Consider the following 236281-nt stretch of genomic DNA (forward strand, 5'->3'; position numbering starts at 1 on the left):
AGGACTTTGTGGCCGCCTGTAATGTGTGTGCCCAGCACAAGTGTTCCAGTACAGCTCCATTAGGTCCTCTGCTACCACTCCCAGCACCAGCCAGGCCCTGGACTCACATTAGCATGGACTTTGCTACTGACCTCCCGCCCAGCAGAGGATTTGATACCGTCTGGGTCAGCGTGGACCGCTTCTCAAAGATGGCCCATTTCATTCCTCTGGCAAGCCTGCCTTCTTCCTCGGTCCTTGCCCAGCACTTCATTAAGGAGGTTTTCTGACTGCATGGTTGTCCTCAGGAAATTGTATCTGACAGAGGGGTTCAGTTTACCTCCAAGTTCTGGCGGGCACTGTGCAAAAGCCTTAAGATGCAACTCAACTTTTCCTCTGCCTATCACCCACAGTCAAATGGACAAATGGAGAGGGTGAATCAGGACCTGGAGACATTCATTAGAGTTTTCTCTTCAGCTTCCCAGGACAATTGGGCTGACCTTCAGCCGTGGGCCGAATTTGCGCATAACAATCTCTTCCATGAGTCCACCTCTTCTACCCCTTTTTACATTGTGTATGGACTTCATCCAGTACTTCCCAAGTTCTCTGCCCTCCCTTTCACCCATGTTCCTGCGGTACAGGAGACTCTACGTGACTTTTCTACTATTTGGTCTAAAGTGGTGGCCTGTCTCAAGAGAACGTCCTCTCGTTCTAAAACCTTTGTGGACAGAAGGCGACGAGCTGTACCACCACTCAAGGTGGGGGACAAAGTGTGGTTGTCCACTCGTAATATCCATCTCAAAGTCCCATCAATGAAGTTTGCTCCCCGGTTCATCGGACCCTATAAGATCATACAAGTTATTAATTTGGTTGCCTACAAACTGCAGCTCCCTGCTTCTCTTCACATTGCCAATTTCTTCCACATCTCACTTCTGAAACCTTTGATCATTAATTCAGTATTCTACTCCAACTCCCATCTCCACGGTTCTCCAAGTATCTCATCAGGAGGAATTCAAGATTACCCAAATCCTGGATTCCAAGACCTCTAGGCGAGCCATCAAGTACCTGGTAGACTGGAAAGGCTTTGGTCCCGAGGAGCGCTCTTGGGTCAACGCATCTGAAATCCATGCTCCCGCTTTACTCCGAAGATTCCACACAAAGTTCCAACTAAGCATCCAGTGGCCACTTTAAAAAGTGAAAGTGGTACTGTAACGCCTCGGTCCCACTTGTGGGCATCTGTACCATTACCCTCTTCTCATAAGCAGTAATGCTGGCATCAGTTGCTCACATGTATCGTTGGCAGCCTGCTCTGCGCATATGCTGTATCGCATATGCGATCCTCTCTTCCCTCATTGGCCACGGGGTCATGGAGCGCTATTTAAACCTCCCAGGTACACCTGCCTATTGTCTGTTCTTCAGCTCACTTCCTGTGCTCTAGGATGTGGCTTCTGTTTTCATCGTGGTATCGGCCTGCTCTACTCCAGCATTGAACCCGCTGTTCCAGTGACTTCTCTACCATCATTTGAGTTACCTGTATCGTGTCAGCCACGGTTCTCACCATCTGCTGCCTCTCTGAGCTACCGCTGTTCCTGTGACTTCTCTGCAGCTGTCCCAAGTTACTTACGTGGTATCAGCCGCGGTTCTCACCTCCCGCTGCCTCTCTGAGCTAACGCTGTTCCTGTGACTTCTCTGCAGCTGTCTCAAATTACTTACGTGGTATCAGCCTGCTCTACTCCAGCATTTGAACCCGCTGTTCCAGTGACTCCTCTACCAGCATTTGAGTTACCTGTATCATGTCAGCCTCGGTTCTCACCATCTGCTGCCTCTCTGAGCTACCGCTGTTCCTGTGTCTACCCTGCAACCACCTCTAGCTACCTATGCGGTATCAGTCGGTTCTCTCCCAGCAATGAACCCGCTGACCCAGTGACTGTTCTCTCTATATGCTTAGTCTCTGTATTGTGCCACCCTCAGCCTCCTGCCTCCGTTTGGCTCCTCCTCAACTCTCTGCTGCATTCACTCTCTCTCGGGACCGTGACTTGTGGGATAGGTGCCGCTAAGCCCATAATACCTTGCGGGGGTCCCTGGTGAATACCACCTACTCGTTAGACTCCACGCCTGCGAGAGAGCTCAGTCATCCTGCAGAGTTCGGGGATTCATTGCTCTATCAGGACAACCGTGACACAGGGATATCCAGGTAACTAGCAGAGGTCAGGGCAATCAGAGTTCTAGTAGGTCCAAAACAAGCCAAGGCCAAAACAGGAGATCAATCAGGAGTCAGCAACTCAGCACACAGCAGGTCAGCAATCCACATGGAATCAAATGCTATAACAGGCAGGGAGGCCAATGCCTTAAATACTCAAGACAGCCAATCAGGGACAGGCAATTGCATGACATAATAAGGCCCCCAAATGTAGCTTAATAAATATAATTAATCCTAATTAGCCCGCAGGCTTAATAGAAGTCCCGGCGCACGCGCCCGGCTGCCCTGTATTGCCAGGCGCGATAATCTGACAGATCCATCCAGGCCGTTGTCCTAGCAACGGTCAGGCCGAAAACCAGAAGTGACGTCCCGGTCGTCATGGAAACGGCCGGGATGGCAGGGACAGAGATAAGCAAGTCGCGGTGGTGCCCGCGACCGCCGCAGCTCATAACAGACATGACTAGGAGTACCTGTTAAATCAATGTGTTTGATTATGTTAAACTTCTCCATTTTCCTCAGATGGTGCAAAAGGGAAGCCTTTGAAATGTCTCTTAGGATAGTGATATGCTTCAAACTCAGACATGCTGCGGAGACCGGATTATACGTTAATGACAAATTCAAGCTGAATAGGGTCACAGGAAAATATCATATTACATTTTCTCCAATATCATACTCACCGGAGGCATGTGTGTTATGCAGATGAAGAGAAACTTATTACCTGTTGTATGAAGGCAAAATCATGTCTATAAGCCATTCTGGTGAGAAGTTGGGACACTTAAAACCTGATTTAGAAGCTGTGTCCACAATGGTCATAAAACCCTAATTTGCATTTACACAGATCTTTCAGTTCTGACATCACAGGAAGGGTGGGCTGTGGGCCCTGCATGCTTGGTTTTAAAAACCAAACTGTAATTCTACGGCTTCGTTCACTTTTAGTAGTCAATCTGATATTGAAGAGTGTCCCATTTTCTGCTTCTCCCAGTACCAGAAACTTGATTATATGTTGTCAGGAACGCCCAGCCTGTCCCAGATACAGGAATCTGAACAGCTGGCTGTGACTAGCATCACCTTAGTCACTTAGCAATGAATACAAATTTTCTGCCACCATGAAGGATTTATTATGGTATCCTTACGTTCACCAGAACCACTTATTAATGTTTCACACTTAAATCATTTACACATTGTCGAAGTCAGCTAATTGGATAAAGTCATTTCAATTAAAGTCTAGCAAACTTGGTTGTCGCTGTCTGAAAAGATGCGTATGGTACGCATCTACGTAGAAGGGCACGCTACGGCGTGAAAGGGCGTACACAGCCACTACACGTGGCAGCAACAGTAATTGGTCTTTTACCATACATTTGCACAAACACGCATACTTATAAAATAGTACACGTTAATGGTAGTTGCAACACATAGTCAGTTATGTCGAAATATAGTAGTATTTATATGTTATATCAGAGTTACATGCATATTAGTGAAATACACGGAACGGGTTGAAGGAATAACATCATGAGTGGTATCATAATGAACCTTGTTACATATCCTACTGTTTGGTTCACTCTGCGAGGGAATCGCAGAGTGCATACGCAAGTTATGAATGATAGGGAATTATGAACTACTTAAGACTAAGGAATCCTGCTGGGAAGAGCAGAGCATACCCCCTGCAGAGATGACCCCCTCCTTTGGATTCCTTAGGATGAACCAGCCAATGATTGACGACCCCTTGGACATTCCTGAGACCCGGACCAATAGATGCAAGCTATACCATCTTCATTGTATTACTGTATTTGATTGTGTATATAAGCAGCAGCTTGTGATCCAGAGGGCATACATCTTGTCCCCAGACTTCAGGATTGAATGACTGCACTGGATCCAGAGCGCCTGCGATAAGTAACGGCTGTATTTACTATTACTTCGCTTGAGCATATTATTCTACTTATTGCGAATAAATCTTTGTGCTTTGGAAACACAAATCGAGGTTCGACAATCGTTATTGGTTAGCGATAAAACGCACATAACAACATGTAGCATGAGCCTCCCTGGGCTTTGTAAGTTCACAAAGAATCACAGAGAATACACTAGATTAAATATGTTTAATCTGAAAAATATTTCCAAGGCTTACATTTATGAAAAGGTAATAAACAGACAAAACTTGCACAAATAAGTTTCAAAAAATAAAATAGGAAATAAAAACCAGAGTCCCTACTTACAAGTTCAGGAATTGGCTTGTGAAGAGTACACATTGAGAAGAATGGCATATTTCAGTCATGATAGACCCCCTCAAAGAAATTAACACTATACTACTGATACAAGGGATTTTTAAACCATTTCTTGTTGGTTGTTTATTCCCCACCTTAGGATTTTCTTTTTCACCTAAGTTAGATGGATGACACAGGGCTTTCGAAGTAAATTATGGATGTCCTGAGACCTGGCAGTTTCACAGGACCTGAGTTCTCACGTGTGCTCGTTCAGCCTGGCTAAGTCTAACTCCTCTGCATACACAAACTACTCAGAGATATTATCTGTCTCTGGGCCTGGCTACTTTCACAAGACCATTGACACTTGCCTAGGAAAGACTCAGGTCAATTAACAAAATACACTTTGAAAGGTTACATAAAATATTCACAGTTTTATACATAAATTCAACAGAAAATAACAATCAGTCATTAGATATACTACATTTCTTCACATATGGGAATTATCGATTCTGTGTTTTATCCTTTTTATTTTACAAGAAACCATTGCATTATATATTTGTATGCCATTTGTTAATTGTTTTATCTTAAGCATTGTAGATGTATTTCCCATATTAAATTACACCTAATGAGCCTGATTGATTAAGGAGAGCAAAGCAAGAAAATTAGTAAATTTTCTCCTGGACCATGTTACAATGCATGAGGTGCAAAACAGTTTATTATTTTGCACATAAAGAAAATACTGGCTGCTTTTTTATGTAGGATGCAAAAACTTGATAGCTTTATTTTTACACTGACATTAAAAGTTGATCTAGGGCATGTCCTACCCCAATTATAAATCTGTCCTCACATTTTAAATTTACCTTCCCCTCCAATACAACATGGTTTTGCAAGGTGCAAAGTTACTATTTTTTTTATCTTTAATTACCTTGATGAATCAGATTTAATAAGTTCAAGTCTGTGGGCCTGATTCATTAAGGAAAGCAAAGAAAAAAATTAGTAACTTTCCACCTTGGCAAAAGCATGTTGCCTTGGAGAGGGATGCAAATGTAAAATGTAATACAAATTTATGTTTGAGGTACAGCATGCTCTAGATCAGGGCTTGGCAACCTTTTTCTATCAGTGTGCCAGAATTTTTTTTTTCAAGCCCAGGAGTGCCAGTTGTATGTGTGCATGTATATGTATTTCTTATTTTATCATGCTGATATCATGGTAATGTTAATAGTAAAAAGACCAACAAATAAACATTCATGTTACGCAGCATAGATGTGCCCCCATTTTATATTGTGCCACAAAGTTGTGCTTCAAGTTTATATTATGCCTCATACTTACTCTCTGGAGACTCCGCACGCACATCCACACATCATTCGTTCCACAAGGGAACCATGGAACCGATTCATTAAAACAGCTGAAGATTATCAAAATGGATCTGTTGCATTTCGACCATCTTTGGTTGCTTTAGTAAGGCAGCTGCAGCCCTCCGGAGTGCCAGAAAGAAGTGGTCCAAGTGCCACGTCTGGCACGCGTGCCGGGGGTTGCCTACCCCTGCTCTAGATCAACCTTAAATTTCAGTGTACAAATAAGCTATCAATTATTTGTGTGCTACATGAAAAAACAGACAGTATTTAAATTAGGTGCAAACTAAATAACTAATTTGCCCCCTTTGCATTGCAACTTGGTTTTGTGCAGCAAAAAACGTACTCATTTTTTTGCCTCACTCTCCTTAATGGATCAGGCCTTCTGTGTTCTTACGAATTCACGCAACAGCTTGGTCAAAACGCTACATAGTTGAAACCAGGAAGAACATTGTGGTTTATGTTAACTCTGATAAAAATAAATTGTGATAGATTAGTTTTAAGGAAGAACCTAAGGCTTCCTAAATAAGAGTGTCAGCTCTTCACAAACAACCTTGGTGGTGGCATAATTGGTAAGGCAAAGCTTGGGTGTGGCATAGAAAGGGAAGAATTTAACCATTTTAGACAGACCAGGTGGTTGTTTTTGATTAACCCTTTTTCACACACGTCACGCAGGCTCAGGTGAGTGCTGATTGTGACAGAGTCAATGAAGCACAAGTTGATGTAGTGAACAAATGTAGCAAACGGAGTGGAGATGCAGGTCTGGGAGCAGGTACTGAAAGCTCATTCCAAACACTATTGTCTCAGTTTGTTCTAGTCTGAAGCGAGGGACTACAAAATGCGTCTTAAGAGAGTTCACACGCTCGAATATGTAAACAATGCCTGTAAGGACTGAACCAAGAAGGAAAAATGCAACAAGGAATGAAATACACAACACAAATTGTGCAAATTCCTTTTGATTGATGTTTGTCATCTTGACTTGCACGTCCTGCAAAGGGGTGAAACGCAACAGCCCTCCCTCAAAGTCCTAGACTATCTATCTGAGTAGTGTATGCCACCCACACTAGTATACACAAGCCCCAACAACACTCTATATGGTCAGCTATGCTGCACAACTAAACTAAGCATGACTAGGCGTAGTGCACTACCCTAACTCCAGACAAAATCACACATTCATAGATGAAACTGCAGAATGCAAACAATCAAACACCAAAAAGATGCAGCTCAAATAAATGTGATGTAAGGAATAAAAATGGCATCTAAACAGTCAAAATCTGATAGGCAGTATACAAGATAAGATAGAAAACACCAGAAACCTACTCTCAATCAGTGCATGACTTAAGGAATCCTATAAGTACAATAGCAGGGAGATGAAGAGGGAACAACCCTGGAAATGGACCTGTTTACTCCAATGAAGACCTATGGGTACTGATGCAGGAAGGAGAGGGCGGGAAAACAGCAAGTAACCGTTATTTTGTCCTGAAATAATCATGGCTTGTATCTTCCTGGTGCTAGTGGACATCCCTGGCGGTCCAGCAGTGAGGCCTAGTTCAACTATCGGGCCTGTTGCCTGAGTTACTGAAGCCACTTTCAACACCAGCAGATGGGAACCATGACCACTCTTTGTCTTCCTATTGCTGACATAGAGACGCTCTTTGGATAAAATTATATCAGATGCAAGTGGCAGAGCTCTGTACTATACCAGAATAATAAAACCCAACCTGATTATATAACTGTATGTAAGAGAAAGAAAAAAAGAAGGCAGAATTATAAAGTAACATATTACTTGTTCTGTATGATGGAAGCCAAGACTTGAATTTATATTTATTATGTATGTATAGAATTTATTGAGGGTAACTGAAAAAGTGCTGATCCTGTCCATGTTGTCCTATATCTGTCAAATATGCCATACTCTATGTAGATTGATGCATTTTCCCAGCAGCAATATGTTCCTGGAAATTGGACTTAAACGTTCCAATATACTCAGGGAGATCTAAGACATCTGCTTTCATTTGCTGGCAGCCATCTTTTAGCACTTAATAAAAATGTGTCCCTACACTTATGTGATAAATCCCAGTTTATACACATATATCACTGCTGCACAAAGCTGCTCCTTTTGACCAGAGATGCTCATAGTGCTGTTAAGTGTCAGAGATGTTCTATGAATAGAGAAGCTTGAGGCTCTGCAGGGATGAGGAGCTTCCATGTAGATAGATGGAGGTTCCAGGTGTTAGACGATGCCTCACACTGCCAAGAGATCTGTCAGGGTATACCATGGTGTGACAGCCTGACACAGAGTAGACATCACACCAGCGAGGCCTCCTCAGAGAGTGACGTACTCTGGTAACGTTACTGGTGTACTGTTGTCCTTGCTGCAATCAGAGATAAGCATGAAAATCATGAAAACATTGTAACAGTTACCTTAAAATTACTTATTTCCTAGTACACCGAGAGCAAACCACCACCAAGCCCCATTAGTAATTATATGACTATATATACCTGCTATGTTATGCTCAGCAGACGTATAGATACAAATCTAGCTGCAATTTAAGGAAAACATATTTAATTAGAAAGTGTTGTCTGCAGCCTATGCCGTCTCTCCACAAATATAGGCTTGACTGAGCGCACACCCACTCTCCATTTCCTATTGGAAAGCAATAACTTGTGAATGACATGTCTGTTTGATCTATGGTGTGTACCTTTGTTTACTGCAACATCACAAACACACTTGAAAATGTCCATTTACTCCTGATTTGTTCTGAGACATGGCAAAGCCTGTGCTCACCCACACGAGAACCAGTTCTTACACGTCCCTTTACATCAGAGATTAAGTAGGATGTGATTATGCAATGGGCATACAATATGCTTTCTGTTCCAAGCTACCGCCACATTGTGAGCCTCTCCTTCGCCCCGGGTGCCTTTCTAAAAGAGCAAGAAGCGTCACCTGTGTGATAATTACACCAGGATTTCTCACAGTGCCAAACACTTAACCTGCAGACTTTCATAGGACTGTTACTGTCTGGGAACTTGCAGTGAGCAGCATCACTAATAGATGGAACAGCACACACCCTCATGTGTGAATGTCTCTTAAAATCATTAATGTCATAAACAGCTTCAGGATCCCATTCCATTGTTCTATGCTAGATCTGATCATGCCACTAATTATTTTTTTTAACTATACCATAGTTGCCAACATTTAGTATTATTTTCTAGGGATAATTTGCCACTGAGCAGGCCCATCTGTTATGGATGTCTCAGTGAAACTTGGAGCTCTACAGTCGTCTTCATGTGATGTTTACTGAACTTGATAATAGTGTACGTTTGGCATTTCAAATAAAACTTTTAAATAAATGTTAACTTCTAAAACCTAGAGAATAAGAATAGCAATTAACACGCAGACTATGGGAAATTTTGACGTGCAGTTGGTCAAAAATGGAGATATTTCCAGAGAAAACTCTTTACTTGGAAATTAGGGACTATGGTATGCGATCAGTCTATTACCACAGTGCGTCTTCCTGGATGTTATTCACAAAAGTAAAGAAATAAAATAATTATACACAATAGACCTAGCAATAGAGAAACTAAAGAGGAGTGCCATAGGAACACTTTATAGTAGAAAGTGGAGCAAACGGCACCTCTGACTCTTTCATCCTTCCATAACTCCACCAACCTCTGTTCATAATTGTGGACATTAATTATCCTTTTCCACCTCAATATTATAGGTTCAGTCATAGGTGAAACTGTATTAAATATAGGCCAACCATATAAATTAAATAAATAAATATATTGTTTACCAATGTGTTCACCTGCAGAACTAATTAGACACTAGGGGCTAGATTTACTAAGCTGCGGGTTTGAAAAAGTGGGGATGTTGCCTATAGCAACCAATCAGATTCTAGCTTTCATTTATTTAGTACGTTCTACAAAATGACAGCTAGAATCTGATTGGTTGCTATAGGCAACATCCCCACTTTTTCAAACCCGCAGCTTAGTAAATCTAGCCCTAGGGGGTATATTTACTAAACTGCAGGTTTGAATATGTGGAAATGTTGCCTATAGCAACAGGATCTTAACTTGAGAAACTTCTTATTTCAGTCTCTTGGACAAAACCATGTTACAATGCAAGGGGTGCAAATTAGTATTCTGTTTTGCACATAAGTTAAATACTGACTGTTTTTTCATGTAAGATCCTTAATGATTCAGGCCCCTAGTTATCATTTATTTAGTACAGTCTACAAAATGACAGCTAGAATCTGATTGGTTGCTATAGTTTAGTAAATATACCCCTAGGAAGTAAATGTATCAAGCTGCGATTTTGCATTTTCAGCTATTTTTTCGCAGGCGAGTTTAAACTCGCTGATATATGAAAGTACGACTTGATAGTAAATCACCAGTAAAGTGATTTTGCCAAAATTGTCATGCTACAAATGCCATAAGGACGTTTTCCCACTCTAATAATACAAGTTGTCATATATATATATATATATATATGAAGCTGCGATTTTGCAAATTGCAGCGATCTCGCTGTGAAAATCACTAGACTCAACACGCTTTGTATAGACGAGATTTGCAAACACATCAGCTTTCCACTGCTGGCTATTGTTAACATAACAGGAAGCACAATACAAGTTTTAATTATGAGGGTAATCATGATTTCTTGTTTAGAGGGGCAAAATTATTATTAATTATCTCACAGGGGGGAAATTATTTTATGTATAAATTAGTGGGCCAGATTTCATTACTGATTATATGTAAGGGATTTTTTTAAATATTTTAGTTGCACTAATTGGGTGAAGATCCCGGAAGGGAGGTTAAAGAGACATGTGCTGGGGCTTGACAATGTGATACGCAACAGCACGGCCACGCACCGTGCTGCACAACAACTTGATATGCGTTATCATGCAGCAGGGGGCGTGTCCTGTATGAAACGACTTGCATTGAATCACCAAGGTCCAGTTCACATTGAAATAAAGGCAAGCTGGTTCCGGAGGATGGCATACTCTGCCAGGTGTCCAGGAAGATTCCCCGGAATTCAGGAGACTGACGAACATTCCAGGAGACTAGGCAAGTATGGGATAGACTATTAGTCTGGTCACACAAGGGCAAAACCCTGTGGGCTGGGAGGGCAGAGAGGCATCTGCCCCCTGGGCCAGGCCCATAGTGGGCTACCTTGGGTGGGTCCAGGGCCGTATTAAGAGAATGGAGGCCCCTGGGCTAAGGGCGCCTCCATTCCCCCGTGAGGCCCCCATTGTGAGCCGCCCGCCGCCCCCGTCAGGGCCCCCCAAAGCGCTTACCTGTCAGTCCAGTCCTCCGTCCCCGGCGCGCTGTAAGCTCCTTACTGAGGAGATCTCGCGAGAGTTCACTCGCGAGATCTCCTCAGTAAGCAGAGTACTGAGCGCCGGGGACGGAGGACTGGACTGACAGTGCTCAGCAGCATTGATCGGGCTGGGGGCGCCCCCGCCCCCGGACCGATCAATAATGCTGCTGCGGGCTTTGAAGGGCCCCCTGGATGCCCGAGGCCCCTGGGCTATAGCCCAGTTAGACCTCGGGTTAATCTGGCCCTGGGTGGATCACTGGGCTACCCACATTTTTTTACTTCTTTAACATGTTCCTAATAGGCTCCTGAAAAAAAATTGCCATCCAGCACCTTCTCTGGATATTAACAGATTAATTCACATGCCGATGTAAGAAAACAAAATCAAGCATAAAATAGGGCCCCACTTTTTATGTGTCATAAATGACAGGCATTATTTAAATGTAGCTGTTGGTGTGCGCAGAAGTTCCTATGATAACAAGCTTGTGATCATTCCGAGCCAATGTATGGAAAGCTGGTAGCTTGATGATGTCACAGAATGTCCCTCAGGAGCACACTGAGCATGCTCCTGCCAGTACTTGGGCTGTTCACTCTCTCATTAATACTCATAAAGATTCATTGATGCACAGAAGATGGCTAACTTTTTAATAGTGAAGTCTGGGAGATCCTGGACAGGGGGCGTGACTGGAGGGCAGAAGGGGCGGAGCACTGTCAATTGCGTTTTTACCCCGCCCGCATGACAGAAACGTTATTTTTGTCGGGGGGGTGGGGCCAAAATGATGAAATCCACCGCAAATCGCGTCATTTTGGCTAGCAAATTGCAGGATGCGGGAGACTTGCCTGCTCTCCCGGGGGTCCAGGAGACCTACCCAGATTTGGGGAGTCTCCCGGACATTCCGGGAGATTTGGCAAGTATGAACTATACAACTGTAACACGCAGTAAATATAAGTTTAGTTATATGTTGTCTGTTCAGACATGTTTAATGTAAAGTTGTACTCAGGTGACACTTTAAAACTCACATATAAGGGTATATTTATGAAACCGTGCGCTTGAAAAACTGGAGATGTTGCCTATAGCAACCAATCAGATTGTAGCTGTCATTTTGTAGAATGTGCTAAATAAATGACAGATAGAATATGTGATTGCTATAGGCAACATCTCCACTTTTTCAAACCTGCAGTTTAGTAAATATACCCCATAGTCTCAAATCTTAATTGATGATATTAATGTAAAATTGCCATTCATAGTTTAGAACATAGAACATCTTTTTTTTATTGTACAACAGTCTATCAAGTGAAGTTTAAGCAATCAGTAAAAAATGAAATGGAAAGAATTTAGCAGAAATACTTTGCTATGAGAAATAGGGGACAATCAGGATGAGGAATAATCACAGCCGACATGCAGTTAAATATTTGGATAACAGGCTATTACTGCTAAGCTGATGTCAAGAGAGTATTTAGAGTATGCACCAAATGGTATTCCACAATACTGGCTGTACAGGTCCGACATAATACACAACTAGAATAGAGCGGCAGTCACTATAGTTACTGATGTCTTGTATTCCACAATGGTTGCTAAGTTTTTAGGGGAGGTATTTGCTATATGTGGGGAGCATATTTCATTCATGATGGTCAAATAATAGGTGTGCTATATTGCAAATCTGCCTTTTTACAATATACTTGTCTTACACTAAAAATAAACAAAACAAAATAAAACTGTCACCAAAATAGGAAGGTTCATTAAGAACTATTGGCATGTCTGGGCTCATATAGGATTCTGGAAAATAGTGATGCTATCCAGACATTTTCTTTTTAAAGCAGCTTTTTTCAACTCTGGTACTCGAGTACTCCAAGCAGGTCATATTATCTAAAATTACTTTTTAAAGAAAAATTGATAAAATATGCTAAAATCACATAATTTTGCTCTTTTTTTGATCCTACATTATTATTAACCCCAATAACACTAATTTCAAGTCATTTGCAGTCAATTTTGACCACCTCACAGGTCACAATATTATTTTCATACACTTCCAAACAAAGATTGCAGCAGTTCTTGCCAGTGATAAGAAAAAGGCCGTTGTCATGCCTGGGCATAAGACCAAAAATCCACCTCTTATGTGTGCAATTATTTTTACACAAATCCTGACAACAGTTGTCTAGCGATTTCTAGCGTTTGTAAAGCCACAGTTAGTAGAGGTAGGGACCTTAGCCATCTAGGATACTCATCCATGTTACGGCATTTGAATCGAGTTCAAGGAAAGCTGTTGGGAAAATCAGAAACTTATGTTAAAAAAATAACAGCAAGCAGTCCAGCATCATCTACCTCCCTTCTCTCATCTAGATCCCAGCACCTGCAATCTACCCCCCCCCACAACACCTTCATCATCAATATCCTCCCAAGTGATGGGAGTTAGTCCTGCATCCAAGTTGCTAAGGCTAGATGACTCCTCCACTAGCCATGAATCCTCTGAAGAATTATTGAGCGTTAGTCCCGCTGCTGCTGCTGCTGCTGCTGCTGGGGGTCGATCTTCAACCCAGAAAAAGACTACTAGTAGTTTACAACAACTTACTGTTAAACAATCCTTTGCTAGAGGAAGAAAGTAAGAAAGCTGTCACCCAGTCGCAAACCGTATCACAAACGCCAAGGGGACTATGCTAGTATTAGATCTGCGTACAATATCCACTATTAATGCAGCTGGTGTTAGACAATTACTTGATATCTTGTGTCCCCGTTACCAAATTCCATCACGACACCATTTTACTAGAAAAGCTACTCCTCATCTCTACCAGAAGGTTAGTAAAAATGTAATTATTGGCTACAAAATGCCATTCTACCCACTGTACACTTAACCACAGATATGGGGACAAGCGGAACTGGATTGGTGATTCTCCTTCACCAGCAGGAACAGCAGCAGCATGTACCCAAGTACGTCACATTTTTCTAAGTCAGGCTACTCTGTGTATCAGCGGCTTCACTAAAGGCATATTATTGTTATTATATATATATATATATTATTATTAGTGTCAATAGTGTTATCGAGGATAAGGTCACCTCTAAAAAAGAGATGTGTTTGCAAAGAACATCTAAAGATTTGAAGGCTGTGGGAAAGTCTGATTGAGCGTGGTAGGGAATCCCATAAGTGGGGAGCAGCACGGGAGGAGTCTCGAAGGCGGGAGTGAGAGGTGGTTATCAGACACGACACAAGGCGCAGGTCAGAGGTAATACCACTGACAACCTGTTTTAAAAACTAAGGGATGTCATTGCAACATGGCTCATCCTGCTTGGACTCTCCTGAGGATATGTGATTTCTGATAACGCCACCAATATTGTTAGAGTATTACAGCGGGGGGAATCCCATCACATTTCCTGTTTTGCTCACACAATCAACTTGTGGTACAGAATTTTTTAAAAAAATACAATGACATGCAGGAGATGCTGTGTCCCGAAAACTGTAGGGTCATTTTCGGGATTGTGCAACAGCATGTAGGAGAATGCAGCAGCTGCAAGAAGATTAGAACTTGAGGGGGAATGTACTTTAGTCCAGCAAAGTAGTCACCTGTGAAGAGAGTGCAGACACAGTTAGCTTGAGTCAAGTGATTGCCTAAATTATACTTTTGGAGAAGCAGCTAGAGAAATAGAAGGAGGAAATTAAACTAAACAAATCCGCTAACTATATTGTAATTGTAGATTAAGTACTTAATTTGCTTTGCCAGGATCAAAGAGCTATCAACATCTTATAATGACGTCTCCTCCTTCAGTTTCTCTGGCAACTGCTTCTAGGAAAAAACTTAGCTTTCCCAAGACACCCAGTGGTGATGCAGATGAGTCAGCACAACAGTTTGACATTTGCTCTGCTCTAAAAGAATTGCCCAAAAATTGTGACAGCTCTGCCATAAAATGAACTACAAATTCCATGAGGAAGGCCATTTATCGGAAATTACATCAAAGTACACAGACTTCTGTGATGGTGGATTGCAGCGGGGATGAATTAGTATTGTTTGAGTAAGATGTACACAATGATGACGGTGAATATGATGACAGTGTAGATTGCAGGTGCTGAAATCTAGCTAAGAGAAGGGAGCTACCTGATGCTGGTATGCCTGGTAATATTTTGGGTTGAATGGCATCCTGGCAATTTTATGCTTTTCTACAGTAAACATTCACCTTTTTCAGCACTGAATTCTGCCACCCCTCCTGTTTCTGAGTGAGCTATGGTACTGTAAAATGTAACTGCAGATTTAGACCAACACAGCAGGCCCTATAATTTCTATTTCTGCAATGACTCTTAGCAATGGAGCACTCCTCTTTGGGTGTTACCTATATAACAGAGTAGAATTTGACTGCAGAATTACACCAACCCTGACAGCACTAGTATTTGTATTTTTCTGCAATGAGAATTAGCAATGGAGCTGCTACCCCCTCCTCTTTCATTTCTATCTACTTGGCTGACCAACTGCTCTACACAGTTTGCTACCCCTTCTGTGTCTCTCTTTCAAATGGCACTAGATCGCCGTGGAGGGCGGTATTTATAGATTCCAAAACTCCCGAGATCCGACAACGTAACGATGATGTTTTGCCTCATTTTCGATTTCAGAAAAGATGCGAAAGTACCAAGCCAAGTCGGTTCGGTACTCGGATCCCCTAAGTTCGGGTGTGTTCAATTCCAGAGGAACCGAGTCTGAGCATTTATAGTTTATAGTAACCACTGTTATGCCTCTCATAAGCACTTGCTGGACATCATTTACAACATGCAAAACAGCGGTATCGCTTAGCAAAACCCTCTTTACAAGATTGCTTGACCTGACTAATCTAATATATATAAGCCTAGCGGCGTGTGTTAGTGTGTTAGTGTGTGTGTGTGTGTGTGTGTGTGTGGAAAAAACTATTTTCTCAGAAAGGGCTCATCCAATTGACCTGAAATTTGGTATACTGACATTATTTGACAAAAAAATTATAATAGTGAAGTCAGTTAACTCCCATCATCCCCCCTTCCCCCCGTGGGAGGGGTAGTAAAGGCTAAATTTACGAGTTGAGGGCTCAAACTCTTGACCGTGTGGGTATTTATTTACCAGAGCCTGTGTTTGGTCATGGACAATTGTATGTCGCATTTTCACAAGTACGGAGAAGCAGTGATGTGAAAGTGCAGGTTATGAATAGTGCCCTTCAAGGAAGACTGATTGAGCACAGCGATAAGGTGTTTAGCAGAAACGTTGCGTATCGAGAGGTTTTAGAACAGTAAGACGATGGAGATTAAGGATGTGGCGATGAAGATGAAGGATGAGGTGATGGAGAAGAATGATGAGGTGGTGACATGTGGACAAAACCACGTTAAAAAAGGGCGCTTACGTCGGGAAGTTACGCTCTTCCCCTGAGGAGGCCTGGCCTAGCCCCAAATGCATGACAAGAACCTTTTTAACACCTTAAGTAGCTTGATTTGACTAGAATGCATGAGTATCATGCACGGGTTAACTTGTGTGTGTATATATATATATATATATATATATATATATATATATATATATATATATATTAGAACATCAATTTCCCCGTGGAGATCGGGTGGTAAAAAGGGAAGGACGCGCAGAAGAAAAATCTGCTGGTGTTGGATTTCTTGTGGAACTAATATCTACCTCAAACTGGCACGATAGTGAACTTTTTTGTGAATATTTTCTGCTGTGCGCACTGTTTGTTGTGTTGTGTCTAATATATAACTCCCTCACTGCACATACTTCAGAATATGTAGATATATTTCTCAAAAAATATGTCACCCAATTAGACTCCTACCTTAAAGACACTACGAGTGTTTTGAATTTATTCAAGGATTTTGAATGGAACCCGAAGTATATATGGCTAACTATAGACGTTCAATCTTTGTATACATGTATAGAACATCAAACGGGGATAAGAGCATCCAAAAAAAATTTAGACGCAGACACTACTCTTACTCTTGAACACAAGAATTTTATCTGTGACCTTATACTGTTCACTTTAACACATAACTACTTCAAATTTTTGAATACACATTTCATCCAAACCTGCGGGACTGCGATGGGAACTATTTTCGCGCTGAGCTTCGCGAACTTGGTTATGGGATGTTGGGAGACAGAATCAGTTTTGAACTCTAACCCCTTTTCTAACAACATCAAAATATATAAAAGATACATTGATGACATTCTAATAGTATGGGAAGGTGACGTGTTATCAATCAACAATTTTTTATCATATATCAGTATAAATGAGTACAATCTCAAGTTCACTGCAAACCACCATACAAAACACATTGAGTTTCTGGATCTAGTATTATCATGGACAGATACCAAAGTAGAAACAAAGAATTACATTAAAACTGTAGATACCAACAGTTATCTTCATTACAAAAGTGGACATGTAAAAAGGTGGAAAGACAACATCCCTTATTCACAATTCCACAGGATTAAAAGAAATTGCAGTAACAAACTCCAATGCCAAGAACAACTCTCCATATATGCTGAAAGATTTAGAAACCGAGGTTACCCTGATTCACTTACTAACGAGGCTAGCGACAAAATCTTACAGGTAGAAAGAACCGAGTTACTACAATATAAGAATAAGACAGATAAGATTGACAAAATCCCATTTATTACGAACTACAATTGTGAAGAAAAAAGAATCCAAACCTCTATTACCAAACATTGGGGTATCCTGAGAATGGATCCTGTTTTAAGAGACATTTTACCAGAAAGACCTGATATTATCTTCAGAAAAAATAGAAACCTTAAGGATATCCTAGCGCCCAGTATGTTAAGAGAAAATCAAGCTACCACCACAACAACCTTTCCTGCTCCTACTGGGTTTCACAAATGCAACCATTGTAATGTTGTCAATTTGTACATAAAGACCGAAAGATTTTTTATAATCATGACAATAGCAAGAAATTTAATATCAAAAATTATATAAATTGCATCACAACATCTGTGATATACCTACTGGAATGCCCCTGTGGTCTGAAATATATAGGCAAAACGAAACGGCCCCTCAAACTTAGAATACAAGAGCATGTACGCAATATGAAAAACAAAGTTCAAAGCCACTCAGTATCCAGACATTTTCTCACAAAACATAACTCAGATCCACGGTTTATCTCATTCAAAGCTATTGAACATGTCCAATTAGGACCACGTGGTGGAGACATCCAAGGCAAACTCTCTAAACGGGAAATATTCTGGATTTTCCAGTTAAATACATTGAGCCCCTCTGGGCTAAATGAAGGTTATGAGATAGCACCTTTTTTATAAGTCTATCAGACTTATACTATATTAGTTCTTAATCTACTGTATTGACATATTTATTAACGACTGATACCTTTATATATCTTTTTATGAAGCATCATACTGACACATTAGTGATTGTATGATAATATATGCCTGTATGCCTATACATTATTTATAATTATTTTATTCTAGTTCTTATATCTATTTTATATATATTTATCTATATTTTATCAGTTAATTTTATGTATGTGTCTCTGCTGATTATATATTCTGCCTAAAAGGATTGTATTTACTTCATATATATTTACATAATCACACGGTTATGCCTGTCTTGTTACAGGATATCCTGCAGAATCTCTATTTTTAAAAATAGATTTTAAAGTATGTTATATTTAGTCCCTAGAGGAATATTTCCTAGTCATATTGTACTTCTGATATGTAATGTTATTCATATTTATATCTATGCACCTTGGGCTATTTGCCAGGAGTTCTCTACTATAGCTTACTCCCCTGCCCTGATTGAATATGGCCACCGCCATCTGACTTTAGAATCACATGCTGACTTGTGATAATCTATTATCCCTCCACTGTTGTACACTTTGCCCCATTCCAAGATGGCCACCGCCATCGATTATAAGTGTTTTTCCCAGCCCATACATCCTTTTGGGCATATACCTTTAGATATCCTCTATACACACCATTCCTGTGTCCTTTATGGCCAAATACCTGTTTATAACAGGCACTACACTTCCCTCTTACACATACAGTGTAAGCGCCGAACCGGAAGTGTGTTCTGCGCATGCACGAAAATCGCGCTGTACTGCGCATGCGCAAAATGGCGCCCGCCACCGCTATTTAAGACAGCAATAAGTGCTGTTCTAGAAAACTCCTCCTGACGAAGTCTATACGACGAAACGCGTTGAGGCTGTTCTCCATATACTACTCTTGGTAAACATAAGGCTGTACTGTCTACCTGATCCCTGAAAAGTCACCCCATTGAGAACTTCTGTGCGGAGCCCATTGGTGTCTACTTCCTATATATCCCAGCGATCTACAACGTGTAGCAGTATCCTATGTCCACAGGATTACAGATAAGCTTTTATACCTTGTTTACATTGTGAGTGTGTTTTATTATGATACATGCTGAATAAATTATTGCACATAAGTACTACACTATATGGCTTTTTCCTCTCTTAATACACCGTATGAGTGGAGTTTGTGAGCAGTGACTGTGCTGTGGCTGATAATCCAGTTACCATATACCTACATAAGATATCTACACGCCTGTTCCTGACCTCTTGAAGCTGACTGGAGTCCACTTCCAAGCACCTCTGATACAGATAAGCTGTTTATTTATATCTTTTTGGTACGTTGCCACCTATCACTTGCTACTGATTGTCACGGATACATCTGAAACGCTGCTTTCTGCTTTCTTCTGTCTGTATTTCGGCATATGTTCAGGAATTATGAAAATTGGTTAATACTGCTTATACCAGCCTGACATGATGAACACTTTGTATTTGCATTTCTATATACAGTAATATTAACTGTCTGGACGATCTGTACCAGCTAACACTACCGTATTTGGCGCCATCTTCCCTCTTTCTATGTTAACAATATATATGTATATGTATATATATATATATATATATATATATATCTATATCTATATCTATATATATATTAATGTATGCATATGTAGGTGTAATGGTCAAGCGTTCGAATACTTTTGTTCAGTTGGTGACTACATATACAAACCTGGGTGGCTTGATTGTGTTCCTATGCATGAAAATTAAAGGACTGGTACAGGTGGTGATAGAGAAAACCAGGCAGGAACTGGATTCCTGAACCGTACTAGAACCGGGTTGGAACCGGAATGTTGGAACCGGAACGGAACTGGAATGCTGGAAACCGGAATTGAACCGGAATGCTGGAAATTGGAATGAAACCTTAATTGGACCGGAATGCAGACTGCACTGTCTGAGCTGGAAGAATAGAAAGATTGCAGACTGCTGGGAACCAAGAAAACATCTGGAAATACAACATTATTATTATTATTATTATTATCGTTTATTTGTTAGGCGCCTCAAGGTTTCCGCAGCGCCGAACATGGTACAAACAGTAGACTATACAGGGTAAAACAGTACAGGACAATAAACACAAAGTACCAGTACTTCAGAAACTCCAAGCAGGCAGATACAGTAGAGACGGAGCAGAAGAACAGGTATGGAGACAGGAGGGAAGAGGGCATTGCACAGTTCGTAGTCAATGTTGAACCTACTGCTTAATATCCATAGTTGTTCGCATCTCCATCTTGCATATTTTTGTGCGTTACGTAAGTGACTTGCGAACTGAATTGATCTTGGTACGTATCTGGAAATCCGATGCTTGTTGATTCGCTCATTACCTTTCTCACGGATTTTTACTTAAAATACGCAAATGCAAACAATTTGTGTCCGCTAATGAATCAGGCCCTGGGACACATTGGGCCTGATTCATTAAGGAAAGTTAAGCAAAAAAATGAGTAAGTTTTCTTAATTAAGTGTATACTTGCCTACTTTGGACAAGTTCTTTCCGGGAGAGGGGCGTAACTGGAGGGCGGGAGGAGGCGGGGCGTGCCAAAACGCGTCATTTTAGCTCCGCCCCGTGACAAAAATGACATTTTGTCTTGGGGCCAAAGTGACGCGCTTCACCGCGTATCGCGTCATTTTGAGACAGCAGTAGCGGGATGCAGATTTGCCAGCTCTCCTGGGAGTCCGTGAGACTGACCCGAAATTCGGGAGTCTCCCGGACATTCCGGAAGAGCTGGCAAGTATGATTAAATGTTCTGGACAAAATCATGTTGCAATGCAAGGGGTGCAAATGAATTTATTATTTTGCACATAAGGAAAATACTGTGTTTTTTCATGTAGCACACAAATACTTGATAGCTAATTTGTACACTGAAATTTAAAGTTGATCTAGGACATGCCCTACCCAAAATATAAATCCCCCCTCCCCCTCCAATGCAACATGGTTTTGCCTTACTTGCTTACTTTTGCATAACTCTCCTTAATAAATCAGGCCCAGTCTCACATTCTCTTCAAAATTAGACTCAAGATTTTCCTGTTTACTGAAATATTTCATTACTGCCTCTTTATTTTCTAATAAAAAAAACAACACATTTTCTGTACTCTGTTAATCCTTTATATGTTTATTATGTATGATGTGTTTTTGTAATCTGCCAATGTAAAGTAATTTGAGTCCTATTGGGAGAAAAAGACTATATAAATAAAATTATTATTATTGTACAAAGGTATAACGGGAAGGATGGCTGTACACTAAAACATATAATACGAATGTACCATATGTATATTACATAATGTAACAATATAACCCTAGTAATTCGCACAGAACAAGCACGAGGTGCAGTAGGCCACGCCCAGCTCTGATCACATGACTGGGATGTCTGCGTTCCAAGCTCCAGGTTCGATACTACAACTCCCAGAAGCCACCAGCGGCTCTGTCCGTGTGACTGGCTGTGGGATATGTAGTTCTCTGAAGCTCTGATAAGCAGCAGCCAATAGTAACGTGCAGTAGAAGTCCCAGTTCACTTTGCGATAGTGACGTCACTATGTGACATTAGGGTGGGGGTCTCTACTTTGGGGGTTTCAGGGAGAAGGCATTTTACAAAGATCACCGTCTGCTGCAGTTACTGAGTGGCCAGGATCCGCCTGCAGGTTATGGGTCAGCACCATGGTAGCAGAGTTGTCACTGCCATAGCCTAACATGGGGGCCAGCTGTGTGCTCCATATTCCCAATAATTAGCGCTGCAGATCAGGGAGGATGTAGCATGAACTCTTACATGGGTCAGCAGATGTATGTGAGAAAGAGACAGCTTGTAGTGTCTGTCACACAGGACAGGTTATATAACCACAGTGTTCATTTGTATATCAATTATATTCTAAATTGGGACACAGCATTTTGTGATTGAAATACGGATTTTCATGTTAGTATTGTAAATATGTTTAATGATGTATCATTATTGTTGGACATTGAATGTAATTGCATAACTTCTTCCCATAGAAGATAGGTCTGTTTGTAAGATGACCTACTGGCATAGAATCCCACTATCAAATCAAACTTATCGAATTTTTAGCCCACTTCTAAGATCCTGCCTGCTATTTGTAACTTACAATTCCACTTCATACTGACACATCATTACTTGAATAAAATGACTTGTGGTTTGCCTTAGTGCTTGCTGCGTTTTGTAATGATTGTTCATTTCCTCTAGGGATCCAGGATGGATCCGGAGCGTCTCTTCACCAAGCTGGAACGCATTGGTAAGGGCTCATTCGGAGAGGTGTACAAGGGGATAGAGAACAGCAGCAAAGAAGTGGTGGCCATCAAGATCATAGACCTAGAGGAGGCAGAAGATGAGATTGAGGACATTCAACAAGAGATCACAGTTCTAAGCCAATGTGACAGCCCTTATATTACTCGTTATTATGGCTCCTACCTGAAGGTAACATCTTAACCTAACTAAACTGTCTGCACAGTTACTATAGGAATGTCCTGTTAGTCTCTGCACTGTGTAGGTTGAACCAGTAAACAGGTCTTACTTTGAAGTCTTGTTGTGGGTAGCAGGAAGGTTATGAATATGTTCTGTCTGTATCCTCTTCTGATAAATTATGGTTTTTGAACAGTCTTAGTTGAAACCATTTGTTATGTATTTTGTTTGATTGTGAACTTTTTCTACCTAGGGGTCAAAGCTATGGATCATAATGGAGTATTTGGGTGGAGGATCTGCACTAGACTTGGTAAGAATATCTAAATTCTACAAAAATGTTACCAGTTATTGTAAAGGGGATGGATGTATCAATGTCAGGAAACCATGTGGTACCGCAGTGCATGGCATCAACATCTGTGTGTATGACTGCCAGACTGTCCAGGGGAGGGATATTTACTACTCTGGAAGTGAGAAGAGGGGGTTTCCACATAACTTATTACCCTATAATCCTCATCGCTGTACCATTTTATGCCGCAGTTGAAACCCGGTCCACTGGAGGAGTCTTATATTGCCACCATATTACGGGAAATCCTTAAAGGCCTAGATTATTTACACTCTGAAAGGAAGATCCATAGAGACATCAAAGGTGGGTAGACTGGACTACTTCTGTTTCCATAGCTTCTTAGCTATATTACTAGTTACTGTCCTATTTTCTCAAATGCTTACAAACATTTGGTGGCAAATCTTCAGTGTCAAATTTGTTATTGTTTGCGAAATGCTCTTTGTTGTTCCCCTGTTTTTGGTCTGATTTGACATAGGCTAACTTAGCCATGGTGCCAGACAGCAACTGCAAAGGTGAATAGAGTCCTGGGATAATTTGATACAAACATAGGGGGGGGGGGGGGAGGAGGAGTAGATTACCTGCATCTTCTCCAGAGACGTCCGTAATGTATGTCTGTGTGCATTTCCAGGTATTACGTTTTGCTCCCACCCCTATGAGGTGCGAGCAAAAATCAACAATGTTTTACTAACCTAACAGAGTTCGGCATCTCGTCACACTAGGCTCTGATGGGACAATGCAGGTAATTGACCCCCCCATAGTTTAAATGTGGGTACAGTTTTGGGCCCCTTTATAAGGAGGATATAAGCATTGAAGAGTTTAGATGTAGTAATAAAAGGAGGGTGGTTAATAGTTTACTTTTTGAAGTGTTAATTCAGATTAATGCTGAACAATGTATTTTACCTAGCTTCATATGTGATAATTAAACTTTTTTGGGTTTGTGGTTCTTTTAAAGAAAATATATGCAATGGCTCCTTTTACAATGCCTAAAAGCATTATTACCAGATTTGTTTAGTTTATATTGTATGGGATTTCATGTTCTAGGATGTATCACTACATTTATATTTACGCCTTTGCATTTCTAGCTGCAAATGTCTTGCTGTCAGAGCAGGGAGACGTCAAGCTGGCTGATTTTGGTGTAGCCGGGCAACTGACAGATACTCAGATCAAGAGGAACACCTTTGTGGGAACACCATTCTGGATGGCACCAGAAGTCATCAAGCAGTCTGCCTATGATTTTAAGGTTGGAAGCCCTGTGTGGTCCTGTGTGTTTGTTTGTCCCACAGAATCCACTTTCATCGCTCTCCTCTGTCTTTCCAGGCAGATATTTGGTCCCTGGGGATCACAGCCATTGAACTGGCCAAAGGTGAGCCCCCATACTCAGACCTTCATCCCATGAGAGTCTTGTTCCTAATTCCCAAAAACAACCCTCCGTCTCTACAAGGCCAGCACAGCAAGCCATTTAAAGATTTTGTGGATGCTTGTCTGAACAAAGACCCCCGCTCTGTAAGTATCTTTTTATTTCTATTACCTGCTGCCTAGCTCACATAAACGTTTGGTACAGTTGCATTTTTTTTTATGGGAGCAATGTTAATCACCTGATCCCATATTAACAGTACAATTCCTGCTGTCACTGATTGAAATGACTTACTAGTGTATTATCCTGGATGCTGTAGTTTAGAGCGGCGACAGGAAACATTTAGTCGACTTGCTGCTGTTTAATAATAACCCCCATTATGTAGTATCAGCCACTGGGAGTACACTGATGTACTAAGCCAGGATTTGAGACACTATTGCTGGGATTTTTAGAAGAGTCTGTTGTACTATGTAGGTGGTGCCGAATAAATATGAATAATATATATTATGGATGATCTTGATCTCTATATTTATATTCTATATGTTCTCTTTATATATTGTCTGTATCATAGAGGCCCACAGCACGGGAGCTGCTGAAACATCGCTTCATCTTACGATACACCAAGAAAACCTCCTTCCTTATGGAACTGGTGGAACGATACAAGCGCTGGAAAGCCCAGGGCCACCGTGATGACTCCAGCTCTGACGAGTCTGACTTGTGAGTAAAGTCTGTCATTGTATTTCTCATCGTCTTGGATCACTGAGGGGTTTGTGCTCTGAGCTACGTTATACCCACAATGCCTTGTTCTTGTGTTGCCCAGGGACAATGACGATGAGAGAAATCAGAACCAGACACCTCACTGGTCATTTCCAGAAACCATGCGCCCCTCTTCTTGGAGCAGACTGCAGTGGGGTTACCAGCAGCAGGTACAGGGAACCTGCCCTAAAGCTGGGTGGGAGGGCTGTTACCTTCTACCGGTTATTACCATCTAATGGATTATTTCTGCAGAGATCATAACACTGGGCCATGTCTGTAGTTACCATATAGGAAACTTGCCTAGGGCAGCATAGAAATGGTTTTGTATTATATCACCCTGTTTCCTTTCACCCTGCTTTGTATTTATGCACCAGCTATCCTCCTAGAAAATAACAATGTAAGATCTGACCATGCGGGTTGAATGTGAGTCCCTAAATGTTGCCTTGGATCTAATAAAGGCACAAGTATATATGTGACCTAGACCTAGTGGGTGCAGACATTCTAAGGGCTGAACCAATATGCCTGAGCATGCAGCCTATCCACTTACTAGGAGCTAGTGACATCACTAAGGCTGCATTTTGGTGCAGCCTCCACTACTGTCTATGTGGTAACATGTACACTTCAAGGTACACTTCTTCTGTTACCACAGGGAAAACATGGAACACCAACCCTCCTTGTTTCAGGGGTCCTAAGTTATAGATCCTGATAAGTGACAGATCTGCAAACTCCCAATTTCCTAAATATTTTATTTTAACTTTTGGGGCATCACTTCATCTTTTTGAAGACTTCCACTTCTCTGCAAAACACCACTGTATAGATGTGTGTACCTAATTGTATAATTAATAACTAACCCTGTGAGTGTCTGAATGTCATGTGCATTTCTACAGTTAGTGAAAATGGTATTAAAGTAAAAAAAAAAGTAGTGTTAAGACAAAATATAAGATATAAAATTTGGCTAACTTATGCTACTGGCACCTTACAACGATGGCCAGATGAATGTCTTCCTGTGTAATAATTCTGCTGAGGACTGAATACAATATACTAAATCTCAACATACAGTAACTGCTATGAGAACAACACACCATAACACACCTCAGTGAGTATGAATTGGAAAGGGTGCCATGATCAGGAACATGATGTAGCTAATATGGAGTGTAGTCAATTGCAAAGGGTCATTGACTAGACTAGAAACAAAGAAAAAACCTACATCCTATTGCTTAGACATGTAGACTTTGTAATTACCAAGACAAGCAGTGAATGTGTGTAAAATCTGTATTAGAAAACAACAATAAACAAGTGATGCCTGGAATGTTAAACCCTGCTAATATATAGGTAGGAGAAAATATAACATATGACCTCAATAGATTAAAACAATATGGATGTTTTGTATGTAAGAAACAAGATTGTGACAATGAAACATTTAGGCCCCTTCTAATATTGTTTATAAATATGAGAAATATTTAGACCCCTTTTTTGTAATGCTTGTAACGTATGGATCCAGTGAGTCTCGCTTTGGATTGGCAAAAACATAATGATCCTGAATTGTACAACCTGTTTTATATACATTCAAATCAAACCGATTCCTAATCTGAGTATTAGCCTCTTAAGAAGCCGTTATTATCTAATATTCCTGTACACTATATTGATATAGTTAGAAGCAAACTTTATGACTTGTGGTTGTACTATTCTGTTTATTGTTACTTAAGGGTTTTTTAATGACCTTAGGAGGATACCCCCTCTGAGTCCTTATTCTCCATTCCATCCATTTCTGCCTGACAGGCCACCAGTCACCTTCACTTGCAAAAGTGGAGAATACACTAGGATCTTTTCTAAATTTGGAGTGTGTGAACTCCCAAATGTAAACCATACGGGTTTCACCATGCAGCAAATGTACCCTACAACCTACTGATAGGAACATCTGGCTTACAACACACAGATCCGTTGTTTGCAAATAATCTGGGGGTAAATGTATCAAACTTTCTAAAAAGGAAAAGTGGAGGTGTGGCCCACAGCAACCAATCAGATTCTAGCCATCATTTATATAATACATTCTAGCTAAGCTAGATTCTGATTGGTTGCTATGGGCAACACCTCCACTTTACCTCTTTAGAAGGTTTGATATATTTACCCCTGGACTCTTCTCATTCTAGACTCTGAGCAGGCAGTGTGTTTGACCATGATATTGGGCTGGATATTACAGGAATTAAAAAGACTTAAAGATTGAATTACAATTGCACTGAGAGTATCACAATATTATTGCACAATTCAAATAAGCATTTTGTATTATCATCCACCCTTTATACCATAATATAATGGAAGCAAAATTATCTTTACTTGTTCATGTTCTTATAGAGGGAGGTTCAAATCAGCGCAGTATGTCTCGGAGCATTCACGGAGACACATTACGCCGATGTTATGGCAGAAATCTACGCTCATTTACCCTAAAACCCCTTAGAGGTGCTCCAATTATTGTTTATGATATGACCATTCAGATTGTTTAGTTAGGCACTAATTATTTAATTATGTACATGGAACTACATTCAAATTCCATGTTCTTTATTATATCGCAACTTGCATGTCGATATGAAATACGGCCCTATGTAACCAGGCCTATATAAACTGCAGTGTTTTCTAACTGTCGAGTCTTTACAGAGATGTAATGAAGCCTCAAATGTTGAAAAAAAAAAAAAAATCAATACATAAGTTCTGTGGGTGTGTATCCATTATTTTGGACTTACCAATTATATTAATATCTGAATTGTGAGTTTAATGCATTGCCCTGCAGAGTTAGCGTTAAATGACCTTTTGATGCCAGAGTGCAAGTTTAATTGGCATACATGTATAATATTGTATATTTTGTCCTGTAAACAATTGTTATAGTTCAAGTGGAGAGATATAACTTTGAGACCAATGTAAAATATTAGAGCGTAACATTTAAGATAAGTTTTGTTTTAAATGAATACAATAGAAAAATGACCAATAAAACAATGCAGAATGAATTATGATTTGCTGGACATTTATACAAAAATACAGTAGACATACGCGGTTTACAGTCCTAGTAATTCACAATTAGTCACAATACATAGACTTGAAAATGTTAACCATTCTGCAACGTTGAATGTGTATGTATGGATTGATTTATACCTGACCATACACACTTGTTTTGTTAGAGGACAACTCTTACACATTGTTCTTGTTTCTGCAGCCAGCGGAAGTGATAAAACGCCTGCCAAGATCACACTGCTTATCCGCTCTGGTAACTCCAGTGTTCCAGGAGGTGAGGTCCTATACTGCTATTGGCAAGGCTCACAAATGGTTACATAGTAATAGCGCTATCAACTGAAGCAACCCCAACAATTGTACCCATTAACACTTTGCTATAGATATGAGTACGATCCAACCTAAACAGTCTATAGGTAACAGAGCATGGGCCTTTTTTAATCAGGCTGGTACTGAAAAACCCCAGTTGGTATTACAAAAGGACTATACAACTTTTTTTTTTTTTTACATATACTTGTCTGTTTTTTTAAATTGTGTTTTATTTCAAAATAAGGAACAAACTAGTTGTATGAACATTATGGACCCGAGTCATGTTCAGACGTAAGTCCATTTGCATGCTGTATCTTGCGTGATATAGCCTTGTGCAGAAATGGATCTTAAGCCAATGAACACAACTGCATGTGATTCATGTGCAAATGCAAGTAACACTTGTGACTGGTTACGACTGGAAGGGCAGACTAACCTAGGCCATGTACAGTAAGGGCATGCCAGCAGAGATCAAATGATTCATGTCCTGGGTTTCTTTTAAGTACGCTTGTTTCAGCCATATCATTTGTACCAGCTTTATGGCAGGTTTAAGTGCCGACTGGTATGGGATAGTCTGTCCTGAAACAAAGTATGCATGCTGTTAGTTGGATAGAGCATGTGTGTGACTGAAAGATAGACTATAAAAACATATTATGTATATACAGTACATATTAAGAATATCTTGAATTATGTGTTTAATGGAAAAAAAATTTTTTTAAACCAACCATATTTTTCTTAAAGATTCTACCGATTAGTGTTTTTTTATTTTATACTCTACATTTGTTGTATGTGTTCTGCTGTGACCTTACATTGCATATATTCTTGTGTGTGTGTGTACTGCAGTCTTATCATAGGCAAGTAACATTTAGGCAGAGTGTACTTGCATCCAAGATTCAAATTGAAATATATCTTGAGATCCACTTGGATTTGAATACAGTCGGAACTACACTCAAGTTCCGTGCTCTTTATTATACCGCAACTTTTTTATCCAGTGTTCTTTTTTCTCTCTTCCAATGGTGAACATTGGCGATTTCAGTTTGTTATAGAGAGATACATTTTGTAATCACGATTTTGGCATTAAATTTGGCCTCAGTTGTTTGAAGATTATAACACAGTACAGGGGGTGTATTTACTAAACTTCAGGTTGGAAAAAGTGGAGCTGTTGCCTATAGCAACCAAGCAGATTCTAGTTATTTATTTAGTACATTCTACAAAATGGCTAAATCTGAATGGTTGCTATAGGCATTAGCTCCACTTTTTCAAAGCCACAGTTTAGTAAATATACCCCTAGGAATGTGTTAAGTACCTATGCTCAGGTTTGCATGGCATAATTTAGCATATGTATACCTTTTCTGTTTCCTGTGTTCTCCTTTTTTATTGTAAGGACTGTAGACCTTTTCTCTTCCCTTTTTAAAATCCTTTTGGTTTCCACATTACAGCTAAGGGAGCAACGCTGTGCTGGTGCATTTGGCTCTGTACAGGAACTGGAGAATGCTTTCAGCTTAGCGGAGGAGTCCAGCCCTGGAATCACAGACCAGCTTATTTCTCACTTGGTTCAGCGTGTGCAGAGGTAATAGGAAAGCATTGCAACTGGGATTTATGGGAGGTGGGGAACATCGTCTGAACATGCTGATCAGTGCAATTAGTCTATATCCAATGTGTAGCCAAATTGTTCTCTGATCCAGTTGCTCTACAGTAATGTGTGGGAGCATTTTTTAAAGGGACGTACCACTAAGGACAGCAGGTCAGAAGGGAAAGTAAAGGGGGTACAGCCTTCAAGCTCCTTCCAACTTTTCAGCCAAAATTGAAGTGTACTTGTTAATTGTTTAATTGACCTAAAATGTTTTCTAGAAGAAACAATATTGTTTGCTAGTTGTCTTTGGAACAGCACATTCATGCAGTTTGCATAAAGTAATGGCTAAGAATTTAGGTATATGGAGGTAGCAAAGAAATCCAGTCAATCACTTCACTAAGATGAGGTTCCTAGTGAATGGATAGGCTGCAATCTCTTCTGCATCCACTAGGGGTACGGAAGAGCTGCACTATATGCTGGAGGGTCCATTCATTGCCAATGTTTCTCTTCCCAGGTTCTCCTCTGCATCCTGAGCTTACACAATTCTCCTTCATGTTCTGACATATACTGGGACTGCACTGTGACCAGGGACACTACCATCATGGCATTACTTAAGTGTATTACTGTAACTTTCAAAAATGTTTACCAATATTTCTCATCAACCATTACTTATTGTATACAAATAAACTGACATTTTATACATAGGTGGATGTCTGCTTATTTTTCAAAGTAAAGATGCCGGACATGGTTTAAGATTGATGTTGGCCACACACAGCCTTCCACACATGACTATGAAATATGTCTGTGCTTTGTAAGTAAAATGTAATCTCCCATTTCATTTTTATTTCACCATTGTAAAAACATACTAACATACAGTTTGTAAATCACCGTAGCAACAATGACATCTGGGGCAGAGACTTACAACTAAAGACTGGCACTGCTGCAGCATCAGTGCACATAGAGTATCACTGGTGAGACTGGTTTAAAGGATAATAAATGTTAATACATAGATCCCAAACTACTGTTAAAGGAAAGGACTAGTCTGCTGCAGAGATCCTCACTGTCCAGCTAAACGATGCATTGACAGCATTGTCTATGGTGGGGTGGTTATCACTACTCTGTTATACTTGGCTGTCAGTGTAGGACAGGCAACTATAATACAAAAAGAAAGTGGAGCGGACAACTGCACCTTGTAGATGGTTGTCGGACAGTTTAGTTGATTGACATTTGTAAGTTTTTTGTTTTTTTTATAAAGTACTGGAAAAATGTGGCAGTGTATAATAGTCACACTTGTATATAGATAAATAACAGAAAGCGCAGCTTTCAAGAACAGTGGAGGCGGCACTATGTACATGACTGAGGCACTTTGTGCCACTGATGTCTCTGGTGAATTGATGCACTGCGTTCTCATACGGTTACAGGCTGCCTCTGCTGTGTAGGTAACAGGTGCAGTTAAAAGTAGATCAAGGCTTTATATAATAGCAGCACTCTGGAACCACAAAACTTTTTCTTACATCCCCAACTGATCTCAGCCCGGCCTATATGACAATGTTCCTCGTCCCATAGAGGCTGACGGTGGAATGTTACATGATTGTCTTCTGGAGTCGCCTCCCGCTACACCCTGATTGAGTAGTTTAATTATTATCACCTAAATAGAGCACCAGAATACTTCCCTAGATCCATGTGTTGTGCAGGAAGATCTTGTATAGGAAAGGAGTACTGACTGAGGTGAAGTATAACTGAAATGACTTTAAAGAACTTCTAGCAGGAATGTTACAACATACCCGACAGGGGAACTGCTGCATTCCTGAGAGCAGAAATCCATGGAAATGGCCACATTCTTACATGCATCCTCAGGAGAATGCCTGCCTAGGTTCTTGTTCCTACTTGTCCTGCCTAAGCTTTAATTAGTTTAACAGTGGTCAATCAGCAGTGCCTCCGTCCTCTGCTAAGTGTCCAATTTTCCCCGGAGAGCTCACACCGCGTCTTATGACTTCCATCCACCTGAAGGGACAGTATACAAACAACACATTAGTTACTAATGTTAGTCATAAGAGGCCTAAATTAAAATACACAGTGTTTATTAATCCAGATTTATGTAGTATGCCTTGGTTTACTAGCACGAGATGCATGGCATCCATCCGACTTGCAACGCAGTCTATTAGATATCACTGCGGCAAGATATGGAATCAATAACTTCTGCTGCTGTGTGGTGTTTAGCGAATAGCCAAACGCAGCTCCCACTAAGATTACTCCCAGGTAGCCCTCTGTTCTAAATAATGAGTATACTGGACGTGAACATGTGAATACCTTCCATTATAAAGACAAGCTGCATTTGTTAAAGTGGAGGGTGCTTGAGCTCTTTCTAGCCTACTTCACCATAACCCTTATTATACAAGTGGAAGAACCTAGGTTTAATTATTAGGCTATTACAAGGTATGACATAAAAAACACGCAGGTCATTATAAGCTCTAGTACAGTGTTGGCTAACCTGTGACACTCCAGGGGCTAGATTTACTAAGCTGCGGGTTTGAAAAAGTGGGGATGTTGCCTATAGCAGCCAATCAGATTCTAGCTGTCATTTTGTAGAAAGTACTAAATAAATGAAAGCTAGAATCTGATTGGTTGCTATAGGCAACATCCCCACTTTTTCAAACCCGGAGCTTAGTAAATCAATCCCCAGGTGTTGTGAAACTACAAGTCCCAGCATACTCTTCCAGCAATAAGCTGCTATATATTAACAAAGCATGCTGGGACTTGTAGTTTCACAACACCTGGAGTGTCACAGGTTAGCCAACACTGCTCTAGTAGTTACATCAGATACACTTATTGAATATTGACATAACCATTTACACAGATTTACAGGAGTTCATGTATTTATGGACATTATGTACAGTATACATACCTCCTCCAGGTATATTCGCTGTCTGCTCTGAAGAAGTATACATGGGATTTGAAGTGCAGCTTGAAGACATGATGACAGCTGACTGGATCTAAGTATGATGGGACAGCTACAGTGTAGCCAAGTAGGGGCAGAGAGGCGAGAGGAGCATCTTCCTGTGAACACAGACATTGTGTAACTACTAATTTCTGCTCAAACCACTAACAACGCTACTGCCTAGGCCAGGCTTGGCTAACCTATGGCACTCCAGGTGTGAAACTACAAGACCCAGCATGCTTTGCCAATATATAGCAGCTTATTGCTGGAAGTGTATGCTGGGACTTGTAGTTTCACAACACTTGGAGTGTCACAGGTTAGCCAAGCCTGGCCTTGGAAGTTGAAACAAGGCAGAAAGATTTCATGCCATTTCATTCATGTAATAAATGAAGACGGGTTATTATGTATAACTACAAAAGGATATTGTTTGACTTTTAAAGAAACATTTATTCCTGAACATCTGGTAGGCAGAGATCATATAAATAGATTGCTGATAAGGTTAGAATGAATCAAAGTTCCTAATTAATTATTTCCATTTTACAAGCGATATACATAATTCTGTCTTCAAATATATTTGAATCACTTTGTGAAGAATGTCAATCCAGATTAGAGATGGTCACTGACCCCCGTGTTTTGGTTTTGTATTCGGTTTTGGATCTGGATTACCGTCGTGTTTTGGTTTTGCAAAACCGCCATTGCATGTTTTGGTTTTGTTTGGTTTTGTTTTGCTATTTTGTTGGAAAATCAATGTTTTTGGGCCTAAAATAACCCAATTTAGTGCTCCACCTGTTTCATAGATAAGTAATCTAATTGTAAAGCTAATAAATTATCAAAAAAACAGTTTAATTCCTATAAGGTAGGCCTTCATTAATTCTACACACAAACCAGATTGTCTTCCTCTCCATCTATGCAATGCAGCCATCGTCTTTGGATGTATATTACACCCTACACTTATAGTTAAATATGTAAATAAATGGAAAAAGGCAGTTTGGTTTCTGTCTCTATAGGCCCCCCTCCACTAGTTGAAAAAACAAAAAAGTTCAGCCGTTATAGACTGTACAATATTAAGAGAAATGGACAAAGCCAGTTTGGGGTCACTCTCTGACACCCTACCCTTAAGGAGAAATTGCCCAAACAGCAGCCTTTCAAGACGGTACGTGATATGGAAATTCCACAAGTCCCTTTCCTCTTTGGGGGTAGATTGAGAACACTCGTTCAGAGTACACACTGGAGGGTGGGCAGCTTAAGTATTGCAAAGCAAGTTTGTACATGGGTTTCCAAATGGCCTGCTTTTCTTCCCAGTAAGGAAAGGGACTGTCTGACATTTCCATATCAACTACCTCTTGAAAGTAATCCTCCACCATCCTTTGCATGTTTATACTGGTATTGGATGGAGTTATGGGCAAAGTGACACATTTTTTTTGAAAAATCCTTCAAACCAGCCCAGATGTTAAATTGTTCTGGTCTGCCCCCTGCGTCTTTCCTGCTTCTTTTTGGGGAATTTTATTTTTTTACGAGCAGCAGTTTGAGAAAGTGAAGGAGGACACGTCGTCAAGTCGAGGCCCAGTTCAGCGGCCAACTTGCTGAGCAATAGCTCCTTGCAAAAGTTCACATCTCGCTCATTTACAAGTAAAGACTCAATGTAGGTCTTAAACCTTTGATCAAGCACAGTGGCCAAAACATACTGATCGGAGTTCAAGATCTTAATAACTCGAGGATCACTGTGAAGCGAATTAAGTACTTGATCGACAAGGCCAACATACTTTGCTGAATTGCTTGCTTTCAGCTCCTCCTTCATTTTCTCAAGCTGCTTTTCCAATAGTCTAATTCGGCGGTTCCCAAAGTGTGCGCTCCCAGGGGTGCCGCGGCGCTGTCACTGGGGTGCCGCGAGCCAGCCATAGAAAACACCAAAAAGCACATAAACTTACCAATCAGCGCGGCGCCGGGACCCAGCAGACTCCTCTCTCCCGCAGCTGTCACTGACGTCGATATTCAGTGACAGCTGCGGGAGAGAGGAGTCTGCTGGGTCCCGGCGCCGCGCTGATTGGTAAGTTTATGTGCTCTTTGGTTTTTTCTATGGCTTGCTCGCGGCAGAGGAGTGAGAGGGAGCGTGACAGCGGGCAGGAGTGTGACAGCGGAACAGACAGCGGGGCAGGAGTGTGACAGCGGGGCAGACAGAGGGGCAGGAGTGTGACAGAGGGGCAGACAGAGGGGCAGAAGTGTGACAGCGGGGCAGACAGAGGGGCAGGAGTGTGACAGCGGGCAGACAGAGGGGCAGGAGTGTGACAGCGGGCAGACAGAGGGGCAGGAGTGTGACAGCGGGCAGACAGAGGGGCAGGAGTGTGACAGCGGGCAGACAGAGGGGCAGGAGTGTGACAGCGGGCAGACAGCGGAGCAGACAGAGGGGCAGGAGTGTGACAGCGGGCAGACAGCGGAGCAGACAGAGGGGCAGGAGTGTGACAGCGGAGCAGACAGAGGGCCAGGAGGGTGACAGCGGAGCAGACAGAGGGTCAGGAGGGTGACAGCAGGGCAGAGGAGGGTGACATCGTGAGAGGGGCAGTGGAGGGGGACACAGCGTGAGAGGGGCAGTGGAGGGGGACACAGCGTGAGAGGGGCAGTGGAGGGGGACACAGCGTGAGAGGGGCAGTGGAGGGGGACACAGCGTGAGAGGGGCAGTGGAGGGGGACACAGCGTGAGAGGGGCAGTGGAGGGGGACACAGCGTGAGAGGGGCAGTGGAGGGGGACACAGCGTGAGAGGGGCAGTGGAGGGGGACACAGCGTGAGAGGGGCAGTGGAGGGGGACACAGCGTGAGAGGGGCAGTGGAGGGGGACACAGCGTGAGAGGGGCAGTGGAGGGGGACACAGCGTGAGAGGGGCAGTGGAGGGGGACACAGCGTGAGAGGGGCAGTGGAGGGGGACACAGCGTGAGAGGGGCAGTGGAGGGGGACACAGCGTGAGAGGGGCAGTGGAGGGGGACACAGCGTGAGAGGGGCAGTGGAGGGGGACACAGCGTGAGAGGGGCAGTGGAGGGGGACACAGCGTGAGAGGGGCAGTGGAGGGGGACACAGCGTGACAGGGGCAGTGGAGGGGGACACAGCGTGACAGGGGCAGTGGAGGGGGACACAGCGTGACAGGGGCAGTGGAGGGGGACACAGCGTGACAGGGGCAGTGGAGGGGGACACAGCGTGACAGGGGCAGTGGAGGGGGACACAGCGTGACAGGGGCAGTGGAGGGGGACACAGCGTGACAGGGGCAGTGGAGGGGGACACAGCGTGACAGGGGCAGTGGAGGGGGACACAGCGTGAGAGGGGCAGTGGAGGGGGACACAGCGTGAGAGGGGCAGTGGAGGGGGACACAGCGTGAGAGGGGCAGTGGAGGGGGACACAGCGTGAGAGGGGCAGAGGAGGGGGGACAGCGTGACAGTGCAGAGGAGGGGGGGACAGCGTAAGAGGGCGCAGAGGAGGGGGGACAGCGTAAGAGGGCGCAGAGGAGGTGGGACATCGTGAGAGAGGGCAGAGGAGGGGGGACATCGTGAGAGAGGGCAGAGGAGGGGGGACATCGTGAGAGAGGGCAGAGGAGGGGGGACATCGTGAGAGAGGGCAGAGGAGGGGGGACATCGTGAGAGAGGGCAGAGGAGGGGGGACATCGTGAGAGAGGGCAGAGGAGGGGGGACATCGTGAGAGAGGGCAGAGGAGGGGGGACATCGTGAGAGAGGGCAGAGGAGGGGGGACATCGTGAGAGAGGGCAGAGGAGGGGGGACATCGTGAGAGAGGGCAGAGGAGGGGGGACATCGTGAGAGAGGGCAGAGGAGGGGGGACATCGTGACAAAGGGCAGTGTGTCTGGATGCAGAGGGGGCAGAGTGCCTGAGGGCAGAGTGTCTGGATGCAGAGAGGGCATTTTTGCATACAACTAAATAAGTATTTCTGTATTGACCTAAATACTTATTACAATTTTTTGACCCAACTACTTCTAAAACAGGGCCGCGCAATAATTATTTTGGAGGGGTGCCTTGAAAAAATTTGGAGACTCTAAGGGTGCCGCGAACTGCAAAAGTTTGGAAACCACTGGTCTAATTAAAGGAATGACTTGGCTCAAACTAGCAGAGTTTGCACTCACCTCACACGTCACAACTTCAAATGGTTTCAGCACCTTGCACAGCACTGAAAGGATTCCCCACTGTGCAAGAGTGAAATACATCCCCCCTCCTTTCCCAATGTAATGGCTTGTGCAATATGCTTGGATGGCTTTGCGCTGTTCCTCCATCCTCTGAAGCATGTACAGGGTGGAATTCCACCTAGTTACCACCTCTTGCTTAAGTTGGTGGCAGGGCAAGTTAAACTGCTCTTGGAGCTGCTGTAATCTCCTACATGCTGTGGCTGAATGCCTGAAATAGCCTGAAATTTTACGGGCCACCGAAAGCATCTCCTGCACCTCACGGTTATTTCGTAGCAAGCTCTGCACCACCAAGTTGATGGTGTGAGCAAAACAGGGAATTTGTTGGAAATCACCCATCTGTAATGCTCGCACTATATTGTTGGCGTTATCCGAAATGACATACCCTGGAGAGAGTCCAAGTGGTATAAGCCATTTATCATTCACATCTCTCAGTTTGCGTAACAAATTGTCAGCTGTATGCCTGTTAGTGAGGCCGGTGATACAAAGAGTGGTCTGCCTGTGACAAATGTTACGTAGTGGTGTACATGCTGCTGCTGTTCCTGCTGGTGAAGGTGAATGACCAACCCAGTGGGCTGTCAGTCATATAGTCTTTGGTTTGCCCACTTCCACTTGTCCACATATCTGTGGTTAAGTGGACAGTGGGCAGAATGGCATTTTTCAGCGCAATCTCTACATTTTTACACACTTTTTGGTATAGTTGTGGAATTGCTAGAAATGGTGTCGCGATGGAATTCTGTAACGCGAACACAAAACCTCAATTAACTGTGAAAAAACAGCTGCGTTTATTGAGGAGATTGGACGCAGATCTAACACTAACATTGCAGCCATGGCGTCTGTGATTTGCTTGGCGACTGGGTGACTGCTGTCATATTTGCTTCCCCTAGCAAATGATTGTTTCACAGTTAATTGCTGAAATGTAAGACTGCTCATTTTCTTGACCTGCCTCTGGGCTGACGATTCACCCCCAGCAGCAGCAACAGCAGTGGGACTAACGCTTTCTTCAGAGGAATCAATAATAGTGCAGGAGTCATCCAACCTTAATAAGTGGGATGCCGGGCTAACTCCGAGCGCTACTGAGGATATTGATGAGGATGGTGTGGTGGGTGTATTTTGTAGCCGTCGGGATGTCGGTGAGCGGAGGGTCTTAGCTGATGATGGAGTGCTTGTAATTTTTTGGGACAAACTTTCAGCATTTCCCAACACTTTGCCATGAACTCTCGTTAAATGGCGTAACATAGACGAGGTTCCAAGATGGTTAAGGTCCCTCCCTCGACTGACTGTGGCTTGACATACACTACAAATGGCTATACAGTTGTTGTCTGGATTGGTGTAGAAATAATTCCACACATAAGTGGATTTTTTTGTTTTATGGCCTGTCATGACAATGGCCTTTTTCTTGTCACGTGCCAGAACTGCTGCCACTGGTGCAGGACTTACACAAACAACTTCATCCTCATCAACATCCTCATTAGCGCCCTCGTTGCCTACACAAATCTCCCCCTCATCCTCTTCTAATTCCAAAGTGGCATCCTCAATTTGTGTATCACCAGCTACACTCGGGCTATTAAGGCACACATCAGCAGAATGACATCCCACTGTTGGATGGACTCTCCACAGGGACTGGTGTCATTTCTGAATCAGAGCAAACATTCTCCTCTAATGCCTTACTGTTATCTTGCAGCTCGGCTTTGACGCGTAACAGTAGTTGTGCACCAATTGTAGGCTCAGAAACTTTTTGGGATCTGCCACTAATAGCCAAAGGTGAAGGCCTCATTCTCTCTTTGCCACTACGTGTGTAGAATGGCATGTTGGAATTATTTTTTTTTATCAGCACTTAACTTTTCCTCAGTAACACTTCTTTTTCGCTTCAACACAGTAAATTATTTTTTTTGTTTTGGTTTTTTGGACTGATTTCGAAACACTGTGTAGTTTGACATGGCCTTGCCCAGATGACGTACTGGGAACACTAACATCAGGACTGGTGACAGAACCTGGTTGCTCATTCTGATCATATGTGGACTGCTTTGAATCCATTCTGAGCCCAAAGCACTGTGGAGTGCTAAAAATTATTTGGCAAGATACTGCTGACAGATAGTAATTTTGACAGCCAGAAATATTTATGCACAATTATGGGGGACACCCCAAAAGCACTGTGGAGTGCTAAAAATTATTTGGTAAGATACTGCTGACAGATAGTAATTTTGACAGCCAGAAATATTTAGGCAAAATAATGTGGGACACCCAAAAAGCACTTTGAGTGCCAAATATTGAAAAAAAAAACAAACAACAAAACTCCTCTATCCTCCTCTCTTCTATAGCGATTTTTGTTACCACAATTGGATTCAGAATATTGTATTCTCTGTACCTGCTCTAATCAGCCTGTGACTACACCCTGCTCTCTCCCTCTGTCAAATGGCGATAGATTGCTGTGGAGGCGTGTATTTATAATCTTCAAGTATCGCGAGAACCGAGCCCCGACAACGCCACCATGAAGTTCGGCCTCGATTTGGATTCCGAACGGGCGGGAGAGTACTGACTCCGGATACCCAAAGTTCGGGTGGGTTCGGTTCTCGGGGAACCGAGCCCGCCCATCTCTAATCCAGATGCACAGAAAATACAAAACGTCTCGTAAAATGCTGAAATCAACTTTTCACTGGAACTTTTAATATTAAAATTACGGTATCCAGAAAATAACGTTTGTTTAGTTTTTATCTTTACCTGGTGTGTTTTGTAAAAGAAAAGACAGAAATTGGTGAAGATCACCCATAGCCGCTGCCAGCCGTTGCTGTTCTTAAACTTGCGCAGCAAGTAACCCGAAAGCTGATTCTAGGAGAAGTAAAATTGTTTTTTTTAATAAACAATCCATACACAATAAAGCCGGCCACACATGCTGCAAAATTGCAGCACACATCTGTCAAGGTAAAAAAAAAAAAAGTATCAACCAGACAATTTGGTAACTAGGGGTCAAAAGAACACAATTGGCTGCAATTGGCATGTGTGTGGTGGTGGTGGTGTTCAAACCGCACTGAGACAGCTGCTATGCCAGAAGTGATTTGGCCAGCTTTATGTTCATACATGCAGTCTTTTAGGCATATTCAGTTGTTGGCATTATAGCCAAAAATCTTGCGGTGCGTGCACCATTACCGTCATTACGGTAATAGTGCGCGTAAATACCGGTATTAAGGTACTTTTCTCGCTGGATTTCAGCTCACGGCTCAGGGAGCTGCGAGCTGAAATCTGGTAATAACGGTAATAGTTTTAACGCTGCGGGCATATTCAACAATTGAATATGCCCCTTTGTGTGTATTATGTATCAGATCATTTGTGGTACTTGCTACATGCCTACTGGTGCTATATATGCTACATATTCTAGCAGTTAATTACATTTTAAAAAAACACTTTTTTTTTAAATTTAGTTTTGCATTGCAATCTCTCATTCAAAGACTAAACCACGGTCATTGGAGAGAGGCTGAATATACATCCAGTTATCCTTCAGCAGTACGGAGGCACATATGGTGGGGTTATCTCAACCCTAGCTGGCAGTGCCCTGCATAGAAAGTGGGCACAGGGCTTGTTGCCCTTATTACTATTAATAAATATTTATACTTAAACTGGATATAAAAATAAATGTATCAACTGAGCACATGTCCCTCACTGCTATTTACATGCGTTGATCAAAACTGGCATTGAGTCACTTTGTTTTGTTTTTGGCATTGACAATAATATAAAATTATGATAACCTATTTATATAATGTAAGAGTTACATGACATTAGGGTCATGAATGAGTCTAATCAGGAACTACAGGTACCAAGGGTAATGCCCGCTTCATGTTTTCCAGTGAAACAAATAGGCCCCACATATTAGGTAAAGACATGGTGTACTGTAATTTTACCAGAGTGGTAAAAGAGTTTTATCCCAAGTGTGTGACGCTACCTCCATCATAATGATGTGATCACTCAGAGACACACTCTGGTTTCGATACCAACACACATGACTGAGTGTGTTTGGGCGATGGTTCTGTCCTGGGGACTGTAGCATTGGTTCTGTGGAGAGAACATGAATACAACATGACAATGATTACTGCCCTGATTCATTAAGGAAAGTTAAGCATAAAATTGAGTAGTTTTTCTTCCTTAAGTGTTCTGGACAAACCCATGTTACAATGCCAGGGGTGCAAATCAGTTGATTATTTTGTACGTAAGTAAAATACTGGCTGTTTTTTCATATAGCACACAAATACTTGATAACTTCTCTCCTGGACAAAACCATGTTACAATGCAAGGGGTGCATATTAGTTTATTATTTTGCACATAAGGAAAATACTGGCTGTCTTTTCCTAGATCAACTTTAAATTTCAGTGTACGAATAAGCTATCAAGTATTTGTGTGCTATATGAAAAAACAGCCAGTATTTTACTTACGTACAAAATAATAAACTAATATGCACCCCTTGCATTGTAACATGGTTAAGTAGAAAAAAAATGAGTACTTTCCTTAATGAATCAGGCCCTACATTACTATCAGACATTCCTATGATTACAGTTAATAGGGGCACATTAATCTGCTGCTGTTAGTATGGGCAGTATAAAACATGATATCTATGTAACGTCATTCTAGGTTTCAGTAAATAAATGCTGTGTAACAGTAAATGCTCTTTGTATGTATATTAACTATTTATTTAATAGAGATTTAAATAGATTCCATGTTTATATATGGAGTGACTGGACATGTCTATATATGGAGTACTGGTAATATTATAGAAGAGGGACTCACGCTGTAATGAAAGGGCAGAGAGTTCACTGTATCTTGGAGCCCGACTAATAGCTGCATTCAGATCATCCAGCCATCGGCTCATGTCCACCTGAGAGCTGAAAGGGACATATTCCCTCAGTATAATGACAGGAAACAGACGTACATACAGTATGTATTACAAACAAATAGAAGTAATCTACGCCCAGTTAATAGTTTGTCATGTAAATTCAGAAATCAACATAAGTCACATCAGTCGTTTCCACCATGTGACCATACAAACAACAACATTCAAAAAAACCACAAATAGAACATTTTTAGGAAAAAGTAAAATATAACCCTACAATCCCCTGGTTGCATAAGTGGGCACATCCCTAAACTAATAAAGACTTTGCAGAAGCACCTTTTGCTCTTCTTGAATAAGTCTATCAACTCCGCACACGTGGACTTTCTATTCCACTCTTCCCTGCAAAGGGTTCATCAGTTTACAAGGGGGTCTCCTGTGCACATCATGTAGAAAATTTTAATTCCTCTTCATCTCCAGCTTTCTGACAGAGGCCAGCAGGTTTGTACCAAAATATTTTGATATTTGGAGCTATGCATTATGCCCTCTATTCTGACTGGAGCCCAGCTGAAGACAAGCAGCCTGGTAGTAATGGTGCTGCCGCCACCATGCTTCACAGTAGGTAGCGTGTTTTGTGTGATTAACGGTGTGGCAAACATATCATTTAGAATTAAGGCCAAAAAGTTCAACCTTGATCTCATAAGACCACAAGACCATTTCCTACATGGTTTGGGGTGATTGGATGTATTTTGTTTGCAAAAATTAGACAGGCTTGGATGACAGCTTTTGTGAGAAATGGCTTCTGTTTTCTCCTTGTCCTGGCATGAACTTTGGAGGGACTTGGTGATTGCCAATGTCCCTCTTATGCCACATATTCTCCACTTATTGATGATAATACTCACAGTGTTACCTGGTGCCTGTAATGCCTTTTAAACCCATCTTCTGATTGATACCTTTCAACAATGAGATCTCAGATATTTTGAAAGCACCGTGTAGACCATTACTATCTCAGTAGGATGCAATCACGAAAACTGCAAGGAAATCCTATTGGAACAGCCGATCTTTATTTGAGGTTAATCTAAACCACATTCATTGCTGGCAGGTGTATACCAATTACCTTTGAACATGATTTTGAATGTGATTGTTTTACGCTGAACACAACTACAGCCCCATTATGAGTGTGCACACGTATCCTCACTTCTAGGAAAAGTGGTCTCTGTTTTCACTTGAATGTTGTTAGTTGCAAAGTCATATTAAAGATGGAAAAAGGTCTGACATGATTTACCTGTATTTCAATCTTCACATCACAAACACCTACAATTTATGTATAATAAATATGAATAAATAAATGACAGCCGTGTTTATGCTTACTCCCACACATTATGCCATTAACACATCCCGGTCTGCAATGCAGCAACATAGCAGGAGTATCATCACTACACACAGCAGATCACATTCCCCCCATGACCCTAATTTTGGCTGCACATGACCCTTCTCTAAGCGCTCTTCCTAACCAGTATTTCCACTGTGAGCTGCAGAGCCGTTCACACTTCTGCTCACCTAATCAAACCCACATAAAGTCGCCTGAAGCAGCGACTCCCTAAACCTAGCAAACTGCTCCACCATGTCCAGTGACTGCTACATGTTTACTGTAATCCCGGCTCTCTTCAAGCTCAGTCAATACATATAACACACACATGACCACAATATACAAGAGCATATACATTTATAAAACTTTCTGCACTATGTTATACATATTAAGACATAATTGCTAATTAGCTATTCCTCATCAAGTCCCAAAACGTGATTAACAGATTTTACTTTGTCATTATTTATTCAACAAAAATAAAGCCGACACCAAGAATTCATGTGTGATACAGTAAGTGTATCCTTATTGTTTCCAGATGAATAAAGAAGATTATTTGGGCCAGGTGCTGCTAATCAAGTGCACTTCATCATTTCATCATCAGTGCTTCATCCTCTAAACATCTTGCAAGTGCTATGACTTCTAAATAAAAGCAGATCCTTTGCGTTCAGTTTGGAGCATTCAGATTGTGTTGACACCTTGCCAAGGAGAAAAAACATCAGAAATTATCTAAGAGAAGCATTTGTTGTAACACGCCAGTGTGGAGATGTTTATAAGGCCATTTCCCCCAAAAAATCTGATGTCCCTCATTCAAGTGAAAAAGGTTATTTACAAATGCAGAACACTGAAGAATCTTCCAGGCAAATTCACCATTCAAGATAAGGTCGTAAGAAACTCAGAGAAATCGCAAAGGACCCAAAGCTACATGCAGTGATCTAGAGATCAACATGGTAAATGTTAATGTTCATGGCTCTTCCATCAGAAGAACATTGAGTAAGTACAGTTTTCATTTATGAGTAACCAGAAGAAAGACCTCTCCAAAAATGAAAACATCACAGTACAGATTGTGTTTAGTTTATATGCGACTTTGCAAACCTAACACGTCTGGACAGTTTAGGCAGATGAGACCAAAGTGGAGTTCTTTGGCAAACATGGACTTGTGCATAAAGACCAAAGAACACAAAGACCTCAAGCCATCTGTCAAGCACAGTGGTAAATGGGTGATTACTTAGTATTACTTTGCAGCCACAGGACCTGAATGCCTCATAATCCTTGTGTCTACCAAGAGTTACTCTTTATACTAGAGTATTCTAGGTGAAAATATGCGGCCATCTGTCTGACAACTGATCTTCATCACACCAGCAAGTCTACAACTGAATGGCTCTACATGAAAAGAATCAAGGTTTTGAAAATCCTTCAGGAAAAGTCAAGGTGAAAACCTCAACCCCATCGAGATGCTGTAACAGGACCTCAAGAGAACGCAAATATCAATGAACTGAAGCAGAGTAAAGATGAGAGAGACACAATTCCTCAAATAAGATACAAGATTGCTGCTAAGGGTGGTTCCAATGAATCATGGGATGTACTTCATGGCTTATTCAGGGTAGCTTTTTGTTGAAGAAATAATGACAGTAAAATCTGGTTATTTGTCACAAGAAATTAGAACTATCAAAATGTCAGAACTTGTTATTAGTAATGTAAAAACACACATTTACATACATATACAGTATTTATACTTTCCACAAAAATGTCGAATAATAACAAACTGCATGTGTGTAAAAGCAGGAGGTGAAACCTACTCTGGGTAACTCTGAATAGGGCATTAGTATGACAAGCATTTGATAGATATTCTCAACACCACTCAATCTGGTAACTACTAGTTGAAGTCACTCAGGCAACTGAGCCAACCTGGCTGCAAATATAGGCCACCAAGTTTGGAAGATCAGACCCGGAGAAGGGCAGGGATATACTTTAGAAAATGCCAATACTGTTCTTATTGCTAGAAATGCCACTGTAGATCTTAATGTGTGTAGTGTTAAATACACGAGGGTCATATTCTCCATGTGGGAGAGATGGGCTCACCTGGCAGCCACTCCTATAGTTGTCTGTGCGGTGTAGATAGTAAAGCAGTGTGGGACAGAACTGTGACTGTCCTCAGCCTGTGGACAGTGACCACACAGATAGACATAGATGAAGGATGAACGGTAATATGCTGACAACACAAATATACAGCATATGGAGTTAGATAGGACCAATAAGAACACAAAGACATCACAGACACTACACACACACACACATCACATCACCCAGTAAAACACACAAGAAGAATTCTAGCACACAATTAGCACAAGGGCCATATACTTCTGTGTGTCAGGTACTCACTGGAGGATCCAGCACCATCAGCTGAAACAGTGACAGGTGTAGAGAAAAGGGGATATATTACAATACATGCAGAAGGAAAATCAATATCAGATAACAGGGGAAGTGCTGGATACTACAACAAATGACCATCAGATGAAGTGTATGTATATATGATATACAACATCAATATTATACTGGTTAACATATTGTACAGAGGATTTAATGAAACAAGTTTAAGTTCTATTAAGTGTGTATTAGGTGCTTGATGGCAGTTAGTTGTGTGCACATAAATATATTATTACCAGGTCCAGATATTAGTATTACAAGTGGTAGAACAGACAATGCTCTTTACAGCAACTGTTTCAATAGCTACCAATAGTTATAGCTTGTCATTCGGTCCAGTCTCCATATTTGCCTCATATCTGGCAGTTGACCAATTGGGCTGAATGGCTGGAAATGACATGACTGCAAGATACTGTACATTCTTATTTCAGTTGTCTGATAGCATCTGCACAAGCAATGTTCATCATCATTGCACCAGGTTTTTCATCTTATTCAGTTGATTCCAATTCCACTTTTAACTGGATAAAAATGTCACTCAATTGTCCAAACTTGTTGGCTTTATGGTCAAAATCAAACCGACCAACATCAACTACACATACATCACCTCTCTTAACTCTCTCTTTGCTAGTAAGTAAGCAGTGTGCAGCAATGAATGCATGATGTATAAACATATTCTCCTACTCACCAGCATTCCATGTAGAGGAAGACGCCCGTGGACTCTAAACTGGTTGGTAGAGCTCAACCCCTTTCGTGTGTAGAGCAACATATCTGAGAACTGATCAGATCATGAACAGCTTATTGCACAATGTTGTCCCTAAATTATTAATATTTCCCACTGATGTTACCCAATAAAAAGATTATTTTCCTGGTCTATTTATCAATCAAGTAGAATGTACCTAGTCTGTCAATATATATGGGAATCCGGATGCAGGAGAAAATGAAAATCCATCGACACAGACCTTTTTTGTTATCTTATGCACTGACAAAGAGCAGAACACTATGGTAACACCAACAAACATGACATGCCATGTTACAGCTTGGAAAATATTTAGGGGAAAAAAATATCTTGTAAAGAGATCTTTAAAGCCTTTAGCTCAGCAAAGCAGAAGAAATACAAAAAAGACATCTAATATGGGTCTATCATTTAAATGTAACATGTAATTATAACCTTTTAAATAAAATTCCCAAAGTGTCATGAAACGATCACTGACAGATCTTCATAGGGACTTCGTCTTATTTTCATACTGGCAGCATATTGTCCACCAACAGCGGACTGCTGGCATGATCATGCAGGATTAAGTGGAGCAGTGGTGGGAACGTACAGGACATTGGGAGAACACCCGGGGAGCCTGAATGCCAGACCCCATGTAAGTAGTTTTTGGTAACTGGGTTTCATGTAGAATATTCCACCCAAAAAAGAATTTTAATATTTAGTTTGAATTATAATTTAAGCAAATTTAATATCCCCTTTCTGAAAATGTTTTCTCTACCTAACTACAGCCAGCAAAAGCTGTGGAAGTGTGGCCTTCCTGAAAGGGGCTACAGCTGGTGATATTACGGATATTATGAATGCACCATAATGTTCAGCAGAGACACCCCGAGACTCAGAACAACTAATCAATGGAGGAGTTCATTGTAGGTGAAAGTAACATGTGAATAAGTAGTAATGTCTACAATATAGTGTTCAAAATGAGATAAATCCCCTTAAAACAAGCCAAAGTATATTGGGCACACTTACAAGGTAGAACATGCGCTGCTGCAGGCCACTCTTGGTTAGTTTGTACAGACAGCCCTCTCGGATGAACTCCTGTAGAAGAGAGAGGCAGCACAATCTCACCATGGGAAACATTTAGTTTATACTATATGAACCTAGACTACAGTATCTTGGTTTTTCTATTCAGGCACTGTTCACTATTTGCCCTTTTTGTGAAGCATTATTCGGTTTTGCATTGCTGAGCGCTAATGTATCATCTCCCTCTGCTCTTTGTGTGAATAGAACATTAGTGGATACTCACACGACCCGGTGATGAGAGGTGTTCTCCTCCCAGCAGGTCTCTCTCCAGCTGGTCCAGTCTTTGTAAGTTCTGCAGGTGCAGCAGGCGGTGTCGAAGCCGGGAACTCACTGCACTGGCCTCTCCTAATGCCCCTAAGACAGATAGAAGTCTTCTTCAGAGCTCTATAGATGCAGCTCATTCACCTGCACCAAGGATTTCCCTTAGCTACACCGTGCTGAAAAGTTACTATTTATCAAATCATTATGCTTTCCAAGGCAAGTAAAGCTATGATACTCCTATGACTGCAAGATTTCTTTGATACAGGACTACAAATCTGGCCCATCATAATGTGGCTCAATATTAACCGAAATTGTCCAGACTGGTTGGATGATGAGTACATGCTCTTGTTGATATTGTCCTTTGACGTGATGAATATCATGTTTTCCTATACTATTCTGGAACAGCCGTATTGGTCCTAGGAATAGGATTTTCTACACACCTCTAGTTGTGTTATCTACTGTCAAACTACAAAACTTGTGATAATTCAGCCAGTTTTTCAAAGAATTCCTAAAGATGTTCAGAAAATGGTCCTGCATGGCAGTGGTTAGCATGTCTATAGTGCTCTTGTGTTTCATGTGCTTGTAGACTTGAGTCTTATTGTAACTTTATATAGCTGCCAATAACAGGAGGATAGATATTGAATGTATAATTTAACAAATCCAGTGCTAAGCAGCAGGTAGTTACTGAAATCAAAAAACCAAAAGTAATATTCTCATTTTTTTGCCATTCAGGAATGACAATTATAGGATTATGCATTGGAGTGAATGAAATGAGAACACCTATAGGAAAGCAATGACACAATATAGCTGAGCCCAAGTGACCATACAATAATATACCATACTATACTATATTATGACACTGAAGAATATACTCCACTCCCTTTGTGAGCTTATGAATGCTCTCACTCAGCACTAGAAAGAACCAACATCAAAACTGTATGTTTAAACATAACATTTAACAGACTCTTGTGTGTATAACATTTCTTAGCATCAGTGTTATGGTTTTATTGTTTGAGCTGTGGTTCTTTATACTGTGACTTCTATCCCTTAGGCTGGGTACACACTACAGAAAATTTTACCAGCCCTACCCACTGTCTTATGAAACTACACCCGTTTCCGTGCCAGCTCCGTCCTTTTCTAGATCCACATTTTATATATTGGACCTTTGCAGACCAGAACCTTTTACATATACTCAGCAGATGGGGAAAGCTTACTTTGGCAGTTGTTATAATCATGGTGCAAAGGAGGGTAATGGCGGCACAACCTCTCCAGCAGTTTCTCATACTGCAGGGGGCGCTGTAGAGGCTTTAGCAGAAGGCAGCTGAGTGGCAAATAACACACTCTCTGTTGTTCAAATTCCTGCAGCAGAATATCCACTTCCTGCTGCCCCAGAGACTTTCTCTGCATTTCCAGGAACACTTCTTCTAGTTGATGCAGATACGGGAGCAGGGACTGCAGAAACAAAGACCGGAGAAAGGGTAATTACAGAGAGCAGCAATGGAGCTACAGAGTTATGGACACCACTTCTGTGCACATGGCTGAGCTCGTTACGGAGCACATCCACACTACATGGCAGCATGCAGATTACATTGGAACATTCAAACTGAATATAGTTATACAGAGTACAATCGCATCTGACACTCGTACGACCCTGGACACATGACGGAACTACCATTGGTGCAGCAAGTGCGTTGCACCGGGACCCATGGAGATAATGGGGCCCGCTGCACAGGGAACTAGCAAGCTGTGGACCCTGGTTCCCTCCTTCCTGCTTCCCTGCACCGAGGTCCACAGCTAACTAGTTCCGCCTCAGCCTGGACAATAACTATCTACTGTAAGATTTATTTATGACTACAGCTATGAAAAGTGGCTTCATTGACATACATGCTGAATGGCAGATCAGATTGTGTGTGAAAATGCTGTATAAATGTAAATGTTTTCAACAGCACTTATCAGTGTTTCACTTATCCCTTATGGAAACACTGCTTTATTCAGCTTGTGTACGACAGGCTCCAGCGTTTTACAGTCATTTCAATGTGCTTGATTTTCTGCATCTTTTCTTTTCACCTGCTAGGAGAAAATGCCACTAGTGATACTAAGGAGCATAAGCAGCAGTGGAACAGGTGGGGTACCAGCAAAGTGCAGGTTTAGCAGACTTTCGTGAAATAAATGAACAGCAGATCTGTTGATTTTTTTTTTATTGTCACAATAAATACAGCTTCCAAAATGCTGGTGATGTGAATGGCAACACCAGGTCACCCGGCATGTCACCATAAACATAGTAATGGGCTGGGCCACGTTCTGGCTGTGCTTGTAGGCAGATGTTCCTAAACTTGGCACATTGGCACTCTGTCAGTCTCTACATTGGTTGCCTGCATTTCAACAAATCCAATTTAAAATTCTTCTACTAACATATAAGGCCATCAACAAAATTGCACCGACATACATTTCCTCACTTGCCTCAAAATACCTCCCTACTCGACACCTCCGTTCTGCACAAGATCTACGTCTCTCCTCCTCTCATCACATCCTCCCATTCTCGGTTACAGGATTTTTTTGGGGGGCTGCACCCACTTTGTGGAATTCCCTCCCTCGCACAGTAAGACTTTCCTCTAGTCTCCAAACCTTCAAGCATTCACTGAAAACCCACCTCTTCAGACAAGGCTATGATATTCCTCAACCATCATCTTTATCTCCCTAGGTTACCCTATTACCACCCTCTACACAGCTAACACAAGACAACAACCCTCTGACCAACACTGCAACACACACACAACACTCAATACTTTTACCTTTGCATTCTAGCTGGCACATGCCCTTGTGTTTCTATCTCCCATTGTCCCATAGATTGTAAGCTTGCGAGCAGGGTTCTCTTACCTCTTTGTCTGTATGTATTACCCAGTATTGTCTTTATTAATGTTTGTTCCCAATTGTAAAGCGCTACGGAATCTGCTGGCGCTATATAAATTAATGTTGATGATGATGACAACGACAATACTCCTAATTAATGGTATTTCACATTGTCTCTTCGCGGTGCCATGGGCACTGAGTCCTAACAGGTACAGTACCATAGACAAACTGAAAAATTTCTGCCCTCTGGATCCATCCTCGGCAGAGGGCTCCAGACCTCAATAAACATCCAACCCTTTTATTTTTCATAATAATCTGGGATAATAATGATTATATGGGATAAAACTATATTTATGGAAGAATGCTCAACTTATACTCTCACCCTTAATGCCGTCATGTTCCTTAGCATGAAGTCTCCAAGTATTTGCATGTCCTTGGCATGTGCTGATCGTCCTTCCCTGGGAACACATACATGTGAATGGACAACATGACAAAACTAACCAACGCAGGAAACACTGTATCAGAACAGAAAATAGCAACTAGAGAAAACGTCTGGCTTATTTATATAATTAGTGCAAAATAATACTGCATTGTAAATATAGGAGATTAGACAGTATTATGATTTGGATTTGTGGATGATAAATACGAGCAGTGCTGGAATATTGTAATATGTTGCATAATGGTCTTTATTATACTAAAACCTATGGTAAGGTACAGAAAGAAAAAAGCACAAGTTATACTGTAATACAATAATATATACTATACTTTGCCTTTAGAATGTAAGCATCTTTTTGGGCAGGGTCCTCTACCCTATGTTTCCTGTCTGTCCGCTCTCCGTCTTCATCGCTTGTCCCTGTCATGTCTTATACTGAATTGTTTCTGTATGCCATGTATTTGCTATCTTATTTGCAACAATACATTTATTATTCTGCTCATCTGTGCCCATGTATGCATTGCTTACTGTTCTCATGTATGTCTTAATTTTTGTATTTCCATGAGTAGTCATGTACACTGTTCGTTCCAAGCTGTTTGTATTGTAACTATGTATTGTGTATTCATTGCTTGATTTGGAAATGTGTTCTCTGTTCATCCTCCTATTCACCGCTCTGTGGACACTTTGTGACACCTTAGGCACAAGAGATCACTATAATAAATAATAATGTTATGTATAATAGTAAATATTTTAACATATAGTAATATATTGGCAACTATTAACCTTTAATCCAAAGTTATGGGGCTGTAACTCATCATTTTAAACAACTTGTAACAGATAAATGTAGAATTAATTTTGTAATAAATTCCTTCCTAACTGTCCATGTGTTTTTTTTACCTATATATATTTTTAGTTTTGGGCACTATTTGCAATTCATTAATTGGTTTAACAAACCATTTAGATAAGAATAATGTTGCTTTCTTCCAATAAAGGGGAGTTCTAATTTGACCGTTTGCAATTTACATATAATTGATTTAGAAAACATTTCTCATGTCAGATAAGTGCAAATAATAATAATGTACCCCAATTCCAATACCCACATATAGGAGGAGATGTCTACCAAATGTGATACATTGGTTAGCACTTCTGCCTTACAGCACTGGGGTCATGAGTTCAATTCTCGACCATGGCCTTATCTGTGTGGAGTTTGTATGTTCTCCCCGTTTTTGCGTGGGTTTTCTCCCACACTCCAAAAAACATACTAGTAGGTTCATTGGCTACTATCAAAATTGACCCTAGTCTCTCTCTCTGTCTGTGTGTGTATGTATATTAGGGAATTTAGACTGTAAGCTCCAATGGGGCAGGGACTGATGTGAATGAGTTCTCTGTACAGCGCTGCGGAATCAGTGGCGCTATATAAATAAATGATGATGATGATTTATATTTTTAACTTTATAATGTAAGGATTCAAACTATGCAAATTAGCTTGTGTGATTCGGTGATGGGGACTATGGTATCAGTTACTCAGTGGTAGAGTTCCCCATTGAAACAAACTCAGTGAAGCAATTATATTATTGATAAGAGATGACATGAGCTTGGGGTAAGGTATTTGTTTTGGGGAGATGTTCTCCCTAATAACTGCAGCATACTTGACGAGCATCAGCCTTGCTGTGTGTTTCAATCAGTTGTGAGGACTTATTATATATCAGCACATTACACACATTTATTGTACAATATTCAAGGATAAAGGACACACTATTTTTCAAGACTGATGCAATTCCCTCAATGTTTCTAAATGTTATTTACATATAATGTGTTTTTATATATTTGCAAATAAAATGTTAATTTCAAAATTGCAAACATTTTGCCTTCATCCCAGTTCATGTATAGGTATTTACCCTGATGAAGGCACATCACTGTCTGCAGTTTTGAAAATAAATATGTAATTTACATATTTAAAAACTGGAGTCTCCTGCATTTAGATGGACTTTGGGCTATGGCAATCTGGCTGTATTGAAATAGCCCACATTAATTTCCTATTAAGGAGTAAAGAGCAATATCTGCTCACAGTGATCAAGAGAAGTCAGGACAAGGCTGCAGAAAAGCTGCATCCTGAAATAATATATCTGCACCTGTATTTATGCAGTACAAAACCTGGGCACTCATCTATTTTCAGATGTAAATGCATACATCTAAGTTTGTATGCAGACTATATCTGCCGATTGTGCCTCTCTACACTTATAGAGGTGGAATGGGAGAGGGAAGAGATGGTGTAGCGTAACCCAAGTACAGTAAGACCATTACAACTATCTTACTTAGTTTATAGATGTGGAAAGAGGTGTATCTGTTGTGCATGCTTCCCCACTCGTGCAAGCTCCCAAAGGTAAATCCAGCTCTAGCACTGTCAGCCTAGGCCAGTATTGGCAAAATCAGGAGACTAAAAGCATAGGGGTCCCCCGAAAATACCTATACCAACACCAACACTGGGCCATGCCAGCCAGGTTTGGGTGCAGTATAGCAGCTAAACCCACAGCTTAGGGTCCCAATGCAATAGTACTAACAAGCCCTAGGCCAGTCAGTACAGGGATACATTTTATAGAGGGACAAAGGCCCACAAAAAAATGTGGGCGGCCCCCTAAGATAAAACAGTCATGTGTAGAAAGCAATAGGGCTCTTCCTACACCCCGGTGGTGGTTGGAGGGGGTTAATAATAAACGTTAAAGGTGATATAAACACATTTGTACATAGTACACTACTGATCCCAGCATGCTCTGGATATACAAGCATACCCTGGCATTCAGAGCCTGTTGGGACCTGTAGTGCACCTTGTATAAAACACAACAACAGTGAAAAAACAAACGTTTATTCTAAGTAAAAGACACCATAGGCAACACTCTTTAACCCAATTATTTCCTCATCTAATACCAGGGTGGCATCTTCTGTATGTCCGGCAGCCTTTGCAAGAGTTACAAAAATAAGAAATCATGATTGTAAGCCGCACAACCTGCAATCATTTATAAGCTGGGAACTTTGCATGGCCACCAACCCTGGCTGGCATAGCCTCATCACGGTGCCAATACTAGTTAGGCTGGCAGCGCTAGAGCTGGTTTCACTTTTGGGGAGGCTGGGGTGCACACCCTCTTTTTAGATTTATCTTTCCGCTCGTATCCTACTCAAATGTATGCAATTTATGTGCTATGCGCAACTGCATATTTACTAAGACTCCGCATACTACGCAAACTGCACACTTTTCACAGGCGTAGTTTATGTCTATGCTAACGCATAATAGGATTATTTGCATGCCACTACCCACAGATGAAGTATTTTCTTGTATTGTGTGTTCGTGTGTGAAAAGCTTACGTTCTACTAAGCCTTCTTTTCTACAGAAAGTTGTTACTTTATTTTACACAATGGAGGGAATCACCTTCTGCCTAATAGCCTGTGGGTCCCATAGACAAAGCACACTGTAAAATCCCATGGTTTTGCACAAGGGCACTTAGAAGGCCTGTCTAGTGATTACAAAGTTGTGGTCCTACTATCTGCTCACACAAGACTCATCAAGGTAGAACTTTGCAGTGAGGCAGAAAACGTAAAGAGGAGCACTGTGCAAAATTGTAAATGTCAAAACTACAGGACAAGACCCGATCAGCCAGTTCAGAGGTGGTGTAAAATACAAGTACTTTTGTGGAGTGTGCCTAGCGCCCTACAAACTATATAGAACACCCCTAAAATTGCAACCTCTCCTTTATCTCATTTTAATGATCCCGCTAGACAATATTAAATCTGAATTTTGCATTGCTGCAACCTCAGTGCACAGATGTGCCTACTCTGTACTTGGCAAAGAACACCCTCACTCCACCCAACTACTACCATCAGCTGATGCAAGTCTGCTCCACTGCAAACGCTTGCACAGCAAACCTACGTGGCGGCAATCCAGGCGCACCAGTGCAAATCAGCTGGCTGTTCTGTGCTGTGTAAATTGTCTCATCTTTATACTTCATCTGTAATTCTGCCTTACAGCATTATAATTTATTTTCCCCTCGCTCTGCTCTAGCATTCAGTCAGGTGCCAGTCAATGTATAGAACCTGCCTGCTTGACTCCTTGCATATATACAGACGCATATGGAGGACCAGTTTCACACAAACGCCAGTATGTAGCAGAACTCATTTCTTTGCATCTCACTTTCCTGTATAAAGAGGAGAGGGTACATGTATTACATGCTTATATTGTTACCAAAGGTTTAGGATATCCTCGAGCTGCTGCAGAAAGTCCTGGTGGAATTGCTGTATGGGTTCCATGCATGAAAACAGAGGCTTCATCTGCTGCTCCAATGTGCCCAGTAGATTTCCACCCTTACGGAGAGCTCTGAGCAGCCACTGCCAAAGAGATGCACATCAAACCCCAGAGACTGTCATAGTGCAGAGGTAACGTCACAGAGACTCCTGAGAAGTAACTGATCATACTGTCTACATTACACAGCCTCAGATAATCATTACTATGTGTGGCCAGGTTGTTCATTTCAAGGTTTCCAATATCTCTAGCTACAGTATGTATCTTACAGTGGAATCTTGCTAAATCACACATCTATGGATACAGTTCCCCATCATTCCTTAACATTTTAATTGTGAGATACATAAATATAGTTAAGTCGATTGATGGTAGATCATATCAAATTGGAAACCAATATATTTAGTTCAAAAGCCAACCAGACGTTACCCGCCACCTAGAACAGTCAGCTTGGTATCAAGCAGGATAGAAGGAGCAGAACAGGACATTCTTCTCCGGAAACAAGAGGACACTGACAAATAGGGGGGCTTGTTTATGGGAATTAGAGCGGGGTACAGAAGGCTGATTGGAGGAGATGGGGATCATCTATTAGCTGAACTCTTACCACAGTTATGACCTCAATATCCTTCAGGTGAGAAGTTTCTGTGCTTAGTATTTCTTTAGTGATGTAATAGGTCTCATCCATCTGCAGCCCATGGAAAACAAGACAATTGTAAAGATTGCCAGCAGTGATGTATGAACTCTGCCCAAGTGATACCTTCCACCAAATGTAGTATGTATGCAACCTGTGGATGGTCCGCTGTATGTACAGTCATGTATGTACCTACATACCGGACAGCCTATGTGGTAAGTGATACACAGCACATCCACATGGACAAATAACACAAATGATAAATCTTAAATGTAAACCACAGTAAATAAGTAAATACACAAAACAACTTTATTTTTCATCCATATATCCTAATAGACAGATTATCCCAACAGACAAGGTTCAAAATGATTGGTATTCAATTTTCTGGTGCCTTATAGAGAAAATACAGAATGTAAAATATAGCACAGGGATAACTGTTTCAGGATCCAAGAAGTCTGGCAGCAGCAGCAGTCTGCAGAGCTTTATTGTAGGAAGGTAGGGGAAAGTCCAAGTGGTAACCAATGACTTCTGAAATGTATTGGGTGCATCTATATTGTTATTTGGGTTGCTATCTATCCATCTCAAAATTCTTATACTACTAACTCACACTATTTGTTACTTACCTCACCTCACCCCCCCCCCCCCCCCCCCCGCTCAAAACCAAAACTACCAATCATACGTACGTACAAACTAGCTTACCTTCCTCACTATACCCCTCATATTACATGGCAAACTGATGGAAAGAGATTTCCTCATTTAGGATATGTCTACGACTTTCCCTTAACATATTGTAGAATGTGTAAACGGTGTGTGACAGCATGTAAGTGATAAAACACATATCCTGTATTAGTTAGCAGTAGAATTTATAAGTAAATGTCTGTCTTTACACTCAGCTTTATTCACTATTGGTTGATGGACTACGATGCTTTCAAATAATTTTGCTTTTGTATTTGGTTCATCTGCTGTATATATTTCTCTATCCCTTTAATAAAAACAAATTATAGGCTTCGGGACTTCCCCACAAAGACACAACAAGGGCTCTTACGGTCTTTGAATCAATGTCAGGCCTCCAGCTGCCCTCCTCACCTCCTCTCTATTATATATACTCCTCATTGAAAATCTGTATAACTCTTAACCCAGACAGATTTGCCAGAGACTGAGAACAAGACCTGGGAGACCAGATCCAGGCAGCAGATTGGCCAAACATCTTTGAATCTATACATGCATGCTCCACTAGTGTAGCAGTCGTGGAAACACATTACAAAGGTCATAGCGAGATGGTACAGATGCCCGGCCCAATAAAGAATATACCCGGGGGTTCCGGATGTTTACTGGAGAGGTCAGAAGGCCCCAGGCACCCCCTTCATATATTGTGGGACTGTACATTGCTCCAACCCTTCTGGACCCAGGTCATAACAGTCTCTACAGATATATTGAGAAATTAGGCCCCTGGTAATCCTGCCTTTTGGTTGCTAAACAAAAGTAATTCCCAGATTTCCAACTTCCAAAAAATCAATTCTGAAAAATCTCATATCAGCCGCCAAAGCAGTGATACCGACCCATTGGAGGTCCCCCATGCCCCCATCCATCAGGGAATGGCTCCAGAGAATAGAATTCTATAGATCAATGGATGAGTTAATATTCTCCACAGCTGATACATTTGCAGATTATTATGCCACATGGTGTCTCTGGTTTGAATTTTAGGACGCAGGGAAAATAGCGCCATTGAGGAGTCCAACTTCCACCTCCTCAGCTGATAATGCTCCATCTTAACCACATTCACAATTAGGTAGCTCCTCCCATCCCCCATTCCCCTCTCTCTCTTACTACTTCTTTGCCTGTGTTGGGGTCACCCGAGTGGTTTCACCCTGCATCCTTTCCCTTTCTTCTTTCTCTTTTCTCCACTTTTTTGGGGGGTAAAATACTATATCTGATATTCTTTGCAGAAAAACATACCCACTCTAGTGGTTTGTTCTACTTGACTATGATTATGCAACCCTTTGTTAACCATACTGTACAATTTAATAAAGAAATATTACACTAAAAAAAAAAAAAGATGAACAATACAATTGCTATAAAATAATTACCCCCTTTAACATTTTCATATTTTCTTAGATCATGGAATCAAATCTCATTAATCAACATAAAATAAATGTAATGTCAAAAAAAAATAAAAAAATTCTGAATGACAAAAAAAGGCAATAATTATTACCCATATTGTGAATATACCTCTAAATAAACCAGTTGTGTTTAGAAGTTACATAGTTAAATGTGTGTACAAGGTGTTTTAGTCCATTTTATAATACATACACGTCTGAGAAAGGTTAGTGCATTTCCAAACATAGGCTACATTATGAAGATCACAGAACATTCAAAGCAAATCTGGTAAAGGTTTTGAAAGCAAAACTAAGTGGAAGAATAAAAGATTTCAAAGACTTAATTCAATCATAAACAAACTAAAATAATGCGGCACAACTGTGAACCGGTCTAGAGTAGGCCATACTCCAAAATGAAGCATGATGGACACATTGGAGGCAAACCAAAAGATAACCATTGCTGAATAAAACTCGTAAACATGCTTACTCAAGTATAGTTGTTACTGGGGTTTGACAGAGAGAATTGTTGCTGATCAGTGGTAAGAATTTGTGAATAATTTTGTTTTGATTCCACGATGTAAGGAAATAAAACAGAAAATACCAAATGGTGTGAATACTTTTTATAGTCACTATATATACGAGCAGTCGGTCAGGCTGGATAGGCTTGTGATGGGATTACCATAGTTTGACCTTACCTTGTTATCAGAAGATCCTTCCACAACATCTGTCCTGGCACTGCCATGGTCACTTAACGCTGGGCTCAACAGTGGGGAGCTGCCAGGCTGGGAATTAGAGGAGGACACCCTGAGAGTTACTGGAGACAAGTAACCACCTACAGGCAAAAGACACAACAGAATATTAGGAAAACCTTTTCTGTGCCATATATTGTGCAGATAAAGTATTAAAAGACAAGTATCCTTTTTTTATTTAAGTAGAAAGAATTTCCTGCAGACTCTCTAACGCTCGTGTCTGGCGCAACAGTTCATTTAGGAATTGTAGCGTTTTAGTTTCTTTTTATCCGATAAATATTTGAATAAATCTAATTTTAATTTATTTCACTCCATATGATCAGATCAGCTTTTACATTTCTGTGTACCCAAGTGTTCTCTGGACATATTGAACTCTCTTTTGGTAGAATATTGGAGTAAATATCTTTTTTTTAAATTGGATATTATAAAACTGCACCAAATATCAGAAAGAAATGTGCGTAAATAGGCTGTGCGCACTCCAGAATACAACAAGGAATGGATCTGAAGATACATACGCTGATGAATACGGGTCTAATACCGCTTTCATACTGCCGCCCCGGCAATATCCCGGGTTTTTCAAGCCGGGTTTTTGCCGGGGCTCGGAGCATCCCAGCTCAGAAACACAATTCATACTGCACTTCGGACCCGGGAATTTCCCGGGTTGACCCCATTCACAGCGCCGGTGCTAGGGTCCTTGGCGCCCTAGGCACAGTGTGAAAATCGCCGCCCCCCCGCCTTTAAAAATCGCCGCTGCGCTTCCCTCCCCTCAGCTCCCCTCCCCACCCCTCCCCATGTCTTTCTTTAACTTACCTGCATGAAGCTGCTCCTCTCTGCTCTGTCTTCTCCCCTCCACTCACAGACACTGTCGGGCCGTGATGATGACATCATCACGGCCTGTCACTGTCAGTGAGCGGAGGGGAGAAGACAGAGCAGAGAGGAGCAGCTTCATGCAGGCAAGATTCAATAGCCCCTTCCCTCCTCTCCTCCCCATGGATTTCCGTTTTTTTTTTTTAATTTCGAGGCGCCCTGAAGAGCCCGGCGCCCTAGGCAATTGCCTAACCTTGCCTAATGGGAGTGCCGGGCCTGCCCATTCATACTGCACAAGTCTGTGCCCTGGCAATTTGTGGGAGTCATCACCAGAGCAGTTTTCATTGGCTGAAAAATGGTGATGTCATTGAAAGGTGACTGGTTTTTGACGCATAAAGATGATGCAAAAGTGGGTGGTGATTGTTTACCACAATCAAGCCAATCAGCTTGTTTTCTGTGCAACCCGAGTTGAAAAACCCGGGTTGCACCATTCATAGTGCAGGCAACCCGAGTCCGACCCGGGAATTACCCCTCGATAAATCCCGGGTTGAAGACCCGGGTTTTTAGACCCGGGATTTTTGACTTGTACCATTCATACTGCACCAAGACCCGGGTCGTTTGAGCTCGCCCCAGCAAAAACCCGGGATTTTGGTGCAGTATGAATGGGGTATAAGTCTACTGTGTAACACAAGACACAGAAGGATACGTCCAATGCCTATGTGGATTATAAACTACAAAAGGACGCACAGTAAAAAAAGATTAAAAAAAAATAGTGTCATCTAATATAGGCCTTAATGATAAAACAGTAAAATACATGAGACATTTATTAGGATGTTCTGAATGTCCACTGAACATACAATTTTTACAGTAGCTCCTAATTGCAAACACACATTACAGCTTGTATACATAGCCGTCATCACTAGCGATCAGGACTCAGACTAGTCCTGTAGCTGGAGCAAGGGATATGACAGAAAAGTGATTTTTCGATGATACCATCAAAATCGGCAGATGTGTGCCTTGATGATTGGGACCCATATGTTTTTTTGTTTTTTTTTACACATTTGATGTATTTTGCCCATAAAAGGGATACATTATTATTAGGTACACCTTTACTAGAAATTGCACTGTTTACATGGAACAACATAAGCTTTGAGCGACATCTAAGCTCATGTTAGAGAATGTAAGCACATAAGCACATGCTCTAACATAAGGGTCAGTGGGTAGAGAGCTTCTACCTCCTCTATGAAATTCCCATTGATCACATCGCCAAGGATTCCATATGAAGAATAAGGGGAACAACAATAACATAAATTGCTCTAACACTGTGTGCAGGATAGCCACCAGCTGGTACAGGAACCGGGGGCAGTGACCATCCTGATCCTGCGTGGGTGATGCTAAGGATATCCCAGCTCCTGTGTTTAAACAGGTCCTACATGTCCACTAAAGTACAGCACATTTATGTTCTAGTGCGAGGGACTGTGATAAATAGACAATGTTAGGGGAATTTGCTTTTCAGGATCCCACTCATTGTAACTTGTACACAATTAGTGTTCGTCATCTAGCTAAATATGTGTAGTTCACTCTGAAGAAGCAGCAATATGGCATATATATATATATATATATATATATATATATATATATATATATATATATATATATATATATATATATGATCAAGATGCAATTCCAAATGGAACTATAGCAACTCTACCCATGAAGTCGCCAATGCTCTTGGACATGGGGGCACATATATCAATATTCACATAAAGTGAAAAGTAGTTCAATCCTTTCTCACATTTATGTACAACCCTGCACAGAAACAGCAGTTCCGAAAAACTGCTGTTTCTGCATACTTGCCAACTCTCCCGCATTGTCCGGGAGACTCCCGCATTTTGCGAGAGTCTCCCGGACGAGTGTGGCAATCTCCCTGATAGGAAGGGGGAAAAATTTAGTTTAAACGCCGCGATTCACCCGGAATCGCGGCGTTTAGCCCCGCCCCACTGTAAAATGACGCGATTTGCGTCATTCCGTCACGGGGGTGGGGCCAAAATGACGCGATTTCGCAGCCCCGCCCCCTGCACGCCCACGTCCCAGCCGGCATCTCCCGGAAGAAAAAAAAAAAATGTTGGCAAGTATGTGTTTCTGTGATGTAAAAAAATCATACTTACCCCGCCTCTTCGGAAGCGCTGTCTCCGGATCTTCTCCTAGTTCTTTTCATTCTTCAATTGCACATGTGCAGTTCCAAGAACTGGACATGCGCACAAAGATCCTCGCTCTGTCTCTGCAACTATCGTTGCAGAGAGCGAGCGGTGAGTGACAGGGAGGGATCATGTGATCCCTCCACACATGCGCTGTCCAGCTCTGCTCTTTAGAGCAGAGCTGACGGCATTGGATTTCTTCAATTCTGATAATGTACGCCAAATGTTTGGAACTTGTTAGACCATACTGTAGAATGGTGTCTGCTTCCAAAAACGAAGAGGAGTGCAAAGCAGCAGATAGCGATGCACCTTTCATAAATATCCGGAGGACACCCAGGGAGCTTAATTTCACGGTAAGTGCACGATAGTACACTACCGTGCTTTGATAAATATGCCCCATGGTCTCTTTCCCGCAACTGAATATGCACGTTATCTGGTATTATGAAGCTGGCAATGTTTATCAGGTATGTTCATAAACATTATTACTATTCAAAGAATAAAGCAATGCATAGCTCAGCAATGTCAGTCTGACAATGGTGTGCTTTGTAACCTTTCATAATTTGTGGAGTGAGATGTCTAACAGAGATCACTGATTTGCAACAAAGAAAAACTAATTATATATAATGTATAAACTATATAGCAGCTTTTTTATCTGCTTCACTGCAGACTACTGATGTTAAAATCAGCCATGCAAAGCTTTGCTTCTAGCAGCAACTGCTATATTAGCAACATAAAGGGGAAAAAAAAAAAGTGAAACTTGAAGTCAGTTAACTTTTAGATCTACCTTATGCCACCGGTTGGCTTAGAAAGTTTCTATCTCCTACCCTTACACAGGACAGTGTCAGCATGCAATTGTGGTGGGGCATATGTATGTCTCATTTAATATTCTACTGGCCTGAAGGACAAAATTGATTTTGTACTAGTTTGTATATATTTTTTCTGAATTTAGCGGAAGTAGTAGTGATTGATTGAACCTGAAGTAAATCTGTGACAGGATGGACCACTTATACTATCCTGTCTTTGACAGGATGGACTGCCTATGCAACCTGTCTGTTGTTGCTGGGAACCGGCTGGGCTTACTTTGCCACTGTTCCCTTATGTTATCCCAAATGCTCCCTCTAACCGCAGTAAGAGGGGCTTACAAATGCTGCCACCACTGGACTCCTAACCGATATCCAGTACCAGGTTCCTTCTGGGTAACTGTCACTGCTAGTGTACCCCCTCGCTGGTACATCTGGGCTGGTAACCCCTGACCTCTTACTATGGATCAGGGTTGTTGTTGATGGATTCCCCCTTGGCCTATTACACTGACCAGAGCTGCTGGGTAGCGGGCAGAGTAGTGGTACTGGACAGCTGAAAACAGTTTAGATTTTGAGTCTAATCTGTAGGTCACAGGATTTTCAGCATGGACGACGTTTTCAAGCAGGTCTTTGAAACAAGTGATGTTTATTTTTCAGTCACACTGATTGAAGGTACCAGTGTTCAGGTCAGATGGAACCAGAATGATGATACATTTCAGTGTACAAGGTCTCTTTTTATACAGTTTGGACACAGCCTCATAAGGTAAGCCAGTCCCCTGGCTATTTTTAGTATCAGGATAAGTTATAGGTTTCCCAAACATTGATTTACATGCAATGCAAAGCTAACAATATTTACACTATCTTGTTATGTGCTAAAACTTGATGCTTGCATTATCCGAAATGCAGCTGAGCCAGATAGCAGCCCCCTGCTGGGTATACAGGCTAAACTAGTTTCTGTCACTTAACATAAAGACTTACTTAGCATTACCTGCTATCAGCAAACAGACTTCCTCTAGCTAAGTTACAAACCCAAACAATGACACTTCCATACAAAACACATCCCTATGCAACACGATAAGTGCATTTCAAATTATACATTGGTGCCTGCACCTCTGATTGAAATACATTTCTACATGATCCAGCCACAAATAAGTTATTTATAAGTGATCCAGTCACAGACACAATGCCTCAATGCAACCTAACGGTTCTGGAACTTTCATTAGGCAAACATAGGTGCTTGCCTGGGACGCCAATGGTTAGGGGGGAGTCTAGACCACCAGATGAAATGAGTAAAATACTGTCTCAGTCAGTGTTTTTAATGCCCCCGCAGTAGCGCTGACATGGAAGAGAAGCAGCCAGCAATTTCTTACCTATGAAGCAGACGACTGTCAGTGTTATGCTGGGCTATGATGCCGCAGGCCAGCGCTGCACACCGAGCCTGAGGAGCAGGCCCTGTAAGCTAATGACTTTGTAACTGTCCGTTGGTTTTATATCAAGACGCAGACTAAAAGAGTCATACTATTAAACAGTGAGTAGAACAGAACATGAACACAGAAAACATTATATAAACAATGTTTAGTGTTATTTTAAGGGGATGCCTCCCATAAAGACATGTTTATTTTGTGGTTTGAAAATGTAAGTGTACACACTACATTGCACATTTTGTAATCTGAAAGTGAAAATATGGATTTCAAGGAAAAAAGTGTATGAACCATAAGACAAGTGAGAAACAGTAAGACATGCAGAGCAGGAATGTGAAATGCAATAAAGATGAAGATCATACAGAGAACAAAGATAAGGCAGCCAAAGCAACAGAAAAGCAAACCAGTATATAAAGCAAAAAGAAGAACAACTGAAAAAAAACATCCAAAAGGAGACAGTCACAGAGAGAATCCAAGAATCATCAAGAAAATCAACTTGGACCTCAAAAGTGATCAAATCAGACGGCAAGAGTGAAAAATCAATGGACAGCAGTCAAGAATAGGATAGAACCCATTAAGCAGAAACATGCAAAATACTCTATTCCACTGTGTACACACACAGTGTGGAAGACCATCAATCGCGGATTCTGAAGAAATAGGAGTCTCCTTGTGCCATTATAATGATCGTCCAAGTCCGCAATAGATTCAGCGAGGGCAATGTACATACAATTACAATACTTCTTCCACCAGTGGTCAATTGTTGGTCCTTTGTAACATTATGTTGGCGACAGGAAGAAAATTATTAAACATTCAGGATTACACACAAAATGATGTTATGGAATTCACATGAATTTAGAAAAGCCTCCCCCAATGTTCACCAGCAAGACTTTGTAGACTGTGTGTTATGTCACAAGCTTCTCCCACTAGTAATGATTTCTGTGAGGTCTCGCACTCGCTGACGTCAATCTTGTGAACTGTACTAGACTTTAATGCAAGTGCAACTGTTGAAAATGGATCCGATAATAAAAACCATTATTTCCAATGATCCTATTGAAGTTTTCCAAACGCTGCCTGCACCATTCAGTGTCTTTAATACAAGTTAAATGTCACATGTCTGAGATTGACAGGTGGTTTCTCTTGCAAATTTTAGATGCAAATCAATTGCCAATGAGTACCCAGCCAGTTTAATGAGAGAAAAATGGAGATCAGATGGAATATTTAAATTAATTACACAACACTGATTTATGTGAATCGAACTGGTTAGTCCTCTATTCAGCATACACAAAAAGTCTGATAAAATAAAAACTACCAGGCTTTATAACTGTGTTTAATGCTCAGCATAAGTCTATGTGATCATGGAAGGATCTGGGCTACATACAAGAAGCATGAAAAGCATCATAATTTTACAGTATTTGTTAATTTACATAGATCTCTGGTTTGCTGGAATCAATCAACACCATTACCAAGTGCTGACATAAACCAGAAATAAATTAATTCTAAAAGTAACAATTTAATTTTATGAAACTCAAGAGTTTCTGATACATAGGTAAATGCTATTTTCAATCCAATATTTCTAAATGCCATTTGTTATTTACCATAACCACTTTTAATAAGCTGGCAAAAGGGTAATTACTTTTAAAAAAAAAAGTTCTGTGAATGAAACAATCAGAACACACAGAGATGTTGCTATATTGCCCCACCCTTTATGCTCATTAACCATATCCAGCATTCTGCATAGGTCACAAACCATTTCAACAACACAATTATTATTCATGTTACACTGCTGGTGAAGTCTGGGGACTGGGAAGAACACTGTATAGCAACTGAGCATGACACTAGCAGAATGGAGGTGAAAAATCCAAGTCAGTTCTCTGCAAGCAGCATTGATGGATGTATATATCTGTCCTGGGGTATACAGATAAGATGCTTAACCGGAGGCACAAAAACATATTATGTATTACAATTGGTAACAGAGTAATTTCTGTGTGAACACACTTTACAACAAAACCCAAAGCACTGGAACAAAACCGCCAATAACTTAATGTATGCAAAATGAAATGGCTATATGTAATGGTAAGCCATACTGGTTCTACTCCCTCATTTTGTCATGTGTTGTTGTGGTCTAAACCTGTGTAATACAGTATAATGTCTGTCCTAATCATAAACCCCATTGGTGTTTCTTATAACCTTCCTCATTTAGTGTTGGTGTCTTCTGCTAATGTGACTTGTGCTGTTGATTATAGGTTATCATGGGGTGTTCAAATACTTTAATTTAATCAAGGGTTGTAACTGGTACCTTAAGCAGAAGTCTAATTAAGATATGAAGCTAAAGTAATTTAGTACTCTTAACAGGCGTTCCATGGTCCAAAAAGTGATTTAGCTTAAAAGAAAATCCCAAAAACAAATAAGACAGAAAATCAAAACCACACATTTAAAACTACTGTTTTAATAAAGAAAAAAAAAAAAGATCAACAGGAAAACTTGTATAAATCATTCAGTTCATCCAGCAATGCCGTAAGCACACTTGTACATTCTTCCATATTTTTTTTTTTTATTGTTGATCATGTTATTACAATGATCTACACTAAATGTGGAAACTATATTATAAATCAAGGCTAAACATTAGTATGATGTGACATCAGTTTGTATTGCAGTGTAATGGAGGAGATGTGTGTGTACATCTTAACTTGCTAATGACCAAATCTGCTGAGTTAATTATTATTTAGTTTTTTAATTACAACGTTACCCATTGATGTTTACATAGAAAAGGACAATATTAGCCGTGTAAAAGTGTAAAAGAGGAGAGCTCCAGCACTCCTAGTTTTATTTTAGATACATTTGGTATTAAACATGTTAATAAAACATGATTGAAACAAAACAAATCAACATGTAGGAAACACGGCCTTTCCTGCAGGTATATTGGCACAATGAGTCTGCTGATAACACAATGACTGCACAACAAACCATAATAATTATAAATGTACAATTAGAAAATAAAATAATTTGTAAATCCCCAAAATTGGTTGTCATACTTGACCATGAGCATTCCTGACCTCTCAGTTCCTCCATATTTCTAATGGGTTTTGTCAATTCTCCCATGTAGCACATATAAGGATAATGGGGATTTTTCAAAATGACTAAAGAATGAGCACTAGAGGCAATAGTGAAAGCTTGTCCAATGACATGTTTGACCCCATATTCCAATTGCTCTGAGTACATTGCACGTTGGGGGATCTAAGATTGAACCATTGTAAAATCTCTGGCTTACAAAGCACACAGGGGCCATTCTGCCGCATAGTGTCTTAAGAGTCGAGCACAAGAAAGATCAAAAGCCCTAAGCAGGTTTAATACAGCCCTGATTAAAAAAAACTAAATATAGATTCAAATGATACTACAAAAGACATAATTAGTGTTATCACAATTTCTTAAGCGTGTCACTTTTGTTGCGGCTGTCAATATTGTAGATCTGGAGGCAATGAAGTTGCTGCCGAGTACATAGCAAGATATTTGTTGTTTTTTGATGTTTCTTTTAAACACAATTCACACTTGTCCATTACAATGATACCACAGCTGATAAGTGGGCATAATGATCCATTTACTTCTACAAGACAAGGTCTAAGAATGCTTCAAAAGAAAATGTACAAAATCTATGCCGTCATATTAACATTATCAACAAATTAAGACGTAATAAACTGAAACATGTATTTAGCGTTTTCCAAACCTTAGCCCCAATGGATGGCCACGAGTTCACACTGGAACACAGTAGTTGTTACAGATTGTGTCCATGAACTAAATAAACAAAATGTTATTTTCATGAGATGGCCAATATTCCGAGTCATACAACCAAGTTTGTGATGATTAAGGCTTCATTCCACATTGTACTGTGGTGAATGGGTGAGAACAAGATTTGTATAAAACATTCTCTCTATTAACAGTCTCTGTTGGATCTTCTGGTAATAAGAGCAGCAGGCACGAATAGAGAAGAAAGATAGTGCCCTCTCATAGCAAAGCCATCGAATCCCGACTTCCTAAAACCTTTGTTAGATGGTCAGATGACACACAAATACTTTCATTGGTAATATGCATTGCTGTTCAATACAACACGGATGCAAAATTCCTCAGTGATACATGACAAAGAACAGGTTGTCATTTATGAACCATTTTCTGAATAAACTTCATAACATAGAAGAATGAACTTGGGTTAGCTGTAAGTAGAATTAGTAGATTCCAAGAAACAAATGTAAAGAAATCTTTTAAGCCACCAGAAATGTGGAGAGAAAAAAAAAAGCAAAAGCAAAGCTTGAAATAAATGACCCCTCAGATGTGCTGTGATACAGACCATGTTTAAGAGTTCACCAGCACCACACAACCCGTGTGATAAACACCACAGATATCACACCAGCAAAACGAGACCCAGCGCTGATAAGAAGTAAAGCCACCGAGTCACACCCATCTAAGCCAGAATCAAGAAGAGCAAAGCACAGCCATTATTTACATTTGTGTTGTAGAAAACTACAGAGACACAAAGGAGAGTGTTAGTGGTGAAAGCAACTATCTATATATATATATATATATAGGAAGGAAGAGGTGTTATTTGCACACTAATTAATACGTGAGAAATTAATTACATTAGTGATAACATGTAAGGAATGGTTTGGTGAATGTGTGCGATGTGCAGAGAAGATCTAATCAATGTAGGTGAGATAAGAATATGAGTGTCATAGTGAGGAAGCCTCATTAGGCTCCTTATGATTGAAAACAAAGTTTTTGAATTTTACATATATAATTGAAATATTCCCAAAGCTGCAGTGGAAGAGGTAAATAATCACAGTTCACCAATACCGATTGCTGTGCTAGACTGTTATAGCCTTAGGGGGAATTTCATGAAACAAGCACTGTTGCCTCCTCTCGATAAAATTAAAACCAAAGTATGATCTCCAACAGCACTGCCCTATACAACAATCTACTTAGCAGTCCTAGCTATGACCGATTCTCATTATATCTGAACGCTAGTTCTCGATATAACCTGATAAAATATAACATTTCAGATATCGGGAGGTCCTTTCTTATCCTGCAGCCCAAATTGGTTTAAATTGGCAAAATGTGTCAGTGGATTGCTGAAAAATAAGTTCATGTCAAGTGGGGTCTCTTCCTCAGAATCCCAAGAGTCGCCATCAGAGCTACTGGAGTCCTCTGTGGTTGTGGGGGGGTAGCTAAGCTGTTCCAGTTGATCCAGTATGTCCCCAAACTGAAAAGCAGAACTTGATTCTGACCGCACTGAACAGGCGGGGAAATTGATCATTGAGCTGGCAGTGGAGTGGTTAGCAGAGCGAGAGAAGGTAGGCATTCCATTAAGGTTTGTGAGAGAACTGCTTTCAGAGCGATGGTGGAGTAGAGAGCTGCTTTCAGAGCGGTGATTGAGAAGAGAGCCATTTTCTGATGGGCTCAGAAGACTTTGCATGAGACTAGCCTGAGCCTTCACTTCAAATAACTCACTGGCATCCGTTAGTCTTGTGTTGCCATTGAAATCTCTTGCACCCACATCATCCAGATAATATTCTTCTGGGGTGAGGTCATCATGGTCAGGTGGTTCCATTCTCCCACCATAAGTGTACAGCTCTGCTCCTCCACTAAAGGAGATGTCAGCTGGATCATCATCTATAAACTCTTCTGTCAGGAGAAGCGAATCAGAAACACCCGATACCCACAACCTGACATCCTCACTCTGGTGGATATTGTCAGAATCCAGGATTTCTCCTGGATCTGGTTTACTGTGAAAGGAAGGGGTAGGGTGAGAGGAGACACCTTGTACTGATGAGTGAGCTGGAGGTCCTGCATTCTCAGAAGCGCCTCTGGCAGGGTCCTCTTGCCACTGAAAGGTCGATATATTTTCATTTCTGGGCGTGCTTTTCTGGTGGGATGATGTGGGAGGGTTGGAAATAGGATGAGGGGACAGGATAAGAGGAGAAGGTAAAGTAGGGGTCGTCTTCATACTCTCAGCGAAAGAGATGATCTGCATGAAAATAAAAATAAAATAAACATACAAATTGAAGCAGTATACATTGCTAAAATCTTTGTAGTGTAAACTGGTATGATGTAGCACGTTGCTGTTCTGTATTTATAAAACACGCAAATAAAAAAATAAAACAAAAAAAAGGTGTGTAAATAGCATGGGAAATAACAGTACAAAACAGAAACGGATCAGCAAATAAGACTTGGCTCAAGTGAAATGCAGTGTGATATTGCCAAACAGAAATACTCAGACCGAAGCAAGGGAAGTGAGCAAGTATGGACACTAAGCAGTAAGAGTACAATGAAGGAATATAATACAACACAGTTAGTATGCCTTTATCACCTTCACCTACTCAGATGAGTGCATGACTTCTACTGAAAAACATACATTGTTCCCACACAGAATACATTTCATAAAGTTAGATTTGGATACATCTTGTAAGACAAAAGCGTATGATACAAGCAGAGAAACAGGAGAGAGGCAGTAATATTACCCACCAAGCAGCAAAGCGTGTAGGAGGAGACTAAAGGAACCTATGAAACCACAGAAAACAGACAAAGCGCATAAGAAAGCCACAAGCAACAGAGACAGCAAAGCAAGAGGCACCCAGTGCTGTACAACTTAACGAACCTGCTTTGGAGAGTCAGGGACCGCAGTGCAAGGGGACACTCTGGGTTTGCTGTGTCTCCTGCAGGACAGAGAGCAATGCAGTCAGGAGGATGCCACTGACACCAAAGCCCAATGGGTTAACACTCAAGCAGATATTATGCATACAAGCAATGTTGAAGAGACTCAACACAAGAGATTAGAACAACTGTCCACAAATATAGGAGAGAACATTAACGCGCGCTATGCTCCTGCTTGCGCTCTGCCCTACTGTATTTGTACAGTAAGAGAACATTTCGCCGCCGCCGCCACCACCACTCAGTTTGATATAGTATAGGAAAGGGCACAGTGGTTAGCATAGCACCTGCAAAGCACTGGGGTCTTAGGTTCTATTGCAACGTCCCCCAGGTTTGTGCAGATTTATTTCCATCATCCAAAGAAATAATGGCAGGTTAATGGTCATTGTACTAAATTGGCTGTGGTAAGCAAATAAGACTAAGCATCAAATTGGGTAAGGACGGACTTGCTGGAATAATATGCTGGAGCTATATAAATAACGGACAACATTAATACATTGAATGCTCAAAATTTAAAAAACAAACAAAAACACAGGTATCCACAAACTTGATGGGAACATCAGCAAATACATAGAAAAGAAACCACATCTTTTCAAAAATCAAAACAGCAAATGTTACAAATCCTTACTGGAAAGAGCCTCTCTACGCTGCTAACAATATGTACATGGAGAAAGCAGCACTGCTGAACGACATGCTATACGAGACTGCTCAGCTGGGGCCATCGTTCTATGACCTGAGCCTAGGCTGACAGAAAGCAACGTATGAGGTCACACAGATTCTAAGGGGGATATGCTACAAAAGAGGAATTAAATGTTGCCTAGACTTGTCTCGTCTTCCTTTGTAATGTTATATCGTCACTTTCTTGCCAAGTAGAGATTGGGTGTGGTTATGCAGACGCCACAATAAAGTCACTTTTATAGAATACAAAAGTACGTAGTAGGTTTTTTATGTTTATTTCCCTGGCAGCACTATACAACCAGTCTGAAGACAGTAAAAGAACAACAACTAAAACTCACAGACAAAAAAATACTAAGGACTAACAAAGGGCAGCCTTTTTTTATACTAATTATTTTTTTTAATAGAATATGGTGTAAAACTGTAGTTGTTTTTAGAAGAAAGAAAAAAAAAAGGCAGATTCCTCCGTCAGTGATTCACTTACAGATGTGTCCCAGGGAAACCCTGTAACCCAAAATGCCCTTTTGGCAGAAATTCAGTGACTGCCTTAGAACAAAGCTGTTCTACATCTTGGATTTGCTGTCCTTACAAACCATTTTTTCCCCATCAATTAATAACATAATGATCGCTTAAATGGAGAAAATTTCAACATGGTAAAACACAAAATCATAGAATATCCAAATTCAAGTTGGGAGCTTTCCTACAGTCACAGAGTGTTATGGTGATTAGCCAGTACTTTGTGGGGAGATGCAAATGGGTAGAGTGCACTAATGATAACTCTACTAATTTCAACTTGCTAGTGCATGTGTACAGCTTCGGCAAAAAGTAGATGACAGCGCTCATTACCAATTTAAAAAAGAAAGTTCTTATTCAGATCAGCTATTTGACAAAAGGCGACACAAACTCTAAACTGTTACCGACACATATTTTACGAGGATAAGTGCACAATTTGCCAAGGTAACTTACCTAGCCTGAATAAAGGATTATCTTTGCTAAAGTGGATTAGAATGTCTTGCCTACTGACCCTTCTTTTGATTGATGGCAGAGCCAGTTTTTAACATTCCCCAATATAAAGGGTTCAACACTCAAACTGCTGGAGATCACAAAAAACTGAATACAAGATCTTATTTTCATAGATATCTTTTGGAGAATTTTGTTTTATAAACATTAGAAATAAGTCTTAGGGGTATATTTATTAAACTGCAGGTTTGAAAAAACGGAGATGTTGCCTATTGCAACCAATCATATTCTATCTGTCAATTTGTAGAATGTACTAAATAAATGTTAACTGGAATCTGATTGGTTGCTATAGGCAACATCTCCACTTTTTCAAACTCGCAGTTTAGTAAATATACCCTAGGAGATATGTGTACTCACTCACCTTTCATATAGTGGTTTTTTAATGCTGGTGTCCCGAACATAATCTATCAGCTGTTTTTGTGTTCGGCCACTAAAGAAAAATAAATGCCAAATTAATCACTGCAGTTGTAAAAAAAGAATTGCCTTCTATAGAAAACAAATACAGAACAACAAATTACACTTAAACAAGTAAATTAGACTATCAGCATAAATTAAAATAGACCTTTACTCATAATTTACAGAAAATGATCATTTTAGACCAGCGTGAGAATCCATAAGTGACACACATAAACTTTCACACTTCAAATATATTGTTTTTTTACCTGTATCGAAAAGAGGACCCGCGACTTAAAATAACTGGCCTGGATTTGGGTTTTGGCTGATCTTGAAGACGAAAGAAGCTATGATACTCTACACAGATCTTCCAAAACCTCTTACACATATCCCGGGTGGGTAGCAGGAATTCCAGGGCATCTTGGTATGGACCCTACAAAACAGGGAATGACGACCAATTTTAGGAATAGTGTTCAAGGATTATGCTCTTAACACAAGAGAGAACGACACTCTCTATACAGTGTGAAATGTTCTAGTGAGTTATAAAGAAAGAGGCTTCAGGGACAACGTGTTTATTCCAAGCCTAAACACTTTATTTGCAAATAGGATTTTAATTATAAAATGGCACAAAAAGTGGTCAGAGCGAAGCCAGAAGCATCATTTGGATTTCGATAATGTACAGTCACATGTACATGACTCAAGTATTGGTTTCCTGCCTCAGTGTTTTTAGACCTTTTTGTCAGATGTTGCTATGGTATACTGAAGTAAAATGACAAGCATTTCATCAGTGTCAAAGGCTTTTATTGATAATTACATTACGTTTATGCAGAGAGTTAATATTTGCAGTGTTGACCCTTTTTGAAGACCTCTGCAATTCGCCCTGGCATGCTGTCAGTCAACTCCTGGGCCACATACTGACTGATGGCCGCCCATTCTTGCCTAATCAATGCTTGGAGTTAGAATTTGTGGGTTTTTGTTTGTCCACCTGCCTCTTGAGTATTGACCACAAATTCTCAATGGGATTAAGTTCTGCAGAGTTTCCTGACCCTAAATTTCGATGTTTTGATCCCCAAGCCAATTATTTATCACTTTTGCATTATGGCAAGGTGCTCCATCATGTTGTAAACGGCATTGTCCCCAAACTGTTCTTGGATGGTTGAGAGAACCGCTCTTGGAGGATGTTTTGGTACCAATCTTTATTCATGGCTGTGTTCTTAGGCAAAATTGTGAGTAAGCCCACTTCCTTGGCTGAGAAGCAACAACAAATGAATGGTCTCAGGATGTATTATTATTGGCATGACACAGGACTGATGGTAGCGCTCACCTTTCCTTCTCCAGACAAGCGTTTTTCCAGATGCTCCAGACAATCTGAAAGGGAATTCAGAAAAAAGTACTGTACCCCAGTCCTCAACAGTCCAATCCATGCACCTTTTTCAGAATATCAGTCTGTCCTTGATGTTTTTTCTGGAGAGAAGTGGCTTCTTTGCTGGCCTTCTTGACACCAGACCACCCTAAAAAAAAGTCTCTGTCTTACTGTGCATGCAGATGCACTCACACCTGCCTGCTGCCATTCCTGAGCAAGCTCTGCATTAGTGGAGCCCCGTTCCCACAGCTGAATCAACTTTAGGAGATGGTCCTGGCGCTTGCTGGATGTTCCTGGGAGCCCTGAAGCCTTCTTCCCAACTACTGAACCTCTCTACTTGAAGTTCTTGATGATCCGATAAATGGCTTATTTAGGTGCAATCTTACTAGCAGCAATATCCTTGTCTGTGAAGCCCTTTTTTGTGTAAAGCAATGATGACTGCACATGTTTCTTTGCAGATAACCATGGTTAACAGAGGAAGAACAATGATTTCAAACACCGCCCTCCGTTTAAAGCTTCCAGTCTGTTATTCTAACTCAATCAGCATGACAGAGTGATCTCCAGCCTTGTCCTCGTCAACACTCACCTGTGTTAACGAGAGAATCACTGACCTGATGTCAGCTGTTTTTTTTGTGGCAGGCCTGAAACGCACTGGAAATGTTTTTGGGATAAAGTTCATTGTCATGGCAAAGAGGGACTTTGTCATGAAGAGTGGTCAGATAAATTTCAATTTATTACATTCTGGAGTATATGCAAATTGCCATCATAAAAACTGAGGCAGCAGACATTGTGAAAAATAATATTTGTGTTGCTCTCAAAACTTTTGGCCATGACTGTATATAAACTACATGGCCAAAGTGGACATGTGAACACCACATCCATATTTGCTTGCTTGTTAAACATCTCATTGTAAAACCATGAGCATTAATATTGAGTTGGTTCCCGTTTTGCTGCTGTAACAGCCTCCACTCTTTTTTCACTAGATTTTGGAACATGGCTCGTTGGATTCCCACCCATTCAGCTGCAAGGGCATTGGTGCTGGGGTTGCAGTGCACATTCCACGTAATCTCAAAGATGTTTGATGGCGATGGGGTCAGAGTTTAGTGCAGACCAGTGAAATTCTTCCACACCACACTCGGAAAATAGGAAAGGGCCTTCCTCAAACTACTGCCACAAAGTTGGATGCACACAATTCTCTAGAACGTCATTATGTGCTGTAGCATTAAAATTTCCCTTCACATTGAGGGAAGCTAGGGCAGCCCTGAAGAAGTACTGGATGATAGGACGAAACTGCCCTTTCGCAGATTATAAACAGATATTTCCAGTAGGATGACAAGCCAGGCAGAATGCTAGCTAGAGCTCTTAGAAGAAAAAGATCAGGTACATTCAAACAATTAAAGACAAGCCGGGAAAGACCCACCAACTGGGACAAGTAGATAATACCTTATATTACAAAAAAAACTATACAACATTTCAGCATCCCTTACTCAGGAAATGCTAGATAAGATAAATAACTCACTATCTTGTAAATTGCAATTTCCCTAAGATCTCAGAAGAGGCACAATTATAGGAGACTACAACTACCTCTCTTCTCTGGGTATTATAAAGCAATAATGCTTCGTAGAATATTAGATTGGATCCGATCAGGTGGTGCTAAGCAATGAACGGAAGTAAAAAAACAATTTCACGCCGACGCCTGCCTATGTAATGCATTGGCTCACCAACGTCCAATAATATTTCACACTACAATGAGACCCACATTAGGTTCTTGAAGACATCTTTCCTTTGCTGTCCCCCACTTACTAACACTACACACAACATAGATTTCCAGCCACAAGCTTTGCAATCGCACCCAGGAGCATTCGGCATACATTAAGATTGGGCATTATCTGTCTAATTTAAAATCCTGTCCAGGTGGTACAGAACGCCTAGCATGATCATCCCCCCACCAATTGGGGGGAGATAAACAAATGATGGAGGCTGATGTACCAATAGATCCTGGTTTCTGGAAATATGGGGTTCAGGTCAAAGCATGAAAAACTACCCTCCAGACCATTATTTATCCACCATCAAACTTTATAGGTGGCAGTATGCATTCGAGTAGGATGCGTTCTCATGACTGTTTGTTTGAGAAGCATGTTGGTGTCAGTAGCTGAGGGGTAGTGCTGGTGCTGTATTGTCATTTGGAGGCTCTTGGGGTACCTCTTGGTAAGTTACCTCTCAATTTAGTAACACATATGTATGGCCCAAATTTAGGCACTATCACTGTTTAGAGTTAGGACCACCCTATTAGCAGAGGCGCTGTGCAGTGGCGGTTGGCTTTCCATACATTTGAAATGTGTGCAACTGAGTCTTTTGCATTTTTATGTACAAGTAGAAATGGCAGCTCCTTTGCTGGCTATAGCAGTGTGCTGGGGGATTTTTTTCTATGTTTGTTCCACTTCTGTATTCTCATGACATCTGACAGATTCTAGCTATCATTTTGTAGAATGCACTAGATAAATGATAGCTAGAACCTGACTGGTTGCTATGGGCAACACCTCCATTTTTAATTTTCAGGTTTGGTAAATCTACCACTATGTGTGAAATCTCTCTTGAGCAGCGTTTATTGCCCTAATCATACATTTCCTTCATTTTTGAAAACTGAGAAAGATTTCTGAAGTACTCACATGAACCTCCGGGTGCAACTTTATCAGGAAGCGTCGTCTTTTAAAGCTCAGCTTACGTATCTTCGACCAGTTAAATGTATTAATCTTTGTGTTACCCTGTGAGTCAGCACAGAAAAGAGCACATGATTAATGTAACTGGAAAAACAGTAAAATTGTTAAATGGTCACTAAACCTAAGATAAAGTAAAGTTGCCTTACATAAATATCTACTAATACCACTCACAAACATTGTATATGTAATAAATGAAAGCAGTTGGATTACACTATGAAAAACTCAGGTATATCCATAGCATCCAATATACTTGATCTTATTATCAAAAGGGATAATGTATTGATCAGACAGAATACAGAGTAGCCTAAATTTCAGTCCTAGTTTGGGATCTGCATGTTTATGTATATTATAAAAGTTATTTGCCTTTTAATTTTTTCTTGCTATGCAATGAATTACAAACTATTTACTCTTTTACTAGTCATTTTGTGGAGAAGGAGGCTTAAAAGTGGCAGGCTGCATGTCACTAAATAAGATTACTGCCAGTCTTTGATAATTTCCCACCTTGATTACTGCAACCTCCCTTCTTACTGGCCCCCCATATCCTCCTTGCTACTTTTCAGTCCATACTCAATGATGCAGCCCAACTAATCTTCCTCTCCTGGCAGTTACATGATGAAAGTGCTACTATATGCACTATATTAAAATAAATATCAAGACAGTAACTTTGCTACCCCCACGGCCAGTCATGGATGTATAGGATTGGGAGGGAATGAAAGGTGTTGTGTCCCTCTGTTTATATAGTGGCTTATTGTGTTATTAAGAGCCTAGCTCTGGGTATACTGGGTATATTTATGCATAAATACAGAACTACGGCTGAGCATATTCCTATCCCCTCTTAAATACATGAGCTAAACCAAAGTTTCAATCCTGAGAAGTTTGTCTCCTCTGTACTGTCAATATGGCTACAGGACAAAATGGCAGCTTTTTAGGGGAAGAGACTTGTCATCAGTTTATATTTTACTTTCCCATAAGTGATGTACTTTTGTACCTGAAATACCAGCACTCCCATGTGCGACACTGACAAATTAATTTTGGCACCTTCCCGGTCAGAAGCAAGATGGAAACGGGTTCCATACAGATCTAATCGTCTAGAAATCTCCAGGATCTGAAAATCTGCATCAGCAGGAGACATCCCACTGCAGGAGGAAATGACAGAATGTCAGTGGTCAGATTGCACACACGCTTATCATTTACAGTCATAATCATGCACCCACAGACAGAAAGCAAAAAAGAATATAAAGTACACTAAAAACAGTACAATAAAAAAAAAGTACACTAAAAACAGCTATTTGTCTACAATGCAGACAAATAGCTGTAATAACAATAATTTATTATGAATTGTGCAAACAGATTGACTAAAAACATCCATAAAATGGAAATCATATACATGACAGACTCACATGTGCTCACGGTGGTACTGCAGTATCCGGTCCTCCAGATTGTTCTGTCGCTGCAAGTACTGGGTGTTTTTCAGATGATCCTGATCCCCATTCTGATCATAATCCCCAACCTCAGCTGTGGTAGACATACAATATTTATAAGGGGATAGAAAGAATTTAAAGGGAACAAAGCCCCATTATACAAAATATCATTAAATCTTAGCAAGTCTACAGAATAACTCTGCACCGATGCGCTGCAAATGCCACAAAAAAAGTTTCACTTTCGCTCTGTATTGTATTGAACCATTTTTGTGGCGTTGTCAGTACCTGATTTTTCTGGTATTACAAAGAAGGCACACACATTAAATAGATAACCAGCGCTCACACTACCAAGTGGAAAAACAATTCACAACAGAAAATGTACAATTTAGCAGCTCCTTCTTTCCAATGTTACACAACCCGCTGTGGGAAATTCTAATAGCAGATAAAATGTAATGCGTATCTGTAATTACTTATTTGAAGCTGATTCTTCTCAGTATTCGACCACATTTGATTTTAATGAGAAGAATCAGTTTCAAAGAAGTCATTTATAAACATAATATTTTTACATATAAATGCTGCTTTTTACCCGATAATATGATTATTGGCATTTAAAATACTACACGATGAGCGCTGTGTTCCTTTATTTTATTTACACACAGTATATAGATCTATAAATCCTGGTCCTATTTGGAGAACAGTGATGTCACTTGTATCATGTGACTTATTTGTTTACATAGACCGGGTAAAACCACCACCAGTAAAACCAACTTTCTTTGTTTCAAAATGTTGAAACTTTATTGTTAATCTTTTAACAGTCATATGCAGCAGGCACACTTTAGATGGAACGGATGTCTGAAAGCAACAAATCTTGTAAAGATATATGAGAGTCCATGTAACTTTGTGGTCATCTTCCTCACTGCCAGCTACTGCTATATCCCATAATTAGATATTGCCAACCCAACACTATAGTGACAGCATTCCCTTTTTAATTTGACATTCATTTTTCTATGAAAGTAAAAGACAATCCATTTTTCCTTTTGAGTACAAAAAGTAGTAATCGATCAAGTGAACATATTTTGACTAATACTAATAACCCACTTTCATCAAAAAGTCTGGAATTAGGAAATTCCGCAAAGTTTTACAGGAAAAACCAGCGCTGTTCTAGGAAAACATTCAGATGTGTGACATAGTTTATAACTAATGGCCATGGACAATACTCACACTGCAAGAGCAGAGAAATAAGCAGGGCTGTCGTGTTATCACTGCACACCAGTCTCTCCTCTGTCAGGTCTCTCTTTATCTGCATAGCAAAAAGATACCTAAAACAAGAAGGATACAGATTACTATAGGATCATGTGACCTGTCTGCTGTACCTCATACATCATGTGCTCCGATCTCATCTCTGACCTTGTGTATTCCTCTTGAAGCTGACCAGGGTCAGGGGGGAAAAACTTCACGGCCAGACGTAATTTGGCATTTTTTGGCTCTGGAAATATATAAAACGGTATAATGCACCACCGACTCTGTACACCTGTCTATACCAAAAACAAGCTGTCCGACACTGAATGAGTGATTACTTAACAGTGCTGCCACTCTGGGGATTCTAGTGATGGTCTTACATTTCTATTAATTGTGCATATAAGAAAACCAAGATAAAAAATAAACACATCATAGACTTTCACATAGTTCTAATACATGTGTATAAAAGCAATGTTACACAAAACAGCCAGATACAATTATAAAGTAAAAAAAAAAACAAAACAAACTATAAAACAGTGACAGGTATTTTTTGGCTGTTTTGTAAGGAGGTGTTGTATATGCCACTTTGTATATAAATTGATGTATTCCATCTTAATTGTGCATTTAAATCTGATATTATGAGACATAATTTGTCTGTGCAGAAGAGTCCAGACAAGCGTAGTAAGCTGTAAATGTCAGGTTTTGTACCACTTTACAAAATAACCAACAGCACATTTTAGAAAAGAAGTTGTAGTTTTGTTAACAGTGTGTCAAAATCCCCTCTTGGTTGTAGCTAAGAAATTAGGACAAATTTTGTTTTGAGCAAACTGATGTGTTGTGTAGTTTTATAAGATTATGACTTTATCTCATGATTAGAACTACATGCGTTAAAGAGCCTTGGTCACAGGTTGTACAACTCCAGATCAGAAATGAAAACGTAAGCAGAAATACATTCCTTTATATATGGGTAGCACAGTGGCCTAGTGGTTAGCACTTCTGCCTTACAGCACTGAGGTAATGAGTTCAATTCCCGACCATGGCCTTATCTGTGAGGAGTTTGTATGTTCTCCCCGTGTTTGCGTGGGTTTCCTCCGGGTGCTCCGGTTTCCTCCCACACTCCAAAAACATACTAGTAGGTTAATTGGCTGCTATCAAAAATTGACCCTAGTCTCTCTCTCTATCTGTGTGTGTATGTTAGGGAATTCAGACTGTAAGCCCCAATGGGGCAGGGACTGATGTGAATGAGTTCAGCGCTGCGGAATTAGTGTCGCTATATAAATAAATGGTAATAATAATAATAATAATAATAATAATAATAATAATACTGCAGAACATTTCAGGTCAACGTATCCTAGACACATGAAGAGCTAGTAACAAAATTAAAATTTCATTTATAAAGTAGATCCACATATAGGGTCTGATTTACAAGTCCATTTGTGCCATATAAGAATGTGTTTTGTGTAAAATTGTCACACTACATGTGCACAACCTCTGCCCTGTAATTTAAATTAACTTGTGCTTGGAGAGGCTAGTCGGGAGGGTGCGTGTGTAAGTTCAGTAGAGTAGACAGGTGTCCAGTTCTGATTTACACATATCTTTAAGATATGCCTTTGAGGAGGTGTATCTTTGTGTGCTCTATGGGACTAGTACAACTTGATTGGGGAGGGATAGCAAATGTTGACCTGGTGGGCAAGACTCGATTCAGCAGAATATTAGGAACATTGTAAAGGGAAAAAAAAAATGTAGGTGGCCCAGTGACCCAGCAAAGGTAGCCCACGATGGGTCCGGCCCGGTGGCCAGATGCCCCCCTGCCCCTGTTAATGACTGTTATTTTGCGCTGGACATATGGATACACCAAGTTTGAAGTTACATGTATTTTACAGATACATGCAACTCAAATTACAGCCGTGGAAAGGCGAGTGTATGACCATATTTTGCATGTATGCAAGAGTTGCAAGTTCACATTGAACTCTAAATTAGGTCCATGGTCTAAAATTATAAACATAGCGCTGGTAACATGGTAATCTTCTCCTAGAAATCTCAGTTAGCCACATGGATATCATCACGTGCTCATTAAAATATTGCTTTCGTTTTAATTACTATTTTGCTACAATCATTTTCTATTCATCCTGTCCCAGAGCAATAATTGCTGAACTTACTGCGCAGCTGCTTGTTCACAAATTTCAGAGGCTCCAACCACACCTAAAAATAGGAAAAGATTGGAGAGTTTACTTTTTATGGGCATTTACAGAGCTATATTGTAATAATTAAAAACATAATATTATGGGTGGATCTGTTAGACTCCAGCTTTGCTATACTACTCATTATGTAAACCACATTTCATACACACACAGTGCAATAATTACAAGTGGTACTTCCATACACAACAGTTAAATGTGACAAACAGCCGAAGTAGATGGAGGAATCTGGGAATATTTTATATTTCTAAAATATGTATTTTGAAATCAGAATTTAAAAATATATTATTTCACTACACTAGCACGTAAATGAGTAACAGCAGCATTTTCTGATTCCTTCGAATTCAAATCCAAACAAAAAATAAGCCTATTGATCTGCACCATAACAATGCAATTAGCCAGTCTATGTTATTGGTATTACTGCTGTTTAATGTAAGGAGCATCACAGAAAACAGAGGACACACACAACAGGGACATACAAGGTAACTGTACACACATTTTCTGACCAGTATTTGCTTCATGTCAGCTTGTGTCATTTCCCAGCAGCATTCACAATAGTCAACCTGGTAAAATCTATTTGTTTTGAGAGGTGTACACAGGGCCGGATTAACCATAGGGTTAACTGGGCTACAGCCCAGGGGCCTCGGGCATTCAGGGGGCACTTGAAAGTGCTCAACAGCATTATTGATCGGTCGGGGGAAGGGGGCGCCCCCGGCTCCATCAATGCTGCTGAGCACTTTCATTGCGGTCCTTCCCCAGCGCGCTATTGTCTCCTTACTGAGGAGATCTCGCGAGTCTCACTCTCACGAGATCTCCTCAGTAAAGAGCGTACATCGCGCCGGGGAAGGACTGCAATGCCAGGAGAAGGAGGTAAGTGCCCTGGGGGTGGCTCGGATCACAGGGGGGGAGGGGGGGGGGAGGAAGGGGGCAGGAGGGGGGCTCGGATCATGGGGAGGGCCCTCACTGGGGAATGGAGGCCCCCTTAGCCCAGGGGCCTCCATTCCCTTAATCCGGCCCTGGGTGTACACCTGTCAAAGGCGCTATGTAAAGTGCATAGTACACTTTCATAAAAAAGCTCTTTATTATACTTTCACAAATGAAAATTACTCCACAGGAATATATTTATGGCAGCGAGTTAAACAACAGATTTTATATTCAAGCGATTTTCTATTATATTCCTAGGGAGGTCAGCTCTAAGGATCGATCCAATTGCATTCCTAGCATTCCTTCTGAGAACATGGAAGGAGATTTACGGATAGAAATTTAAGCTTACTATATAATTTTGTGGTTCATTATCTGCAATGGAACACATAACAGAGGAGATCTGCAAGTTTACAAGTACACTTTATAAATAAGGCTATTGGTTTCATCTGGTTTGTAACAGTTTTGTATTGCATAAAGGCCTATTAGAAAGCCCTCACTTATTATCTAACAGAAGTTGCATATTATATATCCAAAATACTATATTCAGTAATCATTTTAGGTCCATATGCCATTTATGAGTGTGCAGCTTTTTATTTTTATAAGTAGTTTTTTAATTTCTTTACAAATTAGTTTTATTATTTTCACACATTTACAATTTTAATGAAAAAAAGAAAGAAGTAGAAAATACATTTCCTTATGAATAATATTATATTATTTTATTGTAATTATTTGCATTGTTTTTATATATTAATTTTTCATCATTACTTTTACATATTGGTTGTTTTTACAGGTTACTTTCTCATATATATTTTCCAGGATGTATATGGATAGTACACCTTTTGGTAGTGCTTTCATCAGACTAGTCAATAATATTATTATTATATCTTGGTATGAGTTTATATCATTGTGTCATTCTAATCTCAGGCTTCATTTTCCATTCACAATTGAACATTATGTTCAGTGATATAGTTACTGCCTCTCGTCTTAATCTCTGCCCCTTAAGACTGGTTTCTCCTCTTCGTATATTCCTACAGATCGGTGCATCCATCTGGCTTCCAGGCATAGTGACAACTTGCCCCGATCACCTCCTCTCCTCAATGAGGATATCTGATCTACAGACATGTAGCACAGTTTGGACAAAGTGTCACTACTCAGCAAAATGACAAGACACAGGTAAAGCTGAATAGTCCATGCCAACCCATGTGACACCCAAAGCCATTTCTGAAGGATCTCCTGTGTAAGGCAAACTTGACCTTTAACATTCTGGTAATTTTTCCTATATAGATTTTAGGGCAGGGACATACAAGTGAAAGTTGCTTTTGATTGCAAATCCATAGGAGGGATTTACAAAAGTTGGCACTGTAAGCAAAAATGTAGTCAATACATTCTGAGCACCTGAAGATGCCTGACTGAAGGTCTGATGACACTGGCACCTCGTACCACAGGTTACAACTTACAGTAAACCATCTGCAGTTGCACGCTCGTTTCATCTTGCACTTTGAATTCCTGCACAGCGAATGCACTTACATCCACTGTTGCCATTTGTGGAATATGTTTTTCTCTTGGAGTTCCATACATCACCTTAGACACTGATGAGCATGAAACTGCAAGTCGAGCCGTCTTGGGTCACTGGAGATACTGCCAAACACATCACCCCTCTTTTAAAATCACCACCTTACCTTGCTGCAGTCATGCTAGCCATAATTACAGCCAACCAGGGCAATCCAGCATCTTATACATGTCCTGACATCGCAAGAGGTTATTTTCTTAATTAACACATGAGCCAACAAGGTGCTGGAACATGCCGTAGAGATCCTAGTCCATGGTGACATGATAGCAACATGAAATTGCTGTAGATTTGTTGTCTGCATATTCATGCTGTGAATCCCCCGTTCAATCACATCCTAAAAACTCTATTAGATTGAAATCTGGTGACGGTGAAGACCATTGGAGTAAACTGAACTCATTTTCACGTCTGTGGAACCAACTTGTGATGATGTGTGCTTTGCATCATGATGCACTATCCTGCTGGACGTAGCCATCGTAGCCAGAAGATGGGGAGACTGTGGCCATAAACGGGTACACATGGTCAGCAACTAAACCCAGGTAGGCTGTGGCATTTAAACAATGCTCAGTTAGTATCAAGGGGCCAAATGTGTGCCAAGAAAACATTACACACACCATTATATGACCGCCACCAGCCTGCACCAGGATGGATTCATGTGGTTTATAAAAATATTCTAACTCTACCATCTGCATGTCACAGCCAAAAGATTCTTCAGACCTAGGGGACGTTTTTCCAATCTTCTTTGGTCCAGTGTTGGAGAGCCTGTACTCACCATAGCCTCCGTTTCCCATTCTTAGCTGACAGGAGTAGTACCCAGTGTGGTCTCCTGCTACTGTAGCCCATCCACTTCAAAGTTCGATGTGCTATGCGTTCAGAGAAGTTCTAATGCATACCATCGGTTTAAAGCATAGTTATTGTTCTCTATAGCTCTGCTACCCCCATACTCATTTTGCTTGTCATGGCTATTTGAGTGAAGGGAGCAAGTGTTATCACAAGATGAGACACAGTTCCTGTGCAAGCCCCTGGTGGAATCCAAATCAATAAAACCAACAGAAACTTTAGCTTAACATTTCTGAAACACTGATTACATATTTAAGCTGCACAGAATAAAAAAAATACACTTAAAATCTCTTCCTTGTGTCATTTAAAAGTTGGCTTGTGTGTTGGAAGTGTAGAGTATTCACTGTGTGAAAGACGATGGCAATCTGACGAACCCCATACCCATACACGGGTCAGAAACATGCAAATTGTTCCTTATATGTCCCTGTAGGTCAACTATGATTTTATAAAGGCAATTTTAAAATGATTGCAGAAAACTAGATTTTTACACTTACCGTAAAATTTGGGAGTAAAGGCACTAAACACTTGTCTAGCCTGCTCCCCTCCAGTCAGAAGTACTCCGTTTATTTAAACTACCAAAGCTGCAACAGAGGGCGAAACACAGCCAACATAACACTCAACAGAACTGTCATAACAACAAAGGGCGGGAGCGCAGTGTCTCCCAACTTGTGTCCAGGGATAGAGATTTTACACCAAGTACCAAAAAATCTTGTTTTCTCTTCCACACCAGTTGGGGGACACTGCTCGCCTTGGGGATGTTCCAAAGCTGCACCTACATACAGGTGGGAATGCTCAGACTGAGTGTCAGGTAAAACTTCACGGTCAGTAGTGAAACACAACACAATAGATCCATAGAATATGTTAATTCACTCTATATCTATGGGTTCTCTTTCCCCAGGGAGAGGTGTGTGTCTGTGCGCACCAAAGGCAGGAAAGGAAAGGGACTTCTGAGCTTCTGAAAGCCCGGGAAAAACAGGGGGGTTAACCGCTGTGAGGCCCCACCTCCAATATGGCCTGTCACTGTAATGGTGCTACATTCATGTAAAAGCATAAAACACACACAGAACACTGGTGGGGACGGCACTCCAGCGACTGCTCCCCACCAGTTAATTGTCCCACTAACTGTTTCTTCCATCCAAATATCTCCTTCTAGTGCTGGTTAACAGGCTGGGAAAGGGCCGCTGACAGCTCCGCCTTCAGTGACCACCGTCAACTAGACCATGCTGCCGCGACTCCCGGAACGGCCCACACCACCTCCCTGGAAGTGGCTGGGTCCTGCTCACTTTAATAGTGCCAGGTGACCCTTTTTCCGGGAGCCCTACATTATTCTGGGGGTTGGGGGCCATGGGCTCTCTCCCTGAAGTAGCTGTGGCGTTCACCAGGTGATTGGCGCTGAGAAAAACACACTAACAACTACATTTTTTTTTTTTCAATAATCCAAACAATGAAAGAACTAGACTAAAACGTGCATATAATATATATATAGATAGATAGATAGATAGATAGATAGATAGATAGATAGATAGATAGATGTACTTGCTCAGTGACCCTTGCAGGTTTTTTTTTCCAGGTTTTCTCTTTTTGCAGGATTATTTATCCCAATTAAGAGCCCTGCCTATGGGGCCCCCTTGCCCGTGGGGCCCCCGCCCATCGTGCCCAATGGAAAAGATGGCCCTGGTGCCTTTACTCCCACAGTGCCTTCTATACCCAAAGGTGAACAGTGTCCCCCAACTGGTGTGAAAGATAAATATCTAAACACTTTCTGCTTACAGATGGATACTAGTGTATTTTCATGGATCTACATCGCTGAGTAATATGTCTGTGCTTTATAAATAAAGGGTAATCCTACTGTATGGAAAATATTTAACATGCCAAACAGGATAAAAAGACATATATATTTTACATTAGGTACATTTCTGTGACAAATTAGTTTCTACAATATATTACGTTTATAATTATAGTAGATGAAAATGTGTTCTTGGCCAGGAGTGAAAACTGCATGGCACCAAAGTCAGCTAAATTTCCACAAAATAGAAAAACAAACCATCTGTCTGCACATGTAACCACTTCCTGGCTACTAAATTATAGATATTTTGCCTACTCTGCAGTTATCCATGCCACGTAAATTAATTCACTTTTGCTACAGGAAAGTTAGCAATGAATATTATACATTCACTACCTAGTCACACCACAACGCCAACAGTACCTGGTCTGTGTATGGTAGGGAATTTAGATTGTGAGCTTCACTGGGGAATAATAACAATTACCACCACCAAAAACCATCAGAATGACTGACACAGGTACTGCACACCAACATGAATCTAGATAGTAAGATTGTTACGCATTACATAAAGGCACATCTGTTGCAGGCATTAAGCAGGTCTGTTGAAGATACAGTTGCAATACCTTTTATTAGATCAATATAAGCTAATACAATATTACAGGAGCTGTTTTTTTAAATTTATAGATGTATTTAGTGTAGGAGAAAAAAAAAAAGTCAGCACGATATCATTTTTTTTTCCGATCACATAGAGAAACCGGCAAAAGTAATGTGCAGTATAAATAGGGACAGGCAGAATCTTTACATACCCACTGCGACTGAGCTGTCTGGAACTCAATGCCAAAATAGTCTGTCTCCACCACAGTCAGATGAGTGAACAGTTGGCTCAGCAGTGTCTGGCCCGTGGTCTTTGGCTGCATCAGACAAATAGAGACTTGTTAAGAAACAGACAGAAAACATCTCTTTACCTCAGAATAGAATTCAGAGCCTCACATTTCTCAAAAGGTAGATATGACCCTATATATGATAAAATGCCAAAGTAATAATGATGCTGGTCTAATGACAGAGACTCCCTCATTGTAACACAACATGCTTATCCCCAGGTATAACCTCTTAAAGTGGATCTGGCACCAACACACAATGGAGGTATCCATTCTGTGGGCAGAAACAGCATCCAGCCTATCAATCTGATAGTAACTAGTGACTTCACAGAGGCGCACATGAAATCAGACATTGATGTATGAGGTACTAAAGAATGGATAGGCCACAGTCCCATGAATATTAGTTAAGCCCACAAAATGGACGCCTTCACTGTCTGTAGGTGACCGGCCCACTTTAACAAAATGGCATTAAAAGATATGTGTTTCTTCTCGGTCACCGATGTTATAAACCCAGCTTTGACCAGTATTTTCAGCTGCCATCATTAAGAGGGTTCAGTACTAAAGCTGGGTACACACTGAGATAGCACGTCGGTCTGAACAATTCTTCAAACGATTATACCTACGACTGAAAGTCCAATCAGTCTGACGATTCATGCATACACACTGACACAATTCACCTTCAGATCTGTGCTCTTCATCTGGTCCTTTGTCTGGTCCTCTAGTCCAGAGAATGACAGCGCAATATTTATTCATTCACTACTGTCACACTAATACCGCCTTGTTATAGCTATCCACATGCCCTAACGAATTTCGTTAGCTTCTGTGACTCTGAAACAAAATATTCTGTCTCAGAACGAACAAATGAATTATTCCTTCTACAGCACTCTACATTTATTCACTCTGACATTCAGTGCTAACATCAGCTGAAAAGAGCCCAGCTCTGTAAACGCTATGGAGATCATCAGCATGAGTGCATACACACTACATGATCGTTAGCTGATTGATCGGAAAATATTGAATGGTACAACCAACCAAATGAGGCGATAATCGTCTATTTGGGCAGACTTTCGACCAACGTGTCACTGCACACACTGACCCGACTTTCGAACGAGCAGTCATATGTCAGCTGGTTGAGCCGGTTATTGAACAAAAACCCTGTAGTGTGTACCCAGCTTAAGACTAATGATTGAATTTACCAAACAAAAACTTCTAATCTTGTCATAGATTGGGAACCATTAACTTTGAAATCAAACCGATCACTGTAAATGTTGGTGGAGCAATAAGATTTAGAATCCGACAAACTATACTAGAGGGTTAGTTACCATAACCATACAAAACCCAGTACTGTGAGATCACTTATGTTGAGTGTATCTTACGGTCATAGTTCACAGTCCAGTTTCTATGCCCACTAGACCTGATGTTGGTAAGACAACTGAAGAAAAAAATAGTAGAGCCTAATAGTGCAGAGAACACACAACACATAAAGGGAGCTTTCAGTCATGCACAGTATAATGTTACAATATAATGGCTCCTCTTTAAAGGACACTAACAAAGCTATAAATAAGTCTTCCCAGGAAGGTCAATACAGTTTTGGCATCTTTAGATCTTTTGTAGCCAGAGGGACCTACGTAGACTAAAGAGAGAATTACGCTTTGGACTATTAAATAGAGAGGTCTTAGCATCTGGACACAATTCTCTCTGGAATTCAGAATATTCCCCTACAAATGGTAATAACAGAATCAGCCTGGGTGAGGCCAGGGAAATTCCACTGTGTTAACCCCCTTACATCCATTAACACATTCTGCATTTCCAGAACTTTTTGTGTGAACTGGACAGGTCAAAAGAAAAACCGTCATTTACTGTAACAGCATCATCAGATAGAGACACACTTATGACATTCATAATAGTCCTATTGTTTCTATACCCTGTAATAATGACATGAGGAGTGTACTAATACCTAATAAGAATTCAACAGTACATAAACAAATAAATATCCTTTTTATAAAAGTAGTTTAAACTGTTGTTTCCATAAATGCTGTTTAAAATATACAAGTACGTTTTTTTTCCTATTTAAAAAGGGCCACTAAATTCATAAACAAGATGGCTTCTAAAATAATCTACACATGCCAGCCTCTTAACAAATAAATTGTATTATTAGTTCCTTTATAGAAGTCGTCATGTATTTTCCATTTAGTAATCCTTCAAGGTGAACCTGGGACACTAATTCCTTGTTGAAGACAATTACGTTATATCTTCCTCCTGCTATCTGGGTGTGTATTAGCCCCTTCCTTTCCCCTCAGGACTGGATGCATCCAAGCAGGAAGCAATCAAGCAGCTTTAAAAATCACTGTGGTTTCCTGTTGCAGCCTCAGAGAATAGTTTATAACTGCAGCAGGCAATTTACCTTTCAGACAACAACATGAGTGAACACGTGCGTACTGAAACTTATAGCGAAAGGTATCCATTATCCAGGTATCAACTAGTAAGGATTGCTTTAAAGTCTGATTCCACTTTCCAAAACATGCATTAAATATACAAAACAAGTTACATGTACAAACTTTGTTTCATTTAGAGATTGTTTTAAACACAATCTTGCTTTAATGTGAGGCTCCTTCCGCTATCTCTCAGCCTGAGGCTTCCTGCTTGCTTCCATTCCCCATATACCTTCCAACATCTACACAGGCAAAATTAGATTAAAAGGAGTCCCTCCTCTGTGCAAGACACGTCCCAATTTCACACAAAACATGTCGTAAATCCAGTTAGGCTCCACTTTCTAAGGAAACGCAATTCCTTTTGGGGTGCACAAATTGGGATTGTCACACTGCAATCAGGATGTATGTGACACTGCTCATGTCACATGCTGTGCTGTCCAACCGAGGGGATAGGTCACTATCCCAACATTCCGATAATCCCATTGGCTGCAGGTTGTTCTATATTTGCAAAACTAAGGACATACAGGAGCTGAATAATACATAGTGGTGCTCAGACCTAGACAAACCCACCTTAAGAAAATAAATTGTACTTAGCAGGTTCTACAAAATGGATCGTTTCCAGGGACAAAAATTTCACATTGTTCAAATCCTGAGATCACGTAGGAAAATTAGAGACAACTGGCAACTATATTATTATATGCCAAACTGATTTTTTTGTACATGTTACATCTAACAAAGATTTTAGGGTTATGTTTGCTAAAAAGACTTCCTATCAGAGAGAGTGTGTGTGTGTGTGTGTGTGTGTGTGTGTGTGTGTGTGTGTGTGTGTGTGTTTTAACCAGACGCACTAACCAGACGCACTATTGCAACGTATCTAGAGTTTCTGCATTATTTGCCCATGTTGTGCAGAGTAGATAGTTTAAACTGTTGATCACAGTACACGGTCTGCCCCAATTGTGTCATTTTCCTGATTCAGAGTAAATGGTGCACCACTACAAGGAGTTAAAGCCCGATAACCATCCAGCACAGTGGAGCAAATTTTTTTTATAATCAAATCATGTCCAATAGGACAGTTTAATCACATACACTACATTCTGAAAAGCTGCCACTTACAAAGTCTTGGTAAATGTCCTCTTAAGAGTCTGTTGCTGGCACTGGCAAATCTTGAACAGGGCATCTATCCAAGATCGTTAACTACAAGATTATTACAGTGCCCAAAGCCTTTTCTCCTAACCTAATGTGGGTGTTTGTGTGCCTCCCTCCTGACTCATACAACAAGCAGCAACAGATCTGGGAGCCAGAACTGTAGCTTCAATTACACAGCTATTATACTAAAACATTCCCAAGCAAAGCAATAAGGCACTCATATATTTATTGTGCCTCCCTCCTACAGACATACATTAGAAATTAGGGAGTAGGAAGCATCAGGGACAGTTGTCCTGCTCTGGCCTTTCTCATGACCTCGTAAATGAGATATTAAAATACTGTCAAGGCCACTTAACTGTTCTAGCCAACATAGTAGCAGGGGTGGATTGGCCATACAAGCTACCTGTACTTTTCCCAGTAGGCCGCTGGCCTCAGGAGGCCGTCAAATGCATTTTTTAAAAAAATAAAAATAAATTGTGAGTCCCCGTCCCCCGTCCCCCCCGGAATGGGTGCTAGTGGAGGGAATCAGTGTGGTAGTGGGTGGCTGGCGCCTCCTTCGGGACCAGCCACCTTCCTTAATGTGGCCGCAGCGCGGATCTCTGTGTCTGGCTGCTTACTCCTATCAGAGCTATAGACAGGAGTCACATAGGATGGCACCTGTCACGTGATGCGCATCCCAAGTGACTCCTATCTATAACACTGATAGGAGGAAACAGCCACACATGCAGAGCGGCAGGAGAGGCCGTCTGCATCTCTGAGAGCGGATGTTATAAGGTAAGTGTAAGCGGAGAAGGTGGGGGTATGTTAATACAGTGTGTGATTGGGGGGGCTTTTAATATATAGATAGTGTATGAGGGAAGGAGAGGTATGTTAATATAGTGTGCGAGTGTGATGGGGGAGCTTTTAATATATATATATACACACACACACACACACACACACACACACACACACATACATACATACATACATACATACATATTGGGGGGGGGGGGTTCTTAATATTAAGTGCAAGTGATGAAAGGGAGGGGGGTTCTTAAAATAGAGTGTGAGGGCAGGGGAGGGCTGGCAAAGTTTAGCTCATGGGGCACGACTAGACTTATTTTATTTTAGAGGGAAAAAAATGCAGGTGGCCCCGTGACCCAGCTCAAGATAGCCCACTAAGGGACTGGCCTGGGGAAGGGGGGGGGGGGGGACGGGACAGATGCCCCCCTGCCCCTGGTGTGAGGGGGGTTCTTAATTAATGTGCGTGGGAGGTAGGCTATTGATGGTGGTGTTTAGGTAGTGGCTAATTATTTAGTGGGTAATATTTTATTTGTGGGGTGATGGTGGGGCAATTTAATTTATTGGTGGGGGCTATTAATTTAAGATGGGGTAGCTTGCGGTCTATTAATTGAATGTGGTGCTGAGCTTGGGGAGAGGATGGCTATTTAGTAAATGTATATGCTATGGATTTAATGCCGGGGATGGTTGGAGTTTTCTAAATTTCACGTACCTGTTTTTTTTCTCCACAAACAGGGCCTCCAACATTCCAGGATCCAGAAAAGCAGAAACTGAGCTAAAGACACCAGCAGCCACAGGAGGTGAAAATGTAAAGAACAGGACACACGTATACAGGTACACACACACTGGGCACACATACAGGGAAAGACACACTGGGTGCACACACATACTGGGTCCCGCCTACCATTTATTTGGCCCCACCTACATGAGGCCACTTCAGACTTTTTTCCTTGGCCACTTTAAGTTACCAATCTGCCCCTGCAAAGTAGTAGTTTATACATAATTATGTGCCCACCACCTCAAACCTACAAATAATGAATATATTTATTAAACATCGAAATATGCAAATGTAGACAACCTTGGTTATATATATTAACATTTTGTAATTCAACAGTACAGTAACAAGACTATTTACAAATCATCATGTGATAAATATGTTTTTGTTTACTTGGCTTAATAGGAACAAATATGTATGATCATGAGGAATAAAATGTATTGGTGCTTTACATTACAGTATGCTAGCTCCTATAAGTGACCTATGTGATTATACATGTGTGCGTTGTTGGGATACATTTTTTTCAATACTTATAAAAGGTACATAACAGGACCACTCTAAGCAGGTACTTTTGTGATGTAAGTGTGGAAAATTTTAAAAGCAGAGCATTGTATGGGCACGGTTAATAATTCTGCAGAGTTTTGCCTTCACATTTGTTGGTAAAACTTAATTTTCATAAATATCACTAATGTACTATCTACTCATCTGCAAGCTGTTATTCACAAGCTGGAAGTTTCATGTGTACAGGAAAAAGGACTACATCAAAAGCGACTATATGCTGCAAAGCAAATTGTATTTAACTGCATGTCTAGTAGTGCAGGAGGTAAAGTATATTCTGAATTATCTGGTTTAGAAAAATAGCCTTTGTTTGTGAAAAGAGTCATGTTATAGTGTTTTTACAAATTAGTGGAATATGAAAGTAACAGAGATGTGATCCACCACCCCGTGGCTGTCCTCTGATGTGGCCATCCACGTTCGGGTGTTTGTGGTTGCTTTGACTGGCCAGCAACATAGGTGTTGCCTATGGAGGGTCCTGCGTTCACTGGCTCTCTCTCACAAGATACTTAGCGGAAACACTCTAACCCCCACTCCCCCATCAATTAAAGTGAAGTTGTTTATTTAAATTGTAGGTGCAAATCTGTTCTATGGACAGCCCGGACTCTCATATCAGATAAGTGCTGTCATTTATGGAGAGTACAGTTTCCCATTGTTGTATAGGGTTAGGACAGACACGACCCCTGTAGAAACCAGTAGGCTCTATTGTTGATCAGAGACACCAAATACAGCACACAAAAACATAGAATAATCCACATTTTATACTGCTTCTTAACGGGTATAAATGAGATTAATAATAGAGCCATTTATGTTTGCTCTGCCGTTAGGAGAATGTCCAGACACTACTATTGAAGATGGATTTGTACACATAGGAGGTAAAAAGAGCAAAGCTTGTTAGAACAGATTATCCCAAGTCCATCTGCTCCCCATTCAAAACAAACCTGTCCTGAGGATACCAGCTGCTTAGTCATTACATGCAATCAAGCACCAGATTACACTGGGAGCCTTGGCTTTATGTATACCAGTCACACAAACACAGAGGAGTTCAGTCACTTACACTCTCATGCCAACCACAATCATCCAGCTAATATGCCAATCAATTACAGCAGGACAATACTGCCAACTTCAAAGGCTTTCAAGAACTAAAACCTAAACTGTTCCTCTATTTAGCTTAGCACAACATTATAGTCACAACCATATTCTGCATACAGTATTATGCATTTTAGCTTCTGATTTTTTTTATTTTCAAAATTTAATTTTATTCCCTCAAATGACAAACAGAATGGTAGTGGTCTAATCCCCAAGACGACCACCAGACCCCTCTGTGATATAAATATCTCAATCACCAGTGGAGAATTCTGATAAGGATGAAATCCATTTTACTTGTGCTTTTCTAGTACTGAGTGTGACATCTCCATACAATTGTCATCTGCTAGTGTACTCAGAACAACCACTATACCGATAACAATACAATCAAACTTGACAGGATCCTTATTGGCATATTGGTAAATACAGGCAGAAGATGATGACAATCGGCTTGTGTGTGCAGCCATCTTCTGACTGGAACAACAGGTCCTACTTCATTCTGGAAGACATCTGGCTCAGCCAATCTTTCCTGGCTGGATCTCGTTGGACAGCAATGTGTATGGCCCCATGCTGAACGCTGACAATACACACTTTAGCTATAAAGTGCTAGAAACAAAACCGTTTGGATTTGCTGCATCAGACTAACATCTGTTCAGTTGTTTGGCAACTGCAGATTTAATGGCCATTTAGCAAGAGGTTTATTTTACCACACATTTCTATTCCGGCAATGAAAACTGCAATAATCGATGTGAGGAAAACAGCACTCAGAGTGCGTCCCACCAAATGGACAGACCAGGAATGAACTCTTCAGTGTAAAGTGAAATATTCCTGTTAGTTCTTTGGCATTGAGAAGCTGAACTTTCTTCTGGCAAGAGCTCACTGAGAACTGTATATAAATAACACCACATATCCTCCAACCTCTGGTACATTTGCATCTTTTTGATTGACAGCTGAAAACCTGATTTAGACACTAATTCCCGTTTCTACTATTTAATCTATTGCCAATACCAGTCAGTCATTCTCAATTACAGAGGCGAGAGTGTGAGACACCCAGAGCTGTTAAGCCAAGTTATAGATTTATAAATGATGATCATTTAATGAGACCAGCATAATTATGTGCTCAGAAAGCACTGCTCATTCAGGAAATATTCAAGGGTTTTTGTAATTGTCCATCATTTATATCCTTTGCTTTTTTTTGTGTTGTTCTTAGAAAGAGTCTTTAAAAAAAACAAAACTAAACCTAAATGTACCTTTTTGGAGTTGTAAGTGGTTTGGTAACATGACACCTGACATTCATTTAAAAATAAACTCCACCCAAGATGAACAATTTAGTTTTGAGTTCACTATGTTATGATAAAACATCTAATCCCACTTACTTGGAGCCCAGGAGAATGCACTACCACCCGAATTTGTGCATCGTTGGGAGGTTCTGCACTGGGGACCGGTCATTTACTGTAAATGCAGCTGATTCCAATGCTCAATAGTGAAAGCTACAGGATTGTAGTAAAAGAATTGCACTGCTCAAGTGGCAAGGGGGCCAAGAGAGAGACCTTCAACAGTGGGCTAGTCTAAAGTTGTAAACACCATTATTTATTATAGTGACATGTAGATAACTATTCTCAATTAGTGAATGAGCTATATCAGCAGCGACATTTATCTATATAGCGCCAGCAAATTCTGTTGCGCTTTACATTTGGGAACAAACACAATGATAAAACAATACTGGGTAATACAGACAGAGGTAAGAAGGCCCTGCTCGCAAGCTGATCTATACAATGGTGCTCACCTGGGGCGGGGGTCAGGGGGTGAAACAGAATAATGTTTTTTCAACAGGGGTATTAATCAGACCCTTAATCTATGGGTTGTTTGTTGCACCTATATCATGAAAAATCAGAGAGGAAGAAAAGAGTAAAGATCAGTTGCTCCCATTGATGATGTATTCCTGCTCCACAGGCTGTACTGAATCCTGCTCCACAGGCTGTACTGAATCCTGCTCCACAGGCTGTACTGAATCCTGCTCCACAGGCTGTACTGAATCCTGCTCCACAGGCTGTACTGAATCCTGCTCCACAGGCTGTACTGAATCCTGCTCCACAGGCTGTACTGAATCCTGCTCCACAGGCTGTACTGAATCCTGCTCCACAGGCTGTACTGAATCCTGCTCCACAGGCTGTTGTCAATCAGATCATGCACATAGAGTTTGTCTACAGGGATGTTTTCTCCTTCTATACTAGATACACAATACAAGTTCACAAGCAAACATTTAAGAATGTGCTACAAAACCATACCCCTATTTCCACAGGAAGCTCTGTTCCATCCAGTAGCAGGACAGACGAGCATAAATCTGGATTTGTGGCTTTGGGAGGTGATGATGATAGAGCGGTGCCGAGGTTCTGTCCTGGCTCTAGTGTGCTAATTCCGGTGTTCCTCTGGGTACCTAAACGAGCACCTGGAGTCTGCAACACACGATACGTGCCTTCTATGTCCCCCATAGTGGCTACCTCCTGCTTGATTTCTGCAACCTGTACAAATAAAAAAAGGGTATAGTTATAGAAGTATACATAATACAAGTCAAATGTAACCCCATACGGCAGCCTAGTTTAAGCCTTTATGTCAACATGTGGTCAAACGTTCCTCTATTCTTACCCCTCATTAGGTATGATTAAGTTGAACACCACTAATATTGTCCCCAAGATCACAACTCATAATTGCTCAAGCAAAGACTTCTTAAAAAAGTGGCAAGTTTTAGTAAATACAAGATTGCCGAGCAATGGCTGGAAATTGTAGTGGTAGAAATATTAGGATAAAAGGGGAGAGTGTAAGGTAGGAATCTGCACTGCGTATCGGTTGCCCTTGACTGGACATCCTATTTAATTTCAAAATCCCTTAACCTATGAACCATGTCACATACTTGCTATACAGTCGAGAGTGCACACTTCTTGTCAACTGTATAGAAATCAAGTGGCTTCTTAAGAACAGACTTACCCTTCCTGATATAGGAAAATAAATTCCCAGAGTTAGAACCTTGTCTTATTAGTGAAATGTGATGTGTGAATGTTGTTAGGAGCTCATTCATACGAATAAGCTAAAAGTGACGGGTGTCTTCCACTAAAGTCACATAACCAGTTTAGCAAAACAACTTGCTTTACATATAAATAAAACAGGTCAGCAGTGCAAGGAGGGGAGGAGATAACATGTGGCTAATAGCACAGACCACTTCATATATCCTCTCCTTGCCAGGACAACAGAAGCCTTTATTATGTTTAGGTAAAGATCAACTGTCTGAGAGTAGAACACATTCCATACAAGGCAAAGACAAAACACTCATGAGAGCCTTATGAAAACAACACATTTACAAACAATCAGGTCTACACAGAACTGCAGTGCTCAACACTCTGATCCATATGGTATCACTATCAGCAGCTTCATGTGAAGAGTGAATTACTGGCAAGTGGATAACATATGTAATTCTAAACTATAGCTGTTACATGACCGAGAGCTCACTTAGCATATAAGAAGTTTACCAAACAATTTACTGTAAAGCCCCCCCCCCCCCCCCCGTCTCCTTCCCAGGACACCCCTAAATAATAATTGCGGTTTTCCAGAGCTTTTGGAAACTGCAATAAATAAGAACCATGCTGAAAATGAATTCAGTGAGCTGGGAAGGAGCAAAAATGGTCATATTACTGTATTTTATTTATAAAGTGCCAAAATATTTTGCAACATTGTACAGTGAAGGGATCATAATATTAAGAAATGACATGCAATTGTTTAAATGTTTTATTATGAAAACCTGAGCAATAGGATCTGCGCTTATTTTGAACACATATTGGCCAAACAGACAAATCTCTTTCAGCGTCACTGTTGATATGATCAGAAGATAACTGCACACAAAGGGGATCACCAACACGCCTGACGCTGATCAGTTCAACTTTGATCAGATAGTTATCTGCATTTTGGTAACAATTCCACAATATGACTGCAAGGTATTTCAGTGTGTGCCCAGTTTTACACAAAAAGAAGGTTGTATACACAAGTAGCTCTCATACCGGGCCTTAGTATATGTCTTGTAAAACTCAGAGGAATAAAAATGGATCAATCACTAGATCATCAAGTTTCATAAATTCACTGTGGTTGAGGCACAGGCCAGAGGTGGGCTGGCAGATAGCGGTGTCTGCTTGTTAGGACAGGCCCGGCATTCTGGTTGGTGGACAACACAGGCAATTCAGTAATCAGAATGTCAGGAAGGGCAGACACGCCGACTGCTGACTGGTCAAGTAGTAGCTCAGTCGCGTAGCCGTCTGTTGGCTAGGATGTCTTCCCTGCATGGCCAAGCTATTTCTACAGTGCGCCACTGTAGAAATACAGTAAATCTACGTAAATAAAGATTTTCTATCGCCGAATATCGCACTGATAGAAAATCTTGTTTCAACACAGGAATATAGGAGTACTTTAGAGTTACTTTTTGTTTGACTTGTTTCAACACAATTTGACAAGAAAAGTTCTCCAGGACAGTTAAGAGATACACAGCTCCCCGACTATACTGGTTGGCAAACAGTCATGGTCAATACAGCAACAGCCAAACACACTAATTAGAAGGGGTTCCCACATACCTTTGGCCATGTAGTATACCTGTTTGAAACTGGAATTACAGTTTAACCTTCTGCATGTTTGCACTTCCTACCAAATGGGAGCTGTCATTGTTTCCTCGGTCAAACTGAAATGAAATGAAATATCAGGCACTGAAGCAGCCCATACCCATCTCTTCACTCCAACATCTAAAACACTAAACATTAAGAGAAAGTACTAAGCTTGTCTTTACCAAGGAGACATTGTATAACAAAGTATACATGTCATGCTGTGCTAGGTTTCTTGTTTAATTCAACAAGTTAAATAATGGCTATATTGTTATAGCAGCAAGGTTTAATGTAATGTCACCTTCTGCATTTGGACATTGATATATCTCCATACTTGCAGGTTCCATGAGGCTCTCGTGCAATCCCCTAATCCAGCTGTCCATTTATTGTCCATTTTATATTTTTAGTAAATGTTAATTGAACATATGAACTAAATAATTTTTTATTCATATCCCAAGTGTTTCTTTTAACTCACATTGCCCAACTGTAAATAGTGCTTGTAAATCAATTAACCAATTTACCATTACCATTCTTATCATCATTTATATAGCACCTCTAATTCTGCAGCACTGTACAGACAACTCACTCACATCCCTCCCAGCCTCAGTAGAACTGAGGCTGGGACTGAACTATAAATTCCTTAACACAAACACAGACAGACAGACTAGGGAAAATTTGATAGCAGTCAGTTAACCTACTAGTATGTTTTTGGAGTGTGGAAGAAAACCAGAGCACCTGGAGGAAACCAATGCAAACGCGGAGAGAACATACAAACTCTACACAGGCCATGGTCGGGAATCAAACTCATTACCCCACTGCTGTGAGGCAGAAGTGCTAACCACTAAGCCACCATGCTTCTTATAGAAAGAAAGCACATACTAACACAATCTCTTGCTCTAATGCATAATACAGCACACTACTATTAACACAACGTAAAAAAAAAAAAATCTAAAAAAAAATCAAACACTTGCTTATACAACTCCACACCACTTCTTACCTTTGGCTCATTTACTAGAACAGAGCATGGACACATTTATTTTCTAACATCATGTAATAGAAAATAATAATAATAATGATTGCAAACAAACTTGTCAAACAGTGAATATGATGTAAAAAATGTGGCACTCTTATTTTCCTTCATATAAGATCTACACACATATATAGTACATCTAAAGTCGCATTGCAAGGCTCAGTTTGTGTCTATGAGTATCTTTGTGTGATTCCATTGTGGGTTGTTGAGCTGTGGTAAAGTTCAACATGCCAATAGCGTACTTTATTAAATTACTGTTCCAGGACAAATGACAACGGAACTCTTTAGAAATATTGACAAAGGCACAATTATTCTAACTTTCCTGGATTACACATGGCAACACTACAAGATAGCAGCTTCCACAGTAGATTTGCCTGCATTAACATTCTCCTTGGTTATGCAGATCATAGTGTCCCATGTCAATGATCTTGTACACAATGATAGCAGGTGCCAGGTTTTACTAGTGAATTCCACAGGGACTAAAAGGAGGCACTCTTTACACCGGTTCATAAAAGCATCAAACGGCAGAGAAAGTTAACTCATAAACTGCCATTTGTCATAGATACAAAAATACAGTGCATGCTGTATCAAGGATGGATTGTGCATGCTGCACAATCCATCCTTAGTTCACTAAATTCATTTGTATGTAATAAATGGCTGTGCTAATGATCCTTATGTTTATGCAGTGCACCAAGTAGTGGACCACATGTAAATAAATAAAACGTGTGCATCAGACGTAACACACAAAACGTTTACATACCCATTCAGCCCGTTAGCATGCCAGTGGTGGCAACAAGCAATCTTAATCATTTGTAGCTTCCTCCTGATCAGACTGATTTTCCCTCTTTTTTGTCTTCTTATAGACTCAATGTCGCAGTACATTCATACAGGCTATGTAAAGGTTAGTCCGTCATTGGACGGTGATGTCACATTAATAGAGATAGAGCAATCTACTGTTTGAATGGTTAGGAGTCAACCTTGATCAGATGCTTTTTCTTCATAGAAATAATATATGGTGCTTTAAAAAGGACCCTTAAAAACATCAGATTACTCACTATAGGACTAAGCAATGCCTTCCATCTTAAAGGACATTGCGCAATACAGCAATGCCCTTATGCGGTTCATGACCACACCCATATTGCATGCACAGCATGATGGCACGGCTCTTGGCACCTTTGTGAAAATTTGCCCAAGTCTGCCCTAATACATGTTTGGAAAAATGCTAGGAGTCAGTCATTTTGTAATAAAAAATTTACGACACGCATTGGCTGGCAACCACATCCTGCCTAATAGCAAATGATTACTAGATATATTATATACTGACTGTACCCAACAAATTATATCACACATTATGCCTGTCTGGTTCAACAAATAAACCAACATTTACCACTCAGATGACCCAAATACACATGTTGTGAACCATTTGAATTGATCCCAGCATTTAGTGCCTCTAACCTTAGGGTCACTATTATCATTATTGAGGGGGAAGTGCTAGCAATGAGGTTATCAAACAGACCCAGGGAAAAGGTTGGGGACTGCACAGAAGCTGGGGATTCCTCCTCTCGAAAAAATGACACATTACCTAGTTGCTATGGCAACCTAAATTTGTCCTGCACTCTCCGAATATGTAGCTTTAAATCTTTACAGATGACAATACACTGTGCGATTTATTCACCTAATTAAATGGTTTGTATCTAATTATTAGCATCTTGCATTGTGTTGGCCCAAACTGATATCTACCTGAAAGGTACTGGTGAAATATGTATATGGCAAATTACTGCAATTGGATTGTGTTTGAGGTCATTGTTCACAAGCAACATTTGTGCCCCACAGAATAGCTTCTTTCAGACTTGGCCAAGTTACCAGTGTTTGTAGCCTTAATAATACCCCATTCATACTGCACCAAAAACCCGGGTTTTTGCAGAGGCACGCTGAAAAACCCGGGTCTTGGTGCAGTATGAATAGTCCAACCACAAAATCCCGGGTCTAAAATCCCGGGACTTAGACCTGGGATTTTGCGAGGGGTAATTCCCGGGTTGGACCCCGCTCGCCTGCAGTATGAATGGTGCAACCCGTGTAATTCCCGGGTCTCACCATTCATACTGTAAAAAAAAAAAAATGTGGAAGTAAAAAAAAAAAAAAAAAAAAGATTTTAATTAATAAAAAATACATAACAAATGTTTACTTAACTTATTTTCAGCCAGCGGTGTCTCCGGTGCGTTGCCGGCTGTCAGGGGGACCTCTGGGTACTAAAATGACGTCATTTCTAATGGACTAGAAATGACATCATTTTAGTACCCAGAGGTCCCCCTGACAGCCGGCAACGCACCGGAGACACCGCTGGCTGAAAATAAGTTAAGTAAACATTTGTTATGTATTTATTTTTTAATTAAAATATTTTTTTACACTTTTTTTTTTCTAAAACCCAGGTCGGGCAGGTGCAGTATGAACCCGCCCGACCCGTGAATCTTCTTATATATACTGCCCTGTGCCCCGGCAATATGAAAGTGGTATAACAGGGCTTTTTAAGTCCCACATCACTGGGGAGTACAGATTTCCTACCTCTGATGTTCAATGTGCTCTGGCTTTTCACCTTTTAAAATATATATATATTATACATATATATATATACACACACACTGCATAACAGACATGACCAACTGTGCCATATTCATTAGAGTTGGCAAAATGTGCATGAGCTCAGATAACCAACTTTAATAATTATATGTCTGCCTTTTTACCTGCAGTCCACTGGACTTGATTATTGGTGCTATAATATGCTGTACCTTGCTCTCTCCTGCGCTCACTAATCACGCACAAAGTTCAAGTTTTACCTTTGTGGGTGAGGTAGGGACAGTGTACTCTACTCCTGACAGTTCTGCCTAAACATGCCTTTATACACTAATCACAAGATCATTTAAATACAAACTCTGCAGTTCATTTCTATATCAGTATTACCTGAATGGGTCTTATACTAAATATTTCACAAATTTTCCTTGCATTATAAATTAATTTGATTTGATCTAATCAAAAAGCTACTCCGGTGAACCCTAGCACCGAGACTGCTCACCCACCACCTAGTCAGATATCTATATTTTCTGAACAGCAGCAGAACTGACCACTAGTATAAATATGCCAATTCCCTTTCCTTTGGCAAATAAATCCACTGTACATTGTGTTCTAGGCAGGGATCATCATCCAATCAAATAACTCAGCATTTTTTACACACACAATATGGGGAACTTAACACTTGGGGTCTTTCTGAATATCACTTTGGTGGCACTTAGACACTGGCTTTTCCAACTCAATTTATTTACTCAATCTTAAGGCCTGTTCAGCTCTTTTTTTTTTTTTTTTTCTTAAGCCATTGCTCCTTATCTTACTAAATATTTTCTGAGGACAGGGTTAATGAGAGTGAGTTAAAGGGCGTGTGGTTAATATGTGACGCTTGGATTTAAATAAAATAAATAATAAAAATTGTATTAGGCAAAATACTCTCGAAAAACCTTTTAAAGTGGACAAACTGTTTAAATTGTTTCATAAAATAAAAACACTAAAGCTTTGTGTTTTGGTCACAGAGCTTTGATGTAAATATCTACTCTCATACAGTGTAATGTATAAGACCCAAGTGTCTAATTCACTGCTTGCTTAGTGCAATACCGAGCAGCGCTCCCCCGTACATCACTCAATGTATGCATACTACGCCGCCTCAATTCTAGTGCCCAGGTGGGCAGGTAAGAGCAGATTTGTAAATCATAAACGGAAAGCTTAACTGTTAAGTATAATCTGCACTTTGCTAAAATTGAAGTTCCTATGGGGGGAGGGGAGGGAGAGGGAAGGTATTCTTATACACAAGTATATAAGTAATTATTATTTCATGAATATTCATTGTAAAATGACTAAAAAGGCAAAGGTCATTTATATACAGGGCAAAATAGTATTCCTAAAAAACTAAGGAAGTTTAATTAAAACTACTGAAAAGTAATAGGCAGCTCTGTAATACTATAGTCTGGCAATATGCCTTTAAATTCAGCATCTTCATTCTGCACCTCAAACTCACTTCACAGCAGGACCTGGATTTCAAAATCTGTCCATTTACTATAATGATGCTGGATTATCTGATCATTAACTCTCAGCAGTAATTAAGGCTATTTAGTGGCTCAACCACACAAATGTCTACAGATTTACCTCATATTAAAGACAAATATATTTTATCTGATGGGAAAGTAGCCATGTTTAGGGAATAAAAATTAAGTGATATAGCAATATTACTAATTTCATGTAATATATGTATTACATATAGAGCCTGATCAGTACGGTAAGGGTGCTCCCATATATGAGGGTTGATCTTTTAATAAGGACTACTACTTGGAAAAATAAACAAGTATTGAACAATTTTACATCTGCCTCCCAAGGGCACTTCCTCTAGAGTCTATGGTTAGTTTATTACTTTATATTACCCTGGCAACCTATATGGCTCCTCCACTACCCTTGTGAAAAAATCCAAATATTTACAGAAATAATGTTTTCTATACAGAGGAACCCATGTCCATATTTGTAAATTAATGTGTACAGAATATAAACCCAACAAAGGATATTTATTCTATTTAACATGGACTCTTCCCCTACCCACATTAGAGGAGGCTATTTTGTAGTCTGAACCAATATTTATGACAGTTAAGCTCCTTAAAATCATTAGGATTCAGTGATAGGACTAAGGGCAGCGCTGTGACACACTGAATAGCATTGTTGCTTCTTAAGGCTGATTCTTTGGACTGGATTCCAACCATGGTGCAATGTGTGTGTAGTTTATAGGGCAGCACGGTGGCTTAGTGGTTAGCACTTCCGCCTTACAGCGCTGGGGTCATGAGTTCGATTCCCGACCATGGCCTTAACTGTGTGGAGTTTGTATGTTTTCCCTGTGTTTGCTTGGGTTTCCTCCCACACTCCAAAAACATACTAGTTTGTTAATTGGCTGCTATCAAATTGACCCTAGTCTCTCTCTCTCTCTCTCTGTCTGTGTTTTGGGAAAATTTAGACTATAAGCTCTAATGGGGCAGGGACTGATGTGAATGAGTTCTCTGTACAGCGCTGCAGAATTAGTGGCGCTATATAAATAAATGGTGATGATGATGATAGTTTTGTATGATCTTCTTATGTTTTCAAAGGTTTCCTATGAATGCTTTATTTTTCAAATGGCTGAAAAACATACTAATAGGTTCATTGCCTTCTGACCTAACTGTCTGTGTATGTCTATTGATGGAAATTAGGTTGAAATATCAACTGTGACTGGAGTGATTAAACAAAGTGTCTGATTGCAGAGAGCTGTCTAATATGGTGGAGCTATATAAAGAAGGAGAAGGAGATTTGCCCCCACTGTTTATGGGCAACTGGTACACGTTATAAATAAATTGTTTTTACAGATGCTTTTAGGTCCTAGACAGGACAAGCGATGCAAAACACAATAAAATGATGCCATGCATCTGTTGTAGAGTAAGTGTTTTACAACCCAGAAAGTCAGATTGTGGACTTAGAGAACAACTAAACCTCAAACACTGTCAAAACGGTACAAAAAGATTTTTTATTTTTTTTTGCAACAAGTTAAGATGTTTAACATTGTATATATGAGTGACAAACATGGATTCTACTTACAGTAAATAAAAATAGTCATGAGTATTGTTACTGCAAGCCTTAGTCCTCAGCATCAAGAATTGTTCCTGTATAGTCTGATAATGTAAAGTACATTGTTGGATTGGTCATTGGAGGTCTTCTCACACAAGGTCTTCAGGTAGTTGTAGGTGAAGCATTATTACATAGCAATGTTTTCCCACGAGAACGTATTAGTTATGCAAGACTCCACAAAGCAAACTAAGACATGTAAGCAGAAAAAGACAGTCTCCAGGCAATTGCTTGGGTTTTACCCTTTTTCACAAAAACAACATGTAGGGGCAACACAGGTACTAAAGTTAATGATCACATTCCCTGTAACTTCTCTGCTATGATGAGTCATATCAAACTGACAGCATAGTTTAATCTCCGGGGAGTGAACTATGAAACTAACAACTGTAAATTGGGATCTCATGATAAAGGCAGGGTTTAGTTTCAATTTATTTGTCTGCAGGAGTTAAGGAAAACATGTGAGCACAATTCATTGGGACACAGAATGAGACACTGCCAATTCAATCACAGAACATGAAATACTAGCCATAGTTTTGTTTTTTCCTTTAATTTGACACTGGAAACAGAACTCAGGCGACATGTGACACAAGGATTCTGTCACCACGATCAGTGCCGCTACAAGCTCTACAGGTTTCAGCACCAGCCAGAGAATGGTAGGACATTTTGCAAAGAAAACACGTTTGGGTCTTTTCCCTACCAACCGTCATTAAAGTAGACAGTTTATTGCTATTTTTTTTTTTAAAAATTAACCAAAGTGTACAATTACTGGTGTGTGATGTCCCTCTCGCATGCTGTGAATGTGACACTAAATAACACTTTACTTGCAATTGCAAACTTTTCATTAAAAATACCAATTCTGGTGATGTATTTGGAACACTGCTTAAGGACATATCAAGTCTCCATACATTAACTGCAATAACTTTAGAAGAAATAACCTTTATGACACAATGGTACTACTACCACCCCCACCACCACCATGACTGGCCTTGGTAGCAGCAACTATTACTGAAAGCCACAAGTAGATGCCAACCTCCTTCCGTTATGACTCTGTGATTAACCGTCTGTCCATAGTCTCAGTTCTCCCGAATTTGATTTACGTCCTTTCTACATACAATCTGCTTCTCTGTTTAAGCCCCTTACCCAATGGCATTAAAAATCCTACTCTTACATACACTATGGACAATGTTCTTTAGTCAGCAGCCAATTAACCTACCAGTATGTTTTGGGAGGAAACAGGAATACCTGGTCAGGAATTCATGACCCCAGAGCTGCGAGGCAGCAATGCTAATCACCGTGCTGCTTTGGGTATGGGGCATGAACATATTTGTTCCAATGAACCCATCCCTACTTGCGAGTGGTGACGTGTTTTGGATGCTGCTTGTTCTACTGACCTAGTGTCACTGAAATTGAAAATAACAGAGGCCACTTCATTGATCCTCACTCCAACCGCAAGTGCCGATTACCACTGGCATTTTCCTTACAACTATGGGTAGTCAGTCGTAGGATTGTAAATTTAAACTGCAGTCCTGCATAAAGATCCCTTTTAAAGTATTTTTGTTGTATAATTTTAAAGGGCAAGAATAACTTCTGTATTATATACACAAACAATTTCCAGGCAAGAGTTATGTGCAGAAGACTGTCAGCGAGCGCTTGGGAGCCGTAAAACAGCTACAGGCAGATTTTGTGCCCCACTTTAATAGTCTTCCTCATGAGCTCATTGAAATCAGGCAGTCTGTGCAACAGGTTAGTCGTAGTTGGGCAGCAACGCCATCTCTCCAGCTAGACTATCCAGCCATAGTTCAATGTTTTGTCTCCAGCTCAACTATCCAGCCGTAGGTTAACGTCTCTGGTATCCAAGCCTAACTGTACACAACACAAATTGCAGCTAGCAACCAGAACAAGTAAATTAATTGTTTACAGTTGGTCAACAGAAAAATTGTACAGATCTCCAAAATCTGTGCTTGCCCTTGGAATTCAGGGTCACTAGGTAACAACTAGATCTGCATCTTCATTTACTTCAAAGAAACAAAAAATACCCTCATACACAGATTAAAGGTTAGCTCCATGGATTTATAGTTTGCATACCATAAGATAGCAACGTCAGATAAAATTAATGCAACAATGTTTTTATACATGTACAAACTATTGTATTAATATAATTATACAAGCCCAACATCACACAACCATTGGCATTGCCAAAAGCATTGTTCAAGCCTAACAATTCAATCAAAAGTATTCTATATCAGTCTGCCAATTGCAGAATAAAAAAAATGAAAAACATCCATTGAGTCCACCTGAATATTTTATTAGCTGGGGAAGTGTAGAGTGTGATTCTACTGTATAATCTTTTTTTCTTACTGCAGCACTCACAAAGTATGCAGTATTGTAGATATAATATATGTAGACAGTAATGTATACCCATTCAAAAAAAGCATACCACCTAAATGTGAGGCATACTAATGTACCTTTGCCAAGGACTCATGGACTAATATTGTGGACATGTACATCCACTGATACAAGATCCTATATTCACCCAGGTCATACTACTAAATCAACACTTGTTCCAGAGCTAAACTGACGAGAGTTGCGCCGGCATGGACGCACGGTAGTTAGCATTGCTGCCTCACATCACAACTAGTTCTATTTCAGCCAGGGAACTATCTTTGTGCAGTTCGCATGTTATCCATGCATTTGTGTGGGTTTCCTTCGAGAGCTCTGATTTTTTTCACAAAGTCCAAAAATATATTGGTAGGTTAATGTTAGGGTTTGTGTGTGAGGTAGAGAATTCAGACTGTAAGCTCCGCTGGGGAAGGGACTGATGTGATTCATTAAACATTCTATGTAAACCTCTGCGTAACATGATGATGAGCATCCCGCAATATGTGCAAATCTCATTACTGAATGTTGATCTTAATATATATGCTAAAATATTATTGAATAGATTAAATCTTCTCCTTATAAACAAATTTAACATATCAAACAAAAATATTTTCTAGTACCTACAACTGAGAAATTTCCATAGCTCAGGACATGCTTGGGTGCCCTTTGAGTCTCTTATACCCTCAAACATTCATCGACAAAAGGTCTTATTTCTTTATTATATGGGGAAGGCAAACCTATAGGGCAGGCTACAAGAGACCCACACAAATAAGCCTGGGAGGAGGATCTGGGAAAGACAATGGATAGCGAGGAGTGGGAGGAAATAAGAGAAAATACAGCCTCTAGCGCAAGATGTGTTCGGATAAAGGAGAATACTTAGGGGTATATTTACTATGCAACAGATTCATAGAACTGCTGATTCCGGCGCTTTGAAGGTTTTTTCTTCAAACAACAATTTTATTAAAGACAAAACCCAATGTGCTTTGTCTTTAATAAAAGTGGTTTTAAAAATGCCTTCAAAGAGCTGGGAATCACCTGCTGTGCATAGTAAAGATACCCCTTTGACTCCTTTATCGCTGATACCTACCAGATTAAACACAATCCTCCCTGATGTGTCAAGCAGATGTTGGAGAGGTTGCCCAACAGACGGCTCATTGTCCACATCTGGTAGCAGTGTCCCAAATGATCTGCATTCTGGGTAGAGATTACAAAGTTCTCATCCACGGTGTTGAACCTCAATGTTCCCCCCTTCCACTTAGCGTTCCAGCAGCCACCAGAACAAAATATCCCATCATATTATCTCAGCAGCTACATGACAAATAGGAGTAAACTGTAGATAATCCCATGTTACAGCCATGCAATCAGTCATCAATAGAATATTTAATACCTATAAAGTGGAATGACAAGCCTTCTTCGCAACTCCTCCAAATCTTTTAACAAAGTTTCAAAGTCTTGTGCTTCACACTTCAATGTACACCTGGTAATACCTGCTTAACCTTCTGACTTGTTAGGATTGATTCACCTGGATCCCTTTCCCTTCCAGCTATCCACCCAACTTGGCAACCAGCCACAGTACAACACCCCCCCCCCCCCCCATGTTTTCTTTACCTAACATCTGTTTGATACTTCATTGGATCCTACTAAAGTATGAGCTACAAACATTATAGTCAAATATCCTGGTTAATGCTGCACTAAGATTTTGTGATATGTCTTCAACCACCACTTTGTTCTTTCCTCCTTCTATGCCACTTATCATATAACTGCGTTCAACACTCTACCACATTCTTACTACATTTGTTATGTGCTGACCTTTAAATAGTCTTTAATAATAATGAGAGGTTGTGCAATGGCCACTGCTCTAAGGCATTTGGGGTCTCTAACCTTCCCCAACAACCTCAATAGACTCTGTTGTATTACACCATTATTAACCCTATTTGGCCTTCAAGCACATAGCTACAACATAACCGTGTCTGAAGTTAATGTACATTCTTGAACTGCAGCGATATACAGGATCACAAGTAAAGCACTGAGAACCCTTTAAACGGTAAAATTAAAAGTCTTTATTTTTTTTTGCATTGTTCAGAATAATTTGTCCATCACATCTATTGTCTTATTAATCAAATAGACACGTTTAAGTGTTGATGATGGTGTTATAAGATACTGGAAAAGACTGAAGGCAGTATGACTATTACATGGGTAGCATTATGCCACTGAACTTTGAAACATGCTACTGAAGGACAAGACTGTAGGGAAACAAACCCAACTTAATTACAATGATGTTGCTTTACATGCAAACATCAAAAGATACTCAGAGAATCTCTTGTAAATACCACAATTAAGAAATTCCGGTCCTTTCTGTATACAGTCATTACCTCAGAATACCCATTAGCAAACTTAGGTAGATATTGTTCTTCCAGTGGAAACAAAGTAAGAATCAAACATATGTCCGAATACATTGTATTTCTTACAGGCAATGTAAGTAATGGTATGTCAAATATATTTTACTTATTATATGTACAGCTAACAACAAAAACACATTATCAACATTAACCCAACAGCCACAGAATTTACATGTAAAAGTGAGTAGCCTATGCAACAGAGTATCAACAATGCAAACATACCACATCATCATATGAATGCTGAAGCAATAACAAAAATAAAATAAGGATGTGAGCCAGCTTGCAGAACATATGACACTACATAAAGTGTATGCTAACTAAAACAATGCTACACAGAGGTACATTAAGTATTGTACAGCAGCAACTGCTGGTCAAACATTGTGCATAGCATGTCCTCCTCATGTGTGCCACCCAGGCACCAGTACAGTAATGCAGCAACTGCTGGTCATACATTGTGCATAGCATGTCCTCCTCATGTGTGCCACCCAGGCACCAGTACAGTAATGCAGCAACTGCTGGTCATACATTGTGCATAGCATGTCCTCCTCATGTGTGCCACCCAGGCACCTATACAGTAATGCAGCAACTGCTGGTCATACATTGTGCATAGCATGTCCTCCTCATGTGTGCCACCCAAGCACCAGTACAGTAATGCAGCAACTGCTGCCCATACATTGTGCATAGCATGTCCTCCTCATGTGTGCCACCCAGGCACCAGTACAGTAATGCAGCAACTGCTGGTCATACATTGTGCATAGCATGTCCTCCTCATGTGTGCCACCCAGGCACCTATACAGTAATGCAGCAACTGCTGGTCATACATTGTGCATAGCATGTCCTCCTCATGTGTGCCACCCAGGCACCAGTACAGTAATGCAGCAACTGCTGGTCATACATTGTGCATAGCATGTCCTCCTCATGTGTGCCACCCAGGCACCTATACAGTAATGCAGCAACTGCTGGTCATACATTGTGCATAGCATGTCCTCCTCATGTGTGCCACCCAAGCACCAGTACAGTAATGCAGCAACTGCTGGTCATACATTGTGCATAGCATGTCCTCCTCATGTGTGCCACCCAAGCACCAGTACAGTAATGCAGCAACTGCTGGTCATACATTGTGCATAGCATGTCCTCCTCATGTGTGCCACCCAGGCACCTATACAGTAATGCAGCAACTGCTGGTCATACATTGTGCATAGCATGTCCTCCTCATGTGTGCCACCCAAGCACCAGTACAGTAATGCAGCAACTGCTGGTCATACATTGTGCATAGCATGTCCTCCTCATGTGTGCCACCCAAGCACCAGTACAGTAATGCAGCAACTGCTGGTCATACATTGTGCATAGCATGTCCTCCTCATGTGTGCCACCCAGGCACCAGTACAGTAATGCAGCGAAGCTCTTTATATAAATCAAGTTCCCTGCACTCTGATATCCATTGCACAGATAATAGATAAGGGGATCATCAGACCACACCTACCTGGGGTCCCCAGCGGCCGCCGCTGCTCTCACCTCTCTCTACCGAAACTCCAACCGACACTAACGGTTGCACTCAGGATTGGCCACTTCACCGCGGAGAGGTACGGCCTTGCTGGTGGGCGTGGTGCAAGTTGCATGAAGTGGGCGGAGTCGCGCCTTGTATATCCCACCGCTGCGTGTTTCGCATTATGTGGGTGGGGCAGACGGGATGATTGACAGGTCTTCTAATCGTCTATAAAGCGGAGCTGGAGAGTTCGTTGACGTCAGCGCTATAACTTTTAGAAACTTTTCTTATTGGTGGATAACGCCCCGATTAGAGGTCACTAATCTGTGATTGGGTACAAGGAGAGGCACTAAGCAAGACTACTGAACACGTCGGTCGTCAAGGGATACAAGGATAAACAATGCTGGAGCGTCGACAGCCATGATTCTTTTGGGCAAATGATAGACTTAATCTTATCCATTTGACTGTGAAGTAATTTACAAGCTGAAGCAATTCTTATGGATATTTTTGGGTATTGATTTATTGAACATGTGATCCTAAAATCAGAATTTATAACATGCTGCAATTAACGGTATAGGAAAATGATATTTCCATGGATACAACTCATATTTTATCACTGGGTGATTTTAGAGTAGATTTCAGAGGAAACCCAAGGTTTACTATGGAAACCTTTGTCCGTGATTTTGAATTTTGACCCATCAAAGTACTAATTTACTTTTGAGTGCAGGCTGTCGTTATCAATACACACTTTTCTTATAAAATTAAAATGTATTAAAGAGGATTGTTTAGAATTCATGTGATCTTTTTTTTATTTGTAATCATATTATAGTCATCAATGGGTTAAAGGTTAGTTCCCAAAGCCAAATATTTATTTCTTTGTGGAGTTAGGTACATACATGCCTACAATTTAAAAACATTTTAGGTTGATTGTGCAAGCTACACAGAGGTGCCATCAAAGGAGGGCATGTTGAGAAGGCAATTAATGGGTTACTGGGATAACAACAAGAGTGTGTAACAGTTGTGGGATCTCTTCTTCTGTTGTATGTGTTTACTGTAACCATCTAAGGGAGAGATATCTGTTTTTAGCATTACAACCCCTTGTGAAGTGTTAAATGTCACTGTGAATTGTTTGTTCTTCATATGGTCACTAGGTCTCATAACAAGATGATATATATGTTTTGTACTGCTGTGTCAGTTTGACCAGGCTCTACTGCAATAAATTAACAAAACTTAATCGATATCTGGAAGTTGAATTCTTTATTAATGTCCTGCTCTACCCAAAAGACATGTTTGGCACCAACTTGGTGGGACGCTGGGACATAGCGTCGCATCACATAAGTAACGCCACTGTGGCTCCCGGTATTTTGGAAGGCACAACGAGGATCCGTGAGGATAGCCTACCTTACAGGTATTCCAGAAGACCTCCTAATATTCCTGGTGCAGGCAACTATGCCCCAGTGTTACCTCAGGAAACAGTGTGTGAGTAAATACTACATCCGTGTGCCGGAGAGCAGCTGCTCACATAGAAGAAGGGGATGTGGTCACTTTTTTTTTTATTTTTACTAAAAGCCCAATACAGAGTTTGCTGCACCATACTGCCAAAAAACTAAAAACACCCAAAAAAAGTGAAAACACATAGAAGTTACAGGGGTGCAACAACTTCAGGCCCTCCACTACAAAGGAAGGGCGCCTCTATCCCCTACCCTGGAATCATAAGGTCCCTTAAGGGGGCAAGGGTCAACAAGCCACAAAGTTAGGGGGGTCCCTTTTGTTCTGGATTCCTCTGAAACTTCCCCCAAGGCAATGGAATGTTTTGTCCCCCTCAAAAAAGAATGGATTTCAGGAAGTTCGGGGGGTGAGAACCTCATGGATACACCCCCCTGTAGATTCTGGGGATCAGAGCCCATAAGGGCTTCCGCACCACACCATCTATGAGAGAAAAATAAAAATATAAAGTGCAGTGACAAACAAGAAGAAAAATAAATTAGTGCTATGCCTTCTGGCCCGCAATATACAAAATTGGCTGGCTCAGCCAAAAGACCAGAGCAAAGGAGGAAGGGTACAAACAAGTGGTAGATTTCCAGGCACCCCCAGGTCTGCCAGCCTCTTGGCCAAAGGACCTAGGATTCTGTCCATTTTGGGAGGGCCTTTCCACACCCTCCTAAGACAGATCTACACTTGATCATAGCCAAAAGGCTGAGGGGGGTGGGTCAAATGTCAGGAAGCGTAGCCAGATCCCCACCGGGGGCATCTTCAGCCACCTTCAAAACACCATTTTTCAATGCCATGCACAGCTCCTATTTACCAATGCTCTGCAAAGCAACAGTGAATGAGACATAGCAACCAATTGTCCCACCTAGGGACAAAGCCTTTAAATATGATGTAATAACTTCCCCGTGTCAGCTTGACCAAGTCCAACTACATATCCATGGAGATAGCCGTAACTGAGTAACATTCATTCTTGATAAAGATTTATGAATGTATGATTTCAGGAGATGTTATTTTCTTGTCTACAGCAAATGAAAACATAATACATCCTATATTTTAAAGTTTCCATTTGTATTTGTCATCATGGTGACCCCCCCCCCCCCACTTTTTCTGAATTCATGTTATCACATGCCCCTGCACTTTCACAAACCATGTGCAGTTACAGCCCCTCTAAGCTTAGGGAACTGGGGATTCACTCAAGCAGTGTTCCACTCATCATAGCTTACAGGCAACATTTGCACAGTATATTACTACTCTTGTCACAGGAACTCACCAATTACACACATTGTTCCCTAGAATAAGATTTGCAGGCACAAAGTTCTGATCTTTAGCCTGCTACATGGCCAGTACAATGTTTGTACAGCTCACTCCCACCTATGCCCATCACAGTGAACAGTTACTTCCCCTCCCTTTATCTCTCTATTATTTCTTTCTTCCTCCATCACTTGCTTCATTTACAATATTGTTTAAGCATAGCTATATTTGCACCTGTCCATGCCTTACATATATTTACTAATTCATATTTCCTCAAGTGTGATTTCCTATTGTAAAGTATGCCTGGCTCATCAGAACACACTGTGTCCAGTTATGCTGTATTTACTCCATACTTGCCAACTCTCCCGGAATGTCCGGGAGACTCCCGCATTTGGCGAGAGTGTGCCACAGGCATTGGATAATGGAATATTTATTTGTGTTGTGCCTTTCCTCATTTAATGTTTTTATTACATGGATTAGTGCGAGTTTTCTTAACCGTTCTAGCTGCACTAGTGAACTTGGTTAAATAAAACCTTACATACTTTAATTATGCTTGAATGTAAAAATCATCACCCGCATCCACAATACTGCGGAGTGAGAGACGGGCTTAAAAGCATCATGGCTGCATCTGATGGCCATGATGCCGGCAGAGGAAGCTCCCCAGCTGCTCCGATTGAATTTTACTACAAAACACGGATCAGAACGTTTATTAGTAGTACCTTCTTCATGCTTCACAGCACTGGGCAGCCACATAGTTGCTGGGTTCACCAGCAGAGCTAAAACTCATTTACTGGGTTTTACAATGTAGATCCCTAAAATCTCTGGTGGCTTTGGAGTGCACACCACATCAGATCTATGCGGGCTGTACTATACAGACCTTCTGGTGGTGACCCAAATGAATTACCTCCTATGTTCCCATACTGTTGCCTGGCATGTTGGAGAACATATTTGCCTATTCTGGGACATAATCACACCCAATAGATTGCTCCTAGCAAGCCAACTGGTAGATGTTGCTTGCCATCTGCGATGTCCCCACACACCGATTGGTGAATGGCTTAAAACTACCTACCAATCAGCATGTGTAAATATATATATATATATATATATATATATATATATATATATATATATATATATATATATACACACATATACACACACACATACATATACATACATATACACACACACACACACACACACACAAGTTAACCCGTGCATGATACTCATGCAGTCTAGTCAAATCAAGCTACTTAAGGTGTTAAAAAGGTTCTTGTCATGCATTTGGTCCCAGCCCAGGCCTCCTCAGGGGAAGAGCGTTACTTCCCGACGCAAGCGCCCTTTTTTAACGTGGTTTTGTCCACATGTCACCACCTCATCATTCTTCTCCATCACCTCATCCTTCATTTTCATCGCCACATCTATCCAGATGTCTATCCAGACACAGGGATCTCTCTCAGCGGTCCTGAGTATCACACTCCTCTCGCTCTGTCACCCCCGGCAACCACCAACCACTCCCAACTGTCACCCCCGGCAACCACCAACCACTCCCAACTGTCACTTCTCCTTCAAGAAATATATATATATATATATTTTTTTAAATCTTTATAAACACTTTTAACAATTAACAAATTAAATTAACAAATTAAAAACCTCTTAGTATACCAAATTTCAGCCCTTTGAGGGTTTTTTCCCACACACACTAAGAATTTAGTAGGTCAGTGTATAACTCCGCCCAGCAGGTGGCGCTGCAGCTTGGTTTTATTTTTTCCACACACACACAGACAGACTAACACACGCCAATAGGCATTTATATTATAGATATAGAGAGATAGATATATATATATATATATATATACACACATACATACATATACACACACACATACATGCACACACATACTAGACTAATAATCAGATATGGCTGGTGTTTTATTTGATTATAGTTCTGAAACCACACCCACATCTTTCAACATGCCCATTATTCTAGTGTGGTATGCTGGTAGAAAAGCCTGGACCTCCCACTTGTTCCTCCCATCCCTAATCCAAAAGTTGCTCCAAGGCCTCCCATTTAATTTATATATTAATCCTAATTTTGCCCTTTAGACAGACATATGTTTATATGAACAGGCACAGATCTGTATGCTGTAACTATACCTAGTCCTCCTACTTGAGCCCCTCTTATATAAAATGTATGCACTACACACAAATACATTTGTAACATAATAATACACATGTCTATAAATTACACAATCCTAATCACCAAAATAGATCATGGGATTCACAGGTAACAAACATAAAAGTATAAAAGTATAAAACAAGAGTTGATGCTGGATATATTTATTTAAAAACAAGTTTATTCATTGAAAAAGTCATAATACAAACAGTCAAATACCAAACACAGACTCCCTTGTATAGGAACACAATCCAATGAAAGAGTCAAAAGTTAATACAGTATACAATAAAAAAAAAAAGCAGGAGTAGTACATCTCCTGTGATATATGGTTGTGATTTATACAATAATGCAGCTTAATAGATATAAATGGAGAACACATTAAAGCTGGATAAAGGGCTCCACTTTTTGCATCAACATCCTCTGTTGGTTTTCTTGCAAGGCACTTTCAGGGGGGAATTCAATTCCCCCCGAAGTACCGCCGCGTTAAAGATATTACCGTTATTATGGCAATATTAACCCAGCTTTCTGTTCGCAGCTCGTGTAGCTGCGAGCAGAAAGCTGGCGTTAGAACTGCCGTAATAATGGTAATAGTTTTAGCGCGGCTATACTTTGGGGGGGAATTGAAGTCCCCCCTTAATTTGAATAATGTTATTAACCCATTAAGTGATAGAACCAGAATTACTCACAAGAAAAGTATACAGATTGTATGGGATCAAAATGTGTGTTAAAACTCACAACTCATTCAGAAGCACACTCAGAGGCTATGGCACATTGAAGGATTTACAGACTCTTGGTAGGAATAATGGGCTTGTTCACTGCAAAATTTTGGTGGGATTGAGGCCGTAATTAAGTAACAGCAGAGAAGGCAAGAAATTATTTCCTTGCCATTTGTCATTCTATACAGAGCCAAGAGACCAACTTCATTGGTAGAATACATAACTGAATTAAATGGACCATAAACCCTTAATACAGGATGGGTCATATAACTAGGTTACTGGTAAAATGTAGAAATATTTATGTAAATGTCCCAGGAGCTGAGCTTATCAGAGCGGAGGATATCTGAGATAAAGTTGCGATTGTGAGAGGTATTTTTATACAGCAGACTTTCATTTCGTACTGCAGCTACATTTAGCCTCAAATAACCTAAATATCCGATTACAGAGGGGAAAAACATGTGCTCAGCTCCACGGCAAATGTAAATACGACAAATATCTCAAGTTCTGTCAGGGTTTTGGCCACTTGTATATAGCAATATTTGTTTACATTTAACCCAGACAAGCATGTTACTGTCAGATGTTTAATGGCTTTACGCATTCATTCAGTTCAGTATTTGTTGAAAAAAAGGACCAGACTGTTCTTTTCTGCAGCCAAATTCAATTTGTATCAATAGTGCATGTACCCTTTTGCATGTACTTAGGTTATCTATATATCTTCTATAATAAACATATGGTCTCCAATTATTTGCATTTATTAACAGGAGTGGCAGCTGCCATATTTTTGTGGCTGATGATACATAACTAAACATTGCCTGTAACCAGCAAGAGAACAGTGTCACCCAATAGCCAATTTACCAATGGAAACAGAAGACCTGCATGGACATAACTTTTGAGCAAAGCAAGGGAGTGCCCTGGCAAATCTTCCAGAATAGAAACCACAGAAATATCAGGCCATGATCAGTATTAAGAACTTCTCATTTTCAAATGAGAAAAGGGATGAATTAGTAGATGGCAAGAAAACCATTGGGAGACCTTGCTTAAAGCAAGTAATGGAATTTTGACGGGGACAACATATGGTCTTTCCGACTTGTATTAATATATTGCAGAGTAATAGACAAATCATTTACAACCGCTAAAATGTGTGCTATATAAAAAAAATACATATGTAAAATGATCACATCCAAAAATGCTGAACTTGATGAAAAAAAAAAAATTAGACCTAAAATAGGACAAAATTGAAGATGTCAAAATGACACTTTGTAACAGAGGAGTGAAAACCAAACTCCAGACCGAAGCGGCAGTGAAGTTATTCCAGCTTCTTAGCAAACTAGCTGCTCGACTTACTCCTAAACCTCAGTGGTATGAAGCTTATGTTCTAAAATACATTTGTAGTTCACCAATTACAGATGTTATTTTAAACATATGACCTTGTGGTGCGTAGAGATGGAGCTTATTATGTGGCTGTGGTCTGTTCAGCTACATGGTGAAAGTAGCAATTATGTTATTTACTATGTGGATTGTTGATCCCTATTTGAAACATGGACACAATACAAACAGGGCTCATAATTAACATGTGATGGGCGATGAACATAAGTACATTCAACAAGTAACAGTCTTGTTAAATTCCAGCATTCACTAAGAATGCAATGTGTACAATGGCTGTGTTACCCAGAGAGATAAGCCACTGTGTGTATGCATCCTTAGACAAACACAGAAAATAAGAATAAATCTGTAGTTGCTTTCCCGGTTGTACCTAGTAGAATGTAATCAGTAGATTAGGTGAGGTATACATACATGCCTAAACCATGTAAAGGATTGTAAAATTTACCCAACATGTATGCAAAGTACAACTCTGCCCTAGCTCAAACTAGAAGAAAGTCCGAGGGACCAGTGCACAGGATCCTCACATTTGGACAATGGACACTTTTCCCAGAATAAAAGGTGGGAGAGGTTAGAAAGTAAAGGCAGCAGCTGACTTGACCATCCAGTAGGCTACATTCACAACCTTCCAGTAGCCAGAGCCAGCTTCCAGCTTCTTTCATCTGCCAGCAGGGTCCATTACCGTGCCAGATTGGCAAGTATCTGGTGAAATGTGGGGTTTGGTGCTTGGGACCCTCGCAGCTCAATCGTGAAAATCTAATGTTTAGGTGGTGTTAACCCTTTACTGCTGAGACATATGTAACAGTCTATAGAGAGAAGTGTGTGGCTAATACTTCAGTGCATCATCATAAGCTAAAATCCTGTGAATGCACATTCTAATCACATATAACAAAGTCCTGAGGCTTTGACACAAGTCTTTAGGAATATCTAGACTGCACAAGCTGGGTTATCTGGGTCAGGCAGAAAGATAGCTTGGCTCGGAATTAAGAAGCCTTGAATCATTGACAAAATACCTGTGTTTTGTTAAGCACTCACATTTTATCAAAGATGGTTTATGGATTAAAACCATGCTTCATCTTTAAAGACTTTATGTTGTGTTTAATATTTCACATTTCTGGGTTATTTCATTTAAAAAGTTCATTCATAGTGGTACTTTCCTTTTAGCTGTAACAGCATCTTAAGCAAATCTGAAGAACTTTAAACAAATTAACGAAGCCCCATTGGCTTAGAAAAGTGGTATAAAAACCAATACCTTTACTCCAACATTGCATGCTTTATAAATTATAACATAGCTGTAATACATAAACTCCAGCTTCTAAGATCTTGAAGTGTTTGGGCGGCCAGAGATCATGTTTGAAGACAGCTGCTTTAACTTTCAAACCAGCAACACATTCCTAGCAGTGCAGGTTCTCCACAGTCACCAGTGGGTGTACCGGGCAGATCACAGAGGCAGCTACAAACGCCCAGATGTCAGAGTGTTTGAGGGGAATGTCTCCTTCCCCCCCAATTGCTTATTAGGTTTAAGAGACTGTTCCTGTAGCTGCAGTGTCTACTTATAAAATGCCAAATGGTGTAATATAGATGGAAATGTGTTGAATTGGACCAGAGAATTCATGTGATTGGTTACCTGTCACAAGTAAGAAGAGTGAATTGCAGAGTGTATGCTCATCCAGCGCCGTGAATGGTGTAGAAAGGCTTTGAGTGATAGTTTATATATGTGACGGACAATGAGCAATTGGTGTAACAGACAGTAGATTGTAAAAAGGCCTCCTATATACAAGTTATAAAATGTGTGTGTCGCTATAACAGTGTGTAATGCTTGTCAGTATGTGTGCTGTACGATAAGCCACAGGCGAGTCTCTGCAGAACACTGCTCCTGCTCTGCAACGCGATTGTAAACCTAGAAGAATGAGATATACAAGTACATCAATACTGTGACATAAAACAAAAACCACTGAAATGTAAGAGATGCACCCTTACCATTACACATGTGCATCGCCTTCTCCATGTCTCTGGATCTGCATCTGAGCCTGCATTCTCGCAATCATTTCCTGCATGCGTCGAAGCTGCAAAAGCAGAATAATATTAACGACTACCCCATAGCAGACATTGGATCTTTCTGGACTTTTCTCAGCCACCACAAAGAAATGGCCGAGATAGCAGTAGAAAGTTGTTTTGTTTTGGAGAAAGCCTCCATGCGGCAGAGGTTACAGCGCAAGGTAACACATAGCTAATTTCCACCATTCAGGATTGCTCACCTCGGCTTCCTTTTCCAACAGTATCTGATCCTTTGATACTTCCACGTTCTCCACTTTGCTGTAAGAGAATGGTAACAAATACTCTGAACATATGCTAGAACTCAGAACATTCACACGATAGACTCTGGCTTAACAATTGGCTTGGTTATAGGTCAGATTATTTGTACTCATTCCAAAGCCACATTTCCACCTAAGTGGTCAAACATTTTATTTCACCCCTTTAAAAATGCCTACTGTGTGGGGGTGACGAGTGTGAGCATAGGTCCAATCAGAAGCCACATCTTAATATTACACAGGGAGCACTTCAGAAAACCAGTGTCCAGATTGTTTTGTATTTCAGTAATCCATGAAAACCATGTGCCTCACTGTAATACAAAGCCAACACTAAACGGTGTTATCCCAGATAATTATGATAGTGCTGGCACTGTACCTGGAACCACCTCGTTTGAGTCGCTCTGAGCGGAAGTTTTCATAATGCAGATCTTGGGTCACTTCTTGCAGATCCTGCATGTGTGTGCTGAAGAGAGAAGGGAACACCACATTGCGCTTAAAATACTGGAATATAAATGTAGAATAGTAGCCACAACTCAAACATTAGGGTACTCAATTTGACTATTATCAACTGGCAAAACATTTCAGTCCCAATAATTTCATGCATATATATTTAGAAAATGAAGTATAATTTTCATTGTTCAAGCACCAAGGTACCACGTATGTAGGAGAAGAAAAACAGGAAAGTGTGCAACTAAAACAATGTTTTCTTACAAAATTGCACCTGAACTAAATTGAATAATTCATGCTAACCATGTTTAATTATGCCAGTTTAATTAAATGGGGAACAAAGTGAGAAAAAGCAGAACTCTATGTCCCAGGTAAAATATAAGGTGTGGTCAGGAACATTTAGGTCATATGCCATTGGACCATTTTATCCAAGCTGCTGTCATTCCCTTTTCAAATGGTGTTCACAATGGGATAACTAATAGCTATAGAGAACACTGCCACAGTAAATACTGCAATGGACACCATGCTCACACTTTCTTGGTGTACTTCCTTGTGCTCACGGTCTACTGCAGAATTCATTATGAACACTATATGTACTGGGTATGTTCATCATAGGAATAAATTGTTCCATTTTACAAACTACATTCATACTGTGCCATAACATGCAGTTGACTAACTACTCAGTACTATACTACAAGCAGAAAGAATCACAGGTGTCATCAAGGTTGAGAACAGATAGATGAATAATTTCATAAAACACAGGGGTCTAATAAGAGCTTATTCACCTGTCTCTCTTAATCAACAACAATATTTTGTGCAAAAAGGCAGAAACGCACAACCTGTGGGGTGGGACACCAAGCTTGGTCCCAAAATCTGTTTTCAGGTCCCTTGATTGTCAGATGTTAAATTATTTTTATTGCGCACTCCCTTTTAGGAATCCCTGCTTAAATGGTTGAGAACCGCTATGCAAGAGCTTTGCTACCATAAGGATATTTTAAACAGGTCGGTTTTTCTTTATTCTGGTTTTGACATGATTAAAGCAAGCAAAGCTGGTGGGGAAAAAAAAAAAAACTGTTGAAAATAAGTCACAATGCAAACCAAGGTATTTCCACCAAATTGTATAAAAAATGAAAAAAAAACAAAAAAAAAAAAACTATGCAGCAAAAGAATAAAAACGTCTGAAATTTTTCAGCTACACTTACATAAGCATTGTCCTCAGTTTCAGGAAGTCATTATGTTCTGGGTTTTCCACTTCAACCACTCCCCAAGGATATAGACGACCTCTGACCTTTTTACCTTTGGCCTCAATAAGCTGATTTGATCCAACAACAGAGAAGGGGATGCTGGCCTAGAGAATGGATACAAAGTTATAGCATACTGCCTCTATAAGCCAATCTTGCTGCAGATAGAAATTGGACAAGATTTGGCTGTATGACTGAATCCATTTAGTTATCCGATTGATTTAATTCATCCGATTGTCGGACACTGAAGTAGTTTTCAGTCCACACAAGCTGCAATATCAAGTCAATCATTCAACATCATCCTTAAGACTGTATTGTGCATGGCCAGCATTACAAGTTGCATACAGCCCACATAACTCAACCCCTATATCCTACTCCTGGTAATGGGAACAGGGATAATGTCAAAAGGTGTTTAGAGATGTAGCACTAAATGTGCTACATCTCTGATAATGGAGATTTAATGCTATCCATACTTTAAAGATTTAGTTTAAGAATCACTACTATCCTTTTGCCCACTATAACTGGCTATAATGTTATATATTAAGATAGAACATTGAGGTATGGCTAACACTAGATTATAGCAGCATAAAGGACAGAGGAGCATTCAAAACCTTGAAACTAAGATTACAGTGGGAAATTTGCGCAGTTTGAAGTGGTAACAGTCAGAAGTCTATTTATTGTGGTTATAAGACAAGTATAGTTGGGGTCTTTTAGTAAAGCTAGTCTAGACAGCGGGGTTGGATGGGGTGGGAGCATTAGCAAAAATAGAGTGGAGAATGTCTATAAATACAGCTGTAACTAGGACAACAGGAACCAGGCAGGCCAGGGACACAAATACACACCTTTAAAAGCCTTGTCTGTTCCTTAAAGTCCTCGTCTTCGTCAGACTCTGCATCTGGAAGCTGATAAATTTTTATTCCATGTTCTTCAATTTCATCCAGTACCTGACAAACAAAACAACTACAATATTATTCATGATATACATACATGTTTTATCAACACAAACATAGCTACATATGTTATATTATTTTGTCATACTATGGTAGAGATTTAAAGACACTATAATGAATTAATTCATAAAGGTCACTTTCGTATTAAACATCACTGATAAACATTCCAGGATTGGGTTGTGCTGGTAAAATGATAAGGATGGGGATTAGAGATACATATATACTAACAGGAATTGCATTCTAAAATTTAAAATGTATTTGGAATAGTGGATTAAATCTCCATAGGCAGTAGGAATAGCAACCAGAGCTCCTTATCCTGTTTAATACTCGTGAGCACTCAGTAAATTCAAATGACGAGCGAGTGATTTAAACTGAAATGTAATATCTTGAAATCCTAGTATCTGAGGCAAATCAGTTTAAAAGGTTTTATATTTGTTGTTATGCTGTGAAAAAAAATTATTTGGTAGTTCTGTAATTTTCTGAACCATGTAAGATTTGACGAAAGAATAGTCTATTTATGTCTTCATAGTATGCAATGTATGTGATATTTATTATGTTCCTAGCTATTGTTTGTAAGGGTTACATTGTATAACAACAACAACAAAAAAAACAGTGATACAGACACCCCCACCTTCCCACACTCAGGCAGATCTCGACACACACATACATAGTCGAATTGGAAAGATTTAAGCTTTAGGGCAAAATGGAGCACAATTAGTGTGGTCGGACGATGATCCCCACACATACAATCAGATCACAGGGATTGTCTGTAATATCCAGAACATATGTAGAAATGCCATTAGAGGGAACAATGCATAAGAGATAAAAAAAGGTTTGCAGTGTCCCCCAATGGCAGGAAAGAGAAAAGGTGAGTAAGTTAGTAAAAAGGCATTTGAGCATAATAAAATACCCATCTAAATTCTTTCGGACATTGGTTAATTAAATAAAATCAAACCTCAACTTTCCCCTGCTCTGTATCCTCATCCTGTAATGAATTCAGTTAAGTCTAACAAAGCCCCACATTATAGAAAAAAACCAACAAGAGAAAGAAGCATTTAATAGCGGAACTAGAGCCTAAAAACCGGTGGGCACCCCCCACGAAGGAGGATTATTGGGAGGTCATAAGGGAACAGGTTGCCACCAGTTCTATTTCCACCTTCGTTAAGGAGAACGCATATAAAATATTCTATAGGTGGTATTAGACCCCTGACAAACTTACTAAAATGTTCCCCTCTGGCCAGATGGGATCCTTCTTACATATCTGGTGAACCTGTCCTAAAATATCCTCCTTTTGGGACAGAGTCAGGGTACTCCTTCCGTGTCCCGACCGGAAAGACCCATGATCTTTTCTTCTCTTTTATCCTCTGATTGATAATGATAGTCAGTCTGCGAAATTGGCTTCCCATATCTTTGCTGCTGCGCGATACCTAGTGGCCAAGTCATGGAAACAAGTCAAGCCCCCCCACTATGGCAGCCTTACGATCCTATATTTGGTTTATTGCCCAGATGGAACAGATTACATACCATCTACATGATAAGGATGATAAATTTCACCAGATTTTGGCTCCTTGGCTTTACTTATAACCCCTTAGCTCCTCCACCGACTCCTCCCTGTTAAGTGAAGTTCCTGTGTTTCCCATTAGCGAACAGCTCACAGGCGGTCTGGTTATTAAAACTGTTCTCCTTTCCTAAGTGTCTGGGTAGTACTCTCTTCTGCACTTTTTAAAGAAAAATGTTTTCTCTTTTGGTGACGACCCGGTGTCCCCAATTTTCAGAGAAAGGGACTTCATGTATTTATACAAAGCCTGTTTTCTCATTCATCCAATCAGGGAGATGCTGGTAAAATGGGGATATCACAAAAGTGCCCCTTCTGGTGGCAACGCACAGAGTGGCGGTGCACAGGATGTTATGACCAAAACCGGCATCCTTGACGCAAAGACATTGAACGTGTAAAAAAATGAAAAATATGCATCGAGGACCATGTGGCCATCAGACACAGCTGCAGTTCTGTGATGCACGGTCCACAAAGCACTTATTGAACTGGTAGAATTAGCCTACACGTTATAAGGAACATGCTTCCCCACAACAACATAAGCGTGACGAATTACCAAAGTCATCCATCTGTTTGTAGTCAATTTAGATGCCGGACAACCTCTTTTAGAAGCATTGTAGATATGCAATATGGACAAGCATTATGCGATATTCCACACACAAAATGTCAAGACAATTGGATAATATCTGCACGATTCTTACTCTTCGCTTGAGTCTTTCACGTTCCTTCAGAGTTAATGTATCGGCTTTGGCGATCACAGGAACAATATTTACCCGGTTGTGTAACGCCTTCATAAACTCAACATCAAGGGGCTTTAAACTGCAACACACAAAACACTGTACCATTACACTTATACATGATTCTGTAGGTGGGGGGGGGGGGGGGAAGGAAGAGAAAAGTAAATTCTGTGTGTTTAAATTACTCTGTGTACATTGATTGCTATATGGATTTGTGTTAACAGACATTGCGGTTTACACTGACACGAGGGGACAGATGCTCATTAGTACAAAGGAGACCGGATGTCAGTGGATGTCTGAAGGGGAGCAAATCATATGTCCTTTACATACCCATGACCAAAGGGGGAGATGAAATAAAAGCAGCAGTGGACACGGTTATCCACAATGTGTCGTCGATTCAAGCCACTCTCGTCATGAAGATATCGCTCAAACTGGTCATCCACATAGTGAATGATGGGCTTGAAACTGCATTTAGTAGAAAAAAAAAAATGAATTAAACTAAGATAATATATCTATCATAACCAATATCCCAAATATAAGCTTTCATTACACTGCAGCTTTGATCAGTTGACTTGAAGCATTTTTATTTAAGAAGGTCTAAAAAGTTAAAGGTCAAAGTGTGGACGTCTGCTGGAGCTGGAGATATTGACTTTACTAGTCAGACTCAGATGTTTACAAGTGATATCTTTACGTTAAGTGTAATTTTCCTTTAAACAGCAGATATTATAATCAAGACATGCCTTGTACATTAGCGTTAGGATATAATTACTGAAACTTACGTTTGTAGCTTCCGGGCACTGTGCAACACATGGAATATTAACCAATAGCTTGTATAAATCTAAAATGAATAATATCACCATGCAACCCCACCACTTGTTCTTTGCAACATTGTAGCAGCTTAGACAAACTTTCTACCACAAAGAATTCTCCTGTCACTAAACCGATCAGCAGGAAAAGACTGTGTGCGATAAAGTTGCTGCATCTGTTCATAATGAAATCTAGGAAATATGTCAAACTGTTAGTTGTAACATTGGTGCTTTATGTACATTTAATGTATTAAGATGGGCAGAACAGTCAGTTAAATGAATTAATGGAATACTCTCTCTTTGAAAATGTCTTAAGGCTGAAGAATGCTACCTTAGTTAAGTTACATACTGGACATCACATACATGAAGAGTTGATGGAACGTTACTGGTTTATAAAAAGGAAAACAGCTGCACACAGAGGCTCAAAAGTTAATGATACACAATAGTTGTAGACACAGGAGAGAGCATAGCAGCATTTTCTGGGTAACTAGTAATGTAGTCCTAGGCGGTAATCGGTTTCCTGCTTGGGACATCGAATACACCTATAAAAGAAACCCGAACCCTTAAATTAACGACCTAATTAAAAGATACACTTACCTCCTCACCGACAGAGTAGATTACCGGAACAACTGGTACGACTGCTGCAAAATCCGAAGATGCTGGATGTCGGCGCTTCATTGTGACGTCATTGAGGACAGCAACATCTACATTTAAACAGGTATATTAACATTAAGTATTAGGCTACGGCTGTGTGAAACGTCGCCGGTGACATCACAATGAAGCGCCGGACTCCAGCATCTTCGGATTTTGCAGCAGTCGTACCAGTTGTTTCGGTAATTTCCTCAGTTGGTGAGAAGGTAAGTGTAGATTTTAATAGGTCATTGATTTAAGGATTTCCTTTGTAGGTGTATTGGGTTTCCACATTTCCATAAACACAATGGGACCTTATGACTTTGTTTTCATGTAAGACTGGCGTGTACCTGTAATAGGGACCAGAATCAATAGTACATAGTGGGGCATATTCAATTACGACGAATCCTAATTGAATATGCCCCAGTGAGTCATCTACAAGCTGTTCATGAATCACAGCAACCTTCCTATCTGTTATCACTTAAAAATCTCTGCTTGCTTCATAATTTTGCACAACACAAACTGTTTAATGAAAGGGAAGATTTTTTTTTATTGTTGCTATATATAAAAGGCACTTTTGAGAAACAGACTGACTCACCAGTCCTCGCAATTCATAGCATCACCATAGCCTGGAGTGTCAACCACAGTGAGACGCAGCTTCACACCTCTCTCCTCTATCTCCACTGTGGACGCCTCAATCTCCACTGTACGCTCAATCTTATCTGGAGGGATCACAGACACCACACGTGAGCAGCACAGACCAAACGACATGAACAAGCATCTCTATCAAAGGGCACTATGGGATGTGCCAATCTATACATAACATATGAAATTGAATAGAATACCACTGATAAAAAGTGAATTAAACCCTTGAACTTAAAAATATCATGCCCCTCAGCATAAAATCTTAAAAAGTTGTAAGTGATGGTCATACCAGTGGAATAAACTTCTACATTACAAACCCCAAGTATAGTTCTGAGGTTTGTCTACTTTGAGCAACCCTTTCTTAAATAAATCCTACCCCATAGATATAGCAAACAGGGAAACCCAGTTACCTAAACTGGAGACTGAGCGTTGGAGGGCTCAATCCATTTTAGCTTGGCCTTCAAATGAGCACAGGTATAAGTCAATTTGCTTTATGTTTCAGGAAACAGAAGGTTCCCCTATTTGCTATAAGTTGACAACCCCTATACTTCTCACTGACCTGTCCCATCTATAGCCAAAACAAGAAGGGGGAAAAAACGTATATGACAAGGATTAACTAAAGAGAGGCTTCCTCTATTTACTTAGTAACCCCTATATAACCCTACCAAGCTGGTAGTGGCAACTGTCTCATGATGAATAGAAATCAACTGAATAGTGGAACCACTCACCTGCTGCACCAGGCACCACACGTTCTGGGTACAAATCAGTGAGGAAGAGGCTGTTAATCAGAGTTGATTTCCCCAAACCAGATTCACCTGAAGTAAAAAACAAACAAACAAACCACACATTAAAAAACAAAACACTCTTGCAGCATTAGAGCAAGTTCACATACAATACAAGCATACATAGTAAAAGCATAAGAGCACGTAAACAAATAGCAAGACAGCATGTTCTTTGTGGAATGGAACACCCCCTAAATTAGTCCATGTTCTAATAAAGGTGTGTGTGTGTATAAATACATACATACATAGATACATGCGCACAGAGTCACTGGAAGGAGGCTAAATGACATGTAGTTGTAGTCTGATCTATACACGCCTCCCCCAGCCACTACTTACTGTCACTCCAGGGTACAGATGAGGGAAGATATAAAGCCCCAAGGGCAGGGGAAAAACACCACCACCACTATTATGGCCTTTACAAAACTTAAATCGTTCTACTATGAGCAGGGCCTGTGATCGCTAGTTTGCACATTTCACAAATACAGGCACTATTTGGGTCTTTTCATTTACTAAAAGTAATTATCGGTGTCAAACAATTTACATTCCCAGCTCTGACCCTGTCCTAAATGTTACTGTGTTTTGTAAACACCCCTTTGGCATACATGTTTCAAACGCATAGGATTTTCATAGCATATATATATTTTTATGTTTTACAGGTCAAGGTGGCAAATAGTTTTGGTCTATATGGGATTCAGTCTGACTACTACCCCTTAACGGCCTATCCCTTGCTCTTCCAGTAGGCTCAGTGCATCCATGGCTTTAGGTTTGCGATTTTTTTTTCGTATTTGATTTGTAGCTTTCTTTTTCTTGTCTGCTTTCTTTTCACGAGCGGCCAGTTCCAACAGATATTAATGCTTTAGTAGATAACCTATTAGCTATTTGGGAGTACACCTTATATTTACATGAAATGTCTGACTGTTTATAAATTTTGGGCCTGATTCATAAATGATCTTAACTTGAGAAACTTCTTATTTCAGTCTCCTGGACAAAACCATGTTACAATGCAAGGGGTGCAAAGTAGTATTCTGTTTTGCACATAAGTTAAATACTGAGTGTTTTTTCATGTAGCACACAAATACTTAATAGCTTATTTGTACACTGACATTTAAAGTTGATATTTGTGTGTTACATGAAAAAACAGTCAGTATTTAACTTACGTGCAAAACAGAATACTAATTTGCACCCCTTGCATTGTAACATGGTTTTATCTAGGAGACTGAAATAAGACGTTTCTGAAGTTCCTTTATGAATCAGGCCCCTTATCCCTATATGTCAGTGGGATGAATATCCCCAGGAAAAGATAACTTAAAGATTGATGTAGCTTTATTAAAAGAATCTCTTCAGGAAAGGTATACTTATCCTTTTTGTGCAGCATATTCTCTTTAAGCTCAGAGACAGTATGTATAGTGAATGGCCACATATACAACATCACACACTTGGGCCAATGTTTACACACCCAATAAAACACAATCTTTGCAAGATTTTGTCCATGTTGGATCGGTTCCAGCAGAGGGCTCTCCGGTCTGGAAGATATTTTAATTTCATCAGTTTGCGCCTCCTATATCTGGTGGAGACAGGGGCGGATTGGCCATTACCTTTACCCACATGAGGCCACTTCAATAATTTTTTCCAGGGCCACTTTAAGTTCCCAATCCACCCCTGGGTGGAGATTCCCATTTTGAGCATTAGGTGGTCTTACAATGCTTTGGTCTTGCTTACGCTTCAGTTGTGTCAGCCAATCAAGGTGCAAAGGACATGAAAAGTAAGCAATTCAGGATCAAATAGTTTCTCAATGACTTAAAGACAACATTGTTAAATTCCATGAGGAAGTGCAGTGTCTTCCATGCCTCAATATGTGAAGTAAATAACAGGCACTTTAAGATTTTGTCTGATAAAGATTGTGCTAAAAACCCCCCAAAAAAAACAAAACAAAACTGGAAACAAGGGCAAGTCAAAATTACAGGATCTAGAATACAACTAAAACATGAATCACAGTGCCAAGTGGTTATCACTTCAGCCTTACAGCACTGGGGTCATGAGTTCAATTCCCGACAGTGGCCTTATCTGTGTGGAGTTTGTATGTTCTCCCCGTGTTTGCGTGGGTTTCCTCCGGGTGCTCCGGATTCCTCCCACACTCCAAAAACATACTGGTAAGTTAATTGGCTGCTAACAAATTGACCCTAGTCTGTGTTAGGGAATTTAGACTGTAAGCCCCAATGGGGCAGGGACTGATGTGAGCGAGTTCTCTGTACAGCGCTGTGGAATTAGTGGCGCTATATAATAAATGGTGATGATGAATCCAGTTCGCCTACAGAAATTGGCCACTCTCATACATAGGAAAAAAAATGTTGACACCTCTTCGTTAAGACTTTAAAACAAAGGCAGGAAAGTATAGAAATAGGATGATTGATAGAAGTCAAGATAAAGGCCTATTTTCTTACTTAATGAAGACATTTAAACATACTAAAATCTTAGCAAAAATAGGCTTCAAGCCATGTTGTCTTCATTGATCCATTCCGATGAAGTGAGGTTTGTCCCAGGTAGAGGGAAACAGACAACACGACAAGACTGATAGATTTGCTCCACCAGGTGAACAGGAGAGAGTGTGATGGTTCTATTGGCTAGTGCTGAAACAGTGCTTGACCTAGTAAATTAGACACCGTTGTCAGGTGTTCTCCCACTGGAAGTGGAAGGAGATTCCTACATACAGTACTGGCTGTTTATCAAGCCTCTAAAGCCAGAACACGAATAAACGTTTCTTTGTCAGACACACTCCAGGTAGCCAATGGATCAGCACTTAAAAACACAATAATAATAATAAGAATAATAATATTATTATTATGTTTTTAATGTTATTTTAGGTGATATATATCGTACTGTATTTAATAAGAGTAATATATTTTCTACTACATGTGAATCCAAGTAATATGAATGCAAACATTAGTACATTGGCTTATTTTGATCTTTTTAGGTGATGTTGCGTTCCATAAAACAATTAGTTTTTTTTAATATGGTTTATATTGGAACTGAACTCCCTCTAGTTTCTAGGGAAAAGGTGGATTGATCTATGCCCAGTTTGGCCACACACACACAATTGAAAATATTCAGCTTTGTGGCGCTCAAGAAAAACACTATCCTATGGAACAGGATTAGTGCAGTGGGACAATGACTTATACCAGTCTAATACCGCTTTCATACTGCCGCCCCGGCAATATCCCGGGTTTTTCAAGCCGGGTTTTTGCCGGGGCTCGGAGCGTCCCAGCTCAGAAACACCATTCATACTGCACCTCAGACCCGGGAATTTCCCGGGTTGACCCCATTCATACTGCACAAGTCTGTGCCCTGGCAATTTGTGGGAGTCATCACCAGAGCAGTTTTCATTGGCTGAAAACATTTTTTTTTTTTTTGTAATAGTCTGCTTTTCTGCTGTTTTGTCCATAAAGATGTGAGTGTATCTTATAAGATATTTTAATTTGTATTGTTCCATTGTATCATTTGTAAACAATCAGACATTTCTTCAGTGTTTCCACCAATTCCGTTCTGTACTGCTCACGGCTCCGTACTTTACTTTAGTTACCTATGTAAAGTATGTGCGACCTTTCTCTTTCGTTTGTTTCTTATAGTGTGGATGATAGAAGTAGTTGTTTCAGTCTATACTGTTGTTTTCCTCTCAAGTTTTTTTTTCCTGGTTTTATGTATGCAGTTAATGTAAATATTGTGAGCATTACAGGTCAGACAGCCAATCAGCTTGTTTTCTGTGCAACCATTCATAGTGCAGGGAATTACCCCTCGATAAATCCCGGGTTGACTTTTACCATTCATACTGCACCAAGACCCGGGTCGTTTGAGCTCGCCCCAGCAAAAACCCGTGATTTTGGTGCAGTATGAATGGGGTATAACTGAATTTTACGCTTTTCCTATCAGACCCATGCATTCTGCCATTTCTTTCCAACTTGTGTTAAAATTACCTAATTGTCTGGCAGAATTGTAGCATGTTTCGGCAATTCTAGCCTACAGACCACATTGAATGGGTGTATTTGGGGAAAAATACAAAACAAGCATGCTTCGATATACGGACTCAGGTGATAGGGTATGTACAAACTTTTTTCTTCAATACAACAGTCACGATGAGCAACCTAGGCATGAAATAGTACATCAACCTTTCTGTCTAATGTGAAAAGCAGAGGATTGGTCTTTGATGCTTTTAACTTGCATAGCAATTAATTTTGCTGATAAGTTTAGAATAAAGGCTAGGCCTATTGTATTTAAGATAAGGTACCTACAGAACATTAGTATGGAGTAATATATTCAAGGTCATTACAAAGAGCTAGCTGGAGAGGATTTTAGCTTAATTTTACTGGCACATGGTGATCATCTTTTTTTACTTTTAGGCTTTTTTTTTCCCTAAAGGAACAAGATGCCCTGCTTTAAGGAGAATGTAAAGACTGCTTTAGAGAACTGAAATGTTTCTCAAACTTATACATCTATTGTTACAAAATGAAACATTTAGATTGATTTCTATGTTGCATACTGTATAATGTTTAGAAATTGGGTTTACATAGATCTTTATACACTTTCTTTTTATTAATGCGCTAATACACTTTGTCCACAATTGTCATGTTAGATTTGCTCTTGGTCTGAAGGTGCATCGCAATAAGACTCTAAATTATGCGTGTAAAGCACTATCTGCATTAAACATTCTGCACAAGTATTTTTATATGTCTGGGACGCTTTTCTGATAAGAAATATAACACTCTATTTATCCATGGAAACTTCCTATTTTCAATATATGAGAGTCTTTTTCTCATAGAATTGCTCATCTGGAAATATTAACAGTGTATACTGAAACATTTTTTGAGAAGAGAAATTACCAGTTCCGTATACATCATTACATGATTGTGGCCCCACAGAAATGCAATACATTAGATACTGGATAAAAAGACTGCTAATTGAGTATTTTTATACAGACTGGATAATGTAGCTCAAAAAAAGCCAATTTTATTGCAGAGTACATAGCTGCTACAAATGTTTTTTACAATACCTGTATTGATTTTAGAATGCATGATAACATATTGGGATAGAGTTCATGTATCTTAACTGATTTTATGTTACTGTTTTTATATATTAAAAACTTAAATATAAACATATTTCAGCACATTTTAATTCACAATTGCCATTTGCTGATTTAACAGAAAGAAAATGAATAAGACAGTAAATGTGGAATAATGCAGGCATCCTTCCAGTTGATTCATTAGTAATTATTTTTTATTTTTGTTTAAGGCCTTAAAGCTTGATTGTGTTAAGCCCTAAATTACATCCAAACGAAGTTGAATAAATACCCAAACTTTAACTTGATGTTTAACCTACAACCAGTGGACAGAGGACTTGAAAATAAAAATAATTAATGTAATTTTATAATAGATCATAAAAATATAGCTAAACAGTTCCACTGTCAAAAACAAATCATTAAGAAATGTACGTTAAGGAAAACTTTGAAATTAAAACAAGATCTGGAAGAGCCAGAAGAATATCTGATAGAACTGCTCATAAGCTGGTCAGATATGCCAAGCAGGACCTACATAATCTACAGAGATGACCTGCAGGAAGCTTTAGCTGACAACAGTTGTAGTCCACAGAAGAGATTTTCTTAACACAAAACAATATTTAGATATGCAGACACTTTCGAGAACAAGATGAGAATGACAAGAGGGTGGCCAAAACTTTACATTCAAGGTCAATGTAGTGTCTGGTCCTAGCAATCTTGGCTTCTCTGGCTCTTTTAGGGTGAAAATTCATTAGCTATATTAAAGTTAAATAAATATAGTGTTATTAACAGTGTAAAAGGCACTCTAACCTCAAGTAATGTGTTTGCTTAAGTGGGTCTAGTAGAGGGAAATGCACCACACAAGGGGTTTTTAACTGCCTCCTCTTTGCTTGTACAGTTATTTAACCAGGACCTCTGGTTGGTGAGCTTTAAAGGATGTCAATGCTCCATATTTCTTACCTACAACCATGAGGGTAAACTCAAATCCCTTCCTCACGGACTTTCGATGAACCTGATTTGGGAGATTGGCAAAGCCGACATACCCTGGAGTTTCAGGATTTGAGAACTGAGCCTGCTGCAAAGGAAAAAAAAAAAAAAAGAAATAAAAATAAAATAAAATAATGGACATCACATTAAAACATATACTATCTGCCAGAAATCTGTAGGGAGGGCGGGGGCTTTCGTTCCGGTTAACAACTTAATGCACATAAGCAGCACCTTTCCAGCATTGCAACAACAGGTGCACAGAGTCCTTCAATGCAGAACAACTATAGCATTATATAATCCCCACAGCTTGAAAGTTCCAAACACAATGGACAAAACAAACTACAGCCACATATACTGTGTGATCGCAGGCTAGGAAAGTATATGTGCAAGGAATACAATGTATCTATTATCTTGGTTATCATTAGGGATCTAATAGTGTACACCACCTCCCCCCAGGAATTCGAGCTTGCCACAAATGCCTCTCTCTCATTTCTGCAAAGCATAAATCTATAAATGAAAGTTTAACAGGTGTGGCTAAAAAAGCTTTTCAAATAGTTACCCCAAAAACCATTTTACATTTCTATTAAATGGCAGCAGTTAAAGTTTTTTTGTTCTTACCTTTGACATCTTGAAGGTGGGCAAAAAAACTGCAGGACACAAACAAAAACAAAAGTCACAAGTCAATACCTAGAGTTTATAAACACTTTAAGAGACATTTAGGCAAAGTACAGAGGTGTTTTTCAGGTTTCAAAATTATTAGCTCTTTCATTTCTGTATCCAAGCCCGGGAGCGTGTAAAATGACACATGCATGATTATCCTCAGTGGGACTTTGCATTACTAAAGACATGAGCCCATACCTGCTTAGAAGTGTTTGAGGAAATGATGGTGTGATTTATGGGTTTCATTTCAGCATAACTGAGGAGCATGAATGCATTCATCCATCAGTGTGCATTTAAAGTAGCATATTAATTATACTGGGAGGGTTGGGTTAAACTGCAGCCTAAGCTGGTCTTTGCATGAAACTGCAATTTAAGAAACTGGCATTAAACAGAAGCATTACCAAGTGCAAGCCATCCAGTAACAGAGCAATAGGAGGGGCCCCAGTAGTGGGCAGTACTGCAGCTTCTCAAAGGAGGAAATGACACAAGCCAGCAATTGCATGTCGCTTAAAGATGCGCATATTGGGTCTATTTATAATAGTTGGTGAAGATTAATCCTTTGGTCATCACTCAGACCGAAGATATACTGTCAAACACTGCTCCAAGTTACAAAACAAGAATATTTTTTTTTCTAACAAGGAATCGGCTAGCCCCAGTGCCCCAATATAATCTACTGCTGTGCCATTCTGTAGGCAATTTCTACATATCTTAATGGAATCATGCCTTCCAGTTTCGAAGATTTTAGAGACTAGTACCTGTATTCCACCTCTAATCTAATGAACAAAATGAAAGGCATCACAGTAAATCAAAAGCACTATGGTCAAAAATAAGGAACACAGCAGCAAGGAGAATGATAGTAAAAATGCATGATGGCAAGCGCCATATTGTATACATATTACCCAGAGGATGGTGCAAGCTTGCTGGCAGATTCTCGCTCTCCACTGACATATGTTCCTGGGATCTAGAGATATGCGAGAGGCCCCTGAAATGTGATCGTTCACAAAGCTACACAGGAAGGAAGCTGTGCTAGGAGTGTGAGATCACTCAGACACCAAGGCAAATAGCTGCTTCCTGTATATCGCAGACCTCAAGATCACTGACACAGACCTTCTGTTCACAGACAAAACACTACAACTGCCGCAGAAAAAAGGCTTTGGAGTTTATTTTGCATTATTAGTGTTGCAAAACATTTTTGGACTAGTTTCCATCAATATATTTAAGTGGTCATGGAACAGACACTTCCTGGTAAATATAAAACACTGATATTTACCAATAAACATAGGAGTGTTATTGCACTGGTAATAACATGGGTCATAAATAGCACTGTACATGGATGTAGGTCTGTGCAGCTTTAAATCACTCTCCATCAGGTCATTTGCTTCATGTTCATTACAGGGGTAAACGCAATAGCAGATTATTCAGAAACCAGTCAGGCAACTCGAAGTACCAGAGGGACAGTTTATTGAGTCAGGGAAGATGAGCATCCATTATCTCAACAGAAAATACTCCCAAAAATTTAGGCTCCGACAATTATTTTTTATTTTTAGGCAAAACAGTTACCAGACTCCTGGAGGTAAAAGAATCAAGCATCGAGATTCTGACAGGTTTGATAAGTGGAGATAATGCCTATAGCAACCAATCAGATTCTAGCCAACACTTATTTAGCTTATTCTACAACATTATAGCTAGAATCTGATTGGCTGCTCCATTTTTCAAACTAGTCAGAAACTTGCAGCTTGATACAATTTACCCCCTGGAATTTGTCCAACTCTGTCATTACCAGATGGAAAATAGGTCAAAGATACGTAGACCTGTGTCTGTGTACAATGTGAATTAACACAATAGATCATCACTAATGGTGTAAGGTCCTTATGCCTTAAAGTTACACTACCATATACACTTGCTTAATGCAGCCATGTTTACTAATGATTGGACCTGCTCTCAATAGCATTCCTCCACCATATAAAGATGGTCCACTTATTTAACTTGTTACAGAACCAGCAGAGACCCAAGTAAAATGCATGGGGTGTGGGAGAAGGCACATTAGTATAGCTAGTTCAGCTTTATAGTCACCCACAACAAGAAATTCAGGGTTTACCCTGCTAAATAACAAAGTTGCCAGAACATTTACATTTTTTGCCATAAGGGATCTGCCCGACTGGCTTATTAACTATATATTAATTTGTCCAGAAAAGATGTTGAAAAAAACAAAACAAAAAAAACAGGGTTGTTTTTAATAGAGATCTTCAGAAATTAAAGTACTGCCTCATTATACAAGCATTTTATAAATCGGAGTTCCCTACAATTACATCTCCTCTTACTGGATAGATAGGCGAGGCTTGATGGTAGGATGGGTTAGTTATGAAGGGTATTGAAGTCTTGGATAACATGACATGGAAAAGCTGTTTAACAAGAATATTTATTCAGAATCATGGGTTTTGTTGTTCGAGAATGCTAAATAAAATACAGTTATCTCATTTTTAGTTATAAAGAGATATCCCAGAGTTTGGTGCAAAAGAAGATTGGCCAAACGGTTACATGGAGGATTTTAATACAAGGACAAAATTGTGAAAAAGTTTCATTACGTGCAAAACAACAAGAATAAAATGACCGTTATCCATTACTCACACAAGGGACTTGGCAGAGGAAAGAGCAGTAAAATAGTGACACTACAAAGTCACCACTATTAAATGCCCACTTGGAGCTTCAACTAAACAGTTCCTAAGCCATGCCTGTAAAGCGACTTACACTATAGGAAGGAATTATCTTTAACCAGCGGTAATTACTCTACGCAAACAGATTCTCTTTTCAGGTTTTCCATCGCTGCGATACAAGTCATAGGGGCATAATCAATTGTTGGTGTTACACGGAAAAGTAACGTGGCTTGCGCACTATTACCGTCATTACGGTAATAGTGCGTGTAATTACCGTTATTACAGTACCTTTAACGCTGGATTTCAGCTCACAGCTTGGGGAGCTGTGAGCTGAAATCTGGCTTAGAATTACCGTAATAACGGTAATATATTTAACGCTGCGGGATTCGCCAATAATTGAATATGCCCCATACAACATAAAATTATGTAACAAAGAAAAAAAGCCAAGGCTGTAGCTAGGGCAACCACTTAGGGCACAAAGCTGAAGGGGCAGGGTGGATAGGGAAAGGCTAATTTGGTTAAAATTGAGAGGGCAAGACTGAGTGTTCTTGCCCTAGGTGCTGAAATCTTTAGTTATGACTTTGTGAAAAGTATCTAAACAATTCTAACAACAGAAGAATGAATATCTGCAAAGAGTTTAAGGATATAAAACATATATATAGTACTGCAAACATTTCCTCATAATTCTTCATCATGAGGGGGAGTGGGGAATTCAATAAGTAGCAAGTCCTCTCAGGGCTGATCATAACTCAAAAGGGAAAAATCACGTTGATGTTCAGGCTCAAATCTCCACTTATCTTTCCTCGCACCCCATAGATAAGGTGTGCGGCTGGACATTGCCAGCAATTGGTTCTCCCCATATAGGGGAATTCAATTAGCCGCAAAATGTCTCACAGATGTTCTAGAGAAACTTTGTGGTTGAGGTTTCTGTAAAATCTCTGCTCATTTTTGGAGTGTGTGGAAAAATGAGCAGAGGTTTTTACCGTAATAATGGTAATAGTGCACAGGTTGCGTTACTTTTTCAAGTAATGCGGCCAATTGAATTCCCCCAATAGACTTGTGAGCAAAAGTCAGCAATATTTCCGGTACCATAATACTTCGCAATTAATGTAATCCCCCAACCCCCATTGAATCAAACTCATGTGATATGAGGAAATAATCATTAAAAAAAATAAAAAGTCATTATTGGTACTGTATTGAAGAAATGCTTCACTAGCCAAAAAATGTTTTGTATGTGCCACAGGGAAAAACAGCCATACACACACACTGTCATTCCTCAGTGCTTGGTATGTGGATTGGGAGGGACACCACCCCACCCTTACAGCACCCCTCCCTCCATGTCTCCCATACATCACATTACACAGGATACCATTCATTGCGATCAATCCATTATTCTGGATTTTAGCTCTCATTTCAGGCGATGTTTAACTACCGATGCCATAGAAGGAACATACTGTATGTGATATAGATGCAGCATCCAGGCGTGGTCCTGCTTCCCTGATAACATACACTCACTGGGGCAGCCGGACATTGCTAGGGCAGGCTTATGCAAACCGTGGCTGATGTGGTACTACAACTCCCAGCATCAACGGTCAGTGAAGTCTGGGACTTGTAGTTCCACAGCAAGTTGTTCAAGACTAAAACGTCACTACAATGTAACTACCCGACAGAGACACCAGAGATGTATTAACAACTATTACATTATTTTTAAAGATTAGTGGCACACTGAACACACAGCGGGTGCTGCAGGCATCACACATATAACACAGACAAGAAGACACAGCCGCCAGCTCCATTACCTCCCGGTTTCCGGTGCAGAACAGTCCGTAACTGAGAACTTGCAGCCTGAGATAAACTCTACAGAGACACTGACACTACCCGCCAGGAGCCAATCAGCACTGCTAAGACATTCAGCGGCACAGCAGCGAACCAATCAAATGTCCGCTATCATAGCCGGGACGTGGACAATCTGTTAGATGTATATTACAGCCAATAGGCAAGTTACTAACAGGCACGAGCTTCTCTAAATGCTCCGCCCATACATGGGGGGAGGGGTCCGATGTGACTTAGAAGACACGCCCCTTGTCTTTTAGCTAATAAAAGCTCAGTAAAATGAATGTTCAGGAATGTAATATGGTATGGGGCCTGTGGTTCATTGTAACATAGTATCTAAATCAGTTAGTTAAAACACAACAAGGATTTTTTTTTTTGGTAAGAAAGGAATAAATGTTGATAAACACCAACTGGACCATCTTATTTTACTTTATTTAGTAGAATGGGTGATGAGATTTAAATGTACATCACTATCATTATGTTCCTTGCTAAAAAAAAAAAATCTCCACAGCTTTTATAGTCTGTAAACTCTAGTTTGATATTTGGTTTGCTGTAGTACATATACATACTTCACATACTTTTGCTAACTATAATGCACCAGCAGCACCCTGTTCCTACCAACATTTTATGTATCCGGTATGCTGCATGAAACTAACTCCTAGCACTATAGTTAATACCTATGACATACACAATACAATAGAGCTATACAATAAGAACACAGACAACAGATATCACAGATCAAATACCAAGTCTACTTTTAATTAGGGATGTGCACCGGCGACTTTTGAGGTCTCGTGTTTTGTGTTTTGGATCCGGATTTTCTCAATGTTTTGGGTTCGGATTTGTTTTGCAAAACACCTGCCGAAACGTTTTGGTTCGAATTTAAGGTTTTGGATTCGGATTTTTTTTGAAAAAAAACTAAAAAGTGTAAAAATCAAGTTTTTGGGCTTATTTTCACTCCTACGCTATTATTAACCTCAATAACATTCAATAACAATAATTTCCACTAATTTAAAGGCTATTCTGAACACCTAACACCTCACAATAATTATTTTTTTTTAGTACAAAACGTTGCAACGAGGTATCTTTCTGGACTGCGTAGAGGAGTGTTCCCCACAATACAATTAAAAACCCATCAACTGGTCTGAATTACACCCAAAAATAGTATCTGGACTGCGTAGAGGACTGGCCACTGGCCACCACAATATAATATATAGAAAACCTTCAACAGGACAGAATTACACCCAAAAATAGTATCTGGACTGCGTAGAGTAGTGGGCACTGGGCACCACAATAAAAAATATATAGAAAACCTTCAACAGGTCTGAATTACACCCAAAAATAGTATCTGGACTGCATAGAGGACTGGCCACTGGCCACCACAATAAAAAATATATAGAAAACCTTCAACAGGTCTGAATTACACCCAAAAATAGTATCTGGACTGCGTAGAGGACTGGCCACTGGCCACCACAATATAATATATAGAAAACCCTTAACAGGTCAGAATTACACCCAAAAATAGTATCTGGACTGCGTAGAGTAGTGGGCACTGGGCACCACAATAAAAAATATATAGAAAACCTTCAACAGGTCTGAATTACACCCAAAAATAGTATCTGGACTGCATAGAGGACTGGCCACTGGCCACCACAATATAATATATAGAAAACCTTCAACAGGTCAGAATTACACCCAAAAATAGTATCTGGACTGTGTAGAGTAGTGGGCACTGGGCACCACAATAAAAAATATATAGAAAACCTTCAACAGGTCTGAATTACACCCAAAAATAGTATCTGGACTGCATAGAGGACTGGCCACTGGCCACCACAATAAAAAATATATAGAAAACCTTCAACAGGTCTGAATTACACCCAAAAATAGTATCTGGACTGCGTAGAGGACTGGCCACTGGCCACCACAATATAATATATAGAAAACCTTTAACAGGTCAGAATTACACCCAAAAATAGTATCTGGACTGCGTAGAGTAGTGGGCACTGGGCACCACAATAAAAAATATATAGAAAACCTTCAACAGGTCTGAATTACACCCAAAAATAGTATCTGGACTGCATAGAGGACTGGCCACTGGCCACCACAATATAATATATAGAAAACCTTCAACAGGTCAGAATTACACCCAAAAATAGTATCTGGACTGCGTAGAGTAGTGGGCACTGGGCACCACAATAAAATATATAAAAAAACCTTCAACAGGTCTGCATTACACTGCACATACGGCTGCTCCTCCATCCTCTCCATCATATACATGTTGGAGTTTCAGCGTGTGAAAACCTCTTGTTTTTGATAATGTCAGTGCATTTTGAATATTTTTCAATTTGCCCCACACCACTGAATGTACTTTATCTAGGATACTTTCTTAACCCTAAAATTGTCCCTGTTGCAAATATTCGTGTAATGGACAGTTACTTTTTCATTGAAAGACTCAAGCTTTCAAGTGTAGTGTTTATAAAATATAAACAACAATACAGTAGTTTTAGAGCACGTCAATACCTCTTGTTTTAAATTATGACAGGGCATTTTACTTTTGGTTTAATTTCTTGAATTTGTTTAAATTTGGTTTTACTTTTTGAACATGGCAAACGACTGTTGATTGGTCATATAATGCAAAAAAAAAAGTTCCAAGATGGAATTGTCCTTGGGCCCTCACACCCACCCTTATGTTGTTGAAATAGGACATGCACACTTTAACAAACCAATCATTTCAGTGACAGGGCCTACCAAACAACTTTGGCTGAAATGATTGGTTTGTTTGGGCCCCCACACCAAAAAAGCTATTCATCTCTCCCTGTACAGACTAAACAGGCTCTACTGAGGCAAGATGTCGTCCTCATCCTCAACCTCTGATTCCTCTCCCCCTACAGTGTGTACTTCCTCCTCATCACACATTATCAATTCGTCCCCGCTGGACTCCACAACCACAGGTCCCTCTGTACTATCTGGAGGGCAGTGCTCTACTTCATTGAGGAATTGATTATTCATTTTTATAAACATCATTTTTTCAACGTTATGAGGAAGCAACCTCCTTCGCCGCTCACTGACCAGGTTCCCCGCTGCACTAAAAACTCTTTCCGAGTACACACTGGAGGGGGGACAACTCAGGTAAAATAGAGCCAGTTTGTACAGGGGCTTCCAAACTGCCTTTTTTTCCTGCCAGTAACAATATGGACTGTCTGACATGTCTACTTGGATGGTGTCAGCAAAGTAATCATCCACAATTTTTTCTATTATGACAGCATCCAATGCAGCGAGAGTAGACATGTCTGCAATGGTTGGCAGGTCCTTCAGTCCGGACCAGATGTTATCAGCATCCCTGCCAGCGCCTCTTTTGGGAAAACTGAGCTTTTTCCTCGCAGCCATAGATGTGGAAGAAAATGAGGGTGGAGCTGTTGGCATGTCACGGTCTTCTTCAGAGGACAATCTCCTGACCAGCACGTCTTTGCACCGCTGTAGACTTGTGTCCGCCGGAAACAGAGACACAACATACGCTTTAAACCGAGGATCGAGCACGGTGGCCAGAATGTATTCCTCTGACTTTAAAAGCGTGACCACCCTCTGATCCTGGCAAAGCGTACGAAGGGCTACATCCACAAGAGCTACATGCTTGGTGTAATCGCAATGGCTTACCAGCTCCTCCCTCACTTTCTCCAGCTGCTTCTGCAACAGCCTGATCAGGGGAATGACCTGACTCAAGCTGGCAGTGTCGGAACTGACTTCTCGTGTGGCAAGTTCAAATGGCTGCAGAACCTTGCACAACACGGAAATCAGTCTCCACTGCGCTTGACTGAGGCGCATCCCCAACTCCTTTGCCTATGTCGTAGGTGGCTGTGTAGGCCTGAATGGCCTTTTGCTGCTCCTCCATCCTCTGCAGCATATAGAGGGTGGAGTTCCAGCGCGTCACAACCTCTTGTTTGAGGTGATGGCAGGGCAGGTTCATGCTTTTTTGATGTGCCTCTAGTCTGCGGTAGGCACTGGCTGAATGCCGAAAGTGTCCAGCAATTTTGCGCGCCACCGCAAGCATCTCCTGCACACCCCTATCACTCTTGAGGTAATGCTGCACCACCAAATTAATGGTGTGGGCAAAACATGGGACGTGCTGGAAATTGCCCATATTTAATACCCGCACAATGTTACTGGCATTGTCTGACACCACAAATCCCCATGAGAGTCTAAGTGGGGTAAGCCACTGGGAGATAATTTCCCTCAGTTTCTCTAATATGTTGTCAGCGTTGTGCCTCTTATTAAAGCCTGTAATACACAATGTTGCCTGCCTTTGCACGAGCAGCCATTTTGTAGATGCTGCTACTGATGCAGCTGTTGCTGTTGCTGCGGAAGGGGATGCATCTACCCAGTGGGCTGTCACAGTCATATAGTCCTTCGTTTGCCCAGAACCACTTGTCCACATGTCCGTGGTTAAGTGGACAGTGGGTACAACCGCATTTTTTAGAGCACTGAGGACACTTGATCGTACTTCTCTGTACATTTTTGGTATCGCCTGCCTAGTGAAATGGAATCTCGATGGGATTTGGTACCGGGGACACAATACCTCCATCAACCCTCTAAATCCCACTCCACTGATGGCGGACACCGGGCGCACGTCTAACACCAACATTGCAGTTACAGCCGCAGTTATACGCTTTGCAATAGGGTGACTACTATCGTATTTTGTGGTCATGGCAAACGACTGTTGGACGGTCAATTGTTTTGTGAAAGACTTAGCGGTCTTACGACTTCCCCTCTGGGAAGATGACCAACTAACAGCAGCAACAGCAGCAGTGGCAGTAGTAGGCGTACCGCTGCAGGATTCCTCGGATGAATCCCGTATTGAGGAGGACTCAGTCTGGCTGCTGACTTGGGCTGCAGGACTGAATCTGATGGAGATTGTGGAGGAAGTTGACGAGGAGGGTGTTGCTGGTGTGTATCCAACTGGACCACGGGATTTAGGTGTCCCTGTACCGATGAGGGTCCTAGCCCCAGTTCCTGAACTAACCACTGAACTATGAAGGTTATTCAGGTGACGTATAAGGGAGGATGTTCCTAGGTGGGCAAGATCCTTACCCCTGCTTATTTGAGCTTTACATAAGCTACATATGGCCATACATTGGTTGTCTGGATTTGGTTGGATAAAAATAACTCCAGACCGAAGAGGTGCATTTTTTGGTCTTCTGACCAGGCATGACGATGGGCTTTTTCATCCCATGGACATCAGCTGTTTCCCCCCCTGGTGCCTCATTTACAATAACCACATCACCATCCTCATCATCAAGTTCCTCCACAGCGCCAGCTACATCATCAATAGCCTCCTCCCGAGCCACCTCTTCCCGTACAGTGATGGGAAGGTCAGGCTTGACAACCACCAACACCCTTGGACTCGCCTTGAGGATTTGTGATAATTTCTCTTTAGAAGGCAGAGTTGTTTGCTGTTTTGTTGCTGACAGCATAACTCTCTTCAATTTTTTGTAGGGGGGGGGGGAGGAGGAGGAGGGATAAGATCCGTGGGTGAAGCTGAACCACTAGTCATGAACACGGGCCAGGGCCTAAGCCGTTCCTTGCCACTCCGTGTCGTAAATGGCATATTGGCAACTTTACGTTTCTCCTCAGATGATTTTAAGTTTCTCTTTTTGCTACTTTTTTTTAACTTGGGCTTTTTGGATTTTACATGCCCGGTACTACGAGATTGGGCATCGGGCTTGGAAGACGACGTTGATGGCATTTCATCGTCTATGTCATGACTAGTGGCAGCAGCTTCAGCATTAGGAGGAAGTGGGTCTTGATCTTTCCCTACTTTATCCTCCAAATTTTTGGTCTCCATTATATGTAGCACAAGATACTGCAGAATGTGTGAACTTGGTAATATTGCAGTACCAATGGACTTATACTGCTGGATTGGTTTTGAAAATTTGGTTATAATTACTTTTTTTTTTTTAATTTTTAATTTTAATATTTTTTATAACTTTTTTTTAATTTTTTAAAAACTTGGGAATAATGGGGAAATAACTATGCCCTTAGAAGCACAGAGCACAGGACACAGCACCACTGGACTGAACAGGACACAGCACAGGACCCAGCAGCACTACGGAACTCAGCAGGACAGAGCACAGGACACAGCACCACTGGACTGATACTGCAGAATGTGTGAACTTTGTAATATTGCAGTACCACTGGACTTTTACTGCTGAGTGTGTGAACTTGGTAATATTGCAGTACCAATGGGCTTATACTGCAGGATTGATTGTGCAAATTTTGTGGTAATTAAAAAAAAATTAAATTAGTTTTTGGTATTTTTTTAAATAACTTTTTTTTATTTTTTTAAACACAGGGGAATATTGGGGAAATAACTATGCCCTTAGAAGCACAGAGCACAGGACACAGCACCACTGGACTGAACAGGACACAGCACAGGACCCAGTAGCACCACTGACCTCAGAAGGACAGAGCACAGGACACAGCACCACTGGACTGAGCACAGCATGAGATATAGCAGGACAGAGGACCACCTAACACACCCTCCCTCTACCCTGATCAATGCCCGAGTGAAGATGGCGGCGACTAGCGGGGAATTTATAGGATCCGAGTATCGCGAGATCCGACAACGGGATTATGAGTCAGAGCCTCAGTTTCAGATTTGAATTTGGCGCCAATACCCGGATCTGTCTCGGATCCGACTCGGATCGGCAACGTTCGGGTGGGCTCGGATTTCATAAATCCGAGTACACTCATTTCTACTTTTAATGGGGTCTGACTAATGGATCCTAAAAATAGGGGCACAACAAAAGCCTACCTTTAATGGGTTCCAAACTGATGAGTGCTATAATGATTAACTCACAGGAAGAAGGGGAAGAACAGAAAGGACCTGTATACAGTACTAATGTATACAACAAAAATGGGGCAGGAAAATGTATCCAGGGTGAGTCCTCCAATGAGCGGGACTGATTGCACTAAGCCAAGATTCCCTGGTGGTCTAATGGACGAGGACACCTGAAAAATGGTAGGAAATCTGTGTCAGAGCAACGAGTTCTCAGCGCCTGGCTTCCTCTCTGGTGTGTCCTTTCCCTGTGTGCTCCTAGCGTTGACAGGACCTGGATTTACTTTTGTGTATGAAACCTGCTTGTCTCCTGGCTAGGCTACTCTTCAGTCTCTCCCCTGGCATTACTGTTTGGATTATACTGTGTACCGACCAGGCTCATCTCCTGGCTATTCTTAAGTCTCTCCCCTGATACCACTGTTGGATTGATTACTGTGTACCGACCCGCCTTGTTTCCTGGCTATTCTCTAGTTACACCCCTGGTGCCGTGGACCGGAGAGATTCCTGCATTCCAAGCCAGTTATACCTCTCAGGATACCACGGTTGGTGTGTCTCACTGTTTACATCTTGTGCGCTACTGTTACCTTGCTGTCCATCTCATAGAACTTTATCCTTACGTTGGTAGGCTAACCTGGGGACCGCGACCTGCGGTTCTCCGACAGCAAAAACCATCCTGCCTTGCAGCGGTTCTTGGAGAAGACCGGGAGGGCCGTTATACTCCGCGCCCTGGGGAGGTCGGCACAAATACCGACTAAGGTAACTCCCGAATTGTAACAGTTTGCTCTGACCCAGCCTTTCTATCTGATGGACGGATCTGGAAATCCCTCCGCCAGGGAGTTACTGGAGCATCTTGCTTGGACGGATCTGGAAATCCCTCCGCCAGGGAGTTACTGGAGCATCTTGCTTGGACGGATCTGGAAATCCCTCCGCCAGGGAGTTACTGGAGCATCTTGCTTGGACGGATCTGGAAATCCCTCCGCCAGGGAGTTACTGGAGCATCTTGCTGTTCGGGTAGAAGAGCAAGAGAAGAACCAAGCACATTTACTTCAGTTCCTCCAGAGCATGTCTGCACGATTGGACACTTTACAAAATACCCTCTCAGCTCAGGCGGCTGCCCCTCCGCCTTATCCTCCGCAACCTATTTCCTCCCAGGCTAGCTCTGCCACCCTCGTTCCTGCAATTTCTCAACTTCGCATCCCCAATCCCCCCAGATTTGATGGGGATCCCAAGGCCTGCCGTGGATTTTTAAATCAGTGTGCCATACAGTTCAAACTTCAGCCCGGGAACTTCCCTACGGAGAAAACGAAAGTGGCTTATATCATCTCCCTGCTGTCTAGCCAAGCTCTAGCCTGGGCATCTCCCTTATGGGAGCGTAATGATCCTATTCTACATAATTGTGCCACCTTTCTGGAGACCTTCAGACAAATTTTTGATGAAACAGGACGCGTTTCAAGCGCGGCCTCTGGCATTCTTCGTCTTCGCCAAGGCTCCCTTACTTTAGGCCAGTATGCCCTTCAGTTTCATACCCTGGTGGCTGAACTTCGCTGGAATAATGAGGTCTTGGTAGCTACCTTTTTAGCAAGGGCTGTCCGACCGCATCAAGGATGAACTGGCAGGTCGAGAGCTCCCAACTTCTTTGGATGCACTACTTTCTCTGTGCAACCAGATTGATATATACGGTTTTGTGAGCCCTCCCAGGAGGAGAGTTTCCGTCGTTCCGCCTTTCGTCTGGCTCCCCGATTCCAGAGCCCGGTGGTACCGGAGGAGGAACCGATGCAACTAGAAAGAGCACGTCTTTCTCAGGAGGAGAGGGAGAGGCGTTTTAAGAATCGTCTGTGCCTGTACTGCGGGGAACCCGAACATTTGCTAAGCAAGTGTGTTAAGCGACCGGGAAACGACCAAGCCTAACTGACAATGGAGAAGTCGAGTTAGGTGTATTTATTTCTTCTCTAGTGGATTCCAGCTTTTCTGTCCAGGCTCTTCTATTATTCGCTGGTAATCAGCTTTCTCTTCCTGCACTCATTGACTCAGGAGCTGCAGGGAACTTCATTAGAGTTGATGTGTTTGGGAGATTGTCTTTACCTACGCTACCTCTGGACCCCCGATTGCTATTACGGCTATTGATGGAAGCCGTATCACAGGTGGATCTATTAAAATGCGTACAGTCAAACTATCCCTTCTCAATAGAGTACTCCATACGGAGAATATTTCCTTGCTAGTCATACCTGAGGCTGTGATACTCGGTCTTCCTTGGCTCAGACGTCATTCTCCCACCTTGGATTGGCACAAGCCCGAGATTCTTGCCTGGGGTCCAGCTTGTCATTCCCGTTGTCTCCCCAAACTTGTGAAGCCCCTTACTGAGAGTCCTCCTTCTCTCTCCACGTCTTCTGTCATCTCTTCTTATTATGGGTCCTTTTCAGATGTATTTTGTGAGAAAGAGGCCTCCAAGTTACCGCCTCACAGACCTTGGGATTGCGGTATTGAACTACTCCCGGACAAATTGCCGCCCAAAGGACGGGTTTATCCATTGTCATTACCTGAGTCCAACTCCATGTCCCTTTATATTACAGAAACCTTTAACGGGGCTTCATCCGGAAGTCCTCCTCTCCGGTGGGGGCTGGCTTCTTCTTTGTTAAAAAGAAGGACAGAGGTTTGCGTCCCTGTATAGATTATCGTGGGCTTAACGCCATCACTGTTAAAAACAAATATCCTTTGCCCTTGATTTCGGAGCTCTTTGATAGAATTAAGGAGCCACCGTCTTTTTCAGACTTGACCTTAGGGGTGCCTACAATTTAATTCACATCAAGCAAGGGGATGAGTGGAAAACCGCTTTTAATACTCATGATGGACATTTCGAATATTTAGTCATGCCCTTTGGGCTCTGCAACTCCCCCGCAGTTTTCAAAATTTCATCAACGAAAGTTTTCAGGATTTCCTATATCGGTTCGTGGTGATTTACCTGGATGATATATTTTTTCCCCTGACATTATTTCGCATCATGATCATGTTTCCCTGGTGCTTGAACGCCTGCGCTTACATCATCTTTTCTGTAATTTGGATAAATGTGTCTTTGAGAAGGATCGTCTTCCCTTTCTTGGTCATGTGGTTTCCGGTTCTGGGCTATGCATGGATCCGGAGAAGTTAAAGGCGGTTTCTGAATGGCCTCAGCCGATGGGACTTAAGGAAATCCAACGTTTCATCGGGTTCGCTAATTACTATTGACATTTCATTAAAGGCTTTTCTTCTGTGATTGCACCTATTACTGCCTTAACCAAGAAGTCTATCAAGTCAGGAGTCTGGCCACCTGAAGCAGTGAGGGCCTTTTCCTCTTTAAAGAAAACCTTCACCTCTGCTCCTATTTTACGTCAACCAGACCCTACATTCCCTTTCTTCCTCGAGGTCGATGCATCTTCGGTTGAAATTAGGGCTATCTTGTCACAAAAAGACTCTTCTGGGAGATATTCTCTGTGTGTCTTCTTTTCCCGTAAGCTGTCTTCTGCGGAAAGGAATTATGGTATTGGGGACAGAGAACTCCTGGCCATCAAATTAGCCCTGGAAGCATGGAGACATCACTTGGAGGAAGCTATGTTCCCAATAACAATATTTACAGATCACAAGAACCTCCTTTATTTGTAATCTGCTTCCTGCCTGAATCCCCATCAGGCCAGATGGTCCTTGTTCTTCTCCCGCTTCGATATGATCATTACTTTCAGACCAGGATCCAAGAATAAAAGGCGGATGCTCTTTCCCGTTCCTTCGACCCCATGGACACTGAAGAAGAGGCCCACGAGGCCTATCTTGGATCCAGAATGTATCTTGGCTACCACTCCTACTCATCCAGCGATTCCTCGTGGGAAGACCTTTGTTTCTCCTCATATACGGTCCAAACTCCTCAAGTGGGCTCATGCCTCTCGATTCTCTGGCCATGCTGGTGTCAAGAAAACGTTGGAATTTGTTTCTCGTAGTTATTGGTGGCCTTCCATGCACTCTGACGTCCAGGATTTTGTTGCAGCATGTTCCACTTGTGCTCAGAACAAGGTTCCTTGACAAGCCCCCTATGGATTTCTACAGCTATTACCTATTCTGGATCGTCCATGGAGTCATCTCTCCATGGATTTCATTACAGATTTACCTTCCTCCAAGGGTTTCTCCGTGGTATGGATCGTCACGGACCGCTTTTCTCGGGCTGCTCACTTTGTACCTTTGAAGAGTCTTCCTTCCGCTCCTGTCCTGGCGCAACTTTTCATAAAGGAGATCTTTCACCTCCATGGCTGTCCAGATGTAATTGTGTCTGATCGCGGAACTCAGTTCGTGGCAAGATTTTGGAGAGCTTTTTCTCGTGTCTGCGGGATCAAGTTGAATTTTTTTTCTGCCTACCATCCCCAGACGAATGGCCTGACTGAAAGGACCAACCAGGAACTTGAGAAATTCCTCAGATGCTTTGTTTTGGCAAAGAATGACGACTAGGTTGATTTGTTACCTTGGGCGGAGTTTGCCCATAATAACCACTCCCACGACTCTACCTCGGTATCCCCCTTTTTCACTCTCCATGAATTCCATCCTAAGATTCCTCCATTTAATGATCTACCCTCTTCCGGAGACCCTGCAGTAGATACCCTTTTTCAAGATTTCTCTTGCAGGTGGGATATGATTAAACGCAGACTGCTTCACACCTCTACTGCTAGTAAGAAAGCTTTTGATAAGAGAAGGAGACCATCTCCCTTACTCTCTCCTGGTGACAAGGTATGGCTTTCTACGCTGAATCTTCGCCTGCTAGTTCCTTCAAGAAAATTTGCCCCCCAATTTATTGGTCCTTTCAAGATCTCTGAAGTTATCAATCCGGAGGCCTTCAGGCTAAAACTACCTCCTACTTTAAGGATTCCCAATGTTTTTCACATTTCTCTTCTCAAGCCACTTGTTGTTAACAGATTCTCCTCTTCTAGAAAACCGCCTGCTGCCATTTCTACGCAAAATCAGGAATTTGAGGTCAAAGAGATTCTAAACTCTCGCATTTCCAGAGGTTCCTTACAGTTCCTGGTTGATTGGAAAGGCTACGGACCGGAGGAGCCTTCCTGGATCTCTGCAGGAGATCTTCATGCTCCAAATTTACTAAAAAGATTCCTGCCAAGTTCCCTCAAAAACCCTATAGGCTGTCCAGAGGCCACCCCTAAAGGGGGGGTACTGTTAGGCTCACCCGCTCTGGCGCGCCGCACTTCTGGGTAGTCCCGGCGGTGATCACCTGACCTAGGGATGGGGAATTCAAATCCTATTTCTCTCTGCTCCGACACACTATCTGTGTCAGAGCAACGAGTTCTCAGCGCCTGGCTTCCTCTCTGGTGTGTCCTTTCCCTTTGTGCTCCTAGCGTTGACAGGACCTGGATTTACTTCTGTGTATGAAACCTGCTTGTCTCCTGGCTACTCTTTAGTCTCTCCCCTGGCATGACTGTTTGGATTATACTGTGTACCGACCCAGCTCGTCTCCTGGCTATTCTTAAGTCTCTCCCCTGGTACCGCTGTTGGATTGATTACTGTGTACCGACCCGGCTTGTTTCCCGGCCCTTCTCTAGTTACACCCCTGGTGCCGTGGACCGGAGAGATTCCTGCATTCCAACCTGGTTGTACCTCTCAGGATACCATGGTTAGTGTGTCTCATCTTTGACTTATAAGGCGCCACAAAGGGTCCGCAGCGCCGTACATTACATATACAGAAAACAGAACCAAGACACAACATGATACACAAATATATACAAACACAGGTGACAGGGTAAAGCAAATCAGATTATATCTGACAGATAGTGAAAGGGATGGTAGAAATCAGCAAGAAGGCCGAAGCTTAAGAAAACAGGGAAAACAGGGCTAGCGAAGCAGGCCAAGAGGGAGAGAGGGTGAAGGAACAGTAGAAGGAGCACACAAGGAAAGAGGGCCCTGCTCATGAGAGCTTACAACCTAAAGGGAAGGGGGAGACACAAAAAGGGTGGTACTAACTGGGAGAGAGAGCCAGGACAAGGAAGTTAGAAGGAGGACTGATAGACTTGAATAAAGAAATGAGTCTTAAGGGCATGCTTGACTAATGAGCATCCCTTCAAACAGGGCCCGATCAAGGGTACCAGCCGCCCTAGGATATTACCGCCACAGCGCCCCCCCCCCCCCCCCCAATATAAGCGTATAGGAATACTCCTGAATATGTATATTCAGGAGAATTCACCAGTATTCAAATTTAGACAGCACATTCTCTCTTACCTGTTCTTGCTCTTCTCTGTTCCCTGTTCTTGCAGCTTTGTTGTCTTCTAGCTGGCTTCTGGAAAGTCTGGGTCCGGTTTTGAAAATATGCAGCAATTGTATTACAATGCTAAATGTCAACAAATCCTGAATGATTAGGCTCCAAAACACAACAGTCCATTGTGGCCAGATAAAACTACCCCATAGCACAGGCAGATGTAGGCAATAAAACATATGAAAATTGTTGTCAAAGAGCTATAATCAAATATAAACCTCTATCAGCTCCACCTGACTAATATTTAGCATTCTAATGACCCTAGAACCACAGAGACCATCCTCATAATCGCCACATAATACAAAGATTATGCCCCCCCAAAACTGCTATAGTTTTTTAAATAGTCCTCTTAACCATTTCATCAGCCCCGATCAGCCTCATCACCTGCCCCTTTATCACTATCTGCCCCCATTAGCCTCTTCACCTGCCCCCTTAGCATTGTTATCTGCTTCATTAGCCTCTTCACCTGCTCCCTTAGCATTGTTATCTGCCCCCATTAGCCTCTTCACCTGCCCCCTTAGCATTGTTATCTGCCCCATTAGCCTCTTCACCTGCCCCTTTAGCACTATCTGCCCCCATTAGCCTCTTCACCTGCCCCCTTAGCATTGTTATCTGCTTCATTAGCCTCTTCACCTGCTCCCTTAGCATTGTTATCTGCCCCCATTAGCCTCTTCACTTGCCCCCTTAGCATTGTTATCTGCCCCATTAGCCTCTTCAGCTGCCCCTTTAGCACTATCTGCCCCCTTAGCATTGTTATCTGCCCCATTAGCCTCTTCACCTGCCCCTTTAGCACTATCTGCCCCCATTAGCCTCTTCATCTGCCCCCTTAGCATTGTTATCTGCCCCATTAGCCTCTTCACCTGCCCCTTTAGCACTATCTTCCCCCATTAGCCTCTTCACCTGCCCCCTTAGCATTGTTATCTGCCCCATTAGCCTCTTCACCTGCCCCTTTAGCACTATCTGCCCCCATTAGCCTCTTCATCTACCCCCTTAGCATTGTTATCTGCCCCATTAGCCTCTTCACCTGTCCCTTTAGCACTATCTGCCCCCATTAGCCTCTTCATCTGCCCCCTTAGCATTATCTGCCCCATTAGCCTCTCCACCTGCCCCTTTAGCACTATCTTCCCCCATTAGCCTCTTCACCTGCCCCTTTAGCACTATCTGCCCCCATTAGCCTCTTCACCTGCCCCCTTAGCATTGTTATCTGCCCCATTAGCCTCTTCATCTGCCCCCTTAGCATTGTTATCTGTCCCATTAGCCTCTTCACCTGCTCCCTTAGCATTGTTATCTGCCCCATTAGCCTCTTCACCTGCCCCTTTAGCACTATCTGCCCCCATTAGCCTCTTCACCTGCCCCCTTAGCATTGTTATCTGCCCCATTAGCCTCTTCATCTGCCCCCTTAGCATTGTTATCTGTCCCATTAGCCTCTTCACCTGCTCCCTTAGCATTGTTATCTGCCCCCATTAGCCTCTTCATCTGCCCCCTTAGCATTGTTATCTGCCCCCATTAGTCTCTTCACCTGCTCCCTTAGCATTGTTATCTGCCCCATTAGCCTCTTCATCTGCCCCCTTAGCATTGGTATCTGCCCCCATTAGCCTCTTCATCTGCCCCCTTAGCATTGTTATCTGCCCCCATTAGTCTCTTCACCTGCCCCCTTAGCATTGTTATCTGCCCCATTAGCCTCTTCATCTGCCCCCTTAGCATTGTTATCTGCCCCATTAGCCTCTTCACCTGCCCCCTTAGCATTGTTATCTGCCCCATTAGCCTCTTCAGCTGCCCCCTTTAGAATTGTTATATGCCCCATTAGCATTGTTATATTCCCCCATTAGCCTTTTCACCTGCCCCCCTTAGCATTGTCATTTGACCCCATTAGCCTCTTCACCTGCCCCCTTAGCAATGTCACCTGCCACCATTAGCCTCTTTACTTGCCCCTTTAGCTTTGTTACCAGCCCCTCCGCCCCCAGACATTAGGACTTACCTGTTCTTCCTGCACAGCAGTCTTCTCTCCAGCGCTATACATGACAGGCAGTCTGGCAGCGATCGCTGCTAGCTGCCTGTCAGGACGGCCACGGGCGCTTCTTACTGTGGTCACGTGAGATGCGGAAGTCCTGATCTCACGTGACCACAGTAAGAAGCTCCCGCGGCCGTCCTGACAGGCAGCTAGCAGCGATCGCTGCCAGACTGACTGTCATGTAGTAGTGACAGTCGGGCCGCCCCCTTTACACCAGGGGCAATCCCGATGATGCAGGCCCGGCGCTGCCTAAATTAAAAAAAAAAAAAAGGCAGTGAAAAAAATGAATCTCCGTGACGCTACGCCCCCCAGGCTCCATCGCCCCAGGCTGCAGCCTGGTCAACCTATTGGCTGATCAGGCCCTGCCTTCAAACGTTTTCAGCAAACATATAAGTGAGGCTAGGGAAAACTGGTCGATTGAAAACAACAAATCCTGTATTGTTGCCCATGGCATTTTTATTATTGTTGGTACATATTTGCCCACCGTAGTTTTGACCTTTTGCCAGAACCCTTTTCTTTTCCTAACTACTGTTGTGTGAAGCCTATTAGCTTCTAATCACAGTTGCAATCCCCCTATGCTCCACTAGATGGCATCATATTACAAATGTTTTTTTTGGCAAATTCTATTTAATGAAAAAGTACCTTAATAAATATAAAGCTGCATCTAAACAAATCTACAATATCAAATCTTTCAGAAGATGCACTGGGCTATCAGTTTAACAAATTTGACAACTCAAATTTTCAACTACCCTCTCAAAACAGATATAAAACGCTTCAAATGTAAAGCCCTCCAAAATGTCTGTAGTTTTGGGACTGCTACGGGATAAAAAGATAGCTGGCATCAAGGGATCGAGTGATATGACACTTACCCAGCTGAGCCAACAGACCCAAAGAATAACAAATGCAGAACAAAGAATTTCCATTGGGGACTACATCCAAACAGCTCAACAAACGATCACACAGCAAACCAAACGAATAAGCTCACTAGTTGACAAAGGTGATGACCTTGAAAGTCGCAGTTGCTGCAATGAGCTTAGAATCCTGGGCATCCCGGAAACTGATAAAGGTCCAGAGTTTCTCACTGTACTATCCACTTAGCTTCCACTGCAACTTAACCTGACACCAAATGCAAGCCCCTCATCATAGAAGAGGCACACTGAATTGGCCCTGATAAAAAAGAGACCATCTGTGCCCATGACCAGTAATCATGAAAAACGACCACTATAGGAAAACCTTCCTTTTAACTACCAGGTAGAATGTCTGCTTATATTTCATGACTTTTCAAGGCAAGTTGTCAATAATTGCAGAGTTTAGCCCAATCCACAAGCAAATTTTCCAGAAGAACATGACATTTTCACTCGTCTGTTCTTCTAAGCTGAATATCGTAGAGAACGTATGTAATAGAAAATCCTCAGCCAAAGAACATTAGAGTAAACAGTGGGACTGATAGGGAACCATGTTCAATTCCAAATTCTGTACTAAAAGACAACAAATTAGGGATTTGTAACTACAATCTAAGTATGGAGGCCATATCAAATATGTAACTTTTTTTACAATGGAAGTACACGATTGGATCCCAGTCTTTTCTTTAATGCACCTTCTTAAGTGTTAAGTCTTTCTTTGAGTCGCTCACCCAACATTCCAGACAAAATCCACCAAAGGAAAACTCTTTACTTACTGGGACAGAAGGTAGCTCCACTCAACAATCTTTCATTATGTCTCAATCAAGATTTGGATGAACCTACGCCTACTCAGCTAATGACCCCTTCTCAGGATGGAGTCTTCACTCAAACTTTATTTAATATTGTTTCATGAAATGTAAAGAGACTGAATTATCTTATAAAAAGGAAAAAGGTCACATTACCCCTCAAGCTCCTTATAAAACATTAGATTCACAGACTTTATTTCTGGTCCTTATGTGACAAAAAAGAGGGGCTTCAATCCTGTTCAACAAATCACCTATGTACACTAAGACAACTGACAGATCCGGAAGGCCGTTACATCATTGTTGGTGAAACTGTTGACAGGATAAAACACACATTGATTAATGTATATGCTCCCAACTGTCCTAATAATTTTTTTGCAGCTTTGTACCAGAGAATTCTGGGCTGAGGAAGGCACAAATTGATCGCTGGTGTCAGTGATCCATCCACGGACAATTCGGTGGTGAGTGCACTGAATACAATCTTCAAGACACACTTGGGGCTAGATTTACTAAGCTGCGGGTTTGAGAAAGGGGGGATGTTGCCTATGGCAACCAATCAGATTCTAGCTGTCATTTTGTAGAAGGTACTAAATAAATGAAAGCTAGAATCTGATTGGTTGCTATAGGCAACATCCCCACTTTTTCAAACCCGCAGCTTAGTAAATCTAGCCCTTGGACTTTATTGACCCCCTGAAGAGTCTCCTATCCCCTACAAAGGGATTTATTCTTCTACTCACATTCCCACTAAATACACTACTTTATAAACTATATTATTTTATCTCAACAACTCTTTCTGAAGTTTGAAAATCCCTGTATCAACAATACTGTTTCCAAACATGCCCCTATATCCATATCCCTATAATTGGACGAGACTAGACAATTTTCAAGAAACTTGCGGTCCCCTTTGTATCTGAGCAAAACCGAAGCCTTCCGCCAATACTTTTAAGCCACATGGCATAACTTATGTCTCATGTATCCTGCTGTCTCTCGTCCATTTCATCTTGGAAGTCCCAACACTTCCTTAAACTCAATATTTACAAAACTGAACTAATCGTCTTCCCCCCTTCCAGAGCTCTCCCACCACCCCCCCCTCTCTATTTCTGTTAATAAGACTACCCTCCTTTCTGTCCGTGAAGTCCGTTGCTTCGGGGTCATCCTCGACTCCTCCTTCTCCTTCAAACCTCACATTCTGTCCCTATCGAAATCCTGTTACTTTCACCTTCGGAATATATCCAAGATACATCACTTTTTCACCACGGAAGCCACCAAAAATATTATTCACTCTCCTGTAATCTCTCACCTTGACTACTATAACCTCCTTCTCTCTGGCCAACCTGACACTCACATTGCCCTTCTTAAGTTTATCCTCAATGCTGCTGCCCACCTCATTTTCCTCTCCCGCCGGTCTATCTCTGCTGTTTTCCTCCACCAGTCCCTACATTGGCTCCCTATGGCCTACAGAATTAAATTTAAGCTCCTCACCGTCCAAGCTCTCAATCAATCCCCCTCCTAAATCTCTAACCTCATCTTTAGCTACACTCCTTGAAGCCCCATCCGCTCTGCCAATGACCGCCGCCTCACTACTTCACTGATCACCTCATCTCACTCCCGCTTTCAAGAAGTTGCCCGGGCTGCCCCACAGCTGTGGAATGATCTCCCACGCTCTATCAGGTTAGCCTTTACCAGGGCCGCCATCAGGGGGGTACGGCCAGTACTGCTGTGAGGGGCCCGGACAGACTAGGGGCCCGGACAGACCTCTCCATCTGTCCAGACTCCCTGGACTGTCCGGGCCCCGCAGTCACTGACCGTGTCTACCCTTTTTTTTTTTACTTACCTTCTCTGCCTCCCAGACTCTGATAGCCTGGGAGCGCAGGGCGCGGTGACGTCATCATCGCACGTCGCACTCCCAGTGTGTCAGTGACTGGGAGGCAGAGCTGCAGCATTGCGGAGAAGATAAGTAAATAAACCATTATTTTTTTTGAGGGGGGGAGGGAGATCCCGGGGGACCATAACTGTGTAGGGAGGGAAGGGGGAGAGGGAGAGACTGGGGGACCATAACTGTGGAGGGAGGGGCGACAGGGAGAGCCTGGGGGACCTGATCTGTGGAGAGAGAGGGGGGAGCAGGGGGACCTAAACTGTGGAAGGGGGGGAGAGGGAGAAGGGGACCTTAACTGTGGGGGGAGAGGGGGGACATTAACCGTGGGGTGGAGAGGGGAGATGGGGACATTTACTGTGATTGCGGGGAGGGGAGAGGGGGACATTTACTTTGGGGGGAGGGGAACATTTACTGTGATGAGGTAGTGGGGGGAATGTAGTGTGATGAGGGATAGGGGGCGCATGTATGGCGAAGATGGAAGGGTGCATATTAATGGAGAGGGGGGCACATGTATGGGGAGGGGGGCCCCGCCAGATTAATTAGTACTGGACCAAGGGGGGGGGGCAGATTAATTAGTACTGGGCCCCACAGTTTCTGATAGCAGCCCTGGCCTCTACTCTCAAATTGTGCCCTTAAGACTCATTTCTTTATTCAAGTCTATCAGCCCTCCTCCCAACTCCCTTGTCCCGGCTTTCACTCCCAGTCGGTACAACCCTATTTGTGTCCCCCCTTTCCTTTAGGATGTAAGCTCTAATGAGCAGGGCCCTCATTCCTTGTGTTCTCCTTCTATCACTCTCTGTACCTCTTGGCCTGCTTCCCTAGCTCTGTTTTCTTAATCTTAGGCCTACTTCTCATTGATTACCCTCATCACTCTCACTCACTATCCCACAAAGAATTTGATCTGCATTACCATGTTACCTGTATTTTTTATTCATAAAGTATGTCTGGTCTTTGTATTTTGTTCTTCATGTATCATGTTATGTCTTATGGATCACTGCTTTCTGTGGTGGATATGGAATTCTTAGCTATACTCTCCTATATCTCCTCCCATCCATCCTCATTCGGAGGAGAACCAGGTCTCTCTCCCATTCTCTCTCATGATGACTTTGCAAAACAGTAAGGAAGTCAAGAAATAAACATATAGGGTCAGATTCAAGTGCGGGCGGACGTACGTCTGTTTGCATAGTGTATAATGCTTGAATTTGTGGTGCGCATGACCAGAAACCAAAGGTATGCAATTTCATGGAATTAATATCCTCGCACATATAACCCTTTACAATTTGAGAGACCAAATAGGGGAGGGAAGGGGTCGGAATAATGCAAAGAGTGTTCCAAAGTAGGCTTTTGAGAGGCCATTTTTAAGAGTGAAAAATATTTTTTAGGGAGAACAGTAAATTGGACAATGGTGGTCTGTGTCATTTTTGAATGAACCATATGGATGAAAGGGTTAAGAAATTTAAATATTTAGTCCCAATATCTAACTAAGAGACTATTGGTTGGAGTGAAGCTAGCTGCTAGTTGTATGATATGGGAGGCTAAGTAATATAATTTGATGTCAGGAAACCCCTTCCACCACTTGTTATAAGTTTAAGGACTGAAGTTGAAATCCTCGTGCATCTACAATTCCATACAAATTTTATTAATGCTTTTTGAATGTTTTTAAACATGCAGTATGGGATTCTTACTGGAAGGGTCTGAAGACATTTTTAAATAATATTTTTTTAAATAATATTGATCTTCACTGCTAGGATCCTGCCCAGTCACAAGATTATGAGGGAGCCGGAGGTGGGTGAGGTGGTGTTCTTGATATAGTTGGTTGTATATATTTATATATATTTTTGCTGCCAGTTGAAGTTAAAATTGATTTAGCGCAGTTAGTTTTATATCCAGAAACCTCATTATATCTGTGCATATCTTTGTAGGGATTAGGAGAGGGATATTCTCAGCAGTGGAGAAGTCAGTCCTAGATGAGTTCATTAAAGACAAAGAAGTGTGGGATACCAACAAATGATTGGCTAATGCTTTAGTGCAGAATATTACAAAATCTTGAAAGAATCCTGACAAGCCTCATCCAACCTAGATTCCTTCGCCCTCAACTTGGTTAACCAGAGTACCATGAATGCTTTAAAAGCGTCCCAGAGGACCGATGATCTGACTGTGGTGGCAATAAGTGAGAAGAACCCTTTCCAGTCCGCCACCAGGTTGCTACCTGTTCCCATAAGTGAAGGCCAAAACTGGTTAAGTTTCCAGAATTGAATACCGGCGTCTGAGTCAAGGGCAGCAACCAGCAGTACTGGGGAGTGGATATCAGGACCAGATCTATGCAACAAAAAACATGGTGGGAGGAGTAGTAGGAAAATAACCACTACAACTGAAAACGAGTTCTCCTTATATCTGTTAGGCCGATGTCTGCTACTAATGTAGCAAAAGGAGTAGAACCCACACTCAGTACGTGGAGAGTGCAAAACATTTAGAGGCCTTCTTGAATATCTCAGAAATGAAGGTGGAGGAATGTACACGGCCAGGAGTATAACAGGAGAATTATCTATCAGGGCTCGGAGAAAGACATACCAACCATAGGGATCCAGCTGTACCTCTTCCAACACAAATCATACTTCTTTTCACCAGTATTGACACCCCTCGTAAAAGCGATGAGTATGCCAAACGATAAGCCCACCCCACCCAGGACTTTTTTAATGCCAGGACATGACCCCCCACCAGGTCTCCACAAGACATGCTACGTCAGGGTTGTATTTTTTAATCTGTGCGAGGACCAGGGATCTTTTAATCCTTTCGTTAATCCCCACCCATGGCACATGGCATTCATTCCCTGGCAAATGCTGTAGCTGAACACATACTGTGGGTAAGAATAGTCAGAAATAGTGCATTTCCAAAGACTACATTGGAAGCAATCAAAATAGAAAAACATATAACAGTGTAGGAACACATATCATGTTAAGACCAATCTCGTCAAGTGTAAAACATAATATAATGCAATGGCAAACAAAACAATTGGAACTACGTCAAACATCCTAACTACTACCCTCACCCCCACCCCACATACCTAGCCAAAAACAGTGGTATACTTAATCCCATAAATCTCCCTTACCTAAACTAACAAAACTCAAACAATCCTAACTATAAACTACAAGAGAGCTACCTAACCCTAGCTTACGGCAAGGGACCCTCCGAAAATATAACCCAATACACAAGAAAAAAGAGAGCATAATATAACGTTATCTTAGCTTGAGTAAGAAAAGCAGGTAAATAAGCAGTAGATTAGTCAGAACCAGAACTGTGAAAATCTTTATGTCGCCTGAGATCCGGCCCGGGGCCTGCCATACAGCCAATCCACGGCCTACTTGGACGTAGAGAAGAAGTAGGAGCACACATCCACCACCACTTGGAGCCTCGCAGGGAATAGCATTGCATAGGGCAGTTGTAAGGCTCAAAGCTGCCGTTTAATTTGTGCAAAATGAACCTCAATAGCGAAGTCGGGGAAGACTAACACTACATGATTTTAATATTTGAGAGGTCCCTGCGTTCTGGTCAGATGAAGAACGGCGTCTCTGTCTGTTATGAAGCAGCTTGGCTATGAACGTACTGGCCAGGGCCCCTGGCTGAGGTGGAAGGCAATGAGCCTGCTCAACCGCAAACTGGGAAATGGAGGCCTCCTTGCTGAACTTACGTATAAGCCAAGTCTTCAGGAATGATTCAGGAGCTTATCCTTCTGCATGTTCGGGGAGGCCCACAAAACGGATAATGTTCCTGCGGAGCCGGCCCTACAGCTCAGACATCTTCTCTTTACACATGTTAACTTGAGTAGCTATTTCCCCTCTCATGGGAGCAGTAACATCTTCCAGTGAGTATATACGATGTTCCCTCGTTTTTTGTAGATTTTGCTGAATAAGAGAAAGATTAGATTGCACCACAACAATACGGTCAGTAACCCGCTTTACAGAGGAGCATATAGCAAGGAGAACTTGCTGGATGGAATTGGGGTCCTCTGTGGGTGTGGAAGGCATGCCAGCTGTAGTTGCAGGTGACTTTCCAGGGCCAGAAGCCTCTGTCAAGCAAATGATGCTTGGGCATATTTCTCTAGCTTGCAGGTGTAGTGGCATTAGTCTTGCTCAGGGCAGGTGCAAGGTTGCTCGGTGCCCTAGACAAAGCTTCAGCTTGCCGCCCACCCAAAAAAACTTTTTTTTTTATTTCCCAGCCCCTAACACACTTGACATTTCTAAAATAAAAATAATAACTCTAACCTCCTCTTGGCTGGCTAGGATGCAGTCCGGATGTCTGACACAGAATGCTGTCCAGGTTTCACTGCTGCCCAGGAGCAGGATATCTAGAGGGGAGGCTCTAAATGTTAGATTTCAGAACAACAACAAAAAAAAGAAATCTTAACAACACTCACCTGTTTAATGCAGTTTAATGCTTAATGGTTGAGCAACCATTTTTTATTTGTTTTTATTTGTTTTAGTATTTGCCCACTACTTGACTCTCCTCTGTTGCTGTCTATTAATGTATTCTGTAGATGTAATATTAAATATACGAACACGTGCAAATAGAGAAAGGTAATCTAAAAGACAGATAATCTAGACCGTTCTATATTTATTTGCATTTGTTAATGTATTCTGCAGATGTAAAATTAATTATACTAATAGAAAGCAATAAAGGACAGCCAAATAGAGGGCAAACACTAAAAAACATAAATGGTTCCTTAACTATCTTAGAGTAGCCCCATCAAGGTGAATTAAAGCAGTGCTTCATTATACATAGCTGCAATTTGTCACGGCACTATTTTAGTACATAGGCCCCATAGTCTCTAACTCAAGGACGTTTCTAGTGTTATCCGTCTCCCCATTTTCTGTAGCATCCAATCTTCCCCCTGCACATTTTCTGTAGTATCCATTCTCCCCCCTCCACATTTTCTGTAGCATCCATTCCCCCCCCTCCACATTTTCTGTAGCATCCATTCTCCCCCTCCACATTTTCTGTAGCATCCATTCTCCCCCCCCCCCCACACACATTTTTTGATACATTCAATCCCCACCACACACATTTTATATAGTATCCATTCTCCCTCTCCCCCCCCCCCCTTTTACTGTAGAATCCACTCCCCCCCCCCCAGTTCTCTGCAGCATAATTCTCTCTCACCCTTCCCTCCATTTCTCTGTTGCATACTTTCACTACCCTTCCCCGTCTGTACCATCCCCTTTTCTGTACTCACCTTCTGTCACGGTTGGCTTACAGGAAATTGATCCCTAGGCTCTGCTGAACATGGCTAAGCCAACCCACGGGCACAGAGTCACAGGTGGTTTTCACCAGGAAGAACAGGCATCAGACAGGTGAATCCAGGAGGTTTAAATAGTGCTCCAGAAGTGCTTAGCCAAAAAAAAAAGAGGGAGGAGGTCCAGAAGTGCAAGAGGCTTGCACCTGCACAGATCTGAATATAGCTGAATGAATGAACTGGAGAATGTCTGATGCTGGAACATGGCAGTTTCCAGATGAATGGACTGCAGGTAACGAGACAGGTACTATCTGTGGGACCGGAGCGTTACACCTTCACTTTTCTTTTGTTCTCTTCTTGCCCGCCTCTTGTTTCTTGCTTCTTTCCTCTGTCTTTACTTCTGCCAGACTCCTGTCAGCTCCTCTACACTGGCAGCGTCGTGACATCACGACGCTGGCAGGCGCCGGGCAGATTTGAAAATTCGGTGCTGCACTGTAGCAGCACCGCTCTGGTCTGCAGGAACTCTATATTGCGGGCGGATGATCTGCCCTGGGCGATCGCACCGACCACATAAACTTAACTGATTATTATTATTTTTTTAATAATCACAGCCTCCTCGGCCACAGTGCCGCTAGGCAGCTGCCTAATGGTGACGCCGGCCCTGGTCTTGCCATGTTCAAGAAAAGTCAATGCAGGAGCAGTGAGACTGTAAGTTAACATGTAAGAACCAACCAGGTACAACATAGGTAGAGGTAAGTATAGTACAAAGCAACTCCCTGTCACAGAGACTGATCACGCAAGGATTTAGTAACCAAGCGGTAAAAAGCTGTCAGTGAATCAGGGCAGTTTGGACTTTATCTTTATTATACACCAGCCCTGCAGTACCTCTGTCTCACCAGTGGTGCTGCTATTGTCATTTTCCCTTCACCAGCAGGAGTTAACCTTTTTCATGGTTAATTACTGCACCTGTGTCTCTGCCTATTTATGCCTGCTTCCCACAGTGCACTTTGCTGGTGATTGTTGTTATTCCCTTGGACTTCCTGCAAGCTACTAGCTGTCTTCCCTGATCCTGGCTATTCATCTCACTCAGCTAGTTCACCTGTACCTGCTGTAGTATTTTTTGCTTCTTACCTGTTTCCAGCCACACCCGGATATTCGTTGTTTATACTCAGCTATACCTGGTCTGTACCTTCCCTGCATTATTTTGGATTATGGTTGTTCAATAAAACTTATGTTTTTCATCATACTCTGGGTTCCATAGCTGTTATTACTAATTCCAGCTATTTGCACAGAAATATGACATACTGACACTTTTGGATTAAAGTAAGGAGCTGCTATACCTTTCAGAAAACATTCTTCTATTTCCATTGATAAAAGTTTAGTACATACAGAGCCACTCAGCACTATCAAAAGGCCTTATTTGCATTGAGGGTCATTAGCAGTATAAATTAGTTTAATTGTACATCCTGTGTTATCAGACATTTGTCTACTGGGTATAAACCTCATCTGGTCCAGGTGAACCAAAGATGCATTTATTAAATTTAGTCTGTTTGCTATTTTTTTTTTTAAAGGAGCTTGAGGTCAACATTCAGTAAATAAATAGTTCTAATAGGTATCAGAATGCCTGGCAGGTTTGAGTATCACAACTATATTTGCCCTGTTTTGATCCACAAAGGATGGAATTGAAGGGTCTGATTCGTTAAGGAAAGTAAAGCAAAATAAAAGGAGTAACCTTTCACCTTGGCAAAACCATGTTGCATCGGAGGGAGAGGTAAATTTAAAATGTGGGAACAGATTTATAATTAGGGTAGGGCATGTCCTAGATCAGTGTTGGCTAACCTGTGACACTCCAGGTGTTGTGAAACTACAAGTCCCAGCATACCCTTCCAGCAATAAGCTGCTATATATATTGGCAAAGCATGCTGGGACTTGTAGTTTCACAACACCTGGAGTGTCACAGGTTAGCCAACACTGTCCTAGATCAACTTCAAATGTCAGTGTAAAAATAAATTTATGAAGTATTTGTGTCCTACATGAAAAAACAGCTAGTATTATCCTTATGTGCAAAATAATAAACTAATTTGCACCCCTCAAATTGTAACATGGTTTTGTCCAGAAGAAAACGTACTAATTTTTTTGCCTTACTTTCCTTAATGAATCAGGCCTGAAGAGTTCTAACAGCCTGGGCTTGAGGCTATGGATAAACTAGAGAGGTGTGAGGTACAATGGAATTCATTACTGTGGCTGGATCACTTATACATAACTAATTGTATAAAGTTATTTAAATTAATAGCGCAGTGCACCAATTTATATAATTACAAATGTACTGATTTTTGTATTGGTATGTGTTTTACATGGAAATGTATTAATTTCTGAGACAGTATGTCATGATTTGGTTTTGTAACTTTTCTAGAGGAAATCCCAATTAGGCACATGTATGGACGAAGTGTGTTTTTGGAACTGTCTAAAAGCAGGTAATCTCATGTTAATTAGACCTTTTCATCTCAGTGATGAATATGACTCTTTAACCTGAAAACACAGGAGGGGTTAATTAGACTTGCTGTTAGACTTCCTATCTCTGTAAGACTCAAGAAATTACAGAATGATGTGAATTTTGTCAAAGCTGGAGAATATATCACATCCTGATTTTAAATTATCTGTTATAACCTCAGACATTTTGGTGCCAAGTTTTTGACCATGTAATGTATCATTCCATCTAACTTCTGGATGATCACCAGTACCTGAGACTGGTGTGTAAAAGTCCTTGTCAGGACTCTTGAGCAATAAACTGTGACAAAATGAGTTTGATAACACTGTAACCATCTTGTTCCTCGTTTCGTTTCTCACATAATGTTGATTATAGCAAGTACTTTTTATAGCCCTTGTTCACTACAACTGCAGTGCAACTGCACTACAACTGCAGTGTCTAATTACATGTGGATAAGTGGGACATTGTAGCTCATTGTACATATGTATATTGTGTATCGTATATTGATGATGTGGCAGTGAGGTTGTTATTCATTGTCCTTAAAGTGAAGCCAGGGGGATTATGGGTAGGGATCAGGTTGCCGGATATAGATGAGGTGGAAGGCCAATTAGTATCCATTGTTCTCAACATAACTAGTTCAGACATTTTATCTAGAGCCCAGCAGGGGACTTTCTGTGGAAGTACAGCTCATCTCCACTCCCCCTCCAACCCCTTGATACCAATGGTTAAGAAGGATAGACCCAGGGGTTGCCCAGGGAGTAGAAAACATTATAGAAATTAGATCCTAGATATAAGGAGCCTCTCCAGGGGGGAGGAGATATTCATCCTGGGATTGGAAGCTGCAGGGAGGCTGGTTTTTAGAGTTGCCGTTGCCAGTGAAATACATCGGCAGATCCACGTGTCGTCAAGTCAGGATAGGCAGGTGACTGTAGCTCCTTAAGCTAGTGGGGTAAGGGACAGATGATGTGATAAACATGCCTGGCATTTATTTACTGTGTGTACATAATATTCTAGTGTTGTTTTTATTACAATAAATGTACTGTTTTACTTTTCTAGCTGCATTTGAGTGACTAATAAGAACCTTAGAATGTACTTGGTAGGCTTCCCTGGCTTAGGAAGGCAACCGTGGGTGGCCAGCCAGAGTGAACTGGATAGAATTGGGCCAGAACACCCAGTATGTTCACATTTTTCTTGGCAAGCAGTGGGGTCACTCAGTCCCAGGTCCTCTCTGGGTAGAGCTGCAGGGAAACTGTATCGTTATACATTCCTGGGTTCTGCAAAGCAGTTAGCACTAGAAACCAGTAACCACATTATCCTGAACTTACTCCTAAAGGCAGAAAGTGTCACGAAAAGCATTGTGGGCTTTAGGTGAGGGAAGATGCCGCCTAAGTGCTGATTTGATAAGGGGAGGCGCACCCCACCAGTGGAGAGCGGGAGATGGAACCGTGTCTCAAAGAGGGGAAATCACTGTGAGGTGATCCCTGGAAGTAAAATTGGTGTGAGCGCTGGGAAGAAGAGAGCAGACCACTGCCCAGTGTTGAAAAAGTTCCCAAAGGATGGGATGAAACAGTCCAGTGCAACCAGTAGAAAGGTTTTCTGGGATGAAGTACTGTGGCAGTGTCTGAAGGATGGGGATATGGATGTGTTGCACCACCCCACCACAATGCAGCACATTTTGAATTATTGGGATGAGGAGTACTCAAAGATTATTATGTGGAAAAGAACCAGTCTACAGAAATTGGAGAACCTGTTGGATGTGTTCCTAATGTTGAAAGAGGAAGCAAGTGCCTGGAATTATTGGGATGAACCAGAATGGGATGATTTTACAAATGAAGTTATTTGTACTATGCAGAATCTGGCCAAGGGAAAATCCTGTTACAACAATAATCAGCAGTACAAATAAGACGAAAATGGACTGTTACAGCACAGGAACTGATTCTACAGATCCACTAGAGTCAATGAGTATGGAGGAGCCGATAGTGAAATGCCAAATCCGGGGTGTACCGTGCCTGTACTGAACGCACAAGGATATCCTCAAACGTCTTTTAAAAGATCAGAAGAATCCCATCAATGCCTTTAGTGTCTACAGAAAATTGATGCTCACTTTAGGTCCCCACATACCTCTCTGGGAACAAATGCAATGTCTGCAACAGAGTTTTAAAGGAGCAGAGGACAAGGTATGGCGACAAGGACTTTCTGACACTGAAATGTGGCAGGATCAGTGTTATCGAATGAATACTGAAAAATGTCAATTACAATATCTTTTGTCACATTCTAAAAAAGGGCTGCTCAGTCTGTTAATCAGGGGGAGGTCCATTCCACTGGATTATACACAGCTGCCCAAGCTACTATCTTGGGGGAGACTGGAGAAGAACTGCTTGGTGAGCATATTGTACCTCAGACTACTCAGAAAGGATTAGGAGAAATCCTCCCATTTGGTGACTTGGATAGAAAAGAGCTACCATGCAAGTACCATTTAGTAGCATCTTCTGATATTTTGCCAGTGTTATTGGCACTTGAGACTGTGTCTGAGTTAGAATAGAATTGCAGAAAAGGCTAGTTATCCACCCCTGTTGTGTCTGAACATGTTTTATCTAATGAAGTAACGCAGGAAACCGCATGTGTGCTCTCCAGTGCAAATGATGTACAGATGTACCCAATTGTGAGAGAAGAGAAACATAAATTTGCTCAACATATGATCTCGGCAGAAATCATGATTACAGACTGTATGACAGGATTAATGGGAGAGGATAAATGAAATGTTATATCAGGGGCCACTACCATGGCATAGGCAAACCGAAGGGGGGGGGGGGATTCCTAGTGCCTGGAACCCCCCCCCTCCCAGCCTGGGGTACTGTATGCTTGAGGTGGCTGGACCCCGCCCTGGGACCAGCCACTTTACAGATTGTGTGCAGATCTTTTCTGTCTGCACTGTTCACAGCCATCTTTCCCCAACAAGTTTTGAAAGCATCAAGAACAGGTAGGAGAGAGCAAGACAGTCCGTCAACTGTTCTGACACACTCAATCAGGACAAAGATTGTAGGGACAATTGGGAGGTATGTCTCACTTTACACAGCTCTGCTCGAAAAGGGAGAGCTGTGCCCCTAACAGTAGTGCACACAGCATTGCCCGTGTATATGATGGGGATAGGAAGAGTTGAACAGCAGCCAAGCACTGTCTAAAATTATAGCCACGCCCTGAAGCATGCTGGCCACACCCACTGGAGGTATGGCATGGAAACCCCTCTCTACAAATCCTGTGTTTGCCCCATGATGGGGCCCTGGGAAAACTACTCCTACACCTTTCCCTATGCAGAATTGGCAGATGAGATGTTGACTGAGTGGGTGTCTGAGAGTGCACCAGCACAGCAAGATTCACCAGCCCCATGGGCTTTGAAGCATCGCACTCCAAATCTGGGGACCCAGGTGTAAGAGACTTACCTGTCCCTCGCTTCAGTTCTCGATTGCAGCTGCTGCTCTGTTCTTTCAGGCGGGCGGCGCGTGGCTGCGGTCATGTGACACAGAGGCGGGAAATTTGAATTCCTTTTCCCTATATCTTGCACGCTCTGACACACTGTCTGTGTCCGATCAATAAGTTACAGCTTGGCATCTGACTCTCCCTCTCTGTGTATTCTGTGCTGCTTCCTGAACCGTTTATGACCTCTGGCTTCTGGATAACTCACTGCCCATGCTCCTGTGTATCCGACTTGACTATTCTTACGGACTACTCTACTGCCTGTGGATCTGACCCAGCTATTGATACTGACTACTCTGCTGCCTGTGCCTCTGTATATCCGACCTGGTTATTATTATTATTGTCCATTCCGCTGTCTGAGTATCGGTGTATCCGACTCTGCGACTCTCCTGAAGCTGGTATCTCTTCAGTGTATACGACCCGGTGTTCCACTGAGACGTGACGGGATTCTTCAGTGTGTGCTAATCTATTTCAGCTAAATTATCCTGCCGTGCTTTACCGCTTGTAAGGCCTATGATAACTTTGAGTCTCCCGCAAGATGTAACAGTTTGCTCTGAACCCTACTAGATGGACGGATAAGGTAACCCCTCTGCCAGGGATCTCTTGCTGCTCAGGTGGAGGAACAAGAAAAGAATCAGGCCCAGCTATTACAATTTCTACTGGATATGTCTGCTCCACTAGATACCCTTCAGAATACTCTAGCCTCACAGGCGGCTACGTCACCTTCTCCACCTTCTCCTCCACAACCACCTCCTTCTCTTGCACCAAGTCCTACAGCCTCTGCATCATAGACTTCTCAGCTTCGGATCCCAAACCCTCCTAAATTTGATGGAGATCCTAAAGTTCGCAGTGGTTTCTTAAACCAATGCGCCATCCAATTTGAGTTACAGCCAGGAAATTTTCCTACAGAAAAAACTAAGGTGGCATATATTATTTCTTTATTATCGGCACAAACTCTAGCCTGGGCATGCCCCTAATGGGAACGCAATATTTCCATTTTGCATAATTGTACCACATTTTTGGAAACCTTCAGGCATATCTTTGATGAACCCGGACGGGTCTCCAGCGCGGCCTCTGGTATTCTGCGGCCAAACTTTGCTGGAACAACAAAGCTCTTGTGGCCACCTTTTTGCAAGGACTCTCGGATCAGATCAAAGATGAATTGACTGGTAGTGAACTCCCTTCTTCTTTGGATGCGTTAATTTTTCTGTGTAACCAGATTGATATGTTTCCAGGAGCACATTCAAGAAAAGGGGATGTCCTGCCGACCATGGTTTCGTTTGGCTTCTCGCTTTCAGAATCCTGGAGCACCTTTAGAGGAACCCATGCAATTAGGAAGAGCCCTTCTCTCTCAGGAGGAGAGAGAGAAATGATTCAAGAACCATTCATGCTTATACTGCGGAGAACCAGGTCACATTCTGAGCAATTGTTCCAAACGGCCGGGAAACGATAAGGCCTATCCTGCTCCGGAGAGGTCAGGTTAGGTGTCTTGCTTTTTGTCCATCAGATTAAAGTTTTTCCATCCAGGCTCTCCTTCAATATGCTGACAGTTAGCATTATTTTCCTGCTCTCATTGATTCCTGGGCAGCAGGGAATTTCATAAGTGCTGCCACAGTCACCATATTATTGTTACCTACACTTCCCCTGATTCATTCCATTGCTATTACTGCCATAGATGGTAGTCACATTGTAGGAGGATCTATTAGGAGATGTACTATCAACCTGTTCTTTCAGATTGGAGCCATGCATAAGGACATCATTTCATTTCTGGTAATTCCTGAGGCTATAAATCCATTGATACTAGACCTCCCTTGACTTAGACTACATTCCCCCACCCTGGACTGGCATAAGGCCGAAATACTTGCTTGGGGACCCGCTTGTCACTCTCAATGTCTTCTAAAGATAGAAAAAACCTTGGGGGCTACCTCTTCTGTGACCGAGGTATCCTCTGATATTCCTCCGCAATACAGCTCATATTCTGATGTATTCTGTGAAAAGCAGGCTTCCAAGTTACCTCCCCATAGACCCTGGGACTGCAGCATTGAACTCCTGCCGGATAAGATGCCACCTCCAGGGTGAGTCTCCCCGCTGTCATTGCCTGAATCACAGTCTATCTCAGCTTATATTGAAGATAACCTTAAGTGGGCTTTTATTAGGAAATCTCCCTCGCCTGCCAGGGCCGGCTTCTTTTTTGTTAAAAAGAAAGATGGTGGTATATGTTCCTGTATTGACTACAGAGGAATGAACGCTATCACCGTGAAGAATAAATACCCTTTGCCACTAATCTCTGAGTTGTTTGATAGAACTAGAGGGGCTTCTATTTTCTCCAAGCTGAATATCAGAGGTGCATATAATTTAATCTGTATCAAGCATGGAAATTAATGGAAGATGGCATTTAACACTCATGATGGACATTTTGAGTATTTGGTTATGCCCTTTGGGCTACGCAATGCCCCCCGCAGTGCTACAAAACTTTATCAAGGAAATTTTTCGAGATATTCTTTAATAATTTGTGGTGATATACTTGGATGATATCCTTATATTTTCTCCTGATATCACTTCCCATTGGAAACATGTTTCCATTGTTCTTGATCGGCTCCGATATTGGAGTACCCCCAGCCTGTGGGTCTTAAGGCGGTTCAACGGTTTTTGGGGTTCGTCAATTACTACAGTTCATAAAGTGCTTTTCTTCCTTGGTGGCACCCATTACCGCATTAACTAAGAAGTCCTCTAATTATAAAGTTTGGCTGTAGATGCCTTTACTTCACTTAAGAAAGCCTTTACATCTGCTTCTATCCTATCACAGCCTGGTCCCACTCTTCCTTTCTCCCTTGAAGTGGATGCCTCCTCTATCGGTGTTAAAGCCATCTTATCCCAGAAGAACTCCTGGGGAAGACTGTCTCCATGTGGCTTCTTCTCTTAAAAATTATCTGCTGCGGAGAGAAATTATGGTAATTGGCGACAGAGAACTTCTTGCCATAAAATTGACCCTGGAAGAATAGAGACCTCACTTAGAGTGGGCCTTATTTCCTAAAACGGTATACACTGATCATAAAAATCTTCTATATCTACAATCTGCTTCCTGTCTCAATCCTCGACAGGTCAGGTGGTCATTATTCTTTTCTTGTTTCAATATGATTATTACGTTCAGGCCAGTTCCAAAAACAAAAAAAGCGCACGCCCTCTCTCGTTCCTTTGACTCTACCGGTCTGAGGTGGATTCTAGAAGACCTATACTTGATCCAGAATGTATTGTGGCCACCACTACTACTCACTTAACTATTCCACACTGCCTGTGTCAGAGCAACAAGTTACAGCTTGGCGTCTGGCTCTCACTCTTTGTGTATCCTGTGCTGCTTCCTGGCGTTTCTGCTGTGTATGACCTCTGACTTGTTAGACCCCATACCAGAGGCCTGCACTGGGCCATCCACTCAGGTTTGCTGCCAGAAGGACAAGTCTGGGTGCATTGAAGAATCACACTACCCCGTTGCGCTAGAGGCGAGGGAAGTAGTGCAACAGTTGGATGTGGTAGCGGGGGAGATGCACTCCAACATACATACAGGGGCACCCACAAGTGGTTTGGGAGTGGGACAGAGGATTCCCCAGCAGCAAAGAATTAATGGAGACCCACGTTTGCCTGCCATTGGGCAGTTGTCCCTTGAGTGTTTGCTGGAGGGGTGATTGAATCTTTTTTCCAGAAATAACCGGACAAGGAGCCCCAAAGTTTTCCAGCCCCTGGGCAGTTTTTACTCGAATATGTGTGGGAGCAGAGCATAGTCTCCAGAAACAGAAGACAGGCCAAAGGACTATTTGCAGTTGGGCATTTAAGGGTGGACAAGGCACCCAAGGGATGTTGGACTACAACTCTCCTACCACAGATATGTGCACAGGAGTGGCCCAGTTTTAATGTTGCCTTATCTTATTACACAGGGCAGCATAAAGCCCCACTCCAGCTGGGTGGGATGATATGCCCGCACCAATGGACCCTGATGGGAGATTGAGGAACTGTGTACTGCTGTCTACCTTACCATCAGGCCCAGGTGAAACCACAGCAGGCCAGAGACTTTGGACTTGAGGGATAAAGGTTTACTTGGGGCAAGGGAGCCACTGGCGAACAAGGGCTAAAAAAAATGGGGGAGGTATATGTGACGAAACGAGATTGATAACACTGTAACCATCCTGTTCCTTGTTTCCCACATAATGTGGATTATAGCTGTTAGGCTGCTGGTCTGATCACCAACCCACAGAACTAGATGACGGAGGTTTTCACCTATAGCAGCCGCCTTTCCCTAATAGCTAGTTGCACTCACCGGTACTCAGATGCCCCCAGGACTTAGCTACAGATGTAGTGTGGGTTGGTAATGCAGACATCAGCGGCAGGCCAGGAGACTGGGTAGAAAGCAGTGGATAGTCAAACGATAGCCAAGGTCAAGGGTCACAGGCAAGCAGGGTAGTCAATCAACACGCCAAAGGTCGGGGCCACAGGCAAGGTAGCGGAGTCCAAGGTACAGACCAAAAGGGTCAGGGTCACGAGCAAACAGGCAGATTCCAAAATCCAGGCAGGGGTCATACACAGGAAGTCCAACAGAGTATCCACAGGATAGGGTACAGCAAACAGGAGCAGGTTAGCAAGACTGGGTCAGAAACGCTATAGCCGGCAGTGAGGCTCAGTCCTCACTGCCTTAAATACATAGAGCAACCAATCAGGGTTAAGCCCTGTAACCATACACATGCCTGGATTAATTAATCAAAGCCACATTAATAAGCCCACAGGCTGAAGAGATTACAGCGCCTGCGCCTGGCTGTCCTGTTTGCCGGGGCACGCTGTGCAGGGAATCGGCATCCAGCCGTTGTCCTGACAACGGTCGGGCCAGCTGGTGGAAGTGACGCCCCGGTCACTAAGGAGATGGCCGGGATGCTCAGCGGGGCAATAGCTGAGTCGCGGCAGTGCCCGTGGCCACCGCGGCTCCTAAGAGCACCCCCCCCCTTAAGGAGGGGTCAAATAACCCCAGGTTTCTTAGGTAATTTTTATTTATTTTTTTATAACTTTTTATTAGAAACATCTTTTCCCATAGAAAATGCATTACAAAATCTCGAGAGGTTAAACAGAAATAGATAACACGTATTTACATACAACAGGTTCTCTCGCACTTGGGAGATAAATGTACATTTATCTATCTAATATTGCAAAGATGTTGTTTTAACTTTTCAAGTTTGAAGGGTATAAAGGGGGGGGGGGGTACTTAGGGAATTTTTTTGAACTCCTGTAGATGTTTTGTAGCATGAAGTCATCTTCGCGGAACCCAGGACCGCTCTTCCAACCCGTGATTCTTCCACTGCACTAGAAAGTGCACCTGACCTTGCACTCTTGGAGTAGAGAATCTTCTGGATGATATACTTCCGTGGTTTGTTCCAATCCTGTACATGATAACTTGAAGGCTGAGATTGGTCTGGGTATAACACAGGCTTAAGAAGAGAACAATGAAATGTGTTGGGGATCCTTAATGAACCAGGAATTTTCAACATGAAAGATACAGAATTAATCTACTTAATAATGGTGAATGGACCAATGAATTTACGCCCCAGTTTCCTGCAGGGCTGTCTGAGCCTAATATTGCGTGTCGAAAGCCACACTTTTTGGCCCACTTTAAAGGAGCAGGTAGTACGGTGGGGAGCCAAATTTTTTTTAGCAAAAAATGAGGCTTGTCTTAAAGAGGACTGTACTTTCTTCCAAATAGTTTTAAGATCAATAGCTGTGGCATGAATCTGTGGAATACCAGTGGACTTGAGAGAATACAAAGAATTGGACCTAGGATGAAAACCAAGGTTACAATAAAACGGAGACACTTGAGTGGATGAATGACATGAATTATTATAGGCGAATTCTGCCCAAGGTAACAAGGAGGCCCAGTTATTGTGGAATTCTGTGGTATAACATCGCAGGAACTGTTCCAGGGACTGGTTAACTCTTTCTGTTTGACCATTAGACTGAGGGTGGTATGCGGATGACAGACTGATCTTGTTTCCAAGGAGGATGCAGAAAGCTTTCCAGAACTGTGCCACAAATTGAGAGCCACGATCGGAAACAATACCAGTAGGAAGTCCATGGAGACGGAATATGTGTTGAATGAACAAGATGGCCAGATCTTGAGCACTAGGAAGCCTGGTTAGCGGAATAAAGTGTGCCATCTTGCTAAAGCGGTCTACAACCACCCATATGGTATTATGTCCTGCAGAAGGTGGGAGATCAACAATAGTCCATTCATAAGTGTGTCCACGGTTTTGAAGGGATGGGCAATGGAACCCACTGGCCTGCCGGGCGGTTCCTGAGGACCTTATTTTTGGCACAACCTTTGCAGGAGAGGACATAACTTTTGACGTCAGCGGATATTGATGGCCACCATACAGTATGGGAGAGAATTTCCAAGTTTTATGGATTCCGGGATGTCCAGCACTATTGTGTGCTTCTGAAAGGACCGCCTTCCTTAAATGGACTGGAGCTAACCTTTGGAATCTGCAAAGCGTGGTGCTCAGGTCTTGAGTTAACCCAGCATGGATAATAGAGGAAGAGATAGGCATAGGATCTGTAACAGGAACATGATGTGCCAAAAAGCTCCTAGAAAGAGCATCTGCCCGGACGTTTTTAGAACCTGGTCTATAGGTGATCACAAAATTGAAGCGGGTAAAGAATAGCGACCAGCGGGCCTGTCTGGGGTTCAGGCATTTGGCCGACTGTATGTACTGTAAATTCTTATGGTCCGTAATAACAGAGATTACATGTATAGCACCTTCCAGCCAATGTTGCCACTCCTCAAAGGCCCATTTAGTTGCCAACAGCTCCCGATTGCTCACATCTTAGTTGGCTTCTGCAGAAGAGAACTTACAAGAGGAATAGGCACATGGATGTAAGCGGTGAGTATGAGGGTCCTTCTGGGACAAGATAGCACCGGCGTCGGAGGCATCGACCTCTAAAACAAAAGGTATTTCTGGATTTGGATGTCTAAGGACTTGAGCAGATACAAAGACTTTCTTCAAGGTTTCAAATGCGGTTACTGCTTGGGGAGGCCAATTAGTTGGATCCATTCCTTTGCGGGTCAGAGTGACAATAGGAGCCACAATATCAGAAAAGCCACGGATGAATCTCCTATAATAATTGGCGAAGCCCAAGAACCTCTGCACCGCCTTGAGATTGTTGGGTTGTACCCAATCCAGGATAGCTTGGACTTTGCTTGGATCCATGGAGAACCCAGCAGAAGAGAGTATGTATCCCAGGAATGATACCTTCTGCACCTTAAACTCACACTTTTTCAGTTTGGCATAAAGATGGTGTTCTCGTAGTTTCTGTAGAACCTGCTTGACGTGATGTATAGATAATGACTGAGTATATGAGGATATCCTCTAAATAAACAACCATGAAGTGGTCAAGGAATTTACGAAGAACCTCGTTAATCAGATCCTGAAATACTGCAGGTGCGTTGCGAAGACCAAATGGCATGACCAGATATTCATAGTGGCCACAGTGCGTATTGAACGCCGTCTTCCATTCATCTCCTTCTCTGATACGGATGAGGTTATATGCTCCAGGGAGGTCGATTTTAGTGAAGACAGTAGCGCCTCTTAATTGGTCGAATAATCGAGATGAGAGGAAGGGGATAGGTGTTCTTAAATGTGATTAGATTCAATCTTCTATAGTCGATATAGGGTCTCAGTCCACCATCTTTCTTGGATACAAAGAAGCATCTGGCTACTACTGGAGATTTAGATGGCCTGATGAATCCTTTCTCTAAATTCTCATCAATATAATTCTGCATGGATTTGGTCTCCGGACCAGAAAGAGAATACAAGCGTCCCTTAGGTAATTTGGAACCAGGAATAAGCTCGATGGCACAGTCAAAGTCACGATGAGGTGGTAAAGAGTCAGCAGCCTTTTTAGAGAACACATCTCAGAACTGATGATATTGTGAGGGAAGCTGCTCAGGAATTGATTGAAGAATTCGAAGAGGCAAGGTAAAGCAAGACTGTGTACAATAAGAGCTCCACTGGATAATTTCTCCTTTTACCCAATCCACAACAGGGTTATGATGAGAAAGCCAGGGATGGCCCAGAATCAAGGGAACAGACGGGCAGTGGATAAGGAAGAAGGTCAAGGACTCTGAATGAAGAGCTCCTATGTTTAATTGCAGCACCGGGGTCTCCCAGATAATTTTGCCACCAGGCAATGAACTTCCATCTAAGCCACAGACGGTAATAGCAGAGTTGAGCTTCACTGTCGGAATTCCAGCAAAACGGGCGAACCCGATGTCAAGAAAGTTGCCTGCAGCTCCACTATCAATTAAGGCTGACAGGGACACAGAACAGGCACCGAAGGTGACTTGTGCAGGAATCAGGACAGCATTTTGTGGGGAAACAGTTTGCAGACCTAAGTGAACCTTCCCCTTGTTCCCTCGGCATGCTCTTTTCCCAGTTTGTTAGGACGAGAGCGGGAGAAGCGGCCTTTAGTACCATAATAGAGACAAAGTCCTTGTGACCGCCTTCTGTCTCTTTCCTCAGGAGAGAGGCGGTATGCCCCTAGCTGCATGGGCTCCTCAATATCTGTAGGAAAAGGAATGTATGCAGAAGAAAAGGAAGATGTCTCTTTCTCTGTCTTCCTCTCCTTAATTCTCCTGTCAATCTTAATGGCGAGTTGCATAAGGGTCTCCAACGAAGTTGGAGAAGGATACTGCATCAGTGAATCTTTGATCTGCTCTGACAGTCCTAAGCGAAACTGGCTGCGTAACGCTGGATCATTCCATTCGCTGTCAGGCGACCATCGGCGGAACTCAGCACAGTATTCCTCTGCAGAACTCCGGCCTTGTTTTAATGCCCGTAGATGAGCCTCAGCGGGGGCCACTCTATCCAGGTCATCGTAGAGCAGACCCAATGCGTTAAAGAAGGCTTCCACAGACTGCATGGTAGGACTCGTCTGAGGCAGAGTGAAGGCCCAAGACTGGGGGTCACCCTAAAGGAGGGAGATGACAATCCCAACCCTCTGCTGTTCCGAACCAGAAGACCGAGGTCTCAACCAAAACTAGAGCTTACAGCTCTCCTTAAAGTTCCGGAACAGGGCTCTATTCCCGGAGAACCGGTTCGGCAAATTTAACTTGGGTTCACCAGCGGGACCTGATATGGCTTTTGTAGTCCTTGAGGTCTCTTCTTGAGCGGACAAACACTGGGACAATCCCTGAACCATTTGTGACAGTCTGAATTTGACCAGCCAGAACTTGAGCTGGAGACAAGTTGGTTCCTCTTTCATCCATTCCAATTTTGGCTCCGGAATACTTGTACGGCCGGTTATAATGTTAGGCTGCTGGTCTGATCACCAACCCACAGAACTAAATGACGGAGGTTTTCACCTATAGCAGCTGCCTTTCCCTTAGAGCAAGTTGCGCTCACCGGTACTCAGATGCCCCTAGGACTTGGCTCCAGATGTAGCGTGGGTTGGTAATGCAGACAACAGCGGCAGGCCAGGAGACTGGGTGAAAGCAGCGGATAGCCAAGGTCAAGGGTCACAGGCAAGCAGGGTAGTTAATCAACACGCCAAAGGAAGCGGAGTCCAAGGTACAGGCCAAAAGTGTCAGGGTCACGAGCAAACAGGCAGATTCCAAAATCCAGGCAGGGGTCATACACAGGAAGTCCAACAGAGTATCCACAGGATAGGGTACAGCAAACAGGAGCAGGTTAGCAAGACTGGGTCAGAAACGCTATAGCCGGCAGTGAGGCTCAGTCCTCACTGCCTTAAATATATAGAGCAACCAATCAGGGCTAAGCCCTGTAACCATACACATGCCTGGATTAATTAATCAAAGCCACATTAATCAGCCCACAGGCTGGAGAGATTTCAGCGCCTGCGCCTGGCTGTCATGTTTGCCGGGGCGCGCTGTGCAGGGAATCGGCGTCCGGCCGTTGTTGAACACCTTTGGATGAACTAGAACGTAGATTGCGAGCCAGGCCTTCTTGTTCAACATCAGCCGCTCTTCCTCTGCCTCCCCTCTCTGCCTTGCCTTACACTGGCTCCCTTTTTCTTACAGAATCCTCTTTAACCTACAAGGCCTTCCCATTCCACTGCCCCTTATATCTCAAATCTCCTCTCCATTTACACTCCCGTCCATTGCCTGCGTTCGGCCAATGACCATTGCCTTTCCTCCTCACTGATCACCTCATCCCACATCAGAATTCAAAACTGCCCACCTCCACTGGAATGACCTCCCTCCCTCCATCCGTCTGTCCCCTAATTTTAGCACCTTCAAACGGGATCTCAAAACCCATCTGTTATTCAAGGCCTACCAGCCATCCACTTAACCCCTCATCTCCTCAGCTCGTTCTCCCCTCTCTCCTCCTGGCTCCCTTCTTCTCTCCCCCATGCTTCAATTGGCTCCCCTTGTGCCTGTTCTGTTTAACCTCCCTTAGGATGTAAGCTCGCATGGACCCTCTTCCCTCCTGTCTCTACCTGTTCTTCTGCTCCGTCTTTACTGCATTTGCCTGCCTGGAGTTTTTGAAGTATTGGTATTTTTCGTTTATTGTTCTGTATTGTTTCACCCTCTATAGTTGAACCGCCTTAAGACCCACAGGCTGGGGCCACTTGGCCTTCCTTGTTCTCCTCACCTCCCACTTCCCTGCTTCCTCTTGCGCTTGATACCCTCTACTGACTACTCTTGTGCCTGCTGTCTGTTTCCCCTCCCCTTAGGATGTAAGCTCTTATGTGCAGGGCCCTCTTCCCTTCTGTCTCAATACCATTTCTTCTTTTTCTACAGCACTGTACTTGCTATGCTCGGATATACTGAAGTCTTGGTTATACTCGTTTTACTCTGTACTTTTGTACCCTGGTATACTGTCTGTACTGTAATTTTGTATCTTGTACAGTGCTGTGGATACGGTCTACCCAGGTATTTGTCTGGGTGTCCTGCACTGTCCCCCGGCAATATCCCAGGTTCATATACCCGGGATATTACCAGGGTGGTAATCTGAAAGTGGTATGACTCAATTTTTCTGTTCTTATGATCTCTACAGGTTAAGGTAACATGCTTTGCCAGCCTAATAATAGTTGCCTTTATTACTAGGTTTGAACTCCCTTCAATAATGTCTTCATTTCTTACTGGATATAGTAATGGGAATGAATTTAAGACTGAACATTTCAAATTCTGTCCCCACCATTCATCTAAATATATTTATCTCTTCCAACAAAGAAAATCTACAACTAAATGTCAACATTAACACAAATTTAAAGTCACGCACCAGGCTCTCAGTTTCTGTTACTTACCCCTTTGCTGTTTTTCCAAGCTGTCCCTGTGGTCCGCAGGCTCTGCTGGTCTCCGATCTCTCTGCAGGATGTTGCCCAGTCTGTCTCCACTCCAGAGATCCCTCCAAAACCAGTTTCTGGGTGCTGCAATCTTGGATTTAGTCACCTAATCCATCTCAGCCAATCAGAGTGCTGATTCAGCCCAGCTGACCGCAGTCTCCAATCAGCTAACAACAGTTAGTATAAAAGGACTTCCTGGAGCCCTTACCAGTTGCCAGTGCAAAGTTGTATCCTCAAATGCTAACCTGGTTCCCTGCAGTCTTTTCTATTGTTCCAGCTCAGACAGCGCAGTCTATTGCGGTTCAGCAATCCGGTCCAGCATTCTGGTTCCTGCCTGGTCTCTCTTGCTAGTCTGGTCATTATCTGTACCAGTCCTTTCACATCCATGCAAAGGAACATAATCAGGCCACCTTTGTGGTTTTTGCTAAGAAAAAAGATGTCAGTCTCCATCCCTGCATTGACTACAGAGGTTGAACGATACCACCATTAAGTCATTATCCCTCACCCCTTATCACAGAACTGTTTGGTGTCAGAGGTGCCACCGTCTTTACCAAACTAGATATGAGAGGAGCTTATAATTTAATTTGAATGGAAGACAGATTTTAACACTCGTGACAGGCATTACACAAGTACCTTGTCATGCAATTCGGTCTGAGTAATACTCCAGCGGTATTCCAGCATTATGTCAATGAAATTTTCCGTGACCTCCTCTACAAAACAGTTGTTGTCTACTTGGATGACATTCTTATAATCTCCAGCAATCTGGAATCACATCGTGCCCACGTCAAGGAGGTTCTTTCATGCACTAACCCGCTCTTTTGCAAATTGGAGAAATGCACCTTTGAAGTATCATTCATCTTCTTTTTAGATTATATTATTAATGGCACTGACTTACAGATGGACCCAGAGAAGCTCAAGGCGATTCTCAACTGGCCTCTTCCAACCACTCTCAAGGCAGTTCAATGTTTTCTGTGCTTTGTGAACTATTACAGGAAATTCATTAGAAATTTCTTTACTCATGTGGCGTCCATCACAGCCCTTACCAAAAAGTGCACTCTGCAGTAGGTGTAGGTGCTGAAATATCCAAGCGTTTTGAAGTTTGATATCTTCATCCCTGTGGATATTTTTCTCACAAATTTCTGCCGGCAGAGAAAAGTGGCTCTATGGGAGATCAAGAATTATTAGTCATTAAGTTGGCTTATGAGGAGTGGAGACATTTGTTGGAAGATGCCAAATATGCCATCTCTGTCGTCACAGATCATAAAAACATTCTGTATCTGAAGTTAGCCCAGTGTCTCAATCCAAGACAAGCATGTTCTTTTCCAGGTTTGACTAGAAGCTGTCAATGTAATTGTTGTCCTATAAGCAGTCTGGTTCCGGTCCAGTTCCAGCATTCTGGTCCAACAATCTGGTTCCAGTCCGTTCAAGCATTCCGGTTCCTACTTTGTCTCCATTGGTAGTCTGATCACCATCTGCCCCAGTCCTTTCACGTGCATGCAAAGGAACATAATCAGGCCACCCAGCTTTGTGCACGTAGCCACCAGCTTAGCTCCAGACACACAACCCAATCTGGATACAGACAGATCCTCAGGCGTGACATTCAACAACAGATTTTGGATGGTCATATGTGTGTTCTGCCAGCATCTTGGAAAGTGACTCATTCCTGAAAGGTGAATACTTTCAATTTAATATTGTCTGGTTTCACTGGACTGCAATAATGGCTTCTACGCTCTCTGACAGAAGAAATATAACATTTTGAACGCTACTTGGGGCCTGTAATGCAGCGTTACCAGACTTACTATTGTATAATTGCTGGTTCCCTTTAAAGGGCAGCTGACGTAACTATCTCTTTCCTCATACCAACTTCCTCCATTTTAATTATCCTTCTTTCTAATTTTATCTTATAATTACAATGTTAGCCATAAAATGATTTGTTAAACTTACATTTGATGAATCAATAGTAAGCATTTATTTAGTCCCTGCTTAAAGGTGCACTACCATATAGTAAAAGATTATACTAAGACGCCCGTCCCTTAGCTGTTGCCTCATTTCTCTGGAGCTCCTCAGTTCTGCTCACAGCCCGGAAAGTGGGATTTGCCGGAGGACCAATCACAAGCCGTAATCAAGAAATTATGGTTTGGGATAGGTCCACCCACGGCAGCCATTTAAAGTTGGCCATCTTAATTGGATTACCTTTATTACAAAACAACCAGCTAGGGGTAGGGGCACCTTAGTAAAATATTTTACCTAGGTGGGAGTGCAGCTTTAATGTCAGATAATGCTAAAAATAGTTCCATCACTTGTAAAAATCTGAGCAATCTTTAGACGAATCATGACCAAAAATCCTATAACGTTATGACCAAAAATCCTATAACGTTTTAAATACCCCTCTTCAATAACGTTTAATGCAACCATACATGTTAACTGAAGGCAATGGAGCCCTGTAACCTGTATACAGCATATGTGTCAGTTCGTCTCTTTCAAGTTTAGGTAGTGCCCCCACTACAACTCACTATGAAACGTGTCATTGCAACAATGATTTAATAAAGTTTCTTCAATTAAAAAAACAAACTCAGTTACTCCATCCGGCTTTTCGTGACGCATTTCCGCTTCCTAGTCTCAGTCGTAAGAGGTTTCTCCAGCCCAGCTCTCCGGCTGACGTGTCGCGGCTGATGACGTTCCTCTAACTGATAGGCTAAACCGCGTTGTATATAAGTGCTGGACGAGGCGGCCGGCGCTTTCCCCGGCAGTCAGCGGATCGGGACACGGAGTGAGTGTGTGAGGAGAGCAGTAACCGGGTGTGGGGGGGAGCGGGGTAGAGATATATGTGGCAGGGCGTGATGTCAGCTGGAGGGGGGCGGAAGTGCGGTGGGTAGGGACGGCTCCTGCCTACGTGGAGTAAGCCGTATGGTAGATAGCAGGAGCCGGGCTTGTCATTGACTGATGAGTCTCTGCATCAGCCGGGTTCCTGTCATCTGTATTGTATAGAACCCCTGACACCATGTCGTGACAGTGCTGTCTGGCCGACCAGGCAGCTGATCGAAGTCTTGTCCCATTCTGTCTACATGATTACTATATAGCACGTCCTCGGCTATGATTGCTGGATGCCTCTCAGCACTGCCAAACCCTTTATTATCTGTACAAGTTGGGACATCCTACCTGTCCCATATGTTAGCCCTGATTTATCATCATCTGTACACTGCCTATAACGCTGGTCTTTTACAGATTTGAGAAACTTATATTTCACACCCCCCTGACAGAATATTTGTACCAGGGCTGAACAATTATATATATATATATATATATATATATATATATATCTTGCCAGAGCAAATAGGATTATTTAAAAATATGTGCTGTATATTGGCATAAATAGAATTTATGCCTGAAAATTAGGTACAGTTCCAGCCCTGAACTATCCATATAACTCATTTATTCACTCTTTAGTATAGCATAAAGTATGTTTAAAACAGGTCAGTAAATGTATGAATTACATTTTTTTTGTAATGTGCCCCCATTTCGTTCAATTGAGTGATAATTGGCAGATATACCTAGCTTCTGTAATCTGTAAGGAATGTCCTGTGAGTCAGTGTAACCGGATCTTAGAGTCTCAGAAATGAAAACGATTTATGTTGATGAGAAATCTACTCGTTTCCAAATCTAAGTATTTGTTGAATGGGAATGCTGTGGCGGTGATGAAACTAATAGTACATTTGATTGCTATTTAGTGTTATATGTTGTATCGTTCACCTTAGTGTTTTTGATGTATACACAGGTTTTCTGCCAGATGGCTCTATGTATTGCTGGTACATTTACTAAAGCTATTGGGATAAAAGGCATACTATTTTAGCTCCTGAGTTCTCCAGCAGTTTCTTAATTTGTCTTTTGTTCCTCTTCTGTTTTGTCAGCTACCTGTTTGGCACCTGTAGAGGTGAGCGTTAAATTCTGTACCTAGCAAGAAGCAGAGGTTTAACCTGGGCCTGAAATGGTGACGTTGGCATAGAAAGAGGCCTATAGTGGGAGGGATATGCAGAGTTAAGAGAGGGGGAGTTGAAATCCTCCTAATCCATCTCCTAGCCAGCAGTGTATGTTGCAAGCCCTGCAAGTGAAAATGAGTATTTCTTAAACAATTTGTAACTCGATTACTTTATCTTCTATGCCTTTACTATTTTAATCTGACCGGTGGATAATAATTACATAGACTTTTGTCTAACTTGTAAATGTCTTGTATATACATTGTCAAATAGCTGCCTGTTAGCAACACTCCTAAAATGTTCAATGCTAGTCTAATCAATATAGTTTATCCGGATTGAACGTAATATACCATAATGTGTAGTTTACCTTCATTCGCAATGTCCAGCAATTGCTAATGATTCAAGATATAGTACAATGCTTGATGACAGAAATGTAGTGTTTTGTTTGTATCTGCCATAAAAAGGCTAGTAGATCCTAAAAGTACTTTGTACCCCTTAAACTTTGCTGTCAGCATTATTTTGGTAGTTACAAAGTCAGCAGTTCATTAACCTGTAATTTAATGTTTTGGTTATTTTTAGAAGTAGGCCTAATAAGATGTTCATGAATCCTCAGAAGTAGGCTTTAAAGTTGCTACAATAGTAAAATGTAAATGAATGACCCATATGCCCAGGTAGATGAGCTGTAGAATAGCCAAATGCACTTTAGTGTAATATACACGTGTTGCTGTTCCGCTCGTCTTAATTAGCTGCCTCAACAATGGAAGTTTTTTGTGAATAAGTAGGATATGTTCTATAAGAGTGTAAGAACAACTCTATTGAATCTACAACACCACTTGCATCCATGTAAAAAGTTGTGTACCTGTGTAAACAAATTCTGTTGTGGTGGTCTTGCAAAAAGTGCTCCTTTCAGATTTGTACTACTGTATTTTAGAATATAATCCACTATTGCTCAACATGTATTTCATACTGGTAAAACATTAGCATGTTACCTAGAAATATCCATCCAGAACAGTGTCTTTTCTGGTGGCTATACCTTTTTATACACACACTGGATCATATTTAAAAATAGTGAATAAAAAATAGTCACACATTATGGAATCTTAAGGTTGCCTAAGGACTTATTAACCCCTCACCTGCATAATGCAGTTGAAGTCTCAGGTTTATTTTTTTTAAATGGTTATTTATTCAATAGAATTGTTGCTAATTTCTGGTAGATAATGGGTTAATACTGAAACTCTACCTATATGCCAGTTGGGCTGCTCTGCTGTGGCAAAAAGAGGCTCTGATGTAGCATTAGAGAAAACTGGTTTAGCGAAAACCTAATTCATCTGTGAATTTAGCTTCAATTATAGAAGAACCATGCAATAAAATCTGATAATCAAGCACCATAGGACTACTATATAGAATATTGCCATTAAAATAAGAATGGGAGGGCTTTCATTTTTATTTAAATCTGTTTTTGCAGGGGACATTGCAACCCCCCCATCCCCTCAGTCTGTGCTGATCATTGTCCTGTTGGGTCGCCGCCCCCTATGTTAAAGGATTCGTAAAAAAAAAACCCTGCTCTTTCCAAGCACATTCCATAATTCCAAGCATTCTACCATCTGAGGGAATGTTTCTGTTAAAGAAACACTGTTTTTTGACGGAACTTCTAATGTAACACGTTTGTTCTTTTATTTACCCAAACTAAGGTTTTTGATTAGACCTGGTAGTCCTGCAAAATAGTGAAAGTAAACCTAGAGGGGCCTCCTTTTAGACTTGGGAGCAAAAAGAGGAGGAAACAATGTTGCAGTGCAAGGGGTGCCTATGCATTTGTTTTTTGCATGCAGGGAAAATAATGGCTGTTTTTGCATGTGCACACATATACTCAACAGCTTTATTTTTACACAGCAATTTAAAGTTGAGCTAGGACTTGCCCCCTCCAAACTCTAAATCTGACTGCATATTTAAAATTTACCCCCCACCCTACTGCACTATAACAATGATTTTGCCAAAGTGCAAATTTGTTCCCTTTTTACTAAATTATTTTTTAACTTTGCTCCTACAATCTCTAAGGGGTAGATTTAATTCCCTGCATTGTTCTAACAGGACTACACAGGCCGCACAAAATTACAGTTACTATGGTAATTGCTGAGCATTTTTTCTCACTTTGTTTTGTTTAAATGTGGTTGATTAAGTGGACAACAATGTAGTAAGAGTTTACAAAGATATAACTTAGAAACACAAATCTCAACTGTACTTGGAAAGTTAGGTTCTCCTACCATACAGAGTAGTTTTCATTTTTGTTTTGTTACTCAATCACTTTTCTGTGTGAAGTGACAATTTTGCAGTAAGGTGAGGAATTACAAAGTTGTTTTTCCCCTTCTGATGATTGTTGTGCTTGACTATAAAGCAACAGCAAGACCACACACAATCTAATGTATATTAAAAAAAACTTGTAACAGTAGATTAATGTGTATTTTTCTGTAAATGGCCTTAAGCATATTATATTGCAGGCAGCAAACTAGTTAATGTGTTTGATGTATGCTGAGCTGGCAGGGAGCTCTGGCCCTTTAAGTAGTCCCCTCCCCCATACCGGTAATACAGGCTGTGCTGAGGTGGCAGTACAGAGGAGCCTGTCCCTGCTGATCACAAGCCTCCATGCTCTGCGACTGAACCTCCTTCTCAGCACATACACACCTGCTAAGGCTCTGCACTCTGACAGTGATCCTGGCTGATCCCTAGTGTGCAGCGACCCCTCGTCTTAACACTTCTTCATCAGTTGTATTGCAATGAATCCGCCTACAAATGTTTGTCTTCCTTAGAACTGAAGTTTAGTTGGTGGAATGCAGCAAGGCAGGGTTACCACCCCAAGATGTCCTTTTTATGTAGGAAAAAAAAAAGTTTTCACTTTTTTTTTTCTGTCGTGCTGCTAATTTGATCAAGCTGGATCTTAAGCAGGCTGTACGAAGACCCAATGTGTCTGGGAGTACAATTCATTTAATGATTTTTTTGTCCAGTATAACATTATATATGCGTTGACCAGCACACTGGTTTTTTTTTTTTCCTGACTTTATTTATTTTTTACTTTAAGTAAACATGTTGGAAAAATTAGCTCAATCCTTTTAGAATCTTTAGTATGGTCTTATTACAGCCCTGCCTCAGAGTTGTCCTTCATTGTACTCTTTATTTGCAGAGTAATTGTGGAATATCTGTTGATATAGCTACCAGTATATGCAGATGTAGCAAGCTTTAATTTAAGTTTCTAAAGCAAAGGAGTATTTTCTACAAAGGTTACTGTGCAAATGTGTAAAATGTCAGACTGGCATAGTATCCTAACCTTTGAACTTTGGTTGCCATCCTAAGTTTTTGAAGGTACTGGACCTTGTCTTCTACAATCGTGCAGCTACAGAGCAAAGGTGTTTTGTTTTTACCTTTTAGAATTAACCTGTACGGACCATAGCAAGTTCATGCTCCTATATACTTAATAGCTACTGTTAAACCAAAGGGGTTTTTTTTTCTTTATTTTTTTTTAACCTCTAGATGGTTTTTTAGCTTTAATGTGCCTTTCTGCAACTTTTATGAATTACACAGCTTTTTTTTTTTTAGACTCGTTTCGCCCCTCTTAGTTATATATTTACATCATCAGACAGACTTCATTTCCAGAGCCCTGGTGTGCTTGCCATATACATCATCATCATCACCATTTATTTATATAGCGCCACTGATTCCGCAGCGCTGTACAGAGAACTCATTCACAGCTTTGTTTTGTGCAATTGTCAACAAACACAAAGTAGCTTTGCTTTATATCACTGTGGGATGAAATAAAATCGCCCAGCAGTTTGTAGAAAAAAAAAAAGCAATTAATTTAGTAAATGTTCTAAGAGTATATCTACTTGCCTGCATATTAGTTGTCTGGAAGTGAGGAAACCCCTTTAAATATGTTACCTGGAATTGTGCTCCTTGTGTGTGCTCTGTCCATATGTTTACCAAAGGCTTCATTTACAAACAGATTTCAGCTACATAAAATTCCTTCTGGTCAGGGTTAAGAACACTAACTTTATAATGGTGAGTTATTAAGCAAATTTGGCGTTCAAAATTGTTAAATTGTTTGATAAATTAAATAAGCATAAAAGCACACAATGGACCGTGTGGTTGATAGTACATCAGAGTAAATCCAGCCCTGTTAGTTTCCTGATTTGAAAGGAACTTGGTCCTTCAAAGCCAAATTATTTAAGAGGTTCTTTCCTGAGTGACAGTTTGCCCTTCAGAACATAGGTCATGCAACATTAAGATGTACAATAAAACCACTTACATGACAGTCCAGATAGTAGTCCATTTATTTTGATTTATGTGGCTATATGGCGTAACCCAAATGCTGTAGCGCTAATTTCTATCTTTTCAACAATTAAACTACCAGAATGTTTGTGAAGTTTGTCATCTTTGTATGTAATCCCAGTGGCTACCGATATGAGGTTGGCAATTGAAATTTTATAAAGAAAAAAATGTAGTGTTTTCTGGGACAAATTATTTGTAATGTACTAGTCAGTAGTGGAAAGTTAATGTACTGCAAAGTATACTTGCTTTTAAATTGTAGTCTAAAATAGCCTTAAGTATTAGGGATGCCTCATCCCAAGTGGATTACACCGAGGTCATCTTACTCTGGATGCGGGTTTTCATGCAAGTGTTGCGCTCACAGATCTGTTCATACTATACCATTTGACTGCTGGATATGGGTACATTGTGTAGGCTAAACTTGGTAATAAACTTTTCTCTCAGTTCCAGAAGAGCAGTGTAACTACAATTCCCATCATGCTCTGCCAGCTCCATGACAGGTTGCCTACTCCGGCTTTAATTGTGTATCAGACATTAGTGCAGTGTATGGAAGTTTGAGCTTTCCACGTCCTATTCCACAGCGCTGTGCAGTCAGGGGTAATTGGGACAATTTGAATATAAATGACAAATATCATAACAACAGTAGCAGAAAATGTGAGAAGACCCTGCTAGAGCTTACAGTCTGATTGCTGCATGCTGCTCCTTGTTAAATGAAACATTGATTGGAAACCACTGGTACAATGAGGTTTCCTTGGTTATCAGGCTTACTGTAGCATTCAGCTTGGTGGGAGGAGTTGATTCTGAAGGTGATTACATGTGCAGCCGGCGCTTCAGGGAATTGTCCTTCCCTGGAGGCTCCCACCCTACACATGAGACAGCGCACATCTGCATTATTCCCATCCGTGCCCCAGCAGCACAGAAAATAAGAACTGTACAGCAAGCAGGGTGTCTTGTGTGTTGTGATAATTGGGGCGTATGCATATTAATCCTCTCATTCCATCTTTCTTTGATTCAACCTGCTAGAAGGTTCATACATTTTCTTTTATTGGCAATAGCAGGCTGCTTAGTAGTTAAAATGGTGCAGGCTCCAGCTGACTGAGCACATCTGTTTCAACTCAGGGAAATCCCTGCTTCCACACACAGCGGACATGGCATTCAACAGAGTTGTCCAAAATGGCCAACAGGATGTCTAACAGCAGCACGAACTGTTTAAGCTACTACTCCACTTGTTTGCTTTTTAATTGGTCTGTTTTCACAGCTTATTACAAATTGATAGTGTAACTACTTATATTAGTTGGAAAGACTAATCGCCCTAAGTTCTAAGTGAGTGACAATCATTTATTGGTTTTTATGAGACAACGTAACATTTCACTTGAAATACCCATTTATTCACACAATAATGTAAGTAACTTCAATCATCACGTTAATATTTTAAGAAGTGCAGGTTTGTTTTTCAGTTTTTGAATTTCACCTGTAGTGTAGCATGTAAACTGTTCCAAGATGTTTTGCCTCATAGAAGAAATGTGAAAATTGTCTATGCTTAAGTCTCTATAACTAGGGAAATATTTTATATTGTTATTCCCAAAGGAATTGCAATATAAAATAGTTTTTCAATAGTCTATTTGAGAAACATGCAAATTGTGTGGGGCAAAATGCAATTTACTGTAGTTTTGCACCTTTTTTTTTTTTTTTTAATTAAAGTTTGTGTAACCTCAAATATGTATTTCTATATGTGTAGTTCAACTGGTAATGTGTGCAGGAATAACGAATGTTTACCTGTTCACTTAGAAGTCATACATCCCAGCACTCCCAGGCAAAATGTTCTGAGTAAATGTGGCCATGCCACTTATTTGCCCGTACTATAAATATAATAATGCCAGTCCCCAGTTGTGTAGGCCCAATCCTTCTTGTAACCATGGGACTGTGTCCTAAAAAATGTTATATATTATCTGCATGCACAGCTGGAACATATAGTTCTGCAATGGTTACCTAAAGTGGGGACAGATTTTAAGTCTCTTAACTAAAAAAAATCCCCCAAACCCTGGTTTACCTCTTTATTAAACTCCTAAATCTATAGCGAATCTCGTTTGTCAACATCACCAACATTTATATAGCGCCAATAAATTCCGTAGCGCTTTACAGTTGGGAACAAACCGTAATAAAACAATACTGGGTGATAGACAGTGAGGTAAGAGGGCCCTGCTCACAAGCTGCTGTACTCACACTCACCCTCGACCTGCCTGTCCAGACATAAGGTGCAGCAAGTGCGAGTTATAACTTCCGGCCTCGTTTTACTGCACAGCAAGATAAAGCGTATTTTGTTGCAGTTGCTTTAACTTCCAACTCCAAGTAAGATCCACACTGGTCACTTTGGTCCATGAAGGGTTGTATACTCTGGTCATACAGACTACACAATTGTGTTAATTAGTTATTCATATCTGCTGCAATTGTATTTTGCTGCAATCATCGCACAAAAGTAAACCACTTCTATAAGGCAGAAATGAGGTTATTTTCCCATGAATACATATTGTGCAGTACCTGGCACTGCTTTTATCTTTCTAGTTCAAGGTACAGACTGTGGTAACACACAGTATGCTAGAAGCATTGCAACAAGATTGTAAGGTATTCACAATTAGCACTTTTTACACAAGACACGGTCTATGGTAGGGAGATATGACAAGGAAACAGTTGCTTTAGGAAAGATTAAACTGTCATCAACATTTATTTATATAAATATAATATTAATTGGGCAGCTTAGTGGTTAGCACTGTGGTCATGAGCTGATTCCCAACCATGGCCTTATCTGTGAGGAGTTTGTATGTTCTTACCATGTTTGCGTGGGTCTCCTCTGGGTGCTCTGGTTTCCTACCACATCCCGAAACATACTAGTAAGTTAATTGGCTGCTATCAAATTTACCTTAGTCCAGCGGTTCCCAAAGTGTGTGCTGCTTCATGGTCACAGGGGTGCCGTGGCCAGGAAGAGAAAAACAAAACAAAAAACTTACCAATCAGTTAGTGCCCAGGACCCAGCATCCTTCCCCTAGCTTCTCACTGAATGTCGTGCATGATGTCGTCACGCCTGACATTCAGTGAGGAGGGAGGGTGCTGGGTCCCGGGAGCCGCCGGATTGGTAAGTTGTTTTTTTTTTTTTTTGTTTGTTTTTTTTTGTTTTTTTTCCTCCTCTTACCTCCGCGACGCAGAGGGGGCACAGTGTGTTAGCTGTAAATTATTCTTTAACAGAAATATAATTGAAAAAATATATAAAAATATTATTTTCCCTTTGATTTGTGTGTATTTTTGCATACAACTAAATAAGTATTTCTGTTCTAACCTAAATACTTATTACGTTTTTTTGATCCAACTACTGCTCGCTACTGCTCGGTAATTATTTTGGAGGGGTGCCTTGAAAATTTATGGAGTCTCTAAGGATGCCGCGAACTGCAAAAGCTTGGGAACCACTGCCTTAGTCTCTCTGACTGTGTGTGTAGTTTAGGGAATTTAGACTGTAAGCTCCAATGGGGGCAGTGACTGATGTGAGTCTTCTGTACAGTGCTGCGGAATTAATGGGGCTATATAAATAGCTGATATAATGTCAGCAAATTCTGTAGCACTTTACAATTGGGAGAAAACAATACTGGGTAATACAGACAAAGAGTTAAGAGGGCCCTGCACACAAGATGTCTGATTCATTAAGGGGCGCATACTGAGCGCGATGTGCGTTTTGTTTTAAAACCCACGTAAATCGGGCAAATGTATGGTCGAATTGAACAAGGAGTGGATGCAAAGTGGTGTGGTGATGAATACAGGTGCAGGTCTAATCTACTTTAGGAGACAAGACACTGCAGGATATGTCCAATACATATGTGGAATATAAACTCAAAAGAATGCACAGGGGAAAAAAAAAATCTATTCCGTTAATATCACCTGCTAATAAAATAGGCATTAATGAAAAAATGTTAAAAAAACAAATTTTTTTTTTTTTATCTCCCATGAAATGCATTTATTAGGATGTTATGATTTGTCTCTGGTACATAAAATGCATTTACTGCTGCTCCTGTTTACAAACATGCACACACAAGTCATCACTAGTGATTAGCACTTAGACTAGACCTGTAGCTGGAGCAAGAAATAATGCTGAAAAGCAAGTGCTTGAGATGCCCCTTTGACATTTTCTCACATTTTGATTTACATCAGGAACATGACTACCACGGCTCCATGAACATGACTACCACGACAACACTTACTCCGACATCTTGAAACGGAAGGAGGTGGCGTCTGTACAATGTAGTCAAGAAAACTTCTGTAATATACAGGCGCCACCTCCTTCCGTTTCACCCTTAAGAGTAAGAATAATAGTGCCGGCGTTGAGTCGCGTGATTGCATGCGCCCGGCTTCTTAAAGAGTCGCACTGATTGAAAGTCATTTTTTTAATGAATCGATATTCACACCATGTCGGGGTCCCGAGATTCGCAGTGAAGATGTCTGGGTAAGTGTTGTCATCATCACACTTGTGTACCCAACCCTCATGGAGTAAAAACAGGTTTATGTTGAAGTTTTTAACTTTTTCTTCATTTTTAATGCAGATAAAGAACCAGATAACTACATAAGTCCTTTACTAAGGTATAGATAAGCAATGTTTTCAGAGGCAACATTAAAAACTGAAGTCTGTGTATGATTTGTAATTATTTCAAAATTAATCTGCGTGTGAGAGGTTCTGCAGATGGTTAGTGTTTCCAAATAAGGGTTTCATCATGAAGATCAAAGAACATTAAAAACAGTCACTTTATAAGCAACAATTTGGAGAAAGTTGAAATTAAATTTAAATAACTTAATATACCTTGAGCAATGCCAAATTAGAAGACAGTTTTACAAAATCGAGCATCTGTGCAAGAAGAGCATTTGTACGCGAGCCTACGGTTAAAAAGGATGGTCTTCCACGGTAGAGATAGTGAAACTGTCCAGGGGGATCACAATAGCCTGGATACTTAGCAGATCTGCGATCTGGGAAGATGGCATAAGAAAACCACTGTTGAAGAATACACATGATCTCACCTAGGACCTCCTTAAGAGTTGGGAGCAAATCCAGGCTGCAAATGTGCACCTGGACAAACCTGGATATGATGCAAGGGGTGCAAATTTAATTTTTACTTTGCATGCATGAAAAATACTGCCAGCATTTGCATATAGCACACACATACTGTGCAGCTTTACTGTAACATTGAGATTTAGGTTGAGATAGGATGCCCCCCTGCCCACCTTTAAATCTGTCCATACACTTAAAATGCGCCACACTTCCCTGCAACTCAGCAGCTCTGCCAAGGTGCACCTTCTAACTGGATTGTACTTCTTAGAGTCCCATTGTGTTTGCCAGAAAGCATGTTAGACCCTCTTTCTATGTGGAGAAAGATGCGATGGTCTGATGAGAACAGAGTATTGAGCATTGAGGCTCCATTCAATTACTGGTCCAAGCCTAATGCTGTACTTAGTTGTCATTTATTTGTATGTATGCACATGCATATTACACAGCACTTTACAGAATGTTTAATCATTCACTTGGCTACCCCCAGTGGAACTTATTCTACTTCCTAGACACACACTATTGGACCATATTCATCTGACTTTGAGAGGCAACCCATGCGACCCCCGCACAGATCGTGCCCTGGTCAAAACAGAACCTATTGCCTCAACATTGCGGGGCAGCTATGCTAAACCCTGTGCCAAATAGTCCCCATCCAACCTAATGGTGTTCAAGCAATACTGCAAAATAATGGGTGTACATTGCAGTGCCCAGATGCACAACGCTGGTAGTTACAACTGCAATTAAGCATTAAAATAAGGAGATAAGTAATCAGCTATTTTGTTTTGTTTTTCAGTAAGAAAAAGCTTGTGTGTGTGTGTTTTTTTTTTTTTTATTTTTACATTCATCGGTGGTAAAACATCTGTTTTTATTTCATGATGTAAGAAAATAAAATCTCAAAAGGGCTGAATAGGTTTTGTAATGATTGTAGATGCAATACTTGTGTTATTGCAACTGTAAATGTGTTTTAAATGTGTAATTTTTTGGTTACAAGCTTCAGAGTGGATGAACTTGTGTTGGTCATTGCTGTTTGTGTAGCTATTTGCTTTCTGCAGTGTTTGAATAGTTATTGATAAAAGCAGCATCCTGGACTATAGTGCCATGTTTTTATTGAGTTGTATCAGTCTAGTGATCAGTGCCATATACCTCTCTATTTAATCTGTCTCATATGTGTTGGTCATACAATAGAAGCTATTGAGTTCTGTAAGTTGGTAGTATAAGAGCAGCCCATTGCAGAGTCCATATTTTGGGGTTGTCTAGCACCAAAAGTGCATAAGGGGTGATTGGTTACTGGCCTCACTTACAATGCCATAACTTAGGGTGTAGTAAGATGCATCCTTTGAGTATATAGTTTTTAGATGAGGTTTAATATGTAACCGATTTTTTATGCATTACTTGCTGTGGCATATATTGATGATGATTAAATCCCATAGAAGCTGGCAGGCTGAAAGAAGCGTTCAGCTCACCGGACGGACTTTCTGGCTTTTGACCCTTTAGCTGGTAAGTTATTTTTTATTTTTATTTTTGTTTTGTTTTTTCTTCTCATTTTCATCTGAATTTTTGCCAACAATAAAATTTCTTTGACTCGAATTTGTTCGAGACCTTTATTTGAATTCTGGTGACATTGAGCGAATCTGTTTACCGGTATGCCAGGTACTAACATGAAATTGTAATTGAGCAAAAGATCTTTCATTGCTGGTAATGTTGCTGTATTTGCCATGTGTACAGCAGAGTGTGCCATTAATGCATGCTGTAAAGCACATTTAGCAATGGACTGAGAAATACAGGTGCAAAAACCCAACTAACTTGCCAAGCCTGCCCTAATACCTGAAATACCTTATTAAAGGGCCTGGGGATGCAAATGTATAGAGTCAGTGTCAGATTGACCTATTCCAGTAATTTGTGTTGGACTATTCTGCTGCTGAGCAAGTCTGTTAGTTGTACATTTATTCTTGTGGCATTTGTTTTTGTACTCTAAATTGTTCTGCAATAACCTCAGGTTCTTCAGATGAGAACAAAATTAAGGATCCACTGAACTGAATGTGATTTTTGCACATTCAAGCAGTCCGTTCATTACTGGTATATAACCTGAGATTTAAAGTGCACCTTTTGTGGAGGAAGCCATTCTGTGGGACAATATGCAGCCTATGGGTTCACTAGGACTAGTTCCTAGTGAATTGATAGACTGCATTCTCAGATCAAGATTGTTTCTTTGAACAAAATGTCTGCCCTCATTGAATAAAAGGTTACACTTTTATGAGGGCAATGTATTCTTCTTTTATGGGTGAAGAAAAGATCTATGTCTGCCACTAAAAATTGTTGTACAAATTCTAATCTGCGTAAAAATGTCATAAAGCACACAGAAGTTGCCTTTCACTTGTTGTTACTCTACAATAGTATGTGCCCTATTGTTTGGTGCTGTTTTGTTTTTTTTTGTTTTTTTTTGTTTTTTTTTTGTTTTTTTTTGGGTGCCTCTTCAGTAAATAACTATAATGGTTAGTAAATGGGTGAAAGCAGATTTCAGTATGTCCTTCTTGCAGTGGTTACACGGATTTGCGTGGGACAATGAGCTCGGTGGCGGTTCTTACCCAGGAAAGCTTTGATGAACATCGCAGTGGGCTGACCCAACCAGCGGTCAGAGGTTAGTTCAATCTTCTGTATACACACATCCATAGTCTAAGCTACAATCTGCTCTTAATCACATATATTTTTATTTCTTTTTAGGTAACAATACAAAATAATATAAGCTCTAGTGCATTAAGCCTAAGCAAATAAAATATACAACATATTGATCACAGGAGCCTACCCTAAGCATTTATAGGTCCCATATTGGCACAGTACAATCTTCTGAATGTTCTATAAATAGTCTCACAATTGTTAAATCAATTGTTAGTGATCCAAACTGCATTATTCAATCTCCAAAATCTACATGGTATGAACTGTACTCTGCAGACCATGTCTAGCATGATGTGGCAGAAAATAGTCTGCTTTTCATTTGAGTAGAACATACTTAACCAATTCGTGATTTTTCAATTACAGTGGCGGCCATTGGATCAGAGGAGGAAAATGATCCCCCCACTTACAAAGATGCATTCCCACCCCTCCCGGAAAAGGCTGTTGGCAGCGAGACCCCTTCTGAACCTGCAGGTGCATGGAGCAAGATCAGGCCTATCAAGTCTTCCGTTATCACTCAGGTTGGTTGGTGGAGCTTCTCATGAGTGAATTATCTTATCTTCCCTCCTGCCAGAGTCACCACTTGCTCTCAAAGCTCACTCACGGTCAATAACACCCATATAACCACACTTCAATCTATCCTAAATGCTGCTGCAAGACTGATCTTCCTCTCTCACAGATCTACATCTGCTGCACCACTTTGCAGATCCCTACACTGGCTCTGTGTGTCCTCCAGAAACGAATTCAAATGACTCACCCTTAACTACAAAGCCCTCAACAACAACACCCCTGCATGCAACTCAAATCTCATATCATAATGCTCTCCCTCCCGCCCTCTTATCTTATATCGCTCTCTTACCTGCGCCTTGTCTCTGCTCTGATAACCACCTCTCACTCCCGCCTACAAGACTTCTCCCGTGCTGCTTCCCAGTTATGGAATTCCCTACCACGCTCAGTCAGACTTTCCCACAGCCTTCAAATCTTTAGGTGTTCTTTGAAAACCCATCTCTTTTTTTAGAGATGACCTTATCCTCGATAACACTATTCACACTAATGCACCCTCACAACTATCCCAATCTCCACTCTCAGCCACACTCGATCCTCTTATTTCAGCTGTGCCCTCTTCCCTTTAGAATGTAAGCTCTCTAATGAGCAGGGTCCTCCATACCCTTTGTTTTCATGTCTCCATTCATTTTGTCTGCCTTGTCTGTTCCTGTTTTACGCATGTCCTGTTTTACGCATGTCCTGTTTTACGCATGTCCTGTTTTACGCATGTCCTGTTTTACGCATGTCCTGTTTTACGCATGTCCTGTTTTACGCATGTCCTGTTTTACGCATGTCCTGTTTTACGCATGTCCTTGTGTTCCCTACAGTACGGCGCTGCAGAGTACTGTGGCACCTTACAAATCTATAATAATAATAATTATTGCAGGTTATGTCCCATATGCATTTGCAGTGACCATTTTCTCCTGTAAACCTTGACACTTAACTGAAAATAGATTGCATCACTGTGATATGGGACAAAGGCCCAAATACGCTGCTAAGTTTGTCTCCTTGAAAAAATTGTTACAGAAGTTTGTGTTAACACTCATAGCAAAAAAAGTATTAAGGAATCTTCCAGGAAATTGGCTTTCAATCTTATACTGTAAATTCCCTGTGATAATATGGGCAAATCCAGCTATGATTTTCCAGGTCAATGCAGTTGCTAAATTGGAATTTGGTGATCAAAATACCAAACTCCTTCACTTGGCTACACTGACTCCAGAGTAGACCAGAAATTATTACATACTTACATGTGATTTGCTATATAAAGAAGCATAATGTTCCTATTTCTCTTTTTTTTAAAAAACATATATTATGTTTACCTTCTCATTACCAAACATATTTCAGTATCTTAATACTTAAAGTACCTCTTTATATTGTGAAGTTGTGTAGAATTCAGCAGTATCATGAACCCGGTACACATCCTATGAATACAGAGAGTGTAATCATGCACATTTTATTCATTGACCGATGAGTGTATTGAATACTGACATTTTGCCACAGTATGATAACTGCATCTAACTGTTCTTATTTTATACTTATGTTTTGCATTGAATAAGGTGTAAACTGATATACTCCCATTTGATTTAGAAATTCAACCCTTATGGTCAGATTTTACATTTCTCAGCAATGGACACAAATGTTTACAGCAGTGTGAGACACTTATACTAAAGCATAGCGGTCCTGCCTCTTTATCCAGGTGTTTCATGTCCCGCTGGAGGAGCGCAGGTACAAGGACATGGCTCAGTTTGGGGAGGGCGAGCAGGCCAAGATTTGCTTAGACATTATGCAGAAGACTGGGGCTCAACTGGAGCTTTCTCTGGCTAAAGACCAAGGCTTATCCATCATGGTTTCTGGAAAACTCGATTCTGTTATGAAGGCACGGAAAGAGATAGTGACCCGGCTGCAGACCCAGGTAAGATGATTGTACTGCTGTATACTGCATAACACAGGTGGAGTTGTAGCCTTGACACCACTACATTCCCATGATGGTGACCGGCTGAGGGGGTTTGAGGCGTCTCTAAGGGCTAGGTGTAGTGGGAACAAGGAGTATTTATGGGCATGATGCAATTTAAATCCCCTTATGGTTAATTTAACATACCTTCTGGGAAAGTTTAATATTGGGTTAATCAACAGACTTTCTGCCAGCATCTAATGTCAACAGAGATTTATTTTTTCCCATGTGCTGTGTATCGAAGGATGGGAGTTTGTTCTTGTTATGAAGGTTATAGGTTACTGAAGTGCATCCATCTCTCTGTCTGTTTTAGGACTGCTTTTTCTGATTTCCATACGGCTGGAAATTATGACCTTGGTCCATTACAGCCTGATATATTTAGGCTTTGTGAATTCTGCAATTTCCCTCTGTAGATGTAAAGCGCAACACTGCAGTGCTGGTGTGCCATGTAATTAGATGTAGTGTACAGTCAATGTGGAGTTCTGCTAGACTGTGACATGGGCAAGACTTCATCCCTGCATAGAGATCAATTAAAGGCAATATCATTATGGCAAAACGCCTGCCATTGCTACGGTCTCCTGTGTATTATGGTAGGATTAGTGGATAATGCCACACACTACATCAAAAGTTTACTGTTAAATAGAGCATGGTACTGTAGATTATCTGTAGGGATTGTGTAGATTTAGCATCTAGTTTCTTTAGAGTACAGTTGTGAAAAGGCACAACTGCAAAGCAAACTACTGGGGTCTGTGTGTGTAGTGAAGGCAACATCATATTATACCCCAAGCTATTTGAGAGTTTTGCGACTTTCAGAATGGAGCAGCACAGTGGATAGCATTGCTGCCTCACAGCTCTGGGGTCATGAGTTCGATTCTGACCAGGGCACTATCTGTGTGGAGTTTGTATGCTCTCCCCATGTCTGTGTCGGCTTCCTGCGGGAGCTCCAGTTTCCTCCCATGCTCCAAAGACATACTGGTAGATTAATACGTTTCTGACAAAGTGGACCCGTGTGCATGTCAGGGGATTTGGAATGCACATTCCAGTGGGGCAGGTGCTGATGTGAAGGGGTATATAGTTGCTTTACAATGCTGGATAATGTGATTGTCTCTATATAAATGTCTGCAGGTGGCTGTTAACTTTAAGGGCTTTCTAATGAAAACCAATAAAACAAATGTTTTCATTTCATTATGAGATACCTGTAAGATATTAAAATTATATTGATCATTTTACCGTATTCTATGAAGAATTAGCCAGACTAATTGGTCCAGCATATGTATAAAAGTGTCCTGCTGTTGTCTTCCATAGCTTTCTGTAAACTTTATATGCGTAACATACATTGCTTTCTTACGGAACAAAGGTGGCATGTTATGTGACTTTTCTAATATTTTAGTCCCTTGTTTTGTTGAGAATATTACAGAAGTGACTCTCCACTGATCTCTCTAGGCTTCAGCCTCAGTCGCTATCCCCAAGGAACACCATCGTTTTGTGATTGGCAAAAACGGAGAGAAGCTGCAGGACCTAGAATTGAAAACCGCTACCAAGATTCAAATCCCCCGGCCCGAGGATGCCAGTAACCAGATTAAGATCACTGGCACCAAAGAGGGCATTGAAAAAGCACGGCATGAGATTCTGCTCATCTCGGCCGAGCAGGTAAAAATGTGGTCAAGTCCCTAAACCTATACAACATTTGAAATGGGCTTTTCACGCTATTCTTAGGCTAAATGGAAGACTGCATATAATCAGAGTAAATGTGCAGCCATGGTAGCAGTTTACCTTTGTCAGTATATACATTACTACACAGAATACATTTGAATTGTACAGCTCTTTGATTTGATTTTCATCTCTTTGTCACCATGAAGGATAAACGAGCAGTGGAACGCTTAGAGATTGAAAAGGCCTACCATCCTTTCATTGCTGGACCCTATAACAAGACGGTGAACGAGATCATGCACGAAACTGGAACAAGGATAAACATCCCACCTCCTAGTGTCAACAAGACCGAGATCGTCTGCACTGGAGAAAAAGATCAATTGGCACAGGCAGTGGCAAAAATCCGTCAAATCTATGAGGAAAAGGTAAGAATGTCTTGTGGTAGCTTTACTTTTCATATGCCCACTTGTTATCTCACAAACACCATAAACTATATGCTCAAAGTACAAAATAAACACTCATTGTTACTGACATTGCGAACTACGAATCCTATTAACACACACAGTACTAACTACCAATACTGCTACTGTACAAACACGCTGTCCTCCATGTTGCTTGTCGTATATATCTCACAACCTCCATAACACAAGATATAACGTCATTATTACAGACCGTACCAACTAAATACAATATGCAGATACTATATCACAAGTCTTCATATTGTCTTAATATGCATCTCGCATGTATTACACTTGCCATATTGTCATCGTATGATGCAATCCCACAAACAATCCACTCTCACCATAATGTCTATATCAATTCAGTATCCATCACTCACATAATACCTATCATCACATCTACTTACAATCCACACAATAACCCTTATACTGTTCCATATTACTATACTCTGCACATCTTGTGTGTCCTCTATTCTTCACCATGTGGTAGGCAAATTCTTTTCTTAAGGCTCCTTTGTGGGCTGAGACTCTGCACAGGAACCCTCATTGACATGTAATTTGTGAAGGTGTCTAGAAAACGGAGACTGGAGGATCACTTAAAATTGACATAGGAAAGTGTTGTCTGATCCAACTTTAACACATCAGCGAATTAATTGTGATATGACCTCATTTAGCTAAATAAGCGGTTCGTGGGCTCCTACTTTACCTTGCAAGTTTTGTCACATTTCATCATGGAACATGGCTCCTTGTCCAATGGGACGTTACTTACCCTCTGAAGGTCTTACTTAATCAGCAAACTATTTACTAATACAAAAATGGATATAAATGCTTTCATTAATGTGACTTGACCCCATAGTAGAAGACCACACGCTTCTCAGCTTGGCTTCATGTTGGTGCTCCCAGTGGGATTGACCCTGGTCACTCGCACATTAAGGCCAAATCTAAAAAAAGAGTTTCAGTCCAAAATGCACTCATTATTTTCTTGTGTAAACTTTGTATAACCTGATATACTTAAACCTTGGGTCTGAAAACAATGCGCACCATTCCTAAATAATGAATTCATATTCAATTGTGTAAAAGCGATGTGGGTCCAACATGACTATCCAAATCATTGAATCAGTGCGTTTTTGCTTTGTATATAAATTTCCATTGGTTGGTAGAATGTCATGTGCTGAAACATCCGTGACTTAATGCCGTTCTACATAGCTGATGTGTTCTTGGAATGCATGGAAGTCTAGCATGATGGCTTTGAGAGAAATTATGTAAAGTTATATTCCTTACATAATACAAGAATTGCTATTTTTTCCTGTTTTATTTCGTAAAACAAAATGAACTGCCTCCCTTTTCCCTTTCTTTTATGAAATGTTAATAGAAAAAAAGACAAGAAAATTCATTTGAGGGGTATTAAGTAACGCAATGGTAATTATGTCAGATATTGATGGCCCTTAATCAGCATGATATTGAAATACTGCATGATACTCTGCTAGCAATTAACCACACCTTGTTCAATTAAATCAATTAGTTTGTTTATAAAACTGCTGATAGTGAGCCAATGTTAATGATTTAAAATACTTTGTATGTATGTGTAATTGCTGATAAGCGAGTCTATGTTGACAAAAAATTACAAATTGAAATGTTGGCTGTTTTGTCTGTTTTAAAGTGTGTACCAGTCATCAACCCACTTTCTTATCATAGATTTGTAAGGTACCACAGTGCTCTGCAGTGTGTGTACAATGGGGATAACAGGACATACATAAAACAGGGATATACAAGGTAGACAAAATAGATGCAGATGTAAAAATAAAGGGTAGGGAGGGCCCTGCTCATAAGAGCGCTTACTTTCTAAGTGGAGGGCACTGCTGAAACAAGGGGAGCGAGTGTGGTTCAGAGTAGAGATTGGAACAGTCGTTTGGGTGCGTTCGTGTGGGTAGTATAGGTGGGATTAGGGCAAGCTCTAATAGAGTGGTTTCCAGAGAGTGTTTAAAGATTTGAAGGCTGTGGTAGAAAATCCCACAGGTGGGGTAGCATTACATTAGTAGTATAGGCAGGAGTGAGAGGTGGTTACCAGTGATGAGGCAAAGTGCAGGTAAGAGGTAGATCAATGAGGTTTCGGATGTATGATGGGGTTGAGCTTTTGTAGGTTAGGGCGAGTCATTTGAATTTGTTTCTGGAGGATGGGATGGGGGTGCAGGGAAAGATGGGTGAGCAGAATTCCAGATAGCAGGATGTTGCAGTAGTCATAGTGATGAAGATGAATGGATAAGCGTTTTGGCAGCATCTTGGGTAAGAAAAGGGCATATTCTGGCAATGTTCCTAATGTGGCAATGACAGGAGTGGAGAAGACTAGGTGTTAGGAATAAAGCAGAGGGCATAGTAAAGTGTCACACAAAGGCAGCTGGCTGGGGAGACTGAGGGTATTGTGGTATTCGTGACAGCACATTGTAGGCAGTCAACTCACAGGGGTCCTGTGCCTCATGGCTTAGGAATGTCTCACACTCATAGTAAATTGATAGGTTAAATATTGGTTCAACCTGTAAAATGGCTGCATCTACTATGCAGATGCTCCTAATATGAAGAGTAAGCTTTTATCTGACCTTTTATCCCTGCAGAAGAAGAAAACCACCAGCATTGCAGTAGAAGTGAGGAAGTCCCAACACAAGTATGTCATTGGCCCTAAGGGTAATAGCCTGCAGGAGATCTTGGAGCATACTGGGGTGTCTGTGGAGATACCACCCAGCGATAGCAGCTCAGAGACTGTCATCTTACGGGGAGAGCCTGAGAAACTAGGCCAGGCACTGACAGAAGTGTATGCCAAGGTATGGGTTGTTGTGTATCTGTGTAGGTCATAGCATGTGTCTCATTCCTACCAACATTCTAAATAGAAACCTCATACGTGCAATCTGTGGTTTCTTCTCTAGGCGAACAGCTTCACGCTGGCCTCAGTATCTGCTCCCTCGTGGTTGCATCGGTTCATTATTGGCAAAAAAGGACAGAATTTGTCAAAGATCACACAGCAAATACCAAAGGTAGGTGTAGCTAAATGCTTTTAATTTATGGTGCATTCTGAAAATGGAGCCTCTAATGGTCACTGTTTGTAGACTGCACCATATACACTTAGTTCTTGGCTTGGATGTCTGTATGATGGGGGATGCTGATGATCTCCTCTTTCTAGGTGCACATTGAGTTTACAGAAGGGGAAGACAAGATTTCTTTGGAAGGGCCCACAGAGGATGTCACAGTAGCTCAGCAACTGATGGAAACGCTTGTCAGGGATCTGGTAAGGCGGTTTATTACTCACATCTGTACTCTAACCAGAACTTTATTGCCTGTTTGTGATGCCACTTACAGGATTAGCTGAAATCCCGTATTAAAACCGAATGCTTGTATAAAACATGGATGGGCTGGTCTCATTGGGCCCGATTCATTAAGGAAAGTACTTATTTTTTTACTTAACTTTTCTCCTGGACGAAACAATGTTACAATGCATATTCGTTTATTATTTTGCAGAGAAGTTAAATACTGGCTGTTTTTAAATAAACTTTAAATTTCAGTGTACAAATAAGTTATCAAGTATTTGTGTGCTACATGAAAAAAACAGCCATTATTTTCCTTATGTGCAAAATAATAAACTCATATACACCCCTTGCATAGCAAAATGGTTTTGTCCAGAAAACTTAAGTAAGAAAACCTACTCAGTTTCTTGCTTAACTTTACTTAATGAATCAGGCCCATTAACTGTAGATGAAGTTTTACACTACATTCATTGGATCTGTACATTGACTACTAACTTGCACATGTTAATATTTTCCTCAATTCAGCTCTGTACTTTCTCATATTCCATCTTGCAGGTTAGGATTCGTTTCAAAAGTGGACAACACCTTTTTGCCTTAATGATCTTTCCCAAGAGGATAATGCCGCTCTTTAGATGTATAGATATGTGTTTTGAGAGATTATATTTAATATAACTTACATTCCTTCTCTAAACAAAATAAAAGTGCTGGTAACAGAGGCCTACATGGTTGTGTTGGGTCCACCTGCTAACCTGTACTAAGCTAGACTGAATATCTACTTTATGTCCAGCCTTCAGGATGCAGGTCTGATACCTGTCATTCCTGTGTAACGCACCATAAATGTACATTAGAAAGTATAGCGATGGCTAAAAATGGGCCTTTGCATCATGGCTAACTAGTCTGTTTATATAGGTCTTGCTTGGTTGAGAATGGCAGGTATATCATGATGTTGTGTCACAGTGAATTCCTAATGCAGTAGCTGCATGCACTTAAACAAATATATAAAACACTTTTTATTTTGCATATTTAGATTTCTCGAATGGATTTTGCAGAAATAAGCATTGAACACAGGTTTCACAGGCACCTCATTGGAAAGAGCGGAACAAACAGTAAGTAACTGGTTAAAGAAGTGAGCTGACTTAAATCTTTAGCTGTGCAAATGTAAATATCTGCGGTTATTTAGACACACTTTTCCCTTTAAACTTGGGTCATCTCTGTCCTGGGAGATGGAGGCGATCTGCACTGTTCCATTCTGTAATATATTAGTGTTTAGCATATTATCTGTATTTAATCTAATTATGTTTAAATCTGGTTGTATTTCATTAATAGGATGTCTCAAGTGTTGATGACCTCATTAGGATTTCCTAGACAACACTAAATTAATGCTATTTGCTTCTTAAATGATCAAGTATTTGACTGCTGGATTAATAACTGTGTTTGTTTAGTTAATAGGATAAAGGAGCAGTACAAGGTCTCTGTACGCATTCCCCAGGACAGTGAGAAGAGCAATCACATCCGGATTGAAGGTGACCCGCAGGGAGTGCAACAAGCAAAGAAAGAGCTGTTAGAGCTGGCATTGCGCATGGTCAGTTGACAGTTATTGCTACATGTCGTATGTTTCAGTCACTGCAAGAGTTTCCTTTAATTATGTGAATGTTTCAATTGTAGGAGAACGAGCGCACAAAGGACTTGATCATTGAGCAAAAGTTCCATCGAACAATAATCGGGCAAAAGGGGGAAAGAATTCGAGAGATCCGGGAAAAATTCCCCGATGTGAGATTGTTTTCTGTCTATTAAAATTCGTTCTTTGACCATCTCCCCAGCAATATTAGTTGGTGCTTTCTGCTTTAATTTTTTCATTACCTTCTCCTTTTTAGGTGATCATTAACTTCCCAGATCCAACACACAAGAGTGATATTGTGCAGCTGCGTGGGCCTAAGAATGAAGTGGAGAAGTGCACAAAGTATCTACAGAAGATGGTATCGGAGATGGTAAGAGCAGATTTATAAGTCACTGTGGTTTTATTTCCATGCTTTGAACTCCTCTGGATTTGCCACTGATGAGTTACTGAACTATCCTCCCCTTTGACCAGATATATTATAATGCTCTTATGATTGCTTTGCAGGTGGAGAACAGCTTCTCCATCTCTGTGCCAATCTTCAAGCAATTCCACAAGAACATCATTGGAAAGGGTGGTGCCAATATCAAAAAGGTGTGTTGTCTTAATTTAGAAGAAAACCAGTTGTCATTGCTCTGTGCCTTTTCCATTCATTGCAAGTTTTATTTATTTTAATAATTTCTTATTTTTAGATTCGTGAAGAATGTAACACTAAAATTGACCTCCCGGCTGAGAACAGCAACTCCGAAATGATTGTCATAACTGGCAAGAAATCCAACTGTGAGGCTGCACGCGATAGAATTCTGGCCATTCAGAAGGAACTGGTAACTAGGATTTACATTCTTTTAGTTTATTTGGAAAGGAGATTACGAACTTTAGAATCGAGGACCTATATGTGGTTAGGTTTCAGTGTGTTTGATGTTGGTTATTCTAGGCTAATATCACAGAACTGGAGGTCAGCATTCCATCTAAACTGCACAATTCCCTTATTGGAGCTAAGGGCCGCTTTATACGCTCTATCATGGAGGAGTGTGGGGGTGTACATATCCACTTCCCAAGCGAGGGCTCTGGCAGTGACACAGTCACCATTCGTGGACCAGCTCAGGATGTGGAGCGAGCCAAGAAACAGCTGTTGCATCTGGCTGAGGAAAAGGTAATTGCTACCTGGGAACGGGAGGCTTATGTCACTAGGTTAATGGCTAATTTTAAGTTATTCATACCTGTGTAGTTACCTCTGTATTTATTTTAAGTACCCAATATGTGTGATCTTATCAGTTATTTAGCATTATCTAGAATTTTAAGTTCATATAATTGACATATCTCTCTGTTTCTTGTGACCTTAAGTCATAAAATTTACTCAAGCTTGTAGTGAAGCCAGTTCAAGTCCTATAATAAGGCATTTGACTCTTGGTAGTATCGAGCAGTGTGAAGGGGAAAAATTGGTTTTGAGCTCTTTCATGTAGAGGAGTTTGACATTACCGTCTTCATGTACCAGTTTGAAAGACATTTCTTTCACAGACCAGGATTATTAAACTGCTTCATGGTTCTCTTCCAGCAAACAAAGAGCTTTACTGCAGAGCTGCGAGCTAAGCCAGAATACCACAAGTTCTTGATTGGTAAAGGAGGTGGAAACATCCGTAAGGTGCGTGACCAAACAGGAGCCCGTATCATCTTCCCAACTGCAGAGGATAAGGACCAGCAGCTGATCACCATTGTGGGCACCGATGAGGCTGTGAAAGATGCTCAGAGGGAACTGGAAATCCTCATCAAAAGCTTGGTGAGACCATTGAGTTTATGAAAATGTTGGATGCTGGTTTTTCTTTTCCCCTTTCATATATAGTAATTTAAAACCTGCAAATGTCCGTGCGGGTGTGGTATTGCCCAGGGCTTGCACCGGGCCTGCGTAGAGAGCGACATTTGTGAAAACCTTTACAGCGTAAAGGTTAGTGTAACATTGACTGGGAAATGCTAAACAGTGAATCAACTCTGCAGTTCCCTGCTGCTAAACTGTGTAAGATCCTTTCTTACACTGCATTTCTTTAATAGGAAAACTCTGCATTTTTCTGCTTGTGCAAAGGTGAATTTTGCCCATAGCAAGCCAGACTGTGTTTTGCGTTCATGCTCTTATCTTGAAAGATATGACAATCTAGTTGGCAGTAGCTGTAATACATTTTCTGCAGTTACCTGTAGCAGTTTTCATAAATGTCCCTTGTGTGTCTTGGCAATTTGCATCTCTAAACTTACTTTTATGGGCAGATGTATATTATACCCTTTTTTCATTCCTTAGGATAACATAGTTGAGGACTCAATGTCTGTTGACCCCAAACACCACCGTCACTTTGTGATCCGGCGAGGACAAGTCCTGCGGGAGATAGCAGAAGAATATGGTGGCGTGACTGTTAGCTTCCCACGCTCTGGTGTGCAAAGTGATAAAGTGACCTTAAAGGGTGCAAAGGAGTGTGTTGATTCTGCTAAGAAACGGATCCTAGATATCGTCGAAGATTTGGTAAGATGAGACAACCTGACTCGTGTTCAGCAACGTGTGTAACCTTTTTGTTTCTTGCTTTTGCTCTGATCATCTGGTCTCGTTTATGCAGGAGGCTCAGGTCACTATTGAGTGCATGATTCCTCAACGATTCCATAGATCCATTATGGGCCCTAAAGGTTCTCGAATCCAACAGATAACAAGGGAGCATGCTGTGCAGATCAAGTTCCCTGATCGTGAGGACAACACTCAGGGAGGTAAGAAAACTTCTTCAGTTTAAACACCAGTGAAAAACATGAAACCCAGTCTCCTAAGGGACTCTACTTCTCTTTACCAGCACCAAATCCGGAGTCACCAGCGCAAGAGAATGGAGAAGAAGGGGCAGAGACTAAAGTAGCTACTGACCCTGGCTCTCCTAAAAAGTGTGACATCATACTGATCTCTGGGCGCAAGGAGAAGTGTGATTCAGCTTATGAAGCTCTGAAGGTGTGTAAGGGAGGGGGGTGGGGGTGAAGATAGTTTTGGGACAACCATAAGGGAAAAATGTACTGATACATTGTGGGCAGCATTATTCATTAATCAGTTAATTAAACCATTACTAGCTCTGTAAAATACAGCTCTTATTACATAATCATTAAGTGTTTCCCCCCGATCACCAGGCTCTTGTACCGGTCAGCATTGAGGTAGAGGTCCCATATGATCTCCATCGTTACATCATTGGGCAGAAAGGAATGGGCATTCGCAAGATGATGGATGAATTTGAGGTGGGTGAATTGTAAAAGGCTATGATGCAGAGTCTTTTTTAATTAATAACCTGTATGTTGCTCCTTCAGCAATAGCAGGACCCTTTGGAGGCCGGGTGCAGGATTTTTTCTTTCCTTTTATTATTTTGTTTTTATTTTACCTGTACGCTATATTGAGACTTCCTCAGCTGTCCTGTCCCCAGGAGGTTGGCTCCCCATCCATCCTCCTGCTTCACTCACCACCTTTCTCCTCTGTCCCCGGCCTGAGCCACAGGTTAAGTGGACTCGCACCCACCTAGGGTGAGCTCAGATAAAAACCTGCAGCTTCACTAGTTCTCCTTTCCCAGTTGCCACAATGCCCCAGGCAGGCAGTAGGCTGATTGGTATCTGTTTAGTTGTGAGCCCAGACTTTCTGAAGGGAGTTTCTCTTTCCTATGAATTGAAATCTAGTAGTACGCTCATTCAGTATTTCAACGGGAACATTGGCCATGATGCAGACGATGGTGCTGTTGAGGCGTGAGTATTCTGCTTGAAGGGTGTGGGACCGCTAGGGTGCTGCACGTGAGACAATGACTGTATAGGAGTGGCCATTATGCCAGCCATTTTCCTGTCTGTGTCTCCAGGGTCCTGTACCTTCAGCCTTTTCCAAAAAAAGGTGACGCTCTGCAGGTTTCTTGAAGTACAAGAATCATCCTTCCCAGGTTATTACGCTCCTGAGGATTGCGTTGGGCGAGAAGAACGCACTAGACACTTGTCAGCCCATCTGGCATATGAAGCGTGTCCGATTCTGTCGACTGTCTCATTGGTGGTATTTTCACCTCTGAACAGTCAGATCTCAGACCAAGGTGAACTCCCGCACATTTTCTCCAGCATCCAATTGGGGGTGACACCGGGTATAGTGTAGTGGGGATCGGTGGCTGGCACTTTAAGAAAGTTGATACCCAACACTAGCTCCCCCCCCCCCCCTTCTATACCACCTTTTCTGTTAGGCTTCAGTTTAGTTTAAATGCCTGGCGTCTTGGGGCTGCATTTTCTTTTACTTGGAGGCTGGTTGTGTGCTGCTTGGAGTGAGGGACCAAAGGTGCCTCTGCTGCTGGGCCCCCCCGGAAACCCACCATCCCCCTCTCCTATTGCTGGACACTGCCAAGCAGCCACCAATAAACGCCGCAGGCTGTTCCTGACGTCCCTGAGAGGTGGGCTAGTTTCAAACTGAGGAGGATAGGAACTGATTAAGTTACAGGAAGCCCTCCCTTCTAGGGGCTTGAAATCTGTCCCCTCCTACAGCCTTGGAGCAAGGAACATTTTCTTGCTAACTTTTTGCCAATTAAGCATTTCTTTCATGTTTAGATACTGTAATGTTTAAGCTGTTTTTGAGAACAGGTCTAATTTTTGCTGCAGTAAATAAAGTACTATTATGGAGTTGTGTCGGTGATCCAGGAAAAACAGCAGCAGCACCAGTGACCATTGGGAAGTGTTTCCCTACAGTTGTGGCAATGTCTCATACATCTGCTCGGATTGTCAGTGTACTGGGTGTTTTCATTCACCATTTATGTCCCATTTCCTTTAATAAAGACCTAATCAGGTGCTGTCAAAGAACCAATGATATTTCAGTAAAATAAACAATTGTGAAGAGATTAATGCTAACAATTACTATATAACTAGAGGACGATCATTTAAAGACAAAACTCTGCCTAAAGTGAAGCCAGTGATGTCCATTCAGTAACCTTAACAGGTCTGTGATGTCACCAGGTCCTGGTGAATGAATAGGCTGAATATTGGTACAGCCCAAGAATGACTGACTGAATTCACTGTGTAGATGATGGGTACAGGAAAAGACTAGTCTATGGGCTCCTTTCTCATTAAACATAACTCGCATGTAACAGTCAGTAATTGTTTTGTTCAGAAAATGATTTTTATTGTAACAATTGTCAGATTGATTGCATTAATCTTACTTAGCAGTGCTTTTTAATGATTTAGGTCAACATCCAAGTTCCAGCCCCTGAGCTGCAGTGTGACATAATTACCATCACCGGGCTTTCTACCAACCTGGAGCGGGCCAAAGCTGGACTTCTAGATCGAGTGAAGGAACTGCTGGCGGAACAGGAGGACAGGGTGAGTGATGTGGAGATGAAAATTTGTTTGGTATAGTGTGTATATCATGGACGCCTTACTTATTTTTATCATCTCTATTTTGCACATGATATAATCGTAGCCACAATTTGTGTTTATATTTTCCTGGTGTCTTTTAAAGTTAACTTTAGTCTTAAAGAAGGAAAATTCAAAGATTTCGTGATGTCTGGTGGACATTTTGCAGACGTATGAGTTTGATGTTGAACATGCTATGTTATCTAATCAGTGTTCTATATGTAATATATTATGGCTCTTGGCTTGCAGGCTTTGCGAAGCTTTAAACTGGTTATCACTGTAGAACCCAAATTTCACCCTAAAATCATTGGTCGCAAGGGTGCAGTCATCAGCCAGATCCGCACTGAACATGATGTGAACATTCAGTTTCCAGATAAGAATGATGAAAATCAGGTTGGTTATATGTTTCTTTATTTTATGGAGTCTGGGGTCATACCCTCCAGTCTAAAAGCATTTTAGACAAGGAGACAGAATTTAGTTATTGTGAGACTATAGCAAGGTCTCAAAACTGTAGTAAGGGAATATTTCCAAGAGCGAATTGATGTCCAGAACCAGAGACTAAATTGATGGGCCTTTTATTTGGGTTGAGGCATGTAAATTCCAAATGTCTTCGTTAGCTTCCTGATCTGCTATTTCTGTATTGGTGCTTAGTTTAGGGAATAGTTTTTATATAAAACATACATAGTATACTTTTTAGTGCCAAACTGTTGGTTTAATTTATGAATATTAACCTTTTTTGTTACTTTTATTGGTTTTAATTTATAATATCCATTTTAATGTCTTAATCTGTCTTCAGGATCAAATCACCATCACAGGCTATGAGAGAAATACAGAGTCTGCTAAGGAGGCAATACTGCAGATTGTTGGAGACCTGGAGCAAATGGTGTCTGAGGACATTACTCTAGACCACCGTGTCCATGCCCGCATCATTGGGGCCAGAGGCAAAGCCATACGCAAGATCATGGATGAATTCAAGGTGTGTGCAGTAACTAGATTCCTCTGCACGTTATAGGTTCAATAATGAATGGTCATATTAGGTTATAGTGGGGAATCAAAAACCACCTGTAACCAGCACATATGATCATGTTCTATTCTTTGCAATACTTATCTGTTTATGGATAGTCTGCGTTCTACCATTTCATAACTGCGTATATTTATAATTGTACAGTCTATTTTGACAGCATTGGTTAGATAAATGCTTTTTTATCTTGCATCACTATGAGCAGTGTAAACCAGAGCTTGTGTTGGCTAATTGGCTTGCAAGTATTATATGACCAAGCATAATGTATAGCCTATGCTTACTTAAAGCTATGAATTATGTTTTACCGGTTATTCATTTGAGGAGGAAATACTAAACTACTTTATAACGGATTCCCTGAAAAACCAAGGTGGAGTGGTGTATTTTAGGTTCAGCTATAATAGATTAGATTTCTGAGTTTTCATCTCTGCTTTGGTTAAGGCATAAGGAGCTACCAGTGCGACTGAAAAATAGCCTGCATTTGGTTTTACCATTTTTTTCATATATCCATTGGGGGACACTTGATACCTTGGGTGTCTGCTGTCCCCCAATGGTCTAAGAGCAAAGTATTTACATCAAGTTTTAAAATATTTCAATTTAATTCTTTATTTTGCTTCTCAAGTTGCTGGTTAGTTGAACGACTGTTTCTCCATTTTTAGGTGGATATTCGCTTTCCCCAGAGCGGAGCGGCTGACCCAAACTGTGTGACTGTGATGGGCAAACCTGAGGATGTGGATGAAGCCATTGATCATTTGTTGAACTTAGAGGAGGAATATGTAAGTGTATTTAGTCCATATACCATTGGGACAATACATTTATTTACATTTCTTGTGTCTAATGTTAAGGTGGTTTTCTTTGTACTGTAATGACCTATCCTTCAGATGTCCGATGTGGTGGAGAATGAGGTGATGCAGTCTTACTTGAAGCCACACTCTCAGGAAGACAACAAGCCTCAGCCATCCAAGGGCTTTGTTGTGCGTGATGCTCCCTGGACAGCAGGAGGCGGCAATGAGAAGGTGAGTGTGATACCGGGTATAATGTGACCCTCTGCACCACACAGCTGGCCTACCCGGTACCTATCCAAGGTTCAAAATCAACCAGGGAAATATCCGAAATAAAATAAGTTTATTTAACAAAATTGTAGCGCCAAACAGCAATAAAAATGTTTAATAATAACCTGCTACAAATAACACTCCAGTCTGGCACAGACAACATACAGGGTCTAATGAAACATCTCACCAGTATCCTAGCCACTCTCAGGGACTGCTGTCTATCCATTCAGGCTTCTCCTCCCCTCTCCTCTAAGGCAACCATCAAGGTAGTGGTCCTGAGCCACTGTCACTCCGCTTTTGGTGGACACACAGCTCCCCAAGACCTGGAGAGGTAGATCAGGGCAAAGACAGTACTCCAGGGACCGATTGTCCCTTTCCTGTCAGGGGCAGAGATCTGGATCTCAACGCCAGCCTGACTTCAGCTATCACTGGGTAGTGAACGCCAATTTGCTCCCCTCTGGAGCTCTCTTTTAAGCCTGAAAATGACCACCTCAGCAATTTCAGGACCTGCCTGATTGGTCCTTTTCTGTGTTTACCTTTTCACAGGTAAACATACAGACAAAGGGATAGCAGATGAGCCACCCTTGATATAATTAAGGATAGGTATTGTTCTGTGGCTATACAGCAGAGTTTGTTCAAACAGGAGAGATCACAATCCAGACACATTACATTTAAATACACAATACAGTCCTCTGTAATTAAACTTGGAGCTCTATCTGTGGACCTTTTCCCTATCTTAATACATAACCTACTGGTGTGATGTACATTCACACAGGACTAGTGGACAATAATGCTTTTGCCTAGGCTGAAACAATGGACTAGTCTGCAGAATAAGAAAACGATGCTGGCAGACATTTTAACTACTTACAAATAGAATATATACAAGTTTAATATGACTGACAAATATGGGGAACCAGAGGGCTAGAAAAAATGAGTTTTTATTTCCACAGTTTAAGAAAAACAAGGTGTAGACTGGTTGAGGTGATATTAATACCTCGTTTCACTACGCTGAGTGTATCACTTCATACAAGTACATTACTGGTCATGTTCCAATTTTATCTAGAGTCCATTCAAAAGGAGCATTAATTTGGTTACATAATAAAACTGCAGGACTATGTGAGACTACCAATGCCAGTAGATACTGGTATCGCAATGTTTTCAATTTTGTGTCTTTTTTATCTAATTTCTGTTTTCATTATCCCTTCTAGGCTCCTGACATGACCAGCTCTGAAGATTTTCCCAGCTTTGGTGCTCCAGTTGCCCACAAGACCTCTCCATGGGGCCCCAAGAGACACGGCGGGGGGAAAGGCCTGATGCCTGCTGACATGTCTGCTTCCTGTTAACTCCTGTCGCTGTGTCTGATTCACTCGCCCCGTCATCCCCTTATATCCCTCTTTGCCTCTTTCCTCCGCATCCCAGGATCCTGTATAACCAGCCACTGCTGCAGGGGTTTACCTGGCACTTCTGGGTTTCTGGTTCCTCACAAAAGATTAAATTGGTATTTCAATTATAGGATAGGAAGAGCCTATAATTACCTGTTTGCCATAGAGAAGCTAAGTGTCTCTACACACCTCCAGCTAAACAAAGTTGCTGCTTCCTCGTATATATTGCCACTACAGCCCCTTGCTAGGTATCTGGAATATATGTGGTGTCTGCCTATTTACCAAGATGCCTTCCCTATTTTAAGGGTTCATGTCTATAATCATAGGATGGATTGCAAAAGACAGGCCCAAACCATTGGAAATGTTTCAACCATTTGTCCTGCTAGTACTGTCTACCAAACTCTTTGGTCTGCAGTTATACTTTGTAGTCTTGCATACAGTATTATATGAAATGCTGTTTTAAACTGTGAGGTTTGGGATGTTTCGAAGGGCTGCTCAGGGCTCCTGGCTGCCATCCCGATGTCCTAAGTTACCATGAGTCTTATTAACACACCGTTGTCCTGCTGCAGAACAGAATGTATTGTGAAGTGCCCTGTAATCCTTTCACTGCCAGAGCCATTTGGGGGGAGGGAGGGATGTGCACAAATGGGGGTGGAAGTTGTGGTGACCGCTCTTTCACCCCCATCCTCTCATCCAGTTTTATGTCCTTATGGTTAATCATGTTCCTTGCTGTGGAGAAGCCTAGATATTACACTGATAGCATCAGGACTCAATTTTACCCCACTGCTGCTGAAGGAAGACATGCCGTGATTTGACTCGGCAACAAATTGGTTAAAAAGCCCATGAAACCTCGATGGTCCTTTCACAGCCCTTTCTCTTGTCCCCTTACCTCTGATGCCGGGGAAAGGGATCATGTTTTGTCCTGGTTGGGTGGGGGTAACATTAGTTCCAGGTTTTTTTCCAGACCTCTCCTCAGCCCCCCTTACCCTTTGGACATTTCTTCTTACTGTGCCTCAGTATCAACTTCCTGTACACAAAGGTCAGGAAATAAACATCCTTTAAAAGCCGAATTCTTCTATATTATTGTGTGGGTTTTCTTTGTTTTCCTCCCCTCAAACCCCCACTAAGTAATGCTGCCATTGATTAGCTGCTTTTGGATCTGACTTGGGAGTCTATTGGTAATTGTACAAGTCTACTGTGCATGAGTGACTGCAAGCAGAGATTTCCCTATTTTGCTAGAATTTGCAGTAGGCAAGTATGACATAAACACTAGCACAAGGAAGGGTGTGAAAAGTATTCCATTGGCAGAACAAAAATAACTTTGAAATGTGTAGCATTTCCATTTGGTATGTTTTTAATACAACCTTCTAATGAAAGGTTGTGTAGATTTGATGAGATCTTTGTTGGTGCAATGTTCCTGTGACAGCAATATTATGCATGGCTTTGCTGTGATTTGTCTCCAGCCTCTGGTGCATGTTTGTCAGCAAGTGGGAATCTGTGGTTACAAAGAGATGCGGTAGCACAGGGCCATCTTTTCCATTGGGCACGATGGGCAGGTGCCCGGGGGCCCCACGGACAAGGGGCCCCCCATAGGCAAGGCTCTTAATAGGAATAAATAATCCTGCAAAAGAAAAACTTCAAGGGTCACTGAGCGAGTACATTTAAAAAAAGCAGTGCATCGGGGCCCCTATAATAAATATATATGTTAACCCGTGCATGATACTCATGCATTCTAGTCAAATCAAGCTACTTAAGGTGTTAAAAAGGTTCTTGTCATGCATTTGGGCCTAGCCCAGGCCTCCTCAGGGGAAGAGCGTTACTTCCTGACGCAAGCGCCCTTTTTTAACGTGGTTTTGTCCACATGTCACCACCTCATCATTTTTCTCCATCACCTCATCCTTCATCGCCACATCCTTCATCAAGCTACTTAAGGTGTTAAAAACTCCCCACTGTCACCCCCGGCAACCACCAACCACTCCCAACTGTCACTTCTCCTTCAAGAAATATATAGGTCATTGTATAACTCTGCCCAGCAGGTGGCGCTGCAGCTTGGTTTTTTTTTTTCACACACGCCACTAGGCATTTATATAGTAGATGTAGATATATATATATATATATCTATAATCTAATTATTATAGGTGCCCCGATGCACTGCTTTGCCCGGGGGCCCGTAATGTTGCAAAGATGGCACCAGGCAAAGAAATCGTAAAAATCTTTTGGTTACTGAACATGTGTCTGCAGGTCTGACAGTAGCCCAACTATTTTCCTTCCCCAATCGAGGCTTCGCTAAGCACTGGTTGTTAGCACCTCATTCACCACACTTCCCTCGATGTGTGGAACTAGTCAGACTACTGTTAGATCCACAGACCTGTTGTATCTCAACAATAAATATTTTTCTATTTTTGGAGTAATTCTCCAGGGGCTATTCTTTTGCCTGGTCTGAGTGCTGCTATATTATTGTGTGTTTAATAACTCTGGCTGTAAATCTCATCTACTTGATTTTTTATTTTTTATATATATATATATATATATATATATATATATATATATTTTTTCTAAAAAAAATTAATACATTTCTTGTAAAGATTGAGGTTCATTTAGTTCAAGTACCTCTTTTCCTATTTACAAGTTTAACGAATGCACAAGTATATACAAGTGAAAGCACTGAGATTAATTCTTATTGACTAAATTTAAATGCTTTTTCATCACTATTGATTCAGCTTACAAAAAAGCTGCCCCCATTGTGATAATTTTTTTTAAGCAACCCATCCTATCCAATGTAATATTGGATGGAGTGAGCTATGTTAAGATTAATGTTTTGCATTCATTTTGTTATTTTGAAAAGTTTTTATTTTTGCAAGTCGTGAAACAAAATGGTAATACAAAATAAGTCGCATTGACTGGCTATGTGTTTTTGAAGACACAGAGAAGAAGAGACAAACAATAGGGGAAGTGGAAGAGAAAGAAATGGAGGGGCTTATTCCAATTTAGATAAGGAAAGAAAGAGTTGACAACATTAATGTGTATTTAAACAATCTTAAGCATGTGAGGTCAACTATTTGAAGGGTTTGTGGTTTGGGTGAACAATGTAGACAAAGTAAGTAAAAGGCCTTTTGCTTTACATTTAATATGCTATCCTTAGCATCCGAGGCACTAACACTAACAGTATTTCGATACCCTTATTTCTCTGGTGAAGAGACACACACACACACACACACACACACACACACACACACACTCTCCAAATGTTGCCACATTACGGGACAGCACTGAGCAGAAGATAGAAGCCACATTAAGACTTTACACAGCAGCAGGGGCGCCTCTGAGTTCCTTGGAGAGGTGCCCATAAATAAGGGGCTCATTGGAGCTAATATTTCAATCTCTGCCATTGTGGGATGCCATGCAATATGGCTGTGGACCTGGGAGGTGAATTCAAGAGGTCTCAGGAATCCTTTCTGTACTCTGCTGAGTGCTGGGTTAGATGACATAATTACTGAGAACACAGGAAGAAAAAGCTCCTTCCATTTAATTTGATTACACCCAAGGGACCTAGGTTTTAGTCCTGTCATCCCTAAGGGAAGGTGAGAGGTCAGCCTTCAAGAATGCAGTCTTCTGCCCCCAGGGGATGCATAGATTCAGGAAGACTTGGACAATTAGCCATCTAACATCTAGACCGGCGGTTCCCAAAGTGCGCCGTGGCTCCCATGGGTGCCGCGAGCCAGATATAAAAAAAAAGAGAAGACAGAAACTTACCAATCAGCGCAGTGCCGGGACCCAGCAGCCTCCTCTCTCCCACAGCAGCTTGTCACTGACGTCTATATTCAGTGACAGCTGCGGGAGAGAGGAGGCTGCTGGGTCCCGCCACCGCTCTGATTGGTAAGTTTCTGTGTTTTTTTTTTTATGTCTGGCGTGGGGCAGAGTGAAAAGGATGGTGGCAGCGGAGGGGGACAGGGTGGCAGCGGAGGGGGCAGCGTGCCTGGGGGTAGAGGAGGTGACAGAGGGCAGAGGAGGGGGACAGCGTGACAGAGAAGGCAGTGTGCCTGGATGCAGAGGGGCATTTTTGCATACAACTAAATAAGTATTTTTGTCGTGACCTAAATACTTATTACAATTTTTTGACCCAACTACTTCTAAAACAGGACTGCTCAGTAATTATTTTGGAGGGGTGCCTTGAAAAAATTTGGAGACTAAGGGTGCCGTGAACTGCAAAAGTTTGGGAACCACTGATCTAGACCCTTTAACAAACCATCTGCATGGTGGGCAGGTTTTCCACCCAAGGACTTCTGTAGTGGGAGCCAGTCTGCTCCTTTTCTCGGACTAGTGATTTTGTTCTAACACAGATGCCTGGATAAGTGTTATCATCCAGGGATCGATATTAGATCTCCAGGCATTACCACCTCGGTGCTATCTTCTCAACTGGTTTCCCAGGAAGCAGGGCAGAAAGACTTGCTGAGTGATATGTTGGGCTTGGATGATAGAGAGAGAAACATATAAAGTCACATATCTCAAAAGAATATCTCTCTATGGGGTGACTGATTCTTGCTCCACCAGTCACTGGGACTTCCATCCTTGTGCCTGATTTGGGATCAGACTCCCATGTCCCACAGTCAGTAGTGCCTCTGTATCCGTGCAGTATTCTCACTGTTGTATTGTGTATCAAATCAAACTGCGTGCAGATGCACTCACACCTGCCTGCTGCCATTTCTGAGCAAGCTCTGCACTGGTGGTGCCCTAATGGCGCAGCTAAATCAACTTTAGGAGACTGTGCTGGGACGTTCTTGGGTGCCCTGAAGCCTTCTTCACAACTATTGAACCTCTCTCCTTGCAGTTCTTGATGATCTCATAAATGGTTGATTTAGGTGCATTCTTACTAGGAGCAATATCCTTGACTGTGAAGCCCTTTTTTGTGCAAAGCAATGACTGCACATCTTTCCTTGCAGGTAACCATGGTTAACAGAAGAACAACAATGATTTTAAGCACCACCCTCCTTTTTAAAGCTTCCATTCTAATGCAATCAGCAGGACAGAGTGATCTCCAGCCTTGTCCTTGTCAACACTGTCACATGTGTTAACGAGAGAATCATGGACCTGATGTCAGGTGGTCCTCCCTTGGCAGGGCTGAAATGCAGGGGAAATTTTTTTAGAATAACGTTCATTGTCATGGCAAAGAGGGACTTTGCATATACTCCAGAATGTCATGAAGGGTGATCAGATGAATTGCAATTAATTTCAAATTGCCATCATAAAAACTGAGGCAGCAGCCTTTGAAAAAAATTATTTGTGTCATTCTCAAAACTTTTGACCATGACTATGTAAAAGTGGATTTAAGGGACGACTGGTAGTAATATTATTAAACTAATTAGGAGTGGACAGGGCCTGATTAAGGGTTCTGGCTGCCTTCAGTTAATACAACTGTAGTGCTTCTGGAAAGTTCGGGTCCTGTTTTGAAAATATGCAAAGATTGTATTATAATGTAAAAATGTTAAACCTTAAATGACTCCATAATGGTCAGATAAAACTAACCCCCAACACGTGTTTACAAATGTTTAGTTTTGGGTTTTTTTTCTAGTTAATGAGCAATAATGAAATATTAACACCTACCAAGCCTGTTTGTCCAGTATTTAATATGCTAGTGAACTCTGAATCCATAGAGATCACTACATAATAGCATCCTTGTGAACGCCACACCCTAGAGAGATCATCCCCCACCAGCCATTTCATCATCCCCAGCCAATTCATTACCTACCCCTCCTCCCCTCAGCCATTTAATCAATCACTACTCCACCATCCCCACATGCCTCTAGGACTGGCAGCCTGCAAATCCCATTGATGTTTGCTGCCTGTTCATGTGGGTGCAGACAGTTCTTAATTCAGTCTTGCGACATGTGGTACAGAGTGCTGTGTTTGACAGCACAACCCTAACGAGAGCAGTGCAATCAGCTCGCAAGGCTAAATGGGAGCAACACTCGGCGCTATATACAAATCATCAAATTATGTGGGGCATGCCACGGGGCAACAACACAGTGTTGTATTTGCCCATTGACAATGAGTCAGTGCAATGAGGAAATCGCCGTCTCCCTATTCTCACACTTGTCCTGACGTGCAAAAATGACGTTGGAATGCTATCAGAATAGAGGAACCAGCACATGAAGAAAAAGCAGAAGCTCAGGAGTAGACTAGAGGAAGGGTCAAGAGTGTGGAAATACAGTTTAATGCCAAAACAATACAAAATCATGCACTTGTGTCCCAAAGACTAATTATAGTATTAATGGCACTATAATGGAACTACTGAGGAAGAATGGGATCTAGGAGTCACTATTCAAGGTTAGTTAATCAATGTAACAAAGCAATGAGGAGGCAAGTCAGATGCCTGGTTGTATATGAAGAATCAGTAGCACCAAGAAAGTAATAATACCACTGTATAGGTCATTGGTACATTAGAGACTACACAAAGAAGGGCAACTAAAATGGTGCATGGCGTACAGCACAAAACTTACCTGTAAAGACTAAAAGATCTAAATATGTATAGCATACTTGCCTACTTTTTAAGTCTTTGTACTCCGGGAGATCTGAGTACAGATCATGTCAGAGGGTAGGAGGGGCCTGATGACATCATTATAGCCCCTACCATAAAATACAGAAATTCAAGGCATTGTATAGCAGGGGGTGGGGCTTAATGACAATTAAGCCCCGCCCCTGCTATCCAATGCCATGAATTTCGACATTTTACAGGGTCTGGGAGGTTTGCCTACTCTTCCGGGAGTCTGGTAGGACTCCCCGAAATTCAGGAGCCTCCTGGAAATTCCGGGAGAGTAGGCAAGTATGATGTATAGGTTGGAGTAGTGAAAGGAAAAGGGGGATAGAAACTTTCAGATTTTTCAAATGTTTTAGTAGGATACAGGAGCGAAACATTATTCAAAGGGAAAGAAAAGTATTAGAACATGAGGACATGCACTGAAACTGGAGGGAAGATGGTTCAGAGGAAATTTGAGGAAAAGCTACTTCACAGAAAGGGTATGTGGAATGGTCACCCATCAGAGGTGGTAGAGACTACTCCAGTAGAGCAATTTAAACATGCTTTAGTATACACAAGGATATCCTTACAAAGAATAAAGGATCAAATAGGGTTTGTGGTTACCAAAAGTTATAAATTGACAGGCTAGATGTGCCAAGCAGTTTTTATCTGCTGTCAAATTCTATGTTTCTATACTAAGGTAATTAAAATACTGCAGGGGCTGGAGAGGACAGAAGGCACAGTTGGAGAGGAGGGGAAATCTAGAAAGACTAAAGATTCAGTGGGCTGGGTGTTGGAGAGAAGGGGGATTTTCTTTGGTGTACATAAATATGATGCATAAATATTATAAAATCAGTAATAAGTCCAGATAAGGTGACCTTAGGCAGAAGGGCACTAGATTAGTGGTCTGAGCAGAGAGAACAGACAGTCTTCTGCAGAGTGGAGTGTGGAACTGAAACTTTTGGGAAGTCAGAGTTTGACTTGCAAATGTCCTTCCTAGATGCATGCAAACCTCCTTCTACAGCTTGTCATTTTGGAGGGAATCAAATGCAGACCCTGGGACACACACTGGTACAGTCAGAGAATCCCGTTGTCTCATTTCAGACTCCTGATTTCTTTAGAGAGAAGTCTTTTGGACACCAATTAATTCAATTCCATCTAGTCCCAATCGTATACATTGAAGTTATATAGTCACATAGAAAGCACATTACTGTTTAACCCTTACACATTCTCCATCAGGAATCTGATGGACTCTTACTCTATTTAACTGAAGACCTAAATGAGGTTAGCCAAGTAGTATTTTACTAGAAACATTGAAAATTGAAATCAATAATGGGGTAGTAAGAATTTAAGGTTATGTTTTTAGTTTTACACCAAGCACACTTCCAGCCATGTCAGCGATCTCACTGTCGAAGTTGTATAATTGGATGAGCGATAGTATATTGGTTAATATTGTTTTGCCTTGCGATCCGTACGCCACGTAACGCGTGGCATGGTGCGATCGCACGGTAAAATGCGCACGCACTATAACATTTAGTTTCACATATAGAATTATAGATTCCATTCCAAAGTGATTTATGAGCAGATAGTATTTGGTTTATTATTAGTTTATATATTATGATTATATGTACACATTAGTGTTATTTAAGGTTCCGGTTATAGGAAATGTGTCATGTCTGATATCATACTAATCCCCTATTCATCAGCAGCTGTCCGGTTCCATCGCCGAAGAGATCGCATATTGCATACTCTAGTTATTGATGTTAGGGAATAAATAGCTAGATTGATATCAGATGGTAAAATGCTAATGGACTAATTGTAACTGGAGCACATCCCCTGGAGAGATGACCCCCACCTTTGGATTCCTTAGTCTGAACTAGCCTATGACCTGTTTACCCTGGACCCACCCTTAGTCTGAACCTATAGAAGCAAGCCACGTGTTTTCTATTCTCTGTAACACTGAATATATATATGATTATAGCTGCTCCCCCATTCTTCAGTCTACTCTGACCACAGTATTCTAAACAGATATACTGTTCACTGGGGCCCGTGGTAGCGCAGCGATAGCAGCAGTATGTATTTATCTTTTGGTATTGGCTGTACTGTACTGTATTATATTACTGTCAGGATAAAGCATAAATCTGATATGCTGAAATAGAATATTGGATGTCAGGACCCAAATAAATGTTTGCATGAATACCTAAATTCACCTGATGTTCAATTCAGATAAAGGTGTGACTAAATGAGCCCAGGAACAGGTAATTGAGTTAGGTAAACCCTTTGTGCAGAGACCAGCTTTAGATATGCAGATCAGACATCCATTGTATTTGATCATGTATTTCCCTAGCTAATTTACTTCCCTTCAATAGGTAGTATAAACACAAACTAACCCCTAGGTGTAAATTAGAGAGCTTGCAGTTATTTACAAGGGATAATTCATAACTGCAGGGTAAATAGGTTGTATCAAATGAATCCATTGATAAGCTAGTGTAACAGTAAAAGACGCAGAGTCTGATGTAATGGTGTTTGGAGGTTTTTACATCCCAGTGTGAGGAGATAAGCCTGCCACTTTTAGCAGCTTCCAGGACATAGCACTGTTTGCTTGTGACACTTGAATAGACTTGTAGGTACCGCTCAGCATGTGGCCTGGCTCAATGAGGCCAGGGGATAACATAGCCTATATGTAATACTGTATAGACAGAAAGAATTCAGTTTTAAAATATGCCACTTAAAATCAATAAAAGCAGAGATCAACCACCTATTCCTCAATAGCATGAGGAAGGGCAGCTCATATGGTAAATTAAGAATTCTGACCCACAGAGAAATGGAGAAAAGGAGTGGAAGCTCTGCGAATGCCCTGTACTTAGGCATGTTTGATATGACAAGATGAACCAAGTCATAAGGGATTTGTTAATGATAAGATTGGATCGATGTAACGCTGTCCAGGACAAATATATCACATTGTAGAATTGGTTAATAAATCAGGCAACAGGTAAATTTGGTTTGAAAAGGTGTCCCAGGACACAACCCCGATTAGCATTAACCCTGCCCCTGTGAATGCCGCACCCATTTGAGGTTGCTTAAAAATCTGTGTTCTGAGGGAACAAATTGTCAGACTTTTGGGGATCAATCTATTTGAAGGACTGTCCATTATTTCTGCCTGCCCCAGGCATACAGATTATTATATGTAAGTAATGCTCTGTACGTTATCTCTTTTATTTTAAACTGTTTTGCTTGTTATGTCAAATTTATTATTTGTTTATTCATTATTTTTCTTTATATCTGTATGCCCTGTACCTTTTGTATATTAAATCTAAAATTTAATAAGTTGCGTCCTTGATACTCTAAAGAATCCATAGCCTGTGTAGAAGAGAGATTGCTTATCCAGGTTACCCTGTGTGTGACTGGTTGATACATTTGATTAACAAGCTGTGTGTGCTTGTATGTACATTTGTGTAACAGTCTGGAGGTGTGAAGAGTTAACCCTGTGGGTGCTGGTGTGAGTCTTGCTAGTTTGTGGAACTAGGAGCCTGTGTGCCAGCGTGGGACAGTATATTGGGGTCCTATTGCCCATAACCAATAGGTGGTGGCTGTACCTGAAGTGTCTGGGGGGTGTGAGAGCGCTGTGTTTGGGGGCGATTCCGTAGGTCTAAGAACCTGTGTGATAGGTGAGAGAGACTGCGGGCTGAAATCGTGTGTGACCTCATACAGCAAACACCCCAACGTCACGGCAGCTGGGAGCGCGTTCGTGACAATTACAATCATGTATTGAACTGTTAAACTTTACATCTGCTAAAATAAATCACTTTGTGCATTAGAAACACAATACAATCGCTTGGGCAATGCTTATTTGAAAACGATAAAATTACTTCAATAATTTGGGGGCTCGTGAGTTTGGAGGTTACGTTGCCGGAATGTATGCAACGCTGACGGAATTCGGTTCCTCAACAAAGGGTGGATGTTGACGGACGCGTCTCATACGGGAAAGAACACAATGTGTTCAAAACCCGTTGTCCATTTTGTGTTGAGAAGCCGAATGTCCGCAGTTGCGTAATCTGAAGGAATGCTAACTAGAATCTAGGGACAAGAAAGAAAAATGTTTCTTTTTATTGTCGTTTTTTCGTTTTAAAAGGTATTGCATTGCCTAGTGTATGTGTACTTCCTGTTTAGCGTGTAGGAATTTCCGGTATTGTTACCACGTGTTTTAAACAATCATGTTCATAGTCTGTTATATATGCATAGTATAATTACTTGTAAAAAAAAAAACTCTGAAAATATATTACTAGTGTTTGGGAAATTCATTTTCTGTACAGAAAACAAAAAGGTTGTGTGTGTATGAGAATGTTATGCACAAATACAAAAGTATACTGGTAACGGAATATAGGGTTCTGCACGTGCACCTAATACTAATCTCGATGTTCACAGATAACTAGTATCTCTGAGCAGTGAGGTTGGACCGCATGGCAGGGCCTTGATTGAGTATTGGGAGGGCAGCGTGGAACTATTGAAGATAGATAGCGCTTTGGTACAGGTGTGTGACAGGGCACGGTAAAAAGGGGACCGGACAACAAAGGTTCTATTCTCTGTGTGAACAGGATATAAAGAAACCTTTGTGTGAAGTGGTGTTCTGTTCTAACAAAGAGCAGGGGATAAAGAGACACCACAGAGTATACATGGCAGGTATACTCGAAGCTAAAATAACAGGTTTTCGCGGCATTCCCAAATATTAATCGCACAGCTTACTGATAGTTAGTATCTGTAAGCGGTGCGATCGGACCGCATGGTTGATTTAGTGCAGCCGTGATTGTGACTTGGGAAATGTGGGAGGAAATACCATGCAACCACTGATATTCTTGATTGATATCGGTTGCTAACAGTGGTAAAGTACTCAAACTAGGAAAGGCAGGGTATTGCGAAGTTGGTACTTTTCTGATCCCAGTTGTGTTAGGTTGTTACTCCGATCAGTACGCTGACAATCGCATGGTATTGTTAAGTGGTACTCAGCAGCGTGGAGTTGAGGGGACGTACCTGTTGAAATCGTCCGGGGCCAAGAAGAGATGGCCAATTGTGTGCTGCCTAATGAATGGCCGGTTGGTTCGGCAAAGTATGTTATGCATAATAAATATGGTGCTTATGCAACGGCATACTGCGACAAGTGGGTCAAGATGACCCGGGAGTGTGTGAAACCTTTCCCAATCATAGGTACTTTTGACTCAGAGTTGTTAAACAATGTTAGAGATAAAGTGCGGTTGATTAAATCAACGAAAATAAGAATCGAACATGATGACTGTTTAAAATTGTGGCAACAAGAAGGGTACACGTGGCAAAGAAGCACGTGTTCAGCGGAAGTAAGCGTACCGGAAACGAGCATTCCAGAAGTGTGCGTTGCAAAGTGTGGTGAACTGAGCGCAAGCGCGCCCCTGACAAATGTGGTCGGGGCGGTAGGTACAGCCAATACCAAAAATTTTAAAAATGTAATGAGTAATTTGTATGATGTCTTAAGTAATGTTTTAGAAGAAGAAGATGTACCCACAGTCATTTCAGCCATTGCCCATGCCAGTAACATACAAGAAGCAGTACACAGACAAGGAAAGGAAACGGTTCCACCGGTAGGGGCAGCGGCTGAAATCAGTGAGAATAATATAGAAATTAATAGAAAGGGGGACATTCATTGTACTGCAACAGCAATTCCAGCAAATAATTCAGAATGTAGCGACTTGGTAAGTCTGAATCCTGTCCGCACAACGGCAGTTCCCAATGGGAAGGTGGACAGAGATGGTGTATTTCCCATGGAACACGTAGTAACGCATGTTCCATGGACTAGGATGGAACTATTTACAATTATGTCTGATTTCCCTGATCCTAGAAAAGATTTGGCCAAGTGTCAGAAATTTATTAGACATTTAGGTAATGCACATGAGCCTACTAATAAAGATTGGCGAGTGGTGTTTAGAGCTGGTCTTCCTCTCGATACTGATATACAAAAGTTCATTAAGGATTGTAGGTTGGAGAAGGATAATTCCTTAACCGAGGATGACAATCAGGAAAATATTGGACGTATAATCACACAGTTGGCCATATATTTTCCAGTGACAGTGGAATGGGAAAAAATCTTCACTATCAAACAAAAAGGTAGTGAGATTACAACTGACTATTTTGCAAGAGCTCTAACGGCCATGATAAAGTACACAGGGATAACAGATATAAGGGAAAATCCACATCATAGGGAGGTAGCTGTTGCAGTACTAATGGACAGTCTCTGGGAGGATCTAAGGACCTGGATACAAACCTCTTTTCCTAATTGGATAGGTCTCACGGTAAATGCAATTAAAGAACATGCTGTAGAACATGATAAAAAATATATGTAAAAAGGAAAAAGCGCAGAGTGATAGGCTAATGATGGTGAGTATCCAAGCACTAGAGGGACTGCACACACGACCACAGTATATTAACACCTGGTTTAAGAAAAAAAAACCAGCATGAGTTGAGGAAGTGTTTTAGATGCCATAAAACAGGACATCAAGCAAGGGACTGTACAATGACAAGAGCGGAAGCAAATAGACTTGGGCCACCTAAGGAGGAATTACATAGACACCCACAGAGAAGGTGCACACAAGTCACAGAGGGTTTCCAACAGTTACCTGCACACCTCACAGCAGCAAATGTTTTGAGGAAGAACTATAGTCAACTAAAGAAAACAAGTCACAACTATAGTCCTACAACCAGGCGTGGTAAATGTTAAACTGTGGTAAGTATTAGTGTGCCGGTTACTGATTTAAAATTAATACGTTGTTGCTTTTGCTCATTTGTTTTTTGTATCATATGTTTGCATTCCTGATCGCTGGCTGAGGGTAAAGAATGAAAATGTTTGGTTTGTTTGTTGTTTAAAGATAACTATCTTGTCTTTTCTTCACAGATAAAAGGTAGACAAAGGAAATATAGACTTAGTGCTTAAGGGGATGGGATAGAGAAATATAAAAACATTTTTTTACTCTTGAATGACAAATTAAAAATAGACAATTAGAACACTCTTTGTTTTAGGCTGCAGTGACTCATGATAATTTGTTTGGCTGAGAATCATTATCAAAAATGAAGTATGTACATACTTTGCTCCAAAATATCGTTTTATGTATTTCAGAGAAATATGAAAGTCACTAAGAGTAAATTTTTCATTTCTCTATCATAAGTTAGGAAAGTCCGTTGCAAAGGTATGTAGTTATGGTGATACAGAGTTCTTAATGAACAAATGACGGACGACACTGGATTGCACGGTTGGTGTAAGACCCCCTAGTCAAGTAGGGGGAGGGATCATAGTTTGGTGAATAGCTAAGGGGATTAGTGAAATGAATACAGCTATTTTCCCATAGAGTCCAATCCAGCTGTCCTTTTTGCTGTAAAATCTCCCTTTCTGCATGTATGTTTGTTTTCAAACCCTTGTATTCAAATCTTTGTATTCCTATTATTCATGGCTTTCTTAAAGCTCGTTTTTTTTTCATCTATGCTAGTCTCTCTCTTTCTCTCTCTCTGCTCTGGTAGAGATAAAAAAAACAGACACAGTCTCATCAATGGGGCTAAGACATATTTTTTTTATTTTTACATAAGACAAACTCAGGGAGATACACACTAGATTGACAGGAGTTACAGAAACAGTTAAGGGGTTTGGTGTTGTGTATAGAAGCTGCTAATGTTAAGCAGAAAGGTTCTGTTGTAGAAATACGATTCATGTTTTATACACTGCATATCTGTTTTCGTTTTCTTTTTGTTTCGTGCCTCCTGTACAAAAATGTGCCTTTATATGGATGCACAAAGGGTGGGGAGGAAGGAGGACAGGTGATTGCTAGAGGATAGGCATACAGATATGCATCTCTGTATAGAACATTGGAGTAGGATTTTTACCACAAGATACGACATAATGTGAAACCCTAAAAAATGTAGAATTTTTGTGTTTTATATTTTTTCACTGTTAAACAGACATGTACTGGGTACTATTATATTTGAAGAAAGTGTTATAGAAATTAGAGATGGTCACTGACCCCCGTGTTTTGGTTTTGGATTCGGTTTTGGATCTGGATTACCGTCGTGTTTTGGTTTTGCAAAACCGCCATTGCGTGTTTTGGTTTTGGTTTTGTTTTGCTATTTTTTGGGAAAATCCATGTTTTTGGGCCTAAATTAACCCAATTTAGTGCTCCAACTGTTTTAGAGACAAGTAATCTAATTGTTGAGGTAATAAATCATCCAAAAAAACAGTTTAATTCTTCGTTGGTAGGCCTTCATTTATTCTACACACAAAACAGATTGTCTTCCTCTCCATCTATGCATATTGGCAATGCAGCCATCGTCTTTGGATGTATATTAAACCCTACACTTATAGTTAAATATGTAAAGAAATGGAAAAAGACAGTTTGCTTTCTGTCTCTATAGGCTCCCCTCCACTTTTTTAAAAAAAACAAAAATTCAGCCATTATAGACTGTACAATATTAATTGACATGGAGAAAACCAGTGTGGTTTCTGTCTCTCTAGGCTCCCCTCCACTTGTATAAAATACTAATAAATTCAGCCGTTCTATACTGTACAATATAAATTGAAATGGACAAAGGCAGTTTGGTATCTGTCTGCATCAGATCCTCTCTACACTAGGCGTAAAATAGAAAACTATTCAGCCGTTATATAATCTAGAATATAAATAGAAATTGAGAAAGGCAATTTGGTATCTGTCTGCATCATAATCATCAACATCATCATTAGCGCCCTCGTCGCCTACACAAATCTCCCCCTCATCCTCTTCTAATTCCAAAGTGGCATCCTCAATTTGGGTATCACCGGCTACACTCGGGCTATTAAGGCACACATCAGAAGAATGCTCACGATTAGACATCCTACTGTTGGATGGACTCTCCACAGGGATTGTTGTCATTTGTGAATCAGAGCAAATATTCTCCTGTAATGCCTCACTGTTATCTTGCAGCTCGGCTTTGACGCGTAACAGTAGTTGTGCACCAATTGTAGGCTGGGTAAATTTTTGGGATCTGCCACTAATAGCCAAAGGTGAAGGCCTAATTCTCTCTTTGCCACTGCGTGTGTAGAATGGCATGCTTGCAATTTTTTTTTTATCGTCACTTAACTTTTGCTCAGTTACACTTCTTTTTCGCTTCAATACAGTAAATTTTTTGGGGGTTTTTGTTTTTTGCACTAATTTGAAAACACTCTGTTTGACATCGCCTTGTCCAGATGACGTACTGGGAACACTAACATCAGGACTGGTGACAGAACCTGGTTGCTCATTCAGATCATATGTGGACTGCTTTGAATCCATTCTGAGCGCAAACCACTGGGGAGTGCTAAAAATTATTTGGTAGATACTGCTGACAGATATGACTTTTGACAGCCAGAAATATTAATGCACAATTAGGGAGTACACCCCAAAAGCACTGAGGAGTGCTAAAAATTATTTAGTAGATACTGCTGACAGATATGACTTTTGACAGCCAGAAATATTAATGCACAATTAGGGAGGACACCCCAAAAGCGCTGGGGAGTGCCAAATATGAAGAAAAAATAATAAACCTCTATCCTCCTCTCTGCACTACCGATTTTGGTTAGAGCAATTGCAAGAACAATATTGTATTCTCTGTCCCTGCTCTAATTAGCCTATGACTACACCCTGCTCTCTCCCTCTGTCAAATGGCGATGGATTGCTGTGGAGGCGTGTATTTATAAAGTTGAAGTATTGCAAGAACCGAGCCCCGAGATCCGACGACGTCACAATGACGTTCGGCCTCGATTTGGATTCGGAATGGACGGGAGAGTACCGAGCTGCTCAGCTCGGTACTCGGATACCCAAAGTTCGGGTGGGTTCGGTTCTCCGAGAACCGGACCCGCCTATCTCTAATAGAAATAGACCCCTTTGTCTTTCTCACTTAGTCAAGTAGCTGAATGTGAGGTACTGAGAATGGCATGTGAGTTGGCAGAGGGAAAATCGATTGATATACATTAGTCTTCAGTATTTTTCTAGTCTAGGGGGCGACATTGAGTTGACTGAAAAAATCTTTTTATAGCAATACCAGTACATGAGTAGGACACTACATAGAGGACTTTACTAGCAGCTACTTCAGTTGGTAACTGTCACTGTATAAAGTCCACACTTACACACACGACCATACATGGCTGTCACACCAGGGCGAACATAGCTGTCAAATAGACAGCAGGGTTTTATGCGACAGCTGACAAATCTATGTCTTGTTTTGGTTTTCGTTGTATTATTTTTGTTTTAAAATGTGAACACACGCACACGTATTAGTTAATATATGAAGATTTGGGCTACCTGAAGAATTTCTCCAGGTGAAACAAATCCACGTCATCCAATTACCACCATGCAGGATCCTCAGGTAGACACTCGTGTACCGATAAAATATGTCTAGGTAAAGGTGTATTGAAATGTGTCTAATAATGTATTACTATGTCATACTCAAAGCTTTTGTTATTCAATGTGATAACCCTAGACTTATAAAAGGTGATAGGGGTATTCATGTTATTGACCTGCAAAAAAAAAACCTACAAGGGTCACTGAGCAAGTACATCTATCTATCTCTACATATCTATATCTGTACCTGTATATAGCTAGGGGCCCTGGTTCACTGCTTTGCCTGGGGGCCCATAATGTTGTTAAGATGGCCCTGGCAGAGACACTGGTACCCATTCCACCCACTGCAGATGAGCCAACACTCAGAGAAGGGTCCAAGGGCACTCATGAATCTGTTCTGGAAGGCCTCAAATGCAGTTAGCAGCACCTGAGCCAAAGGCTAAGACAGTTGTCCAGCATGAAGTTGTAGTTTTCCTGTTCAGTATTTCTCTCATTTCATTCTCTTCTCAGGGCGGTCAATTCTTTTAATTGTTGTCAGGTGACAGAGGCTGGTTCAGGTAATGATATTGAGGAGTTGGGGATGAAGGAGAAGTTAGTAGTATAATCGGTCCAGCCAATTACTCTATTCAATTCAGGGGTAAAGGAAAATTTGGAAACCCTGGAGCTTGGAGAAAGTACGAGGGGCTATTGTCTGAGTAGCATTACGTCCGTAAGTACGTTGACCCCATAGTTAAAAAAAGGAGATACACCCAGCGATGCCAGTCCAGTAGTATTCGGACTTGAGCAGGCATCCTTGAGAATAATTATCAGTCTTGGGAGGGTAAGGTTTTAGACCAAACAAAGTGCTGGGCGTGCTCTCACGAGCCTCAGTGATTATATCAAGTAGGATTAGTTCTCTTTCCACTTAACGTTCTTAAAAGGTACCCAAATTATGGGTGGGAGGTCACTAGGGGAAAAGTACAACACCTAGGTCCCTTAGTCTGGAGTCTCCCAATATTTTGCAAGCCGATCACTGTTTCACATACACAGAAACCTGAGTATTGGGAGACTGGGAAGAACGAACAGACAACAGCCCGCCCACAAGTGTTGATGAAAAGAACTGATGACATTATTAGAAATGTGTATATTAACGCAAGCTGAAGGAGATTGTATATGGCATTTATTGATAGACATAGGATGATGCTATTGATGAACATGAAGTGTTTAAATGTATTCTGAGCTTAAAGACAAATTAACCTGTTAAACAGAATACTCTACTACAGTTCTTCAAGTTTAACTGATACATGTTCTATTGTACTTTGTACCTTTCCAAATAATGTATTACATGTTTTATTGCACCCTTGAAGGGCATACAAAAGGTTATCCCCAGGCTCCAGAAGTGTACGGTCTTTAGTAAAAGAAGAAATCGTTTTGAGGATTAAGACTCTCTCTTATGATAACTTGTTTAGAGCTACAAACAGCATGGTCATACACCAAGGGGGACTTGCATTACATAGCAATGAAACGTGGTACTGAGATCCTGCATATAACATCTTTAAGGTGATAGTTTATTATACTATCAAAGGGTGGACTGTCGAAGCCGTATAATTGGATGAACGAAAGCATATTGGTCAATATTGTCTTGCCGTGCGATTGCGATCCGTACGCCACGTAACACAGATCCGTACGTAACGCGTGGCATGGTGCGATCGCACGGTAAAATGCGCGCACACACACACTAACATTTAGTTTCACATATAGAATTATAGATTCCATTCCAAAGTGATTTATGAGCAGATAGTATTTGGTTTATTATTAGTTTATATATTATGATTATATGTACACATTAGTGTTATTTAAGGTTCCGGTTATAGGAAATGTGTCATGTCTGATATCATACTAATCCCCTATTCATCAGCAGCTGTCCGGTTCCATCGCCGAAGAGATCACATACTCTAGTTATTGATGTTAGGGAATAAATAGCTAGATTGATATCAGATGGTAAAATGCTAATGGACTAATTGTAACTGGAGCACATCCCCTGGAGAGATGACACCCACCTTTGGATTCCTTAGTTTGATCTAGCCTATGACCTGTTTACCCTGGACCCACCCTTAGTCTGAACCTATAGAAGCAAGCCACGTGTTTTCTATTGTTCTCTGTAACACAATGTATATAGGATTATAGCTGCTCCCCCAGTCTTCAGTCTACTCTGACCACAGTATTCTAAACAGATATACTGTTCACTGGGGCCCGTGGTAGCACAGCGATAGCAGCGGTATGTATTTATCTTTTGGTATTGGCTGTACTGTACTGTATTATATTACAATAAAGTATTGAACTGTTAAACTTTACATCTGCTAAAATAATTCACTTTGTGCGTTAGAAACACAATACAATTGCTTGGGCAATGCTTATTTGAAAATGATAAAATTACTTTAATATCACAAAAGTAGGTACAATCTGTTTTTACAGTTTTAATAATTGGATGCACTAATTATATATATATATATATATATATATATATATATATATATATATATATATATCTCCACAATGCAGTGATATAGACCAAATTGCTCAAATAGAGATATGTTGCAGTGAGTGCATTTTTTCAGATTTGTAAATGCTCCTTTCTGAAATGCAAATTAAACATTGTTAAATGAAAATTATAAACTGATTTAGGTAAAGAATGGTAGAAAATTACATTCCTGATATCCACTGAGAGAAGACGTGAGAGGTTGTGTTTTATTGTCTTTGCTAAAGAATGAAGGATCATAATTCAATCCAATGTTCGGAAACTTGTTAAATAAATCATAAGCATTCTTGCGATTACAGATTTTATGGCCAAATCAATCACTAATTTTTTAAATTTTACTTGAAATATCAAAGCTATTCTCACTGCGGAATATGCAGCTTCCTTCTGTGACCTTATACTGCAAGGATTTATACTCACCTTTTCTGAGTTAAACAGAGGCTTCAACAGGTTCATGCTAGATGTCTAAGTAATGGTGTGACAAGGGCCTTCAGAGTTTTTTTTGTTTTTTTTTTTACATAGCAAGATTATTCTTGCCCGTTTTCTCCAGAATGTCTCTCTGGTTTCTGTTTGTTTTCAGGTCAGGCAAATGTCAATCTGATCAAAAGTCTCATGTCAATCCCTTTTCCGTTTTCTCTCTACTCGATTAGTGAAGTTTAGGCCTATGTGGCCTTTCCAGAAATTTGGACCAATATTTTGCAATAAAATGCATTTGCAAAGGGATCAATGATATCCAT

General features: G+C 41.2%; 4 protein-coding genes across 8 annotated transcripts; 2 read left to right on the plus strand and 2 right to left on the minus strand.

Moving 5' to 3' along the window:
* The first annotated feature begins 21866 nt into the window (after positions 1–21866).
* STK25 (serine/threonine kinase 25) lies at positions 21867–30816 on the plus strand. 3 transcript variants are annotated; one of them, XM_075201773.1, is made up of 11 exons: positions 21867–22029; positions 22565–22795; positions 23034–23090; positions 23318–23426; positions 24206–24363; positions 24441–24626; positions 25049–25194; positions 25298–25403; positions 28439–28510; positions 29979–30109; positions 30627–30816. In XM_075201773.1, exons 1-11 carry the CDS (start codon positions 22027–22029, stop codon positions 30643–30645), a joined length of 1218 nt encoding a protein of 405 aa, XP_075057874.1. In that variant the 5' UTR covers positions 21867–22026; the 3' UTR covers positions 30646–30816. The 3 variants fall into 3 exon arrangements, with proteins under 3 accessions (XP_075057874.1, XP_075057875.1, XP_075057876.1); XM_075201774.1 differs by having other exon boundaries at positions 21869–22017; XM_075201775.1 differs by having other exon boundaries at positions 21869–22017; positions 22573–22795.
* A 129-nt stretch (positions 30817–30945) lies between these two features.
* FARP2 (FERM, ARH/RhoGEF and pleckstrin domain protein 2) lies at positions 30946–112363 on the minus strand. The gene is made up of 28 exons (XM_075200857.1): positions 112258–112363; positions 96939–97172; positions 87802–87906; positions 81843–81885; positions 79852–79930; positions 79666–79763; positions 78424–78538; positions 78012–78159; positions 76973–77068; positions 73210–73373; positions 72909–72977; positions 70800–70857; positions 69203–70169; positions 58877–59013; positions 56059–56139; positions 55401–55543; positions 51116–51191; positions 49098–49335; positions 47846–47976; positions 47569–47637; positions 46516–46605; positions 45789–45809; positions 45489–45565; positions 42001–42095; positions 41162–41271; positions 39946–40053; positions 33018–33169; positions 30946–32116 (listed from the first exon to the last, which is right to left on the minus strand). Exons 2-28 carry the CDS (start codon positions 97140–97142, stop codon positions 32035–32037), a joined length of 3756 nt encoding a protein of 1251 aa, XP_075056958.1. The 5' UTR covers positions 97143–97172; positions 112258–112363; the 3' UTR covers positions 30946–32034.
* A 5456-nt stretch (positions 112364–117819) lies between these two features.
* Positions 117820–140600, minus strand: SEPTIN2 (septin 2). 2 transcript variants are annotated; one of them, XM_075201779.1, is made up of 13 exons: positions 140521–140600; positions 136026–136054; positions 135381–135495; positions 129323–129409; positions 128548–128671; positions 126844–126978; positions 126478–126595; positions 124117–124218; positions 123236–123381; positions 121963–122049; positions 121533–121590; positions 121255–121340; positions 117820–121174 (listed from the first exon to the last, which is right to left on the minus strand). In XM_075201779.1, exons 2-12 carry the CDS (start codon positions 136032–136034, stop codon positions 121257–121259), a joined length of 1065 nt encoding a protein of 354 aa, XP_075057880.1. In that variant the 5' UTR covers positions 136035–136054; positions 140521–140600; the 3' UTR covers positions 117820–121174; positions 121255–121256. The 2 variants fall into 2 exon arrangements, with proteins under 2 accessions (XP_075057880.1, XP_075057879.1); XM_075201778.1 differs by lacking the exon at positions 140521–140600 and adding an exon at positions 136967–137081.
* Positions 140601–184392: 43792 nt separating this feature from the next.
* HDLBP (high density lipoprotein binding protein) lies at positions 184393–217224 on the plus strand. Of its 2 annotated transcripts, none has more exons than XM_075201780.1 (28): positions 184393–184548; positions 196577–196643; positions 197684–197784; positions 198183–198337; positions 200059–200274; positions 201757–201963; positions 202173–202388; positions 205031–205237; positions 205340–205447; positions 205594–205698; positions 206742–206820; positions 207157–207296; positions 207380–207484; positions 207589–207702; positions 207837–207923; positions 208022–208153; positions 208264–208482; positions 208885–209106; positions 209617–209835; positions 209927–210071; positions 210152–210300; positions 210474–210578; positions 212535–212669; positions 212952–213095; positions 213499–213678; positions 214380–214496; positions 214602–214736; positions 215981–217224. In XM_075201780.1, the coding sequence occupies exons 3-28, from the start codon at positions 197709–197711 to the stop codon at positions 216113–216115; spliced, it is 3852 nt and encodes a 1283-aa protein (XP_075057881.1). In that variant the 5' UTR covers positions 184393–184548; positions 196577–196643; positions 197684–197708; the 3' UTR covers positions 216116–217224. The 2 variants fall into 2 exon arrangements, with proteins under 2 accessions (XP_075057881.1, XP_075057882.1); XM_075201781.1 differs by having other exon boundaries at positions 184410–184576.
* Positions 217225–236281: the final 19057 nt, after the last annotated feature.

Source organism: Mixophyes fleayi, chromosome 3 (assembly GCF_038048845.1).
Source record: "Mixophyes fleayi isolate aMixFle1 chromosome 3, aMixFle1.hap1, whole genome shotgun sequence".
In the NCBI taxonomy this organism is placed as follows: domain Eukaryota; kingdom Metazoa; phylum Chordata; class Amphibia; order Anura; family Limnodynastidae; genus Mixophyes; species Mixophyes fleayi.

Coding starts and splice junctions, on each gene's coding strand:
- HDLBP (XM_075201780.1), top strand. CDS start 197,709: ATGAGCTCGGTGGCGGTTCTTACCCAGGAAAGCTTTGATGAACATCGC. Junction 207,703..207,836: donor AGAAGATGGTATCGGAGATG/GTAAGAGCAGAT, acceptor ATTGCTTTGCAG/GTGGAGAACAGCTTCTCCAT. Junction 209,836..209,926: donor TAGATATCGTCGAAGATTTG/GTAAGATGAGAC, acceptor TCGTTTATGCAG/GAGGCTCAGGTCACTATTGA.
- SEPTIN2 (XM_075201778.1), bottom strand. CDS start 137,015: ATGTCAGTGGAGAGCGAGAATCTGCCAGCAAGCTTGCACCATCCTCTG. Junction 135,496..136,025: donor CCACCTTCAAGATGTCAAAG/GTAAGAACAAAA, acceptor TTTCCTTTGCAG/CAGGCTCAGTTCTCAAATCC. Junction 126,596..126,843: donor ATCTCCCCCTTTGGTCATGG/GTATGTAAAGGA, acceptor TGTGTGTTGCAG/TTTAAAGCCCCTTGATGTTG.
- FARP2 (XM_075200857.1), bottom strand. CDS start 97,142: ATGGGGGACATAGAAGGCACGTATCGTGTGTTGCAGACTCCAGGTGCT. Junction 51,192..55,400: donor GAGGATATCCTAAACCTTTG/GTAACAATATAA, acceptor ATGTGTTCCCAG/GGAAGGACGATCAGCACATG. Junction 45,810..46,515: donor TTCCTCTACATGGAATGCTG/GTGAGTAGGAGA, acceptor TCACTGTTTCAG/CTGATGGTGCTGGATCCTCC.
- STK25 (XM_075201773.1), top strand. Junction 23,091..23,317: donor GAGGATCTGCACTAGACTTG/GTAAGAATATCT, acceptor TTTATGCCGCAG/TTGAAACCCGGTCCACTGGA. Junction 24,364..24,440: donor AGTCTGCCTATGATTTTAAG/GTTGGAAGCCCT, acceptor CTGTCTTTCCAG/GCAGATATTTGGTCCCTGGG.